Source organism: Eumetopias jubatus, unplaced genomic scaffold (assembly GCF_037043125.1).
Source record: "Eumetopias jubatus isolate StellerSeaLion01/CBP00866 unplaced genomic scaffold, mEumJub1_p1.0 scaffold_3, whole genome shotgun sequence".
Taxonomy (NCBI): domain Eukaryota; kingdom Metazoa; phylum Chordata; class Mammalia; order Carnivora; family Otariidae; genus Eumetopias; species Eumetopias jubatus.
The window spans coordinates 11,502,553-11,790,910 of NW_028274809.1; the positions used below are offsets into that span (position 1 = coordinate 11,502,553).

At 39.0% G+C, this 288,358-nt stretch overlaps 2 protein-coding genes and 1 non-coding gene across 3 annotated transcripts; 1 reads left to right on the forward strand and 2 right to left on the reverse strand.

Moving 5' to 3' along the window:
* Positions 1 to 18,426: 18,426 nt before the first annotated feature.
* Positions 18,427 to 188,176, forward strand: SPHKAP (SPHK1 interactor, AKAP domain containing). The gene is given in 16 exon segments (XM_088021948.1): positions 18,427 to 18,486; positions 19,767 to 19,949; positions 19,952 to 20,018; positions 20,021 to 20,081; positions 20,083 to 20,250; positions 54,267 to 54,372; positions 75,901 to 76,008; positions 143,234 to 143,293; positions 144,904 to 145,038; positions 150,803 to 151,058; positions 152,346 to 156,090; positions 169,337 to 169,522; positions 171,394 to 171,480; positions 173,654 to 173,715; positions 173,797 to 173,978; positions 188,033 to 188,176. Coding segments are annotated over 16 exon segments (5,610 nt in total).
* Positions 188,177 to 212,564: 24,388 nt separating this feature from the next.
* On the reverse strand, positions 212,565 to 212,783 carry LOC114210929 (small nucleolar RNA U89). The gene has a single exon (XR_003609622.1). It is a non-coding gene; the product is annotated as a small nucleolar RNA U89 (small nucleolar RNA).
* Positions 212,784 to 229,241: 16,458 nt separating this feature from the next.
* On the reverse strand, positions 229,242 to 279,067 carry DAW1 (dynein assembly factor with WD repeats 1). The gene is made up of 13 exons (XM_028105059.2): positions 278,977 to 279,067; positions 268,044 to 268,116; positions 264,536 to 264,680; positions 263,115 to 263,173; positions 260,512 to 260,634; positions 258,160 to 258,259; positions 246,468 to 246,575; positions 244,145 to 244,251; positions 242,550 to 242,652; positions 241,661 to 241,775; positions 234,436 to 234,512; positions 231,481 to 231,643; positions 229,242 to 229,276 (listed from the first exon to the last, which is right to left on the reverse strand). Exons 1-13 carry the CDS (start codon positions 279,056 to 279,058, stop codon positions 229,242 to 229,244), a joined length of 1,290 nt encoding a protein of 429 aa, XP_027960860.2. The 5' UTR covers positions 279,059 to 279,067.
* Between the last annotated feature and the right edge of the window lie 9,291 nt (positions 279,068 to 288,358).

The window sequence follows — 288,358 nt, forward strand, 5'->3', positions numbered from 1 at the left end:
CTAGTTAATAAATATTCATTGATCATGCTCCTGTCATTGCAAGGTGAGTTCTTAGTTGAAGGGACATAATTATGCAAATAGTACAGGTTTCTAGGTTCTAAAACTGGTCTAAAAATAGAAATCCATGAACATTCTGGCACTTTGGGCTCATTGCACATATTTTACATCACTGTTTTGGGGAAGTCCAAAAAGCAGTACAACGAGGTGCTGTATTTCATATCTCTCTGCTTTTTAATGTGATTGGCTTCTCATAAAGCCTAATTCTTTATAAAAATGAGATGGGGCGCCTGGGTGGCTCATTCAGTGAAGTGTCTGCCTTCAGCTGAGGTCATGATCCCAGGTCCTGGTGTCATGCATGCCAAGTCATTGATCTCATGGAGAACCAATAACTGAGTGTGAGTGCACACAGAGCTGTGAATAAATGTGCAAAAATAATTGCTCACTTGATAGTTGTAACAGTGGAAAAAAAAATACCCACCATTTATCCACTCCCTAATAGTTAGCTCGTACTAATCTCAGCTGCTTAGCATACATTTGTCTCCACTTTCCAAACCACTTGGAGAGGCAGATCTGACCTAGAAAGGAACTGAGGATAAGAGAAATTAATGAACTCCTCCCAGATCACGCAGCTAATGAGTTCCATATCTGTGACTCAAACCCAGGGTCTCAGTTAGTCTGGGCTGTTATAACACACACCATCAACTGAATGGCTTAAACAACAAACATGTATTTCTCACAGTTTGGGGAGCTGGGAAGTCCAAGTTCAAGACACTGGCAGATTCAGTTCCTGATGAGGACTCACTCTCTTCCTGGTTTGAGGATGACCTCCTTCTCACTAGTCCTCACAGGGCAGGGGAGAGAATGAGAGAAAGAGAGAGAGCACTTGGTATCTCTTCTTACAAGGCACCAATCACATTCATGAGGGCTCTATGACCTAATTATATCCCAGAGGCCCCACCTCCAAATATTGTCACACTGGGGATTAGGGCTCCAACATATGAATTTGGGGGAAGGGGATGCATTCAGTCCATAGCACCTGGGTTTGAATAATTCCATAGACTGTCTCCTTCTCATTCTGCCATCGTTCCTCATTATTCCCCTTTGTTAACTATTTGATTATAAAAGAACGATTATATACTTTTTCATTTATAAAACATACATTTCTCATATGTTGCATTATCATTTGAAATCTTAATGATAAGGTTTCACCTTGCTGTATTTTTAAAAGGTCAGGAATGATTTCCTTGTGTCTAGAAACAATGCTAATGTTGATGTTAAGAGTCCGCCTCACATTCCTAGTTAGCTTTCAGTCCTTTGTATCTTATCTAATGAAAGATCAGCATGAAAGCCATTGGGTGAGACTTAGCTTTGTTCCAGACAGAGCCAGAGCAGTAATTACATAATGTCTCATCTCAAATAAGACAGCAATTTCAAATGTATCATGTCAAGGTTTTAAATTTTCCCCCCCCTGAATGTGGTTTGTTTTGCGATACAATTGACATATAACATTGTATGCATTTTAGGTATACAACATAATGATTTGATATATGTAAACACTGAAAAATCATCATCATTATAAGTCTAGTTAACACCCATCACCACACATAGTTAATTTTTGTGTGTGTGATGAGAATTTTTAGGATTTACTGTCTTAGCAACTTTGAAATACACGACATAGCATTGTTAACTAGAGTCACCATGCTGTGACTTCCTCATGCCTTACATCCCCAGCATTTATTTATCTTATAACTGGAAGCTTCTACCTTTTGCTGGTTGCTACTTCTGAGGCAAGATTAAAAGTGGGACTCAATAAAAATTGGGTGCTGACAGGTAAGAGCAGTTTAGCAATGGTATCACAGTAATGATAGGAAAACAAAGCTGGTCTGGGGTAAGACAGTAGTAGTCAATTGCAAAGACTCCAAGAGGGGGCCGTCATGGCATTTCACGGCTGCTGCATGACCCATGAGGAGCCATGATTCCTGAGAACCTTGCTGCTGGCTTTATCTGTGTCTGTCCTGGAGCCTGATTCTTTGGGTGCTATGTTTTCTTCAATCCAAGCTGATTTTCATTCTTTCAGTCCAGGAGAGATATTTACCTTTCAATACTGATTCTGCTTGTTGAGGTTATGGGTCATTTCTATTTTATTGCCCTATACTTTTTAAAGCCTATTCCATATTTTATGTGATTCCTTTTAAGATCAGAAAAAAATATAGAAAGTCCTTGTGAATAGTTGACCAGCAGTAATGAGCATAAAATCAATTTTCAATCAGCACTCCTGAAAAGTAAGTGTGTTTACATTTGTTAGTTCACATTAGCTATGATTTATTACTTCCCAAGTCTCCCGTTTGCATTACTGAGTAATAAATTTACACTTTAGGTAATATTTGCATAAACTAAATGATACATGTATTTCAATCAAAACAGTTTTCTGGATTGTTTTATTCAAAAAATTCAAAATATTGATGGAAAAGAAGAAAGAGTGGGAAACTCATAAGGGATAATGCTTTGTTTATTAGTACAGAGATGGTATGACTCAAGAGCCGTCATGGTATATTTTGTCAATAACCGCAACGTGAAAGACTTCTGAATAGCACTGCTAATTGTTACTCATGATGGTACCTTGTGTATTTAGTGGCACTTTCCCAATCTCAGGTGGCTGCAGCTACATTTGGGGGAATTCCAAGAAGAGCTATAATCCAAGTTCCTTTCAGGTGTTGAGAGAAAATGGACCGAAGCAAATCTGTTTTCTGCATCAATGAGTCATAATGCAATTTTAAATTCAATCTAGTCTTTTTAGGTCCAGCACACAGCACTGAAATGTGTAAGGTATCTGGTGTGCCCATGGGCTGAGCAGAACTGAGGGTCCTGGTGGGCAGTTCCTCTTGTTGTATTTGGTGTCAGCAGGCAAACTGTGCATCATGAACTCTTTGATGCCACCAACAGCATCACTGTTTTAAATATCAACAAAAACCAAAAGATAGGACCCTTTGTATTTTCCATTACAGAGGAAAGCTAAAATTACCCTTTTTTTTTTTTTTTTTTTTTTTTTTTTTTGCTGTGATATGCCCTCACTTTCTTTTCTGTCCATCTATTTTCCCAAAGGTTTGATGTGTAAAATAAGTTCTACTTGCAGGACTTTCAGGAGTTGAAGAAATGAAACAAATCTTGTTATCAAGATGTCCTTCTAATTGGAAATTGGGCAGGAAAACCTAAAGTCCCAGTTCTTTAACTCCAAGATTTAGGACCAGGAAAAGTCCAAACTTCCGAGATGGACTCAGGCTTATTTTTTCCATAATATATTGTACTCCTCTTTGTATTTATATACATACCAATAATGACTTCTTTATCCACTTTTTTTTAATTTTATTATGTTATGTTAGTCACCATACAGTACATCATTAGTTTTTGACGTGGTGATCCACGTTCCATTGTTTTCGTATAACACCTAGTGCCACTTTCTTTTGAAAGTTTGTTTCAAGAGGCTTATTTATCATTTGGATTCCTGTGTTAAAGCTGCCTTCCACATCTTCATAAGCACGTGCTGTGATTTCTAGCAACTGAAGAATGTATACAGAGGTCCCATTATTCTGAAATCTTTTATTTACTTTGCATGTTTCAGAAACCACTCCTGTTATCAGTTTTCCAGAAAAAAAAATTGATAATGTTTGGTATTCCCATTCTCCCTTTCATGTCAATCTGCTCCATCTTCATAAGAAGCATATTTGGAGTTTGAATCCATTCTAGAACATTCTAATTCACAGTTGAAAAGTACCTTCAAGTATTTGCTATTTCCATTATTGGTTGTGGTCGGTTTTATGTTCTATTCACTTTGTATTCCTCCTAGAGGGAGTCTTAGAGTGTTATCTGTATCCTGAAGAATTGGAATTCAGTTTGAGAAATTTTTTAATCAATTGTTTTGACAAGAGATACGAATTTTGCACAATAATTTCCCATTCCTCTCGTGGATCACCTTAGACTCCTTCAGCTCTTAACAGCAGAAGGATTACTTGTGCTACACCAATCTTCATGCTAGTTCAGGTAACTCACATCTTTCCAATGGTAACTTATCTGCTTGCACTATCTAGTGCCCTCACCAATAGTTTCAAAGAAAGTCAAAATCCTAGAGAAGAAAAACCTTTGAGTTTTTACTGAAGCTATCTCCATCCTTTGAGATCATTCATTGAGACCCCACGTCTTTTTCTTTGAAGTTAAACTGGCACATTTTCACAATTTTAAAAGAGATTGTCTTGGTTATTAATGGGCTGTCTTCCAGAGGTTCGGCTTGTTCTCCTTTGTCTCCTTGGTTCATTTATTTCTTCTTAGCCTGGCAGGGGATAGTATCATCATCTCCCCTGCCCAGCCCCCTGTCCTGTAGAGAACCAGTTTCCTGCACGCCTGTCCCCTTGTCTGTTGCTTTCATCTTCCCACTTCCAACATGTCTGACATCCTTCAACATTTCAGGTCCCTGCACGATTTCTTGCCATTGCACATGTTGTTTCCTCTGACAAAAAAGCTCCCGTCGTCCATCCTTCCCCCAATTTAATGACCTGGGAACATCCTACTCAATGCCACTTCCTCTGGGATGTTCCAATTGTCTCTTTCAGGTAGAATTTATTGCTACTTTTCCCTCCTAACTCTTCATTTGTAGCCTGGTTTGAAGCCTAATACATTGTATGGTGATGCATCTGCCTTTCTGGCTTTCCCCTCTTTAGTCCATGAAGGGCAGTGGAGGAGGCATGCATTGAAGCACCCCATTCTGCATGCCTGTCTATGTCCACACTGTATTAGTCAGGGTTCTCCTAAGAAACAGAACCAGTAGGATGTGCATGTATATAGAAAGAGATTTATTCTAAGGAACTGATTCATATGATTGTGGAGGCTAGGAAGTCCAAACTCTGCAGGGTGGACCAGCAGTGTGGAGACCCACAAAGAGCCAATGTTGTAGGTCCAGTCTGGAGGCCTCTTGCTAGGAAGAGGCTAATCTTTTTCTATTTAGGTCTTCCGTTGATTGGATGAAGTCTACCTACATTATAGAGGGAAATCTGCTTTACTCAAAATCCACTGATTTAAATGTCAATCTCATCCAAAAATACCTTCATAAGAAACATCCGGAATGCTTGACCACAATATCTACAATGGCCCAGCCAAGTTGACACAAAAATTAACCATCACACAGATTATTTTTAAAGATTTTATTTATTTATTTGAGAGAGAGAGAGAGAGAGAGAGAGAGAAAATGAGTGGGGGGAGGAGCAGAGGGAGAGGGACAAGCCGGTTCCATGCTGAGCACAGAGCTGGACTCGAGGCTCGATCCCAGGGCCCTCAGATCATGACCTGAGCCGAAATCAAGAATTGGATGATTAAGTGACTGAGCCAGATTATTTGCCTCTGTGCATGCACACCCCTGGCATCTTTCTGTGTGCCATGATCACCTCTTCTTACAAGGACACCATTCAGATTGGATTAAGATATACCCTAATGGCCTTATTTAGCCCTAATGAGTTCTTGAACAGTCCTATATCCTGGTCATGGTGATCCTAAGATGGATAGAAACCATCTGCTATACTGAACAATGGCTTCCAAGTGTTCAAATCACCCTGTCTTCCGTTTGGGAAACCTATACCCCGAAGCAAGTGCAGCCTCAAGTATATGGGCATGAAATGGTTAAATATTAAAGTCCCTGCCTCTTCCCAGGAGATAGCAAGATCATGTTCACCTTTTCAGGTTGGAAATAATCTTCCTGCTGTGAAAGTGTAAATACTTTGGCATTTCCACAGGATCCAGAGAATGCCCAGACTATGTTGTTAGCCACAATAACTAAGGACACACCAGGTACTGATTAAGGAGGAAATAAAAGGCTGTGTGAGAATAATATCACGTAGCATTTAGAGTTGCACATAGTCTCATTCCAGAATTTGGGTTGAGTCATTCTTAAGAAGTCACGTTAAGAAAGCCTTCTCCTTGCCATCTTAGTCCCATGCAGATGCTGGTACTGGTGAGACCCTGACTATGAGAGGCAAGATTCTTCACCAGTGGGAGCAACACCATGTAGATTTCATGTGGCACCGCACAAAATCACATACACCCATGCACACCCGTATACACCTTCAAAAAACATTTTGCCTTTTAAAAGTCTTATATCCTTGTGGTGCACAGATCACCAAACGGCCATCTAGATGTGGTGAATCTTTAAGGATCACCCCATTCGAGAACATTGCATGTAAGGGCACTTCAAAGTCACTCTCATCCCTTCATTTTACACATGATTAAACTGGATCAGGAAGAACTTAAGAAGAGGTCACCTGAGGCCACACAGCTTTCTTTAATTACCCTTCTTAATGCGACTAAGACACATTATAACATACAGTAAAGTTCATATTTACCATAAAATCCCCAGACTTTGCATTTAGTTTTCTGGGGGGGAAAAAAAAGGAAAAGGAGGGAAAACTATGTGTAAAATGAAATATGTTAAGGGTGTCCTCTGGAGTCCAGAACCAAAGAATTTTCTTTTTTGTTTTGTTTTACAAATATTCGTGAGTTCAAATGTGACTGGGATGATTAACAATTCTAAAACTTTATCAGCTAGCTCTTTGTGGGGGAGGTAAAAGGCAGCTAAGGGCAGAGGCTTCTAGAAAGGAAATGCAGAACAGCAGAATGGTGGGAGAAAAAAACAGAACAATAGGAGAGAAATGGGAAGGGCAAACCAGGCTTAGTCACAACAGGCCCTAGGTAGGTGGGAAAGAGTTCATGACAATGATATGATATCATAGAGTAGTTAAACTATCAAAACCTTTTCTTTGAGCAGAAAAACAGCCACAGCTCATTCCTCAAGCAATCCCGACCTTCCGGTTGCCATTTATTGATACAAAGTTTTTTAATCCTAATTCAAATCAACTGTTCCTGGTCAGTCAGGAGCTCCTCCAAGGAGCTTTGAGGGGAAGAGAAATTGCCAGCAGGCACTTGCTTTGTGGGGTTTTGGGGAAAAATCACCCGCAGCCAGGAAGCCCCCTGCCAGTGAAAGCACCCATCACAGGAACTTGAAGTGTAGGTTGTAAAGAGGTAGTGAAGGGGTTTAAAGAATGCTCCTCTCTGTTCCTACTTGGAAAAAGATGATCTCTAATAATAATCGTTGCTGTAGTTAGCATTTGTTAAGCCTTTTCATATATGTCAGGCACCGTGGGAAATTCCATGCGGCATCTCACTGAAGCTTCACGGATCTCCTATGAAGCAGCCACAGGGAAATTAAAACCCATGTCAGAAGGTTGGCAGTGGGAAACAATGACTCAGAAAAGAAAAGAAAAAGAATAAGCTTGTTACAGCTGAAGCCATGTAACCAGCTGATTTGAGAAAAGGGTTCCATGAACATTATAAAGAAGAAAGAACACTCCATTCTCTACTAGACAAAGGATTCAAAAGCAATGAGGGTTGCAAGGCATCCTGCTATCCGTGGCTAGGAAGAGACATCTCATGAAAGTCTGTTATCTCTATTGAGGTAGACATTCTCAGGCCTGTCATGAAATGTCAAACTGTCCTGCCAACCCCCATGCACCGTTAAAAATGTGTTACATATTAAGCTGATTTTTTTCTTATCCCTTTTTTATCACAGTTTCTGCCTTACAAGAGCTCCTCTTTCTTGTGTGTTATTAAGATCATGTTAGTTTCTGAAGTCTGGTTCATTAGTTTTTATGTCCTCAATTTTTGGGGCGTTTGGAAAACATATGGTTACATAAATTATTCAAGCTTGTTTTAGTTGTTAGACCCATAGCGGCATTCTCTTGCAACTTTCTTCATCAGAAGCAGAAAACTTTTGCTTTCCTTCCTCCCTCCCTTCCTTCCTTCCTTCCTTCCTTCCTTCCTTCCTTCCTTCCTTCCTTCCTTCCTTCCTTCCTTCCTTCCTTCCTTCCTTCCTTCCTCCCTTCCTCCCTCCCTCTCTCTCTCTCTCTCTCTTCCTTCCTCCCTCCCTCCCTCCTCTTTCCTTCTTTCTTTCCTTCTTTCTTTCTTTCTTTCTTTCTTTCTTTCTTTCTTTCTTTCTTTCTTTCTTTCTTTCTTTCTTTCTTTCTTTCAATAGGTTGCTGGAATGGTGGGGGGTGGGAGGGACGGGGTGGCTGGGTGATAGACATTGGGGAGGGTATGTGCTATGGTGAGTGCTGTGAATTGTGCAAGACTGTTGAATCACAGATCTGAAACAAATAATACAATATATTTTTTAAAAAAAGAAGAAGATAGCAGGAGGGAAAGAATGAAGGAGGGGAATCGGAGGAGGAGACGAACCATGAGAGACGATGGACTCTGAAAAACAAACTGAGGGTATTTAACAACTTCTTAAACAACTTACCATTGGAACACAAGGTTTGTGAACTTCTGTTGGTACACTTGCCACAGGTCCCACAAATGTTATGGGTATACCTGGGCACTTGCCTCGTGTCCTTCAGCATTTTAGACATGCGGGGGAAAATCTCACATCTTCTAATTTCTTGGTTCTTTTTCTGTGCTTTTCCTACAACACCATGCACTCTCCCATAATTCACTTCATCTATTTTCAATGTCAGTAGAGAACTGCTGTATAATCTCAGTAGAGACTCATACAGACTTTGCACATTAGTATCACCCCAGAAACTTCTATAAAATGCTGATGGCTGGGTACCATGTCCAAAGATTCTAATTTAGTGCATCTTTGTGGGGCTTAAGCACTGATATACAGACAGGAGTAAAACACACCAACTCAAAGATCATGGTTTAACTATGTTCAAGAACAATCTTCTACAAGTGTAAGTTAGTTAATGTGTCCAGGTATTTACTGATAAAGTGGGAGGTGGAGGGAGAGGCATCTTGTTGAGTTTACCAATATCACCAATGCTGCTGCAGACATCAGGGAGGGATACTAAGAGGCTGCCAGAAAGAGTGGCCATAGGGCTCTCTGGGCACTTCTTCCCATTTCATTGCTGCTTCTGAGTTCATTACTGACCCCTGATTTCCAAACTCCTTAAGCTGCTGAATAAACCTCACATCCTGCTTCACCTCTTCTATACCTATACCCTGCAAGCTAAGTAGGTCCCTTGCTTAATGCCAACACGGGCAGATCTTGGTCATTTTCATGCACTCTTAGGAATCATGCAGGTCCTACACAATACCCCTAAAGTTCTATGACTACCATTGAATCTTGGATCCGAAACTTCCGAGTCCTTACATTCTAGCTCCTCAGACTTGTTCCAGAAATCTGAACCAAACCAACTGATTCTGACTCTGTTTTAAGACCACATTAAAAGTACAGTACCTGGCACCTGCCCACACCCTCAGGAGCTCAAATTCTGATGGCCACCATCCAGAACCATATGCCTAATGACACCTCCTTCTTCCTGCTCCCATAATTGGTAGAAGCCTACATTTTGGAGAGCAGTGCCACAGGCACCAGAGCTGAGAAGCCTGGCAAAACTAAGAAATTGAAAAGGAAATTTTTAGTCAAACTAATGTTTTGGAGAGTTCCATGATGCCATATTCTCCATCTGCTTTTTTAAAATCTAAATTTCCCAACTGTTTATGTTAACATGATACACAAAAAGTTAGAAATATCCCTCATTAATTTTTCTTTGAAACTTCATTGCTCAGTTGTTTTGCCCCGTGCAGTGATCACTGCAATTGCAAAACACAAGAATGTTCTCCTGTGTTTTGTAAATTAAGACTCTGAGTCTCAGGGCACCTGGGTGGCTCAGTCAGTTAAACATCTGCCTTCAGCTCAGGTCATGATCTCAGGGTCTTGGGATTGAGAGCCTCACATTGGGCTCTCTGCTCAGTGGGGAGCCTGCTTCTCCCTCTCCCTCTGCCTGCTGCTCAGCCTGCTTGTGCTCTCTCTCTGTCAAATAAATAAATAAAATTTTTTTTTAAAAAGCCTCTGAGTCTCAGTAATCAAGAAATTTTTAGGACTTTGAATGCACACAGATATTTTCCTTGTTTCTTAACAAGTACTAGCCTCTAATGTGTGACATATACATTACAGACTGAACCACTTCTCTGCAACAGTGATTTATTTCTTCCTTGATACTTTAACTTTTTTCTTTTCTTTTTATTTTTAAATGGGAAAATATATATCATGCCTCTCACATATCTTGGAAGAAATACCTCAATGTTAGTCAGTGATGGCTACAGTCAGTACAGATATTTATGAAGACATGAAGAAACTCACAGGAGGTGGGCGGGGAGGGTGAGAGGGAAATATTATGATGCTCACTTCTTGGATTTGGCTTTGCCTTTGTACTCGACCTGAGAATGAATTGCGAAGCGCAAGCTTTAGTTGGCCAAATCTTACATAGGGAAGAGGGAAAGCCAGCACAAGGAAGAAAATGTGCTCCTAGTTTCAGGAGCAATTTCAGTAACTGTTGCTTCTGCCTGTTGTCTGAGCTCTTTTCCTTAGATCTCTGCACATCTAGCTCTTTCTGGCCTGGTATAAACTTAAATGTTTGCTCTTAAGAAATATGGTCCCCAGCCATTCAATCCAAAGTGACCTTGTTGTATGTAATGTATATTGTGCATTGTCATCTAAAATATTTCATTTTGTCTGCTTCCTCCTTCAGAATATAAACTCCATGGGAGCAAGCAGGAATCTTCTTGTGCTGGTTTAGCTTGACTATGCATATCACCTATAATAGTACCTGGGTCACAGGACCTGCTCATGGGGTATTTATCGACTGAGAGCGTGAAGAGTCAGAGGAGAGGAGTGAAAGGAAGTTAACAGGTACAACTCTGTAATAGAAAGTGTGGGACCTGAGACAACCTGGGGATCCTTGTAATAGTAGATCGTGTTTAAGAAACAAAGATAAAGGCATGTCACTGCATTTGAGGTGCATTTCCCTGCTTCCCACTTCAGCCCATCAGAACAACTGATTGTGGTAGGCAGATGGACAGGCCCTCAAATTCATTCATGCCCCAACCCCCAAAAAGCCTGTGACTATGTTACCTTACATGGTCAAAGCAAGCTGATAGTTGTGATGAGCTTGAAGAATGAGTTGAGGAGATTATCCTGGGTTATCCAGGTGGCCCAGTCTAATCATGTGAGTCCTTGAAAGTGGCCAGAAGAGTGGGCCAGAGAGATGGCATATAAGAAGGATGTGACCCACCAGCACGGGCTTTAAGATAGAGGGAGAGAGCCATGACTCATGAAATATGGCAGCCTCTAGAATTGGGAACAGCCTTGAGTTTATAGCCAGAAGAGAAAGGGGGACCTTGGCCCCATAACCATAAGGAACTGAATTCTACAAACAACCTGGATGGCCAGGAAATAGATTCTCCTCCAGGACCTCCAGAACAGAACGAAGCCTGCAGACACTTTGATTTTAGCCTGATGAGACCAATACCTAATTTCTAACTGCCAGTACTGTAAGATATCTTTTTGTTATTTTAAACCACTAAGTTTGTAGTAATTTGTTATAGCAGCACTAAAAACTGATCACAAAAGCTCTACAGAAAAATACAGTAGAGTGAAATGCAAGTAAAATCCGTGTAAGGATGTAGTGGTGGCATGTGCACACTCTACCTCTCTGATGAGTCCTGTGGTCTATGGTTCTAGATACAGTGAAGCTGATCTCTCAGAGACCTGCTCCAACAAAATAGTCCAAAATTAGTTTATTCAAGACTTACCGTAAAGTATTTAAAGCCTTTAAACAATGTTCGAGAATGTTTCCTTAGCAACAAAGTCATGATAGCCCATCTCTTTATTCCACTGTGGCTAAGATGGCTTTACATCAGTCTCCCTCCCTCCCTCCCTCCCTCCCTGCCTCCCTTTCTCTTTCCCCCTTCTTCCTTCCCTCGCCTCCCCCTTTTTTGTGTCGCTACTTATCCCTAAATTGCCATTGATTATGGACACTTAGAAAGCAATCATTTTCTTTCTTTAGTGGAGACAGTATAATCTAGAGAAAAAGTTCTAAATTTGTCCATAGGTTCTGTACTAGTTACTCCACGGAATATACCAGATGATAATATTAAAGCAATATTTTCTTTTTCTTTTTTAAACTAAACTTTTTTATTTTTCTGTAATTGTCATTTCACGTGCAGTTGTAAGAAAGAAAAGAGAGTTAGCCTACATACTCTTTATCGGATTGTTTGTTCACAACTTCACACCCTCTGGAGCTTCTTGGGTGAAATCTGAAACCAGCCCCCATATACAGAGAGAAAAGAGAGACTGAGGAAAGTAGCAGGCCATTCCAAATTGGTAGATGGTAGATTTAATAAGCAAGGGAACTTACTTATAAAGCTTGTCTTGCATGGTTGCAAAAGAAGATTTCTAAACCAGTCTCCAGGATCTTAAAAGTTTATATTGAGGTCTTAATGGGGTTCAGCCACATATCTGTCCACATGGCCTCAACAACACATTACAATCTCAAGGCTAGGTCCATGGGGCACCTTCTAGCACAAAGAAGACAAAGTGCAATGTATATCCCAAGGGTATGAAGGGGGTAAGGACCTTCTGATTGCCTGGGTCCAGTTGGCAGGTCAACCAACAGTCAGACGCTCTTCCATGACTTCCTCCAACACGAATTTACCCCAATGGTAACATGTTGTGAAATCTAGCTTGCAATATCACAACTAAGATACTGACATATGTATAGGCAAGACACACAATATTTCCATAACCACAAGGATCTCTCATGTTGTCCTTTGATATGTACACCCACTTCCCTCCTGCTCCCAGCCCCTCCCTGGCAATTGGTCTCTCTTTCTATAATTTTGTTATTTCAAGTATATTATATAAATACAATCATATGAAAATGTAACATTGAAATTGTTTTTTTTACTCAGCATAATTCTCTGGAGAGTCATTTAGGTTGTTGCCTATATTAATAGTTTTGTTTTTTTTTTAATTTCTGAGTAGTATTCCATGGTATGGATGTACCTGTTAGTTTAACCATTCACCCATTGAAGGACACCTGTATTGTTTCTAGTTTTTTATTATTATGAATAAACCTGCTATAGGCATTCAAGTGAGGATGCTGTGTGAACATAAAACTTCATCTACCTCCAGATAAATACTCAGCAGTGAAATTGTTGGGTCATGTGGCTCTAGCATATTCAGTTTTTTTTAAGAAACACCAAACTGCTTCCAGAGTGATTTTTACCTTTTTCATTCCCACCAGCAATGGATAAATGATGAGTAACTCATTTTCTCTGCATCCTCACCAGCACTTGGTCTTATCAGTATTTTTTATTTTAGCCATTCTGATCAGTGTACAGTGAAATAGCATTGTGGTTTTACTTATATTTTTAAAGATTTTATTTATTTATTTGACAGAGAAAGACACAGCGAGAGAGGGAACATAACCAGGGGGAGTGAGAGAGGGAGAAGCAGGCTCCCTGCCGAGCAGGGAGCCCAGTGCGGGGCTTGATCCCAAGACCCTGGGATCACGACCAGAGCCAAAGGCAGACGCTCAACGACTGAGCCACCCAGGCGCCCCAGCATTGTGGTTTTAATTTGCATTTCTCTAATGGATAATAAGGTTGAACATCTTTTCATGTGTTTATTTGTCATCAGTAAATCTTGTTCAGTGAAATGTCTATGTCTTTTGCCCAAGTTCTAGCAAGATTTTGTTTGTTTGTTTTTTCAAGATTTTATTTATCCATTTGAGAGAGAGAGAGTGTGAGTGAGGGCAGAGGCAGAGGGAGAGGGACAAGCAGACTCTTCACTGAGTGCAGAACCTGATGCAGGGCTTGATCCCAGGACCCTGAGAGCATGACCGGAGCCGAAGGCAGAAGCTTAGCCAACTGAGCCACCCAGGCACCTCTGTTTGTTTGTTTGTTTGTTTGTTTGTTTGTTGAGTTTTGGGAGGTCTTAAAAATATATTCTAGGTACTAGTCTTTTGTCAGGTATCTGTCTTGCAAGTATTTTCTCCCAATGTGTAGCTTGTCTTCATTCTCTTACTAAGGTCTTTCTCAGAGCAAAACATTTTAAATTCAATGTGATTTTTCAAATTTTCTCTTTATAGATTGTGCTTTTGCCAAGTCCAAGAACTTCCGCCTAACCCTAGATCTCAAATATTTAGTTCTATGTTTTGAACTAAAAGTGTTATAGTTTTATATTTTACATTTCAGTCTGAGATTCATTATAGGTTAATTTTTATATATGGTGTGAGACTTGGTCAAGGTCCATTCTTTTTTTAACATAGGAATGTCTAATTGTTCCAGCACTATTTGTTGAAAAGACTGTCTTTCCTCCATTGAATTCTTTTGCAGCTTTGTTAAAAATCAGTTGCACATACTTGTGCAGGTCTATTTCTGGTTTCTGTATTCTGTTCCATTGATCTATCTATTCTTTCCCCCATACCACACAGTCTTAATTAATGTAACAACATGCTAAGTCTTGAATTCAAGTAGACCTATTTCTACTAAAACAATTTTAGCTATCTTTGTTCCTTTGCCTTTCTTTGTAAAATTTTACAATAATCTTGTCTATATTTGTCTATATCTACAAAAAAAAAAAAACAACTAGCTGAGATTTTTACAAGAACTGTGTTAAACCTAAATATGAATTTGGGGAGAACTGACATTTTTACTATGTTGAGCCTTCTAATTCAAGAGCACAGTATGTGTCTTTATTTAGAGTTTCTTTGGTTTCTTTCTTCAGTATTTTGAGTTTTCAGCTACAAGAGCTGTCTATGTTTTATTAGATTTATAGCTAAGTGTTCCATTTCTTGAGTAAATTTAAATGACATTGTATTTTTAATTTCGATGTTTATGTTCTCATTACCAGGATATAGAAATACAATTGATTTCTGCATGTTGACCTTGTACTTAGCAATCTAGCAATTTTTAAGCTCTAGGCTCTACATAGCCAATTACATATTTTGAAGGCAGGAGTAGTTTTATTCCTTCCTTTCCACTGTGTATTCTTTTTATTTCCTTTTTCTGCCTATTATGCTGGCCAGAACTGCCAGCATGTATAGTTAAATAGAGTTGACATTCTTGCCTTGTTTCTAGCCTTAGGGAGAAATAATTTAGTCTTTCACCATATATACAAGTACAATGTTAGCTGTAGGGTTTTGGTAGATGTTTTGAATCAAGTTGAGAAAGTCACCCTCTATTCCTATTTTTCTAAGAGTTTTCCTTATTATAAACGGCTGTTCAGTTTTATTTGATACTTTTTCTGCACTTGTTGATCTGATCTTTTTTTTTTTAATCTGTTAACATGGTGATTTACACTGATTTTCAAATACTGAACTACCCTTGGATCCCTGAAATAAACTCCAGTTGGTCATGGATGTGTAATTCTGTTTATATATTGCTGAGTTATGTTTGCTAGTCTTTTGGTAAGGATTTTTGCATCTATATTTATGAATAATGTTTGTACATAGCTTTCTTTTAATCTCTCTAGTTTTGCTATCAAGGAATACGGATCTCAAAAAATAAATTGGGAGGAGTGTCTGGGTAGCTCAGTCGGGGGAGCCTCCAAATCTTGATCTCAGCTCCACTCTCAATCTCAGCTCAGGTCTTGATCTCAGGGTCGAGAGTTCAAGCCTTGTGTTGGGCTCCATGCTGGGTGTGGAGCCTACTTAAAATAAAAATAAATAAATAAATAAATAAATAAATAATAAGGAAATAGTCACTTCTCTTCTATTTTCTGGAAAAGATTGCATTGAACTGGTGTTAATTTTTTCTTTAAGTATTCACAGAATTCTCCAGTGAAATCATCAGGGTCTGGAGAGTGTTTTAGGAAGGGTTTTCTTCTATTGCAAATGTCATTAATAGTTATAGGGCTGTTCAAATGATTTGTTTCATATTGGGTCAGTTTAGATAGTGTCTTAGTTTCCTAGGGCTTCCATAACAAAATACCACTCACTGAGTGGCTTTGAACGGATATTTATTTTCTTACAGTTCTGCAAGCTAGACATCCAAAATTAAGGTGTTGGCAGGGTCCCTCCAAAACTTGTCAGAAAAGGATCTTTTCTCTGCTTTTCCAGTTTCTGATATACCCATGCGGTCCTTGGCTTATGGAAGTGTAATTCCAACCTCTGCTTCCCTCATCACACTGCTTTCACTCTGTGTCTCTTCATATCATCGTCACTCCATGTGTGTGCATGTCCAAATTTCCCATTTTTATAAGGACATCTGTCACATTGGATTAGGGCCCACCCCAATGACCTCATCTTAACTTGCTTAAATCTGCAATGGCTCTTATTTCCCAGTGTATTCACATTCTGAAGTACTGGGGGTTAGGAATTCAACACATCTTTTTTTGGAGATCACAACTCAACCCATAAAAAGTACTTTGTGTTTTTCAAGGAATTGGTCCTTTTCATCTGAGGTATCAAATTTACATGTGCAGAGTTGTTCATAATATTCTCTTATTTATCTTTTGACGACTGCAGGATCTGTGGTGACACCCCCTATTTAATGACTAATTCGGTGGTTTATTCCTTCTTGGTTTTTTTGTTCATCTTGTTAAAAGTCTGTCAATTTCACTGATCTTTTTAAAGAGGCATCTCTGTTTCACTCAATTTTTAATTGTTTTTCTGTTTCAATTTCAATGATTTCTGCTTCTATCTTTATTATTTCCACCCTTGGTTTTTTAATCAAGGTTTATTCTGCTCTTCTTTTTGCTAATTGCTTGAGGTGAAACCTTAGATTATTGATCTGGGAATTTTTCACTTTTCTAGTATGTACATTTAGTGTGATAAACTTCCCCATCTGGTTAATTATGTCCCACATATTGTGATAATGTATTTTAATCTTCATCGAATTCATTGTGTTTTAAAATTTTTTTTGAGATTTCTTTGACCCTTGGATTATTTATAAGTGTGTTATTTAGTTTTTAGTTTTGGAATATCTTTCTTTTATTTTTCTGTTCCTGATTTCTCTTCTATTCTATTGCACTTGGGGAACACATTGGATATGATTTCAATTCTTTTCAGTTTGTTGAGGTGTGCTTTGGGCTCCAGGTTATGGTCTATCTTGGCATCTGTTCCATAGATTCTTTAAAAATGTGTATTCTACTATTTTTAGGTGCAATGTTCTATAAGTACCATTAGATCCTATTGGTTTATGATGCCATTAAGTCCTTCTATATCCTTGATGATTTTCTGTCTAATTTATCAATTAAGAAAGAGTGGTTGAAGTCTGCAACTATAATTGTGAATTTGCCTATTTCTCCGTTCTGTTCTATTAGTTTGTTGCTTCACATGTTTTGCAGCTGTGTTGTTTGATGTGTACATATTTAGGGTTGCTATGCCTTCTTGTGGGTTAACCCTTTATCACTATATAATCTCCCTCTCTTTCTCTGGCAATTTTATTTTCTTTGACGTCTACTGTATCTAATGTTAATGTAGCCACTAATGCTTTCTCCTGAATAATATTTGCATGATATATCTTTTTCCACATTTTTACTTTCAACCTTCTTATATAGTTATATTTGAATTCCTTATAGACAGCATATAATTGGGTGAGTTTTTAATCTACTCTGCCAATTTTTGTCTTTTAACTGTTGTGTTTAGACCATTTATAATTAATGCAATCATCAATATACCAGGGTTTAAAATTGACATTTTATGGGTTTTTTATTTGTTTTCTCTTTTTTTCCTTCTGTTTTCTTTTGCCTGCCTTACTGTGGCTACTTAACATTCTTGTTATTTTAATTTTATTCATCCATAATGTTTTGAGTATATCTACTTATATAGCTTTTCTTAATGATTTTTCTATGTATTGCATGATATATGCATAACTTATCATAGTCTCCTGGTAGTGTCAATTTACCAGTTTGAGTAAAATGTAGAAATCTAAGATCTCATATGTCCCTTTATCTTCTCCCCTTTATAATTGTCTGAAATGTTTTCTCTACATTTAGAAGCACATCTAACTGGGGTGCCTGGGTGGCTCAGTGGTTAAGCATCTAACTCTTGATTTTGGCTCAAGTAATGATCTCAGGATTGTGGGATCAAGTCCCATGTCAGGCTCCATGCTCAAGCGGAGAGTCTAGTGAAGACTCTCTCTCTCTTTCTGCCCCTGTCCCCCACTCACACGCCCTCTTACTCTATCTCTCTTGAATAAATTAATCTTTTTTTAAAAAAAGAGAAATCTGACACTGTTTATAATTTTTGCTTTAACTGTCGAATATAATTTGGAAAATTCAAGATGAGAAAGAAATCCTCTTGTATTTACCATATTACTGCTTATGGTGTTCTTCCTTCCTGATGTTCTAAGATTCCTTCCTTATAATGTCCTTGACATTTAGAGAACCTCCTTCAGCCCTTTCAGGGCAGGTCTACTGGTGACAAATCATCTTAGTTTTCATTCATCTGAGAATGCTCTGAGTTCATTTTAATCTCTGAAGAATATTTTCACTGGATAATAGATATTGTGTTGACAGTTGCTTTCCTCAGCATTTGTTCTGGGCAGTGGTGAAACTTCTGACTCTCCACTCTGCCTCCTCTTATACTCCCCCAGTGCAGAATGGGAAGCAGCCTCATTACTGCTATGCTGTATGAAAATACAGGCTTCATTGACACCAAGGTGGGAGGGATGGCTGCAAACGCCTGGCTCCCTACTTAGCCTTCTCTGACACCAGCTGGGCTGGGGGGGGTGGCGGCGGTTGGGGTGCTTCCTTAGAGCCTAGAAATAGTAGAATCTGGGTTTCCCACTTGTCTTTTCATGGTGTACGTTAAGGTGGAACCACAGGAATTTTTCTTTCATGTTCTGACAGAGCATAGCCATTACTGTCTGTAAATATTCTGTCTTGTTAGATTGCCTCTTTTCTGGTCCTATAGCTAGAAACAAGAGGGTTTTTCTGTCTGCATCCACTGACATTTCCAGTTTGCCAGCTTCTTCAGCCCCAAGGCTGGGATCTGTGAGGCAAAAAGAAAGACCCAGGAAGTCACTACAATGTCAGTCCTTCTGTCCCAGGGTCCCTAGCTTGTCTGCCTTCTTCTGTGTACCTTCTTGTCTTCTCATATTTGTTGTTTTTTTTTTAAGATTTTATTTATTTATTTGTCAAAGAGAGAGAGAGAGAGAGCACAAGCAGGAGGAGAAGCACGCTCCCTGCTCGATGCGGGGCTCCATCCCAGGACCCTGGGATCTCGACCTGAGCGGAAGGCAGACGCTTCACCGACTGAGCCACCCAGGCATCCCTCATATTTGTTTTATAATCTTCGGCTTTTAGTTACACTTACCAGGAGGAATAGGGCAAAATACACATACTCCACTTTCCCACTTGTGGAAGTTCTATGGTTTTCTTTTATATATATATATATATATATATATATATATATATATATATATGTATATATAAAACATATATTATATGTAATATATAATTTAATATAACACATAATATTTTATGTAGTGAAAAAGGATCAGAGTCAATAGTACCCTCCCTCCTAACAGTCATTTGCTGCTGCCAATGTCTTTCTTCTTAAAACAAATGTCATTGTTGCTCAAGGAGATACTGAAGCAGGCACTTAGGAATTTTTGTGACAGCCTTCCCCCCAGGTCCTGGGTGCTGGACTCTGATGGATGGCCACTGTCATGGGTTTTGAGATCTCTGTGTGCACACAAGCTTCTAACAGGCAAGGAATAAGTGAGTCACAATTAAGCAAAATGAGTTAGATGAACTGTGAGAACCAAAAACAGAAAGAGAGTCTACCTAAAAGGAAAATAGTTGGGGGATCAAGGAGAGCATTGCATTGCTCTGAGTTATCAGCCATTACATTGCAGAAGATAACAAAAATAACCTCAAATCTAGATGAGGTTAGGACTGGTGCGCGACCAGTGGGGAATGTGGGTATTGCCGGTAGAGTGCAAATGTGGGAAAGTGGGTGAACAACTTCAGGGCTGAGACCTGCTGTACCCAAGAGGTAGAGGGGAGGAGACGCGACGGCAGGGCGGGGAGAGAGAAATTCTGTCGGGGTCACCTCTGCTGGGCTCCAGGAGAGGCAGGGAAAGCTCAGAGGGAGCCTCCAGCAACCTTGCCCGGGGCTTGGGTGGAGAAGAGCTGGAGGAGGGCCAAGGGCTGCCGCTTTGGCTCAGCGCTCTAGCCAGATCAGAGGGGCGACCGGGAGGGGACCTCCCCGCGGTCGCGGCGTGCCGCGCTTCCCGGCCAGGGCGGAGCGTGTCGCGACAGCTGTCCCAGCCTGCGCGCCTCTGTCCCCGCGCGCGCCCGTCCGTGCGCTCCGGGAACCAGCTTCTCGCGCAGCAGCCTTCCGTCCTTCGCCCGCGCTTTCCGCCTCTCTTCTCTGCGCGCCCATCGACAATGGATGGATCCCTGCTCTCCGTACCAAGGTAAGACCTGCTCTCCCCTTTGCCCCACCCAGTGGCCCTCAAACTCCGCCGTGCGCCTCGGGTGGCTCCCGAACTTGCCCCGGGGGCGCCAGGGTCTGCGCTTGGCAGGGTCTGGCCCCGGCTGTGTGAGGGGCGCCCGGCGGATGGTGACCCCAGTCTCCTGCCCCACAGGGCGCGGAGCTGGGTGCGGCCTGCGCGCCAGTGCGGCTCAGGGTGTAGGGACAGCTCGGGCTCGCCTCTGGGGCCGGGGCTGGGGTCTGCTCTCCACGGCGGGAGCCAGGAGCCGGACTTCCCGTGGACGCAGCCTGCACGGGTTTCGCGCCTTGTGGGGAGAGGGGCTTCAAGGTAGGGATGATATTAGGAGGGAGCAAGACTAGGGCAAAGTACCCCCCATCCCCGTCCATTCCGATCTGAGCGAGGGTCCGCTGTTGCCAGGGTGTCAAGTGGTTGGGGAGGAGGGCGGGGGAGGGGAATTGCCCTTAATCCCCGACGACACCCAGGCTGCGCCCCATCGAGACCCGGGACAGCGAGACACGGGCCGCTCCAGTCCCCCCCGCCTCAAGCGCCCCCACATCCTAGACCAGTCTGCGCTGGCCGAGCGCGTCCCCTGCCTCCGTCCCAGCCTGGGGTCCCCACACGGGGTAGGTCAGGGACGCCACCTTCGACTCAGCCAGGCGGGAGCAGCGTGTTTCCCTGGTTTGCGTCTCCTTCTCCCCCTTCGCCCCTGTTCCGCGGTCCTTCACATTCAGTCCTTTGCGAATTTGAGAAACTGAAATTTTTGTATTTCAACTCCCATAAAACGTTTAGGGGTAAATTGAGGTTGTAGCGCCGGTTGTGTTCCCTCAGCTGGACACGGTGGCTTTTGCGCTCTTTGTGCAGGTGGCAGAGCGTCCACACAGAGAGCAGGGGATGCTGCAGACCAGGGGGTGCGGGGGGGCTCACTGCTGCCCGCACAACCCCACCCCTCCTGGGTGAGGGGCTTCCTGTGGCTCATCCTATCATCCCTTCCTTCCCCTTTTCCCCAAGCACACATCTAGGCAGCTTCCCGCCGCGATCGTCAGGCACAGGAATAAACATTTTTCAGCTCGCGTTCTTGGAGAGCGGCAAAACCCAACATCCACAGGCTAGGGCACACATGTAGCTGATACTATATTGCCAAGTAGCCAAGATGGGGGTGAGAGTGGAGTGGGGGTGGCAGAGGAGGATGAAACTGCTCTTCAAGCGCGTTGAACGCTGCCATCTAGAGACTTGAAGTATTTATATTCTGTAATGAAACAGAGCTTTCCTAGCTCCACAGGCAATTTCCGCCTTTAGCATCCCTTCTCTGTCGGGGTAGCAAAGGGCTCTGAAAAGGTCCATGGTGGTTTCTATGCCTGGCCTGAAGCTGCTCTCCAGTGCAAAATCTCTAACCCTGGGGCCAAACATGATCAGGCTACCACGAAGTCTTTCCACTCTGCCCTAAGGCATGAAAAGGACAATAAGAACCGCAGGAAGTTTTTTGTTTTTTGTTTTTGTTTTCCTTTTAAAACAAAAAAATATTGCCACTGAATTTTAGGTAAAAGTGTGGGGCACTTTGAAAGAAAGTCCACCGGGGCTTCACTTTCTACACCCTCTCTTCTACTGTTTAAGATCTTTAGAATTGAACTGGTAAACTGTGATTCCAGCATTCCCATAGAGGCACTTTTGAAAAGAGATTGCTTGTCTTACACTCCGGTTTGCAGATCAATAGTGCCGTGCCTGAATCAGGACTATATTCCTATTCAAAAGCTGGGACATTTTCTAAAATATTAAAATTCATTATGCCAATAATTCCTTAAAATTATTTCTATTGCATTACTGTAAAAAGGGTTTATAAAGAGCCAAGCAACTGCGATGATAATTTCTCTGTATCTTGTAGCATTTTATAAAAATATTAATATAGGTTTAATATCAGTTGCCACAAATTAAATTTTGAATTTAAATTTAAATAGTATTGTTTATTCACCAAGACACATCACATTTCCACAAATCAGTGTAGTAATTCTGCTATTTTATTAACATCTTTACTTATATGAAACATATTCAGTTAACTCTAATAGAATAGCTAATTTGATCCTCTCTTTCAAAGAAACATTATATTTAATTGGAAACCATAGGAATTGATATGCAAAAAGTAAACCAGAATTATCAAACACTGTATGGAAATACTTTATTAGTCATACCACTTGTCCACAGAACTTTGAATTTAAAGAATTGATGACAGGAAACTCTTCACAAGTTTTTTCAAGAAAATGACAATGATCAGGAAAAATCAAGTTGTCAATCAATATTTGTGCTGTCTAAATCTGAAATGTTTTCAGTATTAATATAATTAAGTGGATGATTATAAATCACTGTTTCCCTTAAGAATTATAAAGCAATTGAAGACGTTCTGTTTAACACTTGGGTGGGAAAAACAAAATGATTTAGTAATACATTGAGTTAATTATAGAATTTTTTGTGTGTTGGCTTTTACAGTTTCTTAAAATTCTCAGTGAATCAAAGATATAAATGAAATTTTATTCGAGTAATGTTCTGTGACGACTTATCTCAAAATTGTTTTTATTCATACAATTTAGATACTTGAAGCATGTTTTTTTTAAAAAAGGAATTGTTTATGCTTCGAATTGTTATACTATATTACATTACTTCTGTAAAGCTTCTATTAGTTATTAATATTAATATTTTCATTTCTAAATGTACAATAAGCTATGTGGATTACATTACAGAGTTCTTTCAGTCACTGGTTATCAAAGCTGGAAGGTGTCTCCAGTCTTGGGGCTGAGCTATGGGAAGATGAAATGTTCCCATGTTAGTTGTATTATAGATCCAGAAGCCAAGTGTGTCCTGACTAGTAGTCTAGTTCAAGGAAGAAAAATAAAAGCATAAAAAAGGGGGAAAATTTTTTTAGATTCTTTAGTTATCTATTTTATAAAAAGTTGATTTGATTTGCTAAGGTCACACAACTAGATAGATATTATGAAAATAAAAGAATATCCAAGGACTCTCACACACCGTGCTCTGTTGCTGTAGTTCATGGCGCTATAATACAGTAGCTACCCCTGACAGAAGGAAAGTCTCACTTACATTGGTAACTAGTGTGTAGAAAATAAGGTTTATATTTTATGAAGCATTAGCCTTATGTTAAATTGTTTGATCGTCATATCCTGGTGAGTTAATATGACTGATATAATTATCTCCTCTTCTTAGTTGAAAATTTTGAAGCAAAAGGAAATTAAATGAGGACAATAATTAGATTTAGAAAGACACACAGTAGTATGTAGCAGAGCTGGGTCATCCACAGAGTTCTTCTGGCTTTAGGTGAGGTTTTCTTTCTTGTATTGATTGAAAATCCATGCTTTCTTTCAAATAGAGGAAAAAGAGATTTTGGTGCACAGTTTGGACAAACACTGATATCATTAGAACACATGGGGGCAGCCTAAAAGCAAGATCATCTTTTAAAGCCAACAAACACTGAAAAGATCATTTTTGTAAACAGAAACAATTTGTCACCTTGACCATATCTAAGGTTGAATTTGAAGTTTAAGAAAGGGGCCATCTCATTTCGTAAATTACTTGCATTTTTTTATACTGTATTATTTTGTTATTTTTGTTTTGTTTTGCTTACTGGATTCTATTTCAGTAATGATTTTATATGACACTTTGAATGAGAAAATTATCAAAGATGAACTTTTGAAAAAATAAGGTATTTTGATATAGATTTCCCGTGAGTTTATTTTAACCAAACCTAAGTTTAACCTAGCAGCATTTCACTAAAGCCCACCAAAATCTCAAGGTTTTTGCTCAAAGAATGCTAGTTCTAGGAGAAAAAAAAAACAACTGGATTTCCTTTCTTCTAATGGAGCAAACAACCCAATGCTGTAAACTAGACTATGGTCTTCTGTCAACAAGTTTTTTATTGAAAGGTTATCTGTTTTCAAATTCATATGAAAGGAAAGATTCAAGAGTACATTACGTTTCTGTGTCCTATTTATCTGAAACTCTCAGAAAAGATTAACCTAAAAGATTAGGTTATCACTCTTAACAAATTGAGGAGCAGGGACAAATACAGACAATATCTTAAGTGTAAACCAAAGGCCATTCTCTATCCTGAAAGTCATGCTCTCTTCAAAAGCAGCGCTGACATGACCACATTCTCCAACTCATAATTCACAAGGGAACACGGCCCAAGAGGTGTTGTTTCCTACTACAGAGAAAGAAACTGGAAATTAGTCCTTCTACCAAGGACTCTGAGATCCATATTGCCTCAGAATTTGAACACTGCTTTTCAAATTCCAGTGTTCAACAGGTATGCTGTTACCTGAAGGCATTCTGATCTTTAGCCATGTAGTTCCTATAGCAAAATATGTATCTGATACCAAACAATCAATTTTTTAAAAAATAGAGGAGTGACAAGCCTCCATTTTAAGTTTTATTTTTTACACTGTTCTATACTAAAATCGACTTCTTTTATACTGTTCTATAAATTTTAATACATATATGGATTCCTTTAACTACCACCACAGTCAGAATAAAGAATGGTTACATCACCTCAAACATCCTTCCCCTGCCACCTGCCAACCACACCTTTGTTCTTCGTCCAGATTTACATTTTTGAGGTGGTCATATGAATGGAATCATCCAATATGTAATTTTTGAAACTGGCTTCTTTCACTCAGTATCATGTCTTCAAGATTCACCCAAGTCATTGCGTGTATCAACAATTATTATTGCTGAGTCGTAGTGCATTGTATGGATGTACCACAGTTTATTTATCCCATGGAATAGTGCTCAGCAGTAAAAGCGAATAATCAATTTTTAAATGAACTCTTAGAGCTTGCCTCATTCACAAGGGGTTGCCTTTGCCTGGTACTATTCATTTTAATGGGGCTTTATTTTGGCATGAGAGTTAATAGCTCCAGAGACTTGTAAAGTGAGAAAGAAGAAATAGTGATGTATTTGATGGCAGGAGACCTGGTGTTTAGTCCTGTTCTGAAAGTGATGGCTGTGTCTGCCTCGGCATGTTGCTTGACCTGTGACTCCTCTATCTTGCCCTAGATGTCATGACATATACCCTGAATATTCTGCTCTTCTAGGTCCCTTTAACTTCTAAACTATACTGCTGCAGACTTTATTGTAGCAGTGACTTTCAGTTGGGCATGAGACAGATGAATATCTCATTCTACTGAAAGAGACAGATGAAGTTAAGGCATTTAAAAGAACTGAAGCAACACTCCACCCATCCAAAAGAAAGCCCAGCTTAGAGAATGAGTTGGATTGTTTTTAATGTCTCCCCCTATGGAGAGCAGCATAATGCTCACAGGAGGTACAATAAAATCTTATTCTTAATCACAGAGCACAGTGATCAATACCCTGGTTTTACTACTTAACAGTTTGCCCACACTGGGGCAAACATTGTAAGATTTGAGATAGCGTGTATGAAGTACAAGGAACAGTGAACCTTTAGCTGTTGCTGCTTATCATACCTAATAAACTCCTCTAAATTCAATTGTTTTGTGATAGATTTTTAAAATCAATGCTGGTGAATAGCCCACATAACTCAGACACAAAGCACACTTTAACTGACACTGGCGTAGCTACTCCAGCTTCCTCTTGGCTTACATTTTTCCATCCTTTTTCTTCTAACCTAAGTCTTCATATTCAAAGTTGTTTCTTATAGATAGGCTACTATATCTTACTTTTTAAAAATCCCTTCTGACAATCTCTTTCTTTTAGTTGGTATGTTTAGACTCTTCACATTATGATTCTAGAAAGTCTGGATTAAAATTCACCAACTGACTCGCTATTTTCTATTTGTGTTATCTGTTATTTGTTCCTTTTTTCCTCTCTTCTGCCTTCCTTTAGGTTGAGAATTTTTTAATGATTCTATTTATCCCTATTAATTTATTGTTTATATTTGTTTTTAAGAATTTGTGATTGTCTTATGGTTTAGAATTTATAGGGGTGCCTGGTTGGCTTAGTCAGTTAAGTGACAAGACTCTTAATTTCTACTCAGATCATGATCTCAGGGTCATGTGATCGAGCCCCACATTGGGCTCTATGTTCAGCATGGAGTCTGCTTGGACTCTCTCTCTCCCTCTCTCCCTCCCCTCCCCGCGTTCTCTCTCTCTTTCTCTAAAATCAATCAATCTTAAAAAAATAATTTATGTATATTATTATTATTATTTAGTATTTACCTTCAAATTACAATATACCACTTCATGCCCAGTGTAAGTTTCCTACAGGTATATATTCAAATTTTCTTCTCTTATCCTTCATCCTATTGTCATATGTTTTGTTTTTGTGTATGCTATGAACACTAATTAGTGCTACTATGTTTGCTCACAAAGTCAGATATTTCTTTTTTTTTAAAGATTTTATTTATTTATTTGAGAGAGAGAGAATGAGAGAGAGAGAGAGAGAGAGAGAGCACATGAGGGGGGGAGGGTCAGAGGGAGAAGCAGACTCCCCGCCGAGCAGGGAGCCCGATGCGGGACTCGATCCCGGGACTCCAGGACCATGACCTGAGCCGAAGGCAGTCACTTAACCGACTGAGCCACCCAGGCGCCCAAGTCAGATATTTCTTAGAGCAATTAGAAATAAGAAAAAATAAATTTTATTTTACCCTCATTTATTCCATTTCTGACACTTTATCTGTGTAGAGCCAAGCTTCTGTCTAATATTACATTCCTTCTGTCCAAAAAACTTCCTTTAACATTTCCTATAAGGAATGTCTGCTAGCAATGAATTTTCTGTTTTTCTTTGCCCAAGAAAGTCTATTTTTCCTTTACTTTTTGAATCATATTTTTTTGACTATAGTTTTCTAGGTTGTCAAGATACTTTTTCTTTCATTGTTTTAAAGATATCTCTCCATTGTCTTTTGGCTTTTATGATTTGTGCTAAGAAACTGTTTCACATTCTTATTTTTGCTCCTTTCTATGTTATATGTCCTTTTTCCCTGCCCACCTTCAACATTTTCTTTTTAATCTTTTATTTAGAACAATTTAAATGTGATATGCCAAGGAGTGTGTGTGTGTGTGTGTGTGTGTGTGTGTGTGTGTGTGTGTGTGTTGTATTTATCCTGCATGGTATTCTCTGAGCTTCTTGGATCTCTGGTTTAGTGTCTGTTATTAATTCTGAAAAAAATTTATCCATGATCTCTTAATATGTTTCCTACCCTGTTCTCATTCTCTCTTTTCCTTCTAGAATTCCAATTGTTCATATATCAGAATATAGTTCTTGGATACTCACTTCTGGTTTTGTTTAGTTAGTTAGTTTTTTATTCTATTTTTTCTCCTTTTGTTTCAGTTTAAGTAATTTGTTTTGGCCAACTTCGAGTTCATTGATTCTTTCCTCAGCTAAGTTGATTCTACTGAAGAATTTATTAGAGCATTCTTCATTCCATTACAGTGGTTTGTATTTCTTACATGTCCATTTGATTTTTCTTCTCGTTCCACTTGTCTACAAAAGTTACCCATGTCAGCTTGCATGCAGTGTACCTTTTCCATCAGAGCCATTAAACTAATAATCATTATTTTGAATTCTTTGCCAGATAGTTTGAACATCAGTGACACAGTAAAGTCTGGTTCTGTTGGTTGCTTTGTCCCTTGAAAGTGTTTTTTTTTTTTTTTTCTCCTGCCTTTTAACATGACTTATAACGTTTTATTAAAAGCCTGATATCTTGTATAGGGTAATAGAGTTTCCTGGAGTGGAAATTGGAAGTCAGAGCAATTATTTTATTCCCATTTTAAAGATGAAGAAATTTAGGCTTAGAAAAGTTAAATGACTTGCACAAGATGATTCAATTAGTGAGTGACAGAGTCAGAATTTGAACACTGCTTTTCAAATTCCAGTGTTCAAGTGTTGTCAAACGACATCACTGTCCTTTTCTGTTCCCTAATACATGTACATTCCTACACTGGAGGCCTCCAAGACATTTATTCATGCCACATGGCTTCATTTATTTCAGATATTTTTGAACTCCTAAGAAAGTTACTGAAGCCTATATAATGGTGAGTAAGAAATGGTTCTTGCCCTCAAGGACCATAGTATACAATTTCAACATGCATTTTTTTTTTTTTTTGCTAAATGTCTTTTGATTCAATTTTTCTCAAACTATGGTGTTTAACTCAAAAACAACTGTGAAGACAGGTGGATGCTGTAAGAGATTTTGACACAACAGGAACGCAGTGGAAACCCAGAGCATGACAACCAATAGACTCAAGCACATGAATGAAACAAAGTTTGTGTCTGTTCCCAAAGAGGTCTAAGAATCCAGGCACTGAAAACTTACCTGTATATCAAGCCACACTCTGCATGAAATAGAAGAGGTGACATATTTGGACCTATGGTTTGAGAGAATTTCTCTCTAAAAAAATAATATGCAGACCAGTGTGCTTCTTTTTATTCCTTTAATTTAAAATACATATTGCATGGCCAAATTATTGAAATAGTTAATAGAACTTCTTAGAGTAGCCAGGGTTCTAGAAGTACAAGTTAGTTTAAAAAAAATAAAGGTGTTATATTAGTTTTCTATTTGCTTTAACATATCGTCGCCAAATTAGTGGCTTAGATCACGAATTTATTATCTTATAATTCTCTACATTGGAAGTCTGCCGTGGGTCTCATTGGAATAAAATCAAGGTGTTGGCGGGTCTGCATTCTTTTCTGGAAGCCTTATAGAGGAATCTGTTTTCTTGCCTTTTCCAACTTTCAGAGGCTGCTTGTAGCATTTGCTTGATGACACCTTTCCTACATCTTCCTACACATCCTTCTGACTTCTGACCTCTTCTTCTGCCTCCCTTTCACACTTCTAAAAATTCTGGTGATTACATTGGATCCTTCCAGATTATCCAGGATAATCTCCCTACATCAAGGTCAGCTGATTAATAACCTTAATTCCCTCTTGAAACTTGATTCTCCTTTGCCATATAACAACATATGCACAGGTTCTGGGGATTTAAAAATAGACATCTTTGGGGGCCACCACAGGCATTGATTTAACTAAAAAATTTATCACCCTGGCTCTGAAATGGCACTTGAGATTCTAACAGGAGTACCCTTTCTCTCTCTCTCCCTCTCTCTTTCTCTCTCTCTCTCCTTTTTCTTAAATAAAGGGGAAAAGGGACAGGATGATTTGTTTCTCCACTGCCGTATGTGAGTCATTCAGTGTAGCTAAGCTGACATAATGACCCGGTTCCTGAAGTTTATTTACGAACATAAGACCAGGGGTCACCTGAGTGGCTCAGTCGGTTAAGCTTCTGATCTTGGTTTTGGCTCAAGTCATGGTCTCAGGGTGTGAGATAGACCCCATGTCGCGCTCCATGCTTAGCAAGGAGTCTATTTGGGATTCTGCCTCTCCCTCTCCCTCTGCCCCTCCCCATGCTCATGGTTTCTCCTTCAGATAAGTAAATAAATCTTTAAAAAAAAAAAAAAAAGAACATAAGACCAGTTCAGAGTGGACCTGGAGACCTTACAGAATTCACTCTTTGGCATATCTCTTTGTTGCAATGGTCATTAATGCTCTTCAGCAAATATTTCCAGCTGTGTTCCTAAGCATTGGGTAGGATTTCAGTTGCTCATCTTTTTGGTACAAGCTATGGCCATATTACTTGCTTGGGCCAATGCAAAGTGTGTAGAAGGGACATGTGTCTTTTCCAAGTGGAAGTGTTAAAGAGAAAGAGGGCATTTATGATGGTGAATAACAGATTTCACGTGGTGGCTGTTTCACCAGCCTGAGTTTTAGAGTGACCACAACTTGAAGCAGAGCTCTCAGCTAATCCACGAAGGATATGTAATATGAGCAGGACATAGACCTTCATGATTTTTTTAAAATTTTTTTTAAAGATTTTTTTAATTTATTCATTCGAGACACAGAGATACAGAGAGAGAGAGAGAGAGAGAGAGCATGAGCAGGGGGAGAGGCAGAGGGAGAAGCAGGCTCCCCGCTGAGCCAGGAGCCAGACGTGGGGCTCAATCCCAGGACCCTGGGATCATGACCTGAGCCAAAGGCAGACGCTTAACCATCTGAGCCACCCAGGTGCCCCTAGACCTTTGTGATTTTAATTCTCTGGGATTTTGGAGTTGTTTGAAACTACAGTAAAACCTAGTGCATTGTGCCTGATCTCACAGAATTCTCTTTTTGCTCTGGACTTCCAAAGATCCTCATCACTAACATGCAGTGATATGAGGATGGGATTGGAGAAAGGGAGATATGGAACTCACCTTGGCTAGTTGTTGAAGCACTCAGAAAGCAGGCCCTACGCACCAGCTCCAGATAATAACAGTGAATACTGTGGCCTGTCGGTCTCTCCTCCTGAGGACATGGAGTGTGAACGGGGAATCACACTCAGTCCTGATGTCCTGATATCCTTCCTTGCCCACTGCACAGTCCCACAGAGCTGCTGCTATTTAGTGATATCATGGCATACCGTAAGCACATTTAACCCATGTAAATTCAATGCTACATGCTCATTTTCCTTTTTTAATTCTTTCATTCTCTGGCTGTCTCTCATTATTAAAAGCATGGTAAGCTTATATTTTTTTGTATTTTTAATACATATCTTGCATTTCTATATAGTACATACACACACAAATAACGTCATGAGACTTTTTCACAAAAGGCAACAGGCCATAATTTATAAATTGTTAAGGAATTTTCAAAGGTTGTTTTGATTCCACACCACTTTCAAGATAGGCAATGACATTAGACCTCAAACCCCGCATTAGATGCTTCTAATGCTGCACCGTGATTCTGGTAGCATGTCAACAGAAGAAGAGGAACACTGGAGAGTCAGATATCAAGCAACAGTTATTGAGCAGACACTCACTCCTGACACCTTCAAGTTTCTGGGATAGGGTAAGACTGAGTTCCTGTCCTCCTTGCATGTGACCTTGGGGGCAGGGGGCATTGCAGATGGAAGGAGACATACTAGGAAGTAGATACCGAGCACATGTTGACTCTAGTTTCTCTTCATTTCCCAAGTGGCTTCTCTCAGGCTAACCAAGCTGATCAGTTCTCTTATTTGATTGAGATTGACAGATGACCCCTAACTTCTTTAAAGAATTTTTTAAAAACAACTTCTTAAAACAATTTCTCCCTAGTAAGAAATTTACTTATAAAATATGTCTTTTGAAAGATCAAGTGTTTTCTCTCTGTGCTGGAGAAGTGGGAACCCATCAAACGTGGGATATTAGAGCTACAAAGAACTTCGGTAAAGATCATCTTGTTCAATGCCCTTCCTTTACAGATAAAGAAATTGAAATCACAAAAAGTTAAATGAATTACTCAAATCATACAAATATTTAGAGATGGGGCCAAGAACAAAACCCTGAGCTCCTGATTCCTATACTTCCCATTGCATGGTATTTGTTTAAAATAATCCTAACAATAAGCTCCAAAACATAAAAGCTCTTGGTATTTTCTGGTGCAGCAGAATTTGTCTGTCACCCACATCTAAATACCTTCTTTACTTTTCCTCAAGAAATATAATAACTATATAACTGCCCATGTCTCCATTTCACTTCAGCTGCCAGAAATCCCAGAAACAAATTCAAAGTTCAATTATAACAACCATGTAGGAGCTTATTACCTGAATACCTGTGCTGTCTTTAACCATGATACTGATCTTCTGTTACAATTTCTATTTTCCTTAGCCTTGAGTTTTAACTTATGTTTTACCACTTTATTATATATATCTTTTCTGTTAGCTGTTACAAATTCCTAGTGGAACAAGATGGAATATCCATTATTAAATGACTCACACATTCAATCATTTTCTTTATAAGCAATACAAAAGAATAATTTTCCTGTGTTTGGGAGGAATTAAATTGACCTGTGGCGAATTGGAACTGGTATAAAATAATGGTGTATTCATATTTAATTAGACTTTCTTTAATGATAACCTGATTTGAAAAGTCAGAAGCAGTTCTTTTAAAATGATTATTAAATAATTATCCTTAAAGTAGAGCCAACTCCTTCAGAATAAACACATAATAAAATAGAATGCTAAAGTTTTGTGAGATGTATTTTTTAATTATTTATTCAACATGATATTATACATTCATTTTAAAAATATGTGCATATGTAATGGATATCAATTTGTATCAAGTGTTAGTGCCTAAAAGTGCCCTTTTTCGTTTGTAAATTTTACATTTGAGCATACTTTAAGTATTAAAATGCATTAAGTAAAAGGAGAAGAATTTTTAAATATTTAATTTTGCTTCCAAAGATACTAGGAGAATTGATAATTTTCTCTCCTTATACTTTAGTATTAACATAAGTTAAGCAATACACTTAATTGGTTTTTGTTCCAAAAATCTAATTTTTAATGTAATAATAATGAAAGAATGCAAAAAATAACTTTTGATAGATTATGCCTATGAATAGATTTATTCGTTCATTTATAGTTTCAGTAGCCAGTACTTCCACTTATTTTATGCAGACAAATAAAAAATATATCTCAGTAATTTAAACCAAAAAAAGAAAAGAAATTCAGGTAAAAAATAAGGGACAAGTTGAAGTCATTTTTTTCTATGTGAAATCTTGGCCCCACCTGATGTGCTCATTGCTGACTCATGCACTCAATACAACCTGAAGATTTTTAATTTCTACTTTTTTTTCCCCTGAATGAACTAACAGTGCTTCAAAATAGCAATTAAAGAGATAATACACTTCACCTGTCTAATTATCAAGAGGTCAGTGATCTGACCTGGCATTCTGTTAAACCATTAGCCTTCTTTTCTTGCAAAGGTGAAAAAAATGTGGTGACTTCATTGGAACCTTATCATTTAGAAAATGAGCTATAGTTTCATTGTATGAATCACTATTTAAAAAGTGTCCAATGGGGCGCCTTGGTGGCTCAGTCGGTTAAGTGGCCATCTTCGTCATGTGAGGATGACAGGAACCTGGAAAAGGGCACATGAAGTAAATTTACTACAAAGAAGAGTAAATGTCATTAAATAGTGAAGGCAATTAATATAGTTGACTGGAAATTTATCTTAAAAATTATAAAATTTCTAAAATTAGTTCATTTTATCAATATTTTTAAAATAACATGAATTGTGTAATAAACAAATAATGGATTCAGTGCTGATTGGAAGATCATAATTTTCCCTTCAAAATTGTCTGTTAACATGGCACTTTTGGTCACAATATTATAAACAGTGTTAGTACTATATTCAGTAGCCTCATCCATTTTGCCAATGTTCCCTTTAATTCTTTGATTCTCAAGTCAATCTCTTGTGAAAATATCTGTCATGTCATCACCCTCTTTGATTTTCTCTTCTTCCAATGTTAACTGATCTCACTCTACCAGATGCTTACTTAGAGATGGTTTGACGTGTGATAAAGATTTCTCCAGTATCATTTTCTTCTCCTTTCTGATCCCTGCATCTTTTGCAAGATTTCTTTCAATTGATTAGTATTTGATTTAGATAAAAGTCACATCCTCTGAACTCATTAACAGAAAACAACCATCGAAGGTGTTGGTGCAATGCACAGAGATAAACACTCAAGTGGGAAGGATCTTCACTGGAGACTAATTGTTAGTGGTCGGTCCATTTGCTTTCTTACACAATCTTGAAACTGCAGAATAACTGGGACACCTGATCTGTGGGGGGATAAGTTCCAATGACTTTAAGTTTACCAGATTTTCTCCAGGGTATGGCACTGCTGAAAACCTTTTCTATTTTCACAAACATTGTCTGTAGATGAGCAAATTATCTAATGAAGTCATAGGGGTGCAATTGAATATTTCAAAAACTCAATCATCTGGAATCTCCACTGTAGTGAAGATTACAGAAGTCTTTGTGTTTACAAAATATCTCACGAGTATCAGCCTATTTTTAATGTGCAGGTAGCAATTTAGATTGAATGTATGAAAAGGCATCAAGGAAGGTGAATAAATTAAATGTACCCTTTACCTGATAATTCTTGAGCCAAGTTTACCTATGAGTGCAGAGAACATAGATGCTAATATCTCAAATGGAAGACCAGGAAAGTCCATGTAAGGGAAGGCGCACTGAGTCCAGGACCCTGGATCCAAACATTTATTATCTTACAAATATGCAAAGGTTTAGAGTATGTTGAAAAAGTACACTTAAAAAATATTCATTGTCTCATCAGAGTATCCTTGATTGGTATACAAAAGTCTACTCTTAACGAAATAAATATATCAAAGCATTTAACTGAGAAGGTTCACATAGTTCTAACGAAAGATCATTTGAATGTTCTGGTCACAGAGAAGATGGACATGATTAATGCAACATTCCACAGCTCCTGCTTCTGAGCCCACAAATGCCACTGACAGCATCACCTCTCAGATACATTCAAAACACTAAACTAAAGCTGAAATTACTCCTCTTTAATCTGTATTTTGGCTCATTTCTGTCTTCCTCAAAGGGATGAAGTTTTTATATTAAAGCCCTTACCTGGCAGCTGAGGGTAGGGAACACCTGATTCCTCTGCTCCCTTTCCTAATAAACTAGACGATCCCAGCTTGGCTCCCAGCACCTGACATATTCCCAGTAGTAGTCAACTAACAATAGATCAGTCTGGAGGGAGATTTTAAAGACACACTTTTACAGAAATTATTTCCATAGATGAATAGTGATGATAGCATTGAAGCAAAGTACATGGTTCCCTGTGGTAAGAAATGAGGATGGAGGGGAAGCCAAGGGCTTGATGATGGAAGCACCCACAGCCCATCCACCAAGATGGACTGCACATTTCCCTCATCCTGACTAAAGTTTAGACATCATATTCCTGACTCCAGCCCCAGGCTTCTCTTTCTTAGAGCATTTTCTTTAAAAAAAAAAAAAACTTGTGCTTGCAAATGATTTCTCTGCCCCTTTGCAAAGCTTTTTTTTTTTTTTAATTGTTGTTGTTTTTATGAGCCAGGAATGTCTTTGTTAAGCACCTGGAAACAGTCTCTTTGGAATGTAAACACCATAGGAGATAGCACCCAGATCTCCCAATTTCTATAGGAGGGAAAGAGCCTAGCTTCTGTAGGCACCTTTGTTCTAAGTTATAAAATTGTCTCCTATGGGAAGATATGAGAAAGTTTACTTTTCCTTTGGTAGGACCAATTAACACCACCAGCACCTCTGCTCTTAAAAACTCTCCTACTTTTTGTTTGAAGGGAGTTGAATTTAGACTGCTTTCTCTCCTTTTGCAGTAGCCCTGTATAAAGTCTTCCTTACCTGGTGAACTTTGTCTGGTACAATTTTTGCTTTGACATTATGTTTAGGAACCTGGACTATGCCTAAGTTAGTTAGCAGGACAGTGGTGGAAGAGCTCAGACCTGGGGGTCCCACAACCTAGACTGGAATCCTGATTCCACTGCTCCACAAGGCAGTTAGTGGACGGTTTGTACAATAAATAGGAAGTTGTTTGAATGGATGATCAACACTGAACATCAGCACTGATTAAATTCACTAGATAATTGCTGGATTTTCCCTATTGCTTGGCTTTAGTGCAAAGTCATGGATGAAATGAACCCGTGAGTGTGGTGTCCATTCTGATGCATTATTTCTGACTTTTTGCAAGCATATCAGTCATAATTAGCTTCACTAAATTTGGCATGTTGTTTTGCCCCTGGCATTTCTACATCAGTCTTGCCCTCTGAAGCAGGTGAATACGGCTTAATGAATAGCAACATTATTTAAACTTTGGTTCCTTGTTTTTCTTGGTAACTTTACTTTCAAGAATCATAATTATTCAACCTAAACAGAACAACTACTGAGCTTCTGTGGCATCCAAATAATCCGTGAAAATATTGCAGCCGACATGTTTGTTTTCAAGACTCTCCAAAGAAGGCTTTCCTAGCAATTGTAAAGCAGTCCAACTATTTCAAATTCCAGTGATCTCCGTGAACTATCCCTACCCTTAAGAACATGTACTGCTCTCTTTCTTCCATTGCCTTTCCATCAAAATAATGCCTCCTTTCCTCCCATATTAATAGGCCAAAGTAATAGAAACACCTGCAAGAAGGCAAATAGATTCTGAGTTCTTCTGAAAGTAAAAAAAAAGAAACAAAACAAAAAACAAATAGAAAAGGGGAATAACAGGTGTTCCATTGCTAATTATCCAGCTGCTTCATTCTATTCTCTTCGAGTCCTGCTTTCTTTGAGCCTATGAGTGGAGAACCCTGAAATATTCAGATACATATTTAATCTTTCAGATCATTTGGATATTTCATTTCCATGATATTCAGTACACAACTCTTTGGGAACATTTAATTTACTTTTGATACTGTGTAGACAGTGTTGTGTAATGGAAAAAATCTCAAGGCATGGGATTGGAAGACCTGGGTGTAAGATGTTCTTTGATGTACTGTGTGATTTTGGCCAAATTATTTAACTACTTTGAATCTGTATATTAACGTTTCTTGACCCAATTCTCACTACTTGTGTGCAGAGAAAACTAAGCAACCTATGTGAAAATGCTCACTTCATCAGAGCAATATTCAAGTATTATTTTCCTTAATCTTTTACATATTCTACTTTTATATATTGCTTTTTTGTTTTTTTGTTTGTTTCTCTCCATCGATGCAATATAAATGCCATGAAGGTAGGGCTTTCGATTTTATTCACGGTAGCGTCTTGAACACTTCATACAATTCTTGGTGCTCAGTAACCTTTTCTGCGTACAAAGTGTCTATTAGAACTTAACACATTGTTAGAAAGGAATCTCATTTTGATTGAGCATTTCAGAAGAAATTAAATGCTTGTGCATTTCTAGAAGATCTTGCCTAAGAAAATGAGAGGCTCAGAGGTAAATTTGAATTAGTGGCCAAAAGGTTTGGGATATATAACTGACTATTTATTGATGTTAGCCCTTACACTTGTAATTTTTTTGGAGGGTGAACTTCATTCATCTACAGTGGAAAAGAGTTGAGCCATTCAGGCAATCCTACAGTACACATCAAGAACACTGATATAAGCAAGGCTTCCTTTTGGTTGCTGTTTGTGGGTCTATCACAATCAGGTTGTAGCTACATTTGAGACGTGCACATCAGATTCTCTGAGAAATCATAATGTAGACACTGTGAAGGTATACATAAAAGATAGTAATCTTATCTCGAAAAGGTTTTGAAGGGGAAAGAAAAAGTCTTGTTCTCTTAGTTGTCATATTTTAGCTTAAATCTTTCACAAGGGAAGACTTTTCTAACCGGGATGATCTTCTATCTAGGACACATTCATTTCACTTTGCCGAGAAACAGTCTAATAAGCTGGATGGTCTGCGGCATTCTCTCCCTGAACTACAATTAACAGCAGCTCCTAAACTTTGAGACTTTGTTTTCCCTCTTTGCCTGTGCCACATAGATGTTTAATTTACTGTTTGCAACTATAACTTGCCATTAAATATTAAATTACAGAATTTGTCTCAGAAATATGTTTATTGTACTTTGAACACTTTGGAAATAAGAGAGTGAGTGTTTCAAGGCACCAAGCAGCCTGGAAGTCTCTTTACATAATCTCCCTACCTGGATTTGCTCACTGCTCTCAGTTCACTTTTCTTAGTGACATCTAATGAGGCAACAGCATCAACCTGCAGTGACAATGGCTATATTGTCCTAATAATGATGAAACACGTTCATCTGCTCAACCTCAGTAAAATTCCATGCTCCGTGTCCCCTAGAAAGGATGAAATGTGATTTCCAAGAACAAGTCAAGGTGTCTTGAATCTTGGCTACTCAGGAATCTATGGAGTTATACAATCTGAAGTGCATATTTATATGCATTTTATGGTCTTTTTATTGAGTGAACTTTTAGGTTGCTATGATTCATATGTGACATTACACTTGAGGTTCCCATTAATAATAGTTGCATATAGATTCCAACTATTTAATAATTTGTGTTCTGATTGCTCTATTCTCATGTCTACCTTTAGGAAGCAGCAATTCTTACCCTTGTCAAATTTTATCTCGGAAATACATACTGCAGAATGAGTGACAAGAGTATTCATTGCTAACCTTCCAACGGAGATGCTGGTCCCAGCTCTCGGCCTTGATTTCACCTCCCGAAAGCAGAAAGATTGGGCAAAGTTAGCTTTAAAGATGAAATAAGAAAACCGTACCAGCTAAACTTCAATAATTGAGATTAATTAACCTAGATGAAAAAAATACAGTTGAACAGTTTGATGATGCCTTGTGGTATATGGTAGAGGCATTTGTGATTAGGAATATGATTTACACAAAAAAGGAAGAATGTTGCTATACTATTACAAGAATGCTTTCTTAGGTGGGTTAAATAATAAACCTTATAAATGGATAGTTGGCTTAAAAATAATTTATCTAAAATTGTGCAAAGATATAATTTAGCCAGTAATATCAATTATTCCAATTTCTGAAGGGCTGCCCAAATTAGAATTTCATTATTTTTAACTAAAATTTTCCTCTCAAATATAAAACTTAGAGGAATCTCTAAGTGCCTTTGGTTCACATACTCTTCCTATGAAGTGGAAAGTGCAGATGTATTTTTCTCTTGCAAGCTCAATGTTTTCAAGCATTATAGCTTAGGACTTAATATGATGATCTGCATTTTGTCTGTCTTTTTATTAGTCCATTCACTTACTTATATTTTTAGTTGAATGAACTCATGAGAAAAGAAAAAGTAGATGTTTGAGTCTTTCCTTCATTTCTGCATCTCATTCTGAAACCTGATCATTTTTAAGTTGGTTTTTTAAAAAATTAAACCAGAGTGGAGTCATAGAAAAATTGATCATTCTATCTGTCTCTCTAACATATTGGATTGTGCTACTCAACTTCCATTAGGGTAAAAAAATGCCTTGTAGAGAAAGCAATTTAGATCTGGCAGGGAGGAAGCATGCATCCTATCTGAATTCTGTACGTGAGTCACTTACCTAAGCTTTTTCTACAAAATGAAATCTATAAACCCAACAACAATGTATTGTTATAATGAATTTATAACACAAAATGTAAGATTCAGTGATTATCAATAAACTCAGATATTGTGTTTTCTGTGCCTTGGCATTTTGATATATTGAGTAGAGGTAAACTTGCTTTAAAGTATGGCTGCTTTTCAAGAAAAAGATTGTATGCTGTATTTATCTGCATATGAAGACCATCTTTTTAAAACTTTCCAAACTTTTCAACACTTACCCTGCCAAATATGATGTGTTTTTGAAGTACAGTTCTGTAAATGATTTAAAACCAGGTCCATCTTGAAAAATGTGTCACTTTAGCTATATGTTAATCTTCATAAAAAATGAAGATGGTTTTATTTAACTTCCAAGGGGTGACATATAATAAGTATTATTACCATTGCTGTTTCTGTTTTGCTACAGCATGCTGCCATTGCATGAAATAACCGAATGACTAGGTATCTTTAGGTCACTTAATTATCTACTCCTTTCTCCACCCCACTACTTCTAATTCTTCATGAAAAGCTTTTCAGGAAATGGGTCAGTTGTTTTTAATTCACATTTTTCTCATCCTTGAAACCTGTTGGTACTATTTTCCTCTCTCTGTGTGTTCTTCCCCACACCATCAGATAACTTTGAAAGGCCTATGAGTTTTAATTCCAGCAATATAACAAAGTTATTCATCAATCCTCTTGATGAAAATGACTGAATTTATAATAAAACATTTTAAAGTTTACTAAAAGAACTGAAGGGTGGATATGATAATAAGGAATTATTAGCTAAATATCAACAGACCATCAAAGAAAAACAAAATCTTAAAAGTAGCTAGAAGAAAGATACATTACCTTTAAAAACTAACAATGACAGCTGATATCACAAAAACAACGATGGGAACCCAAAGATAATGAGGTAATATCGTCATTGTATGAAGGAAATAATTGCCAGTTTAGAATTCTATGCTTTGTGAAAATATCTTGCAAGAATAAATAAATATATTTTCTCATAGGCAAAAACTGGGAGTGTTACTAAAGAATATTATAAAAGATTTTAAACATACAATGGTTACATTAAAAGTAAATGGACTAAATGCTCCAGAGAAAATGCAAAGATTATCATTTGGATTTTGCAAAATCAAAGAAAGTAAGACATATTTAAAACTTAAAATACTAAAAGGATGGAAAAAAATACATAATTCAGGAGCTAACCAAAGAAAACTGATGTTGCTTTTATCAGACAAAATAACCTTTAAAACAGAAGAGCATTGCCGGAAGTTAAGTATGTCACTGCATAATGGAAAGGGTTGAATAATCAGCAAGTCATGCCTACATTTTAAATTTGTATTCATATAACAAAGTATCCTTAAAATTAAAACAAAAATGGACAGAAATAGAAAAAGAATTTATCCAAAAAATATCTGTATAAACTTAGAAGATCTATCACAATCAACTTAACTCAATGTACATACCTAGACTATGATAACCGAAACCTGCAGATTACATATAACATTTACAGAAATTGGCCACATAATTGGATTATAAAGCAGTTCTTAATACGAAGATCAGTGTTATGCACACCACGGTGTCTGAGTGAAATGCAATTCTACTGTAAGTCAGTAATGAAAAGACAAATTGAAATTTTCCATATAAATTGAAATAAAATCAACAAAATTATAATGAAAATCAAAAAGTCTTTGAATTGAAAGATAATAAAGGTACCACATTTCAAAACTTGTGGAATGCAGGTAAAGCTATCATAAGAGAAAAAATTTATGTCCTTAAAGACATACATTAAAAAAAATGAAAGGAAAGCCTAAAGATGATAGTGAATATCGATCTCCTGAGATTTTAAAAAGAAACAACAAAATAACCTTCAAGAAAGTAAATAATAATGAGATCAGAAATTATATGATTGAAAATTAACGTAGTACTGTGAAGGATAGACAAATCAAAAGGTGGTTCTTTGAAGAGGCAAAAATCCCTGACATGTTTAATTTAAAAAGGGGATAGGTAAAGCACAAAAAAGTGATTTTAGGAATGACAAAAAAAAAAAAGAACATTACTACAGATACCATAGACAAAATTATAGTAATGGTATAAAACATCATGTCAATACATATATATACAACTTGGATTAAAAAGGCAATTTTAAATAAAAATAGAACCTACCAAAGTAACTGAGGAAGAAATAGGAACCATGATAAACATTAGAGTTACTGACTCTGTAGTTAAAACCCTGCCAACAGGAAAGCTCCACTCCCGAACAGCCTCACTGGAAGAGTTAATTCCTATAGCGCCAGAACACTTCCCGCAAATAGAAGAGGAATACCCTAAATCTCTTTTATGAAGCTGGCATAACCTTGATACCAATCTGACAAGGGAAGAAAAGAAATACGGTCAATCTCATTCACAATCACAGAGGGGAAAAAGTTCCTAACCAAAATATTAGCAAGCTAGGTCCTACAATATATAAAAAGGATAATACATTTGTAATCAAATTGTGAGTTGATCTCAGGAATTGAAGACTGATTTAATATTACAAATCAATTATAATTCATCAAATTAACATTCTAAAGGAAGAGAGCAATATGGTTATATCAGTAAATGTAAAAAGACATTTGATAAAATGCAACATCCTTTTATGATTAATAGGATAAAAATACTAGAAAAATGTAAATAGACAAGAACTTCCTTAATAAAAACCTACAGGAAACATAATACATAGTGGTATAACTTTAAGGATTTTTGCACTACTCTATTCAACCTTTCACTGAAGATCCTAGCCAACACGGAAAGACAATAATGAGAAACAAAAAGTAGAAGGTATGGCAAAGGAGGAATCAAAACTCTCGACATTTGCAGTTTAGTTGATTGTGTGCACAGAAAGCCCAAAATATCTGCAGATGAATTATTAGGATTAATAAATAAGTTTATCATGTTTGCTGAATATAAATCAAAGCACACACATAAAGTACATTTTTTTCATATGAGCCACAAACAAAAAGTGAGATTTAAGAAGAAAATTTGTATACTTCAATAAATATGAATTTTTTAGGACTAAGTCTAAAGAAAGCAGACAAGACCTTTCCAGAGAAAACTGTAACCCTTAGTGAATGGCATAGATTGGAGGTCTTCCTATATGACCACAGATGGTGCTATAGGCCATGCCCTCACACCAGGTATCTCCTGCTTTCATAGCTCTGATATTTTACCGCCTTTGTCTTCTCTGACGTCTTTATCCACACAATAAAATTTCTTGAATTCTAATCATGTACTGCTAACTATCAGTCATGGAGATGCAAAGATAATTTCACTGTCTCCTTATTCACCTTTGCTCTTATAAATCTAATATATAAGATATAGATATATTATTTTTTCATAGTTATAATGACTTTCTAGCTTTTGAGATTTGAGGTAATACACTATTGATTTGAATTAAGAAAAAAAGGACTGGAGCATACCTCCAGGTAAGCATTGTAGAGAAACTTGATTACAAGGCATTCAATTTCCATAAAAATCTGTTGCCCTGTTTTTCTCTTAATATTAATCTTAGTATTAAAATATTAAACTTAAGAAGCACAAAATGCTCCTCACCTATAGAGAGCCGTAAACTAGGTTAGAAGGATCTGAAATTCTTATCTGCAAGATGTGGATTACCTTTTGATGCAATAAAGATGTGAAGCCCAATCACACATCCAGCACATTACTCAAGACAGACGCTATCTGAAAATATGCGTGCAGTTTTTGAACCCTTTTCTGAGGTTTTTTTGTTTTGTTTTGTTTTTAACTGTTAACAACCTCATCATCTAGCTACTTTTGTTCTTTTTAAAGACAACCTGCTTGAGTGTGCCTTTCTCCTTGAATGACACTAAAATTTCTGTTTCTTTTTTCCCCCACCCTGTTCCTCTCCTGCCTCCTCTCCAAATCTGCTGGTGTTTGTAACTCCTTTGTTGTGGGTGTGGTCCTCTCCATCAGCCATGTGGGTAGTTGAACCAAACTCACCTACCAGCCTCTCTGCTGCCTTGTCCACCAGGAGACACTCCCAGGAATCCAGGTGGGTTGTGGAGTGTGGGGTCCAAGGGATGTATGCAGCCAAGTCATAACCAGGACCTCCACTTTCATTCCAGCATCCCATGGGCCCCCTGGGTTCCCAACTCTAAGATTTTGACCCTGACTGCTGGCTTTCCGGTTTGCAACACTATTTCTGCCAAGCTCCACACTGCAGTGCATGTTATCTCTTTCTTACCGTCAAATTTTACCCTTTCTGTGTCCCATAAATGACTCTAAGGCATTCGCAGGGACTCCGGTATCAAGTTTTGCTAGGTGGCAGAAATGTTTAGTTAGGTGGGGCTTTCCTCATCCCTGAAATCACAAAAGGAGGGTTTTTTTTATTCCACTTTCATGGAGACCAGGAGCTGGCAGTGTGTTTGGCTGAAGCCCCCCTCTTCCCTTGGGACTAACCATCCCACCTGGTGCAGCAGCCAGCGACATCCCCTCTTGTGAACCCTCACTCCTTGTCTGCAGTCCTCTTCTCTGGGCCCAAAGCCCTCCCCCCCCTTTAAAATGGGAGCATCCGAAAGAAAAACAGTTCTTAAGAAACTTAGCCTGTGACAAAAGCAAGTGGTGCTACGTGGAGACAGCTGGGCACCTGGGAGAGAGCACAGACCAGGGGTCTGGTTCATCTAGGTTTGCATATCAAATTGTGCCACTTAACTGTGTAACTCTGAGCAAATTCTAAACCTCTGAGTCTTATTCTTATGAAGATAATAGGCTAGCAGCCCCTCTACTGTCCTGACGCTGTGAGGCTATGAAGTGACAAAGATAAAGATCCCGTCATAACGATGGAGGTAGAGTGAATGTCAATCAGGTGTACCTGTTACTATTGGCTGAGACTTTCTCCCTTTAATAGCAGCAAATCATGAAGAGTAACTAGTATTGGTCCCATTTGACAGATGAAGAAACTGAGGCTCAGGGAGATTAAGTAAATTTCCTAAGGTCAAACTAATAAAAGTGACATTTGGGACCCAAATTCAGGTCTTCTGACTTCCACCATGCAGTCATATTTTAACTATATCACATGACATAAGAAGTTTTTCAGTCTTGACATATTTATATTAACTGCTAGTCTTCTCATCTGGCATATTTGTTTAATGTGTAGATGTTGTCACATCTCTTCATTTATTGTGGTGGGTTCAAATATTGCAATTATAATTTACATGAGTTTCATCTTGACAAAAACCATGACATTTCCCTCATGGTTTATATGGATTATTTCTAGCTATTTGATAGTTTCACCAACATTTGTATCTCAGGATTGTAGACCATCACAGACAAAAGCATGAAGTGAGAACTGAGAGCCTGTCTTTACTTTTATCTGACAAAGACAAATCGCTAAGATTTTAAGTGGTGCCATTTATTGACCCTACCATATTTACTGAGCACTGACTAATAATTGCCAGGTGTTGTGTTAGGCACTTTGTGAGGTTCAGTAGTGAATTAGATGTTCTTTCTCACCTCGAGAACTAAATAACAAATTTGGAAAGAAAGTCTAGCAATTTTAATTGAACCCGAGCTAGACTGGAGAACCCATGTTCATTTGATATAAAATACAGATGTGCCTTAAAATGGAAATTGATACATTTTAAATTGATAGGTGAAGATCTGTTTCCTGAATTGTGATTTCCACAGGTATCGTATCTTGAAAAACCAACAAAGATTCCTGCATTTGTGGAGTTTATCGCCTGTGGGGTGTGTGGAGACTCATAAAAAATAATAAACAGTAAATAAATACATTCCGGAATATTAGAAGATGATACTGATACTGAGAAAAGCAGAGCAGGATAGGAAAGATCGGAAGCCAGGGATAGGGAGGTCTGGGTGGCAACCGTAAACAGGATGGTCAGGGGAAGCTGCATCCAGAAGAGGCCTTCGAGAAAGACCTGACGGAGGTGATAAAGTGAAGTGTGCAGGTCTCCGGGCAAAGAGCATTCCAGGGTAGGGAAGGCACTAAGACAGCAGAACAATGAGGGGGAGATGAAGAGAGCATGGAGAACATGAGGTCTCAGAGTTGATGGGGAGTCCAGGCATTAGGGCCTTACAGCCCACGGCAATGACTTATGGCCTTCCTGGAAATGAACTGCAGTGATACTGCAAAGTTTTGAGCACAGAATAGACCTAAAATAACATTTTGTGTTCAACTATGTTCATTTAACAGAGCAATATTTTCCTGCACCTTTTTCTTGGGCGGGAGAAGAGACATTATCTTAATGTCTGCATACTAAATCCATCAGTGTATCTATTGGTGAACATATTATTTATTTCCAGCTTTTTCTATTAATAATATTGAGTTGAATATCTCAGTACGTACTTGATCTTGCTCTCTGTGCTCTAGAATAGATTCCTATAAAGGGCGTTCCTGAGTGACAGGTGTGCATGGATAAAAATCTTGAAAAGCATGCACATTGTTTTCCTTAGCAGTCATGTCAATTTATATACTCCCTGAAGCAACATGCATTATATCACACATTATTTTTTTAAAGATATTATTTATTTGAGAGAAAGAGAGCACAGGGAGATGGGGGGAGGGATGGAGGGAGAGGGAGAAACAGACTCCCAGGTGAGCAGGGAGCCCGACATGCAGCTCACTGCGGGCTCCATCCCAGGACCCCAAGATCATGACCTGAGATGAAGACATACACTTAAATGACTGCACCACCTAGGCACCACTTCATATAACTGGATTTAAGTATAAATGTCCAGGGGTGCCTGGACATTGTTGTTTAAGCATCCACCTTGGGCTCAGGTCATGATCCCAGGGTCCTGGGATGGAGCCCCACGGCAGGCTCCCTGCTCAGCAGGGAGTTTGCTTCTCAGTCTCCCTCTGCCTTCCCCCTGCTTATGCTCTCTCTCTCTTGCTCTCTCTCACTTTCTCAAATAAATAAATTAAAATCTTAATATATATATATTTATATATATATATCTCCAGCATGCATGGTTTAAATCTGGATCCCACCCCTCTAGTAACAGTTCTTTAATTCAGTTGCATGATGTGATGTTTGTGATGACTGAAGCAGGGCTCCATGGAAGCCTAACTCCCAGTATCTCCAGAAGAAAAGGTTTCCCAAGCAAATGAAGAGGGCAAACAGAAACACAGAGGGAACATATTAAATACCTTAGAAAAATTTCTCTTATGTATTTATTAAAGTAATCTTATTAATTTTTTTTCAACTAAAGTAGCATTTTGGCAATACAGCTACTTTTCCCTAGAAACAGTTTCAAATCAAATTTTCACCAATATCGGACTGATCTTTTGTGAGTTTTGCAACTTTGCTTCAATTTTCTGGATATTTTCCCATGTTGATAGATATAAAACTGTGCCTGAATGGGCCACATCTTTGTACAGTTTTAGACCAATTGAATGAATTCTGTGTCTTCTTGGATTTAAAAAAGCCTTAATTATTCTTCATCTTATAATCTTGTGATAATAGTCAAGAGTCAGCATAATTATGAAAATCTTTACTGTATATATTTTCAAAACCTAGGTCTGAGAACAGAAAAGAGAAATGTCACCATAAGAAGTACTTATGCATTTATTCAAAAGGTCTGCATATGTTATATTTAATTTAATAAATAAATCTTTTTTCAGAAGTGCTGGAAATCCAACAGGGAAACTCTTAAGACTAAATTAGCTTATAGGGCTTAATGTGATATCATTTCTCAATTTAATATTGAGTACTAACCCTATGCCAACATTACATTGCTGGTTTACGAGAATAACCCTATTTAACCACCAGAACGGTTCTATGACAAAGCTTCTATTATAATCTAATCTGCATTTTACAGATGAGGAAACCAAGGCTTAGAGAGGTTTCAGTAACATGTCCAGTTCTTTTTTCTTTTTTTTTAGAGAGGGAGGGGGTGTGTGGGAGGGGCAGAGAGAATCTTAAGCAGGCTCCATGCCCAGAGCAGAGCCTAATGCAGGGCTCAGTGTCACAACCCTGAGATCATGATCTGAGCCGAAATGAAGAGTCGTATGCTCAACAGACTGAGCCATCCAGGCACCCCTCCCATTCCATCCAGATAGTAAATGGTGAGAGTGGAAACTTGAATCTGGGTTTCTCAAATGCCAAAGCCTGTGCTTTGGCAGGGTTTTGGCTGCATTAGGACTGATTTGGATGTCATGGTCATAGAAGCAAAGGATTAGATGGAATATGAGAGATCACAGTGGAAAAGAACATGGTATAGTGCTAAGAGAAGCAGGTGAAATCTCAGATCAGTTATTTACGAGTAATATAATCTTGGATTCTATTATGTTAACCTCTAATCCTTAGTTTCTCATCTATAAAAGGGGTATAATTAAAAGACTAAGTAAAATATCTCTTAGAGCTCTAAGCACCCACTATACATTAAATGATAGTAATTGTTGTTAAAAGTAACACAGAGAAGATTTTATAACAGCACTGGGCCAGGTGGTTTGATGGAAGAGCAGAAATCCTTGGGAGCTGAGGTGGTTACCATAACATATATTCTGAATGTATCTGAAAAGTCTAGATGCAGCAGAATGCAGTGACATACATAAAGTGTTTTGACCATGGAAACAAATAGACACTTAAAAGTTTTTTTTTTTTTTTTTTTAGAAACAAAGGACTTAGGGATAAATACTTCAGTAGGAAACATGTAATAGTTTTCATGGATAAATACATATTCATGAAACACTTACTTAGCAACGGTGATGTGTACTTTTTGCCTTACGTTTAAATAGTCTTTTTGCAAACACCTTTGCAAGATATTTGTCTTGCAAAATTTCCCTATAGCCCTCATTAGCAAAAAGAAAAAAGGAAGCTAAGCTATCATGCTGTTTTGCCTGAGCTTTTCTGAACAAGAAGATACAGCTTTAAAATGATTTCTCGTGGTCTTGGTGGAGCTTGAGATTGTGAAACAGCTTTTTAAGGTCCAAAGCTAATAAACCCCATAGTAGTGGTTAAATTCATGAGGACATTACTTGCTATCACCTCTTTTCTTAGAGATAATATATGGATTTGCAAAGCACAGCATCTGAGACACACAAGATATTGTTCAATATATTTTCTATTATATATATATATATATACTGTTGAATATGATGTTACATGTATATATATATACCTGTATACACACACACACACACACACACTTTTCTTATATAAAGAAGTTGACTGTTTTTTCTATCATAATCTACATATTTTTGCACGGTATCTACATATGATGAGGTTTATGTTTTACTGGATATATCTGACAGATTTGAGAGTTGCCTGAATAAAAAGTCTCTTTTGAGCAATTTTCAATTTAATTTCTCATGATAAAAGATTTCAGCCCGACTAGTACTGAAAATAGAGAAATCACTAGCCCCTGGTGTACAAATTGTCTACCAAATGAATTAACTATCCTATAATCATATGTCTTTTTTGTTTACGTTTTTTTAAGATTTTATTTATTTATTTGAGAGAGAGAGAATGTGTGCACAGGTGTGCCTGTGGGGGACAGAGAAGGAGAGTGAGCATAAGCAGGGAAAGAAAGACTCCCCACTGAGCAGGGACCCCAACATTGGGCTTGATCCCAGGACCTGGGATCATGACCTGAGCCGAAGGCAGACGCTTAACGACTGAGCCACCCAGGCGCTCCTCAACTATCTTTTCTTAAAAAGAAATATTCTTCATTCTTAAATCATCTATCATAGTTTTTTGTTCCATTGTTAAAATGGTCTTTCTTTGAAGAATTATGGTGAAAGCAGAGGTAGGGATTTTTTTTTAAATGTCCTTATTGGGAATAAAAGGATGGCCACTTTATAATCTTCTTGATGTTTTTATTGTTATTTCACTGGTCCAAGAGATGGGAAAGTCTGGAATTCACCATTCTATAGTTACTCAGTTGCCTTTAAATATTGAAGTAGGACATTTAACAGTGTTTCTAAATATTTTCCAAAATTTGGATAGTTGTTCCTTCTGATAAGCTTACTGAAGTCTTACAGAATTAATGAGGACCCTTTAGGTCTTTCAGCCTCTGATGAACTGGTGACATATTTAATTTGTATGGATTGCATGATAAGAAAATCATGTTCTGATGTCTCCAACCTAGGAAAGAAAAGAAGGAGCAGGGGAGTATAAAAGCACATACTGTATACAAAAACTTTTGCACCAAACATTTGCTAAAAATGCAAGACAAATTTTATTTGAGTTACTGCAGTCGGAGAGAAAGACATCAGTATAGAACACTGAGCTCAATTCCACATATAACAGGGACAAATGGGAACTTACAGCCAATAGGCAGAGTGAGGGGGTCAGTGCACTAAGTGGAAATACTGAGGGTAGGGGGATCCTTGCTAAAATAGCCTAACAGTATTCCTGCTAAAAGCCAACCAAGGACCTAGTTATCAAGGGTGAGGGATGAGGAGAGATGTCAAGGGTGGAGGGATTCTTACTAAACTGACGTAGCAGGATTCCTTGCTAAAAACTGGGCTCAGTGGGTCAAGGGCGGGGGTGTAGTTCAAGGTCAAGATCTAGTTGACAAGACACTTGGGGGAGCCTGACTAAAGTTTGGCCAAGGAGAAAGCCTTTGTCAATAGACTAGTCAGAAGGTGAAGGTAATGTTCAATGATTCATTAGTTGCTCATTATCACCCAGTGCTCATCACATCATGTGCCCTCCTTAATAACCAACATTGAACACTTCACCGAAAACTAATGATGTATTATATGTTGGCTAATTGATTTAAATAAAAAGGAAAAAAATTAAAAAATTTTTAAAAAGAAGATGAAGGTAAGAGAAACAAACATCATGGGATTTTAAAAACAAATTGGTTTTTGAAAGACTGACCTAAACCTCTGAGCTTCATGTAACATGTTAATCCCTTTGGCTGAGAGTAAAATAAGGACATCCACTTGGGCACACTTTCATTTTGAACCACGTGAGGTTGTGTTTTAAAGCCCTCTAAATTCTTAGTTGTGGTATGTCATTAAACTGAATTTAATGAGACCATCTCAATTCCCTTTTAAAGTTCTCTTCTGATAGAGGTGAGCTTTTATTTTTTCTCCAGTCTTGAGATGGAAGGATTTAGTATAAAGCTCAAGAGTAAATATCCTTAATAGGATAGAGATAATCAAAGGAATGGTGATTACTACATTTTACTGCAAACATTCTATAAGTGGGCAGGAGATAAGAACAAATCCTACCTTTTAGGTTCTGCTAAATTTATTTTAACTTTACACTTCGTTTACTTGACATTTGAGCAACAATAGCAGCAGGATCCCTTTTCATTAAATCTATCCTGGGAAACTCTTTAAATGATCTCCTCAAGGGTGGCTTATCTCACCATCTGTCACCACTGCAAAAAATTGAGCATTGAATTCAAACACTCTTTTGTGCCTAATCTTTTGATGTCCACCAGGATGCTCAGGAAGGTAAGAACATTAATAAGTATTAATTCAGCATCCACCACTGGCTGGCGCTGTTCTCCATCCTAACAGGTCCGGGTTCTTTCAGTATTTACAGCCTAAAGGGGAGACAGACAAATATTACAAAATTATATGCCATTTGACAAGTGCTGTAACAGGACATGGTACAGGGTGTTGTTGGAACACACAAGAAGAGTGTCCATCCCACTTCTTGGGTTAGGGTAAGGTTGGGAATAGAGGGCGTGGTTAGAGTGTGAGTGTGTTTGTGTTTTCATGAGGTATTGGTGATACGTTGGAGAGGAGTAGTGGCCTCCTTGGGGAGGAAGGAGGTGCAAGAGGTGATTTATAAATGGAGACCCAAAAGGTAGAGTAGGTATTATTCAAGAGGAAGGAGGAGGCCTGGGGTGGGTGTTCTTCAAAGAAGAACTACCATGTGCAAGGATCCAAGGGCAAATGGGAATATGTATTTAATTTAACATGTCAGATAAATGCTTCTCAAATTCTAACGGGCAGGTGGATCCCCCAGGTTGAATGTTAAAATGCAGATTCTGATTCAGTAATTCTAGGGAGAGACCTGAATTCCTGGGTATATAACCAGCTCCTAAGCGGTATCAATGCTGTTGGTTCACAGACCAAACTTTGAGTAGCAAAATATAGGCAACTTGATTTCCAGTAACAGGACACTTATCTCTCTCTGGAGAAGTCACTGACTATTCTCTAAGCCATTGTCACTGCTGATGACCTACTTATTCACACTGCATGAATCCTTGATGATTGTACTGTGGTGGTAACTCAGCACCTCATTCACATATGATATTTTCTGTAAGGGAGACTACTTCTCTTCCCATTGTATTTTTAAAGTCACTACTTCAAACTCTGCTTTTGTACTTTCTTTTCCACTTTGATCTACCTCCTCATTGAAACACATTTAGCAGTTTCAGCATGAAACCAGTCTGAAAGGATGTGCTTAAGAAATACTGTCAACATTTGTCAAAATCAAAGAAAATGTCCCAGGGAAGAACTTGCAGTCTTCTCCATTAGGAGCAACTTAGAAGGTTGCACTGTATCTTGACAGCAGTTCTTTTAATGTCAGTTTGCCCTCATTTTAATAAATGCATGAGTCTCATGTTGCTGTCTCTGCCTCATCCTGTAGCAGCCGATGTTCTGCTTCCCCAGAGACCAAAGACAGCATCTTTGCAAACACTCTAAAAATTCCATCTCCATCCCAAAGGCATGGGAACAGATTGGGCTGCGTTGTCAAGTCACTTACTGGGAACTCACACCCATGTCACATGGTTTAAAAGAGAAGCCTCTCTACACATAGTTTTGCATGTTAGGCGTCACCAAATTGATTTATAATGTGTTTCTGGGGATTAGAAGTTGCTTTTGCTTTGAATATTGCTGCAGTGGAACTGCGTCACCTTTGTCGAGTAATGCACTGATTTTACTCCCACTAATGTGAGTCTACTACCCTGTTTAATTCTCACAATAATAAATAAATACACACATATGCACATATATATTTAAAATTACTTTCTATATTAGTGCTATACAGACTTAGCATTAGGACAAATGGAGTGAGCCTTATAGGCAAATAATACTTTCAAAGTCCTTCTTCACCTTCATTTCCAACTGGGATCTCACAATCATCTTAAACGCAGTCGGGCTTTCATATCAAGGTATATGTGGGTAGACTTGTCATTTCTTCCTTCCACTAGACTAATGCAGCAGTCCTTAAACTTTTTTTATGCATGAAAATTACCATAGCACCTTGTCTACCTGCAGTCCTATACAATGTGCTTTATGGGGAAATGAGGAATTTCCATGGGTGATCTTTTACTTTTCTCTGTGTTCCCATTAACCCTTACTTTGGACCTAACTAACTCTCCCCAAGGTAGATGCATTCTCCTCTAGAGCAATCAGAGATTATTGAAGCTCTTTTCCTACCCTGTTTCACATCAGATCTGTCTCAACCTTACTTCTCAGCCTGCTTTCATCTCACTCCTAAGGTTGTTAACCCTGTAGAGAGAAATGGGAGATGTCCTAACCCTGGAAAGTATGATTTCCTTGACTCATGAGCCAAGTTATTACATATCCAAGTTAGCTTGGTCTACGGGCTTACCCTCCACATAGAAGTGGCTTGGAACCTACCAATGATAAACGTTTGGCATTTGGGTAAGAGCCAGACTGTCCTAAGGCCAGGAAAGCATTCAGAGGGGCATTTGCTATTGGGTGTGAGGTATAGACACACTTAAGTGTCAGCTAAAAGTTACGGGCCCCACATTGTGAGACACCTGTAAAAACAGGGCTTGGGCTCTCCATGATATTTTGCAAGTGATTTCTAGTGCCAGAAAGGACCACGACTTTACTCCCAACATTCATTTAAAAATGAAGAGTCAGATCCAAAGAAGCAGGCAGCAGAGTAGCTAGGAATCTGGAGCCAAGTACCAGCCTCCTTTCTTTTTTCTTTCCACTGCCTTTTCCCAGTTAAGCCAAGATTAACATGAGTGCTCTCCTTTCACTTAAATTAAGCTCATTCTAGTCCTCAAGGTGGCAATTACTCAGAAAATAATATATGAAAGTTTAAAATAAAATAGATTTTACTTGAATTATTCTGTGCAATTTTTACCTGAATCTATGATCTGTTATATACACCATCAGCAGTCATTAAAAAAAAAAAAGCCATTCATAATAGTTAATAATGGAAATACTAACAGACTTCATTTATGTATTTCTGACTTATGTTTACTTTTAATGTCATGAAAATTGACTAATTTAGAACTTAAAACATGAAGGTTACATATTAGTTAGAAATGCATTGTTTAACTGATCTTCTATTTGCTGTTTCTTTTAAGAGAACATTTTTAAATATTGGCTTGATGAGTACACAAAGATTTATTAGATCATATTCCAAAAAAAAATATGTTTTGAGGAGTTGTCCATATTCTATGTGGTCAAGAACAACAAAAGTAAAATGTGTAGAATTCAGATACCCATACGCTTTTTTAAAATTCCTAGTTTTCAGGTTTTCAGAAGAGAAATATTTAGAAATACATAAAATCCAGAGGGCTTTTTGTATTTCAATTGGATTGAATTCAAAATCTTCCAGTCATATCATGAAAAGCAGGATTGGTAATGATCTCAATTAGACATGGGGGGAGGGGGAGATAAGTCTAGAATTTTGGAGGCAGAGAAGTTAAGGTAATGTTTCCAGCCACAGAGATCTAAAGAGATGATGTACCTTTTTCTAAAGCTTGCATTCTTTTCATGGTACTGCCCTGCCTCCTGATTAAAATTATGTTTGGCCATTCATTTCAAGAAGTAAGATGAATATTTTTACATTTTTAATTCCGAGCAGAATTAATGTGGTGTTCAAAAAGCATTATTTGGGTTCTAAAACTGCTTGCTTAAGAAAAACTAGCAGGGCTGGAAGTCAGAGAGATGCGCTGCATCCACGTAAGCCGTGAGAAGTCACTGGATCACAGTTTCCTATTCCCAGGAGAATAGCTCACAGTGGTTCCCCCCATTATAGGAGTGAAGCCAACAGAAATGTCAGTGTAGCAGGATTTGCAGTTTCCGTGCAATCTGAAAAGATGGTTTTTGATAAACCACATTGTGTTTCTTCAGTTCTGAATACGGAGATGACTCACCTGAATGTGTTCTCTTTTGTGTTTTGGGGGACCAACAGCAACTTGGAGTCACCACTGATGTACGAGGTGTCTGCGCCGCGGGAGGGCAATGCCAGCCACAGCTTGAGAGGCGGCCTGGGGAGCTCCATCACAGCCTGTAAGAAGGTAAGCTTGCCTACCAGCACTCTCTTCTCCCTGACTGAACTTGATCACTAGTGTAGTTTGACTCTCCAAGTACTTTTTCTAAAGCAGAAAACCAACAACGACAACAAAAACAAACAATGGAGTAGCCCCCAGTTTGCTGGCCTGGTTAACCTCTGACGCCACTAAAAATGGAATTCATGAGAATGATCAGAAAACTCAAGCAGTTCGGATAGCTATGACTTGAAAATTATAAGCCCTCACTGTGGGTCCGCCCAAAGCTTCTACCTCTCCTTTTCACAAACTTGGCCATGGGTAATAGCTTCTCGCTGCATTTCCTTTCAGAAAAACCCTCCCAGGTTTTGAGTGGCTCATATTATAGGAAGCACCTAGGTCTGTATCTAAGAAACACTCATGGCTGTTCTTCTGATACTTTCTTAAAGAGAAGGGTGTGCTTGGCTTATTTTATTATGAGACACAGAATTACATTTCCTAGAATATAGACTTTAGAACTAAAAAACAAATCTTGCTTTCACGCCCTGGCTGAAAGTTGTCATTTGAACAATATAAATTCATTTGCTTCGTTTTTCCAGTCAATCCAACTTAAGGCCCAGAAACTTAAAGCAAAACGTCCGATTTCCCAACTAAAGCTTTTGTTAATATTTGCTGCAGAATTCCAGAGGAAGATGTGTTTCTTCTCATCCAACCTTAGATGATATCACACTGAATTATTTCATTAATTATTTTAAAAAGGTTAAATTATAAAAAATATTCATAGGTGTAAATCAAGACAAATTCTATTACTAAACATTTTGTGTCATGTATATATGTGTGTGTGTGTATATATATATTATTTATGTATACATATTGTAACATTATGTATGCATATGTGTATTGATTGATTACTACACCCAGTTAAGCAGCCTTATTTATTCTCTGCTTGTGTGGTGTTTATATCATTTTCAAGTACCAAAGAAAATGACACACACATATCTGTGTTAGAGAACATATACTGACTATAGAAAAGTAGCATTAAACATAATTTTACAAAACTATTTGCATGTATACATTCATAACCAAATGTAAAAATAAACTGGTCTAATCGGTTCAAGGCTCTAATTTTCATGTGTTATAGATCTATTATTCACTCTCCTCTAATAAAATCCTTATAGAAGAGTCAGTGCTATAAATGTCCATTTTTAATGCAGAAAACTGAGGTACTATAATTCAAAATGATTTCGAGTTGCTTATACGAGAGATCTAAAACTGCAGGTCTTCAAGCCTTGGGGTATGTTCTATTCAACTCTGTAACTCCAAATGATAGTCTTCACCAGATGCTATACATTTCCCAAAGTTACATGATGTTTCATTTATTCTAATTTTTAAATAACTCTGTTTCTATTGATTAGAGTCCAGGTGGTATTTAAATTAAGGATTGAAACCAGACTGCCTGAATTTGACACCCAGTTCAATCATTACTAGTTGTGTTATCTTGAGCAAATTATCTTACCTCTTCATGCCTCAGTTTGCTCATCTGAAAAAAAAAGGTGACAGGTGAGGATTCAGTGAGTTAATAGACGTGAAATGTTTAGAATGGTGCCTGGCGTATCGTAAGCACTCAAAGACTATCCATGAGTAACATTATTCTACAGAATAATTTTTCAGTAAGTACACGGTGCCAGAAAATAATTCGATATACACACTGCCACCCTGAGAGAGTTAGTACTTTATGCTCTGTTGTCTCCGCTACATTTTTTTTTTTTTTCTGGGAAAAGAAGTCGTCATATTCATTTCTTAAAAATCATGTCTGGAAGCTACTGAATAGAGCTCTTTGGGACTGGTGTCTTCTCAAAAAATAAAAATCCAAACTCAATCATCTATTATCTGTGTGTGTATATACATATATATATAAAATATGTCTGTGTGCATATATGTATGTACATATATATGAATTTAAAGTTTTAAACATAATCGTACTCATACCACAACCATTTCTAGGATTGTTAGCGGGTTGAACCATATGAAATTTTCTTTTTTACAGATTAAAAATGATCAATTACAAGCAATTTCCTATGTTCTGGTATAAATACATTCAAAATTCTGTTAGATCTTGGGGTGAGATACAAGAATACATATATATTTATAGCCTAGTTTGGGAGATAATACTGGTTTCTCATGTGAAAATCACATAGTAATTCATAAGTTAAATAACTATGTGAGGTAACTATACAGCAATATCTGAAGATAGTATCAATTATGGGAAAAATGAATATTGTGAGCATCTATAGCAAAGACTCTGGACCTGAAACAGACAACAGTCTTCAGAAAGAGAATTGGGTTTCAATTTGGGCTTTCAAGTATGATCAAGATTTGAATGAGTGAATTAGGTTGATTATCCAACTTAATTTAGGAGGAGCTGCTACAAATTAATGCAGGAGAAGTTAACACCTTTGTGTCCTGGAGTATTTTTCTAGTGTTCAGGGTGCATTCCTTTCATTTTAAATGTTCTCTTAAGCTTCCATAATAATTGCATTTAAAGACAGTTTAGTAGCCTATATGCCACATGTTATCTACCCTGCGGGCTTTAATTGTTTTCCTTCCCTTCAAAAGAGTAGCTCACTATTGTTTTCTTTTTTATATCTGGAACATAGGCTCTCAATAACAAGACACTGAATATTGAATGAGTTCATCCTATTTTATTATTATATATTACTGCAAACTGATTTAAGTGATCATTGATCAATTTGAAAAAACAAATCTTGTTAATCACAGATAATGGGCCTGGGCAAGTGAGAATCTATAAATGCACATATAATGTGTATTCGAAGAGACAAAAAGACAAGGAGAGCTCTATCTTAGAAATAGCAAAGCTGTCCAGCTGAATCACCACGGTTCACAGTCGATCAACCTTCAGTAAGAGTACCATGGATAATTGAAATCTATTGGTAATTCCCCAAACTAATTTTATGTAATAGCCTCATCTTCTTCCCCATCAAAACTTCTTATCAGAACTGACATATTGCTAAATTAACTGGTGGGAGAAATAAAACAGGGGTCTGGAAGTTAATGCACTAGTTGGACAATCAGCCTCTGAAAAATTGCAAATTGGCTGAATTTCTCTCCTGTGTGTCACGTTGAATCTCCAAGGGTTTCAGGACTCCTACACATGTGCAATTGCTTCAGCTCCTCTTTGCTGTTGGGGAAATATAGTTGCTGGGAGCCACAGCTGTGAAAAAGCCATAGCATCAGGAAAAAAGATTTGGGTGGACTTATTTAAAGGAGGAACTCCTTAAGGGACCGCCTTTCCCCAGAGCTCAGATGACCATACCACCCAATCGTAGTTTACATATATTATCCTCGCATTTTGTTAATAGACCCCCTTTTGCTCTCAGAAGGGCCACAATAAGTTATATGGTTATATAACCAGCTCAAGCCTCAGAATGATCCTTTCTTTGTCTTCTTCCCTTCCTCTAAATGCTAGGAAAGTTATCAGATAAATTCTCACTGAGGTAGTAGTGATTGTGTAGGTTAATATAGTAGTGACAAATAAAACCTGTTTTCAGTTAACTACTACTACTGCTGAACTACTACTATTCGCCCCCTCCCTTAACTTACATTGATCATTGAGCCTATTGAACCCAGACTTGAATTCAGAATTCTACTCCTCCTGAAGCTCCAAGCAGACACTATCAATCCATCCACCTTGGAATGTGAGATCTCCTCTATGTCACAGTAATTTACTGAGCTCTGAACTTGAGGAAAGTCTTAAGGTGTGCAATGTGATACTCCAAAATCATGTGTTTGAAAGGATGGAATTTCAAAATATTGCAGGAAAAAAATTGGAGAGAAAGAGTAGCTGGTGGAGAGTGACTACTAGAGCCCTGTGTGGTACCTCTTGAATCTTATCTCACGTAGATCTTGTCTGATATTACCCCTTCTCATAGGACCAATCCTTCCTATAAGACAAATACAATCACTATTATTAAACTGAATCATAGGGATTTTCCATTAAATGAGTTAAATGATTATAAATGTTACAATTTTATATCTGTTAGACACTAAGTGAAAAAAGCCTTTATATTCTCTTTATAATAAATCAAAATCTGTTGTCTCTAGGAGACAGTAGGATACCACATAACAAAGCTGGACTTGGAATCCAAAGATCTGAGTTAGATTCCAGATTTCTCTTTTACTGTGTGATCTTAGGCCAGTGACCTAACTTCTCTGACTTGGATGTCTTGGTGTCGGTGTGATGTTTATATGCAAAAAAGCTGGGTAAGTTCTTTTTTTTTTAAGATTTATTTATTTGAGAGCGAGAGAGCGTGTGTGTGATTGTGGGGGAGGTGCAGAGAATCTTCAAGCAGACTCCCCACTGAGCTCAGAGCCCAACGCGGGGCTCGACCTCTTGACCCATGACATGAGATCATAACCTGAGCCAAAACCAAGAGTCGGATGCTTAACCGACTGAGCCATCCAGGCAGCCCCTTACACTTTTGTGTAAGTTCTTAGCACACACAGCTGGTGCTCAGTACATATTAGTTGATTCCAAATAAACAATCTTTACACAGGGCAAATTTTATTTAAATAGAATTTAAAAACTAATCCAAGGTAGCATGCACTGTCCCCTCGTTATGTTGACTCTCTGTTAGATTTTCTTCTACTTTGAAAGCATTATACTCGATGTCACATTTCCACAGTAGCTAGGCATTTTTAATCTTTGCTCCACTTCATGGGACTGAAGATTTGCTCTTTAAGATAGAGTGGAATCAAGTGTCTGAATAGGATTCATGTGACGAAAGAATTGTTGGGGAAAAATCAACACCCAAATATCCCTCTCTTTTTATGTCATGTTAATTAAATCCCCATTAAACCTGGACCTGAAAGGCAGCAGAGTGAAAAGACTTCAGTTTCCCAGAGGTGGAGTTTGATCTTAATAAGATATCTGATCATCTCTTTGAAGCCTCAAGAGCATTCTTTGCCATGACTAGCCTCCTTTAAACTGAGTTAAATTTGTTGTCAACAGTGGCACAAAAACCTCTGAAGAATTATGTCCCTGGATGCTTCATATTATTCTGTAAAATACACTTTCATCTAAGCTCATATCGTCTTGATGGCATGTAATTAACAAAAGCAATTCAATTAATGTGTGCAGGCACAGACATATAAATTGGGAGGCTTTCTTGGGATCTGATCTATACCTCCAAAGACATTTTTATTAGTCAGAATTGTATTGTTCTGGGCCAAAGGCCCCATTAGTACTTCTAGGAAGCACATGATAGAAAATAGCTATAATATTCTGTGCTTCTAGAAGCTGATTCCTTACAGGAAGGAAGGACTTTAAAAAAAATGTAAATACATAAATAAAATTAAAAACAAAGTCAGTGTAATTGGGCATATTCACTTTCTATAGAAGGAAGATACGAAGCTTTTCATCCTGGAGTATGCAGCACTCCACAGCTTTATACACATGCTCTTCTGATCAAGCAACCTGGCAGTGGTCTTCAGACCCAGCTCCTTATACCAGAATGGCCTAGCTACATTTTGGTACAAATTGCTGGGTGTTCTGTTTTATTGACATTCTGCAGGAGTAGTCAGAGGCATTGAAGAAATAGGGAGATTTTAAAGAAAATAAATGCAGAATTGTCTTACTAAAAGTGATATCTGAAGAAAGCTAATTTAGTAGTTCTAAAAAGAATTCCTTAGAGCAAAGGGAGACTGGAATCTGGGATGCCAGGAGGGGCACACCTGATGCGGGTAGGGGCGCGGGGAGAGGAGAGGCGGGACCTGCATCCCGGCAGTGGGAGGAGACACAGAGCCAGCCACAAAATTCCCTGACCACCTAAGAAACCTTCCTTATGCCCTGACCACACTGACAGCCAGGAGGCCACAGTTGCACTGAGACCAGAAGGCAGCAAATGAGGGCTCTGGTGGGACAGATTTCCTCTGCCTCCAGCCGATCCACACTGAGATGCAGAGGTGGGGCTTCACGTATCACACGCAAGTTCATTCTTCGGAAAATGCCAGTTTGGTAATCCTATGTGGGAAACTTTGTTCAAAACTATCAATTATGGCTTATTTTGCAGTTTGAATATGATTTATCTTCTTATTCCAAAAGCTAGTATGTTGGAAAACTTCTACTCCTCTCTCTCTGCCTCCAGCAATTGCTCTACCATGCCTGAGATTCCAATATGCCAGTCTTCTTCTGTCCTCTACAGCTCAGTTCCTTGAGCATCCTTTTTGCTATGTGTGGAGAACTCCTGGAAGGAGCTTGCAGTACCTTTTCTTTTCTTTTCTTTTAACCAAAAAGTAGGACTCTGAAAACCCAAAATAGCTTAGAACATTTTGTGGAGTTGAGAGTGATGCTACATGATGGGAACTAGGCAAGTGATCTTTTTTTTTTCTGAATTCTTGCAGTTTCCCCAAACCTTTATATTATGTATTACATATCTCTATGCAAGACTGGAAGGGGTCTAAAATTTTAAAAAATATCTAATAATAGAAAGTTTCCTCCTTTCTATTTGTGGGTGTTTAAAAAAGACCTGCCATCCCTGCTTCCTACCACTTACGTTAAGGCTTACTCTCTTCCCTTCCAGTCTCCCAAATAAGCAGCGCTCTTGGCTTTGGAGTATGGAGTAAACAATGCATCCCCCACCAGCCGTAAGAGCTTCCACTTTTCCTGTATCCTTCCAGGTTTGGTCTTCTGATTGAAATGCCCAATTGTCACTTCGGCCAGTGTCAGAGAAGGAAAGAAGGATATGGCCCAGATAAATTTGAGCAGCCCTCAGAGGAGGCCCTTGGGGGCCTCATCCCTGAGAATGAGCCCCCTCACTTCTGTGTCCATGTTTCCAAAATTAGACCCACCCTGAAAGACGCATGTGAGGGCTCATACTCTCCAGGATGGAGAGCATCCAAGAAGCAGGTGTCTCCCTTAGCAAGTTATGTGTCCATCTGTTTACATCTTAAAGAAGGTAGATGCTTCCAGTAGCTTCTTCCAAACACTTTCTTATAATTGCCAAAGGCCAAAGGCATGCATCAATCCCCAAATAATACATGGCCATTAAATCCACTGTCCCTTTGACCAGTGGTAAATTTCGCACTACCTACATTTTGGAAGCCTATACAAAATAATCCAAAATCAATGGTAAGCCTTGATGCATATCATATATTTTCCAGCATGTGTGTTTTTCTTATATTGTGCTTCTCCTAGAATTAACATTTGCTTCTCCTAACATCCCCTTACTGATCATATCAACAGTACAGCACTATAGTGCTTCTAAATAGCAATTAAATAGCAATCAGCTGTCCTCTATTTATACGTCTAATTTTATTCTGTTTAAAACATTGCTGACCATTCATAAATTATACTATATTTGCATTTCCTGAGCCTATTTGTTTCTGTAACTCTTGCATTTTACACTTGAGACTCAAACTCGGTTATCACTTTCATGCAGAATGATCAACTTTCAAAGCATTCTTCAGCCAGCTGACATCTGTGTGATGTGGCAGAAGTAAACAAGTATGGCTTGATATTTCTGAATTGTCCTCTATGCTCTTATAGCATTCTGTGACTCCACTGAAATACAATGTGGTTTCCAGGAAACAAGTAACTGTGTAGCCCAAGAAATGTAGAGAGATATCTGAAACTGTCACCGAGGCTCTGTCTAGTTCATTTCTTGCCACATTAGGACATGCTCTGGCCCAGGTCAACACACAGAGTCTCTAAATTACATACACCAGGACAATAATTTCAAAGAAGAGATCACTTTTGTTCATGAAAAATCTCCATTTTAGACTCAGATAAGTGCATCCATATGTGACATTTGTCAGAGATAGATACTCCATAAATCAGTATGTTCCATGTTTATCAGAGGCAAGTTTAGTTAGACCAGGTACCTATTGCTAAAAGCATTCCATAGGTAAGGACTCTCCTGCTATAAAAATACAGTTTACCTAGAGGTATGTTTATGATGAGGTATGACAATGGTGCCTTCTTTCTTATCTGGGGGTACTGCCTCCCACCCCCTGCACAGTAAAGACAGAGAATGAGGTGCAGATCCTGTGCTTACCATTTCCTTTTCAACCTTCCCAACCAACTATGCCTCTGATCTGGTGTTTTCTAGGCATTCCCCTCCTCAATAATAGAGAACTGTTTTGTTCCAGGGCCTGAAAAACTTCCTTATTTTACAATACTTTAAAAATAATTGTTGACCAAGAAGAAGAGGCTGTTGAGCAACCAAAAGTATGTATTTGGGGTCTTAGATGCAAAGCGGACTGAAGTTGAAAGTGTGCTCTGAATTGCATGTGGGGAGTACAGGCTTATAAAGGCAAAAACCACCAGGTTACATAACTTATTTTGAAGGAATTATGATTGGTGCTGACAAACTTAAACTGACTGACTAATACAGGATTGGCCATTTAGCCAATAGATGTTTCACTATTTCAGTCCAAAGTAGAAGGATGTATTTCAGGAGGTGGTCCAGTCGCAATTGACAAAAGTCAAAAGTTCATGGTGTTCACAGAATTGAAACAGGGGTTGTGCATAGGCCCTACTTCCTCCATGCCCTCCTCACCCTATTTTGAAATGACACTCTTAGCAATGCTTAGTTCACTTTGGAATCTCCTTTCACATAATCAATTACAAGATTTCCAAATTGTAGTAGGGGTCAGTATTAAAGAGGCAAGAATGCTTCACATCCAACCAGCAGATAATTATATTACAGACTATGTCCTAGGAATAATCAAACATGCTTTGGGTAACAGTTTCTCCTTTTTGTCAAAGGACACTAAATAGACAAGAACTCAGGCAGCCAGCCACTAGAATCATCATTAAAAGGAAAATGTTATCTTAACATTTAATTAAACCTTCAGAGAAACGAAGACTGAATCACTGAGTTTTCTATGCTAGTTTTTTTTTTCTTTCACATAATTTGATTTCCAGTTTGTATACTGTCTCTTCTCAGGATTTCAGTGTGTTTTCTTTCTTTTTTATTTTTTTTAAGATTTTATTTATTTATTTGACAGAGAGAGAGACAGCAAGAGAGGGAACACAAGCAGGGGGAGTGGGAGAGGGAGAAGCAGACTTCCCGCTGGGCAGAGAGCCCGATGTGGGGCTCGATCCCAGGATCCTGGGATCATGACCTGAGCCAAAGGCAGATGCTTAACAACTGAGCCACCCAGGCGCTCCTCGGTGTGTTTTAAATAAGCATTATAGTTTCCCCATGAAGGAATGCAAAGTTAATTATTTTCCAAGGTGGAAACAAAAGATGTCAGAATTCTCAGAAAGTTTGTTGAAGCATAGATTAAATCAACGTGAAATTACATGTGTAAAATTATACAAAGTCTTCTGACCTCGTGTGTGTGTGGGGGGGCTTTAAGCTATTATAAAAATTTAAGTTAAGTCATTAAAAAAAAAGTTAAGTTAGCACTGCTCTTTAAGCCAGTGACTAAACATTCCAAAATTATAATGAAATACTTTCTCGTCTCTTCTCCTCTGCTTACACTGCATAGCCAAAATGGTGTCTCTTCTGTTCTTTTAGTACAACCAGCACACTCCTGCTTTGAGCCTTTGTTTTTGCTGATGGTCTCTGCCTGGGCTGCTCTTCCCCCAAAAGGCTGTGTGGCTGGTGCCTCATTTCATTCAGCTCTCTGCTTAGCATCACCCTCACAGAGTCCTGCCGGAAAATACTTTCTGACATAAGCATCCCTTACTTCATGATCCCTTTCTCCAGCTTTGTCTTCAAAGTGCTTTTCATTCCCTCCCTCAATTTCTCTCTCTTTCTATAAAATTTATTTGATTATGGTCTGCCCTCCTCCAACAGCATGAGAACAAAACTGTGTCTGTTTTGTCTTTATTCCTGTTTTGTTCACCCCTGATTGCCTGGATAATTAAGCAGCACCTAGTAGAACCGGCAGATTCACCCCCTCCTCCATATTTTTTGCAGCATTATTTACGACAACCGAGATACGGAAACTACTGAAGTGTGCATCAGTGGATGAATGGGTAAAGGAGATGTGGTATATATACACAATGGAGTACTCCTTACCTATAGAAAAGAATGAAATCTTGCCATTCACAACCACATGGCTGGACCTCGACCGTACCATGCTAAGTGAATAAATCAGACAGAAAGAGACAAATACTAGTATAATGTTGCATCTCAGATAATTGTACTCTACACTTCATGTAAATAGCAAACAGAGAGAGATATAAATGTTGACTATCTATGCTTATACTTTAGGAGAGTTTAACAAATACATCTTACTCGGACATCACTTCCTGGACTCCCAAGTCTATACCTCTTAATTGGCTTTCCCATTGAATAAAAGCATTTTATGAAAAAAAAGTGTATTTAAATAACAAAACAACAAAACAAGACTTAAAAACCCTCAAAGCTAATATGTACTCAACAAGTAGTTGTGGAATGAATGAGAGAATGAATGAAAAGTTACTGTGGATGGCATTATCCTTCTCTTAGAGATAGCATTCAGAGTTAGCATCAAATATAGTCTAGGGGCACCTGGATGGCTTAGTTGACTAAGCATCTGCCTTCTGCTCAGGTCATGATCTCAGGGCCCTGGGATCCAGCCCTGCTTCAGACTCCCTGCTCATCAGGGAATCTGCTTCTCCCTCCCCCTCTTCCCCTCCCCGTGCTCGCTCTCTCTCTCTCTCTCAAATCAATAAATTAAATATTTTTTAAAAATTTAAAAATATGGGCACCTGGGTGACTCAGTTGGTTAAGCAACTGCCTTCGGCTCAGGTCATGATCCTAGAGTCCCGGGATTGAGTCCCACATCGGGCTCCCTGCTCAGCGGGGAGTCTGCTTCTCCCTCTGACCCTCTTCCCTCTCGTGCTCTCTATCTCTCATTCTCTCTCTTAAATAAATAAAATCTTTAAAAAAAATTTAAAAATATATTGTCTAATTTATGCATTATGGTTTTATGAATAGGGTTTGCAGCAAGATAGAATCCAAATTAAGATTTTAATTTTAGAAGAATATTAAAAAGGAAAAAAAATCATATCTTTACAAATTAAAAGGAAAATAAGCTAGGATGGAATACCACTATGAACCTGATAGAATGTCTAAAATGAATTGAAAGCAAAACTGACAACATCAGGTACTGATGAGGATGTGGAGCAGTTTGGTCTCTCATACCTTGCCGGCGGGAATGGAAAGTGATAAATCCACGCTAGAAGCCAGGTTATCAGTTTCTTTTTTTATTCTTTATTTAAATTCAACTTAATTAATGTATACTGTACTATTCGTTTCAGGGGTAGAATTTAGTGATTCATCAGTTGCATATAACACCCAGTGCTCATTACCTCAAGTGCCCTCCCTAATGCCCATCAAGCAATTACCCCTTCCTCCCACCTCCCCTCCAGCAACGCTCAGTTTGTTTCCTAAAGTTCGGGGTCTCTTATGGTTTGCCTCCCTCTCTGTTTTCATCTTATTTTATTTTTCCTTCCTTTTCCCTGAGTTTATCTATTTTCCTTCTTAAATTCCACACACAAGTGCAATCATATGGTATTTGTCTTTCTCTGACTGACTTACAAAGTTACCATACTACCTATTAACTTCATTCTTGGGTACTTACCCAGGCAAAGCAAAACCTTAATTTCTGACAAAAACCTGTAGGCATATGTTTATAGCAGCTTTATTCATATTTAACCAAAAACTAGAAACGACCCAAATGTTCTTCACCTGGTAAATGCGTTTTGTAAAATATCTGTACACATCCATACAATGGAACACCACTCAACAATAAAAGAAGAAAAAAGTACTAAACACACAACAATGTAGATGAATGTCGAACACATTATGCCAAGTGAAAGAAACAGGTCACAAAAGGCTACATGCTAAGTGATTCCACATACATGACATTCTAGACAAGACAACATTTTAGGGATAGAAATCAAATCAGTGGCTGCCAGGGGTTGGGACTTAGGATGCATTTGACTACAAGGAGCAGGAGGGAATTTTTGCGGGGGTTGGAGCTGAAGAGTTGTTCTACATTTTGACCAGGATGGTGGTGATACAGTTATGTGTGTTTTTAAAAACTCATAACAACACCAAAAAAGGGGGGTGAATTGTATAGGATCATGATATCTCCATGAAGAAAGAGTTACCTGCAGTAGAGATGCCATTAATTATACCACGGAGCACAGAGGTGACAGCGTCTATGAGTAGCTGCCTTCATCCTAATCAGCTATTTGCTATCTCTCCCACTTACTATGAAAATCTGATTGTCCTGCTCACACTATAGCCTTCTTCTGTAAGAAACATTTAATTAAGTTTCTTAGAGTCTAGAACACCAGTGGGGCCTGGAGATTCTTCTCAGAATGATGCCCATGGCTCTTCCAATGGGCTTCTCTTACTCCCTTTATTTTATAGCTCTTGCTTTTTCTTTCTTCCGTGAAAATTGAGTGTCATATTTGTAAGAAAGATTTCTTTGGACAGTGGTTTCCAAACCTTTTTTGTATTATGACTCATTTTAAAAATAATATTTGTTTGAAACTCTTGAGTAAGCAGATGACCAGGGGTCACGCCAGGCCCTGTTCGCATTGATGTCTTAAAATTCCAGCACACTTAACTTCTCTAAGTCTACTTGTTTGGAGGGGCAGGTAAATCTCCGCTTTTGAAGAAAGAGGAATCCTTTTTTCTGATGGCATTATTCAGTTAATTTTAAGAAACGTTCCATCATTAATCACAATGCATACATTAAGCAAATACAGCATTTTGTGTGTGGAAATTTCCTCTCTTAAAAGCTTTGGGGCTGGGGCGCCTGGGTGGCTCAGATGGTTAAGTGTCCGCCTTCGGCTCAGGTCATGATCCCAGAGTCCTGGGATCGAGCCCCACATCGGGCTCTCTCCCTCTACTGTTCCCCCTGCTTGTACTCTCTCGCTCTCTCTGTCAAATAAATAAATAAAAATCTAAAAAAAAAAAAAAAAAAAAGCTTTGGGGCTGCTTTCCATCTTTACACTTAAAATTATCAGAAAATGAAATTTGATTATGTTTTGATAGTAGAACACTACAAAAATGCAGATCTTGCTCTAATTTAAAATTGTTACCTTTGCATAAAATCCTTGAGAGAAGTAAAAACCTTGCAGAAATATAAAATATCATTGTGTGCCTAGATTTAACTCTTAAATTTTCTTCATATTGAATAAATCACTCACAGGTTTTCTTTCTGAAGCACAATCATCGGAAAAGAAAATTACAAATCTACATTACACAAAGTACAAAATATTTTGGTGCCAAACAGCAAACAGTTGCTTAGTACCAACTATGTGTCAAGAGATAAGTGTGGAAGATAAATTGAGTAAGATACTCGTGCACCCATATCATAATAGGAAGGAAAAGACACACAGGCACATTCTAAAATTCTGAGGTAGAAGTATTGTTTTCATTATAGAGATTTCACCAGAAGAGAAACACGTGCTATGGGGAGCGGAGCCTTGATTCAATTAGTTCTTGATGGTTGGGCAAGAACACAGATGGAGAAAATTCAGGGAGCAGATGAAAAGATATGAGGAAAACCACATGCATCATAAAGACCGTGCTCTTTAGTTAACGTGGACTATAGCAGAGGGTATGTGCAGGGAAATAACGGGAGACAAAGCTTAGAAAACAGCTATATTGGGCATAGGACAATATCTTCATCATTGGAGCTTGGTAAATGTCCATGAAATGATTAACAGGTGGGAGTTGAATTAGGATCTGTCTTGAATGCTAGGCCATAAAATTTTGGGCTCACTGACAGCAAATATGTCCCTTCTTTCCTATTATCCAGTGCTTAGCCTAGTGGCTAATAGGACTAGCTGGTAAAATGCTAATATATACTGGCTCAATTAATCAATCAAGGTGAAGGTCTTGGAATAGAATTACATAAAATCAGTAATTTACAGATGTAAACCTTTTTTGTGAACACTTAATCAGATGCTGTGTGCATTTATTATTTCTAATGTCTATTAAAAATCCCTCATTCTGAGCGGCAATATCAACCTCCTTTTGTACATGGGAAAACTGAGTCTCAAAGAGGCTGAGTGACTTGCCTTCGGCTGCTTAGTTAATTAGTGGAAAAATTGGAATTTGCAACCAGGTTTGTCATGAAAGCTTACATACTTATCCTTTACTCTGGTTTCAGTGAGCTAGGTGGATTTGGGAAGTAAAGGATGAGGGAGCAAGGGAGATAGAAGAGTCAGACAATTACAACATGAACTGTTAGGGCTCCAGCCTTCCCTAACCATCCTTCCCAAATATCATCCCCATCCCCTTTATGCTCTGTCTGTGTGCCGTGTTGAATTTCTTCATAATTACCCACCACAATTTGTAACTAAATGTGCATTTCATCGCTCCTTTATTTACTATTTGGATCCCATGCTATATTTTAAGTTCCATAAATATGGAGATCAACTCTGTATTATTCACTGTTGTATCCCCCAGAGACTAGATTAGTCCATGGTATGCAGTCTCATGGGGAGAGAATTAAAAAAAAAAAAAAAAAAAAACTAAACTAAACTAAACTAAACTTTGGAGAGCAGAATATAAGACAAGAAACAGACAAATCAGTATTCCAGATGGCACAGCTGTTCCAAGCCTGGGTAGCTAGGAGAATTGTTCTGCCTTCAACTATAAACAGGGGAGTTAGGGAGTCAGGTTTCTTTTAGAGACTGGAATTGGGGAAGGAGGTGGTTTGGGTTTAGAAACCAAGATTTCATGGTGACAGTGGGAGACCTAAGCTAGTAACTAACAGTTAGAAAAGTGAAAAGCCAAGCTCTAGGGAAAGGTCAAAGCTGAAGCTGTGGACCATTGAGTCCTCCCTCCAGATGGTAATTAATGACCAGGAGTCAGTGAGCTCTCTGAGGAAAAGAGCAGCACCCTGAGGACAGAACTAGAGGGAATATTCCCAGTTAGGGCATCGGAGGACGAAAAGCTATTTAGAAAGAAAGACCTGTCCTCCCCACTGCCTCCCCCAACGCTCCCAGACCACTCGGAAGTATCTTGCAAGCTCTGGTCAAGTGCAGTCTCCCGCCAGCCCTGCCACGGGTAGAAGCACCCACTCCTCCTGGGTGATATCTGTCCTGCGCTGCTGCCACTGATCAAAGCACCTGTGTTCTTTATCATAGTCCTGTGAATGTTTGTTCTCCCCTATTATAGCTTAATTTCCAAAAGGGCAGTGATCATTTTTGTTCATCCTAATATTCCAAGTGTCAGATATCTAAAGATTTCAACGAACCTTCATTGACCAAATATTGACTGAAAGAGATTAGAGAAGGAGGAAAAAAAGAGTGGTACATCATAAATTATGAATAATAAAACATTGTCAACTGTGGCACAAAGATCAAGAAAATGTTCCGATGGAAAACATTGTCTAAATTGTACTGCATTCTCGTGACAGTGAAGAGATTAGTCCTTTACAAACATTTTTTTCCAGAGTCTATTTTATTTATTTATTTATTTATTTATTTATTTATTTATTTATTTTAATTTAAATTAAAATGGCCAACATATAGTACACCATTAGTTTCAGATGTAGAGTTCGGTAATTCATCAGTTGCATACAACACCCGGTGCTCATCACATCACGTGCCCTCCTTAATGCCCATCATCCAGTTACCCCATCACCCCACCTCCCGCCCTCCCGCAACCCTCAGTTTCTTCCCCATAGTTTTTCATGGCTCTTATTTGAACCTTGGAACAACTTTCAGAAGGGGCTTCATTTGTCCTCATGTAAGAGATGCAGAAATTAAGTCCCACAGGAGTTAGAGGACTTGCCCAAGTTTACTCAGTAAGTGATAAGGTGGCATAGAATTCCAGTTCTGCCTCTAAACCTCTGTGACTAACCAACCATAAGTTACTGTCTTTTCCAACCTCGGTTACTTTTTGAACAAAGATTTAAGGCATTGCTTAGATGTGTCCAGGTTACTAAGAGTTTATTTCTCCCTCCCCATTCTATGTCAAAGGTAAATTTATGTAATTTGGATCGCTCTATAAAAAAAGAGAAATCACTGTAAGATAGAGCAGATAGATCTTTCTTCAATGTTTAGGACACTCCTGCATTTCTAAGAGAAAAACGTGTCATTATTACTTCAAGTTTGTGAACACACAATACATTCATGATTAGCTCTTCATCTGAAATAAGTAAACCTGAAACTAAAAACAGCAGATAAATAAATGAGCCATTGAGAACCTGGTGAGCTTTTCTCTTTTCCCCCTCAGAAAGTGACTCTCTCAGCAGGGAGATCATATTCATAAGGCTTCAGAATCATTAGACTTTCAAGTATGTATTCTTCCTTCTAGCATTCCTGTGTCTCTGATGGTTTGTCTAAACCATTAGACCAAAAGCTCTTCACAGGTTAAGATTGCCTAACATGTGATGCTAAGTGGTTTATTGAAGGCTGAATTTTTATTCTCTTTGCTTATTTGGCTTTTCGTATACCTGGGAGAAGAGGAGGCAGGGCGAGGGCAAGCAGGAAGACCAGGGGGAGAGTTACGTGCTGCTCCGTGTAGAAGTTACATGCCTTCAGATCACATCAATTGATTGTTAACAAAACTGAGGCTGGAAGCTAGTGAGTGATTTAACCGAACAGACAGTAGGCTCAGGACTGGAACTCAAACCTCCTTACCACCCAGACCAGGGTCCTGAGAGAGAGACATGAATAAATGCATAGACTGCGATTCCTTAGACACAAGCACAAGAAATTATGTGATTTTACCAACTTACAATGGAGCACCGGCTAATGGGGGCTTTGGAATTGGAGAGCCCAGCTCAAATCCTGCTTCTCCACTAACTAGGCAAATTAGTGACCCCTCTAAGCCCATGAAAAAAGAGAAGAATCATTGTTATGATAGCTAATATTTATTGAGAACTTGCTATACGTTCTCTTGTTTTAAGCACATTACATATATGGGCTTTCAGTTCTACCTTGTATGTCTAGAGGTTTAATTCAGATAATATCCTAAGGCCTTAGCCCAGAACATTCTCAATAAATGTAGTATTATTTAATCAAGAATATCGGTATTAATTATCTCGATTAATGAAATGTATGGGGCAACTTTGTTAACATAATCAAGTGAACTATTTCTTTAATTATGATGAATAAAATTCAAATTTTAAAGTTACATAGTGAATACTCTCATCAAAGCTCTCTTCAAAATATTTCTTCTAAAGCATTGAAAGATTTAGGTTTCATTTTAAATCCCACTTCTTTTTTCTGCCATTTCTATTTCCTCCGAAGCAAAGATATACCGTAGAGAGGACACTCTGTATCCCAGGGTTATGGACTAGCCAAACAGGTAGTCTTTCTAGCATTTTCTACCGAGTAAGCAGATCCAAAAAGCTGTTGACTTTCCTCACTGCTAGGATAGAACAGAACAAGGTCTTTGCGTATTTTCAGTTATTATTTACTTTAAAAATAGGTACAAAAATACCCTTAAAGTAGAAGACTTGACAGACTCATTTTCTTGCCCTCATTTCTCTGTTGAAGAAGTTAAATGCAGGAGAAATCCAGCAAGTTAGCCAGCTGCTGTCTCCATCGGCCTCGTCATGAGGCAGTGTCTGTCACAGCTGTGGGCATTTCACAGTGGGAGGTGACAGGCTGAGGCCTTTGCGTGTCTCTATCTCTTCCTCCCAGTGTTTCACCAGGAAAACATGCCAACCCAGTCACCACTTTCTGAAAGACCCAAATGACTTGTCTCTGAACTCTGTCCCCTTCCTAAGGCTGACCTTGGACAAAAATAGTTCATATGCTCTGATAAATGACAGTTGCTTTCTTTTGTTGACATATTTTGTTGCAACCATAATTCTATGTGCTTTGAATATATAGAAAGTAGAAGACGTCCAGTGGCTACCTTTTGAGGAGTGAGCTTTGAAATGACTAAGAAGTGATTATAGTCGGAGTGTTTATTATACTACACAGTAAAGTATAATTAACTAGGATGTTCATTTGATGCCTCCATTTTAAGTCTCTAATGTTCTTATGGTTCAGAGTGAAGGAAAACTTTGTTTCACTGATGGGTGTTCTAAATGTTAAAGGTCACGGACAGGCAAAGAGCAGAGACATGACAATATGGGTTTCTTTCCGTGTTAACACAAATAGATGTAAAACCATGTTTTTCTTTGAGAAATTCAATACTGATAATATTTACCAAGTGGATTAATTTAATTATTATAATATACACCACAAAATGTTCCTTCTCCTTAAGGAAAAGTGTCACTTCAGAATTTCACTCATGAAAAACAGCTTTAAAATGGAGGTCCATAGGAGTGCCTGGGTGACTCAGTTGGTTGGTGTCTGACTCTTGATTTCAACTCAGGTCATGATCTCAGGATCATGAGATTGAACCCCACATCGGGCTCCATGCTGGGCATGGAGCCTGCTTTAGATTCTCTATCTCCCTTTACCTCTACCCTTTCTGCTCATGCTCTCTCTCTCTTAAAAAAAAAAAAAAATGGAAGTCCATAAGAAGGTATAGTTATATTAATAAAAATGAGGTGTCCATAAATTTTGAGAAACATACGCCAACTTAGAGTCATTTTGCATGGGTTATGGAAGGCAGCATAATTAAATTGTTTCACGTAAAGACCTTGGTACCTTCAAAACCAAATCCAAAGCCAGTTTCTGAGCAACTTGGGAAAGAAACTCAAATCTCGCTGAGCCTCAAGATCTTCACCTTCAAAAGAACAATTTCTGTGAAGATCCTTATCTTTAAAATAACTTCTACCTTGTAGCATTGCAATAAGGATTAAATTAAAAGGTAAAAAAAAAAAGATAGAAGGAAAAATTTAGCACATTTTCCAGCACATTCTAAGCATACAAAAAATAGTAGCTGTAACTATTAATACTACAAAATGCAAAACCAAAATCACACCTTAGATTAGAATATTTGCTAAAGACAAATTGTCTTCACAGATCTGAAATGCTTTCAATCCACTAATTTCAAGTGAAAGCATTCAATTTCCTGTCTCCCTTTGTAGTTAATTACAAATAAGAATAGTGAAAAGAGGATAACCTGCTATCTGCATGCCACAGTGTCTGACACTTCTCACCTCCCTGAATAGGCAATGATCCTACCAGGTGAGTATTACTGAAGTCAGCTGCCCAAATAACCTTGGTAGAATAACCAAGAATGGTAGAATAACCATTAATTACTAAGCTAGGATTTCAACTCAGACCCCTTGTGCACATGTTCTTAAACTCTTATTCCATGCTGGAAGTGAAAGTGATTACCAGTGAGGAGTGGGGTGGACCAAGAGCCTTTTTCTACTTTAAATAAAGTGAGTCTAGATTAATAGTTCTCAGTTTTGGAGGGTTGGAATTGAAATTCCCTTTCACTATAAAAAAAGTATTGGGGATCTCACAAAGCTTTTGTTTATAGCGGTTATACTCGCTGACATTTTTCAAATTATCAATTAAAGCTAAGAAAGGTTTTTTATTATTTATTTATTTTAAAATAATAATAATTTTTATTTTAAAAATGCTTCGAAAACAATAATAAACACATTACATGTTAATATGCATATTTTTAACTTTTTATTTAAATTCCAGTTAATTGACATACAACGTAATATTGGCTTCAGGTGTACAGTATAGTGATTGAACACTTCTGTTCATACCTGGTGTTCATCACGACAGGTGCACTCCCTCATCCCCATCACCTATTTCACCCATCCCCCCAACCCCACCCCTCTGATAACCATCACTTTGTTCTCTATAATTAAGTCTATTTCTTAATTTGTCTCTCTCTCTCTTTTTCCCCCTTTGCTCATTTGTTTTGTTTCTTAAATCCCACATATGAGTGAAATCATATGGTATTTGTCTTTTTCTGACTAACTTACTTCCCTTAGCATTATACTCTCTAGATCTATCCATGTCGTTGCAAATGGCAAGATTTCATTCTTTTTTAGGGCTAATATTCTGTTGTATGTTTACCACATCTTCTTTATTTAAAAAAATGGCTAAAATGAACAACACAGGAATTAATATGCATGTTTTTTATGTAAAATAAAAATGTTTTTTAGAAAAAAACCTCTTTTAGTGAGAAGAGGAGCGACTTCATTTTACAGTTTTAGCAAATCTCCTTAATGTCCCACTTGACATAAGGCAGCCAGACTCTGCTGTTGGCTTCTGCATGAGGCCAATTGTGCCCTGACACCTGGCGTGGGTCCTGGAGAACTCCACAGGAAACTTAAGAGACCATGACAGTGAAATGGACAAATAAAGTCTTCCTGTTACTATAAAAATAGTTTGACAGCTGGCCTCCCTGGAAGATCTCAGGGACCCCTGGGGGCCCAGCCGGTGTTTTGAGAACCACAGTTTAAGTAAAATCTGCAAGAGAACCAAGAAGCTCTGTTGCCAACTTTAGTCCACAATCATAGTCCACGTTCATCATTCAGTTACCTGCTTGTCCACTATGTGGCTCTTTGTACTATTCTAGAAAAGGACAATAGAAATCTGTCATCTCTAGTAATAACAAACATTGAGTGGGAAAAAATTTAAAAGCAATAATATTTCTCAGCAAAAACAAAAAGTATTATGGAAAGATGTGTCATAATTATATTTGGTTAACTCACCCTGAGACAAAAATTCATGTGTTTTTATCTTTACAGCATAAGACAATCCTTTGTTATGCAGCTGAAATGTAATTGAAGTGTCATTCTATTTTGTGGCAATAACCAAACTGATTAAATCTATTCTATTGCTTAAGTGAAGGTAGTGAGTCAAATATTAGCAGATGTGTACCCTAATAAAGTAGAGGACCCCAGGAGAGCATTGGAAATCTCACATAAGATGCGAAAAATCTTATACACTGTTTGGGTAGTGTTAAAACACATTAGAATTTGAATTGTTTGGTTATTCATGAGATTGCATCTTCAAAATATCTTGTCTCAGAAATATAATTTTTCTTCCTTGCATTACAATCCAAGCCCAGAAACCAGTCATTTGTTAATCATATTTGGGTTTTTTTTGATTCATGTATTCAAATTTGTTTTGCTTTACTGTACTGTTTCAACATGGAAAATGATTGTCATGATGCACTTTACTTATTCTTAATAATTTCTAAACTTAACATAGTACCTTGGGTATTCTGTAAGAATTGAATCCTCTTTCACAGACATGTTGGCAAAGCTAAAGCTGAAGGAATATCATTTCGGTAGCAATATTGCACCAAAAGGAAAAACACTTTTTTTTAAGATTGAAAATATTCATAGAGTGCACTAGCACTAAAATGAACTTTGATCCTCATTATCAATTGAACCATACCCCAAAATAATCATTTGAAGTTTCCACACGTTGGACATCATTGAAGTTTCCAGATGTTGGATTTGATGACAGAAGAAAGATCAGTATTAACATCAATGTATTCCTCTAAAACCAGCTCCTGGTTGAATATTTTACACATTCTAGAGGTGCTATTATCATGTAAGTTTTTTTCCAATATCCAGATGCTCTGAGGTGAAGAAAACACCTACAGGTTCTTCAGAAAAGAGCTGCTTGTTGAAATAGAAAGGCTGGCCGTGTAACACTAAGAAGGTTTTCTCGATTCCCTCCAGGTTCTTTGCAGCAACAGCCTGCTCGAGTCTACAGACTACTGGCTACAGAATCAAAGGACGCCTTGCCAGATTGGTTTTGTGGAAGACAAGTCTGAAAACTGTGCTACCGTAAGTAAACACAACTCTCGGGGTATACTTTGAGAAAGCAGGGAGTCCGGGACGTGTGCTCATGCTAAAGATGGAAGTTTCATAATTCATTAAATACAAGCTTAGGAAAGTATCATTTTGGAAAATGCATAACTGGTTTGCACAGACCGTTAACAAAATAGCATGCTGAGCTCATGTTTCTACTCTCATTTTGCTCATTTCAGTGGGTAAATTAATCTGATCAATTCTCTGAAAAGGAAAAATGATGTTTATATTTTCAAAACTGACTGAGAAAACGATTCAGCTATAGAACTGTATGATGAGAAATAAGAGACCATTCAAGAGCCCTCTTGGATTCTTTTCAATATATTTTATAACTGCTGCTAGTGGGTTATTTTCCAACACGAAAATGGTGTAAAAATATTCTACCATTCTTATAAGTTATAGTCATCATCTGAAAACCTTTCAACCTAAGAAATGTACAGGTATGCATTTTAATATACTGGAGCTGAGCTTTACATACAAAACCTTCTTTTTCAAGGAAGAGATGTTCTTATAAGCAAAATTCTTATCGTAATATGTGGGTACATATTGACATGAGAAATCAACAATATGATTTCTTTTTCCTGTTCAAAGATGCTCTTTCCTCTATGTTCTACAAAGTGATATGTTTCATTTTAATTGAAATCACCTCGCCCTTATGGGGTCATAATTAGAGAGATTGGGGAAGAGTATTTCCAAAGCGGAGAGAAATGTAATTCTCATGACTAAACTGAGAACTTCAGCTCTGAGCTATTCTGGGAGGTAAGTTGAATGCCAGCATTTTTGTTAAAAGAAAAAAAAAATTAAAACAAAAAAAAGAAGGAAGCTGAAAATGGGATGAAGAAGCTTTTTATATAAAATGGGCAGAACCAGAACTGGCAGACAGAGGATGTAAAACATTTCACACCGCAGAGTCTCGTCGCACAGGGAAAGCAGAGTCCATTCAACAGACTTATTTCAATCTCTTTGTTTAGGCAAATGATTTTAATCCCACTACTTTTAGGACTTTTAATCCCTTATCCAGATAACTGGTTGCTGTCTAAAAATCTTTGGGGAAAACAAAAAGGATTAGGAGGCGAGTAATTTAATAGTGATACCTCCTTTGCAAATTTACTTCTGAGGTGAGTTAGAAAATCCAGACATTTGTGGGTACAGATTTCTAATCACACAGCTGTCCATTGTAAAAGGGAGAAAAATGGAGCGTAAAAGCTTTCCAGCTACATTCTGGAAAAAATTGTTCCCCAAGCAGCTCCTGTATTAAGAAGTCTCCCACTTGGAGGGGCGCCTGGGTGGCTCAGTCTGTTAAGCGTCGGACTCTTGATTTCGGCTCAGTGGTGATCTCAGGGATGTGGGAGGGAGCCCTGAGTTGAGCTCCATACTCAGCTGGAAGTCTGCTTGAGATTCTCTTCCTCTGCCCCTCCCCCCACTCTCTCTCTCAAATGAATAAATAAAACCTTTAAAAAATGAAGGCTCCCACTTGGAGAAAGCAGGAAAGTTGGGGCACTAAAAATTGTGTGGTGGAGGGCAAAGAGGTCTTCTCAAAACTTTCTGTTTTTGGAATCTGGATTAGAACTCTGCAATTAAAAATGTTTAATTTATAGCCAGATTCAAGATTACCATTGGATCTCCCCAAGGGAAAAGAACTCTCCTCCCACTCCCCACCAATCCCAATGGATTCAAATTTGGACTTAAAACCATATGACTTCCTTCCTTAATTCTTTGTCCCTTCATAGTGTCAGATGACATCAGTGAGGTTGAGCTTTTACAGTTCTTTCTATTCTTTCCGAAAGGGGAAAAATCCTAAACACTAATAAAAGACATACTGGAAGATTTGTTTTCCCACAATGTTTATAAAAATTGTCCATGACTCTAAAGCTAAAAGAAATTTCAAAATCCCTATGGTAAATTTGCCAGCCCCTAATCTCTCCAAAGTATCCTTTAGTCCCATTTTCTTAAAGTGGGAGTCCTTTCTGTCTTTCTGACTTGGCACAGATTTCTAGGGTGAGAAGAGAAAACAGAGTCCAAAGTTAGACATTGCTGGAGGGAAGCGATTCTAGAAGGGAAATAGAGGTGAGCCATGGAGATCAAGACCCGGACCTCTTAATCAAACAATACATAGGGAGTGGCCAAAATGGTCAGGGTTTTGGGGTTTTGTTTTGTTTTAAGATTTTATTTATTTATTTATTTATTTATTTATTTATTTATTTGACAGAGAAAGAGCACAAGCAGGGGGTAGCGGCAGGCAGAGGGAGAGAGAGACGCAGACTCCCCGTTGAGCAGAGAGCCCCATGTGGGGCTTGATCCCAGGACCCTGGGATCATGACCTGAGCCGAAGGCAGCCGCTTCACCGACTGAGCCACCCAGGTGCTCCTGGGTTTTGGGGTTTTTTGGTGTGGTTTTTTTTTTAGGGTTTTATTAATTCATGTACTTAATTGCCTTTTAAAAACAAATTCTCCATAGCAGGATGAAAGTGAAAGGTATAATTTAAGGGGAAATTATTGTATTTTAAAATAATATCTTTATTCAAGTTTCATTTAAAATTCAGTTTAATAGGGCGCCTGGGTGGCTCAGATGGTTAAGCGTCTGCCTTCGGCTCAGGTCATGATCCCAGAGTCCTGGGATCGAGTCTGGCATCGGGCTCCTTGCTCAGCAGGGAGTCTGCTTCTCCCTCTCCCTCTGCCTCTCCCCCTGCTTGTTCTCTCTCTGTCTCTTTTGCAAATGAATAAATAAAATCTTTAAAAAAATTCAGTTTAATAAAATCATCCCAGATCAAAAAATCTCTATTCAAATAACCAGAACAGAATCTGAGTAACCTGTAGCAATATTGGTTCATATTTTATCGCTTTGTACTCTGTTCATAGCTCTTGTGTTAATCGTTGCTTCTTTAACTGATTTCTTCCCTATCAAAATTAGCAGCCAACTTTTTGAGATCCCATTTTAATTGACTTGGGATCTAATATACTGCATTCGAAGTGTCTGGACTTGTAGTTTTTTAGAACTAAGAACATCAGCGTACCAACATTTTCTGAATTCGAGATGTCCACTTAAAATTTTTATTGAGGGACAAACTCAGACTTGGAAAACCTTCAGGGTGTGGTGCTCCTGGGTCAGGATGACTGTTTGTTCTCAAGCATCAAGCGAAGAATTTTTTGGTTATTATTTCAATAGAGAACTGCATTCATTTCACAGCTAAAATGAAGAGCCTTAATGAAGAGTAGTTTGACGTAGTCAGAAATATGATAGGCACACCAAACAGGAACAGCTTGCCAGGAAGTCTGGCTCAAGAAGCCCTCTAAAAGTCATCCTTAAAAGTTTTTCATCAGGTATCCAATATAAAAAATTTGCTTATGTTTTCCTAAATAGCATTCTCTTATCAAACTATATAATTTCATTTTCTTTCTAATTTGCCATTCTGAAAAAAAAATTAATACACTAACTTTAACCTTCAGGGTCTTTTTTTTTAACCTCATTTTTTTTAAAGATTTTATTTATTTATTTGAGAGAGAGAGAGAAAGAGCGAGCAAGGGGAGGGGTAGAGGGGGAGGGAGAGGGACAAACCAACCCCGAGCTGAGTGCGGAGCCCAACAATGGACTCCATCTCACAACCCCAAGATCATGACCTGAGCTGAAATTAAGAGTTGGACACTTAACCAACTGAGCCATCCAGGCACCCCTAACCTGATTATTTAAAAGAAAGAAATGTGGAGAAGGGTAATGGAATTGGAAGCCAATTTCCAAACCCAACAGCTGAGACATTATCTTAATAGAGGTCCTTAACACAAGGGGTAGGAATTAGACTTTTCAAGTCTCTTGACTTTTTTTTTAATTAAAAACTGATTTAGTTTCTTTTTAATCTGCTATTACCCTTTGCTATTTACTCAAATTTATTTTTTTTATTTTTCAGAAACCCTCGTTTTAATGCTTCATTAAAATTACCTTGACAATTCACATTATTTCTTTTTTTAATTTAATTTAATTTTATTTTATTATGTTATGTTAGTCACCATACAATACAGCATTAGTTTTTGATGTAGTGATCCACGATTGATTGTTTTCGTATAACACCCAGTGCTCCATGCAGTACGTGCCTCCTTAATACCCATCACCGGGCTAACCCATCCCCCCACCCCCTCCCCTCTAAAACCCTCAGTTTGTTTCTCAGAGTCCATAGTCTCTCATGGTTCGTCTCTCCCTCCGATTTCCGCCCCCGCTTCATTTTTCCCTTCCTTCTCCTAATGTCCTCCACGTTATTCCTTATGTTCCACAAATAAGTGAAACCATATGATAATTGACTTTCTCTGCTTGACTTATTTCACTTAGCATAATCTCCTCCAGTCCCACCCATGTTGATGCAAAAATTGGGTATTCATCCTTTCTGATGGCTGAGTAATACTCCATTGTATACATGGACCACATCTTCTTTATCCATTCATCTGTTGAAGGGCATCTCGGCTCTTTCCACAGTTTGGCTATTGCAGACATTGCTGCTATGAACATTGGGGTGCATATGGCCCTTCTATTTATATCTAGTGTCAGACTCTTGTTATGGATCATTTTAAGATTTGGCTATTACTCTGCAAATAAATTATACCCTCTAGGGTGCATCTTAATTGATGAATCACAGTATTTGAAAATGTGTTACATTTTCCTTCAATTTTTAAATAAACAAATTAAATTTTCAGGCAGGCTTCAACATCCCACACATGATATTGCAAAACTAAGAAGATATTTGACAGCTGTTCCATGAGTCTCTGATGTCAATTCAACCCAGTGGCAAAAATGACAAAATGATATCTTGGATGACTGCTCTTTATTCTATATTATTTCTCCAAATATTTCTATACCAAGTCTGTTATGAAATTTTAAAAAAAGGTAAGTTAAGGAAGAGACAAATACTCCACTTGATAAGCTGATCTGTGGAAAAATCTAGACTTATATGATCAAGGAAAAATATAACTATAGAAGTATGAAGAGATATTTTACATTATCTAGTCCAGGTATTTACCAAGATTTCAAGGAACTTTTAATGTTTTTTTCCTTTAAAAAATCAAGTTTGGAACTTGTTTTTTTTAATTCTTTAATCTTAGACTTACAGAAAAATTGCAGGAATTCCTAGAATTCCCAGGTTCCCCATAATCCTTCCCTTTTGTGTGTGTATATGCATCTGTAAGTGTCCATATAGCATTTTTTTCTAAAACTTTTGAGAATGATTTGCAGACACAATGCCCCTTTATCCCTACATACTTCAGTGTGGAACATAAATATTTAAAACCAGGATTGAACCCAGAGCTGCAGAAACTCTTGTTCAGGCTACTAATTTGGTTCCAACTACACAATAATGTTCTTTAAATATTTATTCAAGAATTTTCAAGGAGAAGCTAAATGCTGCCCCCATAAAAGTGAAAAATCAAATGCTGGCAGTGGAAGTCAGCCAGACTGAGCAGAACGAAAGCCCTGTATTTAAATGGACCCGATCTCAGGAGACAGTACGCTGTCAGGTTGCCCACATGAGAGGGAGCTCTCAGCCCTCAGCCCTGGTACATTATTCTTGCCATCTTCATCCAGGACTGCTCTTGAACAGAAGTTTTGGTAAGTTACGTGTCTTCCATGTTGCTTTTCAGGGTTTTGGTACCGTTGGTTGGTCCCCCACCGTTGATTGGTCCAGAAGAACTTTTTGGAGTCTTGCTTCTTAACCCAGCCCTAGATAAAACCGAGAAAGTGAGGCAGCTCTGAGTGCCATGGAGCAGATGCCCACAAGTGGTCTGTGTGGCCTCACCTTGCCCTGGGCAGTAGCTCCTGAGGCTCCTTGGGAAATCCATGAGTCCCAGGGAAAATTTTTGACTCCCAATGAAAAAAAGTTCCACTAAACTTTACCAAGCCTCTAGAAGCCAATAAATGAGAAAGAACACTTTGTGATAAAGCATGACATGGAGGGGTGGTAGAGAAAAGAGCCACCCACCAAAGCAACTAGGCGGCTCTAAGTCCATGAGGTCACATGCAAGAAACTGACACCTAGAAATGTGATAAATAAAACTGAATAGAGTTTTGATATAACTTGAGGGCAACACCTACAGTGTGTGGACAAGTGGTACAGTAGTAATGTGGGTGTAGACGTTAGACCTAGTCTGAACATTTATCAATGTCATGGATCCTGAAACAAAGAGGGAGTTTTTACAAGTTTATTTTAATTGAAAATTGAGTTCATGTTCTATCGCTTATGTTATAGGTAAAATGCTGCGTAATAAAAATTAAGATCCTTGACTTTCTTTATTGGCCGCAGGAATTACAGTGTATATCTAAGCATTACTTAAACAAGTGGAATGAGACTACTCATAATATGAAAAGACATTAAGAGGGAAATCTAGGTGGTTATTTGTATGACTATTTAAGTTTGATGCAACTGCAGAAACCAATTTTTCAGTGCATATACTTCAGTAAACAACAGAAACAAAATGAAAAATCAAATAACAACTATATATATATATCTCAGTGCATAAAGAGTGACCACAATTCATTATGAAAAAGTGAAATTTCCAACAGCAGAGTTGGAAAAAAGCCAAACATAAGAAATTCACTGAACAGCCACCTGGGTGCTTTAGTTTGTTAAGTGTCTGCTTTTGGCTCAGGTCATGATCGTCAAGCTTCCTGCTCAGTGGGAAGTCTGCTTCTCCCTCTCCTTCTGTACCTCTTACCTGCTTTTGTTCTCTCTTTTAAATAAATAAATAAATAAATAAATAAATAAATCAAATCTTTTTAAAAAAGACATTCACTGAATAATACAATTGTTATTCTAGACTTGAAAAAAACAATTAACTGCTCTGATAATCAAAGATAATCAATTATAACTATTACAGAATTTGTTTCCAATAAACTTGTTAAGATTGTAAAAATTATTATACCCAGTGTTGATGTAAGCACAGTTAACAGGACACTCTCAACAACTGACATAAGGAGTAGAAATTGACAGTTAGTGTAATCTTCCTGGAGAAAAGCTTTGTAATGTGTACTGTCCAAAACGTTTTAAATATTCATGACTATTGATCCACTTCTAAAGAAATGGCCAGAGTTATGTGCAGACTGATGTAAAATACAGTCAATGAGCAAAGTAATGTACCCAAGGGAACAAACCAGATTGACTTAAAACACGGACTCAGGAACATGGAGTCAGGGTACTTCGATTTGAATCCCACCTCCCCTTTCTAGCTACATAATCTTGAGCAAGTTGTTTAGTCTCTCTGTGTCTCAGATTTCTCATTTGTCAAATAGAGATGTTATAGTATTTATCTCATGGATTGTAAGGATTAGATGCATTAACATGTCTAAAATTTTAGAACAGTGCCTGCACATAGTAAATATGATTAAGTATTCAATGAATTCAACAGCATGTGATGTCAAAAAATAGAAAAATCTTGCATGCCCCATAGTATAGGAATGGTTAAATAAATGTTGGACATTTATACCATGAGGATTGATGCATTCTTTACAAAGTTTTGTAAAATAAAAATATTTCAGCACATGGAAATAAAGCCTCCCAATATAATTGTGTATAAAAAATAAGCTCCAAAATTGTACATTATATATATTAAACAGGACAGGTTAATCAGTTGGATGAAGGAAAGAGAGAAATCAAGAATTAAGTCTTATGATTTGGGCTTAAGCTCCTAGATGGGTGGAAATTTTATTGACTGTGATGGGGAGAGCAAGTTGAATGTGGGAGCAGGAGGATGGTGCTGGATGTCTTCTAGTCATCCAAGTGGAAACGTCAAGTTGGCAGTCAGGTGCACAACTTGGAGTTGCTGGAAAGATCAGGTTGAGAGATAAGAGATTTGAGGGTCTTCACGGGGACGCTCAGAGAGTAGAGCAGATCAGTCAAACCAAAAAAGGTGTATAGATAGAAAAAAAGGATTTGCAACTGAGCATGGGGTATTCTGATAAGTGCTCATATGGCGATCCCCATGTCCCAGGGTCCCCCAAAAGCAAGAGATTATTATTTAAGCATGTAAACCTGAGTTTCAAATACATAATGGAGGATTTTATATATCCTGATACTTTTGTGCTTAAAGTACAGTCGGATGAATAGACCTGAGTGTACATTTAAACCTGGGTGTTCATACTATTTCTCTTTAAAATTCATTTTGACAGATGAATGCATTATTAAAATAGCTCAGAATAGCTTTGAGTTTCAAATTTCATACAATTCCTGCTATTATAGCAATTTTCCTCTGAGTGGAAAGCCTATCAATCAAGAAAAACTAAAAACAATAAACAATGTTCCTCATTAAACACTTTTCAGCTTCAAGGATATTGACTATATAATTTCTATTTCTTTTTAGTAGAATTGTTTGTTTGGATCAACATGTCTTTCTTAATCAGTACTTCCAGAATCCCAAGAAAACTAGTTATAAGTAATAGCATTTTCTTTTTTACAACTTAGAGTTTTAAGGTTTTTTTTTTTTAATAAATAAGAAATTTAGAAAAGTGGGCCTCACTAATGACTACTGTAGGATGTCTGCTTTTTGGTTCAGAGCCTCTGGAATACTATTTCTCTCTTTTGTAACAATGACACAAGCTCAACCTAGAGGTTTATTAGGAAATAAGAAAGTGCTAAAAGAAGAATTTCTGCTCTTCCATACTTGAATACTACTCTCTTATTAAGACCAAAGGCAGCCCTTACTTTACATTTCAGACAGTACTGAGCACATTGGCTGGTTGAAATTGAGTCAGATTATCTGGAGGCATTCAATGTACTTTCCAGAAGCATCTGAAGTGGCCAGAAGGGACGAAGGAAAGTTTGCCCCTTGCTAAGTTGTGCCTAGGGTTTCGTTTAAAACAATAATTCAGCAGACAGCCTAAGTCAGTAGTGGCTTGGGTAGCTTTATTAGGACCCAGAGATGAATTATTCTTAAGCAGGGGCCAACAACCTTTGACCCTATTGTTGGATTAGGCTGAATGGTTCTTTGTTGTGGGGGGCTTTCCTGTGCATTGTAAGGTATTTAGCAGCATCCCTTGTCTCCACCCAGTAGATACTAGTAGCATCTACTCTCCAGTTGTAACAACCAAAAATGCCTCCAGATGTTGCCAGTGTCTCCTGGCTGGGGGTGGTGGATGAGGGGCAAAATCTCACCCAGTTGCAATTGCTGCTCTAAAGTTTCTCCAACTTTAACCCTTAGTCTCTCCAGAAGTATCTACTATTCATAGGCTTCAACTTGAGCTCCCCTCACGCCTGCAGAGACATGGGAGGAAAGCACAGCCTCCACTACTCCCAAATGATCCTTGCTCACCTGTTACCCCCATCAATGGCCATATGCACTGGGAGGAAGGACTGAAAATGAAAGTTCATGAGACAGCCAAAACCAGTCCAAAATACCTACCTGTAGGTCAAGGTCCATTAATTTATGGCTGTTGCCTCTACCACACATAGAATTCAGTATCACTGGAATATCCCAGGCAACCAATTTCTAGATTGAGGTGTATTACATTTATTTATAACATATCTTCCTTATTTATCAAATATAATGGCAGTTACATAAGAGATAATTGGAAAGCAACAAGAAAGAAAAGCACCCTGATTCTGATACCTAATGCATCGACTCTTGGTACCCAGGTTATTTCCTTCCACCCTTTCCCCCCACAAACCAGAAAGAACAGGCATGTCAGCTCATCTCTATTCCAAATGGGAATGTGGGTCCTGAGTTGAAGGGCTCCTCATTTTTAAGAGAAGTCAGAAATTTTGTTTTCTACATGAAATCTGACTTCTAAAAATTGACCAGTAATAAAATTTTCTTTCAACATTGTGTAAACAAAACAGAGCATGTCTATGGGATGGAATGAGCTGGTAGGACTCTAGTTTCTGACAGCTGCCATTTCATCTTGTGCACAGCTGGTGTCATTTTTGTTACCTGCCAATTTCTATTTGCATTTGAATTCAGAACTTCTGTCACTAAACAGTCTCTCAAATGCTTTCCAGCTCAAAAAGTATGTTAGTGTAGGACCAAGTAGATTATTAGAACCCTCTTTCTCATTACCTGAAGTAGCGTGTCTAGATTTTTACCACTCTCCATGAATAGACAACACCATCTTCTGTGGCCTTACTCTCTGAAGATGATTTGGAAAATAAAATCTTAACTAATCTGGAAAATAAAGGACAGTGGATTAAGCCAACTTATTTCCCTTATTCATATGTGTGCATATATGTATATATATATTCATGTATGCATATACATATAATATATACTATATATTTTATATATATATACATTTTATAATATTATATTGGATATATTTCTGTTGTAAGTGTTGGTCTAGTAAGTAAACAATTCACTTCATGAAGATCCAACCGAAAAAGAATGGTCCAAAAGATAAAAATTAATCCAATAGGGGGGGCAATTGGAGGGGGAGACAAACCATGAGAGACTATGGACTCTGAGAAACAAACTGAGGGTTCTAGAAGGGAGGGGGGTAGGGGGATGGGTTAGCCTGGTGATGGGTATTAAAGAGGGCATGTATTGAATGGAGCACTGGGTGTTTTACGCAAACAATGAATGGAACGCTACATCAAAAACTGATGATGTAATGTATGGTGATTAACAACATAATAAAAAAAATAAAATAAATTAATCCAATAAACATATTTGGGCTCAAGCATCCACTTCAAGACCCTCCACCATCTGCCCTGTCCAAATTTGTCTCTTGATCAACCCTCACTCCCTGCTACCACCCTTTCCCCAAGTTTGCTGGAATACTTGCCATTCTTTAAACATCAGTGTCCCTTTGCCCATGCTATTTCCTTTTCCTAGGCTGCCCTGGAGCCAGCCTCCTGCCTCAAAAATTCTTATAGACTTTTTTAGTCCAACTATGTTCACACAAAACCGTCATTTCATCTTTTAAGCATTGCTTATTCATGACAACTCAGGAAAAAATATTGCATTCTTCTTTCAGATTAATTCCTGGGAAACTCACTGTGATTTCCTGCATTCCTTACTGTATTTGGAACTGACAACTAGTTTGTCAATTACTTCAATATTGTAGTGCTTCAAAATTGCTTTGTCTTAAAGAGAACAAGTGGTCATCGTTCTTAATGAAAGTACTGTCGGGGTGTCTGGGTGGCTCAGTCGTTAAGCGTCTGCCTTCAGCTCAGGTCATGATCCCGGGGTCCTGGGATCGAGCCCCGCATCGGGCTCCCTGCTCAGCAGGAAGCCTGCTTCTCCTCTCTCCCACTCCCCCTGCTTGTGTTCCCTCTCTTGCTGTGTCTCTGTCAAATAAATAAATAAATAATCTTTAAAAAAATAAAAGTATTGTTCCCCGCTGCGTTCTTATTACTTATATATATTTTTCCATTCTTACATATACTTATGTTACTCCAAATCTTCTTTAAAAAGCACATATCAAGACAAGCAAGAGACACTTTCCTTGCCCCTCTCTGCCTGTGAAACCATTCATCGTACATTCCTCCTTCTCTTGATCACCAAACTTAAAAACAAATAAAAAGTATACTGTCTCTGCTACTTGGCTACTACTTGGCTGTCTCACCATTCTGTTGAAATTGTTCTTATTAGTGTCACCAAATCCACTGATGTGTTTTCACTATTTATATTACTTGGCAGAACTCACTGAACTCATACCCTCACCCAGATTCTGAAAACTAGCTCTTTTCTCCATGACTTCAGGAACATTATTATTCTAATTGTTTTCCTGCCTCTGGGATCATTACTTCTTTGTCTTATTCCTGGACTTTTGTTCTCCACCACCTGGCACTTTGTGGTGGCATTTTCCAATGATCTGTGCAAAAGCCTGGTCCCTTCTTGCTGATTGCTTTCATTGGACCATTCATCCATATCTCATGACTTTAGCCACATCTATATGCCTGTGACTGCTATCTGTGTACTGTAGACATATTTCTAGGTACTTGTTGGATACACCCACCTGAACATTTCATAAATAACCCAAATATAACTGGAGGTAGGTATCTAAAAATATGTTCTGCCCTCTAAATTTTCAATTTCCATTGATGGTTTTGTAATCTACATATTTCCCCATGCTATGCTCCTTAGAATCACACTCACCTTATGTTTCTCCTTTACTTTTCATCTCTAATTGGTTACTGAAAACCGTTTTGATTTTTCAAGTCTGGCTGTGCATTTCCATTCTCACTGTCACTGTTTTATTGCCTAATGCCCCACAAATTTCTTCTAAGATTTAATATGCAAAAATCAAAAGCAAACACAGAAGGGGAAAACAAAACAAAACAAAACAAAAAAGCAAAGAACACCCTAAGGCCCTGGTATCTTTTCCTCCTGAAATCTTTTGCAGCAACAAATTCCTAGATTTATTTTAAGGTTCTGGTGGTAGGAATAATTACATTCCCAGTCCCCACTACCACCCTCAGCATCACAGAATTCCTCCAGGGGCTGCTGAATCAGTTCAGTGTCTTAATTCAAGACCATGGCTCTAGTTTGCAATTGGACTGAATATGAATTCCAAAGGAGCTGATTCACCATCGCTATCCTAATTTTTAAAGTGCTACACTAAATCACAGGCCAGTGGAGAAACATTTTGACATTGGCACACTTTGACGTTGGAAACACAATATTTATTTGCCAGAGCCTACTGGTCGCACCAAAATCTAATACTAACTGGAGTGCCTATTTACACCACATGCTAAGCAAACAGAATGAACTAGTGTTCTCCTATTCTGCCAAACTAAGTGGCTAAGCTTCCATTTGTGACATCACAAAACCCAAAAAGTGGAATAAGCCTAAGATGGTATATTGCCCATCCTTCTCACTTTTCAGGTGAGAAGAAAAAATTGCAATGAAGAGAAAGGGTTGCTCAGAGCTACGGAGTAAATTAGTAGCAAGGCCAAGTCTAAACCCCAGATCCACCAGCTCTTAGTGCAGTGAGTATACTTTTCAGTTTTATGGTAGGTCCCCATCTCTGTAAAATATTATAATTACTGTATCAAAATGTCATAGAAAGTATATAATTTCTTCATTGTAGGATTGAGGCATAAGAAACTTGCATTAGCAATCCAAGCTGAAGACCCTAAATTAGTATTATTGAAAAGTTCCAAGATATTTAGCTTTATTGGTTGTTTTTAGTAAATTTAAGATTGTCACATGTTTGTAGATAAATTACTATTGATTGTATCTGACATACCTGGTTACATCATCATTTGTAGGTATAATTGTCATTAAGATCTGATATGTCTGTACCATCAAGCCAGACCACTTAGCCCTTGGTCATCTCAAGGGGCAATGCCTACACTTTCTCATCCAGCTGGCATTTATTGGGTTTTACTCTGTGCAAACTACTCTATCAGAACCTCTGAGGGGTATGGAAATATGAGCAAAGAATCTCTGCATCTTAAGCAGCTCAGAAAAGTGGACATTTTAGGTAATATAGCAACTCTGGATACTGATCCCCCCTCACTCTCCTGGGCTTGTTTTGTTGTTATTTGATTTTTTTTAATTTGTTTTTTTTTTTTTTTATTAGGCTATGTTGTTTTAGTGAAATCTATTTCCCCATTACAGCGTGAAGCCTTTGGTGTCATTCCTCAGGGATGCATAGCCTTGGGCCTAGGCAGTCACCTAGGATGACATTGGTCTTAGCAAGTCTTTCTTTGACGGTCTCCCTCTGATCTTTCTTTTAAGCTGCCTGTTTCATTTGATATTATATCCCTTCCTGTTTGACTTTACTATTTTACCAACTGACTGCTCTATTGCTTTTAACAACGCCCTAGAGTATACATTGCTCAGCCGTCTGATCCAGTTAAATTTAGGCAGGCATAATTTTTGTGACCAGTTTTGAATTTTGTTCTGACCCCATGAGGGCTTTTCTTTAGCTATTTTTTTTTTCTGGTTCTCTCTAGTAAACTAGCTGGCCTGCAGTTTAGCTTATTGCTCTTAATTAAGAGGAGCTCCTATTTTTGAGTGCCCTTATCTTGGCTTCCACATTCCATTTCAGATAATCTCAGTTCCTTTGGGGAGAGCTTCTGAGCTCTCTTTTCTTACAGACTACATCTCCTCCAGGGCAAATTCTCTGAGTGCTACTCAGTACTGGGTGGCGTAGTAGCCTCTAGAGCTCTTGGTTGGCCCTGCCAGTTGGAACCTCTGCTCTACAAGCAGGTTGAGTGAGGGTGGTCACGGTGGACTGACCATGTCTGTCAGTCTGTCAGCTCTGGGGTTGTCAGTCTGTCAGCTCTGGGGTGGCCCCTAAGTAGGGCCCAGATGGGGGAAAGAAGCCCCTGACTTCTTGACTTTACTCACCAAGAATTTAACCTCTTCAATTCAGAGTTAGGCAGGATGAGAAATGCTGGCGGTCTCTGACTCTCAGTGAGAGACAGTAATCCTTGTTTGGGAAGGGAAGAGGAACCCAAAGGGCTCTGTCAAGTTGAACGCCAAGGGGAGGCAGGGAAAGGAGAAAGTGAGCTGTGGTTTAAATGGGTTAAATGCTACAGAGTCTCCCTGTTCTGAGTGTTAGATCTTCTTGAAAAATCTCTTCATTTTCTTTATGTCCTGAGGAAAATTTCTTGAGAATTAAGATGTTTGCTTTTATGGTTTTTGCCAGCTCTGCCTATTTCACAGGGGAGTTGGTGCACAGAGTTCCCCATGCTGTCATCCCTGATCTGAAACTAACTGTGGCTTCTTTTTCTAGTCCATGTTACCCTATACCATGGAGGTTAGTGACCCAGGCAGGGTTTATAACTCTAGAGTCAGGAGCTTCATGTCTCCAGTTAAATAAAATTAGCTTGATATCCTTTTGCATTCAGACTTCTTGAAGGTAGAGTGGATATTGTCTTATGAAAGCTAAGGCATTCAATGTCCCCGAAGAAGAGCATCTCATTTTTAAAAATTTATTTATTTTTATGTTATTATTTTGTTACTGAAGTATAGTTGACTCACAATGTTACATTAGCTTCAGGTGTACAGCCTAGTGATTCGACAACTATATACATTATGCTGTGTTCACCACAAGTGGATCTACCATCTGAGAGCATCTCATTTTTGTGTAAAGTTAACAAGTGAATGTTTGTCAAGAGAGACAAGGGGGGAAAAATTGGAGTTTCTTGTAATACATGGAGTCCAACTTCAGAAGACGCTTTTATTAATTTTATTCTGAAAACATTTAACAGGGGTCACTTGGTGTCCAGAGCCGCCATTAAAAACTTGTCAAACAGCATTGATTTTTTTTTAATTTTAAGGAATATAATATAATTTCAAAGTGAACCCACAAAATAAACATTGCTAAAATGTTCCTTTAGATATTATATGAATTGATTTGCAATCTCGTTGTTGGCTAGAAGGTACTTAAACATTAAATGAGATCTGGCAAATGATGTCAGTGTCAAATAGCTAAAACTGAGTCATTCTCTGTAGTACTGATTGCAGAAAAGACCCAATTGTCTACTTATGTCATTATTTGCTCCTACATAATTGTGTCACCAACCTACAAGAGACTTTAGCCGTGTATTCTTGAAACACACTAGAATTTTTGTTTATTTTCAACCAGAAATTCATGGATAGATTTATCTGTAGCAAAGAAAGTTCTCTGGTCACTGCATTTTTTTGTCAAGGAGTATTGATGTAATATGAGGTAAATGCAGGCTAAAAATCTAAGAAAATTAAGGGTTGTACTTCATTTATCACAAATTCCCAAGTCACTTGGTCGATGTGAGCTCAAAAGTTTCTTGCAGGTTTAAGACTCTTTTCAAATGCTTATTCATTGTTCTTGACAAGGAAGTATTGGAAGAAAGTGATATTTTGCTTAATGAGTGAGAGCAGCATAATGTTTTCTGCCTTTATTTTATTTTACTTTTTAATTTTACACTGATCGTCAGCATGGTATTCTGTTAACTCAGCAGATTGTTGTTGCTCTGATGCTTTGTCTGTGAAAACACATTCTGTCTGACTGACCTAAAAGGCAAAAGAACTAGGGGTGTATTTTTGGTTTACCTTAGTAACTGCAAAGGGAATTCGTCAATCAATGCCACAGGCTTCAAGCTATTCTTAGGACAACTCAACTTTACTGACTATTTTTCTTCCTTCAGTAAGCTTGTCTGTGAAGATGCCCTTTTTCCTCTGTCCATCATAACCCTTTCTGACTCGCCATCTAGGCAGAGATCCCTTTGGTCTAAAGAGAAGTGATTTGAAAGGAGAAAAGCACAGAATTGGACTCAAGCCCTATGCATGTGCCTGGAAACTGGAGGAGGAATTAATGTGTTTAAGCAAAGTCCGCTTGGGTTATAGTTTTTGAAAGCACTTTTCAGAATTAATCAAGGGTGAACATTTTAGAGATTGCCTAAAACAAAGCTTCACAAGACATTTAAGATGGTATAGAAATAATGAATTCCTGTGGTGCATGAAAATTTATGTCAGTTCATTTGTTTGAAAACAAGACCAACCAAAAACTTGACTAATTTATAATAAACAGTATTTATGTAGGAATATATAAAAATGTGAAATGAATGGACCTGATGTTTTCTTAGGGTGTTGCTAATGATGGGAAAAACCCATGCAGGCGTTAAGCTACTTTCAAATCTGTATAGTCATTTATTTACCTTCCTATTTGTAGGGCTACTCTGTTATGAATCTCATGTCTTGTTTAAAATTAAAAAAAAAAATTAATACTGGGTGTGAATCAATTGGTTAAGCATCTGCCTTCGGCTCAGGTCATGATCTCAGGGTCCTGGGATCAAACCCCGGGTCCTACTCCGTGCTCAGAGAGAGTCTGCTTCTCCCTCTCCCTCCGCCCCTCCCTCCCACTTGTGCATGCTCTCTCTCACTCTCTCTCCCCCCACCACTCAAATAAATAAATAAAATCTTTTAAAAATTAATACTAATTATCAATGCCAATTAACAACACACAGTGCCCTTGCAAGATGAAATGGGCAGGGCTTTGCCAGCCTATCCTTTGAGAGGCAGGTGAAGTAAGGTTTCCTAGCCAGTGTTGCATTCTATAGGCTACATCGGTGGGTACCATATATTAAGGTGGCAAGATGCTGTGTATTGTTTTAGGGCTTAGACATGTGTAGGAGAAATGAAAAAAAGACAATAAATCTAAACACGGCTTTATTTTTTCCTATGAAGAAATAAATTTCCTATAATAATGATAGAAATATTGAATTTGTTACCTATACTGAGTTCTGTGCAAAGTAATGAGCTTTCTAATAAGTGTTCAGAGATGGGATGAACAAAGAGCTACAACATAAAGGTGCTTCAGGCATCTGGTAAATGACCTCTGCAGGCTCTTCCATTCCAGACTTACATGACTTTGTGAAACTTTTTTCAATAAAAAAGGACTTATATTTATCGAATATTTCTGGTCTGTCAGGCAGCTCTGCTAAGGACATTAAGTGGATTCATTAATTCATGTAACATTTCTAGAAAGTAGGGAGTATTATTTTCTCCAGGCGAGGCTGACATGGGTGGTGTATCTGAGTCACACAGCCAGTAAATGGTGAAGCCAGGAATAAGACACAGTCGTCTAACCAAGAGTCCTATCTTCCAGCACTTCCTGCAGTCTCCATACTGTTTCAAGCCATTTCTAGCCCTCTGATTTCACGGCAATCGAGCAATCTGTCTGTTCCATTTTATATAGAAACAGAAGGCCGCTGAAAGTGATTGCTTAGTGATTCCATACATTTGCATCTGTTTTTTTGCTACAATCTTAACTTCCTATCTAATAAATTTTCTGCTCACTTACCACCTGTTAGTAATGAGAATTTTATAATACTTTAGTTTACAAAGTGTTTCCACTAGTAATACTATTTCACTGAGTTTTTTACAGAAACCCTATGAAGTAACCAGAAGAGGTATTGTTATGGAAGAAATGCACATGGGTGTTAAAAAGTTTAATGCTAGTCCAGGATCATAAAGTGATGGAATTGGTGCCTGAAACCAGATTTTCTAATTACGTTTGCCAAACAGCCTCTTCCTGGCCACGTCACTTGCCAATTAAAGGATTAATTGGGAAAGTAAAGTAACTTTGATTCTCTAGAGCAGCAGTTGGTAAAATGCAGTCTGGCTCACTTCCTGTTTTTATAAATAAAGTTTTATGGAGACACAGTCACACCCATGCACTAAGGTATATTCTATGGCTGCTTCCCCACCACCACAGTAGAGATGAGTAAATGCAGCAATGACTTTATGGCCTGCACACCTAAAATATTTACTCTGTGGCCCTTTATAGAAGCAGTTTGCCAACCTATATGCTAAAACAAAGAGCTAATGCTTTGGAAGATAAATAATACTTCTCTGCAGTATTGGTTTAGTATGAATAAAAACAAGACTATTTCTGTTCTATCTAAAGAAACTCCCAGGTCTTTTTGCATCAAGTGTTTGAAGGAATTTATTTTCCACCATCAAGACTTTTAATTGGCTGGTCTCTGCTTCCCATTACATAAAACCATGATATGATTTGAAATCTTTATCAACGTGACTTTTCATAATAATTTCCCACAAACTCTTTTATTCTTGTTTCACGTTAGTGGTCTTTTTGTTTTACCTCTTAGCTTCTCCTCCCCCCCACCTTAGCTTCTTCTAGCTTAACTACTCAAAGTGTCTTAAGAAATTACATGTTTCATAGCATTTTCCCCTGACTTACATCTGAGAATTAGACATATATACTGAGTTTTCTTTTTTCACTGAAGAGTAATTGGGTATCTTTGGGGAGAACAATATTGCTTCCTGCATAAACCTAGCCTTTGTTTTTCTCAAAGCTGTAATTACTAACAGTATTTTTAGTCCTGTAAACCCTCATTTGCTATCCCATTTTACTGTAGCCTGTTAATCACAACCTACCAAAAATTGCAAAAGCCATGCTCCCAGTCATTGAAAAATCTTTGATGTGTGATTTGCAATTCAGAGAGAGGATCAAACACTGGTCAGCTCTTTAGAAGAGGAAAGTAAGTCCTTGAGAATTCAAAGGTGGTGGGATCCAGGATACATTTCCTCATTTCTGGGCCTCAGATTTCAGGAAGTAAGTTAACCTGAGCTCTAAGTCATTATTAATTTTGAAAAACAGACACATTTGTGTATACCAAAAAACAATGTGCTAAAAAGTTACTACACACATGGCACAAGAGAAAAACATAGGTATAAAAATCCTTTCATCTTTGAAATCCATTTTTGTGATGATATTCTATAATTTTAATTTACTTCCATAATTATGTTCTTCCTACCTCAATAGGCATTGTGCTACTCCCTGGAACTACAATGGTGACTGGACACAGTCTCTGCTCTTGGAGCCAAAATTTTCTTGGCTTTGAAATAGGATAACCTCATTTTTTCTGTGATGACAGTGTTTATCTCATGGTGAACAGAAATTTGATTGGCAGGAACAGTTGAAAGAGACTGAGAGAGCGGGAGAGGTAAAGAGAAGGAAGGAGGGAGGGAAGGAAAGAGGGAAGAAAGGAAGAAAAAGAAGGCAGACAGCCTTAAAAAATAGTCATACACTATCAAGGGAATACTTCTGATGACTTCAATGATTCAAGATTATTTTTGCATGGGTTTGAATATAAAGTACACATAATACTGGGTTTATATCAGTTAACTCCCATTACAGAATAGTTTTGCATTTAAATACACTTTTTAATTATAGTAGACATTTACAGTAATTTTTAAATTGCTTACACCTCTTTTCAAATTATCAAAAAATGCAGCCTGCCTTAGTGCAGACAATTCACAGAGTGGTTCTCTCCTACATTAACCACAGGGAGTCATTGGGAATGATTCTTCGGTCTTCCTCATGGCATCATAGCTCTGTTAACTTCAGATTCAAAGTCTTTGACTATATGCTCTTAATAAAAAGGTATTAAATGATATTAGGAGTAGTTGCTAAAGTAACATTGAGCAAACTTACTCACAGAGGGGCTGAGACATGTAGATCTTCAGTTCACAGTGTCCTGAGGGCAGCAGTTTTGTCCCTTAGCCGAGAGGAGTGACCAGGTGGCTAGTTGTTAGAGTTAACAGTGCACCAGAAATTATGTGATTGCTGATGTGCTGCTTTAATTTGGAGAGCATTGTGGTACAGCTGAAAATCTAGGCAACACACTCACATGTGAAGATCTCAGAGGGGTCAGGCTTTTGTTTATGTCACCATGTTTTAGTTCTTTCTGTGTTGTTAAGCAGTACATTAATAATGCATTTTTTTCAAGACTACCCATCTAATAATTCTAGGCATGCTCCCTTGGTAGTCATACTTCTTTTTTTTTTTTTTTCTTTTTGGTAGTCATACTTCTGAGTCAGATGAATCAGAGTTGGAAAGATTCCCACATCCTCCTAACCCTTATGTAGCACCTACATACTCACACATGTGCATACAATTAACACTTTTTTGGACTGGATCTGCCTAGTATATTAGAAAGCATGCAGTAACTGTTGGGAACCTCATTGCCATTGGTCTTGCTTTATCCACCCTGAGTATCTGGAGCTGCATGAACCGATATTCATTTAGAGAGAAGACCTTATCCCAATTCACTAACTCATGTAGGGCATTCTCTACCAGACCAGCACTCTTCCCACTTCGCAAGAAAGGAAAGACCATTGTTCTGCCACAAATGAGCTGTGTGATGGTGAGTTAATTATTCTGCCCCTCTGAGCCAATTTTATCATATGTAAAATAAACTTTGACTAGATTTTTCTCAGAATTCTTTTCTATCTCTGAAAGTCCTTGATTTTCTAATTATCTGTTCCAGTTAATATGTATGCACAACCAATCACCCCAAACCTTAATGCTCATAAATTCTGTGGGTCAAGAATTCAGACAGAGCACAAAGGGGTGGTTTGTTTCTGCCCTATGCTGTCTGGGACTCAGCAGGAAGACTAGAAGCCTGGCTCACTGGGCATCAAATAAGTTGGCCAGAAGTCTGGAGACTAGAATCATCTAAAAGCTCACTCATTCAAATGGTTAACGTCTGGGCTGGAAGATTCAAACAACTGGGACCTCTAACAGTTGGGCCTTGCTGTGTATAGCTCTTTATTTCAATGTGTTATTTTTAATCTCTCTGTTTCTCCAAGTGGTTTTTCCAGGATAAGGTTTTCAGAGTAGCCAGACTTGTTACATGGTGGCTCAGGGTTCCCAAGGCATGTATTCCAGGAGCTAGATGGAAGCTATAATGCCTTTTTTGGCCTATCTTCATATATCGCCAGGGTTGCTTCTACTGTAGACATGGGCTAAAAGAGATAAAAGATTAAAAAAAGATAAAAGATAAAAAAGGAAGAAATGATCCCACCATTCGCTGGAGGAATGTTTGTGTTGTGTTATAAAAAGAACATGTGAAGTGATACATATTGGTGTAACCACCTCTGGAAAACACAGTATCATGTCATGCCAAAGTAACTTTTCAATATGTTTAATCTAGTATAGATAGGAGTAATATGCCATAGTTTCCACCTTCTTGAATTCTTGTATTATAAAAACACTGATATCTAATAATATGCTGCCTCCAAGTGACTCACTTTAGGCTTAAGGACACACAAAAGACTAAGAGTGAAGGGATGGAAGAAAAGATATTCCAAGCAAATGGTAAACAAAGGAAAAAAGAGGTAACTATACTTAAATATTAAAAAAAGAAAACTTAAGCTAAAATTGGTCACAAGAGACAAAGAAGGTCATTATATAATGTTAAAGGAGAGGATTCATCAAGGAGATACAACAAGTTTAAATATTTATGCACCCAACATTAGATAAACTAAATATATAAAGCAAATACTTATCGAACTAAAAGGAGACATAAACAACAATGCAATAATAGGTGGGAATTTAATACTCTACCCTCAACAATGGATAGATCATCTACACAGAGAATCTATAAGAAAACAACAGATTTGAAAGGCTACATCACCATACTGAGATCAATAAGAAGATCTACAAGATTGTCCAGGGCTACTTCCTCAAGGATGGCAAACTGATCAAGAACAATGCTTCCACTGATTATATCGGTCTGACAAGAGCATTAACCCTCTGGGTGGCTTTGTCCACTATGATGAAGTGACCAATGACCTTGTCATGCTGAAAGACTGCGTGCTGGGAACCAAGAAGCAAGTGTTTTCTCTCTCTAAGTCCTCAGCAGGCCCTGGAGAAGATTGACCTTAAGTTCTTTGACACCACCTCCAAATTTGGCCATGGCCAATTCCAGACCGTGGAGGAAAAGAAAGGATTCATGAGACCACTTAAGCAAGAATGAATTGCAAAGAAGGAGCTTAATGTCAGGAGCAAACTGTGTAGCTGGTAGAATTTCAAAAAACATTATTTTCTAGTGAAAAAAAAAATAAAACAACAGATGTGTAAAACACCATAGACCAAATGGGCCTAACAGACATATACAGAACATTCCATCCAACAGCAGGAGAACAAGTTTCTCAAGAGCACATGCAACATTTTCTAGGGTAGATCATATGTTAGGCCATAAAACAAGTTGTAGCAAGTTCAAGAAGATAGAAATTATATCAAGTATCTTTTCTGACTACAGTGGTATGAAACTAGAAATCAATAAAAACGGGAAAGCTAGAAAAGTCACAAATACAGGTAAATTAAATAACATACTCCTGAACAACCAATGGATCAAAGAAGAAATCAAGAGAGAAATAAAAAATATATATATTAGGGACAAACAAAAATGGAAAAACAGGTGCCTGGGTGGCTCAGATGGTTAAGTGTCTGCCTTTGGCTCAGGTCATGATCCCAGGGTCCTGAGATCAAGTCCCGCATCGGGCTCCTTGCTCAGTGGGGAGCCTGCTTCCCTCTCTCTCTTTCTCTATTTCTCTGCCAAATAAAGTAAAATCTTATTTTTTTAAAAAAATGGAAAAATAAAACGTGGCATACAGCAAAAAAATTTTTGAGAGGAAAGTTTATAGTTATAAATAATTGCATCAAGAACAAGAAAGATTTCAAATAAACAGCCTAACATTACATCTCAAAGAACTAGAAAAAGAACAAACTAAGCCCAAAGTTAGCAGAAAGAAGGAAATAATAAAGATTAGAGCAGAAATAAATGATAAGGAAAATAGGAAAGCAATAGAAAAGATTAACAAAACAGGGTTGATTCTTAGAAAAGATTAACAAAACTGAGGGTTGATTCTTTGAAAAGATAAACAAAATTGACAAACATTTAGATAGAGGTAACCAGGAAAAAAAAGAGAGGAGCCAAATAAAATTAGAAGTGAGAGAAGAGACATTACAACTGATATCATAGAAATACAAAGGATCATAAGACACTACCATGAACAATTTTATACCAACAAATTGGACAAATTTGAAGAAGTGGATAAATTCCTAGAAACATATCATGTACCAAGAGTGAATTATGAAAAAATAGAAAACTTGAACAGACCAGTAATGAGAAAGAGGATTGAATCAGTAATCAAAAATCTTCCAACACAGAAAAGCCCAGGAACAAATGGTTTCATTGGTAAATTCTACTAAGCATTTAAAGACTTAATGCCAACCCTTCTTAAACTTTACCACAAAATTGAAGAGGAAGGAATGCTCTCGAATTTAATTTTTGAGGCTAAGAGTCAACCGATACCAAAGCCAAATAAAGACACAACACGAAAAGAAAACTACAGACAAATTCCCTGATGAATATGAATGTAAAAATTATCCAAAAAATGCCAGAAAACAAAATTCAGCAGTACACTAAAAAGATCATACACCATGATCAAGTGGGATTCATCCTTGAGATCCAAGATGGTCCAACACAGGCAAATCAATGATTGTGATACATCACATTAGCAGAGTGAAAGATAAATATATGATTAACTCAATAGGTGCAGAAAAAGCATTTGAAAAAAATTCAACATTCTTTCATGATAAAAACTTTCAAAAATTTGGGTATAGAAGGAATGTATTTCTATGTGATTAAAGCCATATATCACAAGTTCACAGCTTACATCATCCTCAGTGTTAAAAGTTTGAAAACTTTTCCTCTAAGATCAAGAACATGTCAAGGGTGCCTACTCTCACCAGTCCTCTTCAGCAGAGTACTAGAAGTCCTAGCCAGAGTAATCAAACAAGAAAAAGAAATAAAAGGCCTTCAAATTACAAAAAAAAAAAGAGAAAGAAATGAGTCTGTTTGCAGATGACAAGATATTATATATAGAAAATCCTAAGGTCTTCACCAAAAACTGTTAGAACTAATAAATCCAGTAAATTTGCAGAATACAAAATCAACATACAAAAATCAGTTGCATTGCTATACACTAACAATGAACTATCAGAAAAAGAAATACAGGAAACAGTCCCATTCACAGTAGCATCAAAAACAACACAATACTTAGTAATAAATTTAATCAAGGAGGTGAAAGATCTATACACTGAAAACATTGAAAGGCATTGATGAAAGAAATTGAAGAAAACACATAAATGGAAAGATATCCCATGTTCATTGACTGGAAGAATTGATATTGTTAAAATATCCATACTAGCCAAAGCCGTCTATGGATTCAGTGCAATTCCTATCAAAATTCCAACGGCATTTTTCATAGAAATAGAAAGAACAGTCCTCAAATTTAAACAGAACCACAAAAGGCCCCTAATAGCCAATGCAAATGTGAGAACAAAGAATAAAGCTGGAGGTATCACACATCCTGTTTTCAAAATGTACTAAAAATCTGTAGTAATCAAAACAGTATGGGGTATTGGCACAAAAACAAACAAATACAAATGCAACAGAATAGACAGCCCAGAAATAAACCCACACATAAGTGTCAACTAATATTTGACAAAGGAACCAAGAATATACAATGGGGAAAATTCAGTAAGTGGTGTTGGAAAACTCAATATCCACATTCAAAAGAATGAAATTGCACCCCTATCTTGCACTACTCACAAAAATTAATTTGAAGTGGATTAAAAACTTAAACATAAGACCTGAAATATAAAACTACTAGAAGAACAGGGAAAAAGCTTCTTGACATTGGTCTTGGAAATGATTTTTTTATATGACACCCAAAGCACAAGCAAAAAAAGCAAAAATAAATAAATGGAACTACATCAAACTAAAAAGCTTTGCACAGCAAAATAAATGATCAACAAAACGAAAAGGCAACCTAAAAAATAGGAAAAAATATTTTCAAGTCACATTTGATAAGAGGTTAATAACCAAAATATATCACGAACTCATACAACTCAATAGCAAGAAAAGCAAATAATCTTGTTAAAAAAATGGCAAAGGACCTAAATAGACATTTATCAAAAGAATACATAAAAATGGCCATCAAATATATGAAAGGGCGCTTAATATCATTCATCATCAGAGAAAATCAAAACAGTGTTGAGAAATTAACTTACACCTGTCAGAATGGCTGTAATTGAAAAGATAAGACATTGCAAGGGGAATCTGTGTGCTCTGTTGGTATGAATGTAAATTGTCAGTCATTATATAAAACAGTATGGAAGTTCCTCAAAAACTTAAACATAGAACTACCATATGACCCAACAATCCCACTCTGGGTGTATATCCAAAGGAAATGAAATCAGTGCCTTGAAGAGATACCTACATCCAATGTTCATTGCAGCATTATTTACAATAGTCAAGACATGGAAACAATCTGTGTATCATTGACAGTTGAATGGATAAAGAAAAAATATATGTACATACACATATACATATACCATGTATATGAATATACACACTGTATACACACACACACACAACAGAATAGTATTCAGCCAAAAAAAAAGAAATTTTGCCATTTGCAACAGCATAGATGAAACTTGAAGACCTTATGCTAAGTGAGATAAGTCAGAGAAAGACAAAAACTATATGATCTCACTTATATGTAGGATCAACAACAACAAATTATAGAAACAGAATATATTGGTAGTTGCCAGAGGTGAGCAGGTTTAGGAAATGGATTAAGGTAGTCAAAGAATACAAACTTTTAGTTATAAGATGAATAAATTCTCAGAATCTAATGTATAGCATGGTGAATACAGTTAACAATACTGTATTATATAATTGAAAGTTGCTAATCTTTTTTAGAAACACCCTCACAGACACATCTAGAAGTAATGTTTAATTCGCTATCATGGGTCAGTCAAGTTGACCATAAAATTAATCATCACACTGCTGTTAAAGTTTCTTTGTCTGCTTAGCATATGAAATTCCTTCCTATATTTAGGGGATTTATTAATGTTTTAATTCTTTCAGAAGCTGAAAAAGACAGATAGGTACTCACTCTCCAGCTAGCACATGGGTGTCTGACTTAAGCTTGGCCAATAACTTGCTCTTGTTCCCAACTGGGACAGGAAGTGGGGGCAGGTCAGAACTCATTCCCTGCAGGTGGCACTCAATATTACGTGGCAACATTGCAAGTCACAGCTGACTAATGTGACAATGGCAGTAGCGCTTAATCAATCTTTCAACGGTCTGATCTGGAGTGGATCCAGCCACTTAGTTTCTTGGGGTTTCTGTATGTTTTCCAAGCTTGAATCATTCGAACTACTTCCCTCTAGTTCTGTAAGTTACTCAATATCTGGAACGAGGTGGCTTCATGAGTCCCACATCATTTTCTCACCCAGCTCTCTCTCTCCAACCTAGCTGCCCTCTTGAAGGGAGACTCTGGGGCTTCTAGACTGGCTAGTCTTGGACAGTACAGAGCACGTAAGGAAACCTACTCACAACACAACAATGAATTCTTGAACGCTGAAAGCCGTTATTTTAAAACTAAGAATTTCAAGAGATAAGTTGAGTGGAAGACAATTACTATAGAGATTCAAATTTGTAGTCCAGGAGATAAAGCAAAAGAAATATCTCAAACCGCTGATTTTGAAAATAAAAGCATTCAATAGTGAGAAGACAGATGTAGGAAATTGAACAGGAGAATGACAAGGTTCTGAAAAAGAAAAAGGAATGTTAAGGAAATGAAAGGAAAATGTTAATTAAATAATTTAAAAGGAAATATTTACCTGAACTAAAAAAAAGACTTGATTCTGCAGACTGCTATGGTTCACCAAGTAACTGGAAAGATTAATGAGAGGTGAAATGGCAAAGTAAGTGCATGGGGACTGAATTTTTCCATTAAAAAGGGACTGAAAAGACAAGGAAAAAAAGAAAAAGAACAGGGACGATCGGTGAGCTTCATCAAGGAAACACGTTACAATTTTATGCTTCTTAGTAATAAGAAGACACCTATATTACTGACATGAATACAGGAAAAGGATGTTCTCCCAAACTGCTGATGACATCTAAATTATTCCAACATGTTTAGATAAGAAACCAAAATAGTTGTTAAAATTTAAATGACATGTGTGCCCTTCAACCCAGAAATCCCACTTTTGGTATGAATCCATTAAAATAACTGAAAACAGGAATCTATATATGGCATTCTTCATAGTGGCAACAACAGAAATAAACAAACCAACAAACCTGGAAGTAAAGTGACTCCCTTTAATAAGAGAGTGGTTGGACAAATTACGCTCTGTTGGCCCAAAGGATAAAATGCAGTTAATATAAAGAAGGCACTGGATCTGTATCACTACCTTGGAGGGATTTCCAAAATATACTGATGAATGGGAGAAATCACATATAAAGAAAGATATATAATATGATCTCAGTTTTATAAAGCAACGTCCAAACCCCGCATATATATATGTACATACACAAACATGCACACACATGAATACATATATCAGGTTCTTACCACAGATCAGGGTGTAGAAGGAATAGGGATTTCACATGAAAATGACAGATAAAGGAATAGGGCAAATTAAGTAAAAAGGAAAAGAATAAAAGAAAGATTACACTTTCCCCCAGTAAGCCTCCCAAATACATTCTCGCATCTTGTAGATGAAAAACCCATCGTGTATTATATTATGATCCCCTTTATTGAAAACTGTAGTGCGTGTATGAAAAATTAGAACAATTATATATAATTAGATATATGGGTGTCCATGTGAAAGGCATATTGTAACATACATTGTAAAATTCTATTGTTACAAAACAAATAAGATCCCCACACCCATGCATACATACATGTATATGTTGATAGAGCTGTACATCTATATAGATACAGATTGGTTTGGAGTGAGATATGGAAGGACATACATTAAGCTGTTAAAATTTATTACTGCACTGGAATGAATCTTGGAGGGTGGAGGTGGGGAGAGGAGTTGGGGTGATCCATTTTGTCTTTACTTATTTTTTGTTTCACTTATTATAATGGCCATATTATCTGTAAAAATATAAATAAAAACATTTTTTTACAACAAATTAAATAAAGCTAGATAAGTCATGTCTACAAGGCACTCTGTGGAGATGGGGGAAGGTTGTCATTCTCTCAGCTCCACCTCATGGTGATATCTTAGCAGCAAAGATACTAATGAAGGGAGGTAGGATCACAGGGGAGGGAAGAGTTATTTCAGGTCAGAGAAGGTGATGGGAAAAAAACTAAACATGCAAAGTAGGTTCCAGAGGAGGTGTGATTATGTTTTTAAATTGTGGGGTGAACATTAATTGGATGAAAAAATTTGGGAAGACAATTCTAGGCAGGGGCAGAAACATGATCAAAGGCAAATACATGTAATCATAAACTAGGTTTGATATTTACATAAGGAAAGATCCTAATGCATCTTTGAAAGAAAGGACTGTCGGAGTTACATGATTTTAAGAACAGAACTCACCACCTCATAGCTGTTTGGTGATTAATTTTCATCAAAAATGAAATTCTGTAATATTAAAATCCAAAGGAATAAAACACAAAATGCCTGAAGTGAGAGGAAATGTTTGAAACTCAAAATAATAACAAAGATGTTTTAAAGATAACTAAAGAACCCTGGAACATAAAATTTTAACATGTTCAAAATATTAGTGCTGCTCTACTTTAACCTGCTTTAGGTAACACTTTCAAGGTTTATTTGGTCCCAAAGACAAATGCAGATTTCCATCTCCTTATATATTTAACAACTCAAGCTAAAATTTGTGACTATACGTGTATATTTGTAAATAATTCATATAAAGCCTCTGAATATGCCTAGCATCATGGTCTTTTGTTTTTTTAAGCAGCAAAAATCTTTTTTCAAATGACGTCTCACCTGTCCCCCAGTATATAAACAGAAAACAGAAGCACAGAAATGCTCATTTAAAGTCCTGGGGCCCTGATTGGAATCAAATTCACTCACAGCTCTGAACCAGAAGCCCTTGAATACATGACTGAATGATAGTCTCTCTGCACATCTGTCTGTCTGTCTGATAGGCGGCTGGCTCAGCCCTCAAGAGGGCCTGTCAATCACAAAGTCAAGATGATTGTACTGGAGCATGTGAAACCTCAACTTTCCCAGATTTCTAGCTCCACGTGTGTAGTTCATATATAGTTTTATGCTTTGCAAATTGCTAGCTCGATATTGATCTTTTATCTATTTTATTTCATTGTGTGATTTTAAGAATAAATCACTTTTGACTGTGATTGGAAGCACCCACCAGTATTTCCAACAGGTACCAGTGAGTCTCTGCAATTCAAATTACTTAGCCTCGGTAGTGTACAAATCAAAAAGGCAAATGCTACTGCCTTTTCAGTTCTTTTACTGCTAGGCTGCAAGAGAGAAGCAAAATAGCCTTCTGCCTGACATCCTCACACAACAAAAAAAACCAAGATTGTTGAGTCTTTCAACACACATTCAGTGGTTTGTGCTCTTCAAGTCATATCCATGGTGTTGAATTTTCACATTAGGGGAAGGACAATCCTGGATATGTTCTGCAATAAGGAGTAAACACAATGAAGCAGGACAGACGAATAAAGAAGTGAAAGGAAGCCTAATAGGATAGTACATCAAAAACACATTTACAGCCTCTGAAGTATTATCTCTTCGGTTTACTGGCTTTGTTTAAATGGGTGCTAAAAACAATGGGTGAATTTTAAGGGATCATCTGCTCCAGTAAGTTTGTGCTCGGAGAATTTATTATGGAAGAGTGAATGCTCCTATTGCTCCAAACAGCTCGACTAGCTGAGAAATGTGTTGCCTCTCTTGTGGACACTGAAATGAGTGATTTGTCACCATCTGAGCAATTTGCAGCCTGAAACTGTGTGCTCATCCCAGCTCTGGGTTCTGGCTCCACTGCCCACACACAGCAGGGCTGCAGGGCGCTGCCAGCTCTTCTGCTCTCTGTTCTCTTCAGAAGGTGAAGGGGAGCTTTGCATCTGCAGATTCAAACAGCTTGACTGTAGCTTGAAAGGAGACAGAAGGTAATTGGATAACCTTTTGAAAAGAGGATACACTTTGGGGCACCCGGGTGGCTCAGTCGTTGAGTGTCTGCCTTCTGCTGGGGTCACGATCCCGGGCTCCTGGGATCGAGCCCCGCGTCGGGCTCCCTGCTCGGCCGGGAGCCTGCTTCTCCCTCTCCCACTACCCCCCCCCCGCTTGTGTTCCCTCTCTCGCTGTGTCTCTCTCTGTCAGATAAATAAATAAAATATTGAAAAAAAGAAAAGAGGATACACTTCAAAGAGGCACAAATTGCCATTTCATAGAAAATGAATTACTTTGTGTCAAGATGAGACCCAAAGGAGAGAGGCAAGAATGCGAGGTGCAGGAAGGGTGTAGCTGTGGCTGAGGATGGCGTCGAGAGGTGCACCCTGGCATCCTCAACCTTTGAAGTTTCTGAGCACAGGTATATTTCAGCTGTAGAATAGACCACATTTTATTGGGAAATCAGAGGCAAAATCCAAGGGAAAACATGAGAAAAAATAAACAAGAACCACTTGGAGCTTCTCTGGCTCTTCTTCGATTGTCTAATTATTAGAAAAAGTGGAGCATACATACCTCTTTCCTTCTTTCTGGGACCGCTACAGTTTTCAGTTTTGTTCTGGGCCTCTGAGGGCGTACTTAAGTTCCAGCGTGAATGATGCCCTTCCAGCCTGAACCACAGGGGCCCCGTGGGATAAAGGATGCCATCTGAAGCTTCACGCCACTGTTCCTTAGCCCCTCCAATGTGAATCGTTTCAACTCAGAGTCTGCACAAGCAATTCTCACTTCTCTGAACTCCCCACTTTGGTGGCTGACAGCTATCCATTGTTCATGCCTCAGCGTGGTCAGCATCTATTTCTTCCCGAAAGGTTTCTGGAACTTGAGGGCTGGAACTGTGTCTTGTACACCAATGAATCCTAGTACTGCTGACCCCGGTGCTTAGTTAACTCAGATAAAATCTTTGTCAAGGGCAGGCAAGGAGGCCATCTCTACGGCCTGAGGTTGGTTTGCTCAATGGCAGATTTATCCTGAGTGTCCCCTGAGGCAGTTTTGCCACAGGTCCAAAGAGCACGCCTTCTTCGAATCAACATACTACCTCCCTCCAGAAAACTGTTATAACAACCCTACAATTCTACCTTGACTAGTAAGTAAATGGCGCCCCCTAGAGTTATAATGGCACAGACTTGCGCAACCAAAAGAAGCAGCCTTCATAAAGTTTCTGCCCCAAAGCCTGGGGCAGAAAGCCGGACGGAGGGAGACACAATGTAATAACTGAATAGAATTCTCCTTTGACCCCATTGCTTCTTTCAGCTGTTAGCCTCCTCTGTACTTTCGTTTATAAACAAACTTTTTGACATTGGTTAGGCTTGTCTCTTCAGCCCTCAGAACTCCATGGAAACTACTCTTACCAAGTGTATCAAGGATCATTAAGAGCCTTTTCCCATCCTTATCTTTCTTGACCTCTCAGCAAAGCAGATGCCTCCTTAGGTGAATACGTGTCTGTCAAGGACTGTGAAAGAGCTGAGATTTTACCCTGGGTTCAAGTTAATAATTAGGCTGTTACTGTTAAACCAACTCCAAGAAAAGACACGACACTGCTGGGTCAGAGCAAAAGGACTTTACTACTCAAACCCAGCAGTGGTCAGAGTCAGTGTGCTTTTGTCAGTTTCTCTTGCCTTCAAAGAACCACAGGACCGATACTGGTGGATCCCAAAGTATACGTCATGCACACTGCGTTTGCAGCACAACCAAAGAATGATGAGCTTGGAAAAATCATTGCTTTTATAGTGAGCCATAAATGAGCCTATTCTTTTGTCGGTAGGGAGGGGAAACACTGCCTCATCCTTTTTTTTAAAATGAGTTTTTTATTTGACAAATGTGGCATGTTACAATTTACAAATTTAACGTGTATAGTGTGTTACTTTGATACACTTATATATTGTAATATGATTGCCATTGAAATAATATGCATCACATCATTATAGTATAATATTATCGGCTTTATTGTACTGTGCATTAGATCTCTGTGGCTTATTTACTACTTGTTATAAGTTTGCCCCCTTAAATACCATTAATCTTATCCTCCCACCCCCATCCCCTGGTAACCACCATTTTACTCTGTTTTTTTATAGACTTGACTTTTTTAGATTCCACATGTAAGTGATATCATACAACACCTATCTCTCTCTGTCTGACTTAATCTCACTTAGCATAATGTGCTCAAGGCTCATCCATGTTGTCACAGGATATCTTCCTTTCTCATGGGTGAATAATATTCCATTGTTTATAATATATATGTCTCATCTTTTTTTTAATCCAGTCATCTGTTGATGGGCATTTGGGTTGTTTCCATATCTTCATTATCATGAATACTGCTGCAATAAATATGGGTGTGCATGTATCTTGTCAGTATCCTGTTTTCATTTCCTTTGGGTATATAACCAGAAGTAGAATTGCTAGATCATATATGGTAGATCTATTTTTAATTTTTTGAGGAACCTCCATATTGTTTTCTATAGTGGTTGGACTAATTTACATTCCTGCAGTGTATAATGGTTCCCCTTCCAGCACATCCTTGACAGCATCTGTTGTCTCTTGTTTTGATGATTACCATTCTAACAGAAATGAGGTGATACCTCACTGTGGTTTTGATTTGCATTTCCCTGACGATTGATGATGTTGAGCATCTTTTAATGTACCTGTTGGTCATTTTTATGTCCTCTTCGGAAAAATGTCTATTTAGTTCTTCTGCCCATTTTTAATTAGAGTGTTTGTTTTTTGTTAAGTTTGTTAATTCATTATATAGTTTGGATGTTAACCGCTTATCTCGTCTATGATTTGCAAAAATTTCCTCCCATTCTGTAGGCTGCCATTTCATTTTGTCAATTGTCTCTTTGGCTGTGTAAAAAGCTTTTCTGTTTGACATAGTCCCATTTATTGATTTTTGCTTTTGTTGTTTGTGTTTTTGGCATCTTGTCCACAAAAATTGTTGCTGAGACCAATATTGATGAGTTTCTTCCCTAATTTTTTCCAGGACTTTTATGGTACAAGGTCTTATGTTTAAAGTCTTTGATACATTTTGAGTTAATTTTTGTGAGTGATATGAGATAGAGTTCTGATTTCATCGTTCTGCATGTGCTTCTCCAGTTTTCCCAGAGCCATTTGTTGAAGAGACTGTCCTAACCCCATTGGGTATTCTTGACTCCCTTGTTAAATAATAGTTGGCTTAAATACCAGCATTTAATTTGGGCCTCTCTGTTCTGTTCTATTGGTCTATGTGTCTATTCTTATGCCAGTGCCATACTGTTTTTATAACTGTGGCTTTGTAGTATAGTTTGAAACCAGGAAGTGTGGAACCACAAAGACCCTGAATAGCCAAAGCCATCTTGAAAAAAAAAAAAATACCTCATCCTTTAAGACTGCTTTTTATAAACACAAGGCTAGGAAATGGCCCTGGTAAAGAGTAGTCAAGGCCTTGTGTTTTTGGCATACCCAGCAAGAAAGTACAAGGGTGCGCAGGGCTCATGGTGGATTGCCTCTGCCAACACTGTCTTCTCTCAAGTTTTACAGCATCATATTTTCTTGGTTTCCCATCTACTTCTCTGGCTACCCATGTCCCTTGTCAGTTCTCTTACTCTGATCCTATGTCAGAATTTAAAGAGTTCTGTTTCCTCCTTTCTCTTTCTTTTACATTCTCTTTCCCTTCATGCTCTCACACTTTAATTAATATCTATATCAGGGAACATAAATCCAAATGCCCATGGGGTAAGGCAGGTAATGTAATGACTGACACACAGGAATAAAGCCAGCATCTGCCAGAAATGTAATCATCTGTCATTCATTTTTACTAAATGTAGACAAAAATACCTAACATAATACAAACATGATTGACACTGAAAATAACACTGTAAAGTAAAACATTTTAAACTATATATTGTAAAAATAGAAACATCCTATTATTACAGTTTTATATGGTAACTCATTAGAACTCGATCTGAAACTAGAAATCTGAAACCTTTTCTTCTATACAAGATGTCGATGGCAGGTTTTATATTTCAATCTGCAATGTGTATTACCAAGTTCAGCCATGATTCCACTGGCTGAGTGTGATATTTTCTTTTGTTACTTTCCATAATGGAAAGCAACTAGTCCCAAACACAGGTACTACCAAGGCTGAATAGATTCATGCTTCTTATATTTAAGGTAGTTTATCTGGGAGAGAGAGAGAATTTAGGTATTCTAATGTTATAATTTTTAGATTATAGTTCTCTATTTCAGTAATCTCCATTGGTAGCTCTTCCTTCACAATTTCAATATTAAGAGAGAAAACTTGAGCAATGTTAATTAATTTTACTTGCAGTTTAACACTGACCAGAGAAAGCTTTTTTTACAATTTTTTATTGTTATGTTAATTACCATACATTACATCATTAGTTTTTGATGTAGTGTTCCATGATTCATTGTTTGTGTATAACACCCAGTGCTCCATGCAGAGCATGCCCTCTTTAATACCCATCACCAGGCTAACCCAACCTCTCCCACCCCCCGCCCCTCTAGAACCCTCAGTTTGGCTTTTTAAACCTCAACCTTCAAAGCCACAGTGTGGGCAATGTGGCTCAGTTTCACTTGGGAAACTGAATTTAGCATATAGTGGACTAGGTTATTTCTTCCCAAATGACATCTCCAAATACATAATTTTAGGATTATTGGATCAATGAAAGCATGCATTCTGATAGCTGTTCAGTGGTTAGATGGGTTGTACTGGCAACTGAAGTGGCCAGATCTTTAATGCAATGGTGGATGCATGAATAAGTTGATGTTTTTCAACAGATAAAATCCTCTTCAGCACTTTGCGATACTGAAAGCATCAGCACTGTGTAGAATTTCATGTCCATGCATCCAGCAATCTTATCTTGACTCAGGCTATCAGACCATATTAAGTTCATGGAGCATATTAAGTTCATGGAGCTAATGGTTTTGTTCATAACATTGTCTAGTTTTAACTTTTTAACCAAAACAGACAAAACAGTTCATAACGTACCACACGAACTATTTTCTACATTCTTGAAAAATGTTGCTACTGTGTATGTTAGTTGCATAATGAGTCTGACTTTAACACCAACCAGAGCAGCAACACCACCTCTTATTGACCAGTTGACAATAAACTATTTGACCTCTCTCAAGAAACACGGTAAGGTATTTCCTGACATTATGCCATTAGGAGCACTATATCCAAAAGTTCTGGGTTAAAGCAGAATTATTATCAACACCAGGAACGAATATAATTAACTGGGTGGTACTACATAGAAAGATGATAGATAGTAGATAGATAGATGGATGGATAAATAGATAGAAATCAATCTGTGCTTTGAAAAGATGGCACAAATTATTTTCCATGTAAATTATATAGTAAAATTTCAGCAGTAGCTTTAACATGCCAAGCAACATTATTTCCAACTAGAATTTTGTTTGTAAAAGCTTGTTTCTATTCAGAGCACATGATTCCTGCAGCACTCGATAGACTTTATCTAATAAATCTGCCATCTGTAAAAAGCAGTTGCTCAGACAAGTTATTTTCCCTAATGCATAACTAATTCTGCAGAAGCATCACATATTCTACTCACATCCAAAACAAATGCTTTTAAAATTTCAGTCCTTTTTTACAGATCACCAATTGTTTCATCATGCATCTTTTCTTTATACCTGTAGAGTTCTTGATGATGGATTGTTTCATAATATTATTTTATCATTATTTCTTTTAAAGACAGATATACTCTGTATATTAAACATGTAGATCCAGTACTCACTGCCACAAAGTAATGGGCTCTCTACCCTTTTCTTAAAACTCTTAGTCTTAGCATTTTTATTTTCTCATTTTTAATGAAGAGATGGGTTCAGAGACCTATTTTTCTACTGTTAAAAAAAATACCATGCAAAACACAATGACAGATGACACTTGCTGTTAGACCTCAGTGTCCAGGATGCACTAGGAAGTGGTGGAGACTGGAGAACCAGGGAGCACAAGCCACTTGAAAGGGTCTCTGGAATTGTTGCCATCAGGAAATGAAGGCTTATTATCCAGAGCTTTATAAAGAGGCTAGAAATCCAGATTTTTAAGTGTGAAATCGTCAAATTATTCATTTTTTAAAATTTTTTATTTAAATTCAATTTAGTTACCATATAGTGTATTATTAGTTTCAGGGGTAGAATTTAGTGATTCATCCATTGCATATAACATCCAGTGCTCATTACATCACGTGCCCTCCTTAATGCCTATCATCCAGTTACCCCATCCCCCACCACCTCCCCTCCAGCAACCCTCAGTTTGTTTCCTACAGTTAAGAGTCTCTTACGGTTTGCCTTCCTCTATGTTTTCATCTTATTATTTAATGTTACCTTGATTTCACTCGAAACACTATCCGTTCCACGCTGAACACATTTCCAGGCTGCAAATTGGCTACTTTTGGACTCTGAGTGCCAGCGGAAGGGATCTGGAAGGGATTGGATGTATTAATCATTCATTCATCACCTTTGCATCAGGTCCAGTAAGGCTGCAGTCTAGTCTAGGTTCAATCACTACCAGATCCATTCATTTTCCAAGGAAAACAAGATGTGTTTGTTTGGTTTGGTTTGAAGTGGCCACAGCTAATACTACTTTCCAAGGGAATTCATTCCCTGGATATTTTGAGTATAAATACTTCAGCTCAAATATCAGAGCTCTATCACCAAGCAAAAATCCTTGTTTGAGCCTTATATTGTAATGTTTACTTACCAGGTCGCGGGTAAAATTGAGAGTGCAACTAGTAGTAGTAATATAGTAATAATAATAATAATAACAATAATACAGTAATAAAGCTAGTTGACTTAAGCTCTCATCCCTCATCCTGCTATCCCTAGGTATGCATACCTACAGCGATCAGAGTCCAACCTGCCTACTGCTTTATCCCCATATTATGTCGTCATGGAGGAAGATTAACAGTAAGAAAAGAATATCCACACTTAACTATATATGAAGCACACATATGAAAATGGAGAATTTTTTCTTTTTTTTATCCAAGTTTTTATTTAAATTCTAGTTAGTTGACATACAATATAATATTAGTTTCAGGTGTAGGATTTAGTGATTCATGATTTACATACAACACCCAGTGCTCCAAAAATTGTCCAAGGTTGGCCCCAAATCCAGTGTGATTCATGGAGCTTTTGTCACCAGCTTCAACCTGTGTTCTGCTCCTAGAGATAAGGCCACCACGTTCCCCTCTCATGGGCTGCTTTTGGTAATGTCTCTTTTTCTCATGGTCCTTTCTCAATCACCCACCAAACTCAGAGTACCTGAGTACTCTCACCCTCTCCCTGTGGGACACCTCTTCCAAGCTCTGCCACCCACCTTGGCTCCTACTTCAGGTTCTTTGTGGATTTATCCAAATCACCTACTGAACCCAACATTAAATACTTCTTGGAGAGAAAAATCCTCAACAACCATCGTGGATTCAGCTGCAAATATATTAAAGCCCTGGAAGTAAATATCACACAGAGTAATGTTTTGAATAAGTCATTTTTGCAATGAAAATAATTTTTCCAGCCTCTGATAACAAGGTTTGAAGTTCTAGTTCTGCACGATGAGTAAGTTTTAGAGATCCGCTGTAAAACATAGTGCCTGTAGTTAATGGTTAATAATGCTGTATTGTGCACTTAAAATTTTGTTAAGAATGTAGATCTCAGAGGTACAGGTCTGTGATTCAACAGTCTTACACAATTCACAGCACTCACCGTAGCACATACCCTCCCCAATGTCTATCACCCAGCCACCCCATCCCTCCCACCCCCCAGCACTCCAGCAACCCTCTGTTTCCTGAGATTAAGAATTCCTCATATCAGTGAGATCATATGATACATGTCTTTCTCTGATTGACTTATTTCACTCAGCATAATACCCTCCAGTTCCATCCACACCTTTACAAATGGCAAGATTTCATTCCTTTTGATGGCTGCATAATTTTCCATTGTATATATATATATATATACCACATCTTCTTTATCCATTCATCTGTTGATGGACATCTTGGCTGTCTCCATAGTTTGGCTATTGTGGACATTGCTGCTATAAACATTGGGGTGCATGTACCCCTTTGGATCACTACATTTGTATCTTTGTGGTAAATACCCAGTAGTGCACTTGCTGGGTCATATGGTAGCTCTATTTTCAACTTTTTGAGGGTGTTATATGCAAACAATGAATCATGGAACACTACATCAAAAACTAATGATGTAATGTATGGTGATTAACATAACATAAAAAAAAGAAAAAAATGTGGATCTCATGGTAAGTGTTCTCACCAAAATAAAAAAAAAAAAAGGTGTCTGGGTGGCTCAGCCAGTTAAGTGGGTGCCTTCAGCTCAGGTCATGATCCCAGGGTCCTGGGATTGAGTACCGCATCGGGCTTCCTGCTCAGTGGGGAGCCTGCTTCTCCTTCTCCTTTTGCCTGCCTCTCTGCCTACTTGTTCTCTCTCTCTCTATGTCAAATAAATAAATAAAATCTTAAAAATAAATAAATAAAAATAAAAAACAAAATCATTAGTTCAGAGCAGTCCATCACTGATAGATCTATACAATCCATTCCCTTCACCCCACTCCATGCCCCAAAATATACATCCTGCAGGAAGAATCATTCCCAGGAATATCCTGGAATGTGAAACATCCCTTAGAGAAATAGTTTGGACAGTCCAGGTCCACCTCCATTGAATGTAGATTAGAAGAAACGTATAAATATTGGAAATTGTATCATGAGTAACTATCTTTCAAACATGGTTAAAACTCCAAATTTGATGGCAAATCTGAAAAACAGTTTTAGGTCCTGTCTTTTAACCCAATTAACTTGTGAGCCCCAGAATACCTGTGAACATCTTGATATATGTGGATTAACATTTCTTTTTGGAAAGCCAACTTCTAAGTTCTCTTTGTACTCTGAAATCATGGCAACGGCTCTGGTTCCACACTAGAGTTCCTGGTGTCGAGCTCTTATTATAGCCCGTAAACTATTAAAAAAGGGATTTGGAGCCCAGATTAGAAATGGGTTGCTGAACCAAACCACGGGAGATTCCTTCAAATGTGACTGACCTCTGTCCCTAAGTATGAGGTCCTTATTTCAATAAAGACACATTGGAGCCAGCAAAATAGACAAGTGGACTGGAATGAATGAATGAATTTATTTATTTATTTATTTATTTATTTATTTATTTATTTATTTTTAAGTTTGTGTTTTCCAGTTTAGTTTCTTTTTTTTATTATGTTATGTTAGTCACCATACAGTATATCATTAGTTTTTAATGTAGTGTTCCATGATTCATTATTTGCTTATAACACCCAATGCTCCATGCAATACATGCCCTCTTTAATACCCATCACTGGGCTAACCCGTCCCCCTCCCCTCTAAAACCCTCAGTTTGTTTCTCAGAGTCCATAGTATCTCATGGTTCATCTCCCCCTCTGATTTCTTCCCCTTCATTTTTCCCTTCCTTCTAATGTCCTGCATGCTGTTCCTTTATGTTCCACAAATAAGTGAAACCATATGATAATTGACTTTCTCTGCTTGACTTATTTCACTTAGCATAATCTCCTCCAGTCCCATCCATGTTGATGCAAAAGTTGGGTATTCATCCTTTCTGATGGCTGAGTAATATTCCATTGTATATATAGACCACATTGTCTTTATCCATTCGTCTATTGAAGGGCATCTCGGCTCTTTCCACAGTTTGGCTATTGTGGACATTGCAGCTATGAACATTGGGGTGCATATGGCCCTTCTTTTCACTACATCTGTATCTTTGGGGTAAATACCCAGGAGTGCAATTGCTGGGTCATAGGGTAGCTCTATTTTCAATTTTTTGAGGCACCTCCATACTGCTTTCCAAAGTGGCTGTACCAACTTGCATTCCCACCAACAGTATGAGAAGGTTCCCCTTTGTCCACACCCTCTTCAACATTTGTTGTTTCTTGCCTTGTCCATTTTTGCTATTCTAACTGGTGTAAGGTGGTAGGTGGTATCTCAGTGTGGTTTGATTTGAATTTCCCTGATGGCTAATGATGATGAACATTTTTTCAATGTGTCTGTTAGCCATTTATATGTCTTCTTTTGAGAAGTGTCTGTTCATGTCTTCTGCCCATTTTTTGACTTGATTATTTGTTTTTTGGATGTTGAGTTTGAGAAGTTCTTTATAGATCTTGGATATCAGCCCTTTGTCTGTAGTGTCATTTGCAAATATCTTCTCCCATTCCGTGGGTTGCCTCTTTGTTTACTTTGTTGTGCAGAAGCTTTTTAGCTTGAAGAAGTCTCAAAAGTTCATTTTTGCTTTTGTTTCCCTTGCCTTCGGAGACGTGTCTTTAAAGAGGTTGCTGTGGCCAATGTCAAAGAGGTTACTGCCTATGTTCTCCTCTAGGATTTTGATGGATTCCTGTCTCACATTGAGGTCTTTCATCCATTTTGAGTTTATCTTTGTGTATGATGTAAAAGAATGGTCAATTTTCATTCTTTTGTATATAGCCGTCCAATTTCCCCAGCACCATTTATTGAAGAGACTATCTTCTCTCCATTTCATCTTTTTTCCTCCTTTGTTGAAGATTATTTGACCATAGAGTTGAGGGTCCATATCTGGGTCTCTATTCTGTTCCACTGGTCTATGTGTCTGTTTTTGTCCCAGTACCATGCTGTCTTGGTGATCACAGCTTTGTAATATAGCTTGAAATCAGGCAACGTGATGCCCACAGCTTTGTTTTTCTTTTTCAACATTTCCTTGGTGATTCAGCATCTTTTCTGATTCCATACAAATTTTAAGATTGTTTGTTCCAACACTTTGAAAAATGGCTTTTGTATTTTGATCGGGATGGCCTTGAAAGTATAGATTGCTCTGGGCAACATTCTTGCCACTGTTGTACAACAGTGTACTTGAAGTCCTAGCAATAGCAATCAAACAACAAAAAGAAATAAAAGTTATTCAAATTGGCAAAGAAGAAGTCAAACTCTCTCTCTTTGCAGATGACATGATACTTTATGTGGAAAACCCAAAAGACTCCACCCCCAAATTACTAGAACTCATACAGCAATTCAGTAATATGGCAAGAGACAAAATCAATGCACAGAAATCAGTTGCCTTCTTACACACTAACAATGGAACTGTAGAAAGAGAAATTAGAGAATCAATTCCGTTTACAATAGCACCAAAAGCCATAAGATACCTTGGAATAAACCTAACCAAAGAAGTAAAGGATCTATACTGTAGGAACTACAGAACACTCATGAAAGAAATTGAAGAAGACACAAAAAGATCGAAAAACATTCCATGCTCATGGATCGGAAGAATAAACATTGTTAAAATGTTTATGCGGACTGGAATTTAATCTTCACTCTTATGCACAGTATTTGCCTGACTTTGCAGGATTTACTTAACCTATTTAAGTCTCAGTTCTTCAGCTAGAAAACAGAAATCACAATAACTACATCTTTGGGCTTCCAGAAGACAAATTAAAATAATGCATAGCACAGTGCCTAGCACTCACTAACACAACCAATACATGTTATTACAACTGCTACCTTCTCTTCTAGACCTTGGGTCTTTGGGTTGATATTTTTATGCCCCTTGATGACTTTTATTTTATCTTATTTTATTTTTTTCCCCTGATGACTTTTAGCATAGGGTTTTACACATTGTGGTTACCTTTTCTGTGCCTTGGTTTCCTGGGAATAATTAGAGTAATTACTGCACAGGATCGCTATGAAGAGTACGTAAAATAATGACACAAAGTGTTTTGAATAGTGTTTGACTCAATAAATGTTAGTTATTATCTTCCTTCTCACTTAGTAATCATTTTAGAATCCAAGTTTATTAATTTTAATTATTTACCTGCAGCAGCTTCCTCCTGCTTTCATTAATCTTTCCCCTTTCATAAAATTCTAACTCCTCTGTGGTGAAGACTCATTTGTAAAGCAGAAATACAGAGAAAAATAGATTGTGTATATTTTTGGTGTTGTTTCTATGAAAACTGATGGAGGAGAGAAGAAAGAGAATATGAACATAATATTGGCTCACATCTACAACTAATTGGCCCGGTAGAGAAAGCAAAATGCTATTGCTAACAGAAAGTAAAAGGCTCACAAAGATCGCATTCAAGACATGGTTTTGTATGCCACTCATCTGTAGCTGCTAAAAAGCTGTTTAGCTGTTTAATTTTTTAGGCTGTATAGCTGAGTATCTCATTACTGGTTACAAGAACCACAGGGCAGAAAGCCGTGGACTGTGTGATTAAATTCGCCGTAACTTGGAAATTTTAACATGACACAATCTGACAAGGTATATGAGAAAGATGTATGTAAATCTACACATGACATCAGAACATTTCCTACCCAATTAAAATACAGGTATCAAATGACTTTGGAGGGAGTTTCTACAGAAAATGGTGTTTTTAATGTAGCTTCAAGAAAAAAAAGAAAGTTCTACATGCCAAATCGAAAGAGTGAATGTTTATTAATATTATTTTATTATTTTCCTATCATTTGGTTTACTTTATCTGAAACAAATTTGTCTCAGGTCTGCTTATCTCTTGCGTGGTATGTGCAGATTTCTGCCTGTCAAAATAACAGCTCCCATTTTTTTTGTCCACTTTGAACCCACTGAAAATTTTTATTTTCCCATTTCTAAATAATGATTCTTTCCCTGTTTAGTTTGATGCAATCAGGCAAAAAAAAATATTCAAGATTACTCTTTTTATTTTATTTTACATGTTCATGGCTTAAACAACAGGAATTTATTTTTTCACAGTTCTGGAGGCTATGTAGTTTCTGGAGGAAAGTTGAACATTAAGGTCCAACAGGGTTTCGGTTCTGGTGAGAACTCTCTCCCTGGTTTGCAGACAGCTGCCTTCTTGCTGTGCCCACACACAGTGGAAAGAGATTTCTCATAGAACTGTACACCCCCAAAACTGAGCTTTATTGGATATAAATTTTACTATATATAATTTTTTAAGTGAAAGTGAATAAGCAAACACTTCTAATAAGGAGTTCATGAACTACTAAAAGAAGACCCTTCTATCTATTAACATGACTAGGACAATGCTATGTAGCAGCAGTTAAGAACAAATGCTTAGGGGAACACAGGACTTCAGAAAACCTGCAAGTGAGGGCATTGAAGAAGACAGCATATTAGTTGAGGTCTGAATGGATGCATAGAGGAGGGGGTGAGGAGCACAACATAGACAACAGGCCCCTCCCCAGTAGTGCTAAAGGTGTGAGCAGAGGCGTAGAAGCAAGCAAGCCCTGGGCATGTTCAGACCATTCCACTGGTCTCATTTGGCTGGAATTTAAGGAGCAGAGTTGACGAGTGGAGTGCATGAAGGTGGTAGTGCCTACCTTATCTGGGGATGGTGAGGATTAAATGACATTATGTGATATAATGTGTGTATAATGGTAGAATGCACATGAAGATTAAAGTATACAAAGTGTAATATAATGCATGTATAGTGATATAATTTATGTATAAGCACTTAGCACATGGAGTGACTCATCCCCCTTGCTAAGGTTCCTCTAGACATTAAAGGAAAAATGGAAACTTTTTAGGCTGGGGAGGAGCAGGACACAGAATGGAGATAGTTGAAGTTGGGGATGTCATTTGAAGACTTTTGCTCCCAGTCACAGAGAACGAGGTCCTAGAGCAGGCAGCAGCAGCGGGAACAAAACAAATGTAGGCCTATCTCTGTAACTCTGTAGAAGTACAAGGATCTGAGATGAAATGAGACCAATTTTTAATCTAATATTAGAATTCGAGAAGGGCAGAGTCCGGGGAAAGAAACTGCCCACATAGAGGTCTTTCCAAGACAGACACGTGAAGTTATGGATTAAATGTTTGTGTTCCTGCAGAATTCACATGTTAAAACCCTACCCCAAAGTGTGATGGTATTCAGTACCAAAAGCATGATTTTTAGTGTATTTTTTCAATACTATGTTCTTTTAAGATATTTTACTTGTAGTAAGTGTCAGAACATCTTCTGCAACTATGTATACAAGATAATTTTAAAGGAAGAGGTAAAACATACGGTCAAGTCAATTTTGACTTTCATTTATGCCTTCCTTTTTAATTGTGCGGTGGCAGCTGAAGTTGTTGAATGCAAGTACTTGATGCAACTTCCTTAGTCCGCCGAGCAAGTCAAGTGTACCTTGTCGAGCACCGGTGATTTGTGATTTTATTTATTTCCTAACTATGAGGACCATCTCAACTACTCTCAGAAATACTGCTAGAGCAATCCACCTTAAAATATCCCCGAACACACACATATACAGCCACTCAAAGGAAAAAAGCCCCTTCCCATACAAGGCACAGGAAGTGTGAAGGGGATTCTCCCTATTCATACATCAAAAGCTGTCTGATAACTGGCTTACAAACACTTTTGTCAATACTTCATAAGCCGCCTTTTATTTACTGTATTTATTACCTAGAAATATGATGCCCTCTGGCTCGTGCCCATATGTAATACTTCCTGAAGAACAAAGATATTTTTTTTTTTGCTTATTTGCTGTAGCCCCTTGTTCATATTAAAAAAAAAAAAAAAAAACACTTTAAGATGCTCTCAAGTCTGAAAGAATGAGAATTGCCAGCTTAATTCCTAGGGAAAGCAGGTCCTGCCAGATTATGCTAAAATTAACTACAAAATTGCTTCCAATCAAATCAGGCAGAAAGCAATAGTCCAAAACAACACAGGTTTGGGCCAAAATGGAACATTTGACGTGGCCAATTCAAGATCTCTCTATCTTCCTCTATGACCTCGTCATTCTTTATTAATTTAGCAGCTATTTACTGAACATTTGTGGTGCCAGGCACTTTAATAGATGTCGGGTACACACTGATAGATGGCGGTCCTGTTCTCCATAAATCTACCTTCTAATTGAGAAAAAAGACAGGAAATAAATAAAGCTTATGCAGATGTGATAACCACCATGAAGAAGTGTTCAGTGCCAGAAGAGACAATAATGGGATGATTGTACAAGATCACTTTGAGGAGGTAGCACTTAAGAGGTTTGAATGATCAGAAGAAAAAAATGCACTCCCATTTCTTACCCTCATCCTAACCTATCCTTCAAGATTGAATGTGGAGATCAGGTGTGCAAAAAATAAAGATCCATCCTGTGGTCAGCACCAGAATGATCTCATCAAACTCACATGGGCTGTTTCTCACATCTGGGGGCTCTAGGCTGTTGAAGATAATTGGCACCAATGTGCCCAAAGAAACTGGAATAGCAATCTGGAATCCTGTGGTCTCTAAGAAATGTGCTAAAGTCCTTAAATACTACTGTTCGCATTTTCAAGAGACAGAGGTTTGCCATAAAGCACAGCTTTCAAGGGAGTAATGGATTTCAGATGGCAGCCTCATCTCCTTCCACTGGAAGCCCGAATGCCATCAGCTGTCATCTGTGTGCATATAACTCTCCCTGAGGAAGGTGCCCCAGTTCCTACCAGACTCTGAGCTGGCACTCTTAACCTGAAATTCTGCTGTCACCACTATTAATCCTCTCTACCCTCCAGGTGTAAGAGAACCAATGCCATAGCAACGAACCTTCCCCAGTTGGTGGGGTGGAGGGTGGAATCCCAGGAGCTGGTAGGTGGTGCTGTTAACTGCTTGACATTTCTTAGTCATGCTATCACTTCGTTTTTCATCCAGTTTTGTTGTTGTTGTTGTTTTCTGTTTGTTTTTGTTTTTAGTTTCAAATGTAATATTTAGTGATTTATCACTTACATACAACACCCAGTGTTCATCGCAATAGTGCCCTCCTTGATACCTATTTAACCCATTCCCCTGCCCACCTTCCCTCTAGTAACCCTCGGTTTGTTCTCTATAGTTAAGTTGTTGTTTTTCTCCATGTTCATTTGTTTTATTTCTTTTAATTCCACATAGGAGTGAAATCCTATGGTATTATCTTTCTCTGACTTATTTTGCTTAGCACAATACATTCTAGCTCCATCCATATCATTGCAAATGGCAAGATTTCATTTTTTTTGATGGCTGATTAATACTCCATTGTGTATATATAACCACATCTTCTTTATCCATTCATCAGTCAATGGACATTTGAGCTCTTTCTATAATTTGGCTATTGTTGATAATGTTGCTGTAAACATTGGGGTACATGTATCCCTTCAAATCAGTGTTTTTATATCCTTTGGGTAAATAGGTAGTAGTGCAACTGCTGGGTCATAGGGTAGTTCCATTTTTAATGTTTTGAGGAACCTCCATACTGTTTTTCCAGAGTGGCTGCACCAGTTTGCATTCCCACCAAGAGTGTAAAATGGTTCCTTTTTTCTGCATCCTCACCAACACCTGTTGTTTTCTGTATTGTTAATTTTAGCCATTCTGACTGGTGCGAGGTGATATCTCACTGTGGTTTTCATTTGTATTTCCCTGATGTTGAGTGATGTTGAACATCTTTTCATATGTCTGTTAGCCGTCTGTATGTCTTCTTTGGAGAAATGTTTATTCATGTCTTCTGCCCATTTCTTAACTGGAAGCTTTTTATCTTGATGAAGTCCCAATAGTTTATTTTTGCCCTTGCTTCCCTTTGCATCAGGAGACATACCTAGTAAGAAACTCTCCCTAATCCTACATAGGAGGCCACAATCCCTTCCTTCTCAGCAAGAAGTTTTGTTCATTGCACTCTTAGCACTTCACACAGTAGGTGGTGCATAAAATATTCAGCCAATGATTCTTCAATAAACCAATGGTATTGAAGGTTTATTCCATAGTGACACTAAGCCAGTCTCCAGAGAAAGATAAGGGAAAATCACAGTACTAAAACCTGCGTGTAAATGAAAGTCCAAGTGCTAAGTGATAAGACACTCTTTCCAACTCCTATACTACCAAGATCCCAAAATGCTGGAAGCCAAACTGTTAACTACAATACCCCAAGCAATAAATTGGAGAATTCCTCTTTGGATAAACAGATTGATTGCAAGGAAGGGAACATTTACATGCTGATAGCAAGGGATTATATGGCTGTACCCCCATCCAATCAACTGACAGAGAAAACTGTTAGTTAATAAACACTCAGTGGTTTCCAATCTGACTTTGAGTTCATCACTCCTAAATATAAATGTGCAATTAAAGACAGAGACTTGAAAAAAACCTCTAACACAAAAGATACAAATAAAACAGACAAGTAGAACTCAAAAGAAATAGAAAAAGATATAGGGAAAAAAGTAATTCATCAACAAATAAATATCTAGAATGTTTACAATAAGAGAAATAAGTAAAACAGTGCATCCATAAAATGAGAATAAGACTTATTCTTTTAAGCAATTATAAAAGGGAAGGGAGTTTGGAAATTAAAATTGTGAGAGCTGAAATTTTTAAATTCCATAGATATATTGGAAGATAAAGTCAAGAGAATCTTTCAGAAAGTATAACAAAAAATGCAAGCAAAGAGGAAATAATAAAAAAAATCTGAGGATCAATTCAAGAAATCCAATATCTAACTAATATAAGTGGTAGAGTGAAAACAGAAAATGGAGGAGACAAAATTATCAAAAAGATAATAAAATTTCTCAGATTTGAAAGAGTGTTTTGCTTAATAGAGCTCAGAAAATAGGCCACAACCAGTAGGGGAAATCCACAGTAAGTCTTACCATCACGAAATTTTATAATACAAGGGATAGGATAAAGAGGATTATCACAGCTTCTAATAAGAAAAATAAGCCGCTAATACAAGGAAAAGAATCAGAACAGCATATCGCTGTTTGACAGCATTGCTGGAAGCTGAAAGACATCAGAGCAATGTCTTCAAATTTTTTAGTGAAAGGATTTTCAACCTAGAATTCTATACCTAGCCAATCTATCAATCAAAAGTGAGGATTAAAGTAAGACTTTTCCAAAATGAGCAATGCCTAAAGCTTTCTCCCATGCACCCTAAGAAAGCTACTTGACAAATGTGCACATTCAAAACAAGAGAGTAAATCAAGAAATGAGACATTGGCTATTTAAAACAGATGATCCAAAATAGGTGAGGCTGGAAAGTCTGAGGAAGGCAGCTGTGCATGAAACCTGAAGGACAGTCAACCTGGATGAGACTAGAGGGTAGGGGACTCGATAAAAATGTCTCCAGGTTAAACGGGAAAAAAGTAAATGTCATATTGTGTTTAATGATATGAAAAGTGTTATTCTTAATGCTTTTGTAAATCTATTAGAATTTTAAAGAAGATTACTAACTGTAAAACAAAACTAATCAGAAAAAATAGGTGTAAGAACTGGCTTTTGTTGTGTAAGAGTCAACCACAATGTTTCAGTGGTATCCAAAGATATACTTCACATGGGTCTTCAGGTTGTTGTGGGGTTGCCAGGTTGGGCTTGACTGGGTTTGGGTGTTGATCATGTCCTTTACAGTCCTTGAGTCAGTGGGCTAGGCTCAGAGCAAGTTCCTATAAGGAAGATGATAGGCACAAACGTACCTGCCACACAAGTACATTTCAAGCATTGGCTTGAGTTACATCTGCTAAGATCTCATTGACCAAAGCAAGTCACATAGCCATGTTCATAGTTAATGGGCAGAGAAGTAGATTCTTCCTATGGAGCTGGCGAAAGATGAATATTGGCCAAACAATGATTCAATCTACTATGTAAGTCAAGAATTGAATCCAGTAAGAGTAAGTTTTATGGAAAAAGGAAAATCACAGTATACAATGTGGCTCCCACTGATCAATAATTACTTGGTTACAACAAAGCAAACATGAAATACTGATTTGCCAAAAATTGTGATATAAAAATATGGAGAGGAGAGAGTGGAGGGAGAGTGGAGTGGAGATAACAGTCTAAGAGTGCTAAATCCTCATTTACACTATAGGATACAATGTCTAACATTTGAGATCAGTATAGCAGTATACTTGAAGAAATTGAAGAAGGAGTTTGGGAAATGTCACAATTTAGGAGGGGGACAAGGTAGAAGGCAGATATTTTTCTTTTTTTAAAAATATTATTTATTTATTTATTTGACAGAGAGAGAGAGAGAACACAAGCAGGGGGAGTGGGAGAGGGAGAAGCAGGCTCCCCGCTGAGCAGAGAGCCTGATGTGTGGCTCCATCAAAGGACCCTGGGATCATGACCTGAGCTGAAGGCAGACGCTTAACAACTGAGCCACCCAGGCGCCCCAAGGCAGATATTTTTCACTAAAAGACTGTTAAACAGTGTATGTACTTTAAAGTTAAATAATTTTAAATATAAATTGGTAAGTGTATGGAGAAATAATAATAATAGCAAAGCAAAAATATTTATTGAGCATTTCCTCAGCTAGGCTTTATAAGCTCTATGTCTTAAACCCTTCCAAAAACTCAATGAGTTGGATACTGTGGTCTCCTCATTTTATGGATGAGGATATGGAGCCTTTTAAGAGGTTGCTCAAGAGGGGGGACCTGGGATAGGAGTCCAGTTCTCAACCACCATCATATACTCCCAATCCTGCCTTGGGCTGTGTCAGGATTTCAGCAAGGAAACCATACTGCATGATGGAGAATTTGAAGTCCAGGAGTAGCAAGGAGGGAGTAGATGAGATAAGATGGAAGGAAAGGAATGAAAAGCACAGGGTGATGGTAAAGGGGTAAATACCCCCTATACACACACACACACACACACACACACACACACACACACACAACCCCTCTTCACCAAAAGATATTGACATAATCTACTAAACTAAAAGGGCTGGTGTGAATTTTTTTTTTTTCTGTGCAAACCAAAGAAATGACTGAGTTTCACACCAGAGTTGATCTCTAGTAAGATGGCCACCTTGTAGAAATCTCTAGAGGATGCTCCACTTTTGTGCCAGTGAATTGAAGCATCAAAGGTAATTGAAGGAGATTTCAAGGGGCATCTATCCTCAACTGACACCCACAGCCTCAGCTGACAATGAGGCAAAAGTTAAGATACAGCTTTCATCATCCTCTTGTTGCTTCCCAGTGCTTAAAATAGAAAGCACAGAATCCTATCAAGACAATGGAACCTTCATTTACCATTTTGCCAGTTTTCTCTTCCAGTATATCTACCTTTTCATTTTGTTTCCTAGATTAATTTATTCAAAGGTCTCCATCTGGCCTTTCTAAACCTCCACGTCTCAAAGCCCACCCTTTTCCCTTATCTAGATTCCATTATCATTTTAGCTTGTACCTCTGTTGTAACATCCATTCCTCTCTGTCTTCATTTACAATGGTCTGATTTCCAGTAAATAAATACTTTAGTCCCCCAGATCATAAGGAAGGGAAGGATCTCTGACCCTTTTATTGTTGTATGTCAATATTTACTTCAACAAGCATAGAAGTTGCCCTCTAAGTTTTCTTTAAATGAATAAATGAGTGAATAGAATGAGTAAAGTACATGCAGGAAGGGAGGGAGGGATGGAGGAAGGAAGGAACGAACGAACGAACGAACGAACGAACGAACTAGCTTTGAAATTTGGCATGCTTTCCTTACCTGGGATTCAGTTTCCTTACAGATGAAATGAAAGAGTTGAACCAGATGTTTTTTTTTAAAGATTTGATCTATTTATTTTGAGAGAAAGAGAGTGAGCAGGGAGGGGCAGAAGGAGAGGGAGAGAGAGAATCCTGAGCAGACTCCACTTAGCGCAGAGCCCGATGTGGGTCTGGGTCCCACAACCCTAGATTGACCTGAGCCAAAATCAATGCCAGGACACTTAACTGACTGAGCCACTCAGGCACTCCCAGAAGATTTTTAAATGCACTTCCTGCTCTAAAATTCTGTTATTCTATGCTGCAATAAAAATACTAAAAACACATTTTTCCTATATGTATTTGCACTTACATTTTAGAAGTTATTTGTTTTGATTGTTCTTTTATTATTTACTCCTAGTGAAAAAAATTTGATGAAGTTATTTGAAGCCCAAGAATGTTTCTTATGTATTACTCTGTTTCCCTTTCAAGTGGTAAATGTTAGCTGGCTACAGACTATGCTATGATGAGGTTTGGGCATTACAAATGAATGAGCTTCACGGCCTCACAGCCCAAGATGATCTTGTCCGGACAGTGCTGCCTCTCTTGCACAGAGAGAGGTCTTTTGGAGGCTTTCCAAAAGCTACAAATACGCAATTCACAGTATTCTTCAGTTGAAAGCTGGAATTTTTAACCTCACACAGGAAACTATAATGATATTTATTTTTTAATTTTCCCTCTTTTTCTGTAAATTATGAGGTCAGATTAATGGGCATTTTCATGATTGAAGTCAGAAATATTGAAACATGAAACTTAAAAAAAAAAAAAACAGCTCCCTGCCTTATTGCTGTCTATGATTTTTGGAGTAGTTAGAGAATATAAAGTGTTCGAAGAGTTTCTGAGTCACCTATTTTGAATACTTGATTCCATAATTGGAATTGAAGGTTTACTTGCCATATTTGTTACCAGCCTGAGCTAACTTGAATTAGCCATTTCTCCAGAAGTCATTACCTTAAAGAAATAAAGTTTAAGGAAGCAAACTGGATAAAGAAGCCAGAAATCAGGATATATGTAGTTTTACCAACACACACACACACACACACACACACACACACACACACACACACACAAACACACTCACTGTATTCACTATGCAGAAAGTCTTTTGAAACATGGATATTTTAGTAAGTAATCAGAATCATTGTCAGAGGAAACAAATATGAAAGACTAGTTTTTATCCTTTTACTATGATAGATGTTCTCTCTATATTTTTTGTTTCTCTTTAATTATTTTACCTAATTATTTATTGACGATGTGTAAACTACAGTCATTTAATTGAAAAGCAAGTTACTTCTAAGGACTTGCCAACCTGTTAGAATATTTTAAGTTGAGTCGCTAAAGGGCCCTCAGGATCAAAGCTATGGGGACAATAATTGGGACATGTGCCTTGAGCTAATGGCTTCATATGTAGACCTAGCACAGGCCAAATAGACTGAGCCTAGTGATGTGGAAGTGACAACTGCTTTCTGGTGCCATTCATCAATGTAGACAGTCAATCTAGATCTGTTCAAAGGAAGGAAAAGTACCTTTCTCCCCTTAACAGCTGAATTGGAGGACTAAATTCTTTAGAGAGTCACTCCACTTCCCTGCATTACATCGCCAACACATGTGTGTTTTGAAGTTGCTTTTGAGTGTTTGGTTTTTGCACTTTTTATCTATACTGACGGACTGCAGCATTAATTATTGGAAATGCACAAAGTGTTTGCTCAAGTATACCTGAGGCATCCTGGAGAGGTAAAGTTTGGAGTTATTTATGGGTTTGGCTGTCAAAAATATGAGATGTGCTAGTTAGATGTCTAGTTTAGATCAGTTATTTGCATTTTAAAATTAGATTCACTATCATTTATTCCTAGTAATTTTAAGTGCTTGAATTGCTTTTCATTTACTCTAAAATAGTTAAGCTACTCAGACTGCAAATGTGTGTCTGCACTTTTACATTTTTTGTGTTCGCAAATGTATATGACTTTAAGAAGTGAAGAAAGGCAATCACTGGAAGTTTATTTGATTTTATTACTTTGAAGGTGAAAAATTAGAAATAACCTCTAATGAAAGCTTAATTGAAGAGTTAAAACATAAATTTCTACAAATTTTTGTTTCAAATTTTAAATTCTAGTTCATTAGCATAAAATATAAAACATAAATTTCTACAAATTTTTTGTTTCAAATTTTATTTAAATTTTATTTAAATTCTAATTCATTAACATATAGTGTAATACTGGTTTCAAGAGTAGAATTTAGTGATTCATTGCTTATATTCAACACCCAGTGCTCATCACAAGTGCCCTCCTAATACCCATCACCTATTTAGCCCATCCTTGCCCACCTACCTCCTTCTACCCAGTTTGTTCTCTATTGTTAAGAGTCTATTAGGGTTTGCTTTCCTCTCTCTTTTTTTTCTCCTTCCCATATGTTCATCTGTTTTCTTAAATTTCACAGATGAGTGAAATCATATGGTATTTGTCTTTCTCTCACTGACTTATTTCATTTAGTATAATACACTCTAGCTCCATCCACATCATTGCAAATGGCAAGATTTCATTCTTTTGGCTGACTGAGTAATATTCCATTGTGTATATATACCACATCTTCTTTATCCGTTCATCAGTTGATGGACATTTGGGCTCTTTCCATAGTTTGACTATTGTTGATAATGCTGCTATAAACATCAGGATGCCTGTACCCTTCAAATCTTTATTTTCGTATCCTTTGGGTAAATACTTAGTAGTGCAATTGCTGGGTCATAAGATAGTTCTATTTTTAACCTTTTGAGGAACCTCCATACTGTTTTCCAGAGTGGCTGCACCAGTTTGCATTCTCACCAACAGTGCAAAGGGTTTCCCTTTCTCTGCATTCTTGCCAACATCTGTTGTTTCCTGTGTTGTTCATTTTAGCCATTCTCACAGGTATGAGGGGGTATCTCATCATGGTTTTGACTTGTAGTTCCCTGAGGAGGAGTGGTTGAACATCTTTTCATGTGCCTATTAGCCATTTGTATGTCTTCTTTAGAAAAATGTCTGTTCATGTCTTCTGCCCATTTTTTAAACTGGATTATTTGTTTTTGGGTGTTGAGTTTAATAAGTTCTTTTTTTAAAAGATTATTTATTTATTTATTTATTTATTTATTTATTTATTTATCTATTTATTTTAGAGAGAGCGAGCACAAAGCAGGAGGGGTAGGGAGAGGGAGAAAGAATCTCAAGCAGATTCCATGCTGAGCACAGAGCCAGACACGGGGCTCAGTCTCACGACCCTGAGACCATGCCCTGAGCCAAAACCAAGAGCTGGAAGCATAACCAACTGTGCCACCCAGGAGCCCCTGATAAGTTCTTTATAGATTTCAGATACTGGCCCTTTATCAGATATGTCATTTGTAAATATCTTCTCCTATTCTGTAGGCTGGCTTTTAGTTCTGTTGATGGTTTCCTTCACTGTGCAGAAGCTTTTTATCTTGAGGAGGTCCCAATAGTTTCATTTTTGCTTTTGTTTCCCTTGCCACTGGAGATGTGTCTAGTAAGAGTTGCTGTGGCCAATGTCAAAGATGTTACTGCATATAGGAATAGATGAAATGTATCTCAACATCATAAAGGCCATATATGAAAGACCACAGCTAATATCCTCAATGGAGAAAAACTGAGAGCTTTACCCCTATGGTCAAGAACAGGACAGTGATGCCCACTCTCACCATTATTATTTAACATAGTACTGGAAGTTTTAACCTCAGTAATTGGACAACTAAAAGAAATAAAAGGCATCTAAATTGGCGAGGAAGAGGTCAAACTTTTACTCTTTGCAGGTGACATGGTGCTCTATGTAGAAAGCCTAAAAGACCCCACCAAAAAAATTGCTAGAACTATTACATGAACTCAGCAAAGTCACAGGTTATAAAATCAACATACAGAAACCTGTTGCATTTCTATAAACCAATAATGAAGCACCAGAAAAAGAAATCAAGGAATCAATCCCATTTATAATTGCACCAAAAACAGTAAGATACCTAGGAATAAACCTAACCAAAGAAGTAAAAATCTTTACTCTGAAAACTATAAAACACTTATGAAAGAAATTGAAGAGGACACAAAACAATGGAAAAACATTCCATGCTCATGGACTGGAAGAACAAACATTGTTAAAATGTTTATACTACCCAAAGCAATCTACACATTTAATTCAATCCCTATCAAAATACCACCAGCACTTCTCACAGAACTAGAACAAACAATTCTAAAATTTGTTTGGAACCACAAAAGACCCTGAATAGCCAAAGCAATCCTGAAAAAGAAAAGCAAATCAGGAGGTGTCATGATTCCAGACTTCAAGCTATATTACAAAGCTATAGTCATCAAGACAGTATGGTACTGGCATTAAAACAGACACATAGATCAATGGAATAGAATAGAAAACCCCCAAACGAAACCACAGCTATATGGTCAACTAAACTTTGACAAAACGGGAAAGAATATCCAATGGAAAAAAGACAGTCTCTTCAAAAATGGTGTTGGGAAAACTGGACAGCAACATGCAGAAGAATGAAACTTGACCACTTTCTTATACCAATACAAAAATTTCTACAAAATTTCAGGATGCCTGGGTGGGTCAGTCGGTTAAAGCATCTTCTTTTGGCTCAGGTCATGATCCCAGGTCCTGGGATCGAGTCCCGCATTGGGCTCCCTGCTCAGTGGGGAGACCACTTCTCTCTCTCCCTCCACCTGCCACTTTGCCTGCTTGTGCTCTCTTTCTCTGTCAAACAAATAAATAAAATCTTTAAAAAAATTTCTACAAAATTTAAAACTATGTATTTACAGTAATTTATCAAGCCTATAGCATTTGGTTCTTACGTGATAGTCAAAGATGAGTTGTCTCATCATACCTGGAGGAGGATTTTTGTCAATTTAACTGATAAGCTTTTCCACACTGATAAAAAGTGCATTCCTGGCTGCTGTTTTTAAGTGTTTAAAGTAAAACTAATCCATATATCCTTTTTTATACTGTATTAAGAAATTGAAATTATGCGTTGGATCCTAGTGGTTGATTTGTATACATAAAAGTGGGTATTTACTCATTCTGATTTAAGATCTTTTTCCTAATAAAAGAGTCTCTGTTATGTCTAGGTCTATAAGTTCCCACAAATAGCAGTATTCACATTTAGGGACTTAAATGATAATGGTTAGACAGTGGTTGATGTTTTTAACTTGCCTACATTTCTGCTTTAAACTGTATTTTTTTTTTTACTTCCCTATATGCACTTGGCACTTTCATGTCTGTTGGACTCATCCATTGGTTTTACGGATGTGATACCAGGCAGCACTCATACCCATGTGTACATTTAGATAAATTAAGTCACAAATACTTCTGGGAATAAGAAGGAAGGCATTTCTTAATTAAATATTTGATAGCCCTAAAAAACAAGGTGGCACTCTATACTTATATGTACCCCAAACATAAATAATAAAGATTTAGAAAAAATAATTTAATGTTTTTATTATAAATAATGTTTACATAATTAAATGGAGACAAAGATTTATACCAAGTAAATAAGATCTGGGTAGAAGTGGGAGTAGCTACATGCAAGGATCCAAATTTTAATTGCTTTACATTTTATGAAATAGATGCACTTTATAATATTCTACCTCAAATTATTTAGATTGGGCCTTATGAAATTGCCATTTTTGTGTGGACTAAGAGCAGCAACTTCAAATAATTCACCCTTATAGACAATAATCCAGAAATCCATAAAATGGCATCCAATTTTCTCTGATGTTCTTTACTTTGTATTTCTTTTAGTCTTCATAGAAATTCTGCACAGTATTTTATTACACCTCTTTAGACTAGGATCTAGCAAGTACAGAGCCAGGCTTTGACTGTAGGCAAAGCACAACCTCTTGCCTCGTCTGTACTCATACCTGAAAGATGAGAGAATGTTCTAGCCATGTAAGGGGAACACATTCTCCCAAGAGTCAGCTAAAGATTCTAAAGAGTCGACATGGATACCTCATTTATTGTGTCTGGAATTTACTCCATTGTTTTATGGTGAAATTTACAGAACTTTAACACTCTGAACAATGATGTGTCTCTACATGGAAAATAGGATTATTTTAAAATTTTTGAAAACTAGGTGGGTTTTGGTCACATAGCCTTCTTGCTTCTCCAGTTCTTTCTTGTTAGTTTTTTATCATGGTTGTTCATACTTTGGGGATCTGAGTTATTTGTGGCTTCCATGATTCAGGAATAGCCCTGTTTTCTCTGTCATGCTTTCATTTGAGCATGCTTATCCAAATTAAGGAGAGTTAAAGGTTTGAATTAAAACCATCTAAGAGAGTGGTAAGAGCTTATTAAAAAAAAAAGCAGTGTAACTACAATGAATTTTGAAGGATGATATATATAGAATTATCATATTCGACCTGATAATGGGAAAGCATTTCATATTCCAGTCATGAGTGATTTAGGATCAGCAAACAAGTCATCTCAACTACCACTTCCTGAGGTCTAGCTCATCTATCAGAAGACATGAATCCTTTGTCTACTTCCCCTTGCTCAGTACATGCTCCACATACTCCAGAAAAAGATTTTCCCTATTAAACTCGTTAATGTATTACTGTGGCTCCCTGAAATTTGGCTTACTTGCTGTATTCAAAGTGAAGAGTTGAAAAGTCATCTTGATTCAAAAAGAAACCAAAGGTCTGCTTATGAATAGAAGGCCCCTGGACATCTGTAATAATTCATCTGCTTGATATTTGATCCATATTTGCATTTTCTTTGCCTGCACTATCCCAGAGCATGACTCCTGAAGGTTCAGAAATTTATCTCAGCTCTTTATGTATTAGAAACCTAATAACCTCTGTGAGAGAAAAAGTAAACAAAGTGGAACCAAGTCTATCATATGTATTCCTTTTCCCTTCAATTTAAAATACAAACAAGGTAAAGCTTCCAGATAAATTCTGTTCCAAAGGAAATTTGACTCATCTCTGTCCCCACCATCCTTGGGCATCATTTTTCCTTAATACTACCCCTTTCAGTGGGAGAAGATGACAGGAGAAAGCTCTTATCACTAAGGAGATGAAAGATGGCAAAATTATAGTCAAAAAGCTTGTGTGTGTGTGTGTGTGTGTGTGTGTGTGTGTGTGTGTGTGTGCACGCACGAGCATGCGCTAAAGGGGAGGGGGGATGGGTGAAATAGGTGAAGGGATTAAAAGGTACAAACTTCCAGTTATAAAATAAGTAAGTCACAGAGGTGAAAAGTATAGCATAGGGAATATAGTCAATAATAATGTAATAAGTTGGGTGGTGACAGATGGTGACTGCACTTAGCATGATGATCATAGTATTATGTGTAGAATTATCAAATCAAAGTGTTGTAAAAAATTATATCAGTCACCAAAAAACACATATTGAATGACTCTGGTTATATAAAATGTCCAAAATAGGCCAATGTGTAGAGACAGAAAGATGAGTGATTGCCTAGGGCTAGGGAGAGGATTTTTGGGGAGAAATGGAGACTGACTGCTAATAAATACATTTTTTTTGTGGATGAAGAAATATTCTAAAGTTGATTGTGGCAATGGTTGCACAATCCTGTGCATATATTAAAAACCATTGAAGTATACTTTAAATGGGTAAGTCACATGGCATGTGAATTATATCTCAATAAAGCACATCTTTAAAATGGCAACTTAAGATAAATATAGTGTGTTTTTTAACTGGTAAATGTATATCAGATTTTATATATAAGTATGCTCTTTTGCTCCAAAATAAATGTCTTTAGAAACAACAAAATAGTGGGAAAATAATTTCCTTGAGAAGCATACTTATTCTTTATTTTTTTAATTTAGGGATAAAATTGGCTTAATGTATGGGCTAGTTAAAATATCTGGCATTGTTTAAGAATTTCTATACTTTTTACTGAGTCTCTCATCACAAACTGCTTGAACAGCTGCCTTCAGAACAGCAATTTGAAGATATTTTTTAAAATATTGACAGTTTAAAAAGCAGAGAGATTTGACAGTCTCCAGTGTAAGTAAAACTTTATATTTCATTTTGTGTGATTACTGCAATCATTTCAAAGCAGTAATAACTGGATACAAATGCAGTTATCATTCCAAACCTCAAGTGTGTTCCAGAATGTCTGACAGCACTATGGCATAACAACATTGATGCATAAATTGCCATTTTATTTATCATTAGTCTAAAATACTAATCAAGGAAAATGTCATATTCTTTCAAAGATAATTTTGGTCCAGGGTCCTGAATCTAGTAGGAGCCTGTAGATTGGGGTAAGAAAAGAGCCAATTTTTTCTTCAAAAGGTTTGTAGATCAGTATTTTAATACCCCCAGATTAAGGGATCCCACCCGCTCCACATGGCCAGATGGCTGCGTTATTAGAAGCTCCCGGAGGAAGGGATTGGCTTTCTTCTAAGATAAAACTTAAGTATACATTTGGTAATAGTAAACATTCCAATGCCCAGATTTTAAAGGCAATTTTACATCATTGTTTTTTGTTAACATTATCTAAGCAGGATCTCCATATAGGATGATTGCCTTCACAGGCGTTAGCTGACTTCAGGAGAGATGAGAAAGTACCCAGCAGAAGTCAGAGGCCCCACACTCTGGGCTAAAAGCCTGCTGACATGTAACCTCTGGCACCATGATTGGCTCCTCCTGGACCCATAAGGCAATGGCATTTCTCAACTATCACATTAACTATCTGAAGAGTCCATGAAAAAATAAAACTGTCCCCACACAACGGGAGTTTGCCTTTGGCAGTCATCATCAGTTCTTTCTCTGTGGTTTCGATTCAAAATGTCAAACCTGAATTTTGTACATGATATACAGTATTGCTTCTATCTGACACTTTTTTTGTCTGACTTAAAATGGCTTTGTCTGACTTCTACAATAAATACATAATAAATATTTAAAACCATTTTTAAATATAATTTACTCAAAAAATGTTATGAATTACAATCCACTTTAAATTATTTTTTTCTTGTTTTACTACATTTTAATGTTAACCTTTTTCTCACAGTGGCTTGCACCAAAATATATCTCTTTTTTAAGATGCATTTATTCGAGAGAGAGAGAAAGAGCACACATGGGGCCCAGGGGCAGAGGGAGGAGAGAATCTCAGGCAGACTCTACGCTGAGCAGGGAGCCAAAGGTGGGCTCAGTCTCACTGCCCTGAGATCATGACCTGAGCAGAAACCAAGAGTCAGATGCCTAGCCCACCACACCGCTCAGGCACCCCTGCATTAAAATATATCTTAAATCACTATTTACTAAAATTTCATAGTGAAATATTAAGGAGGGGAAATCAGAGGGGGAGACAAGCCATGAGAGACTGTGGACTCCGGGAAACAAACTGAGGGTCTCAGAGGGGAGGGGGATGGGGGGATGGGTTAGTCTGGTGATGGGTATTAAGGAAGGCATGTACTGCATGGAGCACTGGGTGTTACAGGCAAATAATGAATCATGGAACTGCATGAAGAACTAATGAAGTACTGTATGGTGACTAACATAACATAATAAAAAAAATAAACATGCCTACATGGTCCTCTATTTCTGAAAAGGGACTTATAGTGAAATAAATAATTGGTATTACTTGGCTAAAAAAATCCATAATACTAAGCAAAGTAAACAGCATATCACCTATGGACATTAAAATGGTTAGGATGTACAAATAACTTTTGAAGACTATTGTATTAGATTGCATAAAAGCCACAATCGTAAAGTGGCATCATTTTCTCAGTGATACTTATTCTTCCAACATTTTATTTTAAAACTGTAATAATTACAGAAGAGAGGCATTTGCATTTGAAAGGTACATACAACCACAATATTGGTCTTGTTAAGTAGCAAGAAAAGAGGTTCTTTTCTGTGTTCTGCCAGTGATGATTTGTTTCCATCTGCCTCGGCTGAGTACCTCTGCAGATGGTCTAAACCAGGACATGTGCAGACACAACACGAAATACAGTTTATGTGAAAGAAAGGAGTTTTTTCCATTGTAAGAAAAGTGTTAATATCTTTTATGTGTATTTATTACCAATTATGGTTCTCAACTTTGGCCTTTTTCTGATTTTTAGCAAATCCTTATTCACGGAAAAAAGAAACCAATCCAAGTACTTTAAACAGTACCAACTGCTAGATTAACATTAGCTCAGTTAATTCTATAACTCCTCTATTGCCTTATATCCTTATTGGAAGTAAACTTTGTTTATTGACAGCATCGGAATTCATGACATAAATAAGGAAAAAGATTATTACAGGGGTGATGCCCATGATAACTGAGACAGCACTTCCACTCCACGCATGCGTATGCATTTATCAGCATTTTTTGAGCACCTACCAAGTACCAGGCTTTGCTAAACACTAATATTTCAGGGCCTGCCTTCATGAATAAACAATCTAGTGAAAGCTGAAGGGAAATAAACTATGTTCAAGAGATTATTAAATAAACACACATACTTAAAAACGTTTTTCCCTGGATCATTTGGTATATTTGGATTTGCACCCTTGGGCATTTTACAGATAATTCAATAGCATCATTCCAGACTGAGATGAAGAGTCAACACAGAGAAGTTACATCTTATTCCCAATTGGCTGGTATCTCCAACATACAGCCTCACTTCCCCACTAATGGCATTCTCTCCTGACCCTGAGGGACTCCTTTCGACACACAGCTCATAGAACCATAATGCAGAATCTCCCAGGATTTAATATTTTAGTCACATAGAACATTCACCCTAAGCCCCCAGAAGCTTATATTCAACTTCCATTACCAGAAGTTTCCTTATAACCTCTGCAATAACACAGGGAGCAGCCTCACTTGTTGGAAGGGAAAGTCTAACCCTCAGGTCTTTCTCAACTCTTATTGCACATGGAGCATAGCGTAAAATTATGATTTCTTCTTTCTTCACTCTTTAAAAACTCTGTTGAATTATGCCCAGAGTCTTCATAGTGTAGAAAGAAAGGCATCTTGCTCACCAACTTTGGCCTCACTTCTGGAATTTCTCTAGGACGTGACTCTTGCCTTGGACTTCATGTCCTCTGTCTCCTCCCTCTCTTCTCTTGTGCTTAATTCAGAGCCTCTTACTGTCACTCAGCAAGCGCTGATCAGGGGGGATTTATCCGTTCATTTTTTGTGCCATTTTAAATGTGTCCTGTCTGCTCACCTCGAATCCAGCCTTCCCTGCACCACTATTTGTGATTGACCCCGTTCTCCCACCTTCATCTCCAGCATGTAGACTGGCCACTTCTGTAATACTTAAAAATGTGCTTCATAGATTTAAGGAATGTATTCTGACTCCAGACCAAAACTCCTTGAGAGTAAGAACAATACCTCATATTGCTTGTCTTCTCAGAACCCAGCATCAAAACCATACCCTTCAGAAACATGAAGCTCTTTGTCCTCTCCTCAACCTGCACAAACCTCCTCTCCCACACCCACCATTCCCCAGCTCTTCTGGACACAAGCTTGTCACATTCTCCACTTGGAGTTTAGTGTTAGTGGATGCCTAAGTCTCAATAAAGATCCCAAGGTCACAGAGAGTGAACCTATGAAGAGAGCAATACCATTACATGGACCATTTTAGCGTGACTATAAAACCATCAAAGCTGAAAACTCAGGGCTCATCAGGTGCACAGGCCCCACTCCCAGCATCTCACATGGTTATATGTTTTTGTGAAATTTTCAAAAGGAAGACATTTTAACTAAAATTATCTCCTTCCAATCAAACTCCCACTACATCTTATTATGTTGAGAGTTATTGGAGTGACCACAAACATGTGTGGGAGTCTGACTGAAGGGAAATTGAGTGGGGTTGTGTGGACCTGAGATATATTTATGTGGCTTGAGGTCACTTTAGTGTATAGTTAAGCAATTGGTAGCCAGGCACATGTAGTAATGGCTCTCAGAAATACTTTTACCATCGACAATGGGAACTCAGTCAGACATTGAGACATGAAGGTATCAGGTCAGAGATGGTTTCACAATATAAGATATATCCTACTGTTTCCAAAACTAGATATATGTAGATAGTGGAGAGAAAACAAGGTTTATGTGCCAGAAACTAGTCTGTGGAGAACTCTTTCAGTCATCAGACATGTGAACTTATAAACACAAGACTGGGTCTCATTGATGCTTGGTCAACAGAGAAGTTCTCTCCTGGAGGAAATTTCCTTGATAGCATTGAAAATTATAATTGCACCATGCATTTTTTCTTTTATAATGGGAATTAAACAAAAGACAATTTATCCAAATTCCTATGTTTGTAGAGCACAAGCTTGTAATAGTATTACAAACAGTGAGTACGCCTATAGAAACTCATATATGAAAGAAATCTTAGAGTGGTTTCCCACTGAATTTGACAACTTGGAAAATGTGTAAGATATTATCAATAAAAGTTTGTAAAGCTGAAAAAATCAATGAACAGTCTTAGATTAAGACTGAATTATCTTTCTGTTTTATCTAGAGAAAATGTTATAAAACTACTACCATACGAAGAGTTGATCAAAGAGTATGGAGCCAAAAATGTAGGGAAAATTATTATGGAGATGTATTGGGCAGTAGGTTAAATATTTTTCTGGAAGTGGTCATGTTTGTAATATTTGTCACCTTTTTTAAATTTGAGATTTGTTGTGATTTCTTTTTCCTTCTAAATAAATGAATATTTACCTTCACATCTAATTTAGAATTTTCAGTTTTGTTGTTCCTTTTCCTTTTTTAAAAAAAGATTTATTTATTTAGTTGGAAGAGAGAGAAAGAGAGAGAGCATGCTCAAGAGAGTGGGGGGAGGGACAGAGGGAGAGAATCTTCAAGAAGACTCCTGCTGATCATGGAGCCCAACGTGGGGCTCGATCTCACAATCCACGAGACCAAGACCTGAGTTGAAATCAAGAGTTGGAAGCTTAACTGACTGAGCCATCCAGGTGCCCCTTGTTGTTCCTTTTCTTTTTTTTTTCTTAATATATTTTTTTAAATTTTATTGTGTTATGTCAATCACCATACATTACATCATTAGTTTTTGATGTAGTGTTCCATGATTCATTATTTGTGTATAACACCCAGTGCTCCATTCAGTATGTGCCCTCTTTAATACCCATCACCAGGCTAACCCATCCTCCCACCCCCCTCCCCTCTAGAACCCTCAGTTTGTTTCTCAGAGTCCATAGTCTCTCATGGTTCATCTCCCCCTGTGATTTTCCCCCCTTCATTTTTCCCTTCCTACTATCTTGTTTCAGAGGTACGGGTCTGTGATTCAACAGTCTTACACAATTCACAGTGCTCACCATAGCACATACCCTCCCCAATGTCTATCACCCAGCCACCCCCTCCCTCCCACCCCCGACCACTCCAGCAACACTCAGTTTGTTTCCTGAGATTAAGAATTCCTCATATCAGTGAGAATATATGATATGTGTCTTTCTCTGATTGACTTATTTCACCAGCATAATACCCTCTAGTTCCATCCATATCACTGCAAATGGCAAGATTTCGGGGTTTTTTTGATGGCTGCATAATATTCCATTTGCATATATATATATCACATCTTCTTTATCCATTCATCTGTCGATGGACATCTTGACTCTTTCCATAGTTTGACTATTGTGGACATTGCTACTATAAACATCGGGGTGCATGTACCCCTTCGGATCACTACATTTGTATCTTTGGGGTAAATACCCAGTAGTGCAATTGCTGGGTCATATGGTAGCTCTATTTTCAACTTTTTTAGGAACCTCCATACTGTTTTCCAGAGTGGCTGCACCAGCTTGCATTCCCACCAGCAGTGTAGGAGGTTTCCCCTTTCTCCGCATCCCTGCCAACATCTGTCATTTCATGACTTGTTAATTTTAGCCATTCTGACTGGTGTGAGGTGGTATCTCATTGAGGTTTTGATTTGGATTTCCCTGATGCCGAGCAATGTTGAGCACTTTCCCATGTGTCTGTTGGCCATTTTGATGTCTTCTCTGGAAAAATGTCTGTTCATGTCTTCTGCCCATTTCTTGATTGGATCATTTGTTCTTTGGGTGTTGAGTTTGATAAGTTCTTTATAGATTTTGGATACTAGCCCTTTATCTGATATGTCATTTGCAAATATCTTCTTCCATTCTGTTGGTCGTCTTTTGGTTCTGTTGACTGTTTCTTTTGCTGTGCAAAAGCTTTTTATCTTGATGACGTCCCAATAGTTCATTTTGCCCTTGCTTCCCTTGCCTTTGGCGATGTTTCTAGGAAGAAGTTGCTGCTGCTGAGGTCGAAGAGGTTTCTACCTGTATTCTCCTTTAGGATTTTGATGGACTCCTGTCTCACATTTAGGTCTTTCAACCATTTGGAGTCTATTTTTGTGTGTGGTGTAAGGAAATGGTCCAGTTTCATTCTTCTGCATGTGGCTGTCCAATTTTCCCAACACCATCTGTTGAAGAGACTGACTTTTTTCCATTGGACATTCTTTCCTGTTGTTGTTCCTTTCCTTAAAGAAGTTCTTCCAAAATCGTGTGTACATCAGGCCCTGAAAACCTGGATCATCCTCTGCCACCAAGATATGGAAAAATATATGTGTCAAGTATAAGCAAATGATTGGTTTATGTCTGGCTTTGTTCTGGTCTTGGCCCAGCTAGCAAGTGTGGAGGGTTTCTTCCAAATGTAGGCAGGGTTTCACATCACAGCCCAGAATGAATAGAAAGAAAATTCATCTTCAGAGAAAAAAAGACAATATCAGAGGGCAGAGAAGTAGTTAGTTCGCATGGTCTCTGCGTTATCTTCTCGCACTGTGATAGAAGATAAGAGCCTTGTGGTGCCAGGATAAGGTAACACACCTTTCTTTAAGGTGAATGGAAAACTGTTTAATCAGTTCAGTAAATGCAGTCCCAGTTGCATGTTATTCAAAACCCCGGAGTACAAACAGATATTGAACCAGTTTTCCAAGGGCAAAGCTCCAATTATTGTACGAATATTCACAAACTGCTATAAACCATGAACTCCTTCCAAGCACTATCTGCTATTCATGCCTCTCTTCATGCTGCCCCTGAAGGAACTCATGCTTGGTTCCTATTTAGACATCTTATTAACCCAATGGAGGAGAGCCTCTGAGTGTGAGTGTGAATGGCAGTTCATTCCCCTTTTTCCCCCAAATGCCCATCAGGTTATTTTTAACAAGCAGATACTGTATCTTAGAGATATGCTGCAAAAATATTGAGTTCAGAAATCAAGAAAACCTTCCATTGGGGGAAAAAAAACAATAGTGAGTTTTACACTATAGCAATGTATAACTATTGTAGTTCTTAAAGAGTTACTGCAAACCTTTCAATTATGTTTTTTTAACCGCAAAAAGAGAAAAGATGGACTCTGAGAAACCATAACCCCAAACAACTGAAATTGAAAGGCCCCATATGCTTCCAAGCATCTACATAAGTCCAAACATCTGACTAAAATAAATATATAGATAGTTAATGTTATCAGTTTTATAATGGGCAAATTAACTTGTTAGGAGTAAAAAACTTGAATCACTATGTACACCTGAAACTGATGTAACACTTTGTGCCAACCATACTCAATATATAATTAAATAAATAAGATTTCAATTAAATTAAATTTATTTATTTAAGGGGAAAGAAAAGAATATATCTCACCTCTTTGTGTTTTAAGTTTTCTTCTCCCCATCTTCAAGCAAGTGCCCATAATAGACTTTTTTCTATGTGCTGTACTTGAGACTTAAGCTATAACAATTCTTTTGTTGTTGTTCTGAATTATTTTTTAAGATTGTCGCTATTGGTTTCATACTCTAGCTTATTCAGACATTTATTTAAGATGGCTAAAAAGGGGCAAACTACACAACAGGATTAAATAAATGAACAAAAACCATGAAACAAAGAGAAATCCACTTATCATGCATTGGATTGTAAACAAGCAGAGAAAGTGGGGGGATGAGAAAAAAAGAGAAATGGAGAGGAATTTTCATTGCAATTAAAAACAGAGGTTTATGGGCACCTGGGTGGCTCAGTTGGTTAAGCGTCTTGCCTTTGGCTCAGATCTTGATCCCAGAATCCTGGGATCGAGCCCCGCATCGGGCTCCCTGCTCTGAGGGGAGTCTGCTTCTCCCTCTCCCACTCTCCCTGCTTGGGCTCTCTCTCTGTCAAATAAATAAATAAAATCTAAAAAAAAAAAAAAACAGAGGTTTAAAGTATTACAAGTCTTTTCTCCTATTTCATGAGATTCGATAACCCTTTATAAGTCTGAAGATTTTGTTGTGACTTACATTGACTTGAATACATAGAGACTGTTTCATTTGTTGGGACATGAATGGAAGAGGGTGTGCAGTGGGATCAAGGGAATTGTGACTAGGGTGTTAGAGGTTTGCACAGAAGCCCAAAGGTACAGTGGCTGTTTCTGTGTCAGACCAAGTGTACAAAATGTGCAGGATTCTCAAATCATTTGCCCCCAAATGGATTCCATGCTTTCTTCGAAAAGAACTGCCATGTTTTTCACTTACTTGGCTGTTTTGGGGTTTTTTCCCAGGTTTGCTTCGTGAACCTGGATGTGAACAAGGATGCATGCAGCACGGAGCACCTGCAGCAGGTAACACTGGGAACATGAGCTCTCTGGCAGCTCATGACAAAGGCTGGCTGCACCAACAAGAGAGCAGACTTGACTTCATCTACAAATAGTGCTCATTCAGTTGGAAACTCTTTAGTTGAATGGCTTCATCACAACCCATTCCCTGACCCTTTCCCTGCCACCTCCCACACAGATTGCCTTCCTTATACTTGGGAACCTTGCTTTCCCAATATAATGGGGCTGCTCTCCAAACAGGTGCTTTCCCCTGCGTGGGGCCTGATAGTGGCTTTGTCTGCCCCCACCTCCTCTGTTCTCAAATGCCCTGGCTGAGATGATGTTTCCAAGGCTTTTCCAAATCTGCTTGATACCAGCCAGCCCTTCTTTGTGGCTCTCAGGTCTGCTCTTTCCTGTTGCTTTTATCAAACGTTTTGTCCCTAACTTTGGTTTCCCAGTCCTACACTCAACTGGGGCTCAGACTCTTTGCGTTCTGCAGCAAGTACATATTCCAAGCTCATCCAAGGTTGGGAGGATCCTGATGTAAATCCTTGACAACATGCAAGAAATTGAAGGGCCCCTCAGTCCTTTGGACTAGAGTCAATAGGGGGTCTGATAGGAAGAATTAATTGGTGTGATATGATTATCCTTTCATACCCAAAGCTGAAGATGGGTTTGACCTCACTATTTGGTATAATATAGTGGTGTAATAGACACTATTTGTAGGTTGACAATCAGAACAGTGGGGCTGTGATTACTTAATTATTCCTATAATGTTTTTTCTTGACAATACTGCAAATGTGTTTGAAGTTTCTCAAACCCAATTGCCCATACAGATTATCCATTATAGATTTCCACAGACCTTCAAATATCATTCATCTGTGTAGTCCTGGAGGGATCTTTGGGAAAAAATTTTTACATATGATTTCATTTAATGGGCTTATAGTACAGACAGAGTCTGTCAAATAGAGCAGGAGAGACCAAAGCAAGTTGGCATCTTACGGACTGTGTGTTTGAAGATTTATACAAGTGATTTCAGACAGTCTTCTACTATGGCTAAGAGTAGAAACTTGGCACTGATTTAGCTATATGACCTTGTGTAAACTAATCTCTGGGCCTCAGGCTACTTATGTGTAAAAAGAAAATAATAATGGTACCTAATCCATGTGGGGGTGTTGTGGGGATTAAATGTATAAGATGTAATGTATGTACAGTCTTTAGCATAGCACCTAGTACATACAGCAAAATCAATATTGGAAATTATTTTATTATTGATATGATTATTATTGACTTTGTTAGAACAGATGATTATTAGTCAACAATCTCTTATTACAAGAGTTAAAAGGAAAAAAAAATCCTTACTATGTATACTTGTGATGTGACAGTATTTATTAAATATCTACTTTGGAAAATTTAGAACTAAAGAGTTTTTAAAGCTTTATGTTTAAGTAATTTTCTATTCCAATCTAAACCTTTATGTTTCAATTTCACCCAATCTCTTCTAGTAATCATCTTAGTAGATTAAGTAATCTATCGCTTGCATACGTTATGTATTATTTTTGCAAATAAGTAGTTTTGGGGTAGAGTTTTGGAGGTGAAAAGAAATTATCTAAACTACCTAATTTCTTCCTCTACAGAAATTGGTCAATGTTTCACCAGATCTTCCAAAACTCATCAGCTCCATGAATGTCCAACAGCCAAAAGAAAATGAAATTGTCCTTCTAAGTGGGTTAACATCTGGAAATCTCCAGGCAGATTTCGAAGTTTCACAGGTAAGACATGTAAGCTCTTGGTAAAATATTCATTAGTGATAAGTTATCTATGGTCAGTTCTTGGCACAAGTCAGTATGAACTTCAAACAGATGCTACACGTAAGCTCCCAGAGCATAGGACCCCAAAATCTCTTTGTAATCAAGAAGAGTCTTCTTTTTATTTCTTCTAAATATGCCACTCAGAGTTTGACAGAGCTTCCCTTACCTCAAAGCCTAACATTTATTATCTTCTTAAGTTCATGATGCTAACTTGCACTTAAACTAGAGCAGACACACTGGGCATTGACTGCTTAGCTTGGTTTTCTTCAAATCTATTAGGTAATCAAAAACAGACTCGTCTTCTGTTTCACAAACAATACCAAAATTCTAATTCATACCATATGGTCCCAGAATCCTAGCATTTCTTCTTTATTCTTATATTTATTTCTTAGGATATACTAAATGAGCCAGGCTAATAAATATAGGATAACAACCCTATGGATGGAAAGTGAGTTTCCTAGAAAGAGTGAAGTGAATGAGTGAGTCCTTAAAGACTGAATTTTCCTTAAAGAGTAAAATTCCTAGAAGAAATGAGCATTACTAAAAATAAAGCAGAAATTCAGACACTATTATTCTCTTTCAGTGTACTGATGTTCATTGTTATTAGATAAATCATTATAACATTCTTTAAATTTTTACAATTCTAAATCATCTAGGCGATTTACAGAAACAAATATAAGATTTCTAAAGGCACACTGTATCAAAGATCATGGATCTTCCCAAATAAGGTATGCTGATAGTGACACATAACACAGCTACAGGTTAAAATGATGAACATTTGTTTGCCTCCAGTTGTTCTTTCTTGGGTTTCAGTTTTGCTGGAAAATTTTAAAATATTCTTTTATTCTTCAGTCCTTCAAAATATAAAAAAACTCAGAAATCCACCCATTTGCATCTAGTCCAAATGCTTTGTAAAAATCTGCACACACAGTCTATTACAATTTGGTAATCAAGACTAGAAAAGGGGCACCTGGGTGGTGCAGTCGGTTAGGCTACCGACTCTTTGTTTCAGCTCAGGCGATGATCTCAGTGTGGTGATCTCAGTGTCCTAAGGTCAAGCCCCATGTCTCTCTGTGCTCAGCGCAGAGTCTGCTTGGGATTCTCTTTCCCTCTCCCTCTCCCCCTCTTGCTCTCTCTCTCTCTCTCTCTCTAAAATAAATAAATAAATCTTTTAAAAAAAAGACTAGAATAATATTTCTCCTGGTCAATCTAATAACACATTTTCTTAGTGGTAAAATTAATCACCTGAAAAGAGAAAACAGAAATGGTTCTAAGTGCCTTCTCTTTATATTGGGCAAAACTATGATGACAAAAAGTAATTTTCACATCTGAGTTTTTTAGTATTTTTGCACCAGGCCTATTAGGATATGTAATTAAACATGACAGAAAATTGGAAAATGTATAAAAGGAATGTAACTAAAAAGTATAGTGGGTAGATTATTACAGCTATTTGGACAGTGTATTCAGGACATGGATTTCCCCCTGTGGCCTCTTTTGGACTTCCTCTCTCTGTACCCACTATCAGACAAGTCTCTTCCCAGGAGGAGACACTATCCCTTTGGGTTCAACTTGAGCAAGAGTGAATGTCTCCTCCAGATGGCTCACAGCAAAAGTCTAATTGTGTTCTATTGGGTCTTGTGTGTCATGTGCCCATTTCTGAACCAATCACTATGGCCTGAGGATTGCAGTGTTCTGATTGGCCAGGCTGGGTCACATGATCACCTCAGAGTTTGAGGTCAATTAACTCCATGTAAATCACTTGGACTGTGAGTAGACCAGAAAATGGTGCCCCACAGGGTATGAAAACCAGAAGAAGATTGAATGATGTGGTGTCACAAAAGCAGCACGGATGTTAGTTGGGGTCAGGGAAAGTCCAAATGCCCAGGACTCATCAAATATCATCCATGAAAAACATACTTAACATTCTGCATACTTTTCCTAAGAGCTGTCAAGAATTGCCTGTGAGCTGTAGCACTCTTAAACATTTCATTCATCTCTAAGCCAAGAGTCCCCCTCACTTCCTACATACCACTTCACCCTTCTGCAGTCTCCCAAAGGTCTACCTCATTTTCTAGGTACCACAGTCCATGTATTTTAATAGATCAGCAATGTTGGGCAGCATATCAGTATGGAATCCCATGTTAACCAACCATAGCCATAACCTAATTGTTTAAGGATAGTCTCAGTTTGGCTGCCCTGACTCATGAGAGTTAGTTACTTGGTAATCCACAAATAATCATGGAGATACTGGCATAGGCAACTTGAGCTGGGTTAAGGGGGAGAAGTCTAAAGCAGGCCCCAGGGCACAGCTATCGTTCCCAGTGACCCTGTGAAGAAGGGAATCAACAAGCCACTTGGCACCTTTGACACAGGAAATTGCGACGCCAAAGATTTTTGGTAGTCCAGATAACAAGTTACCTCACCTCTCTCAACTATAATTTCTTATTCTATAAAATGGAGATTTAAAAAAATATCTTCCCTCTATTCTCAGAGACTAGACATAGTGATTTAATAAAATAAGAAGAAGCCACCTTGAGAAGGACTATTCAAATGAAAAGTGTTTTGTTTCCATGTCCAAAAAATTGAATAAAGGTGAAGTAGAAAGAAAATGTTATTTAAAGCAAAATAAGGGGCATCTGGGTGGCTCAGTCTATTAAGTGTCCGACTCTTGATTTCAGCTCAGGTCATGATCTCAGGGTCCTGAGATTGGGCATCACATGGGGCTCTGTGCTGGGCTTGGGGCCTGCTTAAGATTTTTTCTCTCTCCCTCTCCCTCCCGCCTTTCTGTCTCAAATAAATAATCCCAAATAAAAGATTTCAGAGATGCATATTAGGTACAATAAGAAGATCTACTCCTGTGTCTGTCCTTTCTGTGAGATGGACACATAATTTTACTGGGCATGCATGAGTTCAAGGAGGTCCAGGTGCAAACCACTCTTCTTTCCGAATTGCACATCCTCAGTGGGTATTGGAGTTTTGCTGATTAGACCAGAAAGCCACGGGGAGAATTGGAAAGTACACAGGAATTGGAGTCCAACAGGCCTGGATTTCGGTGCTGGCTCTTCCATTTTATATTTGTGTAACCTTGAAAGGATCGGTTAGCCTTTCTGTGCCTGATCTCTCTTCTGTAAAAGAGTAATGGCACCACCAACCTCATAGAAACCATGTGTGCATTAAAGGTAATAGGATAGTCAAGGCACCTAATAGACTACAATAAAAATTATATAATAATACCTGCCATTATTTTACAGGCTGTGTCATTTGGCCTTCACTTACTTAAGACTCCTAGGATGTTTATTTACTTTCAAGAAGATAGTTAAAATATATTTTCTTTCTACAAACGCAATAGTCATGGAACATGGCACATTTCATACAATCCTTTCTCCAAGTTTATTTTGAGGTATTACTTAACTGCTCATGTTGATTTAATAATATCTCTTTTGATTCCTGCCACAATACATAAAACCTTATGTTATAAATATTTAATCTGAATGATAGGAAATGGCCAATGCACAACCCTTTTTACCTATAAATATGGTAACTTCTAGTTCAACTTTATAATTATTTTTATTCATGCCTGATCCACTGGCAGGCTATCGTGCCCCATCCCCCCTCCCAAACCCCATCTAATTCATGTTTCTACCTCCCAGCATACCTTGCATATAATAGGCACCCAGAAAGTATCTTGTAAGTTTCAAGTTAGTGCATTATGTCTGAATTCGTGGAAATAAAGTTTTAATCAAGCCAGCTACTTTTACTCTACAGCATTAGTTCCTCATCAACATGGGGGATCTCAGACTCCTTGTGAATTTCATAAAAGCTATAGACCAGTGCTTCTCAAATGTTAATGCATGTGGGAATACCAAGAGATTTTTCTTGAAAATGCAGTTTCTGATTTACTAGATCTGGGGTGGGTCCTGAGATTATAGATTTCTAACAATCTGCCAAGCTGCTAGTCTACAACCCACACTTTGAAAAGTGAGGTTATGAACCCCCTTCCTTGAAAAAAAAACCTAATTACCTAAGCACATATATCAATTCTGTTTCTGAGCCCCCTTGGCCCCTTGGAGAATGACTGGATTTTTCATTTTGTAATCAAGTGTCCTGGAATTATTCTAATCATAATATTCAACCAAATAGATTAATAAATGACATTTATGTAAGAAAAAAGATATACTACTTTCAGAAATACAATATGGATGTCTATGTGTCTGTATTTCTCTGCATGCGCACATACTTACCCCTTACACACACATGTATTCAGACTCAAGGATTCCAAAATGGCAAGTTAACTAGGATTAGACCCAATGAACTCTAAATGCAGATAAACATTTGATTTAAATAATCCTCTTTGTAGGATAAACATGTATGCATAGAATATTTCCCCCAAACATTTCAAATTCCACTTTGATATAAATTTATTTAGCTTTCTCCTCCCCACTAATTCCTGTTTCCATTCAAAGAATTTTCTGTTAAAAATTCCTATGAATCAATGTATTGTCCCTTTTATGAAAATAAAAATCCCAATGCATAAGATATGTTTGTAATTTACTAGTCATCTGTGCAGGAGCAATTGAAACTTTTATTGCTGTTCTAATGAACAACAATATGGAGAGCGAAAAGTGCGTAGTGGTGAATAAGGTTATGTTCTGCCACCCTAGAACAGAACAGAATTAGTAGGTCTCACAGGGACACCATCCAATGATTTGGGCCTCCTTATCACTGCTTTCCTCATATGCTGGCCTTTTAGAAATAATCAGTGCTCTTCCAGGGGACTTCTTTGTACCTCATTGTGTCTGCTTCTTCAGATGAGCAATACACATTATACATTCTAACTGTAGGTAATAGAAATACTGAAATACTGACAGAGGCTTTACTGAACATCACCAAGGCAGAAAAGGATCTTGGTCTGAAAAGCTGGGACTCAGGTTAATCAAGAAGGGTGCACAAGACGGCCTCAACATTCCCCTCAGCTTGACTAGACTTCAGACAGGCTTCTTCCTGACTCCAGGCACTGACACCCTTTTCTTAGAACATTTACTTTAGAAAACATCGTTAGGAGTCTCTGCCCCTTTGAGATGTAAATCATATGAAAAGCCTCATGCCAGGTTTAAAGCCCAGGAGTGTCTTTTTCAAAGACCTGTGAACCATCTCTGAAGTAAGATCATCAAAAAGATAGTTTCCCTTTCTCTGTGGAAGGATGGGAGCCTAGATTCAGTAGGAGCCTGACTCCAATTTGCAAAACCACCTCCTGCCATGCAGATGCAAGAACCTTAGCTTTTCCTCTGGATAAAGCCAATTAGCAAGAGCAGAAGGTCTGCAGCCCTCTGACACCAGCTCTTAAAAGCCCTTGTGCCTTTTGTTTCAGTGGATTTGTGGTCCAGGTCAGTTCTGGCCCCTCTTTCCCTACTTTAAGAGCTTTGAAGAAAGTCTTCCTTAGCCTATTTAACTGTGCCACTTTTGCTTTGACAGGAGACAACAAAAATATGTGATGCAACTGGTCTAGTTTCCCTGAAGTCGGACTTTCTTCTAGGTACCCTGTGTGCCCGAATAGCACTTGAATTTTTTTCAAACAATGCATCAGTCGAAGCCCAGAAGATATTCCAAATATTTTAAACATTCCCCCACTCCTTGTAACAAGAAAGACTGGTGGAAGAAGAAAGGTCAGAAGCAATGGTTTTTTATTCTCTCTTTCAATAAATGCCTTTTTTCCTCTCACTTTCAGTGCCCTTGGCTGCCAGATATCTGTTTGGTCCAGTGTGCGAGAGGGAACAGGGCAAACAGTACCAACTGCATCATCTTTGAAATCAACAAATTTTTGATCGGTCTTGAACTGGTGCAGGAGCGGCAGCTCCACCTGGAAACAAACATCTTAAAAGTGGAGGATGACACCAATTGCTCTCTGTCTTCAATCGAGGAGGACTTCCTTACCGCCTCTGAGCACTTGGAGGAGGAAAGCGAGGTGGAAGACTGTAGGAGCGGTGAGAACTACCCCATGAAACAAATGCACATCCTGAAATTAGTCACCCTCTAAAGATGAGTAAAATTTCAGGAAAGTTTCAGACCATGTCAGTTTGGCTGATACATCATAATCTTCATATGCCAAGTTTAGGGAGGGCAGGAAGATAACAGACCACGAGTGAGGATGCTGACTCATGCACTTAGACTTGATGGTTGGATGGCTCCATTTTCCTAACGATGCTGTAGGGATGCTGAAGGACATCCTCCTGCCTGCCGAGAGACTATCACAGGGAGGAAAGTTATCTTCCCTGAGACTTCCATAAAGCCACCTATTAGTTGAAGCCAACTTAAACTGGCCTAATTCTAGCACTGCCTCTTTGAGACTGTGAAGCCTGGATTGGTTACCTAGTCCTTCTGAGCCCCAGTTTCTTTATCTAGTATTTGGGAGTATAATAATACCTCTAGCACTGTTACATTTACTATATTCAGCTTTATGTATTTATGATATTTACCTTTTATTATGGTAAGGACAGAAGGAAATAACACAGGAGAATACTTAGCACTTAGCATTTATTCAGTTTTGATTGACTGATTCAAAGAGCTCAGTGAACGATGTGTTCCTCTTCCCCATTCTTAGCCACAGAGGAAGGGATATTGCAGATGTTGTTGTCAGTCCCTGGGACAAGTCCTACCCAAACTTCAGAGCAAAGTTTCGCAAGAAGGCTTACTATGGAGGTTGCTGTAAACATTCTTCCTCCTCCTTCCATTTGCACTAGGAAGCTCTAAGATGCAACTGTCTGGGTTACTTTTCCCATGGAGCCATGGAGAAAGATGATCAAGGGCGCCTGGCTAAGCGTCCGCCTTCAGTTCAGGTCATGATCTCAGGGTTCTGGAATCAAGCCCCCTCATCGGGCTCCCTGCTCAGCAGGGAGTCTGCTTCTCCCTCTGCCTCTGCCCCTTCCCCACCCCCCTCGTGTTCTCTCTCTCAAATAAATAAATAAAAATCTTTAAAGAAAGAAAAGAAGAAAGAAAGGTGATCAGCACTCAGCTCCCCAGTGCTATCTTCTCCCACTCTAGTGCTGACATTAATATCCCACATTGAAAGCCATTTTGTTGAGTGGGGCTCCATAATGAAACTCAAAAACCTCTTCAGATTCACTTGTCTTGAAGGAACATTCTAAATGCTGTTTGGGAGGGGAGGGAAACCCCGGTACTATAAGGCCTTTTTTAAAAATAATTATTAATTTAGACTCATGAGATCCTGCTATCCAAAAAGTAATAGGGGGCCCTCATTTTGTCTTCACTAGGTGATGAAAATATAAATGTCTCAGCTAATGTTTTGGAAAGTAAAAAACCAAAGGAAGCCACTCAGGAGGGATGGAATTACAACAAGGAAAAGTTGCTTTATGCTTTGGAAGACAAACGTATTGGCAAATATCATCCGACGATGAAAGCAGAAGGATCTCTGGAAAAAGTAGCAGCAGACACCACTTTGCAGAGCCTCGATGCATCGGAATGGAAAGATGAAGCTGTGCAGAAGGAGAGGCCAACCACAAATTATTACTATTCAGGAAATGTTAAAGGTCACATGGAAAAATCCCAGGCACCATATATTCCAGGGGATGCTTACTTCTCCAAGATGGTTAAGAACGGTGGGCCTCCCGTCTATGGTGCCCTTGCTGAGCATGACAACAGCTTAAACCCAGGGGACCGTGAAGATGGTATAAACTCCCTTCCTCCCAAACAAGGTGGAGAAGCCACAACTGGGGAGTATGCTACAAATTTAGCAGAATCGGTGCTGCAAGACGCATTTATTCGGTTGTCCCACTCTCAGCCTACACCGCCCCAGGAATCGGCAGTCAGTGTTTCTGTTGGAAATGCTCTGCTACCCAGTGGCTCTTCCACCAAAGGTATGGTGGGCCCTCGGTCATGGGATGAGCTCCCCAAAATCGTCATTGTTCAGAGTCCAGACGGCAGTGATGCCATGCCTGAGGTGGGCATCTCCTCATGGTCTGAGGTGGAGGTCTCCGTTGAAACCTCGGGTGTCCTCTCTGGAGAGAAGTCCAGCAGACACCCTCAGAGTGCTCTAGAAGTTGCATTGGCTTGTGCGGCCACTGTCATTGGAACCATTTCCAGTCCTCAGGCCACAGAAAGGCTCAAAATGGAGCAAGAATCTTTGGTTTCACCCCATCCAGTGGGAGGCAGTGAACCGCTGCAGACTCAAATATCCAAAGTACTCAAGGAGCCATCCATCAGTGAATACTCCTTTCCATCTGCTCTGTGTGGCATGACTCAGGTGGCGAGTGCCATTGCTGTGTATGGCCTGGGTGAAACAGGAGAGGCGAAGACTCCCAGAGGCCTCTCGTGTGCAGCTGAGGCCTGTGCAGCGGCCCCCTCGCCTTGCAGTCTAGTGACAGTGGGGAACCTAGAGCTGGGAAATGAGGCCATTGCTTGGGCATTGCTCAAGGAAGCTGCTCTGGTTTTAACAAGGCCCAATCCCTGCAGCGGCATTGGAGACCTCATGGAATCAATGAGCAAGAGAATCATAGAAACTGCTTCAAAGCCTCAGATCTTGTGCTCCGAAAACGTCCTCAGGAATGACCTGGCACAGACCCTGTCCAATGTTATCCTGAAGCAATGCATTGATGACGCTCACCAGAAAAACAAAATAATTGATCCCAACGATAGCAGGCATTCACCTGAAACTTTTGACACCTTGATGGAAAGTGCAAATCAACTGCTCTTCAGTGTGATATGCTTCACGTTCAAGAAGATGAGTCATTTTGTACAGGTTGGGGAAGGCCCCACTGCCCTCGCTAATGAGACCATCAGCTGGATGGAAACAGAATTTGGCTGCCGGCCACCTGACCAGGCTTCTGGTCTAACATGGACCAAAACCATTGAATATTCCAGCAGCTATCCACTTAGCAATCCGTGTAGCACTAGTCTTGTAGATGATGTTTATCTGAAGCAAGACAGCAAGGGCCCAGCAAAGCCAGGACTCTTCAAGAAACCCGTGCTGCAATCTGAATTGCCCTGTAGTCCCAGAGTGCCTGAATCTTCAACTGCTAAAACACCCCCCAGAGAAATATATCGAAAAGGAACCGCAGGAGAAGATCCAAACCACCCTCATCAGATGCTCAGGCACAATGAGGATGAGTACAGAGCCCGTTCGGAGGGAGAATGGACACTGGCAGTGGGCAAGGGCAGCAGAGGTTCCCAGGATGCAGAGGACGGCACCAGTGCAAACACCCAGGAGAAGTATAATCGTGCCTCCCCTCTAAACAACGAAGTTCAAGTGAACCGGTCTTTGTTAGGGAATGACTTGCTGCTTCCTGCTCAATCCATGCTACAGGCAAAACATGCAAATATACACTGCATTACAGACTTTGCGGAAGAATTAGCAGAGATGATTGTCTCCATGGCAACTGAAATCGCAGCAATTTGCCTTGACAACTCAAATGGAAAACAACCCTGGTTTTGTGCATGGAAGAGAGGGAATGAGTTCCTGGTTACTCCGAATGTATCCTGCCGGTCCTTGAAGAGGAAGAAAGAAAGCCAGACCAGTGGGGCCACAGTGAGGAAGCACAAGCCACCAAGGCTCAGTGAGATCAAGAGGAAAACGGATGAGCACCCAGAGCTTAAAGAGAAGCTGATGAACAGGGTTGTGGACGAGTCAATGAATCTTGAGGATGTCCCAGATTCTGTCAATATTTTTGCAAACGAAGTGGCAGCCAAGATCATGAACCTAACAGAGTTCTCAATGGTGGACGGCGTCTGGCAAGCCCAGAGCCATCCCCGGAACCGCTTACTCAGCGGAGACAGGTGGAACCGACTAAAGGCCTCTAGCTGTGAAAGCATCCCAGAAGAGGACTCTAATGCCCAGGCTTATGTTAATAGCCTAGGTTTAATGAGTACTTTAAGTCAGCCAGTTAGCAGGGCCAGCTCTGTCTCCAAGCAGTCCAGCTGTGAGAGCATCACTGAGGAGTTTTCCAGGTTTATGGTGAACCAGATGGAAAATGAAGGAAGAGGGTTTGAGTTACTGCTGGATTACTATGCGGGCAAGAATGCCAGCAGCATCCTGAACTCAGCCATGCAACAGGCATGCCGTAAAAATGACCACCTCAGTGTGAGGCCAAGCTGTCCCTCTAAGCAGTCCAGCACTGAGAGCATAACCGAGGAGTTTTATAGGTACATGCTGAGGGACATTGAAAGAGAAAGCAGAGACAGCACCTCCTCCAGACGAAGCAGCCAGGATTGGACAGTTGGCTTACTGTCACCTTCTCTGCGATCCCCATTGTGTCACAGGCAGTCGTCCATGCCAGATGGCAGATCTCTGGGTGCCAGGCTGACGGTGAATGCGCCCATCAAAGCCAACTCTTTAGATGGCTTTGCTCAAAACAACCAGCAAGATTTCCTAAGTGTACATCCAGTCAGTAGCACTTCCTCCTCGGGTCTCTGCAAATCTGACTCTTGCTTGTATCGGAGAGGCGGAACTGACCAGATCACCAACATGTTAATTCATGAGACATGGGCAAACTCAATCAAGGCCCTCATGCGGAAGAACAAAATTATAGTGGATGATGCCGAAGCAGCTGAGGCTGAACCTGTTTCTGGTGGCTCTCCCATGCAAGTGGAGAAATGTGCAAACAGATCAGCTTCGAGCAGAGTGCAAAGTGGGCCAACTCTTCTTGTTCAAGAGTCCATTGGTAACCCAAGGGAAGACTCCATTACCGAAAGCAAACATCCTCCAGTGTTGTCTCCGAGCAAAGCTGCTCCTCTTACAAACCACAACAGTTTAGATTCTTTTAAAACGGAAACTTTGTGCCATGGAGCTGTGCCTGTCAACCACGCCAGGCGGTCACTTTGCTCAAGGGAAGTGCCTTTAATTCAGATTGAAACAGATCAGAGAGAAGAGTGTGTTGGAGAATCTGAACACTCCCCCTCCAAAAGCAGCCCCCTACAGGAAGCAGAGGAGCATTTGAAAGACGAAAATGTCCCAGATGTGATGAGGGGTGGAGACACTGCCATGAGTGCCTGCCAAAACCCTAGGTGAGTGAATGACCCCTTAGACTAGATAGGGTGCATGGTACTGGAGTTTGCTTCTTAGTTAGTATTCATTCTAAATCCTAAGGGCTTTATTGAGGTGAGAACTGAAATCCTGAGACAATAAATGACCTTCCTGGGTTAATATACACTTATAATAGAAAGTTGGAAGTGATTTTTTTAAATTTCTAAAACAAATGGAGTTCATCAATATAATGGAGGAAATAGAGTTTCATTTTCCTCATGAAAATTAATATCCCATACTATGTTACCTCTTAAAATTCATTCATGAAAATTTTCAAGGAAAAAGGAAAATTATGTCAACTTATTTGAAAAAAGTTAAATTTAAATAAGTTTTAATATTGGAATCTGACATTAAATATTTTGGTATCATTTCTCTATCATCTCTCCTTTCAAGTTTTTCTGTTTTGTTTTGTTCTAAAAATCTTTGCAAGGACACCTTGTCCCACAAATGCTGGACCTTTAGATGCATGGTATAATCATGGCAATGTTACAAAGTAAAATTAGAATTTTGCTATTTCAATAGTTCCTTTCCAGAAAATTGTAGTGTAAGTGACAATGCGTTTTGAATTTGAGATAAAGGAATTATTTCTTTCCAGGTTCTTAAAGAAGAATCAGTCCTTTTACATCTCCCCTTTTCCATAGAAAATTCATAATATTCTTGAATATGAGACCATTGTGTCAAAATTTATTATTAAAGTTTAGTTGACATACTATATTAGTTTCAAGTGCACAGCACAGTGATTCAACAGTTCTACCATACATTACTCAGTGCTCACAAATGTAGTCACCACCTGTCACCATACATTATTATAGTATTATTGACTATAATCCCTATGCTGTACTTTTCATCTTCATGACTTATTTTATACTTTTTTTTGTCTCTAGCTAAATAAAACAGAAAAAAAAAACAGATATTAAGCTACTAGCCTTGGAAAACGTTAAGTTGGAGAAATAGCCTATGTAGTCTTTTCAGGGGCATATTTCTATTGTACAAAGAGCCTGTTATTTAGGTGCAGTAGGGAAGTTGAACACAGTCTTCATCAAATTTCAGCTGCTCTAGAAAATCCCTAATACTTCCCCACCCCTACAAGGGAAGCAAGAAAGGTGCTCCCTATCACTATAGGGCATCATTACAAGGTGTGGGTGGTGATGGTCCAGGTGCACCTGAGTATTTCTTTCTTAGCCACTTAGTGCTGAGAACTTTCCAATTGAATTAAATCCTGGAACAATTCAAGGGGGAAAAAAAACATGAAAACTTACAAGCAAGAGAACATAAAATTAAACAAAATGGAATACAGGCCAAGCTGACCAAAACTAATTCATACGTATCATAATTCTCCAGCTCTAGATAATACTTATCAGTGTCTTATAGGAATACCAATACCTCACTTTAGTGTTCACCACTTCCAGGAAGTATGGAGAAATAAGTTTTTAAAAGTGATCAAAGAGTTGAAGAAACAAAATACCAAAGTGATATTCTTTAGAATTACCTTAATATGAGATATATGAAAATGGAAAAGTCTTATTTTAGATTCTGGGTGTCTGACTTAGAATCTTCTTCAACATCGTCATAAACCAGCCGAGAATTTTAGCCCAAGAAAGTTACCTAGTTAGGGAGCATTTTTGAAGACAAGATTCATGGCTGCAGGCTCAAATCAAATACTGATTGCCACTGAAGTAAAATAATATTCGTTATAAAGTTTTGAGTGAAATATCACTAATATTATGCTTAAAATAGATAAAACCTGGTCACTTCCAAATTATTGGGGAAATATGCATGAATAAAGCTTCCCACTAATTAAGATTTATATTCTATATAAGGACCCGAACACACATTCTCTCAACTCATGATATGGACTTCTGATTTGGTTTTCCAACAACCAAAGAAAAAAGAATGTAGAATCATCAGTCTTAGAAATTCAAGAGCTGAATCTGCTTCCAAAACATAAGGACATTGAATATATTTTTCTTTGTGGAGCAACATAAAGAATTGTTATAGAACTCCACTAACTAGCCTAGAGCAAATTCCCTAATCTCTCTATGTCAGTTTACTCACCAATAGGGATAAAGCTCTTAACTCAGTGCCTAGCCCATTAGAAGTACTCAATAAATGTTTACTTTATGGTCGTTTTTGTTGTTTGGAGTTAGGGTATATGATTGCCTTTATTTCGAGAGATGTTTTTTTTCCCAAAAGAAACCTGTTATGAACTGTGTGAAAATTTTGTTAAAACAGATTTACAAGGGGGAAATTAGTTATATTTAGACCACATTTTCTAAGCTCAGCGTTGTAATTAGGGGATTTGATATGTCAAAATACAGAACTCAGTTCTCTGTGAAATAGTTCCTGCCTTCTTACACAGAGGGAAGGAGGTGACACAGACACTCTTGATTCTGTTTGGCCCTATGGAGGTGTCATGTCCTGAAGATATTTTTAGGCTATTTTTTGAAGGACATTTTCATAATTCTGCTGAAAACTTCATAAAAGCCCAGCATACTGAAATAAAAATCACTTTCTTATTTTTTTATTTGAAAAAAGAGTAACAATTTCAGAATTCATTATGGAAGCCATGCCCAAATGGAAATAATTGTTGTATTTGAAGCTGCCACATTTGTCCAGATACCTGAATAATCCCTCAATTATTAAGGTAAATGATTGAGGATAGCCCAATTCTTGATTTCTGGGAAAATCGTATCCTATTGGTGGGCAGTAATGTGTCCTTAACTCAGCTGCCCTCTCTGAGATTATTGAAGAGCAATTATATAACTTTTTGATAATTTGAGATCACAAGGTATAAACACCAAGCTGAGAATTCTGAGCATTCACATGTCGCCCTTGTTGGCATAATCTGGTTTTTTAGAAGTATATTTTATGTTTTGCTCTTATTTCTATTTGCTACAAGAAAATAATCATTCATCCAACGAATATTTGCATGTCTATTCTGTGATACACACTGTCCTTGGGGCTAAACACACAATAGAAAATAGAGATTTAGTACCTGCTGTCATAGCTCCTACACACCCAGTGGGAGAGATGACAATATGCATAGAAAGACCCTTTGGGAAAAGATAATTACAATGTGTTAGGAGAGAGAAATAAAAAGAATAATGTGATGGAGAACAACTGGTTGGGGAATGTGTTTACTTAAGATAGAATGTGGGCATTTGGATGAGACCTAAGGGATGAAAGGGTGCCAATCATGTAAAGAATTGAAGTGGAAGATGTACATTTGTGTTTCAAGCAGTACTGGTGTTCTAGCTAACCTAAAAACATCTTCCCACCACAGACCACGTAGAAATCCCACATTAAATATTGTAAATACCCTTTTGAATACAGGGCTGAGCTTAACAGTATTAATAAACGATGATGAAAATCTTGGAGGCAGAAAATGAAAGGATATAGAAACAAAAGTAGTAATTCTGTGCTTGCTCTTGAGGCCTTGCCAGTCTCCCTAACCTACAAGTTCATTTTCTAAAAGCTAGTGAAAACTGGGAAATAAGATTGTGGGTCCATGAATGGTGAAGACTTAGAAATGACACCAACCTCCATATCCTGAAGTGTTATGTCGTCAGAAAAAGTACAAACTTAGTAAAAAAGGTTAACTCACCAGAAAAGGAGTTGATAAGAAGAAGTATCTTTTGGGGTTAGGGCTCTAGGTAGAAGTGAGAAAATCCTCTAAGAATTTATAACAACAGCTTCCCTAATGCATATGTGAGGTTCTAATTTATGCAATCTGTGTGGTCCAGAAAACCCCAAATTGGTAAATTAACTTAAAGCAATTTCAGGTTAACAGCACTGTGAGACCTTCAAAGAGACAACAATAAATCCCTGGGTATTTAAGCCCAAGTCTCAAAGGATTTCAGTAGGTAAAGCCCCATCAAATAAGGGTTCAGAACCTCAAATCACAAGATAAATTCTACTTCTGAAACTAATTCTAAAAATGTAAAAAAATACAAATAAAAAAATAACAAAGAAGCAGAAAAATGTCACCAATAACCAATAGGATAATCAGTCAATATAAATATATTCAGGAAGTAGAGAGATGATGAAATTAGCAGACAAAAACTTTAAATAGTTATTACAAACACGCTCCAATATTTGAAGGTACACATGAATATATAATTTGGTGAAAATTATAAACTCACAAATCAAGAAGTACAATGAATCCTAAGCAAGATAAACAAAAAGAAAACCACATCAAGGCACATCGTAATAAAATTATTATAAGCCAAAGACAAAGAAATAGTCCTAAAAGCAGCTCAGAGGAAAAAACAACTTACATACTGAAGAACACAATCAGGTTTCTTATCAGAAAAAAATGAAAGCTAAAAGATGAAGAATGACATCTTTCTTGTGCAGAAGGAAAAAACTGCCAGCTTTGTATTCTCCACTTAGCAAAAAATAAAGGCTATCCATGGATAAGAAGACTCAATATTGTCAAGATGTCAGTTCTTCCTAACTTGATTTATAAATTCAGTGCAATCATATTCAAAACCCCAGCCTGTTATTTTGTGGATATAAATGAAATGATTCCAAAGTTTATGCAGAGACAAAATACCCAGAATAGCCAAGACAATATTAAAGGAGAAGAACAAAGTCAAGTTGCCACTACCTGGCTTTAAGACTTACTATAAAGCTATAGTAATCAAGACAGTGTGGCATTGGCAAAAGAATGAACAAATGGATCAATGGAACAGAATAGAAATTCCAGAAATAGATCTACACAAATATAGTCAATTGATTTTTGGCAAAGAATCAAAGGCAATACCATGGAAAAACGATAGTCTTTTCAAGAAATACTGGTGGAACAACTCGATATGCACATGCCAAAAAATGAGTCTAGAAACAAAACTTACACTCTTCACAAAAATTAACTCAAAATGGATTCTATATCTAAATGTAAAATTTAATAAAACTGTGAAACCCTAGGAGATGACATACGAGAACATTCAGGTGGCCTTGGGTTTGGTAATGACTTTTTAGATAGAATATCAAAGACATGATTCATGAGAAAAATAAATGATAAGCTAGACTTCATTAAAATTAAAAACTGTTGCTCTCTGAAAGACACATGGCAAGAGGACCAGAGACAAGCTGAAGACTGGGATAAAATATTCCCAAAGACTGATCTGATAAAGGACTGTTATCCAAAATACATAAAGAACTCTTAAAAACTCAATAATAAGAAAACAAACAACCTGACTTTTAAAGTGGGCAAAAGGCTTCAACAGACACCTCATCAAAGAAGATATACAGAAGGCAAATAAGCATATGAAAAGATGCTCAATAATCATATGTTATTAAGCAATTTCAAATTGAAACAACCAAGAGATGCCACTACAAACCTATCAGAATGGAAAAAAAAAAAAAACGGGCAACACAAAATGCTGAGAAAGGTGTGGAAAAACAAGAATTCATATTTTCATATTTATTGCTGGTAGGAATGCAAAGATGGCACAACCACTCTGAAAGACAGTTTGGCAGCTTCTTACAAAAATAAGCATGCACTTACCATATGATCCAAAAGTCATGCCCCTTGGTATTTATCAAAATGAGAGGAAAATTTATGTCTACACAAAACACCTGCTCACAGGATTTTATAGCAGCTTTACTCATAACTGACAAAAGTTGGAAACAACAAAGATTTCCTCTAGTAGGTTAATGGATAAATAAACTCCTGTACATCCAGGCAATGGAATATTATTCAGCACTAAAAATAAATGCGCTATTAAGCCATGAAAAAAACATGGAGGAAACTTAAATGCATATTATTAAGTGAAAGAGGCCTATCCAAAAGTTTACATAATATATGATTCCAACTCTAGGACATTCTGGGAAAAGGCAGCAAAAAGATCAGTGGTTGACAGAGGTTAGGAGGGAAGGAAGGATGACAAGGTGGAACCCAGAAGGTTTTTAGAACAATAAAACCATTCTGTGTGATACTATAATGGTGGATACATGTCATTATACATTTGTCCAATTCCATAAAATGCACAGCACCAAAGTGAACCCTAATGTGAGCTCAGATTTGGGGTGATAATGATGTGTCAACATAGGCTCATTGAATGTAGCAAATATATCACTCTGGTGCAAGATGTTGATAGTGGAGGCATGCATGTGCGGACCAGGGGCACATGGGAACGCTGTTCTCTCCACTCAGTTTTAGAACCTGAAGGCACTCAAAAAATAAATAAATAAATAAATAAAGCTTAATGAAAAATTTTTTAATAAGGACCAAATAGTAACTTTGTATACAAACAAAATCTTAGAGAACATGCCACTAGGAGATCTGCACAAAAGGAAGTGCTAATGGAAGTCATTAAGCTGAAGGAAAACAATACTGATGGAAACTTGAACTACACAAGGGAACCAAGAAATCCACAAATACTAAGTATGTGGGTAAATACACAACACTTTTTCTACTTTTAAAAAATTTCTTTAAAAGATAATTATTTAAAACAAAAATGTTTTATGACATGTAGAACTAAAGTATATGTTGGTTATGATACAAATGATGGGAGGGAGAAATGGAAGTATACTGTCATAAAAATCTTCCATTCTATGTGACTTTGTATAATGTAATCTGAAAGTAGTCTGTGATAAATTGGATGCATACTGTAAACCCTGGAATAACTACTAAAAATATGACAAAGAGCTATGCTAATAAATTAATAGTGGAGATAAAGTGAAATGCTAAAAATATTTCAGTTAATCTGGAGAAATGCAGGAAAAGAGAACAGAAACAAAGGACAGATGAGATTAATAGTAAATAATTATCAAGGTGATATATTTAAACACAATCATATTGATAATTGCACTAATTCTTAATGGTCTAAACACTTCAGTTAAAATACAGAGATTGTCAGACTGAATATAAAAGCAAGCCCCTACTATAACACTCTATAAGAAATGCACTTCAAATATAAAGACATAGATAGATAAAAAGTAAAAGAATGGAAAAAGAAAGATCAAAGATGAAATAAGATATGATAAAAAGAAAGATGGAGTAGCTATATTAAAATCAGACTGGGTAGACTTCAGGACATGGAATTTTATCAGGGATAAAGAGGGATATTTTATAATAATAGAGGGCCTGATTCATTGAGGGATATTTTATATGATAGAGAGCCTGATTTATTAAGAAAACAGTAATTGTAAATATGTAGTCACCTAAATAACAAAAATTCTAACTACATGAAACAAAATCTGATTGAGCTGGAGCTGGAAGGCTGGAAGGCAAAATAGACAAATCCATAATCAGAGTCAGAAATTTTGCACCCTTCTATCAGTAACTGGTAGAATAATAGACAGAAAGTGGATAAGGATATTTAAGACTTGAACATTTTCAATCAAATTGACCTAACTAACATTTATTAAACATTCCACCAACAGTAGCAGTATATACATTTTTTTTCAAGTATACTTGAAACATTAACCAGGCTAAGCCATGAGGCCATAAAATAAGTCTTAATAAATTGAAAAAACAAGCTAGAATATTATAGAGCATGTTCTCTGACCACAGTGAAATTAAACAAAATCAAAACATCTAGGAAACTCCCCAAATATTTGGAAATTAACAACACACTTCTCAAGTATCTGTTGGTCAAAGAACAAATCACAAGGGGAGTTAGAATAAACTTTAAAATGAATGAAAATGGGGACGCCTGGATGGCTCCGTCAGTTAAGTGTCTGCCTTCAGCTCAGATCATGATCCCAGTATCCTGGGATGGAACCCCACATCCAGCTTCTGCTCTCCTCCCTGTTCATGCTCTCTCTCTGGCTTACTCTTTCTCTCAAATAAATAAATAAATAAATAAAATCTTTTTATTTTAGTGAAAATAAAGTGAATGAGAATGAAAATACAATATATCAAAATTTGCAGGGGTTGCTTTTTTTAAAGGAAGAATTGCCTAACATCAACAATCTGAAATTCCACCTTAAGAAACTAAGAAAGGATGGTCAAATTAAATCCAAGGTAATATAAGGAAGGAAATAATAAGAGCAAAGAAACAGAATTAACAGAAATAGCCAAGAATGGAGAAAATCAATGAAACTAAAAGGTTTTTTTTTTAGTTCAAATTTGGTGAATAAAGACATGTTTATGCATTTAAAGTTAAAATAAAATATTTAAAATGTGTATATTTAACAAAAAAAATTCAAAGTGGATGAAAGATCTAAATGTGAGACAGAAACCATCAAAATCCTAGAGAACACAAGCAGAAACCTCTTTGACCTCAGCAGTAGCAAATTCCTACTAGACCTATCTCTGGAGGCAAGGGAAACAAAAGCCAAAATGAACTATTGGGACTTCATCAAAGAGCTTCTGCACAGTGAAGGAAACAATCAGCAAAGCTAAAGGCAGCCTATGGAATGGGAGAAGATATTTGCAAACAACATTCCTGATAAAGGGTTAGTATCCAAAGTCTATAAAGAACTTAACAAACTCAGCACCCAAGAAACAAATAATCCAGTTAAGAAATGGCCACAAGACATAAATAGACACTTTTCCAAAGAAGATATCTAGATGGCTAACATTCATGAAACAATGCTCAACATCACTCATCATCAGGGAAATACAAATCAAAACCATGATGAGATACCACCTCACACCTGTCAGAATGGCTAAAATGAACAAAACAAGAAACAACAGGTGTTGGCGAGAATGCAGAGAAAAGGGAACCCTCTAGCACTGTTGGTGGGAATGCAAACTGGTGCAGCCACTCTGGAGAATGTGTGGGGGTTCCTCAAAACGTTAAAAATAGAACTAGCCTACAATCCAGCAATTGCACCACTAGGTATTTACCCAAAGGAAAAATACAGATTCAAAGGGTACATGCACCCTGATGTTTATAGCAGCACTATCAACAATAGCCAAACTATGGAGAGAGTCCAAATATCCATCAACTGATTAATGAATAAAGAAAATGTGGCATATATATATATACATACAATGGAATATTAGCCATCAGAAAGAATGAAATATTGTCATTTGCAATGACATGGATGGAACTAGATGGTATTATGCTAAGCGAAATAAGTCAGTCAGAGAAAGACAAATACCATATGATTTCACTCATATGTGGAATTTAAGAAAAAAAACAGGTGAATATATGAGAAGGGGAAAAAAGGAGAGGGGGAAACAAACCATAAGAGACTCTTAAAGACAGAGAACAAAGTGCGGGTTGATGGAGGGAGGTGGGTGGGGGAGGGGCTAGATGGGTGATAGGTATGAGACAGGGCACTTGTGATGAGCGTCGATGTTGTATGTAAGTGATGTATTGCTGAATTGTACTCCAAAAACCAATATTGCACTGTAAGTTAACTAAAATTTAAATTTAAGAAATGTGTATGTTTGTTATGATTTCCCTCTTCAATGAACTTTTTATAATTAAACAACTGGATGACCCATTGGAAAGAGGGCTTTTACTGTAGTTCTATATTTTTATTGTTACCTCCTACCTATGGCGAGTGATTTCTGTTTTCCATTTACAGTGATGATTCAATATTTATTTTTAAAATACACATTTAGTTTACTTAAACTGATTTTTACAATTTTTATTATTAATATAGAGGGAATGCAGGTATGGCAAAAATCACGACAGTGGTTTGCTAGTAAATTAAGTTGGGGGCACATTAGGTTAGATGATTTCTGAGATCCCTGCTAACTCGGAAATTCTACAATTGAATTTGATATCATATAAAAAACGGTCCTCTGAAGCTCTGTATGTGAACTATGAAATCAGAAGTGGAAAAAGGCCATCTATGTACATCTGCATAACACATCTGTGTATTATTCATAAATAAATGAGCAAAGCTATACATTTCTTTCAAAAGAAAATGAAAACCAGTATTTTAGATAATCATTATTCATTTTGAATTCCCAGGTATGTGACATAGAATATGAAAGTTACTGTAAATAGAGCATGAAATTAGATCAACTAAAATATGCTGACAGACTCATTTTTAACCTGAATATTCAATGTCAATCACTGAGATTTAACTTCTGCTTTAGTGAGAAATATCCTGGAATGAGCTTTTCTAGTAATGTAAGGTCCTAATTTAGTAAAGAATTAGTCCAGGAAATTTCTTTTTACCTAAGAAAACAGATGGTTTTAGAAGCCTCTCCTTTGTGCTCAGTACTTGGCTTATTTACCCCCTTTTGGGGAGTATTTGTATTGTTTCCATTTATCTTCAATAAACTTTTCTTTCATTTGAATTTAACTAAATTCACCCAATGTCTTTTTGGTGGCAGCCATTCTCTCACGTTCTCCCTGCTCATCTCCCTGAGATTTTTGGAAAAATCTCAACATTTTAGAAAGGAAAATCAAGCTTATTAAGGACCTTTTTTTCATCAAGTGTTAGTAGCACAGCATGCTAGAAACAGCCACACCTTAATACTGTATCTATGCAGAATGCTGTGGGAAGGAGTCTTAGAAGCAAGTATCCAAAGCTTTCATGAAATTTTCTAGAAAACCAGTTCATCTATCAAAAAGGAAATTTTTCATCAAACTCCAAAATTTACACATTTGAAACTCTACTCTCTATATTAGAACTCATTTAAAAATTTTTCAAGTATAACCATTTTTGGAGAAAAGATAATGGTACTAATCCTAAGATTGAAGAGAATTACATAGACTTTTCTGCAGCCAATATACTATTTTTAGAATGAAGCACACTGAGTGTCTTGGGTTGCATCCCCTGGGAACAGACTTTAAGAGGGAGATTTTCAGGACAATAATCTGGTAAGAGGAAGTGCTCTCCAGAGATATGTGTGCATATATCTGTAAGGAGGTAGGAAAGGCAAGATTATATGGAGAGAAGGTGCCCCCAAATATGTTTGCAACTGGGGCTTCAGCACATCCTACAGGAACCCCTGAAGAGGTAATGGTCTGTCAGGTTTGGTGCCAAGTGAGACAAGAACTGGCCTTTTGTGTCTTTGTATCAGCTGGTTGTTGGGATGCTCACTGAGAGAGCGTACAACCTTGGCCAGGCAGTTCTCTGTCTGCTGGTAATTCCCAGTGCACACTGGCAGCAGACAAATTCTCTGCAGTCAGCGTACAATGGCATTCTGTATCCACTACACCAGGTTATTGCATTTTTTTGTTGTTGTCACCTGAGAAATACACTCTTGCTTTTTGCTTGCAGTTATCAATGTCCTTCTCTGCTATACTATTAATTTTTGATGACTGTCAGTAGTGTCAGGAGAAAGGTTGCATGAATATGTTAATATTTCTGTACATTCGGCTTTCTGAACAAAGACTATTGACACCTGGATCAAAGGATGATCGAATACTAACCCTAAAGATAGAGACTTTTAGAGAGATACAGAAATTTACATTTCTGGAGCTATTTGTTTACCATCCAGGGTGGTGAAGTAGAGACTGTTTCCTCCTCTCTGCAGAGAACATTTGGATTTATTAGTGATCTCTCTCTCTCTCTCTCTCTCTTTCTCTCTCTCCCTCCCTCTCTTTCTCTCCCTCCTCCGCTTTCTGTCAATCTATCTCCCTCTGTCTCTCTCCTTTCTCTCTCCCCCTGGTGAAGAAGAGAGGCAAATGTGTCAGCAGCAACTCCTATACAAGCTCCAAGCTTCATAATTTTGAGGTTTTCTTTCTGTGTTGCAAACCTCACAATGATTCTCCAGCATTTGTTCTGTTTTTACATTCCACATAAAAGTAAAATCATATGGTATTTGTCTTTCTCTGTTTGACTTATTTCACTTAACATAATACCGCCTAGTTCCATCATGTTGTCCAAAGGGCAAGATTGTGTTCTTTTTAATCACTAATATTCCATTGTATATATTTATTATATATTCTTTATCTATTCATCTATTGATGGACATTTAGGTTGTTTCCGTGTCTTGACTATTGTAAATAGTGCTGCAGTAAACATAGGCATGCATATGTCCTTTCAAATTAGTGTTTTTGGTTTTGGGAGATAAATTCCTAAAAATGGAATTTCTGGATCATGTGGTTGAAAGAGGAGAAATAGCTGGGGCTTAACTATTAGGAGGCCAGTACAATATAGTCCAGCCAAGAGTAATGGAGCAATGCCCATGAGTCTCAAAACTTGAGGTCTAAAGTCTGGTACCAACTCATTGCAATCTTGGACAAATCATTTAATTCACCAAGCTTCTGCATCATAATCTACAGGAAATCTATGAGGTTCCTTCCAAATCTAAATTCAAGCAATTTAGAAGGACCTAAATTAAGAAAATTTCATGAGCAGAGAGACAGAAAGGGCAATGGAAATAAAAAACACAAGAAGAGGATTGGAGGGCAATCAGAATTCGTTTAAGATGTGTTGATTTCAAAATGTTAATGAGACAGATTGACTATGTACAGAATACCCGCTGAAAAGAGAGTCCCAGAAGCGGAAAGAGGGGCCCAGGCTGAGTTCAGATTTAGAAGCTATTTTCATAGGCAGGAGAGTAGATGAAATTGTTAGGGACAGACTGGAACGGAGGGCAGTGAACCCATCAGAGCTGGCGACCACGGCCCTGAGAGGCAACACGGGGAACCAGGCTCTCGGCAAGGTGTGACCAGAGAGGCAGAAAGTCCTGGGAGGCCAGCAAAACAAGGGCTGCAAGGAGAAAATCCTGTCGGATCCAGGGTTAAATGCTTTGCAGAGCAACTTGACCTGAAAAAGCACTCATGCCGAAAGGTGGTGCTGATATAAATCAGAGGTTTCAGAGAGAGAGGATGGTGTAACTGCGTAGCTACAAATGCAAAATGTGTCCAGAGCCATTTGCAGGCAATACAACTAGGTAAACCTACAGAACCGGGTGGGCGTTTTTTTTCCCAGCATGGTCCACGTGCCACTTGCATTAAAATTACCTGGAGTGGTTGTTCAAAATGCAGGTTTCTTGGTCTCCCTGCAGAAGGAATGACCCATAATCTCTGGGGAGGAGGCTCTGAGTTTCTTCATTAGAAACACTACTGCCCCACATTTACGCTTATGTATGCAGCCCAGGGTGCTTCACTGTGTTTTTGAAGTGAATGGAGGGAGTCAGTAGAAAGACATAAAATGAAGAGATGGGGAAACTGATGGACAGCAATCTTGAAAAGGCAAAATGAGACCTAGGTCACCAGGAGAAAGAATAGCTTGAAAGAAAAAAATCCACCCATCTCCAAGTATATCCTGCTCACTGCGGCACAAGCCAGCCAGGTCCCCATGAAAAGTTCTGCCTTGTGTCTCTGCTCTTGGTAATGATATCTTGCCCATCTACAGTGACAGTCTTGATGCCAGAGATGTAGCAGGGGCTGAAGTCTCGGCAGAAGGCAGAGCCCCCGATGAGTTCCCCAACCTTTCCGGCAGCAGCGGGGAGAGCACAGACAGCTGGTCCCAGCTTGCCAATGAGGAGTCCAATCCGGATGACACGAGTAGCTTTCTGCAGCTCAGTGAGCGATCCCTGAGGTACCTGCTCTTTACTTGACTTCCCAGGGAAACAGGTCTCAACACAGATTCTAAAAATACTTTCTAAATGGTTCTCCAAAAAGGGTCCCTAATAGAGCAAAAAGGAAAGCTGCTGCTAGGTCAAGGTGCCTGCCTGTCATGATTTGTGCTGAGAGGTTTCTTAATATCCAGTTGGGCCTTTAATTACCTTGGCCAAGGTTAAGAGTCAGTTGTATTCCTTTCTCTGTAAGCCCCAGCTAGTGCATTCAGTAACAACTGGGAATTTTTAAATAAGAGCTGCTGTCACACCTGGTGTGTTTGATACTTTCTCTCTGGTTCATTTGTATTTCAGATGCAACCCAGGCTGGGTTTACATGAGGCAAGTGTTTCCACATTGTGTTGTGTTGTTTGGCCTAACTGTTTCTCCCCTTTCTCTCCCCTGCCCTGTGTATTGTTGCTCAGAGAAAGCAAGAGAGGAGTTAGTGAAAGATCAGATTTGGAAGGACCCAAGCCCATCAAGAGACATAAACTAAACACTATCCCTCTGTGAGGTGGAAATGAAAAGAATCTCCACATTTCTGCCCCAAGTCTTATTTGATATGATACTGGACAAAATCTGCAGACTTCCCAGAAAGACCAGTGGGAAAATGGGATTCAGATGCATCTGGGGGTAATGGCTCCTTAGCAGTCTTATTTCTGGCAGTTCAGTCTGTTTAGACTTAGGAAAATTTCAGTGTTAAACACTTGGTCTAAAATCCCCCCAAACCCGTGGGAATTATTACAATATGGAGTTTAGAAAAAGAGAGAAGAATATAAATCTCTAGACCTAGCAGCAGTTTATATGTTAATTGCCTTCAGTGTGATGTTTGAGTCATCAGATTTCAATCAGTGAATATATTCAATGCCCCACATGAAACCCAAAGCAGGAATTTGAAATTGAAGGAGTACAGTTTGTTACTCATGGTACTCCCCAGGGAAGACTGTCCCATTCATTACAGGACACACAAGCACTCATCCTTTGGAAACCTGACATGGAAGAGATGTCCCTGGGAAATAGTGGGAGTATGAGGAAACTCAATTGGTTTGCTGAAATGGGATGCATTCCATTCTGCAAGTACCGAAAGAGCTTAAAAATTGGCTCAAGTCTCCTATGTTTCAGCAACTAAGTTCCAAGCTAGTAACTAGACCATATGTTGATCGTGTAACCTATGTAAATGATTCAGCAGCCCTCCTTCTCCATGATACACAAGGTATCAGGTGCTGCTTCTCAAAGATTTTACGATAAAGAAGCTAATAAAACTTTGGCATTGCCCAGCTTCATACTTGTAAATTCTGCAGTCCCACAGGAAAACAATCAGCCAGGTGCATATTCTGTGGACTATCCCTCAGAAAAATCCCTTGAATGGCAAAAGGAGAACATGTGTTTACTGGTTTCTGTCAGAAGTCAAGAAGCTAGCAAATGAGCCTTCTGATATCTCCCCCAGCCAGCATTCTCAGAAGTATCTCAGTCTCCGTGGGTATACCAAAGGATCTCTTGCTGACAGATAAACATCCTCACTGTAACTACAATGAGGAATACAAAAGCCATGCTGATAGTCACCCACTAGGTGTGGCCCACTAGCTATAACACCAGTGCAAAAATCCAAAACCAGTGATGATGATGATGATGATGATGATGATGATGATGATGATGATTGGCTGGAGCCAAAAGTGTCTTTTGTTGTGTCTTCCCCTAATTTGTCCAGAAATAAATATTAATTTAGGAGGCCCCCAACAATATTCTTCTGGGGACCCAAAGAAGGACCTCTTAGGAAGAAAGATGGAACGTCAGTGTTGGTCGTGTGGCCAGGTGGTGGAGACAGGCATTAATATGTAAACTTTTGCTTTGTCAGCAATGGCAACAGTAGTGCCACTAGCAGTCTTGGCACTATGGACCTGGACATTTATCAGGAAGGCATACCAACTTCTCCCATGATTAAGTAAGTAGCCACTGAGATGCAGTGATTGTGAGACCACTACTCTAATTCCATCTGGCAATCCATTTTGATCATTCAGACTGTGCCCAACCGCTGAATCATCATGTCTAGACTGCCGTGGTTCCATGTCACTGGAGCAAGAACTGGGGCTGAGAATAGTCCTACATTAGCACCACTGTTTTCTGGATTTCAAATCTGCCCCCTCTGATAAAATCATCCTGGAAAAAGTTTATCCATATAATCAGAAATAGCATGTCATTTTACTTAATTGGACACAGAAGAGCAAAAATCCTTTTAAATCATACCATGCCAACCAACAAAGACTATTGTTCAATAGAATATAATGTGAATGATTTTTCCTTTACTTGTAGACACCTGGGATAATCACTACTAAATGTGTCTAATACCAAACGGTGCCACAATGCAGATATGTCATTGCCACACAGTGACCCTGCTTCCCAAGACCTCGAGACCTTCCAAAGACCAAGGAGAAATAGCACTTAGAGGAGCACAACATGTGTAGCACAGAATACAGTGTGGAAAAGGAGGACAACATGAGGTCAGGGCTATATCCAGAATTTGTGATTATTCTGGAAAAGTAAATGAATTGAAATCTATCTTTGACCACTATGACTTAGCTTATTACTGTTTGGAGTTTTCTGAAATCTCAGAAAGATAAAAATGAAATATAAGACTAATGCTGCTCCCTTATCTACTTCCTCAGTTATTCCCTATAGCTAAGTCATTTTTGTTTCACTATGTAATCAGGTATCCTGCCTGCGGGCGTGTTCCTTAGTGATTGAAGGAATCAATCCTTTGTTGTTCCTTACTGCCACTATTCACAAATAGAGATGAACATACACGTGGTCTTGGGTTTGTTTTGTTTTGTTTTGTTTTTTAAAAGTAGAACCAAAATACAAACAAAAAATTACTTTGGGGTAAATTTATTTTTCTCCTTCAGGAAACATTTGTTTATCTACCTTTCTCCATCTTTCTCCAGGGTTAGAGCCTAGGACCCCACACACATATATGCATTCAGGGAAAACTAAAATGACCACCTCCTATCAGCATCCTGCAGCTCCACAATAGCAGAAACTGTCCCTACCATCTTTCATTTCACTTATATCTCTTGCAGAGACCTAGCAGAGGCTCTAGACCCTTGGGAAATTGGTTGTTCTTCTAGAAATAATTCCATATGCATGGCAGAACAACTATACTCTCTCTCTCTCAACATTAAGAGGAATACAGTGAAATTTATAGCCGGTAAATCTTAGCAGTAAGAGAAAATATAAGGGAGAATACTCTCATAAAAATACACATTTTAAGAGATCCTGTATTCTGAATTTCTAGCCCATACAAAAATATAGGACAACCACAGGCTTCCCAAGGTGGTCGCCTCCTTTCAGCTGTGGGGACATATGCTCTCATTTTGGAAGCATTTACTGAGTCCTGCCATTACATTAAGACTCCCTAACAAGTAGTTACTGTATGAAAACACCTCAAACATTAAACATGGCTTTAACTAATGAAATAATTCAGTTATGTCTCTAGTTTTTTATCTCCTCCAGCTTACTCCATCCTCCTGATAGAAAAAGAAAAATTTCAATTTTAATTGAGATCTTTTGTTGTACAATTTAAGTTCTGCTGTTCATTGGTTGTTTTTTACCCTTATTTCAGATCAAAGAACCACAAACATTAGAAAAATATTTTCCTAGACTAAAATGTAAATTTGTTGCTATCATAGTATAGGGGGAAAAATCGCTGTGTTAGGATGGAAATATATGGTCTTTTAAATGACAAGTCAAATACAGAAGAAGGATAAGTCCCCAAATCAGACCTAGTTGCCTGCAAGATATTTCCCTGATTGCTCAAACCAGTGATGAAGAGAAGTTGAGGAGAAGAGAAAGATGAATTTCTTAGTCTCCCACACCTATTATTCCAACTAAAACTATGTAGTTTATCTGGCCTATTTAAGGGCCAGGACTATTTATGGCAGACCCAATAATCCTACGTAATAGCCACATTGATATTTCTCCAGTGTTACTACCCTCTATGAAAATGATAAATCTAGATTGAACTTCAGAAGCTTTTAGATCAATAAGATCCATTGCCGCATCGTCTATTTACAGCTAATGTCTAAACATTACCAACCATATACTGTTGTTTTCTCCCAAAGTGAATTAGTAGAAGAAAAGGAGATTCTTAAAGGACAGTCAGAAAACGTAGAGGGTAAGCCACGTTCCCATAATTTTGACATACAATTTGCTTGTGATTCCCCTTGGAACATGTAGTAAGCCTGGGCTTGTGGTCTGTGTTCAGGTGTCTCTGTAGTGCCAATGGGAGCAGCCAGCCCCCAGGGGAGTCTGCTAGTGATCAACTTTGACCTGGAGCCAGAGTGCCCTGACGCTGAACTTCGAGCCACTCTGCAGTGGATAGCTGCCTCGGAACTTGGGATCCCCACCATCTACTTTAAGAAATCTCAGGAAAACAGAATTGAAAAGGTACCCCGTCCTGTTTTTGGATGTGAATAAATTGTGCTTTTATTACTGCTGGAAACTCGGTAAATTCCCAGTCAACTCATTTAAATGTGAACTATTTGTTCTTTTTACCTTAAAATTTTGACTAGAACTTTGAAACCTTCCACCTGCATCAATATAATCATGGTAACTGTTTCTTTGACCCTCAGTTGGTCTCAGCTCATTGGTGACAATGAGAAAGTGAAATGCGGAGATGGGAACTTTCTCAGAGTCTAGTGTTTTGTTTCTTTGTTTTTGTTTTGATGTTTCCTTGCTCTGGAACCAACCTCCTCATACCACTCGTTTAAATAAAAGGTAGAAGGGAAAGGCTTGATAGATACAAGAAACTAAAGTGAGGCCATACTGATATTTAAAACAGACTGTGACATGGTGTCAACGAGATGCATGTGTAACCCTCTACTGAACAGGTTTGCATTAGACGGACTTCCTCCTTATCACTCTCCACCTACCAGAAATATAAAGTCAGGGAATAGATCCCTTGCCAACCTCTAAATTAATAGCAACTATCTCTCTAACTCCATATCCCTAAAACTGTCCACTGTTATAGAAAGTTAATTATTAAGATTAAAGCACAAATCCATCTGCCAATGTCTTCAACCTCAATTTCCCATAATTTAAAAGCATGCTCCTTCTAAAGATGTTCAAATTAATAATAACGTTGCTGTATGAGATTCCTATTGCTGTGTAACAAACTGCCACAAATTTGCTAGGTTAAAACAACACCACCAACTCTGTTGCCAGGAGCTGGGTGAACTCTACTTTGCTCTCTGGTTAGGGACTTGCAAGGCAGAAATCAAGATGGCAGCCTGGCTGGGCACTTGTCTGAAAACTGTGGGGAAAAACAAGCTTCCAAGTTTGTTCAGGTTGTTGTCCTAATTCAGTGCCTTGTGGTTGTAGGACTGATGACCCATTTCTTTGCTGTGCCCCTTCTAGAAAGTTCCAACATTCCTTTTCGTATGGACCCCTCTATGTTCTCATGCAGTCAATGTCTCTTACTTCTGCCACCAACCAGAGAAAATGGTTTTTAAAGGATTTATGCAATGAGATTAGGTTCACCCGATAGTCTCCTTTTTGATTAACACATTATTAACTGAAGAATCCCTTTTGTCATGTACATAATAAGGTCATAATTTTCTCATCTTATTCATGGTAGTGAGGATTAGGGCAGAAATCTTGGAAGCTGTTTTAGGATCCTGCCAATCACTGCCACAGTGTATTTTGTAATGTCTTATTGTCACAAAGTACTTCCACATATGCATTATACTTCTTTCTCAATAACCCTGTGAGAAGAGCCAATGGCTATTATCATCCCTTTTTAATGAGCAAGTCAGGACTCAGAGTGGCTGGCCCATGAGAGAATCCTCAGGTAGTGATGTCTGAGCCTACTCCTGGAAAATTCTCAATAGTGTCTCTCTCGGGTTACATTGCCTTGGAGTTATGATCTGGATTTTTTTTTTAAATATGGAATTCTCATTGTCAAAATCTAGCAGGCTGAAATGAAAAATCCTCTACCACGTGGCCCATGCACATGGTAATTAGAACAGCTTCCCCATTTCTGCATCACCAGCCAATGGCATTGGCTACTGGAAAAACTGAGGAGACATAATCGATACTGCCCTCTTCCACATTAGTTTCTCTCTCCAACCAGTAACATATTTCTCTTCCTACCATTCCATGCCATCTGAATCTAGATACTATCTATAGATACTATCCTATACTTGCCATACCTTTGTTGGCAAGGTAATGAGTGGTTCACTATGTGATAAATTCTCCTTCCACCTTACCACCCAGCCTGCGCAGTGCAAAGAGTGGAGTGGAAGAGCACTCCACATCGGACCTCTCCTTCTTGTCATACACAATCCTAAAGACTCCCTGCCATGGGGGGCAGAACAAGAACATTCTCAGGTAAAGTGGATCCTCAAATTCCTGGAAAAAATGAAAGATGGGCTGGTTTCCAACTTTATCTCCAGAGCATTACTTGGTATATTTTCAGATGGTCTTTTAATAAAGTAGATTTTTATACAATCAACCATTTTGAAGAAACAACATAGTACTCTATGTGAATATGTGTCTCATAAATCCTTATCAGGTGAAAGGACAAGGGTGTGTCACGAACTTGATTTTGTAAATTGGGCCCTGACTTGATATTTATTTATCTTCACTAATTTTCTTTTCTTTTTTTTTCTGTTTTTACTTTTTATTTATTTTATTTTTAAATTTTTTTATTAACATATAATGTATTATTTGTTTCAGGGATACAGGTCTGTGATTCATCAGTCTTACACATTCACAGCACTCACCGTAGTACATACCCTCCCCAGGTCCATGACCCAGCCACCCCATCCCTCCCACTATCCTCACTAATTTTCAATTCCCGGAGGGAATTCCTGCCTTTGCTCATAGCTGTTTTTCTGAGACAATAAATGCTCCACTAATGTTATTAAGAAAAACAGGAAGTAATGTTTTACTCATTCAATGTAGCATCAGGTCAAGGAATTTATTTCTAAGTAATGTAACTTTAGGGACTAAATATTCTAATTTTTTTCAGACTCAAAATTCTCTATACAGACTGGCTTCTCCATAAATGGGCACTGTTTGTTGTCTGAGATGGAACTGGTCAAATAAAGCAAATCCATAGGCAAAATGTTGACATCCTTTCTTTTATCAATGTTGCATTTGGAAACCTCATTCTGATTGTCTTTCTTAATTAGTTAAGTAGTTATTTTGAAGTAGTGTGGAAGAGAGATTGTGGCCTCCCATGAGGCTTTGTCTTACATAAAGGCAACAATGTCTCACATGTTCCTACTCAGTTTGTAGAGGATTAAAGAAGCATCTCTGTTTAGCTCAGAAATGTCATTTTCCCACCATCACTCGAGTATTAAACATCACTCATAGATCTATGCCCTGAGTCCCCATTTGTGTGAATTCTGAATTTTTAAAATAAATTAACTTAGTTAACAATTGTCCCCCTAGGGTGTTCCCTCATCAACCCCCCTGCCTTGTGACAATACAGGCCTGAGCTGAAGAGGAGAGGGTATCGTGAGTAAATACTGAAGCAGCTCATCTTTCCCACCATTGACCTTGGAGTTGAAGGGCACTTAATTAAAGTCAGCTTATAATGAATTTCAGCCACATTTCAACTCAAAGGCAAATTCCAAGCATTTTTGGTGCCCAACGTAGTGTCACTCTTTTCTGATAAAATGACACTTTCATTTTTAAGCTTTCTCTTTCATGGTGTTTTTTTCTATTCATTAAAATGCTGTCCACTTGAAAGTTGTACACTCAGAACATTCATCAAATGTTTATCAAGCATGTACAACAAGGCACTGTTCTAGGCTCTGGAAATATAGGGAACAAAAGAGACAAAACTTATGACATGACCCATGGAGTTTCCATTCCAGTTCCAGAGGGACCCAGAGTAGGGTGAATATAAACTGGGAGAAGCTCAGATTCCCAGTAAAGAGAAATCTTGAAATATGATGCAAACTTATTTTAGAAGCAGATGACAAACACATTGAAAATGGGATTTCTCAGGGAGAGGAAAGATGGCAGAGGAGTAGGGGACCCGATTTCAACTGGTCCCCAGAATTGAGCTGGTTATCTACCAGACCACTCTGAGCCCCCACGAAACCAGCCTGAGATGTAAGAAGATCTGGATCTCTACAAACAGAATATCGCAGGCAGTTGGTTTCGAGGCGCGAAGTGGGGAGCCGTGATTCCCCGGGCAAATATCGGAGGATAAACAGCAGCAGGAGGGTGCCTGGCTGTGGGGATCCTACACCGCCAGTGAGCGACAGCCTCGCGTGCTGGGGACGGGGCACAGACTCGCGGACCGGTAATGGCATGGAAAGGACTTTAGGGCAGCCCCGGGACGGAAACCCGGAGCGGCGGGGTCATGCGTGCGATCTGGGGGCAGCTGGTGGTTTTAGAAGCTCAAAGGGCAGAGACGTGCCCCGACCTGGAGGCAGGACTGGGGGTGCTGCGGAGGGGCACACAATCCAGGCTGCTGCAGTTTATAGCAGCATGGACAGAAACAGAGACGGTGTGGCCTGGAGAGCTCACTGAAGAGCAGACTGCGATCTCTCTGCCCTGAGGCAGAGAGTTGGAAACAGTCTCTTCTGCTCTGACTCATGGAAGAGACATGGAAAGCCACCAGAGAACAAAAGCCCCAAAAACTGATTCCCACTGAGCCCATCCCCCACCATAGGGGGGCAGGGCAACTCCGCCCAAACAGGGTTGCCTGAGTCACAGCGCAGCAGGCCCCTCCCCAAGAAGACAGGCTGGGAAAACAAGAGGCCAGCAACCCTAAGGTCCCTAGAAAACAGGTGCATCTTGCTTGGGTTCTGGTCAATAATTTGGACTCTATACATTCCCTCAACCACCCATCAACAGAATGACTAGGAGGAGGAACCCCCAAAATAGAAAAGACTCAGAGATTATGACTTATGCTGCAGATTTACAAATGGATGCAGATATGACCAAGATGTCAGAGATGGAATTCAGGCTAACAATTGTGAAGACAATGGCTAGAATGGAGAAATCAGTTAATGGCAACATAGAGTCTCTAAGGGCAGAAATGAAAGCTGAATTGGCAGAACTTAAAAATGCTATCAATGAGATCTAATCCAATCTAGATAATCTAACAGCTCGGGTAAATGAGGCAGAAGAATGAATAAGCGACCTGGAAGACAATATAATAGATAAAAAGGGAAAAGAGGAGGCCAGGGAAAAACAACTCAGAATCCATGAAAATAGAATCAGAGAAATAAGTGACACCATGAAGCTTTCCAATGTCAGAATAATTGGAATCCCGGAGGGAGTGGAGAGAGAGAGAGGACTAGAAGATGTATTTGAGCAAATCGTAGCTGAGAACTTCCCTAATCTGGGGAATGAAACAAATGTTCGCGTCCTAGAGGCAGAGAGGACCCCTCCCAAGATCAAGGAAAACAGGCCAACACCTCGGCATGTAATAGTAAAACTTGCAAATCTTAGAAATAAGGAAACCATCTTAAGGGCCGTTAGGGGGAAGAGATTCCTTACGTACAGAGGGAAGAACATCAGTATAATGTCAACCTATCCACAGAGACCTAGCAAGCCAGAAAGGCCTGGCAAGACATATTCAGGGTACTAAATGAGAAGAACGTGCAGCCAAGAATACTTTATCCAGCAAGCCTGTCATTTAGAATGGATGGAGAGATGCAGAGCTTCACGACCGGCAGAAACCGAAAGAATATGTGACCACTAAGCCGGCCATGCAAGAAATATTAAGGGGGGTTCTATAAAAGGAGAAAGACCCCAAGAGTGATATACAACAGAAATTTACAGGGACAATCTATAAAAACAAAGCCTTCACAGGCAACATGATGACAATTAATTCATATTTTTCAATAATCACTCTCAACATGAATGGCCTAAATGCTCCCATAAAATGGCACAGGGTTGCAGATTGGATAAAAAGGCAAGACCCATCCATATGCTGCATACAAGAGACTCATTTTGAACCTAAAGATACATCCAGACTGAAAGTGAAGGGATAGAGATGCATCTTCCATGCCAGCGGACCTCAAAAGGAAGCTGGGGTAGCAATTTTTTATCAGACAAATTAGATTTTAAACTAAAGTCTGTAATTAGAGACACAGAAGGACACTATATCAGTCTTAAAGGGTCTATCCAACAAGAAGATCTAACAATTGTAAATATCTATGCCCCCAACATGGGAGCAGCCATCTACATAAGCCAACTGTTAACCAAAATAAAGAGTCATATTGATAACAATACATTAATTGTAGGAGACCTCAGTACTCCACTCTCAGCAATGGACAGATCATCTAAGCAGAAAATCAACAAGGAAACAAGAGCTTTGAATGATACACTGGACCAGATGGACCTCATAGAGATATATACAGAACATTCCACCCTAAAACAACAGAATACTTATTCTTCTCGAGTGCACATGGAACTTTCTCCAGAATAGACCACATACTGGGTCACAAATCAGGTCTCAACTGATACCAAAAGATTGAGATTATTTCCTGCATGTTCTCAGACCACAATGCTTTAAAACTGAAACTAAATCACAAGAAAAAATTTGGCAGAAATTCAAACACTTGGAAGCTAAAGACCACTCTGCTCAAGAATGTTTGGGTCAACCAGGAAATCAGAGAAGAACTTAAACAATTCATGGAAATCAATGAGAACGAAAACACGTCGGTCCAAAACCTATGGGATACTGCAAAGGCGGTCATAAGAGGAAAATACATAGCCATCCAAGCCTCGCTCAAAAAAATAGAAAAATCCCGAATTCACCAACTAACTCTACACCTTAAAGAACTAGAGAAAAAGCAACAAACGATGCCTAAGCCACGCATTAGAAGAGAAATAATTAAAATTAGAGCAGAGATCAATGAATTAGAAACCAGAAACACAGTAGATCAGATCAACGAAACTAGAAGTTGGTTCTTGGAAAGAATTAATAAGATCAATAAACCACTGGCCAGACTTATCCAAAAGAAAAGAGAAAGGACGCAAATTAATAAAATTATGAATGAAAGGGGAGAGATCACGACTAACACCAAGGAAATAGAAACAATTATTAGAAATTATTATCAACAACTATATGCCAATAAACTGAGCAATCTGGATGAAATGGAGGCCTTCCTAGAAACCTATAAGCTGGCAAGACTGATACAGGAAGAAATTGACAACCTGAATAGGCCAATAACCAGTAACAAGATTGAAGCAGTGATCAAAAACGTCCCAAAAAAACAAGAGTCAAGGGCCTGATGGATTCCCTGGGGAATTCTACCAAACATTCAAAGAATAAATAATACCTATTCTACTGAAACCGTTTCAAAACATAGAAACAGAAGGAAAACTTCCAAACTCATTTTATGAGGCCAGCATTACCTTAATCCCCAAACCAGGGAAAGACCCCATCAAAAAGGAGAATTTCAGACTGATATCCCTGATGAACACGGATTCCAAAATCCTCAACAAAATCCTAGCTAATAGGATCCAACAATACATTAAAAGGATCATCCACCACGACCAAGTGGGATTTATCCCCGGGAGGCAAGGGAGGTTCAACATTCTCAAATCAATCAATGTGATAGAACACATTAATAAGAGGAGGGAGAAGAACCATATGGTCCTCTCAATTGATGCAGAAAAAACATTTGACAAAATACAACATCCTTTCCTGATTAAAACTCTTCAGAGTATAAGGATAGAAGGGACATTCCTCAAGTTCATAAAATCCATTTATGAAAAACCCACAGCGAATATCATCCTCAATGGGGAAAAGCTGAAAGCCTTTCCCTTAAGATCAGGAACACATCAAGGATGCCCACTCTCGCCACTATTGTTCAACATAGTACTAGAAGTCCTAGCAACAGCAATCAGACAACAGAAAGAAAAAAAGGTATTCAAATTGGCAAAGAAGAAGTTAAACTCTCTCTTTTTGCAGACGGCATGATACTTTATGTGGAAAACCCAAAAGACTCCATCCCCAAATTACTAGAATTCATACAGCAATTCAGTAATGTGGCAGGATACAAAATCAATGCACAGAAATCAGTTGCTTTCTTATACACTAACAATGCAAGTGTAGAAAGAGAAATTAGAGAAACAATCCATTTACAATAGCACCAAAAACCATAAGATACTTCAGAATAAACCTAACCGAAGAGGTAAAGGATCTATACTCTAGGAACTACAGAACACTCATGAAAGAAATTGAAGAAGACACAAAAAGATGGAAAAACATTCCATGCTCGTGGATCGGTGAATTCGGGATTTTTCTATTTAATAATTTAAACATTATTAAAATGTCTATGCTACCCAGAGCAATCTATACCTTCGATGCCATCCCGATCAAAATTCCAATGACATTTTTCAAAGTGCTGGAACAAACAATCCTAAAATTTGTATGGAATCAGAAAAGGCCCCGAATCGCCAAGGAAATGTTGAAAAAGAAAAACAAAGCTGGGGGCATCATGTTGCCCAATTTCAAGCTGTATTACAAAGCTGTGATCACCAAGACAGCATGGCACAAAAACAGACATATAGACCAATGGAACATAATAGAGACCCCAGATATGGACCCTCAACTCTATGGTCAAATAATCTTCGACAAAGCAGGAAAAAACATGCAATGGAAAAAAGACAGTCTCTTCAATAAATGGTGCTGGGAAAATTGGACAGCCACAGGCAGAAGAATGAAACTCGACCATTCTCTAACACCATATGCAAAGATAAACTCAAAATGGATGAAAGACCTCAATGTGAGACAGGAATCCATCAAAATCCTAGAGGAGAACATAGGCAGTAACCTCTTTGACATCACCCACAGCAACTTCTTTCAAGATACATCTCCAAAAGCTAGTGAAACAAAAGCAAAAATGAGCTATTGGGATTTCACCAAGATAAAAAGCTTCTGCACAGCAAAGGAAACAGTCAACAAAACAAAGAGGCAAACCACAGAATAGGAGAAGATATTTGCAAATGATACTACAGATAAAAGACTGGTATCCAAGATCTATAAGGAACTTCTCAAACTCAACACCCAAAAAACAAATAATCAAGTCAAAAAATGGGCAGAAGATATGAAAAGACACTTCTCTGAAGAAGACAAACAAATAGCTAACAGACACATGAAAAAATGTTCATCATCATTAGCTATCAGGGAAATTCAAATCAAAACCACATTGAGATACCACCTTACATCAGTTAGAATGGCAAAATGGACAGGGAAAGAAACAACAAATGTTGGAGAGGTTGTGGAGAAACGGGAAACCTCTTGTCCTGTTGGTGGGAATGCAGGTTGGTGCAGCCACTTTGGAAAACAGTGTGGATGTTCCTCAAAAAATTAAAAATAGAGCTACCCTATGACCCAGCAATTGCACTCCTGGGTATTTACCCCAAAGACACAGATGTAGTGAAAAGAAGGGCCATATGCACCCCAATGTTCATAGCTGCAATATCCACAATAGCCAAACTGTGGAAAGAGCCAAGATGCCCTTCAACAGACGAATGGATAAAGAAGATGTGGTCCATATATACAATGGAATATTACTCAGCCATCAGAAAGGATGAATACCCAACTTTTACATCAACATGGATGGGACTGGAGGAGATGATGCTAAGTGAAATAAGTCAAGCAGAGAAAGTCACTTATCATATGGTTTCACTTATTTGTGGAACATAAAGAATAGCACGGAGGACATTAGGAGAAGGAAGGGAAACATGAAGGGGGGGAATCGGAGGGAGAGATGAACCATGAGAGACTATGGACTATGGGAAACACACTGAGGGTTCTAGAGGGGAGGGGGGTGGGGGGATGGGTTAGCCCGGTGATGGGTATTAAGGAGGGCACGTACTGCATGGAGCACTGGGTGTTATACAAAAACAATGGATCGTGGATCACCACATCAAAAACTAATGATGTATTGTATGGTGACTAACATACCATAATAATTTTTTTTTTAATGGGATTTCTCACACCTCAACTATGAGCCAAATGCACAGAATTACCTGGGACACTTACTTACAATTCATATGCCTAGGCCCTTCCTTGGCCCTGATTATGTTCGATGGGGCCCAGAAATATATATTTTTTAACAATTTCCCTCAAGTGAAGTCATTTTGATGAGTACTGAAGTTTGAGACCCCCTTCCATAAGAAATATCCTGAAGTAGTGGCAGAATTTGAGGTAACTTTAAGTATCCTAAATTCCAGGGCAAAGATTGCTGAGAATCGTAATGCCTAATGATCTAAAACAGTTTGTAAACATCATTCACAATGGCTGACACTATATGCAACTGATGAATCACTAAATTCTACCCCTGAAAATAATAATGCAGTATATGTGAACTAAATTGAATTTAAATAAAGAATTTTTTTAAAAGTTTAATCTGATTAATTCAAAGTGAAAAAAAAATCATGAAGGTAACTGTTTTTTAAAAAAATGACATAAATTAGCCAATTATTCTGCCTCTTGGATACAAGGTATCATTGCACTCTAGCTCCTTTTCTAAATCGAATGAGCTTCTGTGAGCTAGAATGGCCTGATGACTGGCTTCACTGTAAATCAGTGCCTTTCTCATCTTTATGCATTTGAAAATTACTTCCTTTTCTTGGAGGCAATGCAAAGAACAGAGGAAAGAGAGGAAACAGGTGTATGCATACCTCCCCAAGAAAGTGAGGGTCAGAAGAGACATGATCTCACATCTAATTTCTCATTCTATTCAACATGAAAAGTGGTGGTAGGACAATAAGAGAAAAAAAGGAAGGAAAAATAGAGAAGAATTATATAGTGTCTTAACTTAGACCATCTTAACGAAATACCATAGACTGAGCTGCTTATACAAGACATTTATTGCTCACAGTTCTGGAGGCTGTGAGGTCCAAGATCAAGTTACCAGCAGATTCCACTCCTGGTGAGGGCCCGGTCCCTCCCTCTTCCCTCCTAAGGTAGACAGAGAGAGCTCTGGTGTCTCTTCCTTTTCTTATAAGGGCATAAATCTTATCATGGGAGCCCCATCCTCATGACCTCATCTAAACCCAAAGGCCCCACCTCGTAATACCATCACATTGGGGTTTGGGGTTTCAATATATGAATTTGGTGGAGAATACTGACATTTACGTGGATAATAGATTCTAAATCTCTTTGCTTATAAACATAAGAAATTGTCTTGAATTGAACCCTTTAGTCAAGGTTCTCAAACTCAGTGTGTTCTAGAATCACCTGGGGAGATTTATAGACCTAGATGCTCTGGCCAATTAAATTAGAATCTCCTCTTGGTATGAAGCCCAGGCATTGGAGTTTTCTGAAGGTCTCTGGTGGTTCCAGGGTACAGCCAAGGCTGGTAATCATGGCTCTACAGGCTATAATTGCAGAAGCAATATAAAAACCAACTCACTTGTGTTTAATAAAATGGAAGTCTGCCTTGGAGCAAAAGAAGGTAGTTACTTTCAGAAATCCAAGCTGAGTGTTTCCTAAAAATCTCACAGCTTGCAACAACTCCCATAGATTTTACCATAGGATTTTGTAAACGACTGGTCTAATTTAGTAAATCTGCCTGTGAATATAAAAGTCCTCTACCATGTAACACTCTTCTTCAAATGAGTCTGTCAATGATACACCATCACAGGATGTAAATCCTTCTAGTTTCTTAAGACAAAATATTTGCTCAAGGAAATGCCAATTATGATCTATAGAAAGGGAACCTAATTATTGACTGTGAAATGGCAGGAAATGAAAATATTTGATTTTTATTTTTCAGTGCATTGAAATGGAAAACTCAGATCCCTGACATACTGAAGCTGATTATAAAATTACCAGAGCAAACACATGGACAGGCACAATGAAAAATCTAGGGCCAGCTGCTAAATTGAATGTGGTTTTAAAGGCTATAGTAACAAGCTGGAAATGTCCTTTCTTGGCTTCTTCACAATTTTAGCCTCATTTTTATTTAGAAATTTCTTGCAGTCAAGGAAGAAAAGAAAGTGTAAGACCTTCTTGCTCATGAGACACACAGATGTTTCAAGGTCTTGATGTCTGAGATTAAGTCATCACAGCCTCAGAGTAGGCTATAGTTAGTGGGGCCAGATCATTTTTAAAAGCTTCTTTACTGGGATATCAGACTGGATTTAGAAATCATGAGACAGATTCTAGCCTGTGACCATTCCACAAACTACTGGCAGAGTGACTACCTTCTGGCCCATTTTGACAACTTTGGGTCAACCAACCTCATCCTGTGGTCATCACCACAGTGGGAGATCCTCCTTCAACAAGTCCTAAGTAGATGGAAAGAAGCAGTAATTGAGCTTCTAAAGAGGTCTGAGGCTGAGAGCCTTCTGGGAAGGGCTTAGCAAATACTGACATCTGCTCCAGAGTTTTGATTGTCTCTTAGAGCAATGACTCAGGGATAAAAGTTGGGAACAGAGTGGTAGACCAGTGAGCCAGAGTTTACAGAAAGAAAGAAAGGAGCTGAGGCTAATTTTATATTTCTGTGTATTTTATGTTGACTGCATCTTTATAAGACATGTTAAGGGAGAGGAGACACCCTCAAGGGATGGGTCTGGCCTAAGGCCATTGGTGACACTTGAAGGAATTCTTGAAGAGAAGTCACCAACTTATGAACCTCTCACAATGAGACCTCAGAAACTTGATGTTCAAGCATTCTCCACTGGTAACACCTACTTTCTAGACTTCCAGTAAGAGCTGGAAAAGTCTGATTTGTCAAATCAGGCAAAGACATCCTAGCCTTTCTCTCTTTTTCTCTGATGCTTCATGTTTTTACCATTAGTATGACAGAAAACATGCCTCGGATCATTCATACATGCCAAGATATAAGTAACAGCTCACAAAGTTATTTTTAATTCATCTCCATAAATTACTAATAGTTGCTAGGAATGTTCCCCTATCTGAGGGTATTTGCCTTTTAAGCAAAGTCTTAACCTTTTTAAAAGATAAAGCTCTCTAAAATTTCAGGAATCTGACAGACAGGAAACTAGGCAGAAGTTGCAAAGGGGTCCCAAACAACTAGTAGTTTATGAAATGTTATCACTGAGACCAAGGGAGATGAATGGAGCTAACCTTCCATTGCTGTTCTAGTGAAGAGTGAAGAGAGGTCCAGGCTATCCTACCCCACAACATACACAACGCTGTCAGTCACAATTCAATAAGACAGATGCCACATGATCAGCTTTTACTGTGCTTCTTGCCCACTACCATTTCACTAATCTAGGCTCTGTTCAGCCTCAGCTTACAACCACTTTTGTGGAGCATCCTATCAATAGAAAATTGTTGACTAAACAGCCTCAAGATACACATGTTTAAATTACATATGTGTAAATACATTACATAACACTTAAGAAAGAATACTTAGATGAGGTTCATCCTCAATGATTCTGGTTGCCATCCCATATTTCAAATAGTCTTCATGGTCATTTTGAATGTATTTGACTCACATTTGGTCATTTGTTCCTTCTCTCATTCAGCAAATATTTATTGAACACCTATCAGGTACAGGCACAAGATAGTAGGATATGGCTTAGGTGTTGTCCTTCCCTGGGGGATTATTATCTATAGTTGCTATTGACCTCCTATCTGTCTCTTTGTTTACATCATCCTAAAGATCGTGCACATGTTTTCATCTCTCAAGACCTCAATTTTTCATTGTTAATGTCTGCTTCACAGAGTTGTTGACAGAGTTGAATGAGGTTACATGCAGAAATGTACTTCGTACAGGTTTTGGCCCTTAATAATTGTCACTTTTCTTTAAAAGTATCTGCCTAAGGAGTTTGAGAGGCCTTCACCCTGGCTTCAGCCCACAGTGTCATGAAGGGAATGATCGACAATGATTTCTCATCTTTCAACACTTCAGCTCACAATTCACCTGCAGCCAAAAACATTGTCTCTAAGTCGTGGCCAGTTGAAGCTGGTACCAATAACTGGGTGACAAATCTAGGGTGTTTCTTTAATCTTTACTTTTCCTTTTGCAATGGAAAGCCAATGTCTCTTGAAATGTGATGATGGGGGAGGGGATTTTTCAAGATGGAGTGAAGAGGCTGTAAGTGACCATACCCAAAAGTTTAGCACTTGATTTACTTAGCCTAAATGTATGCATCCAATCAGAGATTATTTGGGACAGGTAGAGGGTCCTGGGAGCTATGCTGTACAGTCCTGCCAGAGAGAGTCCAACCCAGAGAAAAGCAAACCTGAGGAAACTCTGGAAATATCTAAAAGACGGACTCTTGAAAGAAGAATTCCATCTAGTCTCCAGCAGTCAATGGATGGCAACTGCTCTGAAGAAGAAAATTCCAGTTCACTTGAAAGAACTCCCCCACAATCTGAATTGTCTAAAAAGGAAGTAGACTGTCCTAGAAAATAGTCCTCTGTCACTAGAGATTAAAAATATAGCCCAGAGAGATGTTGGTTTTGGAAGAATGATTGAATGTGATAAATTTGGGGCTCATCCGTAATATGTGAATCCTAACTCTGTGCTTGATTTTAGTTTTTAGATGTCGTGCGGCTGGTTCAGCAGAAGTCCTGGAAAGTGGGAGATATCTTTCATGCCGTTGTTCAGTACTGCAAAATGCATGAGAAACAGAAGGATGGGACCCCAAGTCTCTTTGACTGGCTCTTGGAACTGGGATAAGACAGCTTTGCCTTTTAGAGATTCCTTTCCTTTCTCCCAGCTTAGATTACAGTGGTTTGCTCTAAATGCTCTAAACTTTCTCAAAACATCCCATCACATTAGCAGAGCTATAAAAAATCTGCTATTCAACTCTACTGCACATGGAATAAGTCTGAGGAAAAGCAATAGGTCTGTACAAATCAATACAACCTATGAGCGAGTTCAAAAGAGCTTGCATTAGGATGGCTGGAAAAACCAAAAATTTAATGGGCCCTAAACTAAAAGCTTACAACTAGGCCCAAAAATCCAGGAAAGTTGTTCTTAAATATTTTTAATTATATAAACTTCTGGGTAATGTCTCCAATTATGTGAATCAACTAGAAGCAAAGTAACTAATCAAAATAATTTTGTAAACTATGATATAATCTTTATTTTACTCTTTCAAGCTGACTCAGGGGCTGTCAGCCCAGGTCAACACTTAAGATATGGATGAGAAATTTCCAGAATTTTGATACAAAAGATTTTCACTATCAGACCAATATCAGTGGATATTAACAGAAGTGCAAGAGTATTACTGATGTCCTCTACTGAGGTGATTTCATTTACTTACTTCAACTCACTGATAATACTCCGCACCTCCCCAACAATATCTGTGTTCCCACCTAACCAGAATACTATTGGTTTTTAGTTGAGAGAGAGAAAGACTGAAGATGGTCTCATGTCCATCTCTGTATCACTTGGGTAACATGCTTACAGAATTCTTACCATAAGGAAATCTTTCTTACAAAAAAAAAAAAAGTCTTTTGAGATAAAATCTGCTTGTGTATTAAATTATATAAGATATAAACTTTCATTTTATTTTTATTGTAAATTATGAAGAGATTATTATCTTAAATAATATATTGAGTTATCTTAGAGGTTCATAAAACATGAGGGGATTGTTGTGTTATGTGTCATATCTTGACACGTGAGCTCAGTGCTTTTACTATAAATGTGTTGGTTCTGGTATGGCAGACCTGTTACCTGGGTGACATTTGTAATAACAGACGCAGGATTTGACATAACCTACTAGGATCATACACTCCTTCTGATTCAAAGATATTGGCATTTAATTTGGGAAGAAGAAAACACATTATCACATTTAGTTTATTTTAGTAACAGAGATTGACTCTTCTGAAAAATAAAAAGTATCTAACTTCTCCTCTCCCTTCAACTAAATGAGGTACACTGGCTTTTATTTTCTTGACCAAAGAAGGTGTTTATTGAAGATTTCCTGAAATACCATGCTTTTATTCTATTTTTAAAAATTGTGAAGTAATTTTAAGTGTGAACAAGGCCCCATGCCATCAATGCTGGCCTTATGCATCATCAACATCTTGAAATGTCAAGAAAGCTTCCTTGTAAGACTTACTTCCCTCTTCAACACAGACGGAGGAATCCTCCCCAGTGCTCATTAGACATTTATTATATTAATAGTCCAAATTTAGGATATGTGTTTAATTTGTCACATTTTTTAAAATTTTTATTATGTTATGTTAGTCACCATACAATACATCATTGGTTTTGGACGTAGTGATCCACGATCCATTGTTTTCGTATAACACCCAGTGCTCCATGCAGTACGTGCCCTCCTTAATACCCATCACCAGGCTAACCCATCCCCCCACCCCCTCCCCTCTAGAACCCTCAGTTTGTTTCTCAGAGTCCATAGTCTCTCATGGTTCGTCTCCCCCTCTGATCCCCCCCTTCATTTTGCCCTTCCTTCTCCTAATGTCCTCCATGTTATTCCTTATGTTCCACAAATAAGTGAAACCATATGATAATTGACTTTCTCTGCTTGACTTATTTCACTTAGCATCATCTCCTCCAGTCCCATCCATGTTGATGTAAAAGTTGGGTATTCATCCTTTCTGATGGCTGAGTCATATTCCCTTGTATATATGGACCACATCTTCTCTATCCATTCATCCGTTGAAGGGCATCTCGGCTCTTTCCACAATTTGGCTATTGCGGACATTGCTGCTATGAACATTGGAGTGCATATGGCCGTCACATTAACAAGATGTCAAATTTTAAAATGTATCCATTATCTCAAGCCAAAAGTTCTTTGTGCTACTAAATGGAAAAGGATATATTTATTTTTTAAACAATCCCAGAATATTGTGTGTGGATGTTTATTGTGCTCAAATGAATGTTTACTTATCCTACAAAGCACAAATACTGGATTGTAACCGTGTGATAAAGTTATATACATGTTGTACCTAATGTTGCAAACTAATCAATAAATTTTTGTTGCCGAATTGTTCATCTTTTTTTCTCCACAAGTCCTAAGTGCCTCATAGAACACAAGAGCCACAGTATGATTGGATGAAGGTGGATCATCCCTTAGACAAGCTTTACTGTTACACTTTTAACTTTCGAATAAGCCCATGTTCTTTGACTAAATTAGTTAGCACCAGTGATATTCATGTAAATTGGCATTTCTCAACCTTGGCACTATTGACATTTGGGACTAAATAATTCTTTGTTACTGTGCCTTCTAGAATGTTTAGCAGCCCCCCAGCCCTTATCCACTAGATGCCAGTAACCACTTCCTCCCATTGTAACAACAAAAAATATCTCCCAACGTTGCCAAACGTCCCCTGGGTGACAAAAATCACCACCAGTTAGGGGTTGCTGGTATAAGTAATACCCTGAAGGGGCAGAGCCTGAGGCTCTAGAAGGTGTTAGGTTAAAGGAAGGGGAGCCTGTAGTCTCTAGTCTAGACAATCCCAGTAGGAACCTGACAACCAAGCATTCCCTCTCACCTTCCCAAGGCCCATGGGCTGTGGCCTTTACAGCAAGTCTGGGGGATGGGAGAAAGAAGCACAAAGCAAACAAGGCTTGGGGATAAGCTGACCTAGACTCCAGTAAACTAGAGGTAAACTTATCAGGCTTAGAGGTAAATGGATCAGTGCTCTTTGAATTCAGGAAATAAATTATTAGAATTTGTGCAAATAAAACACTGAGACTTCTGAGCACTTTATATTATTCACCAAGAAGAAAGCATAAATAATGCTATGTAAAGGCTTGTCCAGTCAGCTACAGGGTAATGTCAAATAAAAATGAACTCTGGACATTGGCAAGGAGAGACTTTATTTGAAAGGATTATAATGAGAAGGAGAAAGGGGTTGTTGCAATGGGGCACCGAGGTTATGGTAACATTGAGAGTGGTCCCCCTGGGAGACCTGCCAGCAATTGACTGAGAAGGAAGGATTGGAGGGAAGGGCAGAGAGAGAGTCTTAAGCACACTCTGTGCTGAGTACAGAGTTTACAGAGAGCTCTCGATCTCACAACCCTGAGATCATGACCCAAGCCGAAACCAATAGCTGGTCCCTTAGCTGACTGCGCCACCTATGCACCCCCTCAGGAGGGGCTTCTAACGAGGGCTGTAGGTTAGACCAGGTTGAGGATGGGTCAACATTCAGGGGCCTGGAGAAAGGACAGAAGCTCCTGAATTCTGGTGAAATGAATTTGGTGAACAAGCACCTTGCTCTAGTTGATCAGTGGGTATGAGTCATTCAGCTAATCATTTATAAGGCGAAGAATGAGAATTTGGGGGGGGTCCCTGTCTGAGGCAAATAAGAGGTCATTCTGGAGTCCAAGGCTCAGAGCTTAGCCCTTAGGAACCAGCCAAAGGCATGATCTGAAAACAAGCCTCTTCAGGATCTGCAGGGTTTGAGCAAGCCAGGCCTCCTGACACCCTTTCCACCACCTGCTTCTAGCATGGTAAGTGGAATACCTGCATCTCTGGGCATCAATGATTGTGATGATTGTAATCTCCTTGAGGGTGGAGCCACCTTTGGGTCCATGGCTTCCGCCCTAGTCCTTGCACAAAGCCTTGCCCACTGGGAAACCTAGTAGGCTGTGGGTAACTTTTGTTTCCAACTAACGATGTTCAACCACTAATTCCTGAAACACAATTCTACCAAAATGTTCTTCTTAGCTTACCAGAATCTGCTGCCCTGGTATATTAAGCTTCTTGAGATTTTTTTTTTTTTTATGAAATTACTTTTGGACATAAGCAAGTGAAACTTTCTATGAAAAACTGCCTTTTATTTTAGTTGCATAAGAATTTTGATCACAGAACTGAAAATGTTTTCATGGTATTGGGATGCATTTAAATCATATTCAGGACATTATCAGCAGGACTTTGAGGCCAATTGAGTATAAACACGTTTGAATGAAGTGGACAAGGAAAAAAACATCTGAGCTTCCCTTCCATCAGCAAAAATTGTGCTTGAGAAAAGCCAACAAAATACAATCTGCTGGTGTTGCTGCAAGAATCCTTCGACCACCTAAATTTTCCATTTCCTGTAACAGTTCCCTTAAAATGCTCTCCCCACCCCCGTTAAAGCCCCATAACCAGTTTCTTCTGCTTCTTTTCAGTTTCCACATCTCCTTCCTATTTCCTCCCTGTCTGTCCTTTAGAAATGGCCTTTTGTTAAATTCTTATCAACCAGTTATTTATTTGCCTTTGGAAGATTCTCACTGCTTTGTTGAACTCTGTCCCATTTACTACTTCAATCTCTGCTGCGCCTGTTTCCGGCCCGGAATGTGGCAGGGACTCCAGATGCTACCACGATGCTCAAAGCGCCACAGATCCCAGGTGCAAAGATTGTTTCCTGGCAGATTGTGTGGTCCCTGGGCTGAACACCCGGCCCAAGTCTTTTTTTTTTTTTTAATTTGTATTATTGAAGTATAGTTGACATACAAGTTTATATTAGTTTCTGGTGTACCATGTAGCAATTCGACAGCTCTGGCCATTACTCAGTGCCCCCCACAATGAGTACAGTTACCATCAGTCACTCTACAGTGTTACTACAGTATTTCTGACTATTCCCTATGCTGTAGTTCTCATCCCCGTGACTTACTTGGTTTAGAACTAGAAGTCTGTCCCTCTTAATTCCCTTCACCTATTCCACCCATTCCTCCAGTCTGTTTTCTGTATTTATGAACCTGTTTCTGCTTGTTTGTTTTTTGTTGTTTTATTCGTTGTTTTTTAGGTTCCACATATAAGCAAAATCATATGCTATTGGTCTTTGTCAGGCTATCTCATTTCACTTAGCATGGTTCCCTGTTGGTCCGTCCATGCTGCCACAAATGGCAAGATTGCATTCTTTTTAATGGCTGAGTAATATTCCATCATCCATACACCACAGTCTCTTTACCCATTCATCTATCAATGGACACTGAAATTGTTTCCATATCTTGGCTATTATAAATAATGCTCCTGTAACAAACACAGAGGTGCATATATCTTTTAGAATTAGTGATTTCCTTTTCTTTGTGTAAATGCCCAAGAGTGGAATTACTGGATCATATGGTATTTCTGTTGTTAATTCTTTGAGGACTGTCCAGACTGTTTCCTATAGCTACTGCACCGATTTACATTCCTACCAACAGTGCACGAGGGTTCCCTTTTCTCCACATCCTTGTCAACACTGGTTATTTCTTATTTGTTTTTTTCTGCTAGTCTGTCCCAAATCTTTATAAACACAAAATACAACCCTCTTTTGCCATATCACAAACAACAGCATGGGACACAGGTAAGTTAGGAGAGTTTTACTTCTTCCGGAGGGAAACAGAATGAATCGCCATTTGTCAAAGTCGAATGAAGGTGGATAAAACCAAGACAGCCTCCAGTTTTAAGTGTACTGGATTCTTCACAGCCATGTGTGCCATGTGGGAAGGGTCCTCTGGCCTACTCTTTCAAGCAACAGGCCAATTATTTTAAGTATAACAATATAATTTTTAGGGATAAAGGCAGTAGGCCACATGTCAGCCTTTTGCCAAAGCCTTAGAAATGTCTAGTAAAGCCTTCCTCAATTAGATCAGTATCTCCTTTTTCCTTCACTCAACATCTGGATCTTCTTTTAAAATGTAAGTGCAAGGATCTATAGACAAAGCAGTCATTTCCAGTCCCAGCTGCGTGTGCCCTCCAGCACCTAAGTTTTTTTTTTCTGAAACATTTTGTTTTGTTTTTTTAATGTAACAGATAAAAGTATACAGATAATATATGAAATCACTTCCAGCTATAACATTCTACACATTGCTGTTTGGCAGAGAGAACGGAAAAGGTGGCATTCCCAGGAGGAGCAAATCGGTTCTTCTATGGAATTCCATGTCTCAGGGAAATAAAGATTTGAACAGGCCTCTTATTAAACATCAAGCAGCAGGCTGTCTCTTGGTTTCCTCAATGCAAGATACAGAGAAATCAGATTTTGAGCAATTTTGGATAAAGAGGTGAAGGAATGTTTGAGAGTATTCAGAGAGACAAAGAAAAATGAAGTTACGATTCTGAATACTTTTGTGGTACAGGCTCTTTTGAAAATCTAAGGAAAACTGCACATATGTAAAATTCAGGCATTACCTGTTCAGTTTCAGGAGAATTATTTGAGCCATTTTCAGAATTTTACTCTAGACTCTACATCTCTAGAACCATACAACTCATTCACTATCACCTTCCAGATCCTCCCTCTTGCACCTGCTTTATCTTAGTACCAAAAAGATCCTCAATACATATTTGTTTAAAGAAACCCCCCTTCTAGGATCTCATGGATTTGTGTGGAAATCATATCAAAAGGGTCAGATTCTAACTAAAAAGAATACTGTTTTAAAGGCATTTTTGTGTGTGTGTGTAGATTATGTCCTAGTCAAGGAAGGGAGGAAGGAAGGACGGAAGGAAGGAAGGAAAAGAAGAAAGAAAAAGAAAGAAAGAAAGAAAGAAAGAAAGAAAGAAAGAAAGAAAGAAAGAAAGAAAGAAAGAAAGAAAGAAAGAGAAAGAAAGAAAGAAAGAAAGAAAGAAAGAAAGAAAGAAAGAGAGAGAAAGAAAGAGAGAGAAAGAAAGAAAGAAAGAAAGAAAGAAAGAAAGAAAGAAAGAAAGAAAGAAAGAAAGAAAGAAAAAGAGAAAAAGAAAGAAGAAAGACGGAAGAGAGAGAGGAAGGAAGAAAGGGAGGGAGGGAGGGGAGCGAATGAACTAAGGGAGAGAGAGAGAAGGAAAGGAAGACAGGGAAGAGGGAAAAAAACCTCTGTAACTCTTGAAGGAATATACAATACTTTTAAAGCAAGAAAATTCTAACTCCAGCAGAAATACGGAGTTGAGTTTATATAACATATGTCATGTCTAATACATGACAAGATAAATGTCCACATTGGCTGCTTTATACTTCAGTCAAAGCCTTGGGCTCCGTTCATGACTGCTCAATTTTTGGAGGAGACTTTTTTATAGCAGCTGCACCAATTTATATTCCCACCAACAGTGCAAGAGGGTTCCCTTTTCTCCACATCCTTGTCAACACTGGTTATTTCTTGTGTTTTTTGTTTGTTATATATATATATATATATATATATACTAGTCTGACCCAAATCTTTATAACCACAGAACAGGTTTCCATGCAACAAGAGCTTCTTCTAGTTCCTTCTCAACTGCCAGGGGATGAGCTCCTGATGTCCATCCTCCAATCAAACCACATGCATTTTTTTTCTTTGTCAAAATTTGCTGATAACAGAGATAACAGTTCTAACCACCTGCCAGTCCAAGCAGATTAAATATATTACTTTTAATTTAAAATGTACCCAGAAAAGGAACATCATTCAGCCACAAAAAGAAGGAAATCCTGCCATTTGTAACAACATGGTAAACACTTGAGGGCATTGTGCTAAGTGAAATAGGTCAGATGGAGAAAGACAAATACTGTATGATCTCACTTGTATGCGGAATCTTAAAAAGAAAATTCTAATAGGTGCCTGGGTGGCTCAGTCGGTTAAGTGTTCAACTTGATTTTAGCTCAGGTCATGATCTCAAAGGTTCTGGGACTGAGATCCGCATCGGGCTGTGTGCTCAGCATGGAGTTTCCTTGAGATTCTCTCTCTCCCTCTCTGTCCCTCCCCCCATTCTCTCTCTCTCTTTCTCTCAAATAAATAAATAAATCTTTAAAAAGATAAGCTAATAGGAAAAAAAGATCAGATTTGTGGTTACCAGAGGTGGGGGCTGAAAGGAGGGGATTATTGGAGGAAGGGGGCCAAAAGGTGCAAACTTCCAGTTATAAGATAAATAAGTGCTAGAGAGGGAATGTCCAGAATGATGACTGTAGCTAACACTGCAGTAAGATATCCAGAAGGTTGCTAAGAAGGTAAATCACAAGAGGTCACATCATAAGGAAAAACACCTTTTTTCCCCCTTTTTTGATATCTAAGATGATGGATGATAACTAAGCTCATGTGATAATTATTTCACAATATATGTAAGTTGAATCATTACTCTCTACACCTTCAACTTACATTGTTGTTTGTCAACTATCACTTAATAAAACTGGGGGGCAGAGATAGTTGAAAGAAATGCACCAATAACAATGGTTAAGAATAATATAATAAAAAAGAAGAAATCCTTAGAGATATACCTTAATGAGGAAGAATAAGAATTATATATAATTAACAAAATAATTGTTTCTACATAAATACCTCCTATGAGCACAAAAACTTAAAAAAGTGGTTGCGCTTACATTGTTTTACTAATAATTTGCATAATGTAATTAGCTAAAAAACAGTGAGTGGAGACAGCACATGGCTTTTGTAGTAAGTCATTAATTGTAAATATAATAATAAACAATAAAAGTGTATGTTGTTATTTAAAAAATAATAACAATGGTTAAGATAATAAATTTCATGTTATTTCCTTTTACCATAAAAAAGCCATTCAAAAATGCACCAATTCCTGGGGTGCCTGGGTGGCTCTGTCGTTAAGCGTCTGCCTTCGGCTCGGGTCGTGGCCCCAGGGTCCTGGGATCGAGCCCCGCGTTGGGGGTCCCTGCTCCACGGGAAGCCTGCTTCTCCCTCTCCCACTCCCCCTGCTTGTGTTCCCTCTCTCGCTGTGTCTCTCTCTGTCAAATAAATAAATAAAATCTTTAAAAAAAATGCACCAATTACAACAGAGCTGCCGTAGATAACTCTGAAGAAATAGGAAGCTATAGGTTCTTATGCCCTTAACAACGTGTTACCGTCTGGCTAAGCATTTCTTGACAGCCCAGTAACCAATTTGCAGAAAAGAGAGCCAGGAAAAGGAATTCAGGAGAATTGCCTGGCATTCTGATAGGCATTCATATTTAGCCTTTTCATTCCCTGAACGTTTATGAGGCACCAGGCATGACAAGCACTGTTTAAGATGACCCAAGAAAATGTGACAGAGAACAGACCGTGTGCTTGGCATTTTAGAATTTCCATTCTAGTGAGGGATACAGATGATGAGCCATAACAAAAGTACAATATAGGAAATAAGTTTAATTGAGCATAGAGCATTAGCGAACAGTGCTGGGAAAAAACATAATTAAAAAGCAGGGTGAGGTGAAAGAGGGCTGGGCAGTGTTCGTTTGGATCATGTTTAACCCCAGTGGTTCAAGTTCCTCTCTAGGTAAATCTGAAAGTTTTTGAAGAAATCAAAAATTGTCACTTGAGGGACGCCTGGGTGGCTCAGTCGGTTAAGTGTCTCCCTTCGGCTCAGGTCATGATCCTAGGGTCCTGAGATCGAGTCCCACATCGGGCTCCTTGCTGAACGGGGAGCCTGCTTCTCCCTCTGCCTGCCTCTGTCTCTCTCTCTCTGATAAATAAGTAAAATTAAAAAAAAAAAAATTGTCACATGAAATGGCCCTGACCACTTGTTATTCAATATAAACATGTGATTTGGGGTCCTAAGTAAGAAGGCGTCTGCAATGTCAGCTACTGTCTACACATCCACAACTGAGAGAGCTTGAACTGACTCGTTACCATGGCAACATTGACACGTGCCTCCAGTCAGCAATGGTGGGAACAGGAGTTGAAGAGTTAACCGTTTCAAAGAGCAGACTGTGCAGGGAGCCAATGCATCCCTGTTCTTTGGCAGTTTTTCCTCTCACTTCCATGTCTTTCGGGCTGTATATTTTTCCACCCTCAACTAAAATCCCAAAATGTTCCCTCAGGACATTTTTCTGGACTATTCGTCAATTCTTGATGTCCCTGCACATGGCATTTTCTTGCCCTGCATGAGCACACTGGTTGGAAACACATGAGCACACTCTTGCCTGGGACATGGAGTCCTGTCTTTCCAACTGTCAAGGGCAATACTGTCGTCATCAGAGCTCCTCTGATTGATGAATAAATAACATACAAAAATAAATGAATTTATTCCTGGAAGAAAATGAATTCTCTCAGCTCGGCATAGAGGTTTTGGCAAGCCCTTGAGCTGAAAGATAGTGACATCTGCTAATGAGCATCTGACAAAAGTCCAAGCATGGCCAACTTTTAATGATCCTGAAAAGAGAGGACAGCTTTGTCAAGAAGCACCCCGGTGTTAATTAGCCAACATTTTACTAATGATTCCTCCTTCTGTGCACCTTGTACGGGTCCCTATAACTCATTTGAGTGGGAAAAAATTATGGACCCCATTTTGTAGGTAAGGAAATTGAAATTCAAAATGGCAAGGGGACCTCATTAAGGTATCAAGAATAAGAAGAAAAATAACAACCACCACCACTGACATTTATTGACCACTTGCTCTATATATGCCAGATACTATTTTAAGTGCTCTACACGTATTAACTCATTCAATCTCCACAACAGCCCTAGGAGATGGGTATTACTGTTATGATTTCATTATTGAAGAATCTGGGACATGGCAAGACTAAATAGCTTGCTTAAGGTCACAGAACTAGAAACAGGCAGAGCAGGATGCATTTTAAATTGGCATAAATTGGAGGCATGAGAAGTGAGAGAGGTCAAAGGATAAACAGAGAGGAAAAGGAAGCAGAATCACAAACCACAGATCATTCTGTGTCAGTTCAATCATATATTTTCTCAGCTACCAACCATCACTCTCCCCAAATAGAGAGAGAACAATAAACAAAACTGTTATTTTGACAGCAAATAGGGCTGGGGAAGTGGAGTTGATGACTATGTTAAAGGCCGAGAGAACTGTTTGAGAATATCCCCATGCAGGGATACTTCTAGATCATTCACCATAGCTGACTCTGGATAAATACTTCATGTAAATGCAAAATGTAAAGTTGCCCTCAATCTGGAAGACCACCTGGTTATAAGATGTTTTCCAAAGCTTTAAAATCACAATAAAATTCTCTTCACCAAGGAAAAAAATCTATTTGACTTCTCTCATAATGCTTTTAGAAGAATTTTTCAAATGTTGTATCATATTTAACCTTTTAAAATGTTACAGTACATCAAACATTCTTAACCAATAATGAATGCTGCACCATTTCTCCGTTCAAAATGAAAGTTTAACAGCCAGCTATAGGGCAGAATTGTTCAATGGAAGACAGAGGAAGTACACGCCAGCCAAGTGTTCAGAATGGGAAGAATGAACATCTCAGACACATTGGGAGGTGAATTTTAAACTGTTTTTAGAGCTTGATTCCAGGAGGCAGCAAGAAAAAAAAATTAAAAGGAGGGTATTTTTTCTTTTTTTTTTTTTTTTTAAGATTTTAGTTATTTATTGAGAGAGTGAGTGAAAGAAAGAGAGAAAGAGCAAGAACAGGGGGAGGGGCAGAGGGAGAAGCAGGCTCCCCGCCGAATAGGAAGCCCGACTCAGGGCTCGATCCCAGGACCCTGGGATCATGACCCAAGCCGAAGGCAGACGCTTCACCGATTAGCCCCCCAGGGGTCCTGAAAGGAGGGTATTTCAAAGTAACAAATTGCCAACCTTGGCTCATGATGGGTCTAGAAGGTAGGACAGTGGGGAGAGGGTAGGGATGATGAAGGGACCACAGCACACAGGCCTGTTGGTCCCCAATTACATGTTGTCACCTGTCCTTCCCTTGTCTGGGCATGAGTCACTCCCACAGACTAGGGAATGGAGGAGATCCGTGGCATGGAGAAGCCCAAAGGAAATTGGCCAACACTACGCAAGGGCCATGTGGGTCATTACTAAGGTGGAAACATGATTATCACATAGGGTGGCCCCATGTAGTAGAGTTTGGGTGGCCTCATCAGCAGCACCTTGTGTCCCTCTCCTCCTTACCTGATTTTATGTAGAAGTCCACCTTCCTCCACCTAACCCATGTGATGCAGAAGCTGATTCCATCTCAGGGACAGGTGCAGGCTGGACAAAGCCCATCAGACAGAGCCCAACCTTCTGTTATTGGAACAATTATCAGTTCAGGGGTGGACATGGACCTGAATTTGTCCAAATGGAAGGGAAGAAATTATACACTGGGCTCTCTTTCTTTTTCTCTCTCCCCAACCCCCAACAAAAACTAAACAGGAAAGCATTTCCCTGACTGCTTTTAGCAGTCGATTTGAAAATGTAAATGGTTTAATAAACAATCTGAATTGTGTGAGGCAAACAAAAACATGATGCAAGGTTAAATTAAACTATTAGGCCAACTGGGTTTTGTCAAATTTCTTTTTGCCACCAATTATGCCTCTAGGGCAGACCCCATAGTTTCCGGTTGTTTTCATAACTAAAATCTCCAGCCAGTCTAATCCAATTTACAGCCTAGTTCTTACGTGCGATGTAAAGCTCTTGTTTCCTTCCGCTGAGCACCAGCCGGGCTGTGGCCTAAGAGCTTGAAGTGGGAAGAGGGACAGTGTCTGCTATTTTTGTCCTTTTTTTTCTCTTCTGGTTCTATCTCTCTCAGTGTTGGGCACTGGGGAGCAGGAAGGGAAGCAGGGCAAATGTTTCTTTCTTTATCTAGAAGCACAACTACAATTTTCTATTGACTGCCATTGCTTCTCTTGTTAATACCATCCTGTTGGCAATGCCCCCCTTGAGGCAGGAACCCAAACATCTGCTCTCCCCATGGGATACGTGTGTGAGCGTTTTGGAGGGCCCAGTGGAATCATTCACATCTCTGAAGAGGGAGACAGAACTCCAGCTCTGCCTTTTCTTCCTGCAGCCTGATGACCCACCCCCATTCCCTACCCTCTCTCTCTCCCCCTCCCGCATCCAAGCTTCTTACTTCTGCCTCCTGGTACCCAATAGACAACCTTCTTGAACAGACTACCAGCAAAATAGCACAGTTACCTACCACAACGTCCCCAGTAAACTAAGGCAAACGCACCATGCCAGTGACGACCTTATCCGCACCAAACAGGTCCTTCTTCCCCCACCCCCACCCCACCCCCACCTCAGCTGTGCTTTCTCTCTGGAATTTTCTTCTCTGCTCAGGTGTGTTTAAAGTAAAATAATCAAGCCTGCTGTCTAAAAAGGCAGCCAATCAAAAAAGTAAACAAACCAGAATCCCTTCCTTAAGGGATGATCTTGGTGTTTCCTCCTTTGATTTCAAGAAGAGAAAGAAAAAATACCCTCCACCCAAGGAGGAGAAGGAAAAAAGTAAAGGTTGATGACACATTAGCTACGCAGCTGGGAAGATGGCTGAAATGGCTTAAGAAGTGCAGATCTGAAGCTATGTTTTCCCATTTCTAGAAGTCAGTTTTGGCCAGAGAAACAATGACAACCAAGAAAGAGGGTTTCAAACCTGGCCAGATAAGTGAGAGATGTGTATTTCTTTCCTTTTCCCTCTTTTCTATACCAACCTGTTGGGGTTTGGAGCCAAGAAAGCAGCACCAGCTACATAATTTGTTGGCCTCAGTCCAAATGCCGCACCCTCTGTTCAAAAAAGTATTAAGAATTTCAAGAGGGTGACAGCAGAGCAATAAATCAATCACAAGGCCTTCCTCAGTACAAGGCCATGTGTGCTGGCCAGATTACATGACCCAGTGGATCCAGAAGGCAGAGCATCAAGCCAAAGAGGACTATTCTTGAGCCTTAATCTCTCATGAAGTTTAACTTGTTAAGTTTTGGACTTGTCAGAGACCCATCGCCTCTTCCTTCTTTTTTTCTCTCTCCTTTTTGGAATGGGAATGTCTATCTTATGCCGTCCCACCATTGTATTTTGGAAACACGTAACTCCTCTGGTTTTGCAGGTTCACAGCTGGAGAGGACTTTGCATCAAGATGAATCTTTCCTCAAGTCTCATCCACATCTGATTTAGATCATACTTAGTTGAGACTTTGGACTTCAGACTTTAGAGTTGATGCTAAAATGAGTTAAGAATTTGGCGGCTATTGGGATGGAATGAATGTATTTTTTGATATGAGGACATAGATTTGGGGGGTGCAGAATTATGTACTGAATATTTGGGCCCCCCTCAAAATCCATAAGTTGGAGCCTAAATTCCCCAGGGTGATGGTATGTGGAGGCAGGGTTTTTGGGAGCTAATTAGGTCATGAAGGTAGATCCTTCATGGATGAAATCAGTGCCTTTATAAGAGACATGAGAAAGAGTTTTTCTCTCTCTCTCTGTTCTCCACCATGTGAGTATATAACAAGAAGATGGCCATCTGCAAACCAGGAAGCATGCCCTCAGCAAACACCAGATCTGTTGGTGCCTTGATATTGGGCTTCCCAAACTCTAGAACTATAGGACACAAGTGTTTGTTGTTTAAGTCCCTAGTCATGGTATTCTGTTATATCAGCCAGAACTAAGGCAACTCTAGAGACGCTCAGTGCCCCCTTCTGCCTTTCTATGATCACACACACATTCTGAGACAGAAAGATAGTACTGGACAGGAATAGAGTTACAGGGAGAAAGATTGTGGGATTTGCTGGAGAATAATGCCTTTGAGGTTCCACATGACCTGTGCCTTAAAGCCCAGATCAAATTCGGAAAAGCAAAAATGAAAGAGGTGTTGGAAAAATAATTCTAAGCAAAAGGAAGCATGTAGGCAATAGGATTGGTCTCAAAGCCAAGGCAATATAGGACACAGAGCATGGAAAATGGGAGGACTTATGATTCAAAAGTGGTTAGGAACAAAATGTAGAAGTGCTTGAAAAAAGATGTAGAGTCTATTCAAACAATGTGCTTTATGCACATTTGTTCTGAAAGTAGGTTACTTGTGTTTTATATTATTCTAGTATTTTAAATCTAGACAAGCTATTGTTATCGTTCCAGATACATGGAGTAGCTTAAAATATAATGTAGAGTCTATGATTTAAGTCATAGTTTAATAAGTGAGAGACTTCTGGTAATGTCTGCTTTATTCATGATAAGGAGCCAAAGGGATGCAGAATTTGAGATAAGGGAATCTAGCCTTGTGGCTCATTTGCCACTGATATCATCTGGGAGCTTGCCAGATCATCTGGGGTAATCATTAACCTTTCTGAGCCTCTGTTTACTTATCTGTAAAATGAACATCAGTATACCTTCTGTTCAGGGTTATTGCAAGTATTTGGTTTGACGACATTTGCAAACGTGCTTTGTAAACAGCAAGCTGCTCTCCAAGGTATAGGGTCAATGTGATTCCTGAATCCTTGACTGTATTTCGGAAAGATCACCCCAATTTGATGCCTGCTTGAAAAATGATGTATAAGTCTGGAGAGGTAGAGGTAAAACAGGCTGGAATATTTATAAATCTAGTTGTCATGTGGTCAAAGCATATTTGATCATGACTCTCAAGGGAAGTTCTCAAGTGTCAATTCCATGGACCCATGAATAGAGCATATAATTGAGGGTGGTCAACACAGCTTGACGTAGCCTTGCTAGGATCTTGGAGAATATAAGATTCTTTAAAGGAAACTTTTATGTAATACTTCTGCATTTATACTCCCTGATTCTCTATATTTTCCTAGTCCTATATCTCAGCTCCATAAGAATATATGTCTCAAAGGAATGAGATCTTGCCATTTGCAACGACGTGGATGGAACTGGAGGGTGTTATGCTGAGTGAAATAAGTCAATCAGAGAAAGACATGTATCATATGACCTCACTGATATGAGGAATTCTTAATCTCAGGAAACAAACTGAGTGTTGCTGAGTGGTGGGGGTGGGAGGGATGGGGTGGCTGGGTGATAGACATTGGGTAGGGTATGTGCTATGGTGAGCACTGTGAATTGTGCAAGACTGTTGAATCACAGATCTGTACTTCTGAAACAAATAATGCAAGATATGTTAAGAAAAAAGAAAAAGAAGATAGCAGGAGGGGAAGAATGAAGGGGAGTAAGTCGGAGGGGGAGACAAAACATGAGAGATGATGGACTCTGAAAAACAAACTGAGGGTTCTAGAGGGGAGGGGGGTGGGGGGATGGGTTAGCCTGGTGATGGGTATTAAGGAGGGCACGTTCTGCGTGGAGCACTGGGTGTTATACACAAACAATGAATCATGGAACACTACATCAAGAACTAATGATGTAATGTATGGTGATTAACATAACAATAAAAAATTTAAAAAAAAGAAACACATACAATGTAATGAACACTGGGTATTATATGCAAATGATAAATCACTAAATTCTATCCCTGAAACTAATAATACAGTATATGTTAATTAAATTGAATTTAAATAAAGAATTTTTTTTAAAGATTTTATTTATTTATTTGAGAGAGAGAGAGAATGAGAGATAGAGAGCACGAGAGGGAAGAGGGTCAGAGTGAGACGCAGACTCCCCGCTGAGCAGGGAGCCCTATGCGGGACTCGATCCCGGGACTCCAGGATCATGACCTGAGCCGAAGGCAGTCGCTTAACCAACTGAGCCACCCAGGCGCCCTTAAATAAAGAATTTAAAAAAAAGAAAAAAAAAAGAATATATGTCTCTATATTTTGAAATTAGTGTTGATAGTGAAACAATTATAGAATCACCCCTCAGTGTGACATAATTATAGTCTGGGCCTTGTGGTTTAGTGGGCAAAGACTTTAGATTATTTACTCCAGCCATAACAGTTTCTTGCCATTTCCCCACAAATAATCCATGGCCTTGAAGAACTGTGCATAAGCTCTTTTCTCTGCCTGGAATATATATTGACCTATCATGGACACTTGGTAGTGCCTCTTCTAGTATCTGTTTGTCCCATCTCAATGATTCCTAATTTCCATCCTTGTATCTATTTGCTTAAAGGGAAACTAATAACGTCCCAGCCTCTAGAAGTTTGCACACAACCTAGGCTAAACTAGTCATCACTTTCTATTTCCTTGGCCACAGTGGTTGATTTAGGGTTGGACATGTGACTGAGCCTAGAGAGTGAAGTAAGGGTTTATAGACTACTATGGTCTAACGAAATAGATCTGTCAGGATAAACAGGCTTATTTTTACATTTATTTTTATTTTTTCATTTTTCTAACTTGTTGACTAAGTATTTCTGATATTACATATGGTTTCCTCAATAACATAATTGAGGTTTCTTGAAACTAAAATTTATTTCTTTCTAAAAATTTGAAAGATAACTCTGACCATCTTTTTAAAACACTTGGATTAATAATGGAGTTCAGCATACAAGAAATTAATTAAGTATCTCTTCAAAGAGTTCTTTTGGTATCTTTCTTTGGAATGAAATGGGCTTAAGCCTGGCATCTCTCCTCTAGAAACTGGGAGCCCTATAAATCTGTTATAATAGATGCCCAACAATGCACCATGAAAATAATATCAAACAAACTTGATTAAGTCATTGCAATAATTCCTGCCTCTGAGAAGAGTCGTCCTTACTTTATATCCAGCTTTTTATAGTCTTGGAAGATGATTTTTTTTAAATGGCCACAAGTTATTTGACACTCCTCCAACTGAACAGTGTCTGTGTTCCCTGCACTTGAATCTGAGTGGGGTTCTGACATTTTCGTACAACAGTGTTTGGTGGAAGTGATGCTATGTGACTTCTAAGGCTAAATAATTAAATGCCATTCAGTTTCTGCTATCGACTACTCACTGTGAGGGAATCCAGCTGCCATACAAAAAAATCAGACTAGCCTGAAATTACCTTGTTGGAGAGAACAAGTGTAGACATTCCTGCTGGCAATCCCAGTGAGTCTGGGCTTCAAGTCATCCAGCCCAGGCACCACACATCATGAAGCAGAGACAATCCATCCTTGCTGTGTATTATCTAAATTCCTAACCCATAGAATTGTTTTAACATAATAAAATTACTATGTGCCACTGAGTGGTTTGTTATACAGCATAGTGATAGGAAAATTTGCCTTTATTCCTTCAAGGATAAATTTAAGGTTTTTCCTGGATGTGTTTTAGCTTGTGCATGTCTAAATATACCATTCTTTTTATTATAATTAGGATTTAATAAATTTTTTGAATCTGTGATTGAGGTCTTAAAGAATTCTGGAAAATTCTCAGGCATTACTCTTTTTTTTTTTAAGATTTTATTTATTTATTTGACAGAGAGAGACAAAGCAAGAGAAGGAACACAAGCAGGGGGAGTGGGAGAGGGAGAAGCAGGTTTCCCGCTGAGCAGGGAGCCCGATGCGGGGCTCGATCCTGGGATCATGACCTGAGCCGAAGGCAGACGCTTAATTACTGAGCCACCCAGGCGCCCCAGGCATTACTCTTTCTGGGCTATTCCATCTTTCCTTTCTTTCCCTATCTCCCTATCTCATCAAACATGTTAGAGCTTTACACTGTGTCTTCTGTTTCTCACCCACTCCTCTGGTGTCTCTTCATGCTAGATAATTTATTCTGACCTATCTTACAGTTTAAAGATTCTCTCTTCAGCTAAGTCTTCTGTTAAACCCATTCACTATGTTTAAATTTCAGTTCCTGTTTTTTAGTTGTAGAAGTTCTAGGGTTTTTAAAATCTGTTATGTCACTTTTTATAGTTTCCTGTTCCCTAATATATTTCCAAGTTCTATTTAAAAAACAATTATTTCCTTATACTTATATAATAAGTATAGTTGTTTTATGGTTTGTGTCTGATAATTTCAAGATCTGAAGTCACATTGGATCTATTGTTATTGACTATTATTCTGCTGGATCTCACTCATGTCATTTTGGTTCTTTGTGCACCTGGTGTCTTTGATAACATGCTCAATATTCTATTTGAAAAACTATTTGTATAAATAATTGTAAGCCTCTGATAATGAAACCTTCTTCTAGGGAGGATTTTTGCTTGCTTCTGCAAGCTGATGCCTCAGACATCTTTCAGTCTAGATTGCTTTAAGCTCATTTTGTATTTTACCCAGTTTTTTTAGTTGTTTCATTGGAGGTTTGATTCAAACTGCATAGCTCATTATTACCTAAAGCATAAATTCAGGAAATGGGAGACTAATAGAGATCAGAGCTTCTCAAACTTTACGATGCATACCCATGAGCTGGTATCTTGTTAAATGGTGGGATTGTCAACAGGAATGCAGATTCTTATTTAATAGGTCTAGGATAAGGACCAGAATTGTGCATTTTAACAAGCTCCCAGATGATATGCTACACTTTGAGTAACGTGTGTAAAGCTGGATAGGGATATTGAGTGGGAGCTGGGAAGATGAAACCTCATGATAGAAGACATTCCAAGTATAATTTCTAAACAATATGCTATTCCAAATCAAACATACTTGAACTTTTCCTTGATAATACATTAGGCATTGAGCTACTGGAGAAACTGAGATGTGTCTGATAGTACCTGATGCAGTGGTACTCCCAGTGGTACTCTGATTTCAACAGAGATGATTTACAAGGAGTGAGAGGTTTAGGAGTTAGACCGGGAATGATGACAGAGCAGTATGATCTCTGCCTCCCTCACTACATCCCATGACCAGGTATCTAAGCCCTATGAGGGATGGGTCTACGGATGAAAACTGAAGGAACCATTTTCCTGGGAAACTATGAAGGAAATTGGGGCATAAGTAGGAGGCCATTTGTCATCATCAGGACTTGCAGCTTTGGAAACTCTGAGAAACCAACTTGTGACCTCTCCTCAGTAACTGATACCAAGTAGGCAGATTTGTAGAGTGGGTAGTCCCCCTCAAGTTCAAGGACATGTTCGAGGCAGTCCAAAACAAAATACTTCAAGTAAACTCAGCTGTCAAGAAACACTTCCAGGATATGTATGTATCTGTATATTATATATATATATATATATATATACACACACACACACATTTTACCCTCTAGAGACCCATACACATTAAATATCCAGATAAAGGGTAATTCTTTGTTCATGGAGGTAGTATGGTGTATTGGAAAGCGTGCAAGATTTTTAAGGAGACCTCTTAGGCTTCAAATCCATGCTCTCATGGGGTCACCTTGGGTTAGCTACTTAGCTTCTTAAATTCCAGGAAGTTTGTGAAGCTTAAAAGTGACAACATTACAAATTACTTGTTACATATTAGGTCTTTAATGATAAATGTAAATATCCTTACTTTTTCCTTCCCTCAGTAGCAACAACTTAAAAATACATTTAAATGCCAAGCCACAGCTTTATCCACTTACGATTTTGATGAGAGAAGGTCTGGAATATTTGGACAAGAGACGCTTTAAAAAATCAAATCACTATTGCATAAGAATTCAAAGCCATGGAAATGTAAACCCTCTTCTCCTCACTTCTTTTTCCAAAAACTGATGCACCAGGCTGGGAGCAATGATTTATTTGTTCACACCATTCCAAAGTTAAAGGAAACAGACTTAGGATAATTAGCTAATAAATTTTATTCTTATTTAATAACCAAAGGAAAAGATAATTCTTCCATGTCCTCAAAGTAGGTCATTCTCGGAGTCTTTTAATACAAATGTCATAAGCACAATTGATCAAAAAGGTTTATTATTGAGAGGAGACATAAATGCCAAAATATGAATATAATTTTCCCCTATATTCTCACTCTGACCAGTTCAGACATATTTATTAATAATCACTTGTGGAAACATAATTCATAAAGCAGATCTTCCTAGAACAACAGTGCATTTACTTAACAGTACCACATACTAATGCTCATCCAGCATTCCTGGAAATAATTATTCAACATCAATATGGTAAGTTTAAAGTCAGAAAGAATCTAACTTAAATAATGAAAAGTACACTTGCAAATTAACCTCTCCCAAAATGTTCTCAGTTAACAAAACCCTGAACTCAAAGAATACTTTTCTATATTGAAATTGTTCATGTCGGCTTAGGAAAAAATATATTTTATAACAGATACTCATTTAAGCATGCAAACATTGACTGCTTCAGAATTTCCATATAAGAAGTACAGTTTAGTAGGGAAAAAAATCTTATCATATGGCAAAAACACATTAACTTTACAGATCGTTTGTGTTTAGTTAAAAGAGCTTTTGGCAATTGTGGGGGTGTTCCAGCCTCTCAAGCCCCTTGTCATTCCTGGTTTACAAATATATTTTCTTTTTTTTAACTTCTTTTTTTTAAGATTTGTTTATTTATTTGAGAGACAAAGAGCAAGAGATCCAGCATGAGCAGGGGGAGGGGCAGAGGGAAAGAATCTCAAGCAGACTCCCTGGTGAGCTCAGAGCCTGACATAAGGCTTGATCCCACAAACCTGAGATCATGACCTGAGCCAAAATCAAGAGTCAGATGCTTAACTGACTGAGCCACCCAGGCACCCCTGCAAATATATTTTCTTTCATGGAAAACATCAGGTGGCCCTTACAAGAAGATGTGCCCTGTAGATGTTTTAACTCTCATCAATTATTCCTGCAGAAAAGAAAAATATGTTAGAATTGAAGCCTGCCATTTGAGGGTCCTTTCTGGTAATAAATAGAGTTGTTATTGGTTTTTACGTGCCTCTTGGTTCAGATCTCAATATGAACACCAAGAGAGAAAATCTGAAGATTGTCAGGCTCACGCAAAAGGAGTATAAAAATGTTAACTTTCACAATCCCATGTAAAATATCCTCTAAGGGCCCTGTAAGAATAGTTAAACCTTTGATGATGGACTTGGCTGCCTGACAGATTTAATTTGAACGCCACTTTCATTGTTAAATAAACACCTGAACCTCACTGTACTCAGGCATTCTGGGAACATCAAAGCTAAGCACAACATCCCCAGAAAAGCAGTCTTGTATACCAAAAACTACAATACACAAAGGCTTAAAGTTCTTTGTACCTTCTTTACTTCTTTTTTGTTGTGGTCAATGATATCTTTCTCTCTCTTTTATCCTGTGCAATTTTATAATTACCCAAAGTATGTGTGTGTGTGTGTGTGTGTGTGTGTGTGTGTGTGTGTGTGTGTACAAGTTGGATATTTCCTAAGAAGAAATGCTGGTTCTTGATACAAAAGGGCCACGCAGAATTATGGCAGAAGCATAAACAATAGTCTATGAATCCATTGCTTCAAACTGGAGACTTTTATCAGAAGACCCAAGCACAAAGGAACAATCTTCTAGAGCTCTGTGATGGCTCATTGGTCAGACCAGGCTGTATCTAAAATGCCTCTGTTACTCATTTGTCTTCCTTATTTTAAAACTAAAGACTTTAACCCAGCTAAAATTATATCTTTCCTGCTTGTTGATCTCTTAATAATATACACAAGTGGCCGAAGATTTATCAAAAGAGATTACTAAAGTAATTTAGGGCAGCTTCTTTTAAGAAATGCATTTCCACACCGAACACATTTGTCATTGTGTTTTTTGATAGAGTTAAGTATTTAAATTATATTTAAAAATCAAAATTACATTTTTCAAACTAGATATCTGAAAAAACAAGGTGCCTCAAGCTGAAAATTTCTTTGAATTCACACTAAGCTCCTCTTTGACTTAACTTCCAAATTAATTAAATCACAGACATGAACCAGGCCAAAAAAAAAAAAAAAAAAGTCAGGAGGTCAAGTTCAAATATTGCCTAGAATGCTTCATCGGTCTTGCCTTAATTTGCTTTTAGATGGTACCATTTTAGAAGTGGAAAGGCTAAATTTATGCATAAAGAGTATCAAGTTCATGCAGCAAATTGGAAGAGTTAATGAGTACTTCAACCTTCCTTTTCATTGAGTAAATGTTAAAAAAAAATCTCTCAAGGTGAAGCAAGATTCAACTAAGCACTAGATGAACTTGGCAACCATTGAACAAACATTTGAGGGTCCCTCGCACAAAAGATACTGGGTGATAGGTGCAAACCCCAGACTACCAGGAGGTTGGCAGCTCTGTGGCTCAAGACAAACTAGAATCAGTCTACCCATAAGCTGCAAGACTTCCAATCCGACAAAGGAAAGGTAAAGGCTGTTAACCACCTTGACCTTGGCCACTGCCTTGGTTTGGCTACAGAATAACTGTTGTATATCCATCTGATTGCATTATTCAGAGATGATGTCTCCAAATCTACACTCTCCAATATAGTAGCTGGTAGTCACCTATGGCTATTGAGTATTTAAAATGTGGGTAGTGCAACTTAAAGAAGTCAAGTTTTGATTTTACTTATTAATTTGATGTTTAATAATAAGGAGTTGATAGCAGGATTAATGAATTTACTTAACTTGGACAAATGTAATTTTGAAACAGATGCTTTTGTTTCAAAGCCAAATCAATTCTTCCAATAAAAATGAACCAAGTCTGTCAATGTGGGTGCAACTATAAAGGAAAATGATTATTTGGTATCCAATTTAGTTATTGGGAAACTTTCAAATATGGCTGGAACAACTTACATATGTGAGCCTAACTTTTTCAACTGGAAATTTTATGAAATCTAATATAAATCAGGTATTTCCAATGAAAATTTAACATCTAGATAAAGATGTGCCTGCCCCAATGCCACTCTACTATAGAAATGTTCTCATTCTCATTTGTCCTGGAGGGAGGTTCATGGGAAGTTCACCCTCTAAAAGTCTGTTGGTCAGAATTTCTCTGACCCCACATAGGAAGCACTGGGAAATGCAGAAGTTTGCAGATTCTTGAGAGGCCCTGACCATAGGGCAGCCTGTCTTCCTTTTTAGGCAAGGCTCCAATCTTCAGATGTGGGATGTGTGGTGACAGTGCTGGCCAGTGTTATTTATCTAACCAGGGAAGGAATCCTGGAACTGCACTGTGGATTCTCTGTGGAACCTAGCCAGGTTCATTGCAAACAGACTTTTTTTTTCTTTTTTTCAGCATAAGTAATAAAAATTTATTGAGAATTCCTGGGATGGTGTTTATTGACTCCCAACCTGGAAGGAGGAGCCAACACTATAGGGAATCAGTCAGAAATCACACTGTCCCAACACCTTTGGCCGACACAGGGAGGAGCAAAATCTTTCCCCTGGGAAATTGGTCAAGCCTTTTTCATCCAAAAAGGGTTGGGATGACAGATGCAGAAGGGACCATTGCTTGATACTGGGGGTAGGATAGGGGTGTGCTGCACCCCAAGCTGGCGGGAGAGGGAGAAACAGACCCGCTTCTTCTCCGGGAGTGAAGTTCCTGGTCACCAGGCTCATTTCTTATCCTTGATAAGGCTGTCACTGCCCCGGGTAAAACTTTCATCCTAGGTTCAGCACAAGGTTGTCAGTAGTGAGATGGATAAGGTTCTGTGATGTGGCAATCCTCCTGGAGATGTTCTGGGCTGCCCCGATCTTGTGCAGTTTGATATAGCCAGGTTTCTTGCTCAGGGCTCCTCCAAGGTGAGCAGGTTGGGGTTAAGGTTCACACAAGGCCCATTTTCAACCTCGGCCCCATCCTTACTACTCCAGCCCTTTTCTGGGCTGTCAGATCCAAGGCTGCACTCAGATGGCTCCTGCCTGGTCCCACTTTGGTGCCTACCCATGGGCCCCCTGCAGCCAGCTGCCAGGAACCAGAGGCAAGGCAAGCAGTGCTATTGATTTGCCTTACAGTGAGGGGCAGGCCTCAGGCACCCCACTAAACAAATAGACTTTTTAATGGGGGACTTTCTGGAAGGGGGCTTTGCCTTTTTATTGGGTCTAAAAGAGAAAGTCTGAAGAGATGAGGGTCAGTGGGTAGTTGGGTGCCTGTTGTATCACAGGGAGCTTCTCTCTACCGATGCTGTCACCGCGGTTGTGATCACAGTGGTCTCACTGTTACAGGTCTCTATACTTTTACTCCCAGGAGTCACAAATTTGTGGAGCTGTAGACCTGCAGAACTAATGAACTGAGAAGCACCTGCCTAGAGAGGAAAAGTAGATCCACTATGTACACATACACAAAATCACACACAATATTTAAAAGAGAAGAAAACAAGGTATGTGAATTCGCTGAATATCGAGTAAGATTTTACTATGTGCCAGTTATTAGGCTAAATGCAGAGATACTAAGCCAAATCAACTAGATCTTACTAATGAGCCATCAGGGAGAATGGCCTCCCTGGACAGTTGCCTAGACCCATAGCAGACTTTGCATAAGTGATAAATAAATTTCTGTTTATTAACTTCCTGAGAATTGGGGGCCTTCTTTATTTAACTGCAGCTTGACCTTATCTATCCTGATTGACGACTAACTAATACATGGCACTTGCCCATGACAGGTGTACAATCCAGGAAGGCAACTTCAAGTATTCCAATGGCTTCAGTAAGCACCCATTTTTTAATTAAAATAATTATTTCTAATTTATATAGGTATTTACTTCCAAGGATGATGAAAATTTTGTCAATATCAAAACATGTATAAAACAAGACAACTACATACTCTGAAGGCAGAGGTATCTGTGTTATGCATTATGATTCTCAGTACCTAGCCACATGCATGGTCCCTAACAGGCACCAACGAACACTTATCAAGTGAGTAAGTGAATGAATGAACCATCTGGTCGGGGAAGTAAAGTATGCAACATAAAGTGTGGGCCATGAGGCATAATAAATGCTATGGAGTTCAGCATAAGGAGAGAGCATATCCAGGCATAGGGATCAAGGAAGACTTGCATGAGCTGAGGTCAGAGGATGGAGATTCAGGGAGCAAAAATATGGAGACCAGAAATGGCTGGTGCAGACACATTATATAAGCTAGACTAGACAAGGAATTTATGTGAGCAAATAGAAGAAAATGAATTGGGAAGAATCAATCATGGCCAGATTTTGCATGATTAAATGCAGAACTTCAATCCCTTAGCCAGTGGTGGCTCTCTGTCTCTCTCTCTTAAAGACTCAACAACCATTCTCTGAATGTATTTTATTTGTGGGCTAAAATCAGGAAGAACAAAAAAGCTAAGTTCCTTTGGTAAAGAAAGATGTGGAGGACAGGGTTCTCGATCACTGGTGTGGATGCCTTTAAGAAACCCCTAAAGAATAGCTAATGTCCCCATAAACATCTGTTGAAAATAAGTGCTAAAGTAACAGGCCACATTCAGTATTAGTTTAGTCATTTAACCAGCCCGTCAATCATTCACTACTGAGAGCTCTCTACCACCCTGCATTCTGGAGAAGTTCAGGATAAAGAGCAGACTGTCTACTGGTGGTGGGCCCAGCATGAGAGGCAATGATTATGCTCCTGAGGTCCTGAGAGGCGGCCTCCTAAGGGTTTTGAGGTTTGTTCCAAAGGCAATTCATCCCTGATAGAGGAGAGAGTTCTGTAAAAACTGTGGACCTGGCTTACCAGGTCTTCCTCTGACCTCTTCTCTCCTCCATGACCGCGTGCCAGAGCCCTGAGGAGAGGATGCAAAATGAAATACTCCATCATAAAAAAATCTCGGAGATGCTGGGGGAGGGGCCATATGGCAAACCAGTGCAAGAGGGTATCCTTTCCCGTCGAAGTGGAACATACTCTAAAAATGGAATATGAGAGAATGTCACCCATCCGAGGAGGGAAAGGTGAGGGTTGTTGTGGACAGAGGCAGGAGAACTCATCACCTCACTTGCATCCTGTCTTAGAAGAGACAGACAGACTGACAAATTCAAAGTAGCCCAAGGATGTTGGGGATAATGTAGAGCATGAAATCAGCCATGACACCTGGCTTGCTAAAACGTAACACAGAGGCCGCTGGGGCCAAGGGAGGGTTTTGCAGAAGGGCATAGACCTTTGGAATGCCGGGGTCCTCATAACCACTCTGCCTTTGGAATGCCACGGGGATTTGCCTTCCCTGAAGCTTTCTTAGCCCAAAGAGCCACACTTGTGATCTAAAAGAAGAATGCATTGTCCCCTAGGCTATGTTTAGTAGGCGATGCAAATTAGCATATCTTAGCATATCTTTCCCATAAATCCTCCCAGTTTCAGTAAGACCCCCTTGTCACACATCACGTGCTTGAGAAACAGTGATAAAGGATTTGTGATTATCTTGAAGGACCAATAAAAGCAGGAGCAGAGAAGAGCAAAGGGTCTTCGTTTCTGAGTGTTGACCCCCATGCCTTCTCCTCTCTTTCATGGCAAAGTTTGGAGTTATCTTTTCATCCGTCTGTACAAGGATTGCGGGCCATTCCCAGTGCAAGGAGACTTCAGTCTACCTGCTTGGTTGACTTTGCAATGCAGATTTTCCATTTTCACCCCCGACCTTCTCACTCTCAATGCCCTGGACTCTTTCTAGCCAGGGAGCTTCTCATTACTCAGAAGGGCTTCTACTGGACAGTTTTCTAAAAGACTCTTCTCCTGGTGGTTAGTCCCCTCATCTCCTGTCTCTGTTCACGGCATTTCCCATACATCACAACATAGCAACAGATCTGTGCTCACCACACTCTCAACTCTCACTCTTGTCTTTGTGCCCTAGTCTTTCTGTCAACCCTAGGCCAGAACCACTTGTAGGATGTGCCTCTCCACACCTGTGCTGTGCAGCCAAACACCTCGGGAATCACACAATCACAGCACACATGGCTACAGACATCTAAGGTCACAGCTTTGGGGCCGCCCAACAGCCTTTCTGATTTTCTTCAGTAACTATCATAAAAAAAAAAAAAAAAAAGGTGGTCAACATCCCTCAGTCTCTAAGCACCTCATTCTCAGCAGACAACCCTACAGAAACCCAGGTCATCAGGCATTTATCAGCCAGGTCCTGGTGTTGCAACTGCCTTGACATCAAGACAAAAACAAAACCCCTCCATTATAAGTCTGAACACAGCTAAAATAGGAGCCCTGTTCAAGCCCCAAAATGACCAAAGGGCCCCCTCTCCTGGCTAGTATGAGTGGTGCCTTGCATAAAATTGATGGATAAACCCAATCACAGCATTACCCCCACTTCCTTACAGCATCCAATCTAGAACAAAGAGCAAAGTCCCTAAACACTCCGCCAAAGAACCTAACACAATCCCAAATCCTGTAATAAATCCTTTCTAACATTCCCTTTCTGAGAGGCTCCACGATTCCCCAGGGGAGTGCATTCTCCCTCCAAAGAGCAATCAACCCAATCTGTTCTTTGACAGGAGGGCACTAACATAGTAATAGGAATTACTGTTATCACTGTTGTTGGGTTCTGTGCTCACTACTTTACACGTGTTATTCATTTAATCCTTGATGACAGTGACAATTTTGCCCACTGCGGACCTGGAAACACTAAGACTGAACAGAATTTAAAAGCCATCTGGGTCACAGATCCAGCATGATGAGTGAAGGGACTTAGGAATCAGGCTCTGGAGCTCATGCTCTTCATGATTTTAGAAATACTAAACCACAAAATTAGCAAACTAGTTTCTTCCCCACATTGTCCCCTCCAGTTTCAGAACATGAGCTGTTTTTCTTTCAATGTCAACCCCTCCTTCTGTCTGTTCTTTGACCACCTCTTCTGTCTCCTTTAACACTTGGTTCCAGCAAGTTTCAATTTCCGTCTAATTCTTCAACCGTCCTTTTGCCACTAGAACAATTTCTCCGTCTGAAATCGGGCATAAGCCTTGCTCATTCTAAAAACAAACCACGATGACTTCTGATGGCCCCATAGTCCTTTCATCTTTCCCGTCTTCAGCCCAAATTCTGGAAACCTAGCCTCTATTTTCAGGAATAACAGAATTTAAAATTATAAAATAGGCATGCACAAATGAAATTTGGGAGTGAGACCTTTTCTACCTTGGAGGGGTAAGGATGGGTGGGAAGGATCAAAGAAGAGTTCAAGGAAGAAATGATATCTGGGGTAAAGTGTAAAACATGGTGGGGGGAAGTTTGACCAGCCAGAGATAAAAGAAAAGGAGTTTTAGGGTAGATGAGTGTCCCCCCCCTAAAATTCATATGTTGAAAACTAACCCCCAATGTGAGGTATTAGGAGGTGGGGCCTCTGGGTGATAACTAGGTCTTGAAGGTAGAGCCCTCATTAATGGGATCATATGCCCTTATAAAAGAGACCCCAGAGAGCTCCCTTGCCCCATCACCATATGAGGACACATCAAAAAAATGGCCATCTATGAACAAGAAGTAGGCTGTCACCAGACACTGCATCTGCTGGTGGCTTGATCTTAGATTTTCCAGCCTCTGGAGCTGCGAGAAATAAATTTCTGATATTTATAGTCCCACCCCCACCCCCCAGTGTCTATGATATTTTTTCATAGTAGCCGAGTGGACTAAAACAGTAAGTAAAAGTAAAATTACAGAGAGAGGAAAGTCTGGCACGTATTTGGAGACCTGATGAGCGGACTCATTATCTGCTGTATTAGTCAGCTCAGGCTACCATAACAAAACACCACAAACTGGGTGGCTTAAGACGCAGAAATGTATTTCTTAGAGTTCTGGAGGCTGGAAGTCCTAGCTCAAGCTGTTGACAGGTTTAATTTCTCCCCGGGCTTCTCTACTTAGCTTGGCCACCTGCTTGCTATGTCTTCACGTGGTCTTGTGTCTGTGCGTGTGCATCCCTGGTGTCTCTTTGTGTGTACAAATTTCTCCTCTGGACACCAGTCAGATTGGATTTGGAACCATCTTAAAGACCTTAAAGTAATTAACTCTTTAAAGACCTTCTCTCTAAATATAATTACATTCTGATTGCATTCTGAAGTGGATTAGGATGTCAACATATGAATTTTGGAGGGATGCAATTCATCCCCTAACATCTAGGATAACAGAGGCAGGAAAGATCAGGTCAGAAATGTACGTTAAGACCAGCTCACAGATACCTTGGAACATAAGAATGGGAAATTTGGGCCTTGTCCTTAAACAGTGAACTATATGAATGCCTGACGTGACATCACCTCTTTAGGCTGTTCACAGTTAAAGGTGACACCGGCTAACATGATTCATTACTAATTAGTTATCCATGTAGGTTATAATGTATATTTTGCAGCAACTGACTTCCCTCAAGACAGACTTATTTTCAGATATATATATGTATATATATTCATATTCTTCTATTTCTATCCTCATTCTCAAACCAAATCTGAAAGACCTATAGATATTTACAAGATTTTCTGAAACAAAATGTTTATATTTAGCCAATGCTTAAAAAAGTTTTTGCAATTAATTCTTGTAAGCATTAGCTCAAATGCATAAGAAAGCCGCTGATGTTACTCTAAATATAGGCCACCTGCTTTTCCCAAGGGAGTCAGTAAAATCTGAGTGGCTGAGAGAAGCACATTTGGGGAGGGAGGGCTCTGGCCTTCAGAAAGGCCGAGAAGCTGTCCCTGCTCTCATCCACAAGGGCAGTTCATGCAAGATCATCTTTCCCATCACCCAAGTCAGCATTGAGTCCAACCCTGACCTGGCTCGTTCTCAATGGAGCAATGCAAAGTCAAGGACACTTACTGACTGCCAGCGATTGCATAGCCTTTGAGCTGGTTTTTCTTCATGAGAAGTATCTCACTTCAGTCTCTGGTTATATTTCCACCATAGGGATAAGGAAACAAACCCAGGAAGGTGAAATGACTTATCCAGGATAATAGAATGATGAGGTGAACACTGTCTCATCCCAAAGTGCACACTCTTTGCCACACACCATGTTAAGTGAGGGTTCTCGCCCATGATCATGTAGGTCAATCTATCATCAGCCATTTTTGGAATCCTGCCCTCTGCCCTCTGCCCTCTGCAGGAGGAGGACACCAGTCTGCAGTATCGGACTGCAGGCCACCATGAAGAATTTTTTGAGGGGACACCTGGGTGGCTCAGTCGGTTTAGCATCTGCCTTCGGCTCGGGTCGTGATCCCAGGGTCCTGGGATGGAGCCCCGCATCGGGCTCTCTGCTCAGCGGGGAGCCTGCTTCTCCCTCTCCCTCTACCTGCTGCTCTACCTATGTGTGCTCTCTCTTTCTGTCAAATAAATAAATAAAATCTTAAAAATCTTTTTGAGAACAAACATGGACATAAAATCTCACCTTGCACACATACAGCAATATACTAGGGTGAACCATATGAAATTATTTTTTGGAGATCAAAATTTGTCAAAATTGGCAATTTTATATGACTCACCCAACTTGATTATTCATGGTGATAGCCCACGAGTTAATAACTTGTAACAGCTACCCTACTTCCCGTTGGAGATTTTCTAGCCTAGAAAATAATTGTACATGTCCTTTTGCCTCAGGCTCACCTAGAAAACAAGTCTTCTCCTGCCTGGAGAAAAAGACCCAGCATCATCTTCCACTGCAGGAATATACACTCCTCTGGAAAAACAGGGGAAAACCATATCTAAATGGAGCAGAAATTCAGGTATTCCTCCTCGAATTGTTATTTCCGTAATTAAAGATGAGAACATGTCTGAGAGATACTTGCAAATAACAAAGTGCTTCAGATGATGAAAAATAGTAACCAATGAACCACATCACAAAAGATCCCAAGGGATTATTGCACGTTTGGTATAAGTCCAAACCCAAAACATTACTGGTAACACACTGAAGGTGACAATAAATAAGAACTATATCTGTGGCCACTTTTATTGAAGGGGCACTGGCTTCTTTGACCGACAGTATAAGTGATTAAAATCTAAATCTGGGGGCATTTGTCAACTCCCCTAATACGTGTAAGTCACTAAAATTGTAATGGGCCCATGAGAACACCCTGGGGACTGTTTTCACCTTTAAGATATTTTTGAGAAGTATTTGATAAATTTCCTCTAATTTTCCTAATAAGAATATCTTCTCAAGTACTGAGAGGAGGGTTTCAAGGAGAATTTTGCAATTCTACTTAATTAATGGCATTTGCATCTTCTTCAACCGTGATTTCCATGGCTGTGCAGGCTGGACAAGGCTTTACTTAGAAGTGCACAGTTTTGCAAAAGGGAAAAAATACAGAAAAACTGGGCTGATTCAGAGCCATGCACAACATGTTTATTAAGCTGAACCAAAATTTTATTCACGTGCCTGAATCCGTGAGAATTCACGACAGATGAGCCCTCAAAATATTCCCTGCATTTATTTTATTCCCTGTTAGTTTCCTAGGAGAAGGTGAATTAGAAGGTGTTTGTCTATTGCAAGGATGCCCTGAACCATAATAAATTAATAAGAAAATTTACCTTGAATGTGCAAATCCTTTCTTAATTCTTAAATCCTTTAAATCAAAGTCATTGAAGCAGTGTCCACAAATAATATTAGCTGGCCATTAATTGAATGTTTATGATGTGTCAGCCTCATTATGCATCAGTTAACTTACTTAATCCTCACAAACTCCCTCTATACTATTGTTAGTCCTATTTTATAGATGAGAAAACAGTCAAGGGGTGTTTGAATTCACAAAGTCCCACATCCAAGAAGTAGTTGAACAGGATATTAAAACAGGCATTCTGATTCCTGAATCCATGTTTTTAATTTCCAAAATACTGTCCTTCCTGAGAAGTTGGCTGTTGTGGCAGCCACCTCCTCACCAAATAAGGAGTATTATGACAGTTTGATGACAACAAAACATAACTGCCCCCCATTTATTCCAGGAAATAGCCACCACAAAAACAAAAACAAAACAAAAACAAAAACAAAACAAAAAAACAAGCAAACAAACAAAAAAAACCTCTGCCCACAACATTGAGCAATCCTTCTTTTGAAATGTCCTCAAGCTGTTTGCATGCTTCTTTGGAGCCAACCAAGGAGCTGAAGACCAATTAAGAAAGCCACCTCATTTCCAAAGTACCCATCCTAATAGAACACTTGTCGGAGACTCAGTATTTCATCTTTTTACTCTATGAAACTGACTCTCCTTTGCAACTTTAAACTCCTGCTGGAATGGAAGTGATAGCAGATGACTTTCTTTGCCAGAAATTTATGAATAAGCAGCCTTTGTTAATTTAGTTTTAGACCTAATTTTGTCTTTGATAACTCAACACAAACCAGTGTGACCCTTTTGATTTACGGTTATGTTAAAATAACTAATATTCAAAGTATTTACAATTCTTAGACTCTCAACCCAATGAAATTACAATAAACTTTATTAAAACATAAAAAGAATCCATGTTATATTCTGATCAGGTATTACCATTAAAAGACATAATTGAATGTTGGATTCCTTGATAGATTGATTGTGTTGTTTTAAAATAATTAAAACTGGTTTCCAGTTGAGGGATCTATAGAGAAAAAAAGAACTATCTCTCATTCACCTTACTGGTCTGAGTCCTCATAGATGGAAAAATGTCTCTACACTGCATCAAAATTAATGAGATCTGTCATTTGCCCCAGATATGCCAAGATAGTCCTAAGTTTAAACCATACCAAAATCTGAGCATTGTTATATATCCCCACATAACCCTGATCTTTAAAGGACATAGAATAAAAAGTTTACTCTTTATACTCCTCATTCATAGCTTTTGAAACAACAATTTATCTGACAAAAGATAAACACTGCCATCTGCTGAGATGACAGAATAAAGTCATGCAAACCTATGCACTTTTAGAACACAGCATCATTTTCTTCTTTTCATTAGTGAGAGCATTAATTACTTCATTAAGGTCTTGGAGCATCTGGGTGGCTCAGTGGGTTGGGCGTCCAACTCTCGGTTTTAGCTCAGGTCATGATCTCAGGGTCGCCGGATGGAGCCCCATGTTGAGGTCCCAGCTAGGTGCAGAGTCTGCTCAAGATTCTTTCTCCATCCCTCTCCCTCCCCCACTGTTCCTCCCCTAATGGTCTCTCTCTCTCTCTCTAAAATAAACAAATAAAATCTTAAAAAAAAATCTTACAGTCCCAAGAAAATAGTAGCAAAGGTAACTTTGTCCAAAGAGATGCATTCAACATTTCCCAAAAGGTGGAAAGAATAGCAGCCCTGGTCTTCATTTATAGCTTCCAGACAACTTTTCTGGGATTTCCAACTCTTGCATTCCCATAAACTCATTTTTTAAGTTCTAGGTAATGCAAACTGAAATTCTGAACTCAAAAGGGAATTTAGGAGTAGAGAGAAACTGATGCTTTTGCCTTGATGTGCAGAATTCAAGGAGCCCTGTGAAACACACACATACACATAGACACACACACACACACACACACACACACACCTTTATCAATTCCTCTCCATATGTTAAGCCAATATCCATTCTGGGGATTTCTTATAAAAACCAGTGTGTTTCAGGGAAGGAGAAGAAAGTGGAGGAAGGGTAGTAGAAAGGGGTAAAAGAATCAAAGTTATGCCAACTCCCTGGTGGAGTCTTCCAGAGTTTATAATGAACTGGCCTCAGAGGCCCGTAAAATTCCACTGGGTTCACCCTAAAAGAGTAGGGTACTCCTAAAAGTAGCATTCCCAAATGTAGACTACTCACATATCACCAACCCAAAGTCAGAAAGTATCAAACCAGGAATTGTTATAAGAAAATATTTTGAAGGCTTCTGAGTCTTGTAATTTCAAAAACATCAAATACCAACTGGATCCTCCCCTTCTGGGCCAGATTTTATGTTATAATAAGAAAGTGTTTTTCCTGTCATGTTTCAATCATTTCATCCTTCAGGTTTAATTTTTTTATTTCAAAGTATACTCCTCCAAAATATACTCTTAGTTCTATAAAAAGAAAAGAAATTTCCAAACTTTCATACACTCCTTTCCCACCAAAAACCTAATCAGGTTGTTTGTAACTAGCATGGTGTCTCAGAGACAATAAGTAATTAATTGTTGAAAGACATCATCCAACTATGAATTTTTCTAAAGAACTAATACAAATATCTTTATGGCTTATGTCTTTTTCTTCATGAGGTCAATGTTTGATTCCCCTTTAAATAATATGCCTCTAAAAGACAAAAAACACGTATGTTATGCTGTGAAAACCAAGAAAATTGAGACTTTACCACTTGCAAAAGATTGTGAAAACAGATAGAGCATTGGTAAGTTCTTACTGAGATGGAATTCACATAACATAAAATTAGCCATTTTAATGTGAACAATCCATTAGCATTTAGTAGATTTACAGTGTTGTACAATGACCACCTCTAATTCCAAAACGTTTTTATCACCCCAAAATAAAACTGCACCCATTGATTGACTCCTCCCCATTTCCCTCTACTGCCCATCTCTGGCAACTGCCAATCTACATTCTGTGTCTATGGATTTACCTATTCTGGATATTTCATATAAACGGGATTACCCAATATACGACCTTTTGTGTCTGGATTCTTTTACTTAGCATAATGTTTTAAACATAGATTTACCTACATGGTAGCATATATCAGTCCTTTATTCATTTTTATGGTTGAATAATATTCCATTGTAAAGATATATCAAAACTTGTTTCTCCATGCAACCATTGGTAGACGTGAGTTGTCAATAGTGCTGCCAGGAACATGAGGGTCATAGGCCTTAGTGTCATTTTTGATTACTTAGGAGTGCAACTGCTGTGTCATATGGTAATTTTATGTTTAAGTTTTGAGGACTCTCAATATTGATTTTTAAATCAAGAAAAACAACAACATAGAAGATGGAGTTTGCCAATAGCAGAGATGAATGAAGTCAATCTAAGTAGTCGGGATCAGGGATTTCACTAGAATGAGTCCAACTGCAGAGAGGACACTTTGCTATAGTAGAATCTCTACTCCCTTTAACCATATACGTGGACCTGGCCCATATTTAAGAATGATAAACTCATTCTTTTTTTTTTATAAACTCATTCTAATATGAAGGAAAGGAGAGAAATATATGTGAATCATAATCTGCCATTGGCTCATTGGATTAGTAAATCAAAAATTACTGCCTTGGATACGAACTACATTTAAAAATGAAGTCCTTTATAATAAATGACCATTATAGAAATATCCAGGGTCAGAAATGCAGTTACATGAATCAGAGAAAAAAAAAACCCTATAGTATTACCCATTAATCATATTCATTTAAATAAAACACTGATTTTATTAAACAAAATTAACTCAATTTACTTCACATAAGGAGTATTTTTTACTTTGGTTTTTGTGGTTTCTTTTGCTCTGAGTTTTCTAAACCCTTCAGTATTTTTCAAATACTTTGTTTTATATATATCATTATGTTGAGATTAGATAATTTTACTAAGCAATTAAACAAATACACGTTTTAATAGAAGAGGAGGTCCCACTTCACACGCTTGTGACTTCACCTTTGTTCTCATTGTCTTGGACTGATTTCAACACCCCACCCTGCATTTGTAAAATGGGTTCCACAGTAAGAATGAGTGGGGACCCGGCCTTACTCTGTTGTTGCTGGGGGAGAAACTTGTGAGAATGAACACCTTGCCTTACAAGTTCACACAGGCCATCCTATTACTAAGTGGAACTCCTAGGTCATTACTGCATCTACCTCTCCACTCGCCAAGTGTGAATAATAAGAATCTGAGCACTTGCTCTTTTCTACTTCCAAAAGCTTCTATTTTTAATTTTCATTTAGTATCTATAATGTTTGGAATAGACAATTCTACTCTTTAGAGATATAGTTGCTAGGAGAAGTGTGAATTTAGGATTACCAGACCACAAGGAATTGGGACCCCCATTACAAAATAATTGCATGCATAACAAAGGTTCAAGCTCAAACTTTTATTAATTGGAAAAAAACCCACCATTCTTCATAATGTTTATGTTTTAAAAGTTATTCAGGGGACTCAAAGGAAATTTAGACAATTAAAAAAATACATGCTAGTACATAAAACACACACTAATCATGTGGAAAAACTCAGGCAGCACATCATTATTTAAGACCTCTTTGAGCTATATGGAGGACACAGCCTTTCTAGGTTTGAATTCATGTCTGGCTACCCCCTGGCCAGCTGATCCAGGGAAGCCATCCTCCCCCTCCTAAATTATGTGTTACCAACTCTAAATTCAGGTTCTAATAATTCCTACATCATTCCTCTTTATTAAATGAACTGAGTTAGGCCAAAGTCTTGTAAATCATAAAACCATAAAACATGCAAATATTTGGAAAGGTATTTTGTTTTTCTTTTCCTGTTTACTTTAGAAAGCAATCATCTAATAGAGCAAAAGGAAGCCAGGATAATTAACTAGAAGATTGTCTCAGTTTCTAGTACAGAGGTAGTGAGATTAGAGATTACAGAATAAAATGGCAATAAGACTGGATAGCGAGGATTTGTTTTTTAATTGAGGAAAATGTTTATGATTTGGTGGGCACATAGAGAAAATAAAGAGTGAAAAGACAAGATCATTGCCATCAATGGCAGGAATAGAACTGCTAAGATGTTAGGGTAAATGGAAATCATAGAAAAAGAAGTGGGAAGTTCTTTTCTGGATTTGATGAGATTAAAGAGATGACAAGATCATTAAACCAAGAAAACGTGTCAGCCATCTTGCAACTTGGAAGGACACTCAGAACAAGCCAATAAGGACGGCAAAGGGGAATGCCCCAAATCCTGTGTCCTTGGGTCATCTTGCCACTGAATAACCAACGTTGGGACTGACTTTGTTTTAACTGTGTATTTTGCTACTTGCAGCCAAAACCATCTTACCCAAGATAACAGTGAAGTTGAATTGAATAAAAAATAAAATAATCTTGGTAAAATAACTAAAAGGATTAGAGATATTTTGAGTCAGTTTACAATTCTTTGTTTTTGAGAAGGGCTATGTCTTTAAATATAGTAATCGCTTTTTCCTTTTGCTACAGATTTCCCCCCTTTGGAGACCCAATAAGGTAAATTGAAGAATAATAGCCGCAGTGGAAAGACAGAAGATAATCCACTTGTGATCTAAAAGATTACTGATGTGTTTTTAAATGGCAATGTAGAAGTTACATGTCTAGAAAGCACTGTTTAGTTCAAAAAGCATTTATTTTGTCTCTAAATCAGGCATTATGCTAAATCATGAGCTCCTGCAGTTTTAGATATGAAAAGATATTTCATTTTTATGAGAATGATTCACTTTCCTAAAATCCTACCCTAACTCTGAATATATGAAGATGGATTAGACCATAATCATTTATATTAATGATGGTCTCACATCTCAGCTCCTCTGTTTGAGAGAGAAACCTTAAAAGGACAATGCTCCCAGGTTTCTTAAATTTTTATTGATAAAAACTTGAGTTCTATTTCTCCCCAGGATACCTATAATACATTAAAGTGAGTTATATTTTAGTTATCATTTCTGAGTAATTAATACTATGTTCCTTTCTGAGAAATGTGTTCATATATCAAATAGAGTTTTTTAAGGTGACCACTAGGTTACTGATTATAAGAATAATAGGAAATATTTATCATGCTTGCAATGTGCCAGATATTCCCAATCCTCAAAACAAGAATGATTATTATCACCACTTTCTGGCTGAAGAAACGAAGACAGCATTGTGGGGAGCTTGCCCAACAATTAAGAGTTAGAATCAGAATATATATCCAGGCACTCTGACTCCAGACCCCACACGCACTTCACTTACATCCTACAATACTCCAGATGAAAATAAAGTGAGGGTATTATCACTTCTTTTATGATCTTAAGTATCTAAACATTTATTTTTTAAGTAGCTTAAAAATACTACTGGAAGAAGTACAAACTTCCAGTTATAAAATAAGTCACAGGGATGAAAAGTACAGCATAAGGAATATAGTAAATAACATTTAATAATGCTGTATGGGGACAGATGGTGCTGACACTTCTCATGATGATGACTGAGTAATGTATAGAATTGTTGAACCATTATGTTGTTCATTTGAAACTCATATAACATTGTATATCAACTACACTTCAATAATAAAAAAAAAATACTACTGGATAGTTAAGTATCCAACTCTTGATTTCGACTCAAGTCATGATCTCAGGGTCATGAGATCAAGCCCCACCTCAGGCTCCACGCTGAGCCTGGAGGCTGCTTAAGATTTTCTCTCTCTCTCCCTCTCCCTCTGCTCCTCCCCTCAGCTCACACATGTGCACTCTCTTTCTCTCTCTCTCTCTCTCTCTCAAAAGGAAAAAAAAATACTACTGGAAACTTTAATGCTTCAACACATAAAAATTAGAGGAAACTTTTCTGACTGAGGGGCTTCCTACAGCTAAATAGGTCAGTGAGGTATAGAATGATCTCCATGACCATACATTGGCTCTCTCTATTGAATGATGTAACAAAATAGCATTTCCACCTTCCCTAAAGCCATCAAACACTCAGAAAGGAAGAGTCAATGTCAACTTCTTCTTGGCTTCAGAAGAAGTAGCTAAATTTTGGCCCAGGTTTCTCTAATCCAAGCCTTCCTTGGCTTCCCCATCTCTGAACGTCCTCCTTCCAGCAGCTGCACTGAAGTTTTTGTTTGTTTTGTTTTGCTCTTGTTTTATTTTTCTTCTTGGGTGCTAGACATCCATTGATGATCTGAGGGATAATTCACAGCCCCGACCTTCCTACTGATACATCTGATACTCTTCTCCCATGATTGTTCATTTAAGTACAAAGTGTAATGGAGCCAGAATCCCTAACACGTGGGGTCTTTGGTAGATTATTTCACTTCAGTGTGACTCACCTCCTCATTTTCAGATCAGGACTGTTGCCTGCTTAGAAACAGTTGCTGGGAGGGTTGCATGGATGATCCGTGTCAAGTGGGTGGGCGGTGTCTGGCAGGTGACACACACACAGCCACCCCAATGACTGTTGTTATCATTAAGAAAATGACTCCATAAGATTCTCATGCATTCTCTTGCTCTGGGTTCAGGCATCACTGGTTTTATCTTGTGCTTTATCTTTTAACAATAATTTTTAATATGCATTACAGCACTCTTACATAGAAAAGTGTTTTTAAAAATAGTTTTTAGTGTTTCAGTAGCAATTGGGTTGGTGTTTGATGATTTTCCCTGGTACCTCAGTTGTTTTCCATCCAGATTTTTTAATTCAATAGTTCGAAGGTCTCTTCTGTTTAACTTTTTTTCTGGAGAAAAACCTGCCCATATATTTTATACCCACTATGAATTCAGTATATATTTGCTAGTAAGTGAGATCCATTTTGCTTTCCCTTTATGCTGCACTCATTTTATTCAGTATAGGTTGTCAACTTTTTTTTCTGGGGGAAGGAAGTATAGAGATACTTTTGAGTATGAGGGAAGAAAGATTAGGCTTCCAATTTTGCATTTCTCATTCTTAGTTACATCAAGTAAAATCACTAAAGAAGTAATACAACTTCTAGTCAAACTCCAAACTGGTGCAGCCACTGTGCGGCATGGAGTTTCCTCATAAAATTGAAAATAGAACTACCATATGATTCAGCAATTCCACTTCTGGGTACTTCCCGAAGAAAATGAAAATACTAACTGGAAAAGATATAAGTGCCCCCATGTTCATTGCAACATTATTTACAGTAGCCAAGATATGGAAACAACCTAAGTGTCCACTGATGGATGAATGGATAAGAACAATGTGGTGTATAAATACAATGGAATATTGCTCACTATAGAAAAGAAGGAAATCTTGCCATCTGCAACAACAGGGTTGGACCTTGAGGGCATTTTGCTAAGCAAAATAAGTCAGACAGAGAAACACAAATACTGTATGCTCTCACTCATATGTGGAACCTGAAAAGAAAAATAAAACAGAAAAAAAAAACCCACCGAACTCATAGATACAGAGAACAGATTGGTGGTTTGCGGTTGCCAGAGGCAGGGCATTGGGGGGATGGGCAAAATGGGTGAAGGCTGTCAAAATGTACAAACTTCCAGCTAAAAAATAAATAAGCCTTGAGCATGTCATAGACACCATGGTGACTGTAGTTAATAATGCTGTATTGTATATTTGAAAGTTGCTACGAGAGTAGATTTAAAAGTTCTCATCACAAGAAAAGAGAAACATACATCATAAATATAGATGTGCAATTCATTAAGAACTGCTTCCAAAAACTTTATTCAACAGAAATTATAATAGCTTACAAAGTCGAATCTTGGAGACACACTGTTAAATCACTCTGGTTTCCTTAATCACTACCATGATGCTACTAAAAATAAAAACAAAATTGAAATGACCAGTGACATTTGCCAAACATTATGCTCTTTCCTGTCATTCCCATCAAATAATATCAAGAAATGATATAACTTTATCAGTTTTAATGGTCATATCCATGAAGCTAAGGTTAGTGTATAAATTGCTGACTTTTGGAAAGAGAGAAAACATGAAATATCCAAACAGCCTGCTTGCTCTCTGTGAAGCTCCAGGTCTTGATCTCCATTACTAGCAAATTTGTTCACCAACTGCCTTTTTCTTCAGTCAGCGCCATATCCTACACGTATTATCCTTGCTACCTAATAAAACAAATTTCACCAAGTTATTTTTTCTTTATTTCATTCACTAACTCTCCCTTTTTACAAGTTGATCTTCTCTGGGACATTGACGATGATTAATGTACTCAGTGTGCCCAGCTGTGGAGTCTTTGAGCTGCTCCAGCATTTTGGGGGCAAGAGTTTTGTATTTTTAATGATTCCTGTCAGTCATCAATTGGGCAAGTTCATGTCCTACTCACACGTGTGAGATTCATGGCATCTCAGAACTGGAGCCCTGAGAATGCAGCCTTCTCCTCTGCTCATTCCCTCTGCCCTCCCCTCAAACAATGCAGTCAAGTGGAAAGACAGTGAATTTGAACATCCCCAGAACCGGGTGATTAACTTATAAGGCTGCAACACATTCCACTTCAGAACATTTCAAAACGTCAACGGATTTTTCTCATTGTTGGTAAAATGTGAAATGTGCATTCTTTCACCCTCCCCACTGCTATGACAGACACTCTTCCAAAGCAGCTCTGACCAACTGCTACCCAAGGATGCCATTCACATTCATTCTGCCTTTGGAAATGACCACCCTGGTATGGAGCAGCGCTGGGCACTGCTGGTTCTCTGACTTTGGGAGCCAGGCACATAACATCAATATAAGAAGTGTGCTGGTTACATGGATTGGGAGAGCCTGTGAAAACTGTTCATTCCACCAAAAGACACCTCATCTTCTAAAAAAAAAATTAATGACCGTGCTGGCCAAGTTCCTTCCATTTTGTGATTTCAGGCCCAACCTTAGGCAGCCCATGAAAACTCATGCAGTTAATCACACCTGGGCCCGTCAAGAAAAGGGGGTAGATCCATTCAAACAAAGTGACTGTTCTGGTGATGACAAGACAGAAGTGTCACCCCCTTGTAGTAAGCTCCCCTATCCAGCAGGCCAGTATTCAGCACTTTGGTGCTTTGAGAGACACTAAATAAATCATTAATATCTTAACGAGCTCAGGAGTGCAAATGCCAGCACCAAAACAGGGCATAAACAATGTTCTTCCCTAAAGTCTCTTAGGATCTCCTGTGGCTCCGGGAAAAGGTACCACACAGCTGGTCTAACATGAACCATGTAGACTAGAAAAGGCTGGTCCTCTGACAAAACAGCCCCATCTTCCTTTTCCTTACTTGCCATCAGCTTCCTACATGAGCCTCTGGTGCCCCCATCACGGCCTCCCATCTCTTTCCTCGTCATGGGAAAGGATTTGACATTGTGCTCACAATAAAATATGTGGGTTATCATGGTATTGCCTTAAGAGTACCCACATTTTAGTGACGCAGGCAAATCATAAACTCCAGAAAGTAATCCGTAATTTTAGAAATTATCCACAATTACATACTAACATGAGGTTTTTAGGGCAAAAAAGGGAGATTATTCTCAACACCCCTGAAGTTATATGACTAAGAAGCTACTTAATCAGCCAGTATAGAAAGTCAACCTTGCACATGGGACATGTAACTTAATGGACCAATTAAGCAATTCTGAAATTGCGCAACACATTAAGAATCACTGGGGGTTAGGTAGATTCTGTCCTCTGTGCCCTCTTAGGGTGCCCCTACCCCACACAGCTTTACCACCCCACTCCCTGCTAGGGCCTGCTTCCGGAGGCACCACACTAACCTCACACCATACTCTTGTCACTTTCCACAAAGTTAACCTATTCTCAATCCAGTTCTTATAAAACATCTCTAATATAATTAATTCACAATAAATTGTTAATGGTTGAAAAAAATGCTCAATATGGGTTCTCTTCCCCCAAACACTAAGGTGTTAGCAGGGGGCATCCAAGGAGAAAACAACTTAGTTCAAAGAATAAATCTCTCATCGGCTGGAAGTCCAACGGTGCAGAACTTGTGTCCTAGCCTGTTTTAGTTACTAACACTTACTGACAACTGAATATTAACCATTCAGCGGGCACTGCCTGGGGAGAAGTGGTAACCAGTAAGGCAGGCTACTGAATTCTTTGTTAAGAGCAACTAAAATTCAAAATTCAACAAAGCCGTATAGTCAAAGCTCACCCTTGTGGTCCCACATGCAACTAAAATTAAATCACGGGTGTGGGAAGCATGGGCATGCACCAGGGACCCTGCAAGAGGGGGCAGAGAGAGCAGTAAAATCCTTTCGGTATTCAGCTTGGAAACTCAGCCAACTGAAAAAGAAAACCAAGTCTATGTGTTTCTCTCTCCCATACCTGTAATGATTATGTTGCCTTTATAGTTGAAAGCACATGAAAAGATCTCATCCGTGTGCCCCTCGAGAATCTGGAGGCACTGACCAGTCTGAGCATCCCAGATTCTAGCTGTTTTGTCAGCGCTGCCAGTCAGAAGATGATTCCCTTGGGGGTTGAAAGAAATCTGCAAGAGAGAAAGGAAAATGACAGGTTTGTGTAATTTGATTCCTGATAGATTTTTAATCGGCAAAAGTGGGACATGACTAAGCACCTGTCATCTTCCCAGCTTGACATTTATTCTTACATAGAACAGTTCCTTCTTGGGGGAGGGGTGAATTACAGGGACTAATACATGAAAATTAAAGTCTAGACAGAAAAGTATAACTGGCCACCCCACCCCCACCCCACAGTTCTAAGGATAAAGACCAAAGCTCCCTTCTAATTCGAGTATTCCCCACCTAGCTTCTTTCCAAAGACTCAAGATGCAAGTCTCTCCATACAAACAAAGAGACAGCCCTGGTGTGGATGAGAACACAAGTCAGGTTCCTTCACACCCAAGCCTCCATATTATCCCTATAACCCAACTTTCTGTCATCAGAGGCATATAGATTGTCTTTCAGTCTGTGCCACAGAACGAGTGAATGGTGGGGAAACTTTCGTTCTACTGCCACTCAAAGTAAAGCACGTTGTATAAATATGTCCTGAGTGCCTCCTATGTGCCAAGCGGTATCTGAGCGACTGCCAAAGGAAATGGTTGGTTCACTATTCCTTTGGGTGCCACACTTATAACCCTCTCTAAATCATCGTAAGACACCGTAAGATTTGGGTCACCTCCTCCATAACTGAAGGTTTGATGAGGACAAGGCTCAAGAGCATGGCTTTTTTTGTCCCTGTGTCCCCAGTACAATGCCTAGCACAAGGAAAGCTCTCAAAATGCATTTGCTGATCAATTTGTCTGTTGAAGGGCATCTGGGCTCTTTCCACAGTTTGGCTATTGCGGACATTGCCGCTATGAACATTGGGGTACACATGGCCCTTTTTTCACTACATTGGTGTCTTTGGGGTAAATACCCAGTAATGCAGTTGCTGGGTCATAGGGTAGCTCTATTTTTAATTTTTTGCGGCACCATCACACTGTTTACCAAAGTGGCCGTACCAACTTGCATTCCCACCAACAGTGTAAGAGGGTTTCCCTTTCTCCACAACCTCTCCAACATGTGTTGTTTCTTGCCTTGTCAATTTTTGCCATTCTAACTGGTGTAAGGTGGTATCTTAATGTGGTTTTGATTTGGATTTCCCTGATGGTTAATGATGATGAACATTTTTTCATGTGTCTGTTAGCCATTTGTATGTCTTCTTTTGAGAAGTGTCTGTTCATGTCTTCTGTCCATTTTTTGACTTGATGCCCTTCAACAGCCGAATGGATAAAGAAGATGTGGTCCATATATACAATGGAATATTACTCGCCATCGGAAAGGATGAATACCCAACTTTTACATCAACATGGATGGGACTGGAGGAGATTATGCTAAGTGAAATAAGTCAAGCAGAGAAAGTCAATTATCATATGGTTTCACTTATTTGTGGAACATACGGAATAGTATGGAGGACATTAGGAAAAGGAAGGGAAAAATGAAGGGGGGGAAATCAGAGAGGGAGATGAACCATGAGAGACTATGGACTCCGAGAAACAAACTGAAGGTTTTAGAGGGCAGAGGGGTGGGGGAATGGGTTAGCCCAGTGATGGGTATTAAGGAAGGCACGTATTGCATGGAGCACTGGGTGTTATATGCAAACAATGAATCATGGAACACTACATCAAAAACTAATGAGGTACTGTATGATAACTAACATAACATAATAAAAAAAAGAAAAAAAAGCATTTGCTGAATGAATGAATGAATACCTTAACTTTGTATACCATAGAAATGCCATTGCTGAATGGCAATTCAATAAGTAGTGTATCGCACAAGCCTAAAATGCAATATAGAGTGTGAGAACTCTTTATATACACAAAAACATGTGTGCTTGTTGAGTGGGCCACATCATGCATGTCAATGGTTATCAGACCAATCACTCAGCAACATGGCCTGGGCTCTCTTCCCAGGCTGTCTCCCACATCCACACTTCCCTATTTCCCTTCCTGCCAGGCCCTAATGCCTCCTAGCCTATGGAAGAGATGTGTTCTGTGTGGCCTCAGAGACCAACCTTGAAGGGCAGGGGCTCCTGGCCACCAGCAGCAGGTGCAGAGGAGGGAGGGGGAGGGAGAGTACAACAGGAGGCAGTTCCAGGGTCCAGGGGCAACATTCCAGGACCTGAAGCCATCAAACTGATCCTTTAAAAGGAAGGAGCAAATGTGATCTCAGGTATGAGACCAAGGAACTGGGCTGAGCTGGGTGGGAGCTGAGAGTCACCAAGTCCCGGCCTTTCCAGAGTTTTTGGAGGACACAGCCAAACCTCAGATCACAGATTGGAAGGCCCTGCTCTGGGAATCAGCTTGTGGGAGGAGCTTAGACAAAATCCTAAGCTACAGCCTTGAAGTTTCAAAGTAGGTCATTTTAAACTCTGTTAAGTGTTAAATAGTTCCAGGAAATAGTTCCTCAATTGCATCTAATTTATGAAACACTTGATACTTGCTGCACAGCATGTTTTTTTGCATAAAATATACTTGTGTGTCTGCTAGGATCAGGAAAAGCACTTCGTAAGTTTCTTAAATAGCTTTAATAGGTATTTTCAGTGAACTCCATCTTTTGCTGATGGCTGAGAAAAAATGCTGTTTTATACTTTTTAAAAGGTTTTAAGAATCTTTTATCATGCTAAGTTTGAGGTCACACTTAAAAATATAGTTTTTAGGTAGCTGATTTCTAGAAAGAGTGAGATAATTTGGACAAGCCCTAGTGCCAACAGACCTATTTACACTAAGCATGCTATGTTTTTAAAGCTAAATAAATTGCTCCAGATGAGAAAGCAACTCACCTTTGAAATTTCGCCTTCATGGCCTTCCAATTTGGTAATGCATTTTCTTGTGGCTGCACTGAAAACTCTTGCTGTTCCTTTTTGAAAGAGCGGAAACACATATGAATGCGTCTGAAATACAGAACTTTGAGCCATGTGCCCTGAATTATAGACTATCTATTCCTCTGACATACAGGCTCTGTGGCTGCTTGTCTTCTTGCCTGTGGTGAGAGCCACCACCTAAAACTGCAAATGTAAGCTGGCGCCACTGCAGGAGAAGAGGGGAAGCAGGGTGCCCCTCTAGCCCCGAACTTATTAGAAGAAATGATGGGTTCCAAGGTGGAAAAGGGGGGGGAAGGAATCCACAAAGAAAAAGTTTGTAACAGGAAAAGGGAGAATCAAAACAAGTTTTGAGAGGCAGGCGATGAAATAAGCAGCCAGACCAGCATCACACACCAAATAGGAGTCTAAGGTTACAGAAGGTTTGAGAGGCCTTTCTGAAATGGAGCAACAACTGCTACTCGCTGGGCAAAGAACAGGCACCAGGGAAGCCTTTCTACAGAAAGAGCTGGTAGAATGGTTTGTTCCCTCTTGTATCCTCAGGGCCCAGAAGTGCCAAGGTCCCAGTAGACACTCAATAAGTGGATGCTGGATGGATGGATGGATGGATGGATGGATGGATGGGTGGATGGAGTGGATGGGTGGATGGATGGGTGGATGGATAGGTGGATGGATGGGTGGATAGAGTGGATGGGTGGATGGATGGATGGGTGGGTGGATGGATGGGTGGATGGAGTGGATGGATGGATGGATGGAGAGGATGGATGGGTGGATGGATGGATGGATGGGTGGATGGAGGGATGGGTGGGTGGATGGATGGATGGATGGATGGGTGGATGGATGGATGGATGGATGGGTGGATGGATGGATGGATGGATGGATGGATAGATGGATGGATGGAGAGGATGGATGGGTGGATGGATGGATGGATGGGTGGATGGATGGATGGATGGATGGATGGATGGATGGATGGGTGGATGGAGGGATGGGTGGGTGGATGGATGGATGGATGGATGGGTGGATGGAAAGATGGATGGTTGGATGGGTGGGTGGAAGGAAGGAAGAAATGGTATAGACATTTCCTTAGAATTAAGGAATGGAGGAGTTAAATAAATGTAGAAGGAGAAAAACAGCGGCAGTAAAATTGTTGTCAGAGAAAAAGTTAAAATTTTTCTGGCCAGATGAAGGCTGCTCTCTTATTGCAATTACAAAATTACATAGAGGCAAAATTAGTAACGATAGAGAATTTTGGTTACTTAATTTTCATTCAGAAAAGAGCAAAACATCTCAGTAAATTTTTTACTTGCCCTTCTGACAATGTCAACTTCAGGAAGAAATAGATGAAAATTGCTATTTTACAATTAATATGACTAAAAATATAAACCTTGCTAGTCGGACATTTCAAAAGCCTTAAAGTGACCGGTGTGTTTTAAGATTGTGTTAATAGGGTGCCTGGGTAGCTCAGTAAGTTAAATGTCTGCCTTTGGCTCAGGTCATGATCCCGGGGTCCTAGGATCGAGCCCCACATAGGGCCCCCTGCTCAGCGGGGGTCTGCTTCTCCCTCTTCCTCTGCCCCTCCCCCCTGCTTATGCTCTCTCTCAAATAAATAAATAAAATCTTTTTTTTTAAAGAATGTGTTAATATTGGGGCGGCTGGGTGGCTTATTCAGTTGAGTGTCCAACTCTTGGTTTCAGCTCAGGTCATGATCTCAGGGTCGTGAGATTGAGCCCCATATTGGGCTCTGTGCTCAACAGGAAGTCTGGTTGGGATTCTCTCCCTATGCCCCTTCCACCTTCGCTTGCTCTCTTTCTCTCTCTCTCAAACAAATAAATGAATCTTTAAAAAAAAGAATGTGTTAATACAACAAAAATGAATATCCTGCCTACGGTAATTCTCCAAATTTCTCAAAAGCATTTTTAAACTTCAGAAAACACAGAAATATCGCCTAAAACTATATTTTTAAAAGATAGAAATATGAATAAGACACCAAAAAATAATGCAGCCTTGAGAGTAATTCAAATGAGGAAGTAAAAGGTGATAAATGTGAAGAAACAGATGTCACTTCACAGCTTCAACTAACCCCTGTTGAATGGATCCAGTTTTAAGTAGGGAATGAGAAGCAAGCAGCAGAGTTAAGTAAACAAGATGTTTCCAAACATCAAGACTTCTTAGAAGATGCAGAATGAGAAGAGGTTCACAAAACATACCAAAAAAAATTTTTTTTTTTGAAGTAATGTCTTATTGAACAAGGAAAGAATGGGATCACTGCTAGGGGACATATGAGATGACAGAGAAAACAAAAGAATTATTGAACTTGCAGTTAATTCTCATCCATCTCTCAGCATCCTGATCCGCAGAGCCTGCTTGTTTCTCCACCCACAGTGCTGACAAACTCCTAACATTCTTTATAACCTAACATCCTCTATATTCTAACACTCTATGGAAAACACATATATGATATTCTTCATTGTCTCCCCCTCCAAAATATAGCTGCATGAGGGAAGGAATTCCTCTCTCTTTTGTTCATTGATATAGCCCATGTTCCTAAAACAATTCCTGGCACAAAGTCGCTTCCCTATTCTTGTTGAATGGATTTTTTTTTTATATAAGTGAGAATGATATTTAAAATAAAAAGGGTAGATTAATTACCATTGAGGGATGATTTTAAAAAGTTAAGCTCTGTAAGAAGGTGATAAAGAAGGTAGTCACTTTGAAAGATAGAGTTCTCCAAATTCAGGGCATTTATATTCCAGGATATAGAAAGGACTTTATGTATGATCAAAGAATCACCTTTGAAAAGTCCTAGTGAGTAAGGGAACAGCATGCAAATGTAATTTTGAAAAGGGAGACAAAGGTGGAATAAAGATTGTAATTAAAATGAATCACTGGCAAAATTCTACAACTGATTATAACAAAGGATATGTGACTACTTAACAATATGTTAGTCACAAGGAAAAAATGCAGGCAAACAAAGAACAAGTCATGTCTGAAAAAAAGCATCCCATTTTTGCTAGAATTTCTTAAATGGCTGTTAAGTTTACATGGACATGATGTAGCATCACATAGGGTCGGTCACTAAAGGAATTAGACATAATGAAACATCATGTGTGATATTTCAAAGAGACGACTTAGACACAGTGTAGGCTTAAGTGTGCTGACATGGTGATGACATAATCATAGTACAGCATGATATGCATTCATGGGGAGGTGACACAGATATAATATAGTGTCACAGGTGGTCATCACGGAGATGATGTAGACATAGTGGAGCATGATGTGTAGTTGTCAAGGAGATGAAAACACACAATGTAGCATCATACATGACCTCAAACAGATAATGGAGATGTTGTGTAGAGTCATCTGTGGACTACAGGAAGATGGCACATACCCAGTGTAGCAACATAATGGATCATCAACCGATGGCACAGATATGTTGTAGCACCATATAAGGCCATCATGGATATGACACATACTATATCATCACACACTGTCGTCTGGGAGATGATGCAAAATAGTGTAGCACTCCACATGGTTATCAAGGAGATGACATAAACATAGTATAGCATATACAGCATATATCCCTAGGAGGTTGCCAAAGACATGAATAATGGCACAGCATGATGTATTTATCGAAACATTCAGTAGTAATGACATACCATGACACATACTTAAATTTGATACAGAGTGTGGCATCATATGTATTTGTCAAGGATATGATACAGACATCATGAAGCATCATTCACTGTCATCAGGGAGCTTACCCATAGTACGGCATCATCCACAGCTATCAGGACAGTGGGAAGTCGCAGTGTAGCATCATATAGAGCAGGTTAAAAGATGATACATAGTGTAGCATGATATGTGGTTGTCAGAAAGATGATCTACAGCATAGACTCACATATGATTATCAAAGACATGATGCAGACATGTCAGATCCTGGGATTCGCAAGGAGAGAAGCCTTCAGGCAGAAAATGCAAACATGCTGTATGTCATACATGGTGTTATGGACCAAATTGTGTCCCCCACAAAACTCCTATGTTGAATTCCCAACCCCGAGTACCTTAGAAGTTGACTTACTTGGAGTTTGAGCCTTTAAAGAAGATGAGGTGATAGAGTAACATGAGGTCATTAGAGTGGGCCCTAACCCAAAATAGCTGGTGCCCTTATAAGAATAAGAGGTGAGAACACAGACACATGCGGAGGGAAGACCACATGAAGACACAGGGAGAAAACTGCCACCTGCAGGCCTCAGAAGAAACCAAGGCTGCCAACACCCTGATCTCAAACTTGTAGCTTCCAGAATTGTGAGAAAAGAAATTCCTGTTGTTTAAGCCACTTAGTCTGTTGTACTCTGCTATGGCAGCCCTGGCAAATGAATTCGGTTATACAAGAGATGCTGCCATCACACGATAGCATTACATGTGCTTACCACAGACATACTGTAGCATCATAAATGGTGGACCAGATGGCACAGATACTCAGAGCATCAGACATGATTGTCAGGGGACTACCCATAATAGAGCATCTATTAGAAAAATACGCAAACATAGCATGTAGCTTCATCCATCGTCAGAGACACGATGAGACATAGTATAACTTCATACATGGTTGTCAAGGAGATGACCCAGAAGTAGTGTAGCATCACTTTGGTTGTCGGGTAAATGATGCAAATAGAGCATGGTGACATACATTATTAGGGAGATGACACATAGTGTAGTGTCATACGTGGACATCAGAGTGACGACATAGACATAATTCGCATCATATGTGGATAGAATGGACTTGACACAGACATATCGCAATGTCATAGGTGCTTATCAGGAATACGAGACATATAGATGTCAGCATAAAAATAAGAAAATGACACAGAAATAATGTATCATCATACTGTTTTCCAAATGGCACAGACATGGTGTAGTGATTATCGTGGACATGATACAGAAATCATCTAGTCACATCCTATCGCATCTTACAGGGTTGTTAAAGGGATGAGATAGTAGTAGTAGAGCATCACACATACTTTTGTCTTGGAGGTTGCACATAACATAGCATGGTTTTCTAGGATATGATGCCTATATTATGTAGCCTCATGTGTGGTAATTGAGGAAACTCTCATAACAGAGCATCATACGTGATTTTCAAGAAGAGGATGTAGATGTCGTTGTGAAGAACATGATACAGACATAGTATAACACCATACATGTTTTTAAGGAGATAACACAGAAATAGCATAGCATCTTAATGACTTTCAGGGAGATGATGTGGTTATCAGGATATGATATAAGGTATAGCATCATGAACGGTTGTCAGAGAGGGGAGGCAATCAGAGCATAGCATCATAAATGGAGGTCAGTGAAGTGACACACTTTAACATCACATAACCTCATTAATTGTGGGCACAGAGAGCATAACATACGAGCCTACCATGGAGATGACACGATAACATCACACATAGCACTCAAGGAGATGACATTAAAGGACAGTGTGATAAGCAGACTTCAAGGATATAATCCAGATAGAACATGGAATCATGCGGTTTTGTAAATGAAGGGATCCGGACATAGAAGACCTTGAAGACGTGCTTGTCAAGGTGATGAGGTGAAAATATTACAGCATCACACATAAATTTCTAGGAAATGGCGAAGGTATGGTAGAGCATCATACATGGTTATAAAACATTAGATGAAGATATAGTGTAGCATCATACATGATTTTAAGGAGAATGACAAGGACTGTAAATTAAAACATAGCAGTCAGGTATATGATATAGACACAATATAGCATCATACATGGTCATTAAAGGGATAACATAGACTTAGCACAGCTCCATACATGACCATTAGGTGGATGACACAGGGGTGGTATAGAATTATCTGCAGTCTTCAGGAATAAGACATGTAGCATAGTGTAGCATCACACTTTATTATCGAGGAGATGACTCCTAGAACAGCATCACACATGGTTGGGTGATGGCATGAGATGACATAGACTTAGTATAACATCACATATGGGTGCCAAGGAGATGGTGTAGATGGAGCATCCCATGTGGTTGTCAAGGTGCAGACATAGTATCACATGTGGTGGTCATGGATATGATATAATGACAGAGGGGCCAGTGAATGAGGCAGAAGTTGTGTAGCCTCTTACATGCTTGTCAGGAATACATAGTTATCATGAGGATGACCTACGGTTTGCTATCATAAATTATCATCCAGGACATAGTGCATATGTAGTATACCAATACAGATGGTTGTCAATGAGATGATACAGACATCACATAGCATTATATGGGGTTTTCAGTGAAATGTCACAGATACAGTGTAGCATCACATATATTTGTCATCAAGATGAGTTCTAGTATCACGGCACACATGGTTATCAAGGAGATGATGCTGACATAGTACACATCATATGCAGCAATCGAGGAGATGATATAGGTAGAGTGTAATATCATACATGGTTTTTAAGAAAATTTGAGTATGGTGTATTATCATGCATGGTCATCAGGATGATGATGATACATAACATCCTAATCTTGCTTGGTGACCCAGAGCTGGAGTAGATACAGCATGTAACATGTGTCCTGGAGGGATGAGGTGGGCATAACAGAATAGCATACATGGTCAACAGCGAAGTGACACAGATGTATTGTAGCATCATCTGTGGTCTTCAATGAACTGAGGCATGCGTAGTGTACTACCAGCTCACAGTTACCAGTAAGATGATGCAGACCCAGTGTAGATAAGTGGTAAGCAAGAACATGATGTATAGCATAGCATCACATATGTTCATCACAAAGATGTGCTACATGCAGCACATATGGTATAAAGGAGATAATGCAGATTTATTATAGCTCCATGGATGGCGGTCAAGTTGACGAGGTTGACACGGTATAGCATAATGCATGATTAGGGAGATGACCCAGAATATACCATTATATATAGTTACCCAGGGGATGTGAAGATGCAAAGGCCTGGGATAACATCAGATGTGGTTGTCAAGGAGATGACGCAGACATTATAACCTGTGGTTACCAAGAATATGATACTGACAGAGTGTAATGACCAACATCACAGAGATGAGGCAGATGTAGTTTCTCTCACAGCTGGTCATCAGGTAGATGACCTACAGTGTAGAATTATACATGTTGATCAAACAAATTAAATGTATGAACAGATGACCTACCATCGGCTGAAGCAGTTGCAATAAGTTTTCCAGTGTAATCAAAACAGCTGTCTAGTATTTCATCATCATGGCCTGTCAGCGTGGCCACACATTTTCCATTTGTGGCATCCCACAGCTGCAACAGAAACAGAAGGTGACCATGAATTCCTGTCTAAAGTGCAAAAATGGGAAGAAGTAGGCCCATGACATACTTATGGCTAGCTGAATAACCTGTGCCAAGGTCATGTGTATAATTTTCACATGTTCCATTAAGTTTACCTGGATTCATGACAAGAGACCACAGTCAACCATCTCACAAGGCACACTTTCGACAAAGAGAAGACCAGAGACAGACATTTAGAATGGATAGTGCAAATCTGCCCCTATATTAGGAAAAATCTCAAAGTGCGTGCTTCACTGATTGGAGTGAAAATGTCTTCTTTTCATAAAAAGGTCATTGAATGATAAGGAGCTTGATCTGAAACTATAATGCTAGAGAATGAAAAGTGCATTAAGATTATAATACATCGGGTATGTAATCAAATATTAATTCCAGAGCCTAAGCTCTTAGCAACAGAAATTTAAAGGCAGGGAAATATTGTATTGAGACTCCTTGAGATTCACTCTAACCAAAGTTTAACAGATGAACAGAGAGACATTAAAGAAAAATAGCATGTCTTTTAAAATAAGATGTTGTAATACATTTGATTCAATTAACATGGTTTCGCTCTATCATAATTCTTTTAAACCTGGGGGATCAGAAACTTAACATTTAAAAATACCAATTATTTATAAATTAACATCCTAATTTTACAGCACCTTTGAGATGAGGTAATGTTGCAATGACTGTCTGACACCGTAAAAAGTGCACACAGGAGAACTGTAAAGCAAAGATATTTCTTGAGCTCACCATGCAGGTCTTGTCCATAGAGCCAGTTAAAATCAGAGAGCAATCCCAGTTGAATAGAGCACTGCTAATTTCAGCACGATGCCCGATTAAGGTATACACCTTCCTACAAAATGGAAAGGATTCACACTGGTGAAAGACATCTTGCTTCAGCATATGTGCACAAATAATGATGTCAAGCCCATTGGTGTGAGAGTCAAAATTTTGTTCTTTACCAAATAATATCTTTGATGACAAATAATGATAGTTGTAGTATAACTCAAAAACAGTCAAGTAGGCTACTAATTTCATTTTGGCAAAAATATACTTACATTTGAAGCATTCAAAAATAACATTACTTAAGACTTCAGAAAGCCATGGGTAAAAAATAATACAGTTGGTCTGAAATTCTGGAAGTATTCTTATACCAGACCAGTGGACCCCTTGGTAGTTCAGAAACTACCCATCAAATGTCTGAAGGGCCCTTCCTTCTCCCTATTTCTTGGTGTATCCATCTTGTAGCAACCCCTGGAACTTAGCCCCTCTATCAAGATGTAGGCAAGTCCATCAAAAGGAATGAGATCTTACCATTTGCAACAACGTGGATGGAACTGGAGGGTGTTATGCTGAGTGAAATAAGTCAATCAGAGAAAGACATGTATCATATGACCTCACTGATATGAGGAATTCTTAATCTCAGGAAACAAACTGAGGGTTGCTGGAGTGGTGGGGGTGGGAGGGATGGGGTGGCTGGGTGATAGACATTGGGGAGGGTATGTGCTGTGGCGAGTGCTGTGAATTGTGCAAGACTGTTGAGTCGCAGTTCTGTACTTCTGAAACAAATAATGCAATATATGTTAAGAAAAAAAAAAGAAGAAGATAGCAGGAGGGGAAGAATGAAGGGGGGGAAATCGGAGGGGGAGACCAACCATGAGAGACGACGGACTCTGTAAAACAAACTGAGGGTTCTGGAGGGGAGGAGGGTGGAGGGATGGGTTAGCCTGGTGATGGGTATTAAAGAGGGCACGTTCTGCGTGGAGCACTGGGTGTTATGCACAAACAATGAATCATGGAACACTACATCAAGAACTAATGATGTAATGTATAGTGATTAACATAACAATAAAAAATTTAAAAAAAAAAGACGCAGGCAAGTCCAAGGTAGAGCTTTCCAACGCAAATAGTCTAATTTAGTTAACTTCTTAGCAACTAGAACCCAAAATAATTAGGAAGGAAATTGAAGTTGTTGAACTAAATTTAATTTGGAAAATTAGCCATAATTTTATTTACTCATGATATCCATGCCTGCCATAATGACAAGCCATTGAAATTTGATTACACAGTACCTGGAACAAATAATAGCCATACACCCAGGCTATTATTAACATTCTCCTTTTATGTTTCTGTGTGGCATTATTTGCTCAGAATTCCAAGATAACACACATTTTTTTTCTGGATCAGAAATATCATTAAATAATGAATTCATTTATTTTCAGTGCATCCTATTCCTATAGAGTCCAAAGCACAGTTAATAGATACAAGATTGAACTAGTGAACAGCAAAGACGGTCTTCTTAACCCTCTGATCCAAATTAAAACATCCCTAAAAAAGGAGAATACCTTCCAGTATCAGCTTCCCACACTGCAACAGTATGATCAAAAGATCCCGTGATGATTCTGTTTCCCAAGGTGTTAAAGGACAAAGAGATGATTTCAGCAGAATGTCCCTAGAAAGAGAGTGGATGTCATCATGCATTACCTGCAGAAAAACAATCTCTACAAATGCACAATGTCACAGTTTAAAAGAAAATGCTAGAAAAGGAAAAACTCTATAGGGAAAAAAGAGATTAGTAGTTGGCTCGGGGTGGTAATAGGGAGAGACCGCAAATGGGCACAGGTAGCTTTTTGGGGAAATTTTGAATACTAGAGTTTGGTGAAGGTTGCACAATTTCATAAATTTACTAAAAGTTGAATTATACACTAAATCAAGTCCATTTAACTTAGTAAAACTAAATAAAACTGGGTTTTGTTTGTTTGTTTTAATGGATAGGAAGACATGATTTCGGAAATCAGAGGGCTTCTTTTACATTGTCTTGAAAACACTTTTAAAACGGCTGTATGCAAAAAAAGAAAAAAGAAAAGAAAAAGGCTGGGGCACCTGGATGGTTCAGTCTGTTAAGGTTAAGTGTCTGACTCTTGGTTTTGGCTCAGGTTTTAATCTCAGGGTTCTGAGATCCAGCCCCGCAGAGGGGGAGGGGGTCCCCGCTCAGCAGGGAGTCTGCTTGTCTCTCTCTCTCTCTCTCTCTCTGCCCCTCCTCTTCTTGTTCTCTCTCTGTCTGTCTCTCTCTCTAAAATAAATAAGTCTTTTATTAAGAAAAAGCTTGTAGGCTTTACGGGTTAACAATAGGAGATAGGCAAGTTTGTGAAATAAAGTTAACTTAAAAAAAGGATATTCTTATGACAATTTTTTAAAAGATTTTATTTATTTGAGAGAGAGTGCGCAAGAGCGGGGTGCAGAGGGGCAGAGAGAGAGGGAGAAGCAGGCTCCCCGCTGTGCAGAAAGCCCAACACACAGGGCTCCATGCCAGGACCCTGAGATCATAACCTGAGCCAAAAGCAGCCCCTAACCAACCAAGCCACCCAGGCGCCCATCTTACAATGATTTAACATAAAATAGGTTAATAAATATCTGGCCTTTGGCCTGACTTTCACTTGGTCACTGTCTAGGACCGATGCATCAAACATTCTGAGACAATGGGAGGAAGCCCCTCTCTGCAGCAGACTCTGCTTACAGTATATCCCTTGTTTCCCGAATTATTTTGGCAAATTAACATTACTTTTTTCAATAGTGAAAACGTTCATTTGCACATCAAACTTCTGGTTGATTCTAAATGGCAAACATTAAATGTAGCTGAACATGAAAATTCCGAACACGCAAGACCAATGTGTTGTCTGGCAGCAGACAGGTGCAGGTGTGCCGAGGGAGATACATCCTTTCCAAGACCGTTAAGCATCTGTCTGAAAGACGAGGTAGTGAAGAGACAGTGACCCACAGAAATGATGAGAACAAAGATCAAAAGAGTATACTTATGTTAATTAAGGTTGGCACTCTGAATTCAGAAAATCCCTTGGTGTTTATTAAAAAGAGTGCTTTTTCTCTCTTTCTAGTCCTTTTTTTTTTTTTTTTACTTTCTTAGGAAAAGCTCTCCTAGGAAAGGGGTCCTAACTTGAAATCCATTTATAATTTGAAAGAATAAAAAAAAAAGAATTGGATTTCCCACCCAGTTGTTCCCACTGATTGGCCTAGAGAATCCCCCTGCGTGTGTCCAGTTGTTTAGGTTGGGGTGGGAAGAAGCAGAGAGAGCATGTGGGAGGAAGGTGCTGGGCACGTGGTGGGGACAGAGAGAGACCCCGGTGGAGATACACCACCAACTCTTGCTCTCTGGGCAGTGCCCTTTAGCCTTTCTCCTCATGCCACTTACCCCTTGTCATTTCAGACTTTGTAATACAGGAGGCTTTTGAGACCAGCGGGTGGAGGATGAGAGTGTTAACGGTTATTGTTTTAAGGAATCTTCTGGCAAGTTTCTCCAGTTCTACCTCTTCCAGAAAGTGCGAGCCTCCGCCTACTTGGCTTTATGCCAGATAGATGGTGCTAGGATTTAAGCTGTCCGTAATATGGCTTACAGAAGGAAGCTAGTCAAAATAAAAAAGCCCATGTGCCCTCCTCAGCTCCCCCATCAAAGTCTTTAGGAAAAGCCAGCAAACCAACTGGGACAACTCTTTTCACTGCAGTCTGAAAACCAATAGCTCAAAAATACCTTCTGACATAGAACTCATTTTGTAATAAGAATATGAATAAAAACAAACTCAAATAATAGGCTTATGCTGAGCAATGGCTAGGGAAAATACAAAACCCTCGAAGCTGGTGACATTATGCACGTACTGTTAAAGTGAACACTTCCTCTCCATTCTGAATGTCCCACAGTTTGGCCGTTGTGTCCATGCTCCCAGTAGCCACCAGTGTGCTTTGAGGATTGAATGATAAACAAACCTGAATTGCAGGAAATAGAAGAAATTTTAGAACGATAAGAGTTTTGAATTGTTAATTTTGTATAGAAAAGCTTCAAGATGCAACCACCTTAGGTTCAGCCTCATTCTCTGCAGTGAGATGCCAGGGTGGCATTTGGGTGGCCTGCTTTCTGCAGGTTGAATCCTGAAGCAAGAGGCTGCTTTGATCTAGACCACAGAAGAGCAAGAATAAAAGCAAACCCATCTCCTTTGAGATCCATGCTCTCTGGCTCCCATCTTCCTTGTTGTTAACTTCACAGTCCTTTCCATCCTGCTCCGTCACCCACCCAGGACTTTGACTATTGGCTCACGGTCTCAATTCCATGTCCTAGCTGGCCTTCGTGTGAGCTGTCAATCCAGTAGCGCAGACCCATGACCCTAGACAACCTTTAATAATCACTTCCGTGGCCACACCTGGACCTCAACGTCACTTTTTCTAGAAAATTCACTACCCATACATCCATCTCTTGGTACAATTTCCCAATGCTTCCACTTTCGTCCTCACCAAGCCACCCCCAGGATATCTTCTATCTCACTGAGACCCCCTGCCTTTTCCTGGCACCCCATCCTCCATTCAACTGACATCATGGAAGCATCATTCCTGCAGCCTCCTCAATACCTTCACTCCTTGCCTTTCCCCAGCACCGTCCATAAGACTCCTAACAACTGTATCAAGCAGGCATTTCACCCACTCATTGGCCCTCCCTCACCACTCAACTTAAGAAAACCGCCTAGCAGATTGCAGGTGTCACTCATTCGGGCCTTCTGTCCTCAGCTGTGTCCTCAGCACCATTCCCTCCCTACCTGAATGTGCCTCTGGCTCTGTACATTCTCCCTTCCCCCACTCTTGCCCCCAGTCACTCCTCATCCCTCCCCCACAGATAACCTGGCCTCCTACTACTTCCCAGAGAAAACACCTATGGGAAGACCTTGCTCACCTGGCCCTCACTTCCTTTCCCTTCAGAGTCAGGTGCAGAGGGATCCCTTTGCCCTTCTGAGACACCCTCTTCCCTGCACCCCTAGAGGAGACGTGCCCACTAATTTTTCCCTCCATCTAGACCGGATGCCTCCTAGTGGCCTATAAATAGGCTTGAGCTCTTCCTACATAAAAATAAATCCTCCCTTGACTCTATGTACCTCTTTTTTAGCTACCTTTTTGTCCTTTCACAACCAAATTCCTTGGAAAAATAGTGTGCCATCATCGCTGCTTGCCCATGCTTGCCCATCCCCCACTATTCAAATGCTGGAAGCACTCTGGTTAAATGATCCAAAGGCTCTATCGGTCACTCCATTTAACCTCCCTGACACCTGCAGTGTTGATTCCTTTGTTCTCCATATTTTCTTTCTTCTTTCTTTTTTAAAGATTTTTTTATTTTTTTGACAGAGAGAGAGAGAGAGTGCGGATTTGAGTAAGGGGGAGAGGCAGAGGGAGAAACAGGTTTCCCACGGAGCAGGGAGCCTGATGCGGGGCTCGATCCCAGGACCCTGGGATCATGACCTGAGCCGAAGGCAGATGCTTAACGACTGAGCCACCCAGGCACCCTATTTTCTTCCTCCTTGACAGCTTTGACGGTGCTCTGCTTTTCTCCTTTTTTTTATTTTTAATTTTTTATTGTTATGTTAATCACTATACATTACATCATTAGTTTTTGATGTAGTGTTCCATGATTCATTGTTTGTGCATAACACCCAGTGCTCCACGCAGAATGTGCCCTCTTTAATACCCATCACCAGGCTAACCCATCCCCCCACCCCTCTCCCCTCTAGAACCCTCAGCTTGTTTTTCAGAGTCCATTGTCTCTCATGGTTGGTCTCCCCCTCCGATTCATTCCCCTTCCTTCTTCCCCTCCTGCTATCTTCTTCTTTTTTTTCTCTTAACATATATTGCATTATTTGTTTCAGAGGTACAGATCTGTGACTCAAGAGACTTGCACAATTCAGAGCACTCACCATAGCACATACCCTCCCCAATGTCTATCACCCAGCCACCCCATCCCTCCCACCCCCCCCACCACTCCAGCAACCCTCAGTTTGTTTCCTGAGATTAAGAATTCCTCATATCAATGAGGTTATATGATACATGTCTTTCTCTGATTGACTTATTTCACTCAGCATAACACCCTCCAGTTCCATCCACCTCGTTGCAAATGGCAAGATCTCATTCCTTTTGATGGCTGCATAATATTCCATTGTGTATATATACCACTTCTTCTTTATCCATTCATCTGTCGATGGACATCTTGGCTCTTTCCACAGTTTGGTATTGTGGACATTGCTGCTATAAACATCGGGGTGCACGTACTCCTTTGGATCCCTACATTTGTACCTTTGGGGTAAATACCCAGTAGTGCAATTGCTGGATCATATGGTAGTTCTATTTTCAACTTTTTGAGGAACCTCCATACTGTTTTCCAGAGGGGTTACACCAGCTTGCATTCCCACCAACAGTGTAGGAGGGTTCCCCTTTCTCCACATCCCCGCCAACATCTGTCCTTTCCTGACTTGTTAATTTTAGCCATTCTGACTGGTGTGAGGTGGTATCTCATCCAGCTTTTGATTTGGATTTCCCTGATGCCAAGCAATGTTGAGCACTTTTTCATGTTTCTGTTGGCCATTTGGATGTCTTCTCTGGAAAAATGTCTGTTCATGTCTTCTGCCCATTTCTTGATTGGATTATTTGTTCTTTGGGTGTTGAGTTTGATAAGTTCTTTATAGATTTTGGATACTTTATAGATTTTGGATATAGATTATCTGACATGTCATTTGCAAATATTTTCTCCCATTCTGTCGGTTGTCTTTTGGTTTTGTGGACTGTTTCTTTTGCTGTGCAAAAGCTTTTTATCTTGATGAAATCCCAATGGTTCATGTTTGCCCTTGCTTCCCTTGCCTTGGCGATGTTTCTAGGAAGAAGTTGCTGCGGCTGAGGTCGAAGAGGTTGCTGCCTGTGTTCTCCTTTAGGATTCTGATGGACTCCTGTCTCACATTTGGGTCTTTCAACCATTTTGAGTCTATATTTGTGTGTGGTGTAAGGAAATGGTCCAGTTTCATTCTTCTTCATGTGGCTGTCCAATTTTCCCAACACCATTTGTTGAAGAGACTGTCTTTTTTCCATTGGAAATTCTTTCCTGCTTTGTCAAAGATGAGTTGACCATAGAGTTGAGGGTCCATTTCTGGGCTCTCGATTCTGTTCCATTGATCTATGTGTCTGTGTTTGTGCCAGTACCATACTTTCTTGATGATGACAGCTTTGTAATAGAGCTGGAAGTCCAAAATTGTGATGCCGCCAGCTTTGCTTTTCTTTTTCAACATTCCTCTGGCTATTCGGGGTCTTTTCTGGTTCCATACAAATTTTAGGATTATTTGTTCCATTTCTTTGAAAAAAGTGGATGGTATTTGGATGGGGATTGCACTGAATGTGTAGATTGCTCTAGGTAGCACTGACATCTTCACAACGTTTGTTCTTCCAATCCATGAGCATGTAATGTTTTTCCATTTCTTTGTGTCTTCCTCAATTTCTTTCATGAGTATTTTATAGTTTTCTGAGTACAGATCCTTTGCCTCTTTGGTTAGATTTATTCCTAGGTATCTTATGGTTTTGGGTGCAATTGTAAATGGGATCGACTCCTTGATTTGTCTCTCTTCTGTCTTGTTGTTGGTGTATAGGAATGCCACTGATTTCTGTGCATTGATTTTATATCCTGCCACTTTACTGAATTCCTGTATGAGTTCTAGCAGTTTTGGGGTGGAGTCTTTTGGGTTTTCCACATAAAGTATCATATCATCTGCAAAGAGTGAGAGTTTGACTTCCTTTTTGCTGATTTGGATGCCTTTGATTTCTTTTTGTTCTCTGATTGCTGTGGCTAGGACTTCTAATACTATGTTGAATAGCAGTGGTGAGAGTGGACATCCCTGCCGCGTTCCTGACCTTGGGGGAAAGCTCTCAGCTTTTCCCCATTGAGAATGATATTCACTGTAGGTTTTTCATAGATGGCTTTTATGATATTGAGGTATGTACCCTCTATCCCTATACTCTGAAGAGTTTTGATCAAGAAAGGATGCTGTACTTTGTCAAATGCTTTTTCTGCATCTAGTGAGAGGATCATATGATTCTTGTTCTTTCTTTTGTTAATATACTGTATCATGTTGATTCATTTGCGGATGTTGAACCAACCTTGCAGCCCAGGCATAAATCCCACTTGGTCATGGTGAATTATCCGTTTAATGTACTGTTGGATCCTACTGGCTAGTATTTTGGTGAGAATTTTTGCATCTGGGCTGCCTGGGTGGCTCAGATGGTTAAGCGTCTGCCTTCAACTCAGGTCATGATCCCAGCTTCCTGGGATCAAGGCTCCTGGCTCAGCGGCGAGCCTGCTTTTCCCTCTCCCTCTGCTTCTCCCCCCACTCATGCTCTCTCTCTCTCTCTGTGTATCTCTGTGTCTCAAATGAATAAATAAAATCTTTAAAAAAATGTTTAAAAAAAGAATTTTTGCATCCATGTTCATCAAGGATATTGGTCTGTAATTCTCCTTTTTGATGGGGTCTTTGTCTGGTTTTGGGATCAAGGTAATGGTGGCCTCCTAAAATGAGTTTGGAAGTTTTCCTTCCATTTCTATTTTTTGGAACAGTTTCAGGAGAATAGGTATTAATTCTTCTTTAAATGTTTGGTAGAATTCCCCTGGGAAGCCACCTGGCCCTGGGCTTTTGTTTGTTGGGAGATTTTTGATGACTGCTTCAATTTCCTTAGTGGCTATAGGTCTGTTCAGGTTTTCTATGTCTTCCTGGTTCAATTTTGGTAGTTGATACATCTCTAGGAATGCATCCATTTCTTCCAGGTTATCTAATTTGCTGGCATAGAGTTGCTCATAATATGTTCTTATCATTGTTTGTATTTCTTTGGTGTTGGTTGTGATCTCTCCTCTTTCATTCATGATTTTGTTGATTTGGGTCATTTCTCTTTTCTTTTGGATAAGTCTGGCCAGGGGTTTATCAATCTTGTTAATTCCTTCCAAGAACCAGCTCCTAGTTTCGTTGATCTGTTCTACTGTTCTTTTGGTTTCTATTTCATTGATTTCTGTTCTGATCTTTATTATTTCTCTTCTCTTGCTGGGTTTAGGCTTTATTTGCTTTTTTTTCTCTAGCTCCTTTAGGTGTAGGGTTAGGTTGTGTATTTGAGACCTTTCTTGTTTCTTGAGAAAGACTTGTATTCCTATATACTTTCTTCTCAGGACTGCCTTTGCTGTATCCCAAAGATTTTGAACAGTTGTGTTTTCATTTTCATTGGTTTCCATGAATTTTTTTAAATCTTCTTTAATTTCCTGGTTGACCCATTCATTCTTTAGCAGGATGCTCTTTAGCCTCCATGTATTTGAGTTCTTTCCGACTTTCCTCTTGTGATTGAGTTCTAGTTTCAAAGCATTGTGGTCTGAAAATATGCAGGGAATAATCCCAGTCTTTTGGTACTGGTTGAGACCTGATTTGTGACCTAGGATGTGATCTATTCTGGAGAATGTTCCATGGGCATTAGAGAAGAAGGTGTACTCCGTTGCTTTGGGATAGAATGTTCTGAATATGTCTGTGAAGTCCATTTGGTCCAGTGTGTCATTTAAAGTCTTTATTTCCTTGTTGATCTTTTGCTTAGATGATCTGTCCATTTCAGCCAGGGGGGGTGTTAAAGTCCCCCACTATTATTGTATTGTTGTCAATGTGTTTCTTTGCTTTTGTTATTAATTGCCTTATATAATTGGCTGCTCCCATGTTAGGGGCATAGATATTTACAATTGTTAGATCTTCTTGTTGGATAGACTCTTTAAGTAGGATATAGTGTCCTTCCTCATCTCTTATTACAGTCTTTGTTTTAAAATCTAATTTGTCTGATATAAGGATTGCCACCCCGGCTTTCTTTTGGTGTCCATTAGCATGGTAAATGGTTTTCCACCCCCTCACTTTCAATCTGGGGGTGTCTTTGGGTCTAAAATGAGTCTCCTGCAGACAGCATATTAATGGGTCTTGTTTTTTAATCCAATCTGATAGCCTGTGTCTTTTGATGGGGACATTTAGCCCATTTACATCCAGGGTAACTATTGAAAGATATAAATGTAGTGCCATTGTATTGCCTACAAAGTGACTGTTATTGTATATTGTCTGTGTTCCTTTCTGGTCTATGCTGCTTTTAGGCTCTCTCTTTGCTTAGAGGACCCCTTTCAATATTTCTTGTAGGGCTGGTTTTGTCTTTGCAAATTCCTTTAGTTTTTGTTTGTCCTGGGAGCTTTTTATCTCTCCTTCTATTTTCAATGACAGCCTAGCTGGATATAGTATTCTTGGCTGCATATTTTTCTCCTTTAGTGCTCTGAAGATATCATGCCAGTCCTTTCTGGCCTGCCAGGCCTCTGTAGATAGGTCTGTTGCCAATCTAATGTTTCTACCATTATAGGTTACAGATCTCTTCTCCTGAGTTGCTTTCTAGATTTTCTCTTTGTCTCTGAGACTCGTAAGTTTCACTGTTAGATGTCGGAGTGTTGACCTATTTTTATTGATTTTGAGAGGGGTTCTCTGTGCCTCCTGGGTTTTGATGCCTGTTTCCTTCCCCACATTAGGGAAGTTCTCTGCTATAATTTGCTCCAATATACCTTCTGCCCCTCTCTCTCTTTCTTCTTCTTCTGGGATCCCAATTATTCTAATGTTGTTTTGTCTTATCGTATCACTTATCTCTCGAATTCTGCCCTCATGATCCAGTAGTTGTTTATCTCTCTTTTCCTCAACTTCTTTATTTTCCATCATTTGGTCTTCTATATCGCTAATTCTCTCTTCTGCCTCATTTATCCTAGCAGTTAGTGCCCCCCTTTTTGATTGCACCTCATTAATAGCCTTTTTGATTTCGACTTGGTTAGATTTTAGTTCTTTTCTTTCTCCAGGAAAGTTTTCTCTAATAACTTCCATGCATTTTTCAAGCCCAGCTAATATCTTTAAAATCATGATTCTGAACTCTAGGTCCGACATTGTACTAATGTCCTTATTGAGTAGGTCCCTGGCAGATGGTACTACCTCTTGTTCTTTTTGCTGAGGTGATTTTTTTCGTCTTGTCATTTTGTCTGGAGGAGAATAGATGAATGAGAGAACAAAATGCTAACAGGTCCACAACGTCCCCAGCAAATATACTCTAAACAAATCAGAAAAGACCTGAAACCAGGGGAAAAGAAAGGGAAAGAAAGAAAAAAGAAAGAGGGAAAAAAAAGAAAAAGAAAAAGATAAAAACAGAACAAAACAAAACAAACAGAATATGATCAAATATGATCAGGCTAGTGCATAGATCAGTGCCACACACTAGATTTTGGGTGTATTTTGGTCTGTTAGAAGAAAGTGCCTCCTAAAATTTTAAAGAAAGAAAGACTTATATATGTACAAAATAAGGGTTGATACAATGAAGGGATGGAATATGACTGTAAAGATGAAAATTATAAAAGATTTTATAAAAGGAATTGATAAGAAGTTGTTTGAAAAAAGAAAGAAGATTAAAAAAAAAGAAAAAAAAAGGGAGAGAATGCGATCAGGCAGGAGACTAGAACAAAGCCATACATTAGTGATTTAGGGTATATTTTGATCTGTTAGAAGAAACTGTATCTCAAAGTTTTAAAGAGAGAACAACTTATATATATATGCCCAAAAATAAGGGTAACTACTATGAAGGGATAAAATATGACTCTAAAAATGAAAAATAAAAAATGTTTTTTTAAAAAAGGGATTGAGAAGATGTTGGTTGCAAAAGGGAAAAGGAAAAATTAAAAAAAAAAAAACAGTTAAAAAAATTAACTTTGAAAGACTAATGAATCATGGTAAAAAAAGCCATGAATTCTATGTGCAGTATTCCCCTAGCTCTGGAGTTCTCCCACTCTCATAGCTTGGTAAACTTGGTCTTGGCTGGCTGTTCGTGCTGATCTTCTGGGGGAGGGGCCTGTTGCAATGGTTCCCAAATGTCTTTGCCGGAGGCGGAATTGCCCTGCCCTTGCCAATCCAGGCTAAGCAATCTGCTCGGGTTTGCTCTCAGGAGCTTTTGTTCCCTGCAAGCTCTCGGTACAGCTTTGGAGGACGAGAGTGAAAATGGTGGCCTCCCAATCTCCACCTGGAGGAGCTGAGAACTCGGGGCCCCGCTCCTCAGTGCGCCCCCAGAGAAAAGCAGTCAATCACTCCCATCTCCCCGGTCTCCGGCCGCACTCCGTGCTCACCCGGCCTGTGACCGAGCATTTCTATCTCCGGCACCTGACCCCGTGTGGAGTCTCCAAACCCAGCAGATCCCTGCGGTGCGCTCCCGCACTGCTCCTCCCTGGGGAGGAAGGGGAGTCTCCCCGGACCTGCCGCTTGTTGGGTCCCTGCTGGAGGAGCAGTGGCCCGACTGTGCCGAGGATCATGGCTTATGGCAACCCCGAGCTGCGAGCCCGCTCCTCAGCTCCGTCTCTGCAGCCAGCTTCCCCGCTCCAATACCTGGGAGCTCTGCTGCACTCAGGCACCCCCAGTCTTTCTGTGACCCTGAGGGTCCTGAGACCACACTGTCCTGTGAGGGTTCCACCCACCGCTTAGCCACTGGAGTGACGTCCCTCAGTGGAGCCGGCTTCTAAAAGTTCCGATTTTGTGCTCCGGGGCTCTATCACTTGCCAGAAGCAGCCGATGGAGGCCCCCTCCCCCGCCGTCTATCCTCCCGAATATCGCCTCGGATTCACTTCTCCGCACGTCCTACCTTCCAGTAAGTGGTCGCTTTTCTGTTCAGAGAGTTGTTGCTATTCTTCTCTTCGATCTCCTGTTGAGTTCATAGGTGTTCAGAAAGGTTTGATCCCTACTCAGCTGAATTCCTGGGACCAGACAAAATCCAGGTCTCCTACTCCTCCGCCATTTTGCTCCACCCCCCTGCTTTTCTTCTTTTACCTCCTATTTCTTTTTTGTATCTTTTGGAGAATTGTTCTCTTCTCCAGCTGCTCAAGATGCATCACACTTCTCCCCATACTGACCCTTTTCCTTTCAGAAATTGCAATTCTTAGTGGTTCCCACGGCCACTCCAATGCCCGTGACTCAGGCACCCACGTCTCCTTCCCCGACCTCGTGCTTGGTTCAGCCCTAAAGGGCCTCTGTGTGGACATCAGAGAGGCAGCTTGGATCAATCTAAGACATGTAAGTCATATGACCACGAACCGGCTTACCTTGTCATATAAAGAACTGGTGAATGGCCCTGCCGTTGTCTGAAGTCAGGGAATCACTCTGGGGCCCCTTTTCTCCTTCACACCTCACATCTGCCTGGTAACCCCATCCTCCTCCTCCACTCCAGCCTCTCTCGCATTCTCTTCACCTGCCTCACGGCAGGCCTCTGTCGTCTTTGCTTGGACTGCAACAGGATGGCCAGCTGGCCCCTACTTCTGATCTTACATCACGCTGCCACAAGAAGGATCTTCCCAAAGAGTAAAAATGACCTCCCACCTAAAAAGTCTCAACAGCACAGTGTTATCCACAGGATAAAGTCCAAATTCCTTAGCACAGCCTATGAATCAATACTATGGCCTTGCCAGCCTTCCCCACTTCGATCACGCTCACCACGTGATACGGCTTTGAATGGGGTGCAGGGGCACAAGACATGGTGCCTTTAACCCAGGCAGCGGGGCAGCACCAGGGATCCTTGGCCAGCACCTCTGACCATGGACAGCAGGCAGCCCCCTGCCGCAAGTGTGTTGCACAGCCATATTGACCTAATCTGTGCGTGTCATCATGGGGGAAAGTTGGCAAGTGCTGCTCTGGCCACATGGAGTCATCTGAGTCTGAAAGCACCCACCCCGGTTGCACACCTCCTCTGGGCATTGACCAGTGCGGCTCTCGCTGCCGGGAGAATGTGCTATCTACCTGCACAGTCTTTCCTTAACAGCCCCCCTCCTTTGGAAGGTGACCACACTAAACCCCCCACCAACTTCTAGCACCCTACCACGCATCTCTGAACTTATTTACTGATGCCTCTACTCCCTCCACTGAACTACAAAATCCCTGCAGGACGAGAACCACGTGTGATTCTATTCGGTATGCCAAACACACAGTCCAGCGCTCGACACATAGTCAATATTTAGTAAATATTTATTGGATTGATGTTGTTGTCTATGAAAAATATCTAAGTCTTCCTCAGAACTATATATAAAGAAAACTTTTTCAAAATTCCAAGGGAGTGTGAGAATGAGGATTATCTCTTTCTTACAACTTTGGACAAGTTACTTACTCTCTCTATACCTTGGCATCTTCAACTGTAAAATGGGGAAATATCTAGCTCTTAGGGTTGTGATGAGGTGCAACTAAGCTAATACATGTAAAGGGCTTATATATTAGCACAAAGCTGTCTTTTGTGCATATTGAATGCCATTTAATGGGTCAGTTATAATTTTGCAATGCAGTATCCCCCAGTGGCTAGCAAAATATTAAACATAGCATGAGCCCTTATTGGATAAATACACCATGAATCCAAAGGATAAATATAAATAAATTTTACTCCTAAAATAAGCAGGCTGGTTATTTTTAAAAGCTATCATTTGTCCCATAGGGAGCCAATTATCTCACTAATTGTTATAAGATGTAACACAGAATTGGCCAAGGGCAAGGTCTTCCCAATAACAAAAGCTATTTAGAGTATCAAACTATTTATGCAAATTTGAGTTCTAATGATATCCAGAAAACAACCAGCCTAAATATTTCACATGATATAAAAAAGTTACTTTAAAAGCTATTCTAAGAATCTTATTCTTAGAATAAAGGACTCATCAAGTCAGTCCTTTAAAAGCAAGTCACTGAAAAAGAAAAGGTGAGGTTGGATATTGTACTCAAATGTTTATCATATTACATATCTTCTTAGTCAATGTAGGATATGGGTCTTTGACAATAACTGCAAGATATAAAAGCTCAAATAGTTTATAAATTACATTAATACCTCCATATAAAATGTATAAAAACTAAAAATACTGGATATAATTGTAAAATTAATCATAAAGGTAGAACCACTATTTGTATAATGGACTACTAAAAAAAATAATAATGATGTATTGATGTAGGTCCATCAATTGTAACAAATGTACAGTTTTGGTGGGGGATGTTGATAATGGGACATGTATGGGGCAGGGCAGGGAGTATTTGGGAAATCACTATACCTTCCACTCAGTTTTGCTGTGAATCTAAAAACTGCTCTAAAAAATAAAATCTATTAAAAAGAGAGAGAAAGAGAAAAGGAAGGAAGGAAGGAAGGAAGGAAGGAAGGAAGGAAGGAAGGAAGGAAAGAAAGAAAGAAAGAAAGAAAAAGAAAGAAAGAAAGAAAGAAAGAAAGAAAGAAAGAAAGAAAGAAAGAAAGAAAGAAAGAAAAGAAGAAGAGATAAAGAAAGAAAGAAAGAAAGAAAGAAAGAAAGAAAGAAAGAAAGAAAGAAAGAAAGAAAGGGAAAGAAAGAAAGGAAGGAAGAAGGAAAGGAAAGGAAAAGAAAAGGAAAGGAAAGGACAGGAAAGGAAAGGAGTGGAAAGGAAAAGAAAAGAGTAACATAAAAATATAATAAAATAAATATACTCACTATTTCTGCTGTATGACCTCTAAAGGTATGGTAACATTTTCCCGTTTCTGCACTCCATAGCTTACAAGTCTTATCAAAGGACCCAGTAGCAATTTTGTCACTAAGATTTAAAAAAAAAAAAATGTGGATTTTGAAAACAAATTCAAGCACAGTGTACGATACACTGATTAAGACAAGAGATATTAATACATCGGTCTATCTACTCAGGAATTTACTTTGTTTTTAAAACAATAAGCACTCTGACATTTGTTTCAGTGGACAACAAATTTAAGGTCTAATTTTTCAATAGTATCAGTTTAAATGTTTAATTTTAAATATTTTACATTAAAGGTATAAATGTATGTTTGGGATTACAATAAATTTTTAAATTAGCACAATGAATATGGTACAAAATTCAGTTTAGAAAATTCTTATCAAATGGAAATGAATAATGTCTGAGCTGCAAGGACACAGAAAAATTCTATTAGTAGGTCTAGGATAATGTTGAATTTAAAAGAAGAATGAAAAGATATAAATCCAATTAACCACATGGCTAGATAAGGTTTTGGGAACTTAGTGTCTCCTTGGGAAAATAATGCCAATATTACTCTAATTGTAAGGTCCTTGAACAAGAGGGAGGTTCTAGAGAGGAAATATGGTAAAGACCAGTCCCTTTCAAACAAGAGGCTTCCAGTGTATAGCGTAGAGCAGAGTTAGGGTCAACATCCAACAGATTAGAGTAGGTTGGCCTGTTTAACCTTTGACCATGGAACTAAAGCTTTTCCTTTACCGTTGACCCCTGTCTTTTACAGCAAGTCATCAAAGTGTTCACCCAACTTGGTCATCAATTACAGTGCAAGTTCATTGTTCAAAAGTGCGAAAGGTCTTAAGATCCCAAATACATATCATAAAGCAAATTCCAAACTCCAAACCCTCTGGCCCCTTGTCTCTGCCAGAACAGCCCTCCTGAAACAGCACTTTCACTGAGACTTTCATCACAGCTCGGTCCTCCAGAACAGAGTTCAAACTATACAGAATGTTCTGACCTCGCCCTCTTTTGCTTCTCACCACGAAGTGTCCACTAGAGAGCTGGGGGTGCTGGTGAGCCAGATGAAGTCCCATCTACCCTCCGAGCTACAGGGTGCCCTCACCTAGGAGTCCTCCCCTTCCCTCTGTCTTCCATCTTCCACGCTTCTGCTTGAGCCCCATATCATCCTCAAAGTCTCTACCAGGAGAAATCACATGGATCTTTCTCCTTGCAGCAAACCATTGCTGTTTTGTTCTAGTCATCATAATACCTATATTTATTGAAACAGCTTGGCAAATGGAAAAAGTCAAAGTGAGCCATCAAGAAAAAAGACACACATTAAAATTTTTTTACTCAAATATGCAAGGCCAAGGCCTTTTCTTTGGCTAACTAGAGCTCGTTATTTGTCTTCCAGAAATCATATCCAACCTCTACCACTTCCAATTCTTTTCCTAAAAATGGAATGAGAACATAAACATACTTGCAGAACAATCTGAATACAAAGGTTTTTCTAAATGTTTCAATGTGTTTTCTAAGTTTTACATTGATCTCATCTACAACTTCATTTAGTAGTAATTTTTTTCGAAGATTTGCCTTATCTATGTTTTCACAAAAAAACAACAGCTTTATTTCCACACTCATATTGCATTAGTTTAAGCAATACTCAATTAAATTCCATAATTACAATTGAAAGCACAACCAACATAAGCAGGCTGATGGACAGACACAACTAACTCTTGGTAAGTTTATGCCTAACCAGTGGGACAAAGAAGCTGGGCATACCAGTGGCTGGCCCAGTGGCTGCAAGCATTCAGGGAGCAGAAGGAGAGCTAGAGAACTAGCTTAATCTGTTGAATCAGTTAACTAGAGGTTGGTTGAAAAATGCGATTATATTTTGTACTGTTAATGTAGCATGTTACTATACACATTTTTTCCTGCTAAAGACTGTAAATTAACTTCTAAACAAAGTAAACCATGTTATGTGGGTTTGTCACAGTCTCCAGAAGCCATTGCTCTAAACATCAGTAGGAACTGCCTGTCAGAGAACCCCCAAGGGAAGGAACTCAGCTCTGCTTGGACTTGGACTCTCGCTCTCCTCTTTACTACTGTGTGATCCCGGGAAGGGCACTTGAACTTTATATACTTTATATGAGAACAGTAATACCTGTCCCAAAACTCCTTTAAGCACTGAGGAAGGCATTTAGAAGGCTTTCAAAGCACACATCAGGCACTTGACAAATTTTAGTTCTTTGTTTTCCTTTCCTCCTCCAATAAACGGCGGGAGAAAAGAATAAACAAAGTAATGGATTAATAAGGAATAAGAGAATGAGTGAATGTCTTCATACCCGTAAGGGTTGTTGAATGCTATGGCATAGACCACATTCCTGTGGCCCTCCAGGGTGTGAAGCTCCTCTCCAGATGCAGTGTCCCAGACTTTACATGTCCGATCATAGCTTCCTGTGATAAAGCTAACACAAGGAATATATATGAATCACAAAGTGACAATAGCAGTGTGTTAATAAAGACCTCATTTTTTTTTTTTACCCTCAAGATTGTGAGCCCATTTATCTTGCTTTTTACAATGGAAACTGTGGATGCAGAACAGTTAAATTGGGAAAAATATCTAAATCCTTTGATTAGAAACTTTCAAATTTATCCCTAACCCAAAAAGGAGTCACTAAATAAAATAGAGTAATACTGCCAATAATCATTCTTATAATATAAATAGTTAATAATTAAAGCATTAAGCAGTAACATTTTCTGAAACTCTGACATATCTCGATAAACAGCATCATTCTTCCCATTGGTCAGACCATAAAATCTTAGCACCGCCCCCCCCTCTTTCCCTCACACCTCACACACAATCTATTAGTAAATTCTGTTGGCTCAATCTCAAAGTACACCCCTAGGGTGGCCCCTTCTCATCAGCCTCCATCGCTTGCCCCAACAAATGAAACCATCTTCTATGAGTCTTGGCTCACACATGGTCCCTACAAGTCTATTTTCCACCCTGAAATTGGAGTTAATTTTTAACCTTCCTTAGATGGCTTCCTAGCAGTCTGGAGGAAGATCCAAACTTCTGCTCATGGCCCACAAGGCCAGCAGCACTGGCTGTCTCTGGGACTTCAACTTTGCCCCAAAGCACACCCTGTGCCGCCACATTGACCTCGTCGCTAGTCTCTGCAGAACTCGTTTTTGTTTTCCTGTATTACACGTGCTAGTTCTTCCACCCGCCTGGTTTACCGCGATTGTAAACCTGGAACGTGACTGGCACGCTAGCCAGTGTTCAACGAGTATTTGCTTCAGATTTGCAATCCTCTTACATGACTGTTCTACTACAGGAATAATTAGTATGTTGGCCTCTCAAATTTTAAAGTAAAATGATAGTAGCTTAGTTATTCCTTAACTATTCCATCAGGAAAGATACTTCCCCAACACAGAAAAAAAAAATGCACAAAATTAGAAAGTCAGTCTCTATGTCAAGTGGGAATGATAAAAGTTGAGCACAAATCCTGACATTGAAACTCAAATAAACAAAAGGGTTGACAAGGCAGTGTGTCTTTGATTCTTCTTTAGGCATTTCCTCTTAGCTTCTTCAGGGATGTAAATTGGTACAGTCGTGATGGAAGACAGGATGGTGGTTCCAAAAAAAATTAAAAATAGAACTACCATATGATCCAGCAATCTCACTTCTGGGTGCATATCCAAAAAATGAAATCAGAATCTCATAGAGATATCTGCACTCCCATGTTCTTTGCAGCATTGTTCACAGTAGCCAAGATATGGATACAACATAAATGTCCATCAAGGAATGAATGGAATATTATTCAGCCATGAGAAAGAAGGAAATGCTGCCATTTGCAACAACGTGAATGAAACTGGAGGACATTATCCTAACTAAGTGAAATAATCCAGCCACAGAAAGACAAATATTGTCTGATCTCACTTACATGTGGAATCTAAAAAAAAAAAAAAGAAAGTCAAATTCATAGAAGCAGAGAGTAGAACAGTAGTCACCAGGGACTGGGGAGTGGGAGAAATGGAGAGACGTTGGTCAAGGAGTATAACATTGCAGTTATGTAGGATGAGTAAGTCTAGAGACACAATGCAGAGGCACAATGACTGTAGTTAATAATACTGGATTGAATACTGGAAATATGCTGAAAGAATACATTTCAAGGGCTTTCTTCACACGAAATGGTAACTGTAAGGACGTAAAATGTTAATTAGCTCAACTGTAACATTTACTTTACTGTGTATTCCAATCATGTCACCGTAAATATATGTAAGTTTAATATTTTGAAAAAGAAATTTTTATTCCTTGGTTGTTAAAAATTAGAAATAAAGAATAGAAATGGAAATATAGAAATAAAGAGGTGGAGCACAGAGGATTCTCAGGGCAGAGAAACTGCTCTGTGTGATGTCTTAATAGTGGATCCCTGTCATTACACATTTGTCAACCCCTAGAATGTATGAAAGTAAGAGTGACCCCTAATGTAAACTACGAATTTTGAGTGATAATGATGTATTTGTCAATGTAGGGCCATCAAAGAGGGAATCTGAGGGTGTGTGGGGACCAGGTGTACATGGCAAATCTCTGTACCTTCTGCTTAATTCTGCTATAAACCTAAAACCACTATAAAATATAAAGTCTAATAATAAATTTTTTTCATTTAAAAATTTTTAAATTTTAGGGGCACCTGGGTGGCTCAGTTGGTTAAGCACCTGCCTCTGGCTCAGGTAATTATCCTGGGGTCCTAGGACTGATCCCTGCATCAGGCTCCCCGCTCTGGGAAGAGTCTGCTCATCCCTCCTCTTCTGCCCCTCCCCACTCCTGCCCTGCTCATGCTCTCTCTCTCTCGCTCACTCTCTCTCTCTCTCTCAAATAAATAAAATCTTTAAATAAATTAAAATTTTAAATTTTAAATAATAAATTTGAGAACCTTACCATGAGCCTGATTTATTAAGTGCAACATTAGTCAATGGCAGTATATGTGCTCTGAGAACCTTCAATGAAAGAAAACACAATTTGTTTTAAGCTGAAAAAAATTAAGTTTAACTCATTAATTTTAACTTCAAACTAATGAAGACATTCAAGTTTGTCTTAATTATAAATAAATGGACAATAGTCACTATCTGAACAAATGAAAAAAAAATACATTGTGCCTTCTACCATTAAGACCAATAAGACATTTGATAGTTACAAATAATTGCAAAAACATAATTAAATCTGTGTTTTCCATGAATTTGCTTTTAAGATAAATTACTGCTATTAAATAAGATATCAAAGAGCACTAATTTATAATATTTTCTTTTAAGTACTGCACAAGGTTTTGTACATATGCATGAATAGTATATAGAGGAAATATACCAAACATGTTTTAAATATAGATTTTACAATTAGTTATTACTTTTGGAATCTTAAAGCTCCTCTAGAGTCAGGGTATATCTTATCTTTCTACATTATCGAACACATGGTGGATGCTAAATATTTATCGAACGAACATACATAAATTGGATAGTCTGTTTATAGATAGAGTGGCAAGGCTGGGACAGTCTCAGTTATTTCTACTGCAGGAGTATAATTATTAATAGGTTAGGCAATGTACAGAGCTCATATTTGAAGTTAAATAGTGCCACCTGCTGGAACAAAGAGATACCACAAGAATAATTTCTTCATTTTTCAATAATAATACATTGAAGGGATGACTACAAAAGACTGAATATCTTGTATCAGATAGAATATGTCAAGTATATAAATAACAATTACATTTTCTTATAATTTTATTTAAATCATAAAGAGAAAATCAGTGTAATATGGAGCCATACTAGAATAAACTACTAAATATTGTTAAATAATTAAGAAAAAATACAACTGTCCTGAATAAGTGACAATGTTTGTGATATTTTTACTTATAGCAAAAGCTATAGAGAAAAGTAGGTACATTTATACTGCATTAAAATTATTATATAAGTTATGCCAATAAATAATTTACTGAAATATAGTTTAGTTCACCTGGAAGCAGAAAATATTAAATATTGATATACCATGAACTACAACTTCTTAATATTACTCCAACTGAAAAGAATTTTAAGTTTTCAATAACTTAAAACTACCTTAATGGTCATCCCTTAAATTTAACATTGTAAAGAACAGCCAAACTTACTACAAATCTCTCTTTAACTCCTCAAGAAATAAATGTTAGAATTTTATTCAGTCAATAAACAGATATTTGTTGAGACTTAGTCTCAGCAAATATATGTGAGGCACAGAGGTAAAGAGAAAATATAATCTGTATTTTGTCTCAGATTGATAGGAAACAACTAATTCACTGAAGTTCTAGGTTTTTTTTTTAATACATGCATTACCTTAAAAAGATAAAATTTGTGGTTACTGTGCTGTCTGAGTTTATCTTGTAATCTCTGTATTAAAAGCTTTACTTGATCTGATCGTGAAGCTGTGATTAGAGGCTCTGCTTTCTGTATCTCTTCTACTAAGGCATTGACATCAGTGCTGAAATTCACAAAAAAAAAGTTACTTTTTTCTATGCCAAAATTTGCATACACCGCAACGCACAAAGAATTGTATTGCGTTACGAAGGATATCTATAAAATGTCAAAACGCCATCAGCTTTACTAAGAGATTTCTGGGGAAAAATACAAATCAATAAAGAAATCGAGACTGCATGAAAGTGGCTCAGGTTCTTCCGAATGCACCGTCATAAACCGAGACGTCTCCCGTGGAAGGTGTGCAAGGATTCTGATTTCCTCACCTGAGAAGGCCAAGTGCATACTGGTTCTGAACATGAGCTCTTCATTTTCTTCCTGTTGCTTTTTTCTCTTTAATGAACATATACAGAATGTTCCTGGTACCACTATACTTTGAATCTTATATACGCTCTCTTGTTTAATCCTGTAACAACCCACCAATTTAATGCTTTTATCATAATTACTTCAGAGATGAAGGAACTGAGGTTTGAAAAGGCTAAGTTTTAAAAATTCAGTACCTAACCAAAAATGGACATTCAAAGAATGATGATGATTAATATTTCATATGGACTATAACATCATTCCCCCCCCAAAAAAATAGCTGCTCTGAAAAGTACAGAGTCAAGGTTTCCCCCGATACTCAAATAATCTATAGCAATGCTGATCAATTTTGCTAGTCCAGAATAATTGTTCAAGAAAAAGAATAATGTCTATAAGCCACAAAGCAGCCAAAATAGATCATTTCGCAAAACACATCACAAACATGTATCAAAGATGCACTGCCCATCCCCTCCCTCAAGAATAGACTCATGGCCCCGCTGGGATGGGGGGTGGGGTTGCCTAGGCAGCTGACAGCCTCCAGCAGCAGCTCCTTAAGGATCCACCTCAGCATCAGATCCCCGAGCCACGGGCAGGCCCTCCTCCAGTAGCCCTCAGCCCAGGCCTGAACAAGTGCACAGTGCAAGATCCTGGCCATTTCTGCCCCCAGAGGAACTCTCACCAGCGAGCTTTATGGAGAGCTCCCTGTGGGCTGGCAGAGACTTGTCACATCTGCATCATCATGGTCAATGGCTCTTCATGCTGAACTCTGCTTCGCTTCCTGTCACAGATGTCACTTCTCAATAACCTGTCTCCCACCTACCTCTCCTATCTCTGTCTCAACAGCTGCTTCCCAGAATTGCAAACTCTGATAAGCATGCCTCTCCTCTTCTAAATAAACAGTTCCTGAGCTCCAGTCCTTATAAGGCACTGAGCTAGAAGTCTATTCATCCCACTAACATTTACCCTACTGTTGCTTAGGTCCTGGGAGGGTAAAAGATACAGTCCCAGCTCTCAAGAAATACAATCTATCGGAATAGGAATGAATATCTAGAACAGAAATGAACCAGAGACAGTTTATAATGATGACTTTGATAAATTCCAAGAGAGTCAGTTGTCAAAGGACTTACAGTTTCCTAAGAATTAAGATGATAATGCCTCTTGGAAAGGTTTCCAGCCACTGTTACAAATCAAAACAGATTTCCCAGCAAGATCTAAATTCACCAGATACTTAGTCTGTACATCCCAACCCTGTGGTATTCTAATTGCCCGTTTCCAATACAGTAACTCCAGTATGTCTCATATCATGCAAATGTTTTTATATGCAGAATTCTTCCAGATTCTTGAGCAGAACCAAAAGTAACATCCATACTTTTTTTTACTTGACATTTATATACCACATAGCATGACTACAGCATCCTAAGGATCTACACTTCTTAAGATCTAGCTGGAAGTTATTCTCTCATATAAACATTAATCTGTGTCACTCATATGATGTTCTGTCTGGTACAGGTTGTTTCTCAAACTAGACAACGCAGTCACTGAGGTAGGAATCAGGATTCTTTATAGCCTCTCATTGACTCTAAACTAGAGCTTTGCATGTAGAAGGTGCAAATAACATCATTATGGACTCAGTAAATGAATGTCTGACAAAGGAACTTTCTACCCGCTGGCATAATCAGTAATACGTGCCCGTTAAAAAAATAACCAAAATCTTGACTTGATCATAGACCTTGTCTTACCTGAAAATAGATAAAACAATGACTTGTTGTAGATGAAATTCAATGCCATTATCTTTGCCACCATTTATTCTTTGATTAAAAAATAAACGACTGAGTACCTTCTGTGTGGTCACTTGGAACAAGAAGAGGACTCAACGTAAACCATCACCATCCAAGCCACACCTTGTCCTCACCCTCAGACAAGTTCCAGAGCCCTCGAGTGGCCACAGCTCTGAGGAGCCATGAGGTGGCTGGGCCTCATTTTAAAATAGAGAGCAGCTCATTTACTATTTAACTACGGTTATGTGAGATGTCCCTTTGTTCCCCTCCCCGATAATCATGACAAAGGAGAAGGACAGTTACCATGGAAAATCACTTATTTCACTGGATCAACAACTCTGAAACACGTCTCGTGGAATTTTTGTCCTATTTAAAATTTTCTCCCACTCAAAATATCTTTACCTTATCTGAACATGGGCTTCTGCAGGATAATCACTAATCTGATTCTGTCTCTCGAAGTGGAGTTTTGCCTAGGATTTCTTTCTGGTTTGTTTTTGTTTTTGTTTTGTTTTTTGAGTTTTGCATAGGATTCCCTACAGGGAATGAATTCTGGGCAGTATGATCTCACAAGAGGATTTCTTAACTCTGCCCCATGACAATTAATGAGGAGGATGGAATGCAATCAGCCCTGTGCGATGTTTATCTACCAGGAAAGTAACAGGCTTAGCAGTATGCTTAAAATTCCAGTAACCAGTATTCCTCAAAAATGTTAAGGTCATCAAAAAGAAGGGATGTCTGAGAGACCATCTTCACCACGAGGACCCTGAGGAGACTGGATAATGAAATGTAGTGTGGTATCTTGGAAGAGAAAAAGATAATTAGGCAAAAAAAAAAAAAAAACAAGAAAAAATTGAATAAGATATGGTCTTTAGTTAGTAAGAATTTATCAGTACCTGTTCACTAATTAGGACCAATGTACCACACAAATCTACGATATTAATAATGGGGGATGCAGGGCATGGGGTAGAGGAGAGCTCCTATCTTCACAACTTTCTAAAACTATTCTAAACTAAAAGATTAAAAACAACAACAACAATAACTGGTCTATTTAGGACAAAAAAAAAAAACAAAACACGGCAGACTGATGATACTTTTCCCATCTCCCCCTCACCCAGCAAGATGCTCAAGCAGAACTCGCTGAAGCAAGCCGGAAATAATACAGCACAGGACACTGTTTTAGCAAAGTATTGTCTGAGTTCATGCAGCTCATCCACACATCACCCTGTGTCAGCGTCTTCCAGTAGAAAATGTGGATATGAAACCCAGGTTGCATTGAGAAGCTATTTTACCTGGAACTGAGGTTGAGCAAATCTATGGATTTGGTTTTCAACTCTCCACTCTTTTCATATTCCAACATAATTCCTATAAAAATAAGCAAACATGTTATAAAACACTTAGGATGACAACCAATGTCAAAAGCTAATCTACTTTGCCATAATTTTTTTCATTTGTTTTTTAATTTTTTTAATTTCTCGGCATAAAATATACACAGTGATGTCTGATTCTAAAACAAGACTGTGTGACCTCACTTTTCCCTAGTCCTTCCTCTAAATACAGGTACATATCCTTGAAATTATTCAACAGGCAATGCTAAAATAATTGAAGGTTGGGTAGAGAGTAAACTGGCTAGAGTTCTCAGGACTTGAGCAATGATAGTGTGGTGAGTTCCCTGGGTTTTCTTTTTACCTCCCATATACCCCTAAACTGGAAACCAGAGTGACTTGCAGCCTGGAATCACCAAAAAGCATAGACAACAAAAACCAAGCAACAGCAAAACTCGCTTTCTGTGGCCAAAGGACCAGGCAAAGAGAAGTCAGATAAAGAACTAATGGGGAGCCCGAAGCCCTGCTCCACAACTGGGGCTCCTTAGGCAGTCTGATCCCCCAGTGGAAGGAAGCCCTGGGCTGTCCCAGTCCCCCTGCAAAATTGGGCCCCAGCAGTAATCTGATCTGCCTGCAGCAGCCTAGCAACAAGGACCCAGGCCTCCTCAAGACCCTCAGCTAGGGCCCCAGGGGGCCATCTAATCTGTCTACAGCAGCCACAGGGAAGTCCTAGGATCACTCAGTCCCCATTCCACAACCAAGCCATTGGTGGGCAGCCTCATCCACAGGCAAAAGGGGCAGAAATGAAGTCCTGGGATATCCAGACCCCACTCCACAACCAGGCACCAAAGCAGTGTCTTCCTGCCTTTCAACGAGTGGTGTCACCAGGCCTAGAGTCTCGTCCCCCATGCCCCCCTCCCCCCAGAAGGTCACTCAGTGAGAGCAGGCATACCGGGAAGTACCTTCCACTTTGTAGGTGGCAGCAGCTGGAACTGAGCAGGAGACTTAGCAGCATCAGAAAAACGAAGCAGACCAGAATAACATTGCAAGGGCTCATGAAACTAAGCTACCATTGGAACTAAAGCCCACAAAGTAGACCAGAACCTCCATGCTAAATCTAAACATGGTGACAGGCCTGTCAAAGTTGATTCAGATAGGATCAAGAGTCTCCGAACATAAGAACCAAAATGTCCAGGATACAATAAACAGGAAAAGACAATCAATAAATCAAAATACCCAGTATACAATAAAAAAATCACCCATCACACCAAGAACCAGAGAAAGACAATCAACAAGCACAGATATGGAGGTGAATCAGATGCTGGAATTATGTGACAAGGATTTTAAAAAGAGATGTCAAAATACTTTAGCAACCATTCACAAATTCACTTGAAACAAATGAAAAAATAAAAAAATCTCAGAAAAGTAAAAGTTTTTTAAACAAACTAAAAGGGAATTATAGAACTGGAAAGTTCAATGGGCAAAATGAAAAACTTGTTGAGTAGGCTCAGTAGAAGAATGGAGATGACAAAGGATAGAATGAGTGAACTTGGAGACAATTCAATAGAATATATTCATTCTGAAAAACGAGAGATAATTTACTGGGGGGGAAAAAAAACCCTGAACAGAGCCTCTTACCCACTTTATTGTACTACTTCTATAAATATGGGCCAGTGGATCTCAAAAGTTTTGGCCTTAAGACCACTTTACACTCTTTAAATTATTGAGGACACCAAAGAGTTTTTGTTTTTGTAATATTTTCCATATTAAAATTGAGAAATTTTTAAATTATTTATTAAATTTTAAAATAATAATAAAGTCATAGCATGCTAATGTAAATAACATATTTTATAGAAATAACTAAGAAGAGTAGCATCATTTTAACACTTTTGCAAATTTCTTTAATATCTGGCTTAATGAAAGACAGCTAGATTCTCATCTCTGCTTCTGCATTCAAACTGTTCCTACACAGTGTTTCAGATGAAGTATATGGAAAAAAATCTGGTCATGCACAGATATGTAGTTGGAAAATGAGAAATTATTTTAATTGCATTTCCAAGTAATCAGGGATAATCTTCTTTAATACTATATTAAAGCTTAACAAGTGGTGGGGCGCCTGGGTGGCTCAGTCATTGAGCATCTGCCTCCGGCTCAGGTCATGATCCCAGGGTCCTGGGATCGAGCCCCACGTTGGGCTCCCCGCTCAGAGGGAGGCCTGCTTCTCCCTCTCCCACTCCCCCTGCTTGTGTTCCCTCTCTTGCTGTGTCTCTGTAGATAGATAGATAGATAGATAGATAGATAGATAGATAGATAGATAAATAAATCTTTAAAAAAGATAATAATATAAAAAATAAGATAAATAAAATCTTTTTAAAAAAGCTTAACAAGTGGTAATTCATAAAGATTGTTTGCAGTATAGAATCTGAAACCACATCAGTTAACTCTTCATACTCTGTTACATTGAAATCCACTGGTCTATCTCTCACTCAAAGAATCTTTTATTCATGTATGGTTTATACATCATGCACCAGACATCTGAAAATTATTCGTTTACTGAGTTATGCACACCTTCTAAATGTTGGCATATATCATCATACAATATCCCCCCAAAAAATCACATTTGTTAACATCACTACCAATATCTATCATCAGAGAACTCTTTCAGTGTCAGTAAGCTGCCCAGCTCATGACAGTAGATACAAGTTTTCTGAAATTCTAATTTTTGCTTGAAAGCTCAAATTTTATCACTGGCAAGAAATGCTGACAGTTTGGCTTGAAAGTTCCAGGCTCACTTTGCTCGTTTCCAAACAAAATGTCTTCCAAATGTCCAAGTCTGAAAGCCACATTTGTTTTTCAGTCTTTCAAGTAAAACAGGTGTTTCATGAAGAAAATGGCTGGTTCATCTCTCAGTTCACATGACCGCACAAGTGTTTTCCTCAAAACAGCTATCAAACATCACTGTGCAGCAGAAGGGCTTAATGAGAACTTTCTACTGCATCAGCCAGAAGGCAAGTACTCTCAGGTCAGTATTTGACTACATTAGTAAGTTTTACTGCTTCATCAAGAGCATTCCTAAGTGAAACTGAGGGGGTTTCTTCCTATCACCAATTTGTGTCAGTGAGAAATACAATGACCACTATGAAAGTTTGTTGCTACCGCCTGATGTGGAGTAAGTTTCCAGAGATTTCACTTCCCAGGGCTTTTGTTACCAGTAGTGCAAATGTCAACACCATGAAAAATCCAAATGGTATCTGCTATTATGGAAAGAGATTTGGCCTTGAGGCCCCACTGAAAAGACATAAGAGCCCCTAAGGGTCCTCCTACAATTTGAGAATAACTGCCCTAACTTCATAAATTTGATATAACAGATGTGATTCCGGAAGGCTTTTAGATCAAGAGAAAATAAGAAATTCCATCCAAAACACTGTATTTACTTTCCAAAGCACTGAACCATTGAGATAGAATGTGGCTGAGTTGAAAAGGCATGCACGTGGCATCAAACAGATCCAGGTTTGAGTTCCAGCTCAAGTCCTAACTTATTTCATGTTACAGGAATCTCTTTATATCTCAGTCTTCTCATTTATAGATAATACCTTCATTTTGCTGGTTGAAATAATATGTAAATAAAGCACCTGGCATCTAGAAACTCATTAAGTAGTTCTTATTATCTAATAAGGAATCAAATATTGCTTTGTGACACATAGTCACCTTGTATTACATAAATTGCCTCTATGCCTTCTCTCCCCAGTGAGATTTTAACATCTTTGAAACCATATGCTTCTTTATACTCCCAGGAAGACCCTCCTGGGAATGAGTCGTGATGATTTATTCACAGTAAGCCCATGATTTAGCCAACTTCAAGTACAAACAACACTGTCAAATGGATTTACACCTTCCCCTCTCTGGCCTTCATTTCTCCCTCAGTGGTGCCTGCCCCTCCCCGTTGTCTTTATGATCTTTCTGTTTTCTGTCCTCCCCACATCTGACTCACTAGACTATGCACTCCTGGGCCTGTCTTCTCTTTATCCCTAGTGTCCACCATGAAATTTGGTGCGCAGGAACTGTTCAAGCAGCACTTGTTGAGTACAAGCTAACTGACAGATGACTGGATGAGTGTCCCCAGATTGCTTAATGCAATTGACAGTCCTTATCTTTATGGCACATGGACTTTCAAAGATAATCAACACCATGACCAACTCCCTCCTTCTTCAAATACAATTCTCCATCAATTTTTATGAAATCTCTCTGTCTTTTTTCTCTACTTTGTTACTTTTCATTCTCCTTTACTGATTCCTCCTCTTAGACCTGACCTTTAAATACTGATTTAGGGTAGGGTTCAGGTCTAGGAACTCTCTCTTTACATTTTTTTCTCTGTATAAATTCACCTGTACCCATGGCTTTGATTACCATCAGTATGCCAACAATTACCAGCTGTAATCTCCCATCTAGACCTCTGAGTTCCAGACGTGTGGATATCTCGCCTGTACCCCAAACAAGTCCAGGATCTTCCCCCTCAATCCTGCTTCTCCTACAGAGCTTGTTTCCCAGTGTCAGACGTCACCACTCACTGAACTGCACAGCTACAGTCTTGGGAGGAATTCATCTCAACACAGTCGCACTGCACGGATTTGGCACAACCTAAGCAGGTAAACCCAAGCAGCTGTTGTGTAACGAAGTATAACATTTTAGAACTGAAAAATCATTCCATATGCTTTTAATGACCAGAACACCAGGACACAGCAGGCAAACAACTGTACCTAAAAGGCTAGTTCGGGATAGTTTTATTTTGTTTCTTTTCCCCAAGAAGTGATCTTTCCATATCAAAGACTTGAAACCATACTCCAGTCTAAGAAGCAAACTTACAAAGAAAAAAGAAAGGATCAGTGGAGAGCCAACCATTGTAAATACTGTTATTTCCTTAGAGTAAAAATCAGCTTCTTGTTCCACATTAACATTTTCAATAAAATATGGATGTTGTAACATTGTAAAAATCTTCTCAAAAACCTATTTATATGCCGCGTGTTCTAGAAAGGATTTAAGCGGGTTTAGAAAAAATAAATAGAATACAAAAAGCTAAGATCAGAAGTAGATAAGAATTAGATACATTGACAAGGGAAGAGTCAAGTAAAGGAAAGATCACATCTATAATTGCACTGAACACCTAAATATAAAATTAACAGGAAATGTGCAAGGTCTAGCTGTACTATTGAACAAAAAGGAAAATTGTGATAAATGGAGACACACATTTCTAGATGGGAAAATGTAATATTATAAACATGTCAAATCAACCTATGAATTAAAGTAATTATAATGACTTTATTTTTTGGAATTTGAAAATTCACCATATATTACAACGAACTGTAAAACAATAAAGTGTAATTCTGAAACAAAATTAGATCAGTATGATAGAATCACCTATATATGGGAGTTTAAAAATAAACTGAAGGTAATATTTTAAATTGATGGGGAAAGAATAAATTATGCAATACATAACAATGTAATAATCAGTTGGATTTTGGAAAAATTCATAAAACTGGATTGCTACCACACAATATACAAAAATATATTCTAGGTTGATTAGAGATTTTAATATTAAAAACAAAATATAGAACAGTCAAAATAATAGAACATATTTACATCTTAGTGTAAGTAATTGGCTTTTTAAGCATGATGTGAAACTCAACACCTAAAAAAGAAAAAAAATGATGCATTTGTCTGAAATAAGTTTGAAGCTTCCACACAGGAGAAGATTCCACAAAGTTAAAGACAAATGACAACCAGCAAAAAAAAAAAAAAAAAATTCAACTATAAATACAAAGCTTAAAGAACTTAATATAAAGAAGTCTAAAAAATGATTTTTAAAAAGAAAATGGATAAAAGGCAAGAACGGTCAGTGTGCAAACAGAGCGGGACAATGGTCAATAACCAGACTGAAATAAAATGTTCCCAACTCCATTAAAAAGAAATACAAAATACAACAAGAGATATAATCTTTACTCATCAGAATAGCAAAGATGGCAAAGACTGATACTACTAAATATTAGCTCGGTTGAGGAAATGGGCATTCTCACTATTGGTAGATATGTCAGGCGGCTCCCTTCAAAGAGCCATCACACCCTCAGGGCGTTGAGCATGATCTTAGCTATCTCTTCATGTATTTTTCAGAATTTTGTTAAAAGTAAATACTACTCTATGATAGAAAAAAAAAGAGAAAAATTAGAACATGGAGAAAAAGGAAGAAAAATGAGAGAGATTAACATTATTAGCATATAAACTCCTGAAGATCAAGATCAAGATCCCCATAAGGTTATTTGAAAACCCAAATATCATGCAAAGTTTCTATCAGCTTAAGGCATCACTATAATTAAGGACTGCTTCTTTCCTGTTCTGTAATTTTAAGTATTTTGCATCATGTATGAGTACTCAATATGCACTGTCTATTCTTGAGGGAAGTAGGCATTCAATATAGTTGAGTAAACAAATGATGTAAACAATGAGTAAATAATATAATCTTAATCTGTAACTCAGAGAAAGGTTGGAAAGAATTAGCACTTGACAGCCCACACACCATAATTTAACATCCTAAGGAAATGCACTAAATAATTTTGGCAAATTCACAAAATACTGCATTCTTTTTTTCACTACTATCTTGTTTCTTATAAAATAAAAAATGTTAAAAGTCTTTAAAGTTGACTACAAAAAATTAGTTGGGTTACTATACAAATGGATCTAGAAAACAAAGTGCAAAATCTGAAACCTGTGCATTGGACTGTTCCACCGTTACAAAACATCAAGGTCAAATGCTCACCCTTCCCATGACCACTGAGCTGCAGTACGAGCCACAGGCTGGGTCATGCACAGTGAAGAATACAAGAAGAAAATAGACAAAGATGCTCCCAGGAGTACATGTTTTTCTTCAGGGATTGTTTCCCATAGTATCTTAATGTTCTCCATCTGCCCCTGGTTGTGAATTTTTGTGCATTAGGCATGATTCCCAAAAACACTTAAGTAAGAAGCTGCCCCCCCAAAAATTCTGCAATGTACTATATATAAGGCTAAGATTCAAAAGATGTGAGTGTTCCTCACTCCGATCACATTCAACCAACAGAGACCTTTAAAGTGTTCAGGATATTAACTAGTCTAATTAATGTTTATTATCACCTTTTCGTGGCCCAAAAAACTAGGGGCCTACACACAAGAAGTAAAAGACAAAGACAGTCATGCCTGAGTCAGTTGAAAAGCATGTATGCAACCCACTCTTCACGAAGTGAAGAGCTTATGAATTAATGAATGAGATAAAAAGAGAATGCCCATGCTTGATTAGCCATATTACTGCTATGTACCTTTAGGAGGGAGAGGGACAATTCCATGGATGCCAACAATGGAATGCTCCTGACCTATATGTTACTCAAAAGAAAGTAGGAGGACTGAAATCTGTGGATTAAGAGATTAAACAAAATTGCAGAAGGGATAAAGGTAACACAAGAATGATTCAGTGGTGAGTGATTTTTTTCCTACTTGATAATGTTATTTCAACACCCACCTGCTATTCAGTAGTACCGTGGAAACTTGTATATAATGTGTGGCTCACCAAAGACTGGAATTCAGAAATTAAGTGTCTAACATGCTAAGTGATATGACTTCATTATAAGATAATCATTAATGCAATAGTTGCAAATGTAAGTCTAAAGCCTTATTGAATGTGAGATTGCTGTTGAAACCCTGGGCTTTCAGAGCTGGAGCGAATCTTACCGATCATCTGTCTGACCTATTCCTATTTCAGGAGGAGCTCAAGGCATTCTACTCAACACACATCATCTCATTAAACTCATTCATTTATTCAACAGATAAGTGAGTGCCTCTTTATTGACCACTCTCTAACTACTCTAAGTGCTAGACATGCGGTAGTAAACAAAATAGACAAAGTCCAGGACCTCATGAAGCTTTTATTCTAAGTCGGGGTGACTAAGCAAAATAAGTAAGTAAAATTGTGGTACGTTGAACAGAGGTAATGCTAGGGAAAAAAACAAAGCAGCGGAGGATGCTATGAAATATCTTGAGAAGAAGTTGGAAATTGTAGAGATTCTAGAAAGGGAGGCTTCAATTTACTCACTTTACTTACTTTTAAGGACAGAGCCAAAAATACGTGAGCATGCTGGCTATGCAGATGTCCAGGGAAGATTATTCCAAGCAAAAAGAGTAGCAAGTGCAGAGACCCTGAGTCGGGGCATGCCCAGCCCATCCACTGAACACCAAGAAGAGTAGTGTTGCTGGAGGGGAAGCAGGGTGAAGTCAGAGGCAAAAGCAGGGAAGATCCTGTAGGGCCTTGGAGATTAAGGCCTTGGAGATCATGGCCCTTTTATTTTAAGTAAAATGCAAAGCCATTGGAGAGCTCAAGCATAACAGTGACATGATCAGATTTATGTTCTAGCAGTCATCCTGCTGCTGTGATGAAAATATACAGAAGCGGGGCAAGGGTGGAAGCTTTAGCAATAGAAAGCATGGTAGCCATTGCTGTGGGGTAAAACTGCTGAATCCTGTATATATTTTAAAGGGGAGCTGGCAGGATTTGTTACTGGACCAAATGGGGAGTATGCAAGATGGGAGAAAAGGATGAGTCCAAGGTTTTGGCTCAGGCAGATAGAGGAATGGAGCTGCCATTGAGTGAGAGGAGAGAGACCATAGGATGCCCCGTATGAGATGCACATTGCACATCCAAATGAACAACCGGGCAGGCCATGAGGTAGGTTCTCAGGACTACTCCCTCAGGTTATTAAACCTGGAGAATAGATGAGATCACCTAACCGATGAGTATAGATAGAGAAGTCCAAGGACAGAGCTCCAACATTAAGATCAGAAGGAAGAGAAGCCAACAAGATGGATGAAGAAGGAGTGACAATACAGCAGGATTAAAAACCAGTGTGTCCTGGGAGCTAAGGGGCAAAGTAGTCAAATGCATCAAATGTTGCTGCCAGGTCAGGAAAGGAAGGACAGAGAGGCGGCCAGTGGGCTGAGTGATGTTGGAGGTCATTGAGGATCTTGAAGAGGGCAGTTTCAGCGGGGCCATGAGGGTGAGAACAGGATAGGAGTGAGTCCAAAGCAGAAGAGAGAAGAGAAATGGGGACACTGTTCTTCCAAGGAGGTTTGCTCTGAAGGGAAAGAGATAAATGCGAAAGTAGCTGCAAAGGGTCAGTAGCTGGGCAAGATGGGTGTTATTTTCACCATGTGACTTGATGATCAAAACGCCTCGATGGATAGAAACAAATCGACCAAGTTACAAAATTTGTACACGGTGAAAGCCAGTTATTATGATCCCAGAGCTCATCTTCCTAACCTACACTCCACAGCAAAGGGATGAATGAAAGCAAGCCATTCACATATCAGTCGATGGGAACCAGCACCAGCCTACACCAAGCACAGCCAAAGTAAAGTTGTAAATGCTTCCAGAGAACAAGCTATTTACAATTTCCTATGTGCTACCTCTCACATCTAGAGCCTTTTCATGTTATTTTAACTGTAATTCTAAGAGGAAGAAAATGAGTTATAATTTTGCTACAAATGTTCTCTTCACATTGGTGAGAGTGGCTGCCAGGCTTACCCTTGCAAGGAAGCCCAAACTTCTCATCTGGCAAGGATATTTGGTCATCTACTGCTTTGTGGCGAGTTTTGCAGACTTTGGGGCACCTGGGTGGCTCAGTCATTAAGCGTCTGCCTTCGGCTCAGGTCATGATCCCAGGGTCCTGGGATCGAGCCCCACATCGGGCTCCCTCTCCACAGGAAGTCTGCTTCTCCCTCTCCGCACCCCCTGCTTGTGTTCCCTCTCTGGCTGTGTCTCTCTCTGCCAGAAAAATTAAAAATATATATATATATTTAAAATAAAAAAAAAGTTTTGCAGACTCTTATCTTATATTCTTCTTATTTTTATTTATTTTTAAAAGATTTTTAAAATTTATTTGAGAGACAGAACACAAGCAGGGTGAGCGGAAAGCAGAGGGAGAGGAAGAAGCAAGGCTCCCTGCTGAGCAGGGAGCGCCTCGAGGGGCTCCATCCCAGGACCCTGGGATCATGACCTGAGCCCAAGGCAGACACTTAACCCACTGAGCCACCCAGGTGCCCCTACTCTTATTTTTTAAAGTGAGTTCTGAATTGGAACCAAGAGTTCTGCCTTTATTTCTGTACCTAATGAGCTGGGTGACCAGTGGGCTTCACTCATTCTTCAAAGGTGACCAAGTCCTCACCTATGAAACAAGACAACTAGACAAGTTTGTCCCACTCTAAAAACTATAGCGTTCTGTCGGTGTATTTTGAAATTCCTTAACTCATTGGAATCAAGGACTGTGACCTTCAAGCTGAAAGCCCCGGGGCACAGAGCGCCTGGTGGCCCTCAAAAAACCTGTGGGTCAACTGATGTGTGTGGTCTGGAATGCGGACACTCAATTAATATACTTTGTTGCATATGCATTTTCCTTTTCATACTCAACACATCTTGACGTGATCATTCTGCTATGTTTAAAATAAAAAGCAATGTGCTCCTTGTCAGTGTCGTCCCTTCCAGAAACCAATCTCTTGGGACATCACTGATCACCGCCTCTCCCTCCCCATCTGCCACATTCCTAACTAGCCAGAAAAGCATTATAAACTCAGCAACCTCAACGTTTAAAGAACGCCTTTAAAAAATCACTGTGAATGTTTCGAGCAACAGTGTCCAGCAACCAAAGGAGTGGGGAGGAGTGAGGGGCCCCTGTTGGGACTCGCCCGGCTATCTGCCCCCCACATGGATCACCCACTAGGGGACACCCCCCCCCGGGCCTCTCGAGTCCCCGCACGCTCCGCCGCCGCGGAGCCTCCCAAAGCCAGAGCCCAGGACCCCACGCCAGGACGGAGGAGGCCCGGCCGGTACCTGGCGGGTAATACCGGAGCAGGAGGCTCTTAAGCTTCATTTTCTCCTTCCCGGGCCCCCGGCCAACGCTCTTCGTAGCCATGGAAACGGCCAAACAGCTGCGGGGCTTCGGTGCGCATGCGCGAGCTTCCAGGGCGCGGAGCTGGGCGTGCAGGCTTCCGGGGTGCGGTCTGCGGCGCGGGCGACCCCGGGAGGGTTGGGGGGCGTCGGCCCGGCGAGGCGCGGCCAGGGAACACGCCCCGCCCCTGCCGGCGCCTACACCTGCCTGCTTGTTCGCAGGGGCGGACGGGGGCTCCAGGGCGCGTCGCTGAAGAGAGCGTTGCCACCCTCGCTCCTTCTGCACCGTCGGTGCCTGGGCCGGGCAGGGACGGGGTGGCGGGGGCCTCGCGTCCCCAATCAGGGTGACCTCACAAGGGGGGAGGCGCGGCCGGGGAGGGCGAGGTGCGGGCCGCTCCCACTGTGGCCCATTGAGTTCCCAGGGAGGAGAGACGGGAGAAAAATCCCCTCCGGGTCACCATTCCCTGCCTCTCCTCCAGCCCTGTCCCTGTCCCCACAAGAGAATTAGAACCACAACGTAAGAGGCTACATTTCCTGACGCTGTGCGGTACGCTGCGCTTGGCGCCTTATACACCTGTAGCTGTAGAGACTAACAGAGGTTTGAGATGTGCACCTTTTCTTCCCGCCCCCTCTCACGACGGATGGGACAACCCGGAATCAGAAAAAGTGAGACAACCCTCCTCTCCCCAGCTAGCGAGCCGCGGAGGCGGGATGGGAAGGCAGGTGTGTCAGAAGCCTGTCACCTGGAGCCCACACGGTACTGTCCACCCAGGGTTTAAGGCTTTCCGGACATTTTTGTGGCCTGTTCTGTTTCTTGCCAGAATCGGTTCTTTGCCTGCCAAGTCCAGTTCCCGTGAGGAAGACGGGCCGGCCGGGAAGAATCAGTGGGGCCAGACTGTCCATTTCCTTTAAGGACTTTGGCCTAAATTCCAAAGTCGGAATTTCCCCAAAGGTAAGCGCTTCCTCTGTGGTCATCACAACTGTGGGCCACGTCCACTCATCGCTTCCATGCCCCTGTACCTAAAAGTTTTCCTTGAGTTCTTACAATTCCTCCAAATTGACTCACTTATTTTACCTCACGTTTTTAAATGCAAACTTGAAAGGAAATTATTGTTAATCCTGTAAATTAGAATTTTACCCAATTTTTGATGAGGAGCAGCAGGTAACTGTAAAAATAAACATGATTTTTAAAATGCTATTGAATGAACCTACACTATTGCCTACCAGAGACTATGAACGAAAGGCCTTCCCTTTCTTACCAAAAAAAAAAAAAAGTAGGAAAAATCAACTATTTGAAATTTTCAAGACAGCCTAGCACCCAACTGAGCCTTTCTACTTCATGTACTCAGAAGTTTGGAGAAATCACTGAAATGGGAGAGCCTCTGCTATGGTGTGAAACAATTAAGCCTAATACAAATGGGAAGACATAAAAATCATAGCTTCCCACGCTTGGGAAACAGAAAAACAGACAAAATCTAAGATTCCTTCTAGCTCAAAGTCTCCCCTAATCATTAAGACTCTGGAAGAGGTTTAAGTGGGGAAGGGCAAAGAGGTCATCTATAGAAACAAGGACGTCTTGGGGCTCCTGAGTGGCTCAGTTAAGTGTTGGACTCTTGGTTTCCCCTCAGGTCATGATCTCCGGGTCATGCATGATCTCGGGGTCATGGGATCGAGCCCCACCTTGGGCTCCTGCTCATCGTGAAGTAGGCTTGATATTCTCTCCCTCTCCTTCTGCCCCTCCCTCAGCTCTCTCTCTCTCTCTCAAATAAAATAAATAAAATCTTAAAAAAAAGAAAGAAGGAAGTCTTTAGTAGATTTTGTTCACCCATTTACTGTTTATGCTTGTGACATTTTAAATGAGGCCTTTGAAAGAATAGTAACTTTACAATGGAGAAAACCAGTAGACACCATTTAACCACTGGGATCGAAGTTTACATCCCCAATGTAGGGACAAACTGACATTCATACACCTCCTAATACAATCCAATGACAAGAACACAGCAATTCTCTGGAATTCCTGCCTGCAAAGCATTACCTGTCTCTAATCATGAGGAAACATGAGGACAACCCAAATTAAAGAAATTGTACAAAATAACTGTCAAGGTCAAGAAAAAAAAACAACAATGAAAACTGCTTCAGATTAAAGGACACTAAAGACATAGAACAATTAAATGCACTGAGTGATCCTGGGTCCTGAACCAGGAAGAAAATAAGCTGTAAAGGACATGATTGAGACAATTGGGTGAGACATTGTGGTTTAGATTATATTGATATTATATCAATATTAAGTTTCCTGATTTTGATCATTGCACTGTAGTTATATAAGACAATGTCCTTGTTCTTAGAAAAAAAAACTGATTTATTTAGAGATAAAGGGGTATTTTATCTGCAATCAACTCTCAAATGGTTTTGAAAATTTTTGTTTATGTGTAGGTGTGTGTGTGTGTGTGTGTGCACGCACGTGCATGTGTGTGTTTGGATATGTGGACGAATAAGAAACAATAAAGCCACTGAGAAAAAAAAAAATGTTAAATCCAGCTAAGCAAAGGGCCCCTTTTGAGAAGTTCCTTGTCCTATTCTTGCAACTTCTCCAAAAGTTTGAAATTACTGCAAAATAAAAAGTGGCCTTTGTTTTCCACAGAACAAGCCAGGCTTCAGAATCTTCCAGGATATAGATAACAACCACAGAACCATCTGGCTCCACTTTTGTTAAGAGCGCTCCAAGTTCAAGTTCACTCCCTGCTTCACCCCTAATTTCACCTACAACTTCCTCTAGTTATGAGACCAAGAGCCTCCACCACTGTTACCTATCTATCCTCCACCACTCCCTCCATTTCCAGGAGTTCCTGAACTTCCTAAGTGGCTCTTGTCTTTCTGTTCCAGGTAAAGGATTGCCCCTACTCCCTTGAACCAAACTTTAACAGGTTGTCCTTTTGCTTATTAAAAAAAGAATTCCAGCTCTGCAGCTTTTGACATCCTTCTCTTGACTCAAAGAGTTTAAGCCAAGTTCTCCCACATAAGTTAGAGAACTGCCTCACCATCTCCATGTCACATCCAGAGCCCTCTTTACAGACTCTAGGGCACAGGTCCTTGGTGTTGAAGTCCCATCTTCCCACAGCCCATGCCCACCAGGGGTCAGCAGCCCTCACCTCTGTCTTAACTTGAGAGTCATTTATCCAGATGTGGAAGCACCCTGACTGTCCCAACGTTCTCTCACCGTTTCTCCCTAACACCTAGATACTCTTTGCTGATAGGATTCCTAGTATACTGACTTGACAGCCCAGAATCCTGTCACAGGTACCCAATGTAAGTCCCCCCACCCCCCTTTTTGGGAGACAGTAGGCTTGTATGCAAATGAAGTGGTGATCCAAAGAGAAGCAAGTGAAGTTCATGAGTGTGGGCAGATTTCTCTTTTGGCCTTGGCTTACATTGAGGTGAAAGCTATGCTTAATTGACTCAGCATTTGCTCATTCCTGGAAGGTGCTGCATGACTCTCTCAACCTGAGTAAATGTCTATTTCGTGCTAACTTACCCCCAGTGCAGAGCCATTAGCCATAAATGATGTACAGAAATCTACAAAAACAAAACTCCTACATTGCCCAGGTGATGGGTGCTCATCTCAGTGTCTGGCAGACTTGGTATGACTTCCTCACAGGACTACTTTAGAGACCTTTCTAAAAGTTGTATCATACTTTTTCATCAATTCCTGCCATTCTGTGTTGATTTGACCATTGACCCACTAGAGGAATAATCGGCATTCATAATGGATTTGTATATATAAAAGTAACATTTGACTCTGGGTTTCTTCCTGCTGACACTTGCCTTGAACAACCAGAAACTTAAAAAAAAAAAAAAAAAGAATTAGTAGCATTAACTTTACTCCCCAAACTAATTCTGTATGGTGGATTGAACCCATACTGGGTTTCCATTCTCAGTGTGTCCCTGGACCAGCAGCATCAGTCTCACCTGGGAACTTGCTAGAAATGTAAATTCTTGCCCCACCCTACTGCCTACAGAATCAGAAATGCTGGTAGCGAATACCCAACAATCCATGTTTGAACAAGTTTTCTGGTGATTCTGGTGAACAATAAAGTTTGAAAACCACTCAGTATATATGGTATAATATGTGACAATGGCTTGGCCAAGACTGAGTGAAGGTGGGCACTCTCCCCCTACCATCAGGCCTTTTATGTATTCTGAAGTCTTCCCTGATCATCAGGGACAGTAAGCTGCTCGCTCAGTCTATCCGAGGATGTGAAGAGAACCCAGAAACAGTGTGGGAAGAAACTGGAATTCTCTACATAACTGGGTTTTGGAGTCTCCGATGTGCTGAGGGACACCAGTGGATACCAGAGTGTGAAGGAAGGCCGGGGGTGGAGGAATGTCTACAAGTGGGAGAGGGAAAGAAGGAGGGAAGGAAGGCCCGAGGGAGGGAGCCAGGAGTCAGCCTGGAGGATCTGGCTCAGCACTGAGGTGAGACCAATGGGCAGGAATGCAGTTCCAGCAGGACATGGTGGTTCCCATTTGACCCAGTTCCTCCTGGAAAGAGCCATGGCATCAATGGGAGACTATAATCACTAGCTTTGGGGGCACCCATTGAAAGCAGTACATAGAAAAGAGAGGTACAGTTGCCTCCTGGAAAGCAGGTACAGAGAATGAGATCTGAATGTTCAGAGACGGGCAGGAGAGGTCAGCTGTGCCTCCCAGGTCATGGGATCCCAGTACAGCAACCCCAGAGGAGCCGCATCCGGGCTTTTGAAACTTCTTCCCGTTTCTGCCTCCGCATCCCTGAAGGACTTGTGGAGTACCTGATCTCATCTGGGACCAGAAAACCAGTGGCGCCAGGGGCCACTAATTGATTTACTAAGTATATATAGAGGGCCTACCAGTGCTAGGCATGTTTCAGGTACAAAGGATCTAATTCTGAAAACAGTAATTTGGGGGAAGTCATTCCTAGAAAGGATCAAATTTCAGGTGGGTTTGAAACAATTGTGTTTATGGAGTGGGGGGCATGTCCCTAAGTAGGAGGACTGCATTTATGATCAATGAGGGACTGCTCCTGGGGCAAGCAGGCCACATGAACAGGGCTGGTCCACAGTAGCTTCTGCCACTAAGAGCAGCATGCCTGACCTGAGACCTCGCTCTGCCACGTACCAGACATGTGCTCTTAGGCAAGATCCCTAACCCCTAAGGCTTCAGTTTCCTCATCAGAAAGATAAGAATGATCCCAGCATCAAGTTAATGGGGTTGTTATCTCTAAGTCTGGCTTGTTCAGAAACACTCTGTAAGTATCAAGGTTGGTGATGACAGTGATATGCATTTATTTTCCTAAGGTTGTTTGTTTGAAATTGGGGAAGGGTGTGTGCATATGGCTCCCATTCAAATTGATAATCTAGATCAACAATTACTCTGATAACCCCATACAGGTAATTTGGAGTCCTTTGTATGATACCTAACAGTAGATACACTTTTCTAGTTATGTTTGTATTAATATAATTAGTATAAATATTGAAACGAGTTTGCATTCCTTAAGACATAACTACTTTGTCTGTAGATCCAAATAGACTTGTCTTCTTAAACAAATGGCCTGTGAGGACTTAGAAGGGGGAAGAGGGTTCTAGATCTTAACAACTCTAGAGATTGTCCAGAGAAGAATAAAGGTGTGTAAGGACTTGAGAATGTTCGAACAAGGGGAGTTGCCATGGGCATCACACCACCTTCTGTGCCTGGCACACAGTGGGTCCTCCATTAGTGTTTGATGCTCAAGAATTTGGAGGATCCATTTGGAAGAGGAAGTAACTGATTATGCGCAGGTAGAAGGCAGGGTTGAGAGAGCCGGATCCCCAGAGACAGATTTCAGCTCAATGCAAAGAACTTTGTCCCCGTGTGTCCAGTAATGGGCTAGGCTGTCTCAAAAAGTACTGAGGATTTCCCAGCACGGGAAGTGTTTTAGCTGAAGCAGTTTCACCAGCTGCCAGGATGACTGCAGAACACAGTATTGATTGGATGAAAGCCAAAACTAGATAAGAGGTCTGATTTCCCTTTTGATGCTGTAGTTCCTTGATTTTATACTGCCTGTGTGTTTTCCCAAGACAGTAGGTGCGGGCAGGTGAATGACGGTGGACTGGGAGTTGGAAGTTCCAATCCTGGCCTTGCCATCAGTTACCTTTGAGCAAGTCACTTGTCCTCACCTGGGGTCCCTCATCTGCAAATCATCTTTCATTCCGTTCAGCTCCAGGATAACCTGGCCAACTTATTCAGGCTCTGGGCTTCCATTCTGTCATTCCTTCCACCTGATAGGCCTCCCACTTCATCAGCTCTAAAGTCGTACCAGACTCTAATTACCTTTGCCACATGCTCAGTTCAACTGTACGGTGTGGCTGTGGGTTTCACATCAGGACTAAGGCGATTCCTGCCTCAGGTCCCCATTCACAAGACTGTACCTGGCCACTTTCCAGCAAATTCAGATGAATCCAGGGATTCCTGTGGAAGCCATTTCATGTATAAAACCTCATTGCATTCAGAACTGTTGTTTTCTTTGCCCTCCTCAAAGAGAGTTTATTCTGAACTCCCCATAGCCACTTATCATCATGGCTTGTGGAGAAAGGCCCAGAATTCTCAGTCACGGTTACCATGGGTCCTGCCCTCCTACTTTGCAAACCGCCCCCTACTTGCCAGGGTTGCTCCCTGCCCCCCTCGCTGCAGCCAGGTGCTGAGATGTGACTATGTCTTGCTCTGGATTGCAGCTGGACAGTCTATGCATCACATATGCATTTTCTCCTCTAGGCCAGCAGACCCTGGAAGGCTCTCTACCTTCCATGTCCCAGTCATGGATCCTGAAAATTTTCAAATATCTAGACAGGCCAATTTGACCATGAGAAACAAGAGGGCTCTCTCTAACCCACATTGGGCTGCCATTTCTACCCAATTTCCACCCATTGCAGTAATGAAGGAAAGTTTCTTTGCAAGGCTTGTCGGATTCTAGTATTATCTCACAGAAGGGTGGTATCATTCTTCTTCTTCCTGAACCTCAAAACGCCAAAGGAGTTCTCTGTCAGCCTTCCACATCTTATAACAAACCATCTCCGTCTTTCCTCTGTCTACCCAGATGAAAGGGTCCACTTCCTAAATATGCCGGTGAAGGGAGTTGGTTTCAAGTCAGGGCGCTGGTACCCTCTGCCCGCCAGACTCGTGAAGCACCCAAGGGCAGACAATGCCCAGCAAGTGCTTCATACACGGCCACCACTAGCACAATCCATGCCTTTGCGCAGATTATGAAAAGGTTATCTCCTCTGGGTTGGAGAACCACAAATGATGCCCCTTCCCCACCCTAGGGCTCCAGGGCCAGGCTTAATGGGGGCACTCCCAGAGCCCGCTGACCCAGGCTGGGCATGGGCCAGGTTTCTCTGCACTCTTCCTCCATGGCGGGGCTTGGGGTGCTGCAGAGACTGCCCGCAGTCCTCCGTTCACGCCCAGGGGAGTGTGGATCCTTACAACGCTGCTCACACAAGAGCTTTGACCCACCTAAACTTCCCGGTGTGGCTCATACTCTACAGAAGTGCATTTGCCTGCAAGTTGCTTTTGGTTGCAAAAGAAGTGGGGAGTGCGCGCGGGGCGGGGGCGGGGGAGGGGGCACGGAGATAGTGTAATGTGATTAGATTAGACTTGCCAAAGAGTCAACCTTTTTTTTTTTAAGATTTTATTTATTTATTTATTTGAGAGAGAGAGAAAGAGAGAAAGCACAAGCAGGGGGAGCAGCAGAGGGAGAGAGAAAAAAGCAGACTCCCCACGGAGCAGGGAGCCGGATGCAGGGCTCGATCGCAGGGCTCGATCCCAGGACTCTGGGATCATGACCTTAGCGGAAGGAAGACACTTAACCAACTGAGCCACCCAGGCACCCAAGACTCAAAGTTTTGATGTTGTTGACGACTGTGTCCCTTTTAGGGAGGCATCCTGGCCTAGAAAGGATGAAAACTGAGTTAAAGGAGTTTTGAAGTTGAATGCCGGCTCTGACGCTTAGAGCAGGGTCACTTTTAGAGCCTCTAGCTTCCTTCACTTACAGTGGGGATAATGTTAGTATCTCTCTCCTGGGGTTCTTGTGCAGATTAATGATGAAAATATAAGAGGGGCACTTATTGCCCTTTAAATCTTTAGGCACCTAAAATTGTTTTTCCTTAAATATTATCATCCTGCAGTTATGTGCTTCTACAACCGAATTATCTAACTCTACAATGCATACATGCACAATATATCTAACCAGGTATTCAAAGCGTCACTTTGAGGGATTTTTACAAACCACTTATGGTTATTTAGCTGCCCATTGGCAGTAGGGGGCAGCAGTGTAGGTAGGTTTCTTATGAGCCATAATGACGCCTGTTGCCTTTCAAAGTCCAGAGCCCATGTTGTTGGGCAACGGAGTACACACTCTTGCAGAGTACACTCCTTTCTTCTGCCTTCCAGAAACCTGTCTTTGAAGGCCATTCCCTGGGTATACCAAAACGGTACACAAGACTGATTCTTGTTTATCTTTTTGTAATTTTGGATTTATTTGTTGAGATTTTGTCATTTAAATGTGTGTTTCTCTTTGCATTGAAAGAATGTTCAATATTGATGAGCTAGAGTTGTTGTTTTCTATTGCGTTTCACTTTACTTATGTGTTAGTGTTGTATTCTTAGCCACAATTTAATATATTTAAGAGAAACAAAAAATCAGTTATTGAATATGTAATAAGACAATGATCATGCTACGTGACAAAGCTGTAAGAAATCAAAACATGTGGTTTGCACAGCCCTGCTAATGACACACAAATATGCTAGCTCTGATAACAGTAATAATTAATTAACATTGACTGAGCGCTTACTTTGTGGCAGACATTGGGTTAAGTGTATTAGACAAATTATGACCTGATTCAGTCTTTACAAAACCTCTAGAAAGCGAGGACCATTGTCCCCATTTTACAGATGAGAAACTGAGACTCTGAGAGGATAAGGTAGATTAAGCCTCCTTCTCTGGGTGTACAGCCGTTTTATTTTTTTTTTAAGTTGTATTTATTTATTTTAGGGCGGGGGGGTTGGGGAGAAGGGGCAGAGCGGGGAGAGAGAGAGTTTTAAACAGATTCCCCACTGATCAGGCCTCGATCTCACGACTCTGAGATCACGACCTGAGCCAAAATCAAGAGTGGGGCTCAATCGACTGCACCACCCAGGCGCCCCCTGTGTATAGCCATTTTAAATATTTATCTTATTTAACCAACTTTTTTGCTTGTCTTTTTACTCTACATTTTTTATGTAAAAAGAAAACTACAATTCCATTTCCTCCTGCCTTT

Bases quoted from the DNA above. Each gene is read 5' to 3' on its own strand.
- DAW1 (XM_028105059.2), bottom strand. From the start codon at position 279,058: ATGGCTACGAAGAGCGTTGGCCGGGGGCCCGGGAAGGAGAAAATGAAG. The intron at 268,117-278,976 runs GTACCGGCCGGG...TTATTTTTATAG, and splicing joins GCTCCGGTATTACCCGCCAG to GAATTATGTTGGAATATGAA. The intron at 241,776-242,549 runs GTGAGCTCAAGA...TTTCTGTTGCAG, and splicing joins CTATGGACAAGACCTGCATG to CTGTGGGATGCCACAAATGG.